We start from the raw sequence: 268,975 nt of genomic DNA, 5'->3' as shown, positions 1-268,975 counted from the left end.
AGCCTGTTATTGTTTCCCCTGAAAACAGCTTTAAAAATTCTTTACAGAATTAACTATGCCCCAAAACAAATAACACTCAGTAAAACAGGAGTAATGTTGCAACTTAAGAAATACAAATGGTTTTCCTCTTTTAGGTAAGGACTAGAAACATCAAAGCTGGCAGCTGCTGGTATAAATAGACGGGCCACCAGGGCTGGCTGAAGGGCCACCATGGAGAAAACTGACAAAACCCCCGCTGTACTTGTTTTTCCATTATCTAATATTAGGCCATGTAGGTATTTATGAACCATTCTGCAGTGCATTCAAGCTAATTCCCAGAAAATCATGTGCCTGCGCAGCGAATTCGAGATGAGGAAGCTTTCCAATGTTTTCTCGAGAAGAGATGTGATCACCATGCAGTACGAACAGCACTTTGAAAACCTGCCTTGTTGGTTGGCTGCCATACACTGACCCAACGAGCGTCTTATTAAGCTTCCAGTCATCTCTTCCCAGCTATTTGTGTCAAACCGTGTGCTCTGAGGCTTGAAGAGTCTAAAGCAACTTCAGACTGGGGGCAGAAGGACAGATAATAGTTACAGAACCACATTATAAAACATTTGAAGAAATACTACGTGCTCAGAAATTAGGGCTGATATAACAAGTACGTGACAAGAGCCTCTCTGGTCTACAGCTGCAAGGATAAGTCAGTAGTCATCAGGCCTGAAAGGCTCATTTAATTTCTCTGGTAAAAAAGAAAGAGTAAAAATGCCACAGACATTTCCAGCCACTTTGGACAATCAGTCGTGATCAATCCCCACCTCCTCCAGCCCAGGAGCGAAGGGCATGAGTCAGACGAGCCGCTGAACAGGGCAACACCTCCGTCCCAATCTGACAGCCCCATGGGCAAAGGCACTGGGTCACTGCACTCTCCAACCCTTCTCTTCCCCAGGAAGTACACTTGGAGTGCTCAGAAAGCAAAAAAATGTGTTCTGTTTACTAGAATCCCTGCAGAAGCCTGCATGGACAGGCTGCAGTGCCGGGGACAAGAGCTCCTGGCCATTAAGTTCCTTATTTGAACACTCTTTATGCAGCCTGCCTCTTCCTACTGCTCCATCTCTGGGCAACTGCTCCGGGCAAAAAGCACTGATTTGCTGTCTTCAAGGAAAAAAATCATGCCTAGAGGGGAAGGCAGCTGAAAGCTACCCAAAAGCCTCGCTGCAAATTTTTGTGTGAAACAGCACCTTATTTAGACAATTTGAAAAATGTTACAGAGGGACACTATGGCTGAGAATTTGCATAATGGGCGTCTACATCTTGCTTACCTAACAGGAGAAAAATCCTGTCTGTCAGTAAGTCTAGACTGTGGTGTTGAATCCAGGGGACCGAGGAATCTCCCAGCCAGAAATAACAGCCGGCGCAGGGCAGGGTGCTGCCATCTGCCGACACCCACCGCGGCGGCAGGAACCTCGCTTGTTGTAGGCATCTCTGGAGCAGAACTGCTCTGCAGAGCTGGGCTCAGCAGGAAGAGGAGCGAGAAAAGCCATCCTCCTCCTCGTCACAAAGCCTAAACTGACTCTTCCAAGCGCTCCAGGGAGAGCTGCGAGGACTCGTGTGCCCTGCGGCGGCTGCTGCTCTGTGCTGGCGGCACCGCGCTGTTCGCTGCGGCTGCACTTAAAGCAACGGCAGCGTGACAGTCTCTCTGATTAAAATGCATATACATTATTTAATACTAACAGGCCTCAGCATAACAGCAGCTTTCAAATTTAAACTACTCCAAAGGCTTAGGTGGCTTAACAGAGACCTCTGCAGTTCAGACCGGCTCACTGCAGGCAGTGACAGATGCAGTTTTTCCCACCAAACCGGGTTTTAGAGGCTCAGGTACCCAAAAGGCACTAAGGTGTGTATTTAGCCACCATTTCCACCTCCAGAAGCCTCTGCGACACACACGGACACGCAACCACTGGCTCTGGGGTCCCAGAGATGTCAGCTCATCCGAGCGACTGCAGCACAACAGCCACCGTTCATCATCTGCCCAACTTCTCCTCCAGCCCCAAAGCAGCATCAGCCTGAGCCGCCTCTCCCCACAGCCCCAGCGGGGACATCACACGCCTCCCGAAAACGGGGAGGTTTGAAACACGCGCTCAGCCTCCTGCCCCGTCAATTCCAACGGGGACACTAATAGAAGCAAGCGACGCTCCTCCTCTTCTTTGAAATACAGCACCCTTGATCTAAAGATAATCCATCTCTAGGACAACAGAGCTATGTGAGCAAGATACTCTATTCTCAGCTATGGGTTAGTCATCTCACCAAGCTTAAGTTCCTTTACCTTGCCGGTATTTCACACATGGGACAGGAAATATAGGATTTCACAAAAGGACTGCTGATGCACGACGGGACTTCTGAGGCTCCACAGAAAGCGCTCGTGCCAAGGATTACACTACGAAGACGGAGGTGACCAGAGAAAGGGACACCAACACCCGTGTACCGCAGTCCGTGTCCCCTGTGAAATTTCCAGCTATTGAGTGTTCCAAGTAGCAATAGATATCATTTCTTTAAAGCCTCCTAAGAATTATTTCATACAAGCAGCTGCACTTATAAGTCAGCATCTGGTGACCAGCAGGGAAACGACGGACAAATGGGATGTGGTTAGACCCAACTGCATCGCGTCACGCGCGGTGTCGCAGAACTGCCACCCGCACGGCAGACCAGAGTCGAGAGCTCGGAAGAAAGAGATACGTGAAGCCAAGGAGCTGTGAAAAACTGCAGAAGCTATTTTGGAAAAGGAAGCAGTGGAAATAGGCTGGTAAAATGCTGTTTCTAGGAAGTCGGTGCAGACCGAACACCAAGCTTAATCTCACCATCATCTCCCTCAAGCACACTGGAGTTCACTTGTTCAGCGTGGCCCGTCTCCTTTATGCAGTGCGGCTTATTAGGAGGTGAACTATAGCTGCAGGCATCATTCCAAAATCAAATTTAAATATTGTATTTGGGGGCACACAGGGAAAGTATCAACAAATTGGAAGAACTAGCCTAAAACTTTCAGGACAGTACTATTGATTTATTCTGTGCTCTGAGATCACACGGGCTCTAGGGCAATTTAAAACAGCACGACTGATATTTAACTTATTTCTTCTATGGAAAAGTCATGAGGCTTTAATCACCATGCTGCTTCATTAACTGGAGATTACTAATTACAGGGTTTGTTAGTCAGCACTACCAGACAATGTTCTAGTGTTGATTATTTGTATAGGGAAGATTGGAACCGATGATTTAATAATTTTAATGGAATACAAGGTGATTTGCAAGAACTGTCCTCAGCAGAACGGACAAAAATCATTACGGTTGTCACGCACTTCCAGAAAGTAGCATCTTCAGTGGGATCAATGTGAAGCCAAAGATGAGGGAGAACAGCACAGGACAAGTGAGGCACACACCTTAAATCACGTGTGGCATCTCCTGCCTCTACCCTCGACCACTCTGCTTAGAGGGCTGGGAGAAGACAGGACATTTGCAGCATCTAATATTCCAGCACTGAGCAAAACCGCTATTACACAGGATGAAAAAGCCATCATCTGCAGCACCTCCTGCTCGTCTGCTGCTGGTTAACACACACAGACGTTCCAGCAAAAGCCAGATAAAAAAGGCAACTGAACATCATCCAGCTACAGCAGCTAAAGCCTGCTGCTTCCCTTGGCTCCCAGCGAGAACAAAGGCTCCCACACACCCCTCACGCCTTCTGACTAAGAGGGACATGTCTTCTTTGGAATCTATAGATCTTCTTCCCTAATTAAGGAGGTGGATTACTGTTACATAACAAGCAGAACATTGTTCCACGTGGGCAGCGAGTAATCACCAGCCTTTGTCTCCGACCAGCAGGAGCACGAAGAGTCAAACAGCTAACGCTCTTGGGCAAACACCACAACGGTCTGAACTGCTGCGGCGTTTTCCCTGTAGCAGGTAAAGCTTAAACCATCAGTGGAAAGTAAATTAATAATGAAACGATACTGCAAGTTTCACAAGGGTCGAGTTCTTCTCGCTCACCTTCTTACTGCAGCGGAGCAGTTTCGGCTACTGTCTCGTAGGGCGCGTGGCTGCCGGGGATCCCGGTTGGGTTCCTTCTGGAAAGGAAACGGGAATTCAGGAGATCCGTCACTGATACACTGAACAGATGGTGCATTATTAACGAAGTTATAATTTGAAATAATAGATTTTACTCCATTGACTGCAGTTTCACTGTAGCAATATTTACCTCAATAATTAGTGCAATAAGTTTGGGCGCTGCGTTCGCTGCCGTCGTCTGGTTTTACTGACAGCAGTTTTCCTCACCAAGAACTCAATGTCCCAGGTATGTTTTGAAACAAACAGTGATTTGTTTGAATTTTGTAGTGTTTCCAAGCACATCTTTATTTTGTTGCACACAACAGACACAGGCATTGACAGGCAACCCATTTTCATTTGTTTTTATAAATAACACGCATGACCTGGAGGTCACGCTGGGTATTTCAGACACTGAACGTGAATGTGTGGCATCAGACTTCAACTGCTGGATGAGAGTTCACTTAAATATCCTGCTCTAGATTTCACTGCAGTCTAACTACTGGACTACAGGCAACAGATGTTGAGCTTAAGCCCCCCCGTGGTGGCAGAGGCGTTTGCACCTTTGTATTTTTGGGGGGAACGCTGCAGAGGAGTGTTTTAGCAAAGAAGCCAGCAGAGTCCTGTGGCTAAACACATACTGCCAAGCTTAGTTTTCAAGAAACAAGCACCAAAAAAAAAAAAAAAAAGGTCTAGCAATAAGCTGTCCTGAAGAAAGCATTAAAAACACCCTGAGAAAAACCAAGGCATGTTTAGCTTTCTCACACGCGGGGATGCGCCCGCCACAGCACGTTACCCGGCTCCGCAGGCTTCCTGCCTACCAGGAAGGCATTGCTCAACCCTCCTCCGGTCAGCCCAGCTCACCCGCTGAAGTCAACGCTCCTGTGAGCGAGCGCTATGGATTAATTCCAAGAATCCATCTGAGCTGAAATCCAACCCCGCTTGTTTTCTCCACTTACTGTCTGAACACAAACAATTTTTTTTTTTTTTTTTTTTTTAGAAGGAGTAAAACCCACGTCATTTACTCTCCACTGGGTTTCAGGCCATGGCTTGCCTTGCCCCTTTCACCTCCATCTTCCTCAGATTTCAGTAAATCAAAGGGTAAGGAATAGCTCTCTTGCCAAAACAATAATTTTAAAATCAATATTTAATTATTTTTTTTTTTAGACTAGCAATTCTCACAAATACCATATTCCAAACAAGAGCGGCGAAGGCCAGCTCTCCACACAAATACGAAGGTGAGAGCAAGAGAAAAAGCCTTACTATGAAACAGAAGAACTTGCGTTCGGTTAGGAGACCAAAAGACCAAAAAGGAGCACGGGGTAAAGGCGTAAACACTTCAGACACCGAGCAAACAGCACAAGGTTTGCGATCAGCCTCCACACAGCTCCCAGCCCACCCGCACCCACACACCCCTCCAGGGTCTGAAAGCCACTTGCTGCTTCCTCACACTGCCCCTGCTCGAGGGGAGATTTCCACAGCCCAGCGAGGCTCTGGCCAGAGCAGAGCAGAGCAGGTGGAGAGGAGCCTGCGCCTTCCTCCCAGCCCGAAATAGCACGTGCCAAAGCTGGGGCCTTGCTCAGCACCATCGCTCCTGCTCAAGCAGCACGGGCCTGCCTGATCCCCGGCAGAATTCAGGAATAAACCCAAAGGGACTGAAATTCGGGGGATTTTGTTGATGAAGCGGCCCAGCCCTCTCAGAATACGGTATGGGAGAGAGGACTGCGGAGCTGAAAAACCTGAGGGGTCCCGCAGGTAAGAAAGGCCACCAGGAACACGGAAAAACAAGCTCCCAGGAGCAGCGGGCCCCGGGGGCCCCTCGCTCTGCCTCCGAGGAGGCGCTTCCAGCGCACGGAGACGCAGCTCTGCCTCTCCCTGCAGCCCAGGTTAACAAGCTGCTACACAAAAGGGGTGCAATGAGCACTCTGGAGGAATTTTGGCCCTCAGGAAGTCAATACGCTCTTCAGCCCTTCCCACACAGGATGGCGTGCCTTTCCCAACGGAAATAAATTACCATTACTTTCCCAATATCTTGCTAATTGCTGAAAAAGATGAATTTGCCCCCATAAATCACAGGCTGCGCTGAGCCAGCCTTCAGCTGCAATCCCCACTCCGTTGCCTCCCAACTCTTCCAGCTATACGTGATTTCATAGCATGAAAAAATAATTACGGCTTCTAAATTGCAAACAGATTTAAATAGCAAGCAGCTTGGCCCCGTGAAGTATGTGCAGTTGTTTAAGTGCCTCTGGTGCTCTGTAAGAGCTGATAAATGCCAAGCTGCTACAGGAATCAGTCACCACCTCCAAGCTGCAGGAGAGCGCTCGACGCCTCGTTCAGAGACAAGACACCCAAAACCAAATCTACCTTTTGACTCAATGAAGTCTTGAAGCTGTAACTGAAGTGAAAACCTGAAATGACAGTACACACATTCTTAATTTTTATTTGTATTGTTCTTCCTTGAACACTGTCAGTGCACCTGTCTTGACTGCTTTTTCTTTCCTTTTGTTTTAACAACACGGAGCCTTCTGGGCTGCCAATTTTAATTGATTTTTTTTTTTTAAATCCGTCACCATTTTAAGAGCTGTTTAGGTTTTCTGCAGGCACTATTTCAGGAGTATTCCAGAACCACAGCAGAAGTCTCTGCAGCTGAAGGCAGTCCTTGAGCAGCTCCCATGCCGAAGGTGGGAATAACACCTCCACCACCCCCCTCCCTGTGACACACACTAGAATTCTGACAAGGACGTTTAACCCCCCAGCATCCCAGCCAGCCCAGCTCTGCAGTACTGGTTTCTGGCCTCTCCAAAGCGAGCTGGGCAGGAGACGTGCCCGTAGGCAGGCCCCGTGCTGGAAGGCTGTTAGGCTGGAGTCAAACTAACATGGGCCAGCACTGCTGCAGGAGCAGCCTCTTGCCTGGGCTCCTCCCAGCTTCCCTCTCCCCCAGTTTGCCACCAGTACCAGCTCTGCAGACACCCCAAACTGTGCCTGATGAACAACCCCAGCGTTTCTCCTGCACAGACTTTTGAACTGGAAGTTAATACACAAGGAACAGTTTGCAGCAGGGAAAAAAACAACCCAACAACTTTCCAGATGAACACAATACCATCTTTGGCTTTCCGCAGAAACGAGCCTTTTGTTTACAGGCTTGCAGAATCTGACTCCAGGGGCTGGTCTGTTCTTGCTCAAAGAGGGAAAACAAGCCTGACCTCAGTGTGCTGGAATAAACTCTGCCCCCTCCTTCCTTCCACGCTTCTCCCAGTGCAAAGGTAAAGAACATGATATCCAGCAGCGTGACCGAGCTCGCGGGACGAAGCGTGACCGCACATACTCCTGTTTACCGACATCGAAAACAAGAGCGCTAGAGCCAAGGAGGTAAACTGGCCACGGTCCTGCTGCCTCGTCGGGCTACGCCGGCCGGCGCTTCCCGGCTGGCCAAAGGTCTCGTCAGTAAATCAGCTGGCCCGCGGCGGGGCGAGCGCAGCGCTGGCTGTTCCGCACAGCCCTCTCCGTGCGTGGCCAGCCGCGCTCCCCCAGCTCCCCCTCGAACCATTTCCTACCCGGGCGATAAGCAGGCTGCAATTTCCTCCAGGCGGATATTGCACACCAGCACTTGCTGGCAACAAGGCCTCAACAAAGAACCTAAAAGTCGTCGTGCAAGACTCGGAGCAGCTCTACCACTCTCATTAGAAACAGCCACTCGTCAGGGGAATTTGTCACACCAACAGGTTTGGAAAAAACCCCCTTGTTGTCTTTGGACCTTCCTGACCTATGCCCTGTTTACGGTGCTGGCCAGAACCCCTTGCTCAACCTGGCTCTGCGACCGTGCAAGCGGCTCGCAAGTACCAACACTCTAACAGATACCTTGAAGTGGGTGTGGGCAGCAAGGAGGGGAATTCCTTTCCCAACTAACTGGAAGCAGCAACAGTTGGTAATGCAAAGCATCTCGCAGGGCCGGAGCCTGCAGCTGCCAATGTTCCCTCAAAGTCAGGGCAAGGCTGGAAGGAAGCCAGATCCTCCGTTCCAGCCCACCAGCAGCCCCGTGGTGCCAGGAACCCCGTGGGAGGCAGTTTCTGCAGAAGAGCCTTTCCACGAGGACCAGCCAAGCTCACCGGCAGGAGGAACTTGCTATACTTCCCTCGGACACTCCAAGATCCGGCAGATCGTGGAGTGGGCAGGAGGCCGATGCTATCAACTATTCCAACTGTGGTTATATTCCAACATCAGAAGGACACAGGCCTGTTAGAGCGGGGCCAGAGGAGGCCACGAAGATGCTCGGGGGGCTGGAGCACCCCCCTGTGAGGACAGGCTGAGAGAGTTGGGGGGGTTCAGCTGGAGAAGAGAAGGCTCCGGGGAGACCTTAGAGCGGCCTCCCAGGACTGAAAGGGGCTACAGGAAAGGGGGGAGGTCCCATGCTAGGGATAGGACAAGGGGTAATGGTTTTAAACTGAAAAAGGGCAGATTTACATGAGATACAAGGAAGAAATTCTTCCCTGTGAGGGTAGGGAGACCCTGGCACAGGTTGCCCAGAGAAGCTGTGGCTGCCCCCTCCCTGGAAGGGTTCAAGGCCAGGTTGGACGGGGCTTTGGGCAACCTGGGCTAGTGGAAAGTGTCCCTGCCCGGGGCAGGGGGTGGCACTGCATGGCCTTTAAGATCCCTTCCAACCCAAACCAGTCTGTGATTAATAAAACATTCTATGAAAAGATCAGAGAGAACTTAGGAATACAAGATTCAAAACCTCATCCTTCTGTAGCAGGTGACTGCTGATTGTGCTACCAGTCCTTAAAATTTTTAAAGAATGCTTCAATACATGAAAAAGCGTAAACGTGAAAGACGCTGCATTCATACAGTGAACGAGACACCAACCCTACCACCTTTGCAAATGAAGGTTGATGTGTAATGTTCTTGACAAACTGACTCGGGGTGTTAAAGTAAGAACTAGAAAAAAACTGCATTTACACGGGCTCCGAAGAGTAACTGCAGCCTGCGGTCTGCTCATTTTGCTGTCGGAATTCAAACATTTTGAGCACTAAAGAGCCCGTGCATTTTAGAAAAAAAAAAACAACCAGAGCCAGTCAGCATCCCATTCCCGAGGGGAGCCCTGCTCCGCTCCGCGCCGTGTGCTCCCGGGACAGAGCTCTGGCCTCCCCGGCCCAGCGGACGACGCGACCTCGTTCAGCGCCGTTGGGTAACGCAGAACGGCTCATGGGAAACGAAGCTGTCAAATGGCAAAAGGCTCCTTTTCAGATGCCTGGTGGATCCCTAATCAAGCAACGTGGGAACTGTTACATGCCGTACCACAGGGCTAAATTAAAGCATTACTGGCAGGTACTGCTGACCGACAGATAACGAACCGACACCGAGGTGCATCAGCACGAGACTGTGATTCAGAGCAGCGCTGCAATTAAGCAGTGCTGCAATGACACGAGGTAACGACCTGCTGGGCCGCGTGGCGCGTCTCCTCACTGCGGGCAGGCAGGGCGCAGACCCAGGCCAGAAGTTCAGGTTCCCCCAGTGCTGACGTTAGTGAAGTTAAAGGGAGAGAAACGTGTTACTGAAGGTGAAGTTGCTCAGATCACACTCGAAATTAAATAACCTTAATGGGATAAGCAATGGCAGCTTTAATTCTGCTACTTAGTACTCTAATAATAGGCAAAAGAGCTTGGTCCAGAGGTAGGCTTTGTCATATCTCTAAAAATATGGGTCTATAAATAGTAAATCATTATCAAACAACTGCATCTGGACAACCAACACAAAATAGCCACGGTAAAGGGAGAGCCTGTAAAGTTTAACTTTTTCCCATTAATTCCTCCAAGGGATGAGCAGATTCTTTTTCCCTTGTCCACAGAGCTCCTGCCATTTTCCAGCACACAGCCCAGGATTTTTGCTAAGTAACAGCTGCCACAGCCAGCGCACATTTGCTTTTGGAAGCAAATCGCTAATTGTGAAGTTGCTAGGAAGTCTGTTCTGGCAACTTGCTCTGGAACATTTTTTAAGTCCTAAAAAGGGAAGGCTTGGAGGAGAGGCGAGCAAAAAGGGCCTTCCCTTCATCCCGCAGTGCTTGACACCTCAAGGGATCTATGCTTCAAGCTCAAAGGCCGCAGAAACCATTTGACAGGACCCCTGCTACTCCACTTGTCACTTTAAAGCCCCTCCAGAAGCAGAGTCTGACCAGCAGCTGCTCCCCTAAAGCTCAGCTCCTGCGGGGTCCTGGAGCAGAGCAAGGGGCAGCGTTGCAGCAGCTGCACGAGCACAGAGCAGAGCCCAGCACCACGCACAAAGGCATCTACGCGTGAGCTGTTTCACGGGGCGGGGGGAAGGTGCAGCTCCAGACCACAGAGCCTGGTAAAAATAAAGAGTAATTCATAACTGAAGTGTGAAATGCCTCAAACACTCGTCGATCTCAGGAAAAGGAGCAGAGGTGAGCACGGAGGGGTGGCACGGAGCAGCACAGCGTGGGACTCCAGCGCCCGGCCAGCCTGCAGCCAGCGGAGCGCGCTCCGAGCAGTCCGGGGGTGCTCAGAGGGACGGTTACTGCACGATCGTGCATTCCTGCTCAGGCTTTGTTTTTCCTCTAAGCAAAAGAGGAAAAAGTTTAAAATAAACCTTGCAGACAGCAGCATTCCATTTGCAAGAGTTCATTCTTTGAAGAAATGGGACAAACCAATTCCTCAGTAAATATTTGGGGTCACAACTCTTCTCAGCAGTATCACGCTAAACACTTCCAAGGTTTTCGAGAGCCAGTAATACACTCAGGACAGCAGTCCATGGAAATAACAGGACTTATTTCAGCCGTAACAAAGCTATTTTTAAAAGTTTTACTTATGGGATGCCAATTTCCTTAAGCTGTTTGGAAAATTAAATTTAAAAATGTACAAACACTAATGGAACAAAAATGTGCTATAGCAACAGCCTTCTTTTGCTAGGAGATACGCTAGATACGTTTCTGGACTTTCCAACTTACTTTCATCCAAAAAATCACCTTTTCCTCCTTTTAGAGGACAGATTAAGAATAGCAGTAAGAAAATCTGTATGTCTGCAGCAAAAAACGTTTAAAGTTTATTCCTAAAAAAAATCTTCCAGTTTTAGCAAATGCCTCCAGCTGTTATAAACAGATCAAACCAGTGACAATACACTTCTTTACGGATGCTTAGGTTTAACATAATTAGATTAGCTCAGTGCCTCTGCCAGGCAAATAAGCAATACAAGAAGTTCTTTTATGTCCCTGACAGCCTCCTAAAAATTGGAGGAATTTTAAAACGTACACCAACCTAACAACTGCTTGAAACAGGAAGAGGAGGTGAAAGAGTATCCAGCTGAAGCAGCAAGGGAGAATTCATTACACTGTAAATACCAGAGTGGAACACAGATGGGATGCTGAGGTTTATAATTCTTAAAGTGCCATTATAAAAGTGAACAGGCATTTGCTTTTAAATATTATGACAAGCAGCTGAACGGCATAAAGTATAGCTGTTTTCATAGGCTGCACCGACAATTCAGCAACTGTTCCAGTAAAACAAATACTAAACATCAACAGGCTATTGACTTCAAATCACAAAAAAAAAAAAAAACCCACACCAAAAAAAAAATAACGACAAACTAACATTGCTTCCAAGCTAGCAATAAAGCACTCCCCAGGGAGGGGATCGTCCCCCCTTTCCTACCAGATGGGTAAAGTTCACTTCATCCTGCCATTACAGAAGGGGAAGGAGAAAAATGTCTCGAGGAAGGATTTTGGAGCAAGGTTAATAGTTTTGTTTTAAATGTGGATGTTTCTCCTGGGATACGTTTTTCTCTCAAAGCAACTTTTGAGGTTATTTCAATGTACTTTCATGTTATACAAGCGCCCTATCTTCTAGGGGCTATCAAGCAATTTTATACAGTCAATTAATAAAAAAACCAAAACGCCTTAATGAACCCCTGGGAAACAGGCTGCTCCTGGCAGATCAGCGATTACGAGGCCAGGGCAGCACCGTTCCTGCAAGACAGAACTTTAAGAACCAGCCAAAAATTGTCAGGATTAAAAACCACTTCCACAATAACAGATGGGTGCTGCGAGAGCCCCGAGTGGCAGCAGAGACCTGCTGGGCATTCACCAGGCAGAGCTGAACGCAGCGAGGGGTCCTGCAAACACAAGCCAAACCTCGCAGGGACAACTCGCTCACAGGCCCTGCTGCAGAAACAGCTTAAAAAGGAAAAAAACCACACTGGGCTGGAGAGAGATGCATGCTTCCATAAAAGTCTGCCTCTTTAGTGAACAAAGATTTGCTTTTGGGATGGAGACTGGCACAAGCATTTCCCGTTCGGTGCCCTAAGGCGAAATATTACAATATAACAACCTCCATTAGTTTTCCTTTTTCTGTTTTTCTCCCCAATTCCTTATGTTTTGAATTAAGTCTCCAGTCGACTCTGACTCACAGCAAAGCTCTACGCTGATCCCACGAACATCGTTCCCCTCTTGGAGGAGACACCAAGTGCAAAAAGTAGGGCAAAATGACGCAAGTGGGACAGACAGGACATTTTTTAGGAAAGTGAGGCAAGAGGAAGCGCAGCCGTATCCCTGCCACAGTCTGGGGAAAGGACCAACAGTCACATGATGACATACAGCTCCTAATACATTTGCTAATGAGTCTGCCAGTCAATTACTCATTTCAAATGGTTTCAAGGACTTAGGCTCTCTCAGCGTTCAGGGGACTAACGCTGCTGCTCAGATGACGAGCAGAAGCTGAGGCGGTGCGGTCCAGCTGCCAGGGCCACACTGCCCTCTCATGGGGACTCCAAAAGCAGCCCCATGGAAGGACGCTGAAGAGCAACACGCTGCTGGCACCTCTGAAAACATAATTTCTGCCCAGGAGAAAAAGTCAGAGGCAACAAGCAACTCTGCTAACGCCCCCCCCGCCCGATAGATCGCTTTGAGGAAGGGCGAGCGCCTTTTGGAAGAGCTGCATTTAAGGTAGGTCAGTTTTGACTAATAACCTTTATAAGTACCTTTATGACATCCTATCAAAACTTAGATCTTTTCACCTGGAATTGTATGGCAGATAAGGCACGGCACAACTCTGTCTACCCTGGAGAGTGTTATAACATCTAAAGAGGGTGATGCTGTGATATGTAATGGTCATCACCTGTAAGCAACGTAATTCAGAAGAACCATTCCAGCTTACAGCCAACGGCTACACGGTGGCGTTCGGCGTGACCTCGGGGCAATTCTAGACACTTACCTTGGTCAAACTCACACTACTTGCCTGGTAAGATATCCCTGCTTTGGGGAGCCAAGGATACAAAGATGGGGAAAAATTAACTGTGAGGCAGGAGAGATGGTTTGGGTGGCTTTGGGGTGCACTGCTGCGTAAACATACCTGCTCGGAGGGTGTTCACAGCAGCTTCTTCAGCACAAAGGCAGATGCGCTCTCTGGCCTGAAAAAGGACAGCTCTCCTAAAAAAGGAAACGGAGGGAGGTTTCAGCAATTAAAACGTTCCTGCAGGGAATGCCTGTTACTCTGAACGTCAGGCTTTGATCCAGCCAGCGGAAGCACCTCACACCTTTTATTTTTTTTTTTCATGTAATGAAGGCAGACATAGTAGCCATATGGCTACAAAGACCCTTTTTACACTGACAGACACAGGCACTATTTTCTCCCTGCTTGAAACCAGCCTAGACTTGGCTATTACAGAACTATTTCAAGTCACCCCACAGGTATGAGGGCCATGTCACACGGACTCAGTGACGCTGACGGCCGGCCAGCTTTCAGGCTGACTCCTGCCACCGAGGCAGAGCACCTGTCTGCGCTCAGTGCAGTTTCAGAGCTGAGTCTGAAGATGGCTCCATCGGCACAGGAGATGCCATCCACGCAAGCCTCCCTATGCACAAGAAAAAAATATCATTAGGCACACAAAGAATGCAGAAATATTCAGAATGCTTAGTCAGCCATCAATCACACGTTATTTGTCATATGCTGACAACAATGATGCTGTGAAGGCAAGGAAGCAGTCACATACATGCATTATATATTTCTAAAGATGTAAGACTGCGATATAGAAGCTACAACAAAAGAAACTAGAGAAAAATAGCCTGAGCAACTCATGGAAGTCAAAAAGAATGACAAAGACAGATTTAACTAAAGAAAGGGAAGAGGAAGGCATATCTGCCGCAGTTCATTTTTTGTTCCTCCCCACAACGATCAAATTAAAAAGCCCACACACTTAAATTAAGTACAAGTTACAGGGGAGCTGGAAATACAGTCATTCAGAATCACTATTTAGGTTGGGAAAATTGCTGCATTATATTCCTTTGTCAAGCAGCAGATAATGAAATCTGCAAAAGAAAAATGTGGAATCTGGACCCATCGTGCAAGAACCAGAAGGAAACAGAGGAAATCCTAGGTATGGGTTTACCAAGCTGGACCTAAGGAGCTCTGGGCCCCATATGCCCTGCTGGGCGGTGTTTAAGTGACAGTGACAGGACACAAAAGTAGCTGTGCAAAGATCCCAGCGCCTCCCCCACGTCCTCACTGCAGCTGCAGCCGTCGCGCTACCTGCACACACACGCAGCCCAACAAGGTTTAGACCTCAACAGGTTTTTGGGGAGGGGTGGGGGGTGTTTTTGTTGTTGGTTTTTTTTGACACAACATAAAAACCAGAACTTGGGGTGGGCATGTGCCCAGGACCCACTTACAGCCCTGCAGTTTACTAATCAACCCTTCTTCAGGAACCTTCACAATATTTAATTTCTACCTTTGGAAACATCTCTGATAAAGCCCTGGCTGCACTGACGTCAGGCAAGATTTGTCATTGACTTAAGGGTAAACATCCCAGTCACATTTCTGTTTGCATTGCACTGTGTCCGAAGCTCCAGATGCGACTTCAGTATTTAATTCATGGTGACAGGCAGTCACCTCAGCATTTCCAACAGCCAGCCAACCCCTGAACAGAAGGCTACCGAGAGCCCTCCAAGGCTTGACCCTAGATGAAACCCTCTCTAGCTATTAGAAAGAAAACATTCAATCCATGCTGGAACATTTAATGGAAGAAAGCACAAAGGGTACAGAGAGTATGAATGTTGTTATTTCAGGTAAAGCCTTTGCAAGCTTGGCTTTCCTTTAAGGTGGGATTAAAACAATTGGGTAACTACGGCTGGTGCTGCAAGGGGCCACAGGGCAGTAACTGGGCTGCTGCTGGTGCTCGGCCTGTTTTCATGGCAACAGCACTAAAACAGATGCAAGCTCTGCCAGGGCAAGTAGCTGCAGAGCTTGTTTCTAGAGGGAACCGTTTAATGTCTAATCATTAACAGTAAAAAACACCCTAGATAGAAGTCAGCTAGTGACAGACTAAAGCCAGGACGCATTTCAAGTCCGCAGAGTCATTACAGTCGCCAGGAAGCGCGGGATGTTTGCTTGTTCCTGTTATGGCTCTACCGTGTTTCCCCTGCAGAGGGGACAGCTTCACAGGAAACAATATAAATTAGAATTAGAAAGTGTCATCCAGTTGTTCTTCAGACCTCCATCCAAAGAGCGAGAGCATTCGCTCCACCGTGCTGAAGGCAGCAAGATCACACACGTTGGGGCATTTTAAGCTGCTGCCGCTGCCATTAAAGACGAGGAGCAGCAGCAGTGGCAGCGCCGTGAGCCTGCTTGCCACAAAGACTGCAGACTTATGTAGTCTGAAAGGTGCAAACTCAAAGCGTATCGGCCCCGTTACTCGCCCGGTAAGGTTGGGAGGGCAAACCAACCCCAGCGGGCACCCGCAGGACCCTATTCTGTGATGAAGCAGCATGCTTGGGAGTCCTGTAAGAGCCTGAGATAGAAACGGAGGCACGTGAACCATCCGCTGCCTGCGTGGCACATCAGCCCCGGGGAAGAGGTGCCAGACATCCCGTGCTACACGCCCGGCCGGGGACGGGCAGGCTCCAGGCACAGCCACCACCCAGCCGTGCACCAGCACCGGTCTCCTGCCTGCAGCTTCGGAGCATCGTCAGCTACCACAGCTCCAACCCGGCTGTCAGACAGACACGGGCACCGCTAAGACGACACGCAGAACGTCAAGTCCTCTTACGCTTCCAAGAAATCTGCTGTGTTAAGACACCCGCTAGACTCACTCCAGTCCAGCCCACGAGGCATCAATATCTAGCAGCCCATGTATTTGTTCCCTTTCCTATCAACCCAACTCTCTGGGCTAAAAATTCAGAGACAACCGCTGAAAGCAAAACCCCGCAGCTGCCCAACAGGCACGAGGGTCCCAGACCCGCCTTCCAGGCGCCTCCGTCCAGGAGGGGTGTCTGCCTCGAGCCCCCTCCCGAGCAAGCCTCTGAAGCTGCAGCTGTAGGCGAGCACAGGGGAGGTTGCTGCTGCTGGAGCCTGAGATTAACACGTGAAATAAAACAGAACTAAGCCAGACCGTTTTAAGTTGATATAAATTATTCTTTTTCTTTGCTGCCAGAGATACGTAGATTCCACGGATGAGCATGGAGAAAGGCTGCATCAGAAGTGCCATCTGCATCATCCCCGCTAAACCTTTCCTTTTGAGCTCCTTTATCACTTCACCTCCCGCCACAAAAAAAACCTGTTAAAATAGACCTAGTGTTCAAAGACAGGTTCTAAACAAATTTAAGTGTAAAAAAAGGCCCAAAAGACTCGATGAAAAAGGCAGCAGCATGCCAGCAACCACATCTGTCCTCACTTCCTGAAGCTAAAGCACCGCTCTGCCCATCACGCAGCAACCCCAGGCCCTGCACCCAGCTGAAGCGTGGTGCCCTCTGCCAGAAGATGCCCCCGCAGATCCCACATCGCCCTGCAGAGCCCCGCAGGACTCGCTGCCTTTCCACCAACGCAAGGACAAAAGCCCACGCGACGCGGCACAGCCCCATCCCTGCCCAGCTGAGCCGCAGCAGTGGGGACCAGAACAACAATGCTTTCAACACACAGCTTCACACTCTGAAATATTTAAGAAAAATTACTTAGTGTTATGAGACGGCACCACAAAACAAAATGTATGTTTGTTGGTTTTTAACAGAGCCGTTTAGCATGTGTTCTTCATCTCCAGGCCCTGTAGTTACAGAAAAACTACTCGCATAACAAAGCTTTGCTGTGCTTGAGAGCATCACAGAAATAAGCCTTTTTAAAAAAACATATTTAGAAAGCAGCATCCAAATAATACTTTGCCCTTTTTTGGTATCTTTTATCGAAAGCTTCTTAAGAAGCAGTAGTTTGCTTCCCTACTAATCTGGTGTTGAAAAAAAATCTCCACTGCCTCATAATCCTGTTGACGCTCCTAAAAATCTCCAATCAGAGCCTTGGGAAGTTCCTGAAGTCTGTTGTCCCAGGGACAGCATCACTGCTGCTCTGCCTCTGCACACGAAGCCAGAACCACGCAGGTACGCAGGGTCCTCGGGAGCCGGCTGCGCGCGTTGCAACGCCGTTGCAGGAATTCCACAATTTATGATTGCCCAGTGCTACCAGCACTTGGAAGAAGAAAAATTCCTGATCAGATGCAACCTGCAAGCGAGCTCAAGTATCAACCAACAATAAGCAGAAGAAACACAGAAGATGTGGACAAAAGCCTCTCAAATACTGTTATAGGATTAAGTGGAAAGTGTCCAAGACCATCCTTCTTCCCACCCAGCCATTATATTTTATTTTTAATTAGCATAAGGCTACAGGTTAAGCCAGCAGGTCCCTCATTTCTTGGGTTTGAAGGAATGGGAATTTCCAGTGCAATACCATTCACAGCAAGCAGCCAGCAAGAGAAAAATGGAGAGAAACAGAGCCAACACAGAGCCCTTTTGCACTAATTAAAAAAAAAAAAATACTGCATGTGATTAATTTTTACCTTGTATGCACTTAAAAAAATTCAACTTCTCAAGAGAAGCCAGCCACATTGCTCTGCCAGGCAGTCCAAAACCCGACCCACGGGCACTAGCACTCGGGTTAGCTCGAGACAATCAGTCCCCACAGGAATTTGAACCCATAATTACAGCGTATCACAGCAGTCTGCACATGGAAAATATGAAGGAGAAAGGCTTTATTTGTGCCGGGGACAACAGTCAAGGATGACATGATTAAATCAAGGAAGAAGAGTTAAATGCAGAAAGCTAGCAGATTCAGGAAGTTCTTAGAAGAAAACCAGTGGCACCAAGGACTCTTTGGCTTCTCAAACTACAGGAAAAACGCCTGCACACGGGAGAACTTTGAACCCGAAATGCCTCAGGAGCACTCACCAGGATCCTCACGGCTAAAAATTCAGAAAGGCGCTGAACTTTATCACCTCCAGCGGTGGCAACCCTCCTGCCAGCCTGCGGCCCCTCCCTCGGCTCAGGGTGTTAACGAATTTCCTACACCACTAGCAGTTCGCTTTGTTAAGCCTCAAACAAGATTTCCTGCCCCTCCACCAACCTTCCCCAAGCGCTCTTCCGCACCCCGGAGACTTTCGCATCTTCCCCAGGCTAGCAGAACTTTCCTCCGAAAATTAGGGAGCAGCACACTTTTTAATCAGGGTGGTTTGCCTGCAGACAGATTGTATTTTACCTACAAAACAACAGCGTACACAGTTATTAGCCAAACAACCTCTCCCAGCTGTTATTTACTGAAGAGAGTAGGAAGTGGTTACTCTCTCCAGCTACAGCTAAACCACAGCGACTTTTAATTTTTTTTTTTTTTTTCTTAATGCAGTACGAAGGGAGCGCAGTAACAGCGCACCAAAGAGATGCACACAATACATCTCCTCTGTTAGTTGACAACCCTCTTCTATTTCGGGAATGCTCATCTGCAGGTGGAATTGGATTTATGTTCCCATGACTGACAACACAACCCGCTCGACTCCGCTCCATCCCGGCCTATGGCAGCTGCTGCTATTTTGAGCGCTGTGCCTCTCCAGCGCTGCCGAACAGTATTATTCAAAGGTGAGAACTATTTCCAGATAACACGAGAACAGCATTTTTCACACTTTTTTAAAAAAAAAAATCATCATGGATTTTTAAGAAGTTTTGCAAGAAGGTGAAGAACCCTCCCCAGCGAAGCCAGGGTCTCCCTGCATTAATGGGATTTTCTTACACATAACCCATGGGGATGCTGAGACGATTAAAACGAAATTAGTCACTGCCCTGTAACCCACTTCCTGTCCTGCTGGAATGGGCAAAATAGTCTTACCCAGGCTATCGCAAAGATATTCTTCACCACAAGCAGGAAAGCATCTATTCCCTCTATCCTGACAAGAACTTTGCCTTCTGGCAACAGACCAGCAACGTCATCCTTCCAAAGTCACAGCCACAGCCAGTCTACCCTGGAACTACCCCCAGAAATATCCATAAACCAGAAAGAAAGAGAAAAAGTGACGTAACATGGAGTCAATACCATATGTACTCCTAACAAAAGTGTTAAATCTAGAGCATATCATTTTGTTTTTCACACAAACGCACCACAAATACCTTTCACAAACATGCTCCAAAAGAGCAGGTTGGTTTTAGACTAAAGAATTGTAAGAGTTAACTGCGCCTCGGGAGCCTGTAGAAAGTGTCAACCTAGATCCCCAGAAAGAAAAGCTGAGGGTGGGATAATAAGGCAAAGAATGTTAACCATCTAATTAGCAATCAGAGAAAGAAGAATTTTGTGATCAGTCAGAAGCGCTGACTTCTTAAAAGCTTAATATTGACCCGTGCAAGCGCTGCAGTTCAGCCGGAGCCGCTCTCGCTCAGGTCCCTAACGCAGAGAGCCGCTAATTGCTACAAGCAGCCAGTGCTGCAAGATGAAGGGCTGAGGGGGACGATCTACCAGAAGGTCTGAAATCAGAGCAGCTCAGCTTCTTCAGCTGAAAGGCTGCCCACCACGGCTCTCGTGATCCCACTTCCACTGCAATTAGCCACAAAAGCTGTAGCAGGTCAGCAATTGTTTCAGCCTTCAGAAGCTTGTGTCCTCCACGATGCCTGTAATGAACAATGCCCAGACAAATTAAATTCTAGTCAAGTCGTCACCAGCTGCAGCTCATATGCACACAATTTTTTAACTAACATTCTGGAGCAAGCCCTTCCTTGTCCTCCATAAGCTGAATTGCTTGTGCCCCACAGGGCTGTTAGAAAATAATTACTTCTCTAAACCCACAGGCTACTCTTCCAAAGTAGGTGTGCGCCATGACTAATATCTGGCAACCAACCAGTTCCATCTGCATTGGTATGCTGCGAGCGCAGAGCCACTGCTGTCACTTGCAACTGCTCCTGTTATATCTACGCTAACAAATGTGAAATCCTTTTTTTCACCCCAGTGCCCTATGTTAAAAAAGCTGCATATTTCTGTTGGCATCTTTACGAAGTGAATCTGCTATTTATCACACGCGCTAATAGATCAGACTTTAAAGGAAACGCTCTGCGCTCGACAAGTTTCTACAAGGGACCGTAGCGCCGCAGATCTGAGCGCTGACAAATGAATCTGGCGTTGCACCTCTGCAGCGTACATCAGCAGAAAACACGGGATTTTGTTGCCTTTCCCAGAAAAGATATTTGCAGTAAGCCCCTTCAGAGCGCAGGGTGGGATTTACGCTTTAACACGCGCAGAACCGACCACGGACTCACCACAACTGGAGAAACCCACCCGCTGCTCCCGCAGCTCTTCCTGGGGACGCGCTTCCCACCGCTCGCGTCCCGACACCACCGGCATCGCGGCACCAGGGAACGTGAGTTCGTTCAGAGGAGCAGGGAACGCACAGTACAGCCTGAAGCAGCTCTTTCAGATGGCTACTGGAGCGCTGGGAGCCAAACCCAACTTAGTAAAGCAGGCTGCAGGAGAAACTCGGGAGAGAAAAAGGTACCGGCGCGCACACTGCTGTGCCTGAAGGTCTCCCGAGTATGTCCCAATCATGGGTTTGTTCCCCGAAAGCCTGGCACGCTGCGCAGTCCCACCTCTCACCGAGCACACCCGATCCAAACTGACAGCGCCTACAGGTCTCCTGACGGACAGACACCCAGACTCTGGAAAACAGATGGTTCTGGAAACCCTTTGTAGGCAAAGCAGCACAGGGTTATAAACGGGAAGAGAAAGACATGAGAGGTTAGTTTGTCTCCAAGTACTTTTACATTCCTCTTTCAGAACTTTTCTTAGTCACATCCACCTGACACCAAGCTCCAGGTCCCGCCTGTAACAAAACCCCCAGCAAATCATTGTGCTGACCAGCATCTAATCCAGCCACCTGCAGTCACCTTCACCCGACTCCAGACAGCAACCAGAGCACGGGGGAAGGGTCCTCTTCACTTAAACATTTCCTGTGTTCCTCCTTAACCAACAAACACTCAAGAAACCCACAAACCAAACAAACAAAATTAAGCTTAGTGGTTCCCTGACCACATGAAAAAATACAGTTTAAAGACCATCAACACTTGAATTTCCAGTCTTGTACAGTTTCGTCTCCAAACTTCATTCCATTCTTGGTCAACAACCCACTCTCAACTGCTAGATAATATTTCTTTATTTTAGAACATTCTTTTCATCCTTCCTTGCTTTTTAAAACCGATACCTTCCAAAATTTCATGTAAAGAATATGACTTACTGAATATTTATTTCCCCATTTCTGAGCTACAGTTCCGGTACTTAAGCAGAAAATGTGCTGCTACCAGGAGGCATGTTCCACTTCCATTTACTAGCTTTAACACATACTTGGCAAAAACTAATTTTATCTCCTTCCAGATGATCAGCACCACTTTTGTTTCAAGATTTACCAGTCAGGATCTTACAAGGATGGAGGCCAATGGGTCAAGATCAACAGTGTACCTCCACACACGATTCAACGACGGGAATGACGACAACGTTTAACGGAATGAGCTGCGGTTAAACCTGCCTGACACTGGCGTAACACAAGCTGGCCGTCGGATGCCACCGCGGACGCTCACGACACTCGTGGGTTACAGGAAAAAGGGTTTCCCAACGTTTTGCCCAAGACACAATGAGTGTGATGCTCCTTGAAAACGATGCCGGATCCGTTTAATCGTTGGAAACGCGTTACCTGGAGCCGTCTGCTCAGACACCCAGCGCCACCGCGCACACGCTTCCACCCCACCCCGGCTGGAAGAGCACCCACTGCTAAGATTATGCTTATCAACATAATTCTGAAATTAGAAGCAAAAAGGTCCTATTTCTTGGCCTTAACTAAGTATCTTTCTTTTAAAAAAGGAAAAAAAGAAGAGCCCCTCAGGCCTTTTTTCTTTTCCCAACAGAAAAGTTGCATAGTAACATTAAATTCACTACATTTGTACCATAATTCATAGCAAGTAACTGAAAAGAGAAACTGTGATACGTCATGATTTATTGAAGCATAAACACTGATCCTTTGCCAGCAAAAAAAAAAAGTTACCCTTAGACTGGAGGAAATGAGAATAACCATGACTACAGCAGGAATAACCTCCTAAAAGCAGTTTCTGCAGCATGTCCACAGAGAAATTCTTCTGTAGTTTCAGAACTGCAGCAGAAACATCTGAGGACAAACTGCAAAGGGTTAAAACACACAAGAAACATTTAGAGCTTGTGCATTTTTCAAAGAGCAGATGAGGCAGAAATGGACAAAAAGACTTCAGGGCTCAAAAAACCCCAAACTACTCTATATATTTAAAAATAGAATTATTTTTTCTGAAGGGGCTAAGTTGAAAAAAATAATAAAAAAAAAAGCTTTTGGAGAACATTAGCAGACTGTCAATCTCACTTGCTGGCTGCTCCCCGGAGCCATGAGAGGAGGCTGTCACCTCCGCGCTGCCACCCGAGCGGCCAGGGACCAGCCCTGCCACCATCCCCGGGCCCCCAGTCCTAACGCTGGCTGCAGGCCAGACCCCATTTTGCTACTCGTATGTTCACATTAGGAGTGAGGTATTTTTAAAATTGCTCTTACACGGTCTGTTTTCTAGCTTCCCCCCCCCCCTTCTGTAGAATGAAATTAAAACAAAGCAGGAGTTACCGATGTTTCTCAGCTTTTACAGCTTCTCAGAAGTCCATTAAAAAAATACATCTTTAACTGCACATTTGGAAACATTTTCAGTTATACAGGACCAACACAGGCTGGAGTACTTCAAAACTTTTCCTTGTCTGTTAGAAGGAAGGGGAAAAAAAACATAGAATAAATTACAAAAAAGCATAATCCTTAACTAAATTTCTTGTTTTGTGTCTCAGCATTAACAGTGTGCCTGAATTTCCTCTTTTTTTTTTTTTTAAACTTCACGGCCAATCCCTACCCATCCATTTAACCTGATCTAGAACTACTGGAGATTTCAAGCATGTTCCAGTTTGAAACATCAGCTGAATTGGTAACTCATTTCCAGGAAAAATCCAGCTCCTACGCCCCTTAAAACAAAGATTAAACATACTTCAGCTCCTCTCGCACAACAGCTGCCTGCGCTGAACACCACCAGCAGCAAGAATTAACCGTACTCAGCCTTTTCAAACAAACCTGATGTCGTGACCACTTTTAGTTGGTTTTTAAGTTAGTTCGTGGCCTTTCAGGTATTTTGGAGGAGCAGCAGCAGGAAGGCCGAGGAAAGCCGTCAGCACAATTGCGCAACACAAAGAACATTTTAAAGTGTTTATCAAACTGATGGGTTCGCTGGAAGAGAAAATTTATGTACGAGAAACTTGAGACTGTTGTGAGCAACTTTCACTTTCAGAAATAGCGTTTAAAATGAAAACGTGGTTGTGTTGCACAACGGCCTATTTGTTCTGGTATTTTAATAAAGGGCCTTTTAGCAGAACGAAGGCGAAGCGATCAGATGATAACAGGGGACGCTTAGACGTGACAGCAGCAAGGTCTGTGTGGCTGCAGCTATCGCCCAGGGACGGAGCAGAGGCGTCTGGAGCAAACCACCCAGCGCTCACACCCGCACGAGGCCGCCGAGACCAGATGCTTCCAGCTGGTACCCAAAAGCAAGGTCTGGCTCTTCCAGTTCTCTCTAAGTTCCAGCAATTTATTTTTAAATACAAACTAAGTGGGTAAATCAAAGACAAATTAATTTTTTTTTTAAAAAAAAAAGCTCTCTCCAGCTTTGCCGCTTTGTCCTTATTGCGACGACGGCCAGAGCACACAGCAGGAGGGAACTGGATTTACATTTTCTTTTAGTTTTGTTCCCTTCCCAATTTAATTTTTTCTGACATTGTGCACATCAAGCGAGGAAACCCATAAGAGAGAAAGATCGTGTATCACGTTATCTGGCAACGGGAGAGCAGAACTGACAGACAGACACTGTCCAAAAAAGACAGAGCTGCTACAACTGGGACATTCTGAAACTCGCCGTATGCACAGGATCCCACCGAAAGGTGTCTGGTCTCTGGCTAAGCCCATTAAAATGATTTGAGCAATTCTAGAGCGCTCTCCTCCTCAAAGTTCAACTGTTAGACTTTTGCATCTCAATTCTCATGAAGGTGGGGAAACCAACACCGGACCTACCAGCCCCGCGAGCGGCCCAGCGCCGCTGCCACGGCGGGCACCCTCCTCCAAACCGTACCCACTCCTGCCGTGGGAGAGATGCACTATTTCAAAAACCCCTTTTTCCTCTCGCTCTACCCTCCCCGTGCAAGAATCCCCAAACAATTACAAACTTTCCCCCTGCTTTTTACGCAGCCATCATTTTGGGGTCATCCAGCCACCGCCTTCCTACAGCCCAGCAGGATTGCCAACCCTCTCGCCACCTCTGTGGCTACCCCCAACGTGTGGAAGAGGGGCTAGTAACCTCCTCCAAGCTCAGAGCTGCGCCCGAGACCACCAAACTATCCCACCTTTCCAACCGAGCTAATCTTCACAGCCAAAAGGGCAAGAAGGTGATTTTTTTTTTTTCTTTTTAGTGACAGCTCGAGTTCTGCCGTTCGCCACCTCCTCCCAAAGACGTCAAAGAAAACTTCCCCCAGCCCTGGCAAGTGGACAAGCGGCTACTTCAAGCCCTACACAAAACAGACCTTTCTAAGGGCAATTAGTTAGGCGCTGGCGCTCGGCCAGCCCCACGGCTCCGCAGACTAACCGCTGCGACGACTTCTGGCAGGGAGAGCCACGCTTCCCCGTCACCGACAACTTCTACTGCCTTACTCGCACACGAGCAAGAGGAGAATGGGGGTCACCAGCGATGAAAATCTGTGTTTTCTGAGGGGCAGAGTGTCTGGTTCCTCTGGAGCCACATCCAGGGACGAGCAGCAGGACCGCAGGACCAGGCACTCGCCTCGTTACACTAACGAACTTCAGGGCACGACAACCTCCCAGCGCACGAGGTAGGGCAGAGCAGTTATCTCCATTTCGCAGATAAGGAAATAAGGCAGGAAGGCAGAAGTTGGGCCGGCCGCAGGGGAAGTGCGATGAGCAGAGGACAAACCTACGGCTCCCGAGTCACACGCTCCTCTCCCGGCCACTGAATTATTCTTCTTGCCCCTCTGAACCAGGAGAAGTCAAATCTCCCGGTGTGGTGCCGTTCCCCTCCCTTCAAACAGGGATAATGCCTTCCTAAGATAACTCCAGATGTCAAAAAGCATTAATTACCTCGAGTAATACCAGTTAAATACTATATCCAGGGATAAGGTGGATACAGAAGAAAAACTGGTAGGTACGTTGAAATGTGCCTCCTGTGTAAATCACTAAAATCCACAACAATACTCCAGCCACACAAAAGAGCTATTTCCATTTGTTTCACAGCTACAGATGGCAGAAGAAAACCTCTCAGACAATAAGCTCTATTTAAACATATTGATCCAGCTTTTTTGGTGCGTTTTCCCCAATACTGGCTACAACCAGAATATGATAAATGGTGCTACGTAGTCACAGAGCTCCCGTGCGTTTGCTTTATGACCACGCAGCTGACTTGGAACCTAAACCTGCGGCGATCTGCTCATCTGCTGCACACAACGGGATGTCCCACACGGCAGGAAAGGTAAAGACACCCAAAACCTCCGAAGGATGAAGGTCTGACTTCAGTACTACGTGCCTGAGAAGCAAGTAGTCTCTGAAAAGCAGTACGTTAAGAAAACCAAGCAATTACCTAAAAGGCCTCAAGTTTACTTACAGACTCAGACTAAATATCAAGTTACTGACTTCTGTGGTCTACCACAAGCCAGTTTTTCTCCTGGTAGTAATCACCACAGTTGTAGTTGTCCGGGTCAGTTTTACAAGAAGCCCACAGCTATAAACAAACATGAAGGTTGTCAAGTTTTCCCCAAAAAAACCCAAAACCCATTAAAGAGAATTCAGCACCTTAAAAGCCACAATAACCTCTTGCCTCATTTACAAGCAGCAACAGAGAATGTATCTTAGAGCAGAATCTCTATCCCAGTCCATCTGGGTTTTATTTAAAGCCACACCTGATGGCAGTGGCCCAGTACAGAGGTAAATCCCATTCACCTGCTCCAGCACTGCTGAGGAAAACGAGCTGCAGAGAGATCAGGTACCCGGCTCCAGCTCCCAAAACCGGGCACCGCGACACCTTCCAGTCCCTGCTACCTACCCAGCACACGCTTCCCTTAACCTCCTAAAGGACACCCGCCTTTTCAATCCACACTTCTATTTGGAAATGAGGAGAAGGAGATAGATTTCTCTCTTTGTCTGCGGCGCCCACTTATCTCTTCTCCGCTCTACCTCAATACTACAGAAAATCCAGATACTGCAGCAACCCCTCCTTTATATAACCCGTGCACTACAATTCACTAATGCCTCCAAAGTACTGCCCAGAACAGGCAGGCTACCATTACTGTCCCTCACCAGCCATCAACTCCTCCAGCTATTTTCCCCTTCTCTCCGCAACCTCTCTACACCAACCCACTGTTAACTCATGCACAGAAAAAAATAAGTAGATTATGTGATATTAGCCCTTCTGACAAGCTTCCTAACCTTTTATACCCCAAGAGGGTCTAGACCCATTCCCTGTTAAGTCACCCAACTTCCAAAGCGAGATCACGCTGAACTGTGCGTCCCATCGATCCCAACTGCCCCCTCTGGCCTCATCCATCCAAAAGCCCGAGACCCCCCTCATCACCCCAGCTCCAGCCACACACCCCACTGCCCCCCACCTCCGTCACGACAGCCCCTTCCACCCAACACCCTCCCGCTGCAGCTCACCCAAAGACCTCGGGGCCCCCCACGACCCAGCACAGCCCCTCTCTGCATCCACCCCCAAACACACCCCCGGGTCCCCTCCTCACGCTGATCCTCATGGAGAAATGACACCCCCCGACCCACCAGCACTCCGTGATCCCCATCCAAAACCCTCTCAGCTGCTCATCCCTGTCCTTCACCCCTCTACCACAAGCTCCAGCACCCCCAGGGTCCTCCTTGCCCCCCCCAAGTGCATCTTAACCCCCACCCCAGCTCACCCCCCTGCCCCCAGCCTCCCCCCACTCTGACCTGCCCAGGGGTTCCCCTTCTCCCAGCCCTGTACCCCGGGACCCCAGCACCCTCCTAACCCCCCCACTCCAGCCCAACTCACCCCTCGTACCCCACAGGACCCCCAGCACCCCCAGGACCTCACAATCCCTCCACCTCCAGCCTCAGCCCCTCCCCGGCCCCCAGCACCCCCCTCCACCTGCCCAGGCACCCCTCACCACCAGCCCCAAACCCTCAAGGCCCCAGCACCCCCACAGCCCCCTCACCCTACCACCTCCGACCCCAGCCCCCTCACCCCCACCTCCTTCACCTGCAGACCCAGGACACCCCCCCCCCCCATCCCCATCCCCCACCGCCCCTCTCCCTTTGCTCGGGGTCCCCTCACGACCTTCCCCGAGCCGCCCCAGTCGCCCCTCGCCCAGCCCCACCAGGGCCCCCCCCTCAGGCCCTGCCGCCCGGGCCGCAACGGGCCGCGAGGGGCCCCGGGCAGGGCAGGGCCAGGCAGGGCAGGGCCAGGCCGGGCCGGGCCGGGGGCTCCACCAAGCCGCGGCCTGCACCGGCCCGTCCCAGCCCGCTCGCCGGAGGCCGCCCCCCCCCCCAGTCCCCGTGGCGCGGGCGGCTCCTCACCGGTCTCGGCGGGGCCGGGGCACCGAGGGGCGGAGGAGCGGAGCCGCCGCCTCAGACACCAGCGCCGCCGCGCAACGCACCCTGCTGCCCAGCCCCGGCCGGGCGCGGGCACCGCCGACCCCGCCCCGCCACCCTGACTGGCAGCTCCGCCCACCAATGGGCGCTGGCGCCGCGGGGCACGCGGATGTGGGGGGGGCGTCACGGCGGGGGGGCGGGGCCGGCTGCAGCCGCCACGTTCGGTTGCGACGGCGGCGCGGAGGGAGGGGCGGTGAGAGCGGAGGGAGGGGCGGGACTGGCTGCGGAGCGGCGGGGAGGGGGGGCAGCCAATCAGCGAGCGGGGCGGGGAAAAAAGGGCGGCCGCATGTAAATATGCTATTAATATTCATGAGCGGGTCGCCGCAGCGGGGGGGGCGCGCTGCGCCGGCACGTGGCGCCCGAGGCGCGAGGCACCGGCACCCGCTGCAGAGCCGGGACGGGTCCCCCCACTGCCCCGGACCCCCGATCTGCTCCCCCCCCCCCACACCGGGGTCCTTGATGCAGCCTGGCCCTGCCCCTGCGAGACCCCGGGGCACCCCCGAAATCTCGGGGTGCTGCGCTGCCCGCTGCCGCGGGGGGGGGACACGCGGCGAGGGCACCCCTGGGCCCGCCATGGCCCCGCCCCGCAGCACGGCCGCCCCGGCGGGCTGCAACGGGCCTCAGAGCTGGAGGGGAGCTGGGGGCTGGCCTCCTGGCCACAGCCCGGGGACCCCCCGTGTGGCCTCACCCCCAGGTCCCCTCCTGCCACCGCCTCTGCACCCACCCGGGACCCCCGATGGCTGCGTGGCCGCTGGCCCGTGGCCAGCCGGGGAGAGGAAGGGCCACAGGCCGCTGCTGCCGGGTCCCTCCTCGCTCTGAGTCACCCACTTCTTGAAACCTCCCCTTCCCAGCACGGGGGGGCGGGGGGAGCCCCCACCCGGCCTGGAAACCCCCTCCGCGACCCCGCTGCAGGACTCGGGGCACCCCAAACCCCCCGAGCCCCCCGGGCAGAGCCTTTCCAGCCTGGGGCTGCGGTGCCCGGCAGCCCGTGGGGTGGGGGCGAGAGGGTGGCCCCGTGCCCCTGGGCAGAGCCCCCTACCCTGCTATCCCCACCCCACACCCCCCTGATGCTCTGGCCCCGGGTGCAGCAGTGCTGGGGATGCTCCAGCTTACGCCGGGACGGGACGGGCTCTGCCCGCGGGGGGCCCCCACCCTGGTGTCCCCCCACCTCGGGGCCCTGGAGCTGCTCTCTGCGGGCAGCGAGGGGAAAATCCAGGGGGATGAATCAGCAGCGGGCGGGAGTCACGCTGGCGGCGCCGGGGGAGCAGGAAATCACGTTCACTGGCCCGACCCCGCCATGAATCGAGGCTTTGATTCCCCCAGCTGCCGCCGGCCACGTCCCGGTGGTGCCTGGCTCCCGGCTGCGGTGCCAGCGGGGTGAGGGGGCCCTGGTGTCCCCCCCGGGAGTCACCATGTCCCCAGGGCAGGAGGGGCTGCACCCCAGCTGTGCTTCCCAGCACATCCCAGTGCGGTGCTGGCCTGCGGCAGGGCCACACCAGTACGTACCAGTTGCAGCTCCATATCCTGGTATGAACCAAGGCACTGAAACGCCGGGTCCGGGCTGTCCCCGCCGGCTCTCCCCACCCCAGGGGGGACCGGGTGCTGCTGCCGGGCGCACGCCAGCCCTCGCCGGCGGCTGTGCCAAGTTTGGGCTGAAAACCCAATAATCCTGTCAGTGGGATGAAGGCTCATTTCTCTCCTAATCCAGTTTGCTCCCATATGCCCTCGCCCGCCGTGTTATAAACCACCTTGGCCACAGATGGGGCTGCACCGGGACCCCCCAGCTTCAGACCGGCACCTCGAGGGGTACAAAGGCCACGAGCACTGCCGGGAGCCTCCCCCCGCCACCCTCCCTGGGGGGGACACGAGGGACAATGTCCTACGCAGCCACCAGCTCCCGGCGTGACGCGCGGTGCCAGGAGCTGGTTCGGGTCCCAAATGCTGGATTTGTGCATTTTATGGCTGCGGGCTGCAGCGACGGCTCCTCATCGACTGGGGGAGCGATGGGAAACGGCTGCACCACGGCTCGTCCCGCCGCTCGCTAATGAATGCTCAGGAACGATTTGTTTAAACCCCGGGCCCGGGGGAAGCGCCGGGTGCCCTGTGAGGATCGTCCATCTCGATCTCGTGCCGTGGCCCAGCCGGGCTCAGGGCTGCGGGTTTCAGGGGGCTCAAGGTGCCCCCGGTGCGGGTGGTCTGATGGATACAGGGTGCCAGGCTCGGGCACAGGGACCTGTGGTGGCCAGGGCCACCCAGACCTTCCTGGGAGCAAGTGGCCTTCGCTGAGAGCAGGAGCATCCCGAGGGACATCCCGAATGACATCCTGAGGGACACCCCATGCTGCAGCACCGTGCGCCCCCAAAGAGCCTCTTCTGCTCCGTGGTGACGGGTCCCCACCCTGGGGCGGGGGGACAGCGGGGGGACGGAAGCTGGCGGGGAGAAAGGAGGGGACGGGAGACCCAGGAGTGGAGGTACAGGAGTCTTCTTTTTGGTGTGACAGTGCCCAGGGGGGTCACCCCCCCCCCCAATACCTGTGAGCCCCCCAGCCTTGCCTGGGCCTCCGCAGCCCCAGGGAGTCCTGGGAGGGTCCCAGGAGGTGGGTCCCAGTGTCCCCTTGCCCACGTGTGCCCACCCTGCTCTCCTGCCCCCACACCCACTGAAGGTCCTGGCTGCCCCCAGCCCACAGGGGGGACAGGAGGGACATGGGGACAGGAGCTGTGACATCCCCACGGAGCTGTGACTGTCCTCACAGAGCTCTGAGTGTCCTCACAGAGCTGTGACATCCCCACGGAGCTGCGACTGTCCCCATAGAGCTGTGACATCCCCACGGAGCTGTGACTGTTCCAGCAGAGCTGTGACTGTTCCAGCAGAGCTGTGACTGTCCCACGGAGCTGTGACTGTCCCCAGGGAGACGTGGCCATCCTCACAGCCACAGCCATCCCCGTGGAGCCATGATGTCCCCACAGAGCTGTGATGTCCCCATGGAGCCACGACCATCCCCACGGAGCCGTGACATCCCCATGGAGCTGTGATGTCCCCACAGAGCTGTGACTGTCCCCACAGAGCCACGACCATCCCCACGGAGCCGTGACATCCCCACGGAGCCGTGCCCTTGCCAAGGCCCTTGCAGCCTGCGGCAGCCCCACTCCCCCCCCCTCCGCCGCCACCGCCACCCCCCCCCCCCGCACCCGCGTGCCCACGCGGCTCCCGCGCCCGGGGAGCAGATGGTTTCCATGGCAACAGGCATGATGACGCACGCACCGGGCTCCCACCCCCTCCCCACGGGGGACGCCAACCCGCGCTGGCAGCGAGGGGCGGGGGGCACCCACCAGCACCGGGGGGCTGCCGGGGCGCACGGGCACGCGGGGACACACGTGGGCACACGCCACGGCACGTGTGTGCAGGCGGCGGGGGCACGTGCGCGGGCTCGGACACGCGTGTGCGCGCCCACAGTCCTGCATGCACAGACACGTCCACGCTGCACCCCCCCATCCCTCCCTTCACCCCCTTCGGGCCGAGCTGTGCCCCCCCCCCCCCCCGCCGTGACCCCGGGGCGCTGCTCCGAGCGTTTCTCATCTCTTTATTGAAGGAAGACTATTTCTAGAATAAAGGCTACATCGTAACGTCACCTTGTCCCCCTGGGCGCGTGGGTCGTGTTGTAAAAAGCCGGGGGGGGGGCTGCGGGGAGCTGGGCCCAGCCTGCCCGGGGACACCCCCTTAGGGACACCCCCTCGGGGCCCCGGCGGAGGGTGAGCGGGGCCGGAGCGAGGGGACAAACCCCGCTGGGACGAGGGGCTGGTGACAGCGCGGGGGGACCCCGCTCCGGCCATGGGGGGGGAACAAGCAGGGCTGCACCAGAGCTGGGGGTGAGGGGGGGGGGGTTGTCGTGAGTCCCCAGGGTGTGGGGACAGGTCACCCCGCAGCGGGGACTCTGCGGGAGCTGGAGGGGGGGGGACACGCTGACCGCCAGCGGGGCACTGCGGCGCCCATCACCGTGGCATCGTGGCCAAACTGGGCTGCGGGGCTCATCCTGCGCGGGAAGGGGAGTGTGGGGGGGCCCGGCTGGCTGCGGGGCCGGGGGTCTCCCCCCCCCCGCCGGAGCTCACCAGGATTGTGCTGGGTCAGGACCTCGCTCAGCCCCGATGCCTTGTGCTTGGGCTGGCGGCTCCGGGACGGGGCTGGGGGCTCGGGGACAGGAGGGGCCGTGGCGCTGGGGGGCAGCGGGGACAGGGTGGGGCTCGGGGGCAGCAGGGACAGGAGGGGCCGCAGCACCGGGATGGGGCTGGGGGCTCGGGGGCACCGTGTGGGGGCTGCTCCCGCCCCGGGGGGGGTCTCTGCCTGCAGGAGCAGAGCGCTATGGCGTGGGGCCGGGGGCGCGGGGAGGGCCTGGGACCGTCCCCAAGGGTGACACCGACACCCCCACGTTACACCGTCCTTCCCACCCACGAGGACCGACGTGGGCTCCCTCAGCGGGGAGGGGACGGGGGACGGTGCCGCCGCTTGTGCTGCAGAGTGTGTGTTGGGGGGGGGTTGGGGGGGGCTCCCCGGCGGCGCCCGGCCGCGTGTCCCCGGTCCCCGTCACACCGGGGGTGGTCGAGCATCCCTCAGCTCGGGGGGACGCCCCGTCTTCGCCCCCAGACCCGGGGCCAGCGCAGCCCACGCCGCCGCCGCTGCGCCGTCCCCGCACAGTCACAGTGATGGCACCGAGGACGAGGGGACGGCCCCGCTGTCGCAGCCGTTTTGTGATGGGGGGGAGGGGGAAGGGGGGTACCGGAGAGGGGGGTGCGGGCCAGTCCGGGGCTCTACATGATGCTGCACTTCCCCTTGATTTTGTCTGTCCTCTTCTGCTTGCTGGAGCGCTTCCCGTCGATGGTGAGGCTGACGTTCCGCCGCTTCTCCAGGTTCAGCAGCTCCTGGAAGAGCTCCTTGACGTTGTAGTTCATCTTGGCCGAGGTCTCCATGAAGGCGCATTTCCACTCCTTGGCCACGGCCTCCCCCTCCCTGCTCTCCACCTCCCGCTGCGTCTCGTCGCATTTGTTGCCCACCAGCATGATGGGGATGCTCTCCACGCTGCCCTTGATCTGCACGATCTGCTGGTAGATGGGTTTCAGCTCCTCCAGGGATTGTTTGCTGGTGACGGAGAAGACGAGGATGAAGGCATGGCCCTTGGAGATGGAGAGTCGCTGCATGGCCGGGAACTGGTGGCTGCCGGTGGTGTCGGTGATCTGCAGGGTGCAGACGCTCTTGTCGCAGCTGATGACCTGGCGGTACGTGTCCTCGATGGTGGGGATGTAGGTGTCGCGGAAGGTTCCTTTCACGAAGCGCAGCACCAGCGAGCTCTTGCCCACGCCGCCGGCGCCGAACACCACCACCCGGTAGTCGTTGCTCTGCTCCGGCATTTTGCCCCGGAGTCGCCGCCGCCGCTGCGGGGGAGAGGAGCAGAGGGAGGCGTCACGCCGGGAGCGAGGCGGGGGGGGGGGCTTTGGGATGGACCAGTGTGGGGGGAGAACGGGGCACCCCCACCCCTGACCCCAGCTCACAGCCCCCCTTTGAGATGCGGCCGCCCCAGCGGCTCCAACCAGGACAACCCAAACGGGGGGTCCCGGCCCCCCCCGCGCCCTTGAGACGCCCTTGCCAGGTGGCCGGGCCAGGCCAGCACTCGCCACCCGCCCGGGGTGCAGCAGCATTTGCTATTTTTACCGGCCGCCCGCTGTGGCCATATGGCCGAGCCGTGGCCACCGGCGCAGCAGCTGTGGCCGAGGCAGCGTGCTGGGGGGGCGGGGGGGGGTGCGGGGGGCACATTGGGCACCCCCGGGACCCCCAGAGCCCCCTGGGCAGCAGGAGCAGCCACCGGCCCAGCGAGGACCTGGTGGCACCTGGTGGCACCGGCCCCTTTGGCTCTTCCACGCGCGGTGGCTGCGGCTGCTGAGTACGGAGGTGCCATTTCACACCCAGAGGTCGGCGCCTGCCACGCTGCCCGGTGCCACCTGGTGCCACCCCGTGCTGTGCCCTGTCACCCTGTGCCACCCTGTGCCACCCCACACTGTGCCCTGCCACTCTGTGCTGCTCCACGCCACCCCATGCTGTGCCCTGCCACTCCGTGCCACTGTCACCCCACTCTGTGCCCCATCACCCTGTGCCACCCTGTCCTACCCCATGCCAGCCCACGCTGTGCCTTGTCACCCTGTGTCACCCCAAGCTGTGCCCTGCCACTCTGTGCCACCCCATGTCACCCCGTGCCACCCTGTGCCACCCCACTCTGTGCCCCATCACCCTGTGCCACCCTGTCCTACCCCATGCCAGCCTGCACTGTGTCCTGTCACCCCGTGTCACCCCACGCTGTGCCCTGTCACCCCGTGCCACCCTGTCCTCCCCCGTGCCGTCCCTCTGCCCCGCTCCCGCCCCGGGGATGCAGGGGGGAGCAGAGGGCCCTGCCTCAGTTTCCCCACTGCAGCGCAAGAACGGCAGCATCAGCTCTGCCCCGGGAGGTGGCCCCGGGGCCCACGGGGACATCACAGAGCCTCGGGGCCATCACGGGGCCACTGGACCTCTGGAAGGTGCCCTGAGGCGAGGGAGGGGGCCCCTGGGCGCTGCCTGGGGCGGATGCTGGGGGGGGTCGGGTCTGTCCCCACCCGGCTCCGCTCCTGCCACCCTCCACCTCAATTCGGGGACCAACAGGCTGGGGGGGGGGACACACGGCCCCGCGCTGGCGGCTGCCCCGGGCACAGCAGCCCCCTCGTCCCCCGGCTGCGTTCCCACAGCACCCCCGGCCCCCCGGCACAGCCCCAAACGCCCGGGCAGGGGCTAGTGGCTGGAGATGGGCAGGAGCCCATCGCCACGGCCTCGGGCACCCACGGAAATGCCCCTCGGATCCCCCCCCCGCCCCGTTGGAAGCGCCGCTGGGACACGGGGGGGGCGCCGGGGCTGAGCTGGTGTGTGGGAACGTCAAACCTCGGCCGGGGCTGGCAACCGTCCCGCCTGGCCCACTTGCCCACGGCACAGCCGAAAGCGGCCCCGCGGCCTCGTGGGGCGCTGGGGCCGAGGGCTGGGCTGGATGGGGCCTTCACGGTGGTCGAGGGGGGGCCCAAAGCCCCCCCCCGGCTTGTGCTCTGCAGCCCCTCAGCCCCAAAGAGCCCTCTGTGCCTGTGGGTCGGGCCCCCCAGCCACCCCTCGCCCCCCGGGATGGGGCCACTCGCTACTGATCCTGCCAGGGGCGGGGAGGGGGGGGGGCTCTGTGCTCCCCCTCCAGCATCCTCCCACTCGGACCCCCAGCGCTGGGGGGGACAAACAGCTGAGGGGGTGCTGGGGGTTGGGATGGAGGGTAGTGGGGCGGGGGGGTCAGGATGGAGATGGGGGGCGGGATGGAAATGGGGGGTCAGGATGGAGATGGGGGGTCAGGATGGAGATGGGGGGCGGGATGGGGATGGGGGTTCAGGAAGGAGATGGGGGGTCAGGATGGGGATGGGGGTTCAGGATGGAGATGGGGGGGGTCAGGATGGAGATGGGGGGGTCAGGATGGGGATGGGGATGGGGGGTCAGGATGGAGATGGGGGTTCAGGATGGAGATGGCGAGCAGGGACCAGGGTCGCACCGCCCCGGGCCGGGGTCCCGGCCCCGCTCCCGGCCGTGCCCTCCCTTGCCGGGGCCCCCCCCGGCCCCCCCCGCCGCCGGTCGCATTGCGGTGCCGCCGCCTCACCGTGTCCTGCCCGGGATCCGCCCTTGGCTGCGCGGCGGCCTCAGCGCATGGCCCGGGCCCGGGCCGGTCCCGGCGCGGCGGCTCCGGTCCGCCCGGCGCGGCGGGGCTCGGCTCGGTGCGGCGGGGCCCGGCCCGGCCCGGCGGGGCTGGGCTCGGCTCGGCGGGGCTGGGCTCGGCTGGGCTCGGCTCGGCTCGGCGCGGCTCGGTGCGGTGCGGCCGCCGCAGAGCCGATCCCGCCCCGCCGCCGGCCCCGCCCGCCGCGCCCGCCCCGCCCGGGGCCGCCGGACCCCCGGGCCCAGCCCCGAGCGGCTCCGGGACGGGGCGGCGGCAGCAGCGGCGGGGACAGACGGACACGGAGAGACGGGGAGGGGACGCACGGACAGGGCGAGACGGACAGGGATGGGGACGCAGGGGGACAGGGACGGATGGGGATGCACAGACACAGGGACAGACGGACAGGGACGGACGGACAGGGATGGGGACACACGGGGACAGGGACAGACAAGGATGGGAACAGCGTGGACAGGGACACAGACAGGGACGGATGGGGATGGGAATGCACAGACAGGGACAGACGGACAGGGATGAGGACAGGGACACACAGACAGGGACAGATGGACAGCGATGGGGACAGACGGACAGTGATGGGGGCAGGGACACAGGCATGGGAACACGCATGGACAGGGACAGACAGACAGCGATGGGGACACAGGGATGGGGACAGACAGACAGGGACACATGGACAGGGATGGGGACACACAGACAGGGACCACACACGGACACAGGTGAGGACATGGACACACATGGAGAAAAACCTGGATGTTCCCCAGCCTGGGGCCATGGGCACAGTGACAAGGGACATGAGGACACCCAGACAGGACAGACGGACACCCGCACCCCGAGCTGGCAGGGCGCAGGGTGCCGTGAGCCCCCGCCATGGTTGGGGGTGGCCTGGGCAAGGCGGTCTGGCCTTGGGGACATGCCACACCATGTCACTGCGGGAGCCTGGGGTGGCACCACGGGGGCTCTGTCACCAACCACGGGGTGACAGAGCAGGGGCAGGAACCCCAAAACCCCGGAGGGCCCCTCGAGGGGACACTCCCAGAGGAAAACCGCCCCACCGCTGGCACAGGGACAGCGGGGCTGGAGCCCAAGGCCACCACGGGCCCCAGAGGTCCTTGGCTGAGGTGGCGGGGGGGGGCGGGTCTGCTGGGGCCAGCGGCTGGGGGCTACTGGCCTGGCGGAAGGGTTGCCAGCCCGGCCTGCGTGACTCACGCTCCCTCCCCGAGCGGCAGCAATTAAAATCCGCAGCGGCTATTAATAGCTGCGGGCGGCGGAGCGGGGCCATGGCGGCACCCACGCGGCTGGCGGCACGCAGCCCATGGAGAAGCGTCGCTGGAGCGGGGGGGGCTGCGGCCACCTGGCCCCCGGCGGGGCCACCAGCCTTCCCCTTCGGGACAGAGCGCTGGCTAGTAGCCACAGGGGTGGTGGGTAGCCACAGCCCCCCTCCTTCCCGCAGAGAAAAGCCACGGCGGCGGGTGCCCCCCCCAGCGTGATGAGCTGGAGGGATGCTCCTCGTTAGCGGAAATGAATGAGTTTCCTTCATCATTTTCGCCGCGGCTCCTCCTCCGCTTCATTCAGGCCCCAGCTCCCCGCCAAGCCCGACGCAACGGGGATGCTGCGGGGGGGGGGGGCTGAACCCCACCGGGGTTGCGGGGGGGGGAACTGGAGGGTCCAGCCACCCCGTCCCCAGGCGGGGCTTCGCCTGTCAGGGGGGCTCAGCCCACCTCGGGGACGTGCACGTGCACCCACCGCGTGAGCTGGGGACCGAGGGGGGGGGGACGGACGACACGGGACTTCAAATAAACAAGTGACACCCCGGGGAGAAGCGCAGAGGCTTTATTGGGAGCAGCAGCTGGGGCTCGTCCTTCCCCGCTCTGAAACCACCCCAGGAGCTGCTCACAGGTGAATACCACCCCCCCCTCACCACCACCACCCCCCCAGCACCGGGGAGCACCCCCAGGGGGGCAGGAAGAGGGGTGACAGCTCACGGCACTTCACAGCCCCCCTCCCTGCACCCCCAGCCAGCCCTGAGCCCAGACACCCCCAGAAGAAGAAAAGGGGGTAAAATGGAGGCTGCAGCCCGGCCCCCCCCCACTGTCACACTGACCGCAGGGGGATCCCCAATTCCTGCTGCTGTTAGTGGATCCCTGCTGAGCTTTTGGGCACTGGGGAAGAAATTTCCTCCCCCCATCTCCCCTCAGCAGCTCGTGCTGGGGTCAGTACATCAGCCCCCGGCCTGGAGATGGGGCCGGGGGAGAGGAAGGATGAGGAAGATGAGGGGGGGGACGGGGCGCTAGGATAGACCCTGTCCTTGGGGCTCTGCCTTCACCAGTACTCGGGAGCTGCTCGTATTTGCCCAGATATGGGGAAAAAAAACCCAAAACAAACTCCAAGAAGAGGGTTAGCTGCAGAAAGGAAGAGGCAAATGGAACCCAGGGGCCAACCCAGCGTCACCCCTCACCTCACCCCCCTCGTCCCACCCACCGGGGACAACCACGGGCCCGGAGAAACAGGTGACGGGTGCGACGCTGCCGTGCCCGCGCGCGGTGAAACAACACCCGGGGGGTTCACCACCTCCAGGCAAGCTACAGTCGCATCAGGCCCTGCTAATTTGTGTCATCCGAGGCCTAAAATAACCCTCCCTCCCCGCTTCCACTCCAGGTTTTTCAAAGCAAGATTAATTGCCTTTAGTACGTTGCAGCAATTAAAATAAGCGAGCACCAGGAACTGTCAGATGACGCCCGTCAGCCTCCGTACGCCGCAGCTGTGCCAACCGCTGGCTCCGAGATGCCACTTCCGTGTCTCCCCCCTCCTCATCCTTCTTCCCGCTTCGGAGCACGGGAACAGGGACTGCGCCGCGGCTCAGCCCCGCTCGGCACGGTTAGAATTCCATCCGTGCTCCCCCAAAGCTCTGCTCTGCCTGCGGGAGCCGCCGCAGAAGCGAAGGCTACGTCTAATCAAAACGCATCCCCCCGCGAGAGGCCGGCAGGAGCTCGGCTGCGGAGCGGGAGCCGCGTGTGGGTGTCACAGCTGGGGAGGGTGGGTGTGTAGGGGGGGAAGGTTCCCAGCTCCGACCCCGGATCTGAGCTCCCCGCCTGGGAGGGAAAATCCGATGGGATCAGCTCCAGGCTGAGCTTCCTCGGGGGACGCACTCTGGAGACGCAGGGAGAGATCTGCTGGTGCGCAGGCAGGTTGCAAAGCGCCTCCGATCAGCCCTTCCCCAACCTCATAAACCCCCGGGGAAGAGGTTTTTTTTCCTTTGAAAACATCAACAAAACGCCCAGCAAAGCCTCTGTAAGCAGCAGGGCCCCCGCATCCGCCGCCAGCGAGAGCCGAGCGCCCGCGGCCGATGGCGACGGCTAAACCCGTCTCATCGCTGCAGACCCTTCAAACACAAGCACTTGCCCTAAAATATTAACGCTGGAAATCGCTGCGGCCTGTTTCTTAGGAATTAAGGGATCCCAGGCTGGGCGAGCGCTGCGGAAAGGCCTTCAGACAGGGCCACGCTGCTGGGGGTTTGCTTTGGGGAAGGCTCAGCGTGCAGAAAACGATGCGCAGGACGGGCCCGGCCTCGTTTCTTCTGTTAATCACTCCGAGAGACAAAAGCTCCCAGAGCCACTCGTGGGCTAAAATGGAAGCTCTGCGCGGGGGGAGCCGTGGCACCGAGCAGCCCCACCAGGGATGTTATTTTTGGCAGCTATTACAGCCAGGTTTTGCTCAAAACTAAGCTCGCAAAAGCAGCTTAGTGCAGCTGTGCAATCCGTCAGCCCACCTGCTTTTGACTTTATTTCTCTTACTGTTTCTCACCTTCTCGGAGCCCGAGAGCGAAGGGAGGAGACTCTCAGCCACAGTTTCTGCAGTGAGGGTGGGGGGATGGAGGGAGGGGGCTGCCTGTGCAGATTAGCAGGAAACCACACGCTTGAGCTCTCTGAAGGCGGCCTCAGAACCAGATTCTTAATGTTTGTGTCGACTAATCTCCGCACAAGCTGCTGCACCCGCAGATCCAAGGGGCAGGGACAAGACCTTATGACACCTACACTGGGACACTCCTCATTTCTATTTCCCTCTGAGCACACAGGGAGAAATTCTCCTTCTTTGGGTCAAGACGGAAATACGGCCTGGCCCGTGATGGTCCACCTGGCGGCTGAGCTTCAGCGTCCCCCTCGGCTGAAGAGGAGCTCGCCCCGGCGCCGTTTGCGAGGGAAGGAGGTGAGGTTTGCTGCCCATCGCTGCCGCGCTCACCACTTGAGGAAAACCAGCCCCGCCAGAGCCGCGTAGCCCAGCACCAGGAACAGAACCTTCAGGAGACGGTCGGTCTTGTCTTCCAACTCCTTCGCAAGGATCTCAAAGAAGGTGACGAACAAGAAAGTGCCCCCCGCGATGCCTTGCAGGAGCAGGGAAGTAATGCTGCTGGCTGCGTTTTGGGTGCTCTGAATCCCCATCCCGACGCTGATGCCCACAGGAATCATCAGGCTCACGGTCACGGCCATCTTCGCAGCGTCCTTCAGCGGCAACGAGGTCTTGGCCATGCTGATGCCCAAAGCCACCGCTACCAGCGTCTCGTGAATGGCAACTCCTAGGAACAAGCTCAGGACTTTGTCGCCCTCCTCCTGCAAGCCCAGGGCCAGTCCCTCGAAGATGGAGTGCGTACACAAAGCAAACACCAGCCCGATGAGCCGTAAGGGTCCAGAGCGGGAGAGCTCCTGGATGTTCAGGCCGTGGCTGTGGGAGCGCTGACCGTGTTCGCCGTGCAACGCGCGCCCTCGGGAAGACGCGATGAAGGGACTCTCATATTCAGAGTCGCTCCCCACATCCGAACCGGCGTTGAAGGTCTCCAAGTCAATGAAGGAGGGTTTTTCCTTCTGGAAGGTCAGGATGAGCTGCTCCACAAAGACCGTCACAAAGAAGCCAACCATCATGATGGTCTCGGCCACCGGGTAGTCCGTGGTCACGTTCCCCTGCCTGAGAACTTCAGCGAGCTGGAACGAAGCAAACAAACCCCAGGAATCAATCACCTTCGTCCCTCTAAAGGGAAATATTCCGATTGAGTTCACACAACTCTAAACAGACACTAAATTGATCCATGAGGCTTTAATACCCTGGTGTACAGGCCTCAGTGTAAGGGACAGGAACCTACTTCCCTTCCAGCAGAAGGCTCGTGGCTGCCTGCAAGCGTGTTAAACACACGCTAAACAGCAGGAGTTGAAGCCTCACACCCCGGTGATGCTCAGTTTTCTTCTAGACCAAAAAAATCTCCAGTTACTCCACGCGGACAGCCAGCAGTAGCCGGACGGGAGGCGGGCGCAGCTCGCCCTCCTGATCTGAAACACCAGGCCCAGCACAGCCGTTTCTGAGGAGGCTTCATGGGCCACTCTGGCAAGACACAGACCCTCCACGTGCCCAGAGCCAGAGGCCTGGGCTGCTGCAGGGCAGGAGAGGGCAGGGTGGTGCCCCCATACAGGGGAACCTCACGTACCCAGTGGCACCCAAAAGCTGTTACCTTTTCCCTCACGGCAGGCAGCAAGGTGTTGAAGCAGGTGGCCAGGAAGACCCCTCCTCCAAAAGAATTGCAGAGGGCAAGGACCTTCCTGGAGCGATGCGCTTTCTCGTAATCGGCCTCAATGATCTTGACGGGGAGGAGGGACCCAGCCAGCATGAGGACGCAGATGCCCATCAGACACAGCACTTTGGCGACCACAACCTTCATCGTGTCTCCTGGTGGACGCTCCCCGCGGACGGTGGCTGGTGGGGGCCCCTCCGGCTGCTGTTAGAGCCGGCAACAGCACAGATAGACCTCGAGGGAAAGGTGCTCCTGGGCTCAGCACCTGGGGACGGGACTAAAACAAGAGAGATTTTCCTATATAAGCATATATCATGCAGAACAGCACCCTGCACCCCAAACTGCGTGCCAGCCCTCACCGTAACTCCCCAGAGGCAAGGGGTGGGGAGCACAGCGGCAGCTCCTCACACACAATGGGTAGAGAAACCGGCAGAGAAAAATGGAACTGCAGCAAACAGTAACTTAAAAACCCTGTAAGAAATGCACCGGCCACCCAGAACCGGCACGGCCTCAGCTTTGAGAGGTTTCATTTGAAATGCCGACACCGTGACAGACACAAAACCTTGATCTTGTGGTGAAATCCACCTGAGTCCAACCAAAGGATCAAGTCTTTGGTTTTTAACCATGAGGAAATAACATGGACTTGAGCTGGTGGTATTTGTCGCCCAGAAATAAACATAAATATCTCCCTTCGATATTCACACAGTTGTTTTTTTTTTTTTTGTACTGTCCTTGACACAAGACTATCGGATTCATTGCTGCTCGGTTTCCCGAGCCACCGTCACCATCCCACCAGGGTGGGTCACGGCCTGTACAGTCGCTTGTTTGCTCTGTACCAGGAGTCGGCGGAAGCTTCGGTTGCCGATCGATATGCACGTCTCTAAAGAGAAACCCTACAGAGAAATTCACTGCAAGGTTCTCCATTGCCCACAGGGTGTAACAAAAGAGGAGGCAGATGCTAGTTTCATACAAGAGAAAAACACCACGGTTTGAGCTGCCTAGGTCACAAAAATTGACTCAATCTGAAACGTAAAAGCGTTTCCCTCCAGGTTACATGCGCTAGCAGTGAAACTTGTTTTTCTATACAAAATAACAGCGCTATTTATAAAATCTATTTGTAAAAATACGTAAGTGTGAACAGGTCCCTCTACTCCTGCTCGTTCTCGCAGCAGCCCAGCCAGCACCTCGGAGGATTTCACTTACCACTTGTACCAAACTGACCTGTAAAGTCAAATCCACGGCACCTCGAGGGTTCTCCTGCAGGTCACCCAGGCGAGGGCTGCCGACAGCCCCAAGCCCTGAGGAGACGCGACGGCGCCTCGGGGTACGGAACTAACACCCAACACCCCCAGCCACGCTGACACCCACACCCGTGATGGACAAGGTAAATAATTGGATACCTGTTTGTTGGAGCGGCAAATTAATTTTAATACGAAAGATTCCTGAGGCTAAAGTCTCCCTTGAGGGCTGCCAGTATTAATCATTATCACCATTTCTGCGCAGCGGGCTGCATAAATGGTGCTTTTACTAAAAGGAAAGTGAGGGACTGAATGTCTCTACCCAGTAAGGGAGTTTAAAGCCTTTTTCTGAGTTTGCAGTTCAAGCAGGAGCGAACAGAGAGGTCACAGCGGTCAGGCCATCTGCGGCAGCTCTGGTTCTCAGCCGGGTGTCCCCGGGAAGGGATGTTCATCAGAAGAAAACCCTGCTCAGATGACACTGATTGACTCGCTCCCCGGTGAACCCAGCAGACGAGCCAGGTCTGAACAAGCCCAGAGCCTGAAATCTCGGTGTACGCTGACAGGGTTTCCGCAGCAGGCAGCCTGTCAGCGCGGCTCCCTCTCCCGAGGTGTTGACTCCAGGACTGCCAAGGCTCGTCAGCGCCGCGCTGACACAGCTATCGAGTCACCCCGCCTTTGTAAAGCACGCGCTGCGGTTTCGGCGTCAACAGAACGACAAGGATTTCACCTCGCGGGGTGACGGTGGGTCGTTCTGCCGAGCTTCTCAAATGAACTCTCTCAGAAAACAACGCTGGCAGCGACGCTGCGGGATCACTGATCACGAGAGCTGGAGGCTGCGGGTGCGAAGGTACCACCCACACCGGCTGCGTGAGGCGGCCAGACAGCTCCCAGGACAGCGGAGAGGAGGAAAAACCTTCTTTTCCAGAATTCACACCTCCTCTGGAACACACCTGGCTTCCACTCAGAAATTCAGAACCGCCCCTAACCTAATTGTTTTTTCTTTCTTTTCTTTTTAACCCAGCAACACCCCAACAAAGCGTGAAGCCTCAAGCTCCTGACAGCCAGTGGCGCAGCCGCCCCCTGACCCGGGGCAGAAAGCAGTTTAGTGACAAATGAAGCTGTAAGTATGAGAAATACCTGGTGTTTCTCCCCGCCTGCTCTTCCCGACGGCGTTCAGGAGCCAGCGCTGCCAACGTCTGGACTATTCCCCCAGCCTGAAAACTTCTGTAATAAAGAATTAACTCAGGACAGGTACTGCTTGGCTTAGTGGCCCATAATGAGACATTCAAGCCATGAAAAATATTCTATAAAGCAGACCGCCCTCTGGGGAAGAAAAAAAAAAAAGGGTTTGCTTATGCGCGATCCTTTAAATCTCAGTTTTTCTGTTAAAAACACACACTCACGGTGCCCCCAACACACCGGCACAGCGTGATGCTGAAACCGGGCTGGATTTTCCCCAGAGCCGCACTTGTCCCGGCACCTCCCGACACCTGGAGGCACTTGAAACGGTCCTGGTCACCCTGGAGAAGGGGGTGCGGGGGGGGGGGGGGGGGGGGGGGCTCCCAGACCACCAGAGCAGGCCCAAACCTGCTTGAGCACCCCAAAAGGGTGCAGAACTGGGGGGGACGCTATGAGTGTCGCTGGGAGGGGGGGTGGGCAGCTCGGCCGGGGATCGCTTCAGCCGGGGCGCGGGGTGTCCCCCACGCCCGGAGCCCCGCTCTCCCGGGGCCCCCCGCACCCCCAAACCCCGCCACCGCCCACCCCCCCCCAGCCCCCACGGTACCTCAGTAACAGCCCCCCAGCCCCGGGTGGTACCCCCGTAACATCAGCCACGAAACGGCCCCGCCGTTACCTCACGAAACCACCCCCGGCCCCCCCCTTACCCCAACCGCCACCTCCGGTTACCCCGGTAACGGCTCCCCCCTCCCCTCCACTCACGCGCCGGCTCCCGCTCGCGCCCCATCCAGGCAGCCCCCCGCACCGTCCGCCCGCCCACGGCGCCCTCCCATTGGCCGCGGCGGGCAGCCCGACTGCCCATTGGCCACGAGGGCCGCCCGTCAGCCCGCCCACGCCCAGCGCGGTGCGGTGCGCTGCCGAAGGGCGCCCGCGGGAAACGCGGGGGGCGCAGCCGGGTTCCGACCCCCCAAAGCGGGGTTGCGGGCCCCCCCTTGCCCGGGCAGGAGCTCGGCCCCGGAGAGCTGCGCCTTGAACTCACGGGTATAAACAGAAAATTATCAAGAGACGGGGAAAAAAAAATATCTATAGCTACAGCGGAGCGGGGAGGGTAAGGAGAGAGGGGAACAGCCCTGAAAAAGGAGGAAAAATCCCTGCAGTTCCCTTTTCAGTAATTCTTGAGCTTTTTCTTTCCACGCTGTCCTACATCCCCCAAATATCCCACTTTGCTCGACTAAAAAAAACAGCTGGAGAGAACAAAGGGCGCAGGGGAGGCAGCCATGGGAAGAGAGCTCCCCTTCCCGTGCTGCAGGAACACACGGGAGGAGCATTTCAGCAGGACAGAACAAAAAACTGGAAGAGGGGGATAAAACCCGTCCCTGGGGGATAAAACCCGTCCCTGGGGGGAGCAGAGCCCTGACCCCGCTGGGAAAGGGGCACCGCAGCCCATCGCACACCCGGGTCTGGCTTCAGTCATCGGGGCAAGAGGGATAACAAAGAAAGTGTCCAAATATTTTATTCTTCACAAGTTACATTAACCACATATTACTTTATGGAGCATTTACAAATCTTTTTTTTTTTTTTTCTCTTGATATTAATCTTCAGATACACCTGCTCGCTCCCACCAGCGGGTCTCGCGAAAGGGCGCTTCCCACCTCGCACCTCCCCACGCTCAGACCAGACGCTTTTTGCCCCGTGGTCAGGCCACAAACAACTGAATTAACTACTTTAAAAACAATTCTGAGGTCCATCGAAAAGTCTCTGGCCTCAACTAGTGACTTCTAGGGGAAGGGGCCAGAGCTTTCCGCTCGCCCGAGGAAGGACCCGGGGAGGGAACTAGAGGGGTGGAAAGCTGCGGGTGGCTCGAGTTGGCTCCGGGAGCTTTTTCCCCTCGTCTTTACGCTGAGGTGTAACCACTCCTCGCCCGTCCCCCGCGTTGAACCAGCAGCCACTTGATTTCTGACTATCCAAGCAGCATTTTTTATTCCTTCTGCTCTCTACTCAGGCGCCCTCTACTCCTACCATTAGCACAGTCAACCAGGTTGATTACTTACATGCATAAAAGATTAAAAAAAGCAGAAAAAAAATCCTTTTAAACACCAAAAACATCTTTCTTACTGTCCACCTGACTAGTTCACAGATTGGATCATTCCAACAACATAGCCATAATTACTAAACACTAGACAAATTTTGTCAGGACTGGGAAAGAACCTCAAGCAGCGTGCCAGGAGACCCTCAGGAAAGGAGCCGTCGCACACGGCCAGTCCCAACCCCCGACACATTTACACTGACCTGTGAGAGGCGAGCACCAAACTCCCGTGTACTAACAACGCTGGCAATGTTGCTACAGACCTGAAGGAGAAACGCAGTCAATCTAATCAACAGAAACCCTGTTCCTGGAGGCAAGAAGATGCCGTGATCCCCAGAGTGGTCAAACACTACTGTCTCTAACTGGCAGGAAGATTAAACGAGGCAGGACGGGGGTTAGGTAGGACTTGAACACTTCTTTGAAGTGGCACGTGGGCAGGAAAGTGAAGACGTCCTGTAGTGAAGAGTGCATCGTTCTTCAAAAACGGGTTAAAAAATTCCCATGTAGCAAATAACATAGAAATGTAACAGTGTAGTTAATTTTCTGAGTTTCTTTAGAAAGACTGTTGATGCTGGTTTGTGTTCGGCTTGCTGGATCTTCCAGAAGAAAAAAAGACTAATGGAAAGGCTGAGGGGGAGGAGCAGGGACGAAGACTAGGGAAAGAAAGCGTGAATCTGTCTTTAACATGCAGGTCATATAAAGTATTTTGTTTTTCCATTATTTTTTTCCCCCTCTTGGACACTTCCAACTCAAGAAATGGCAACACGCACATGGCTTCCAGTTTTTAAAGCAAAGAACATAGTTCCCATGGACTGCGCTGCAGAGACAGGGAGACAAGACATTCGCAAATTCAATTTTTATGAAAATCAAGCGTCCCTTTAACCACCGTGAACACCAGATCACGAGACTCGTTTGTCAGTCACACAGTGTGTGAGGGAAGCTCTTATTCACCACTCCTCAGGGCTGAGCCTTGCACCTGAGGCGCAGTACTGACACAGAGAACCCCGTCTGCGTGGAGGGGAGACACACCAGATCGCTCAATTAAGGCACAAGACAGATATTGCAGCCAAATTCCTAAATTCTCACTCAGCTGGCCACAGCACAGCAGCACTCCCGGCTACAGCCTCACCTGGAGTGCTCATTCCTGCTGATCTTCGTTACTGGCACTTGGAGTTCGACTCCTAATCTGGCTTCGTAGCTGCTCTATTAATTCAGGATTCTGCTGCTGCATCTGCTGAGCGAACTGCTGGCCCCTGAAGAACAAGAAATTGCCCCATTAGTGCTCTCACACACACGCAAACACGGTTTGGTGCTCAGAAATTCTCCACAGCCGACTGTCAAAACTCTACCACGCAGCTCGCGTCACCAAAAGCGGCGATAATTCACCCAGCATTTAAGCCTCCCTCAACTGTTACATTAAAATTTCCACTTCTGGTCAGGAAACCCCCAAATCCATTTCCTGACCGAGGCAATGGGAAACACCCAGCTCTACTCACGCCTGTATGAGGCTGGCGAGATCATTCGTGGAGGGGCTGGTGCCTGCTGCTCCCATGGCGTTGTGGCCACCAGAAATCATCCCGGACATGCTGTGGAAGTAACAGTCGTTGCTCAGAGCGGGGAAAAAACCCACAGAAATTGTTTGGTTTATGCTGGGAGGGGAGTGTCAGTGTAACTGGAGCACCTTCCCACACAGATTATGAAGTTACCTGCAAGGGAATCGTCTGCAAAAACTTTTTTTACATTAACTGCAGAACTAACATTAAGCTGCTCAATATGTAGAAATATTTCTAATAGTGTCAGTTACTGTATTCCCAGAGATTCCCCCTTTTGTGTGCAAGCCCTGTGTTACATTTAAACACTGCCCTTCCTCACAGAAGCTATTTGCTTGCTCTGCATCAAGCGAGATCTACTGACAGGGCAGCCTAACCATGATTCCCTCACGGGGAACAGCCCAGAATACACCGGGTCTACCCAGCCCCTTCCTCCGGGAGTCCTCAGGCTGCATCTGGTGCAGAACCTCAGCTGGCAGCAGCAGTGGAAGGAGCAGGCAGAAGCAAACGGAAATGGTGGCTGACATTCAGCCCTTTGGCCAAATTATCTCACACGGTAATCAGAGGATGAGCTCCAGAAGGTCTCTAACTCGCTGCCCACCTGCACTCTTGAAAGGACGGTCAGGAGAGGTATGTGCTTTCTTAATTTTATACCTTTGTATTATGTAAGCATCTCACAAACACTGGGAACTGATCCTCACAACCCTGTAGCCCAAAGAATAGAAATATTCTCGCTCTGAGATGGAGCTGTGAAATCCTGTCTCCAGGCCACATAAATCCTGCGCAGCAGAGCCAAACTGACCCCGAGCTTCCCAACCCCACGATCTCTCCCACCTCCCTTCTGCAAACCTTTATACCAAGACCCTTCTTCAGCACAGTCCTGAGTACTCAGAGGACACACTAGCTCAGGCAACTGGACTGGTTTAAGGGCTGCCCTCCATACACCACCCTGCTCCCACCACTTCAGACCTACTGCAAATGCCAACCACACACGGAGCCTCAAACGAGCGATTCAAAGAGGAAATACAAGATGGGATCAAACTTACAGCTGTTGTACTTGTGGATTGTTCATTAGGTTAGACGCCTATTTAAAGAGGGGAGAAAAAAAGACACCCTATTTAGTCAGAAATGACTGGGTAGATATGCAGATGATGTGCCATTCAACTACAAACAAAGTGAGGGCAGATTTGAAACAGATCAATAGGATAAAAATAGCTGAGAAAAGCGCAGCGCGACGCACAAGGCAGGGCTGGTAATGCGGAACAGGCACCCTTTCCACACCCGGCACACCGCGAGGAGAAGCCTGTCAATAAGTCATTTGACCTTCAGGAGATACAAGCAGAGTTTCCACACAGCAGCACCGAAACATGAAATGAAAATAAATCTGCTGAAGAGACAAGAGGAGCTCCCCGCGCCACGTAGGGATACGTTTCATCCTGGGCAGGCCAAGGCACGGGCCGCGCGGCCTGGCTGTGACCCGTGCCCAGATTTACCATGCTCATGAAGCCGGGGTTGTTCAGCAAGCCAGCTAAATCGAATCCTCCTGGACCTCCCGTCTGTGAGAATAAAGAAACCACAGGCAGATGATGACATCCTCTCACTTCCTGACGCACATTGCAATGAACATTAATACTTTACTCCCGCTGTTAGCAGAATCCAGCCCTTAAACCACAGCAAAGGGAAGAGGCTCTGTCCACACCCTCTCTGCAAAGCTCCAAGTCACGGGCAGCCTCGGGATTAGGCTCACTAAGGGCAGATGTCTCCATTACGTGGCTTACTGGTCACCTCTCACCAGCTGAGCCACACTAGCCACGTTACAGCTCTAACCCGTTACAGTTTTCCAATTAAACACATCCACTCGGTCACCTTCGCACTGGAGAAGTCTTTAGAAAATTAAAATCCCCTTCAAAATGATAAACTAACATGGTCCTGCACGGAGCACGTCAGCAGCGCAGTCACCAGCTTTCTGGCTAGGAAACCTCCAGGTCTCTTTTCTTAAGAAAACAGTCTTGATAAGGAAAAAAAGCCACCTAAAATGCCCTTTTGGTATCGCTAACAGGTCACTAGAAACAAAAAGCTGGATTTTAGGAGTAGTGACTTTAAGAAAGGTGCTTAAGGCAAAATTGCTCTTTCAAAACACTCCCTTCTAATGAGTCTCATTTCAAATACGCCCAAGGTGACTGTGCTCAAGCAGTGAAGTTACTCTCTCTGGATATTAGCAGAAAGGGCCGCAGCAGGACTCATTACCTATCTCCCCTCTGCCTGCAAACAGGATTTGTATTCTAAACACAACCCAGGTCATCAGGGCTCTGCCAGACAGCACCTGGTAGCACTTGCAGTGAAGAAGCCTCCTCCTAATCCTCCCCACGTGTAACAGGCATTAGTTTCAGAACTTACTGGACTAGGAGTCTCCTTCATTTTCTGTTCAGCTATTTTAAGGTTCGATTTGTAGGTGTCATTGTCTGGATCCAGCTCCAGGGCTTTTTTGTAGTAAACGACAGCTTCTGTGTGTTTATTTAAACTGGAGAGGGCCAAGCTATTAAAGTGGAAATAAAATAAAAAGTCACAGAGTTAGAGAAGCACTTGCAGTCTTCCTCCACCCCCCGAAGTGAAACACTAGGTATTTCTGCACGCCACTCCGGGGCAGAACACCACTGATAGTATTCACCCCCACAAAGCATTCTGAGATTAAAAATTTAGCCCAAAGCCCTGCTCTTACTTACCCCATTCTGCCATAAGCTTTGCTGTAGTTTGGATCAATGCCTATAGCTCTTTCACAGTCTCTCACTGCTCCAGCATAATTTCCTAGTTTACTGTACGCAGCAGCTCTGGAGGGAATGGAGAAAGATGTGCAGAAAAGACTTAGCTTGAATATGCTGATCAAGGTCACCCCTGTTCCCTCTTTGTAGTCTCCTGTTGCACACAGCAAGGTCAAGTGTGAACTTGACATAAATCCAGGCCATATCTAGGTGAGCAGGCTGGTCTCCAAACACCCAGCTCCACGTTCTGCTTCTACTGCAAATAAATCGAGGCTCTTACCTCTCCGTACGGACTTTCCAAGAGGAGCCCAGGCCGCAGGGAGGCACCCAAGTATCCCACTCGCCAGCTCCAGCTTCCCTCACACCTTGATTTTAGTCATAACGACCGTTTCATCCATTTCCCCACACGCTCCGCGTAAGAGGGAAAACTGTTTTGGAAACCATAACATGGCTCCTTCAAGGCTCAATCTCCCAACTCTTACTGACATCAGGGCACCTGCCCAAAACCTCCTGGGACTGACCCTCAGGCAGCTGAAGCAAAGCTCAGCTAAAAGCTGCAGTTCCCTGCCCCAAGAAACACCTCACCACGGCACTGGCGAGTGCACAGACACGTTATTCACGCAGCCAGCTGCACGCATGTACTCATGATAAGCACATAACTAAACCAAATCCCAATTCGAAGTGCTTTATGCAACAACTGTCTTCCCAGCAACTTTCAAACACTTCTGCTTAGCGCTGAAAAATAGGAGATTCGCTTGCATACCTAATTCTGCACACACATCAGCTCACACAATTCTCATTAACGAGCCTTCAACTTGTCTCATTTCACCCCTTTGTTTTTATTATCAACACAGCCTCTCAAACCTGGGCTCTCTATCCCACTTAGAGTTAATTGCATGAAAGCAGACAGCATTTCTTGGCATCCTTAGATCTCCTCAAATGCCTAATAGAGTTTGTTTCCACACCCACATCCTATCTAGAGATGCCAGGGCACAGAGCTGGCAGGAGGCACAGGAAAGTGTGTCACTATGAGCTTAAAAAAAACCACACAAAGAGCAGCAACAGAATAAGCAGTCTACAGAATCATAAAAAAGGGATTCTGACCATTCAGGAGTCTTAGATGGAAGCAGCCAGAACAAAACCACAGGTGGACAAAGGTGGAGAAAGGGATAATCAGTACCTGTTGCAGAAATACACAGCATTGGATGGATTTAATTCAATTGCCTTTCCATAGAAAGACACAGCAGCTTCAAAGTTTTCTGCCTTCATTTGTTCATTTCCTAAAAAGATGGAGGAAACGCTCATTAACAAGCGAAAAAAGGGGACAAAAGCAACAGGCCTGGATCTACGTTCTACTTCAGAAAATAGAACAAGAGAGAAACCAACCGCTTGCAACTTTTGCTGGTCAATTCAACCACTTGCAAGCGTGAGGCGCGGTGGGCAGCGAGGGAGGGGACCCGCGTCCTGGCAATTCCAGGTTGCCTGATCCCGCAAGCTCCCCGAGCACCCTCAGCTGTCCCCCCTCCTCCGGCACACCCGAGGCCCACCCCAGAGCAGCACCACGTCCTGAAAAGCCCTGCAGGGTGCTGGCTCAGAGAAAGCTCTCCATTGTCCTTCAGCACTAATCACGCGCTCTCGCAGGGCAGAGAAAAGGCAGCACAAAGGGGAGAGCTCCGGAGGGAAGATGCCCTGTTCTACACAGCGCCGGCTTCTTAGGATGCAAAAGAAAACGCTGACCCAGCTGTCTATCCAGGCTCTGTGGCAGCTAAATTATGCCAACCTACACACACTCCTGGAGCACAAGCAGAGAAACAAGCACAAATGGAAGGGTTGATCCCATTTGCTTTTTTCCCCATTCCAAGCATTCCCCAGGTGCCAAGTGAATTAAGTCTCCCTCCCCGCTCTCATCTAAACCTCGTCATACACCAGCTCCAGAGGAGCTTACCTTCAGTCTTGAGCCTTTCAGCTTCAGCTATGTCATCTTCAGAGGGGGTGATGGGCTCCGAATTTGTTCTGATGTGTTCAAGCTCCTTACAAGGAAAGGGAGAATGCTGCAGTAAGGGCTCCCGTCAAGCTGTACTACACCTCCCCCTTTCCAGGCACTGGCTCATCAAGCCCAAAACATTTCACTCCCACACACCTCCGAGGGGGCAGCATCGCCACGGAAATCAAGCAGAGCTCATCGCTTTAGCTGCTTAAATAGAAACTCAGCACATATTTTAGGGCACTCACCTTTCCTGCAGCAGCTTCAAATATTTCCGGCAGAGTCTGGGACACAGCTAGACCTTGGTCCTCCATCGAGACCCCGAACGCTGTCTCCAGGCACTGGATGGCCACTGGGCAAGAAGAGTCAGGTAATTAGCTTTTCTCACTTCATCTAAATTTGAGAATGGTCAGTGTGAGGTTAATGGTTGGACTAGCTGATCTTCGAGGTCTTTTCCAACCTAGATGATTCTGTGAAATAGTTAGCCTCCTCCCATAGCACCTGAATTTCTTATTGTTGAACTAACAGGAAAACAAAGCCACTCTAAACTACACAATTCCAAAGACCAGGCTTAGTACTTGGGCCATATCCTCAAATTTTGCCAAAACCTGAGAGCTGGGCAAACCTCAGCTCTAGAGATCAAGCTCCTGCACTGAGTCAGTCACAACTCCCATGTGCTGGGGGTAGAAGTTAACCCAGCTGGGCCTTTGCTGACATTCCCACAGCCACGGGTGGACAGGGCAGGGAGAGATCTGCAAGTCTCACTTGCTAAAGGGTGGCTGCTCCGTGCCGACACCACCCACCCACCCTCCTCCCTCACCAGGCACCTGGGCGGGAAGCCGTTCCCAGCACAGAGGGGAAGCCCAGCAACACAGAGCTCAGTTTTACAGAGCTCTCGTGCCATATTTTACAGTCCAAAAGCACCAGGAACAAACCCTCCTTCCACTCTGTTGTTCCTGCCTCAGCCAGGAATGTACCCACCACTCTGCAGACGTGCCTGGGCTCTCTTTCAGTGAGACAAATGTACAAGACTAAAGACTAAGGCGCCTTAAGTGGATCTTTTAAGACCCGTGTGCTCTTGTTACCAGTGAAGCCCTCTGAAAAAGCTTGTACAAATACTCCAGGGCACGCTGTGGAAAAGCATTTTGATAGCAGAACGGGAAAAGCACTCTGCAAGCACGAAACACTTCCGTACAAAGTTTGCATTTTACACTTCAAGCCTCCTGACTCCACCTCATTTAAGATAAAACTTGTAAGTCTCAAAGCCTGGGTCAGAGGGGCTTTTGATTTCAGGTATATCCCTTCCTTGAGCTAATCTGCTTTCGAAAGAGATATCAAGAAATCAGATAAGCAATCAGCATCCCTAATGCCCTGGATACCTCCCCAAGACAACAAATTCATTTCAAGTTGAGCAAGGCTTGACGTTAGGCACAGCCCAGCCAAGTAAGATGCACAAGAGAGCAACAGTGTCCAAACATCCCCACACGCTGGGCTGACAGACCCAGGCGTGTGAACTGGGACGCACGTACAACCACCCACCTTCCAAACTCTCCTGAGCGTCTGGAGACAGACCCCCATTCTGCAGCTGGTCGTGTAGAAACTGGATGATGGAGTAGGCAAGGCGCTTCTGGTCTGCCATTCCGGGAGGCTGCGAGCAGTTTGTTTCAACTTCTTGTACCTTTGAAAAAAAAGCCTGTACAGAGAGAAGTTATATGACTTGATGGGGAAGAAGTCAAAGAACTTTTCTGCAGCTCTCTCCCAGTATGAATCAGGGGGATAAGGGACTGGCCAAGGCCTCCGGAGCCTTCGTTAAACTCTCTGCTGTAACCACGACCCCTTTACCTGAATTCTCCAGGCCTCAAGTCACCCTCTTCAGCGTGAGCAGCACAGCACAGTCCTGCCCCACAATGCTCCTGCCAAGGGAAATACATCAAAGGTGTTGCAGGCACTTTGGCTACCAAAACATCTCTGGCTGACCAGGACTAGACAAACCGAGCACTGAGCAGTTCACCACTACGAAACCACAGTCGTCCCCTTCCAGAGCATAATTTGATTCTGAAACAAAAACAAGCGCTGAAGCAATTTGCCCCTGTGAGCAGAGCAGGGGTTCAGGGCTGCCAACTCCCCGTGCTACTTGCCAGCCTCCCCTGCCAGGATGCTGATGGCAAAGGAGAGCGAAGACCCAAAGCAAAGCGACCCCCGCAAACACACCCCAAGGCTGGGGCTTCCCGGAGACCCTGAGGCAGATCCTGTAAGCACAAGAGGCAGCTCCTTGCACGGCACTGCTGCTGCGCTGAACTGCTCTGCCTCTCCAGAAGGCTTAACTGGGTTTGTAGCACAGAAAACCATTGAGGGCGATTTAATAGAGAAATTAAATTGTTTAAACACAATTTCTGCGAGGGAGAGCCCAACAGAGCTAAGCTGGCCCCAGTCGCAGACAGGCATGGCGGGTGCGTGCCTTGGGTGAAAGCCTACGCCGGGCTCCCAGCCCCAGGGACAGGCGAGGCCAGGAGAGCCCCCAGACCCCCCCAGGGGCCGGCAGAGAGGAAGGAGACACCTCCCCCCCCGGTACACCGGGGCCGTGCCCGCAGCTCCTACCGGTGCCCCTGGGCAGGCAGGCCCAAGGGGTGCGGCGGGCCCCGGGCCCCCGCCCCACTCCCGGCAGGGCAGCGCCGCTCCCCCAGGGCTTCGTGAGGAAACGGGCACAGGCGGGGCTGGCCCTCGCGGCCTGCGCGGGGGGGGGGGGGGACGACACCCCGCCACAGCCCCGGCCCACACCGGGCCCCGGGAGAGGGAAGCGCCAGGCCCCACCACGGCCCCGGCCCGGCCGCTGCTCCCCCCAGGGCTGGAGGCGGACGGCTCCCGGCGGGGCGGGAAGCGCAGCGCAGCCCGGCCCGGGCCCCCCCCGCCGCCGCCGGCCCCGCTCACCGGGCGCCCCGACACTCACCTCAGCCGGGGCGGGCTCAGCACTGCGCATGCGCTGCGCTCCGCCCCCCGCGCCTGCGCGCCGCTGCCGCCCGGCCCCGCCCGGCCCCGCCCTTCCCGGCCCCGCCCCGCCCCGCCCGGCCCCACCCCGCCGGTCCGGCCGGGAGGCGGCGGGGACGCTGCGCGGAGCCCTCGGCGCAGGCGCAGTCCGTGCCGCGCGGGGGCGGGGCCGGAGGCCGGAAGTGCGGTTGTCGCTCCGCCTTGATTTTTACCATAGAGAGGGGGCGTTGCCATGGGAACGGGCGAGCGGCCGCCGCGGGCCGGGGCGCTGCTCCCGGCGGGGCTCCGCTCCCGCTCCCGGGCCCGTGACCCCGCGCCGCAGCCGCCAGGGCTGAGGGCTGGGGCGGGGATGGAGCTGTACGCGAGCGAGCGGGCGGGCGGGCCGCTTCCCCCGGTCCGGATGGGGGGAAGGGAAGGGGAGAGCGGCCCAGTCCTCCGCGCTCCCAGAATCCCTCGGTGCGGCCTCTCTCTCTGCCCGCCTCTATGGTTGGGGCACATGCTCCGTGCGTGGGGCCGGCGCGGTCTCCTCCCGGCCTCGTCAGCAGAACGGGGCCTCCCGGCACCCCCGGCACCCCCGGCATGGCCCCCCCCACAGGTACCGGGCGGCGGCGGGGGAGGGCCTGGAGGGCAGCGAGTGGGCTGGAGGGGGGGAGCACACGGCGGGGGGGCGACGGAGGGGAGGAGGTGAGGGCAAGGGCGAGGGGCTGGCGTGGCGTGGCAAGGGGAAGATGGAGGAGAGAGGGACGGGGGCAGGAGGAGGGAGCCGGGGGCAGCCCCCCAAGGTCGCGTGGGATGTCCTGCTGTCACCTCTCTGCCCCCCAGCTCCCACCCCGGGCTGCGACAGCCGCTCCCCCCCCGCCCCGTCCCGTGGGCAGAGGCACCTGCCAGGGGCACGGCGGGGAGAGGGCGGGGAGGGAGTCAGGTTTCTGGGAAGGGCTTGTCATGACCGAGAGGGTAAACAGTGCCCGGAAAATAATCCGGCTGCCGATTGCTGCCAGCGCCCTGGTTCGTTAGAAGCCGGGTTGCCCGTCAGCGTGGTTTGTTTGCTGGGCCTCTCCTTTGAGTGCTTTTATCGAGCTTTAGCTATGCAGCAGAGTTCTCTTTCGAGGCCGTGTACGACTGTATCTCACAGACCGTTTCCTCCCCACGTCCCCAGGTAACGTTGTGGATAGCCAGTCCCCCAGGCTGTTGGCAAATCAGCTAAGATGGGACCTGACTGCCGAACAGATAGAAAACATGGCAGCAGAGCTCACGGAGAGGACAAAGCTTGTGTACGACCGGGTGGGCTCCCAGGAGCAGGGCGAGGTGTCCTATGAAAACACTCTCAAGGCACTGGCAGATGTGGAAGTGGAATATACGGGTACGTACACCGAGAGGGAGTACTGGCTGTCTGAGAAGCAACATGTGGTTATTAAGGTGTGGTTTTTTTTTTACTCCATGCTGTCATCTCCTTTTTTTTTTTTTTAATTCCCTTGGCTCCCTCAGCAGTATGGCTTTTTTTTTTTCCAGTTAGTGTTTATATAGCTAGACATAAGTACAAAGATTAGAGTAGATTTGGAACGGAAGAGCGAGTCTAAAACGAGGACGGCGCTTTGGCAGCAGGATGGTCCGCGGGAGGAGTAGCGAGGTTGTCAAGGTTGTCTCCTGCTTTTATGTGTCAAGGTGCATTAGTGGGAACAAATTGTGCACTGGCAGAAATGGTTCGGGTGATCTAAGAAATCTTCAGCTCTTTTCTAACTTTTTCCCTGAGACAGCGGATAAACATCTCTCCGTGTGCCTTGTTTAAACACTGCTATCGCTGTAGAGATTGCGTGTAAGGTGACATGACATGGTGGCATCGTGCTGGCAGATGATGCCGGTTTCGATACATCTCTGGCTGATTATTCACAGCAGTAGAGTGCCAAAGTCACGCAGCCCCCCTCCTGCCTCACGGCATCTGCAGCTGTCCTGACTGCCCGTGTTGCGAGGTGTCGCGTCTGTACGAAGCAGCAGCCAGCCCACGAGCCTCTTCTTTCTTCTCTCTGATTTCTTTTTACTAAAATAAGAGGAAAAGCCCTTACTAAGCAAGGGTAATGTTAACTTCAGCAGAACTGTCAGCACTTTCCCTGGGCAACAGAGAGGAGCTGCCTGCTCACCTTCTGCTGGGTGGAGAGTGCTTGTGCGCGGAGGGCAGCCCCTTCCCGCTGGAGTTGTGTTATTTGAGGTTTTGTACAGATTGTGGAAGGGAATGTTCTCCCTGTTTTCACTTCTAAACTGGGAATACGTCAGGACAGAGCACACCTGGGACATGGCTTTTGAAGAGCGTCTGCAGTAAAGACGTGTCACTTTTAGCCTGGTCCTCTACAGAGAGGAGTCACGTAGCGATGCTGCCCACGTGTCTGCCAGTGTAGGAGTCCTGTGATTCTTGAAACTCTTGATACCAGGATACCAGCTGTAGCTGGGGCAAACGTGTTGGGAACTCAGGGGCATGAAATTCCTGTGAGTTTTGTCAGAAAGATGGATTGTAGTGGGAAAGCAGTGGGACAAATGTGCTCGGCAGCGAGGAAGGGGTGAACAGGCACCGTGGGTGACTGGGTGCTGCTCAGAGAGCGCAGCGCTGGGTTTCTCTGGCAGCAGTACTTTGCTCTTCCTTTGTGTGGGCAGGCAGGTCAGGCTCCAGGGTCATCAAACTGGCTCCCAATTAACACAGGCTCTCTGTACGCTCCCACTCGTGAGCAGTTCTGGGACATGAAGCCATTGCCTTCACCCCAATCCCTTCTCTGTCTTTCCAGTTCGTCGGAACATGCTGGACTTCCCCCAGCACGTCTCTCCTTGCAAAGACATCCGTACAGCGAGCACCGAGGCTGACAAGAAGCTCTCGGAGTTCGACGTGGAGATGAGCATGAGGCAGGACGTGTACCAGAGGATTGTCTGGCTCCAGGTGCGTGCTTGGGAGGATGCTCTGTCAGGGATACACCTGAGCAGCGCACTGAAACCTCCTGGAATTACAGAAAAGCCTTTTCCTTTGCCCCAGAACTTAGAAGTGAGTGATACCGAGTCAGGTCTGGAACTGAATCGCTGTGTGATCATGGCAGAATGGTCCAGCTGTTAGTGAGAACTGGGGAGTTGGGGTTTGAGGGCTCTGCTCCTGCTCAGGGCCTCGACTGTCCCTTTGGTGAAGTGACGTTAGTAAACCCAGCCTGGCTGAGGCGGGGAGGGGCTGCGTAATGCCCTGAAAAGTGCTGTAATACAGCATAAGGCTGAGGTGTTTAAAGCAATCTGATAGGAACCAATACACCAAAGCCTTCTTGTGGGGTGTTTCCACCTACTTCTGGGTCACTGGTGTTACAATAACCCACAACTCCCCCCAAGAACCAACTTTCTGCAACACCTGATCCTGCAGTTCCCTGTGCTGATGGGTTTTGTTTTACAGGAGAAAGCAGAGAGCGCTGCGCTGAAGCCCGAAGCGAAGAGATATCTAGAGAGGCTGATCAAATTGGGTAAAAGAAACGGTCTCCATCTCCCTGAGGAAACGCAGGAGGTGAGATCACAGAGCTTGAAGTAAGGACGCCTAGAAGAGGCCTTGCAGTGTAGCGTTAGAGCGGAGGACTGAGGCTCAGACTCCTGAATTTTGCCCCGATTCCTGTGACTTTGGGTGCTCTGGGTGATGTCTCCGTGCCCCTCTTTTTCCTTTCCATTGAAGGGGAGGTCATTTACAAAGTGGGGTCAACGCTGGGAGCTGGGGGGCTCCTGAGAAGCTGAAATTGCAAATGGTGCAAAGGGACAGTGAGGGCAGGTCCCCCCTGGAGCTGGGGGGGGCTGAGCTGCTCAGGGTCCCCCTCTCTCTCCATGCGCCAGCAGCTCAGTGAAGGAGCTCGAAGCTGGGTTAAAAATAGAAGAGAAGGTGAAATGAAATAAGGGTAGAGGAGGTTGTTGCTTAAACACCTGCAGCTCCTGAGCTGGCAGGAGACAGCTGGGACCTTGCTGAGGTGGCTGCTTCCCTACCAGGTGTGATCAGAGGGAGCCTGTTCCAGGCTGAGAGCTCAGCGCCTGCATGCAATTAATTCTGCAGCGTTGCGTTTGAATAAAAGCCAAGAGCGGTCTGCTGGGCCACTCGGCAGGCGGGCTGGAGCCGGGGAGCGGTGCTGTTTGACTTCCCCCTTGGGACTGACTTTTCTCTGTTCATCTGTATTTTAAAGAAAATCAAAGCTATTAAGAAAAAGCTGAGCGTCCTTTGCATAGACTTCAACAAGAACCTCAACGAAGACACCACCTACTTGCCCTTCTCGAAGGAGGAACTAGGTACGGAGCGCTTGGGCTTATTTCTCTGCTGGTGTGGCCCTGAGTGCATGGATTCCTCTGGCCAAGGAGCCTGTTCCTGTGCTCAGCCCCAGAGCTGGAATTTCTGGAGAGGCCGGGGTTCTCCATCAGTCCTGTCTTTTCTCAGGGGGGCTCCCTGAGGACTTCCTGAACTCCCTGGAGAAGACAGAGGATGGCAAACTGAAAGTCACCTTGAAATACCCGCACTATTTCCCTCTCCTGAAGAAGTGCTACGTGCCTGAGACGAGGAGGAAGGTGGAGGAAATGTTCAACTCCAGGTGCAAAGAGGTAGGTTGGCCTTGCTGCTTGCCAGCAGGGCCAGATGGGATGTGGGTCGGGTCCGGGCGCTGAAGGGGTCTCGTCTGAGATTTGTGCTGCTTCCCACGCTGGGGCTCCTGCTTCCTTTCTTGACCACGTACCCCACCTCACTCTTTGTCTGACTCTACCTCGCAGGAGAATTGCTTGATCCTCAAGGAGCTGGTGGACTTGCGGGCTCAGAAAGCCAGCCTGCTGGGCTTCAACACGCACGCGGACTTTGTGCTGGAGATGAACATGGCTAAAAGCAGCAAGACGGTGGCTACCTTCCTGGGTACGGCACGTGGCTGCGGAGGGGAAGGGCAGGGGCGTGCGCTGGGCCGGGTGTGCTGCTCTGGGGCACTAACCCTGCCTGCTTTGGTTCTAGATGAGCTGGCCCAGAAGCTGAAACCCCTCGGGGAGAAGGAACGGGCTGTGATCCTGGACCTGAAAAAGAAAGAGTGCGAGAAGCGCGGCCTGGAGTTTGACAACCGCATCAATGCCTGGGACATGCGCTATTACATGAACCAGGTGGAGGAGACCAAGTACAGCGTGGACCAGAATCTGCTGAAGGAATACTTCCCCATGCAGGTGGTCACCACGGGGCTGCTGGCCATTTACCAGGAGCTGCTGGGGCTCTCCTTCCACCTGGAAGAGAAGGCTCAGGTCTGGCACGAGGACGTCCAGCTCTACACGGTGAAGGACACCTCCTCCGGGGAGACCATCGGCAAATTCTACCTGGATTTGTACCCACGGTGAGGCCTTGGGCAAGGCGAAGCGAGGGAGGAGGGTTAGGGCACGGGGAGCAGAGCCTGCCTCGCGCCTGAGGAAGAGGAGAGGCCGTCCCGCTCCCAGGCGCGTGGCTGTGCGGAGGGAGCGGTGTGAGCTCGGGCAGGAGCGCGGGCTCGCCGGGGGCTTCTGCTCGGCGCGGGACCGCGGTGGCTCCTGGCCGGTCGTGGGCGAGGATCCGGGTAACAGCCTCCTCTTCCCGGCCTAGGGAGGGGAAGTACGGGCACGCGGCCTGCTTCGGCCTGCAGCCAGGCTGCCTCTTGCCGGACTCCAGCCGGCAGATCTCGGTGGCTGCCATGGTGGCCAACTTCACCAAGCCCACGCCGGATGCACCTTCCCTGCTGCAGCACGATGAAGTGGAGACGTACTTCCACGAGTTCGGGCACGTCATGCACCAGCTCTGCTCTCAGGTGAGGCCTGGCTGGGCTGGCAGAGGGTTGGTTTCTTGCTTTTCCCCTGCCGTGCTCCCTGGGGGGGTTAAATGACACCCGGCTCTGAGCTTGCCGTGTCTCCTAGGCGGAGTTTGCCATGTTCAGCGGGACACACGTGGAGCGGGACTTTGTCGAGGCACCGTCACAGATGCTGGAGAACTGGGTGTGGGAGAAGGAGCCGCTGCTGCGCATGTCCAGGCACTACAAAACTGGAAGCCCCATCCCTGATGAACTGCTGGAGAAGCTCATTAAATCCCGGCAGGCAAACACAGGTAGGTCCCTGCAGAGGGAAGTGGGAGCCAGCGAGGAGGGGGTGGCGGGGGGCAAGGGCTCTGTGCTGTCCTCAGCCAGGGCAGAGCCTCGCCGTGGTGTCCCTGGTGCATGGGGAGGGGAAGGGGACCCTTAGTGACCTGGCCGGGTAGCAAAAAGGCTTTGTCTTACCCGCTGTGGGGACTGAGGGGACTGGGGGGGAAGGAGCCACATCTGCTGTTAATCTGGGAAGAGCGAGGGTGACGTGGCAGAGGTGCAGCGGGCTGGGTGGTGGCACGGTGAGAGGAGGTGCCGGGGAGGGCAGAGATTACCCGCAGGCAGGGGCTGCGGCTGAGGCCTGAGTGGGTGCTGCTGAACTGGGCTGGTTTGGGGAAGCGGGTCAGAAATTGGGTGTGGGGAGAAGTGTGGGAGTCCCCCAGGCCTGCCCTGCTGCGTCCCGGCCTCGGAGACGCTGCTGCCTGCAGGCAGGAGCTCAGTTTGCCTCCTCCTCCCGGGAACAGGGCTCTTCAACTTGCGGCAGATCGTCCTGGCCAAGGTGGACCAGGCGCTGCACACCCAGACGAAGGCCGACCCCGTGGAGGTGTTTGCCCGGCTGTGTGAGGAGGTGCTGGGCGTCCCTGCCACCCCAGGTACCCAGGGGCTCGGGGGGTCCCGCTCTCGCTGTCTCTCTAGCCCTGGCCTGCAAGCTTGGCTCAGCAGGTTCTTTTCAAGGCCGGGGCTTCAGGCTGACTCAATGGGGACCGTTTCTGCTGGCTCCAGGAAAAGCAGAGCTAAAACTATACAAAAAGAACTGGAAAGTTCTTCCCTCGTCCCCCTGGGATTGTGAACCCGCTGACCCAGTGCCTGCTTTGACACGTTTACAGCACGGAGGGGTTTTTCTGCGCTGTGAGCGGTTCCGGCAGCCGTCCCCGTTAACGCCCCTTCCCTTCCTTTGCCTCAAAGGTACAAACATGCCCGCTACGTTTGGCCACTTGGCCGGAGGCTACGATGCCCAGTACTACGGCTACCTCTGGAGCGAGGTGTACTCCATGGATATGTTCCACACGCGTTTCAAGCAGGAGGGGATCATGAACTGCAAGGTAGGGAGGGCGTCCTGTGCCGCCGGGCTCCCGGCGCGGGGCGGGGCGGCCGTCCCACGCGTCCCGCTCTGTTCTCCCCTCGCAGGTGGGCATGGATTACAGGAATTGCATCCTGCATCCTGGCGGTTCCCTGGATGCTTCTGACATGTTGAGGAAGTTCCTGGGCCGCGAGCCCAAGCAGGACGCCTTCCTGGCCAGCAAAGGACTGAAGGTGGAGAGCAACTCGCTGCCTTCGGCCTGCTGAGACGTTGCTCCAGCCCGTTTTGAGTCAAGCCAGCTCCTTCGCCGACGCACCAGCCCTCTCAGGCCAAGCAGTACCCGGTATTTCTGTCACCAAACGCGACCCGGGCCGGCCCCTGCCTGGCGCCGTTCCTCCAGGATCCTGCTCCGAGCTCACCCCGGGCTTCAGGAGCCGGGTTCAGCCCCGGGCCAGGGCTCTGCAAAGGGAGTTGTATTGCCCTTGTCACCCCCGCGAGGGGGATGGGGCTGTCGGTGGCCCACACAAATTGGCTGAACTTTGAACCTGATTTCTGCACGAGGGTGAGTTTCGGCCTCATTTATAGCCGGGGAGGAGGGTGAGAGGAGTTACCAAACTTGAATCATTGTTTTAAAATCCCTTCTTTTTAAGAAAACGAGGCTTCCCACCGGGCTTGGCTTGTTTTGTGCCGCGGGGCAGATTTACTGTTCGGAGCACGAAACAAGCGGCCTGAGAAGCTGCGCTGGGGGTTGTGCTCTCCCTGTCTTCGGGCAGCTGGTGGCTGTGGAATAAAGATGGGGACATCCCAGAGCTTAAAATCCATTGCATTTACTGGAACGTCCTGCCCCGAGCCCCTCGGACATTCCTGCCAGAGCAGCAGGGCTGGGAGGGGGGGTGGAGGCGGCCAGCACAGCTATTCCCAGAACGGGGGGTGTGGGGAGCGTGGCCTGGCCCCCGCGCGCTGCCCAGCGTCCTTGGGGGGGTTGTACCTTCACCCAGGCCGTATCGGGGCTGCCGGGGCCGTCTTAGGGCAGCTGATGCCTTCTGGGCTCAGGTCGGAGCAGCAGAAGGGTGCATTGCTATTGCTGTCACCTCTAAGCCAGGGTGGGACAGGGGATGGCTGTGGAAAAAGAAAAAAAAAAAAAAAGTGGACAGCTTCAAACAACACGGATGCCGGGGATAAAAATATCGAGCGGGCTTTGTGCCAGGCCTTGAGCAGCCGAGCTCTGGGTGCGGCACCGAGCTGGGGGATGGCAGCCAGCCCTTTGCCCGGCCTTGGGAGCCACCGGGCTGTGCCACTTGCCCTTCCCCAGCTGTTGCCATGTCCTGGAGAAGGCCTGAAAGCGGTGGCGTGGTGTGGCGTGGTGTGGCGTGGCTCCCTCCGCTCTCTGTGAGCGTGCGGGGCAGGCGGAGGGGAGCTGTGAGCTTCCCCGCCGCTGTGAGGGATTTGTGGCGAGGGGGTACCGAGGGCAGACTCATGTTCTGGTGTCCCACCCCACCTCCAACCTCGGGCACTTCGCGTGGCGCCGTTTGAGGGCTGCAGGGTCGGTCCCCGCAGCTCTTCCGCCGTTTGGGCACACGGAAGGTGCCGGCGAGAGGCCGCGCGCTCGCACCCACCGCCCCGGTCCCAGGGCTGCGCGCGGGAGCTGCCGTCCCTCCCTCCCCGCCTGGGCACTTGGTTCCTTTTGCTTCTCCCCCCATCTGGGCCCTGTCACCAGAGCGGCTCCGGCTTCCTTCCCGCCGCCGCTGACGAGAGCGTTGGAAGAAATCTCACCCCAGGCACAGAGTCGGTGCTGTCACCTCCCGCCCTCCCCCGGTGCCACCTCCCTTGCCGGTCCCTGACACGCGGCCGGGTCTATAAGCAGGAAAGTGCCTCCTTGGTGCATTTTGTCTTTGTCCCCCCCGCCCCGTTTCAGGCACCGGCGAGTGTCCCGGGGGCTTTGGAGGCCGCGCGTGTGTGATGTGTCACGTTTTACCGAGCTTCCAGCGTTTTCTTTCAGAGCTTTTCTCTCGAGGGAGAGAACTCGAAGCTGAAGAGGGAAACCGCGCGCTTTCCTCCCTCCGTCCCAGGCCGCCGCTGCCTCCGTTCCTCCCGGCAGTGACCCCCGGTGCTGGCGGGGGTGGGGGGCGCTGCCGGAGGCTGCGGCTGGGCAGACTGGGGGGACTGGGGGCCCCTCCGAGCGCTGCCCTTCCCTGCGCACGGGTGAGCCCCGGGACCCCCACCTGGCTCCTTGGAGCTGCACCTTCTCCCTCCCAGCTCCTCATCCCCATCCCGTCCCAGGCTGGTGGGGCAGAGAGGGCCTTTTTGGCTTTGTTTTTATTTTTTATTTTATTCTGTTAACCTTTTTTAAGGGCAAACCAGTGCGTGTGTGCCGTTCGTAATGGTCACGTCCCACCCTGCTTGTTTCAGTGACTGGATTTTAGACGGTTCCCAGCACTAATAAAGGTTTTCCTAAGCGGCTGCTTGCGTGGCTCGGGTCCTGCCGAGGAAGCTGCTCTCGCGGGGGGGCAGGGGGCACGGCCACCCCCTCGCCAGCGCCGCAGCGGCCCCCCGCAGCGCTCTGCCCAGCGGCTCCCGTCCCACGAAGACGGGCACCGAGCGGCAGGCGCGGGGCGGCAGCCTGGCCGGCGTGAAACCCTGGGGAGCGAGAGGCAGTGACTCCCCCGTGGTGTCCCCATGGGCTGCGTCCCCACCCCTCCCCGCCGTCCCCCCCCCCCACCTGGGTGAAGAAGCCGTGCTCCAGCACGTCGCGCAGGCTGGGCCGTGCCGCGGGCTCGGGGGCCAGCAGACGGGCGATGAGGACCCGGGCGTGGGGCGAGAGGTGTGGGGGCAGCGGGTACCGCGCCGCCCGGATGCGCCGGTACAGCTCCTGCCGCTCGGCCGCCTCGAACGGGGGGCTCCCCGTCAGCACCGCGTACCTGGGGGGGGGCAGGGGGGGCTCCAAGCTGCTCGGCAGGGCCCAGGGCCCCCCCACTCCCCCCCCACACCCCTCCACATCCCCACTTACACGCTGCAGCCCAGCGCCCAGACGTCCGAGGGCACCCCGTGTCCCTTGCGGTCCAGCACCTCCGGGGCCAGGTAGCTGGGTGTCCCGCAGAGCGCCCTGGGGACACAAGCAGGGAGTCACCGCCCCGGCCTGGCAGCAGCACCCCCCCCCAGCCCATCAGCACCCCCCCAGCAGCACCGCAGCCCCCCACTCACCCCCAGCGCCGGCCGGCCGGTGCCTCCCGCTGCGCCAGCCCCAGGTCCCCAATTTTCACCTGCATCTTCTCCGTCACCAAGAAGTTACCTGCGGCCGGGGATGAGCCCGAGGTGGGGGGGCCGGCGTGGCTCACACCCCCCCCCCCTTCCTCCCCGCTGCCCCACGCACTCGGTTTGAGGTCGCGGTGGACGATGCCCTGGCCGTGGAGGTAGCGCAGCCCCGAGATGATCTGCCGCAGGTAATACCGCACCTCCGGCTCCGTCAGCCTCCCCCGCGCCCGCAGGATGTGGGCGAGCGACTGAGGAACGGAACCAGCCGCCAGCTCAGGGCCCCGGGGCCGCCTCGGTGTGGGGGTGCTGGGTTTTGGGGTGCGGGCGCTCGCTCACCCGCCGGCCGCAGTACTCCAGCAGCAGGTAGAGGTGGGTGCCGGCGGCGAAGTGCCCGTGCAGGCGGACGATGTGCCGGTGACGCAGGCGACCGTGCAGCTCCCGCTCCCGCTCCACCTGCGGTGGCACGAGCCCGGCAGCCCCCCCCCCATCCCAACACCACCTCTGGATCTGGGGACCACCCCCCCAGCACCCACCTTTGGGGGGACGGCGATGGGAACCCACCCGGCGACCGGGAAGGAGGGAGAAGACAAGGGCAGGGCTCTGCGGGGTCCCCGTGGGTATCGCCCCCCTCCCTCCCTGGGGATTTTTAGGGTGTCCCCCCCACAACTCACCCTCTCTGCGACGCCCACGGCGGCGAGCTGGGCTCGCGGGATGACCTTTGCCGCATAGACCCGGCCGCTGGCCACCTCCACCAGCTGGTAGCAGCACCCGAAAGCCCCCTGCGACGAGGGGTCCCATGGGGGTGAGCAGCCCCACACCCCCCCCCCCCAGTGACCCGAGGGGTGAGAGACTGTGGCAGAAGTGGGGGGCCCAGGTGTTGGGGGGCCCAGCCACATGCCCTTCCCTGGGGGCTGAGGAGCCCAGGGTGGCTAGCGCTGGCCACAGGCCCCTGCCTCAGTTTCCCCTTCCCCAGAGGGGATGTGGTGGGTCCCCCTCAGGGTGGGACACCTCGGGGACCCCCTGCAGTCCCATGGGGTGTGGGTGTGTGGTGCTGCCGGGGTGCTGAGCAGGGAGGGGGGGCTGGCTGGGGTGGGGGGCGGGATGGGGATGGGGGGCAGATTTACCTCTCCCAGGAGCTGACCCCGCTTGTAGAGGGTCCCGCTGCCCGCGTCCGCGATGTAGCACCCCGGGAGCTCGTCCCCCGCGCACCCCCGGACCATCCTGCCCGCTCTGCTGCGCCCCGCGGGGGGGGCACCCCAAGGGACACCCGCACCCCGGCACCGTAACCCCTTCAGCTCCGGGCTGGGGGTGGCTGAGGCTGCTCCATGGGGCCCGGGGGTGCTGGGTGCGAGGGGGGGGGGCACCCAGCACCCTGAGCTCTGCCAGTCCCCGGCACTCCGAGCTCCCCCCTCCCCGGCAGATCCCGCTGCATCTACCGATCACTAAGCGGGGACCCCCACTGCGACCAACCCCCCCCCCCCCCCGGGATGCCCCCAGCATCAGGGGGTACCGGGAGGGTCCTGGATCAGGATGAGACCGGGGAGGGGGGGTCCCGTCTGCCCCTTCCCCTCTGCAACTGGGACTGGTGGGGTCCCGGGGGGCGTCAGATGCTGCGGAGACGCCTCTGTGCCCCCCCGGGACCCCAGCAGCCCCCCCCTCAGCCGCCGGAGCTCCGGGCCCCGAAGGGTTAACGGGCGGCCGGGGAGGGCTGGGCGCACCTTTGGGGCTGGATATTAATAACGCGGCGGGGAGGGACAGGAGGCGAGCGGGGGGGGGAGTAGGGGAGGGGGGGGGGAAGCCTCGCCCGGCCCCCCCGGAGTTGCGCAGGCGATGCCCGATCGTCCCGGGTCCCCCCTCCCCGCCGCCGCGCCGCCGGGCCGGGACTGAGCCGCCGGGACGCCCCGGCCGAGGGGCGGCATGGCCGGGTGGGGGTGTCGGGGAGCCCCGGTCCCCCGCGGGGGACCCCACGGTGCCGGGTAAGGTCCCGATTTCTGCTTAACCCCTCGCGGACCGCCGAGGTACCCCCACTTCCACCCACCTCCCCCCCCCCCCGCCCCACCCGGGGTCAGCTCCGCTCCTGCGGGGAAACTGAGGCACGCGGTGCCCCCCTCTCGGCTGCCAGCGGGGTCCTGGCACCACCCGACCGGGGTCCGGACCCCCCCACCCCCCACCCCGGAGCGACGGCACCGCCACCCCCCCCGCGCCCAGCCCCAGCCCTGCCGGGGGGTCCCCCGGTTCCTGTGGGAGCTGCGCGGCGGGAGGGAACCGGCTCGGCCGGGGGATTCCCCGACACGGGGCTGGGACCCCGGCACCCCCCGGCACCCCCCGGCACCCCTGTGCACCCCCCTGCACCCCCGGGCTGGGCAGGTTGGGGTTCTCCGGAGTCAGACGCTTGGGGACCCGCGGGCCCCCCTCCCACAGCCCCCCATCCTGCTCACCCCACGGTGGGGCCGGATCCGGCTCAGGGAGCGACGCGGAGCCCCAGCCCCGCCGCACAGGTCTGGTCCTGTCCCGGCAGGCCCCGAGCCCGGCCCGGCTCCCGCCGCGGGGCCGTGGGTGCGGCGGTGCCGTCTCCGGTGCCCGCTGCCGCCTGGGCACGTGTGCGGGACGCGGCGTCGCCCGCTCGGCTGCACCCACCCGCGTGGCCCCGCTCGCGGCGTCGGAGGCCCCGGACCCCCCATCCCCGCCGGGGACCCTCCCGCTGTGGCTCCCCTTCCCTCCATCTCGCCACCTTCCCCCTCGCTGGGGTCCCCCCCCCCCCCCCGGCCCTCGGCAGCGCTGGCGGGACCGATGGCTGTGGGGCACCCCACTGCCGCCCCCCCGCTCCCTGGGGACGCCGGGGCTCAGGGCTCTCCGCTCCCGCAGGTGCCGGCGGCCGTGGCGGCTGCTGCTCCTGGCCTGGCTCAGCCTGGGCTGCGGCGTCGGCACAGCGCAGGTGAGGGGGTTTCGGGGTGCGCGGTGGCACCCCCGGGCTCCTCCAACCCGGCCCCGGCGCTGACCGGCACCTTCCTCCACGCAGGGCCCAGCCCTGGGGACACCGACGCGGGTCCCCAAGCCCCCAGCCCCTGCTCGGCCCCGCCGGCAGCCGGCACGGGGTGTCTGGGGGCCCTGGGGACCCTGGAGCTCCTGCTCCAGCTCCTGCGGCGACGGCGTCGCGCTCCGCACCCGGAGGTGCCTGCGGTGAGTGGGGGACGGGGCAGCGTGGCCCCCCTCGGGGCGTCCCTGCACCCCCCGCAGCACCCAAACCCCGGCGGGGCGGCCAAATCCGGCAGCCACGGCTCTGCCACCACCTCCACACGTGTCCCCCGCGGGCACCGCGCTACGCCCTCACCAAACCGCGGCCTGATTTGGGAGGGGGGAGGACGGGGAGGGGGGGGGAGCCGAACCGTGGTGCCTCCATCCTGGGGTGCAGCTCTGGCAGGATGTGGCCCCACACAAGACATCGTGGGCCCCGCTCTGGCTCCCCCGTGGGGAAGCAGCACTCGTGGCTTGGTGGCTCGGTGCCGTCCTGGCCCCGGAGATGAGGGGGAGTCCCCGTGGGGGGTGCGGGGTGCAGGCAGGGCTGTTTGGGGGGGCCGTGCCCCGGCCCCTCCGTGCTGAGGCTGTGGCCGCAGATCCGCCGAGGAGGAGCCGTGCCCGGGCGACCCGCGGCAGTACCGGCTCTGCCAGCTCCAGGTGAGCGTGCGGGGGCCGTGGCACACGGCGTGGCCACCTCGGGGCCCGCGCTGGGCTCCGTCCCCCCCCCGGCACCGCCGGGCTCCATCCTGCCGCTCCCGCAGGGCTGCCCCGGCGGCTCCGTGCCCTTCCGTGCCATGCAGTGCTCCCTCTACGACAACAAGCCCGTCCTGGGCACGCCGGCCCGGTACCGCTGGGTGCCCTTCCACGGAGGTGAGTCCCCAGGGCGGCGGGTGGCATCACCGGGGCTGAGCGGGGGCCACGGCTGCCACCGCTATCACCCTCTTCCCTTCCCGCCCGGCGCCGGCAGCCCCCAACCTCTGCGACCTCAACTGCCTGGCCGTGGGGCACAACTTCTACTACACCTTCGGCCGGGTGCTGGACGGCACCCGCTGCGGCCCCGGCTCCCCGGACCTCTGCGTCGGCGGGCGCTGCCTGGTGGGTGTGCGCAGGGCCGGGAACCCCCCCCCGGAACCCCTCCGGGACCCCCAGCTCTGACCCCCCCCCACCCTGAGGCCGCGTCTCGGCTCCCCGCAGAGCGTGGGCTGTGACGGGATCCTGGGCTCGGGCGCTCGACCCGACGCCTGCGGCCAGTGCGGCGGCGACCACGACTCGTGTCTCTTCGTGCACCGGCTCTTCCAGGGCGCGGAGCCCTCCTCCGGTGAATGAACCATTGCCCCGGCCCCCTCCATGGGTGAATGCTTTGGCTCTTGGCTCCCCTGTCCTCCCGTCCCCCGTCTGTGTCCCCAAGGCATCGCCTGGGTCCCCTGTCACCCCGGCTCCTCTCCGTCTGCCCCGTCGCCACCGGGACATCGTCCCCAATCCCTTCCTGTCCTCAGCATGCGGGGACAGGGACGGCGGGCTCGGAGGAGACCCCTCACTGGGGTGATTTTGCCTCGTCGCAGAGGTTATCGCTCCTCTGGGGCACCCCTGGGGTCACCAGGGGGTGTCCAGGGGTCCCTGGGGACACGGTCCATGGGGTGCCTGGCCAGGCTGTGGGGACAATGATCCCCGTGAGGGCAAACAGCCCCCGATGGCAGTTCAGGGCCCCCCAGGGCCACCATCAGGTGCCCCAAATGTCCCAGCACATGGGGCCTGGCTGAGTTAATGCTGCTGGTGCCTGGGATGGGGCTGGGGCTGCCCCAGAGCCCCGTTCCCTCCTGCCCCATCCCCCCCCCCCATCCCCACACTGTCCCCTCGGGCCGTGCCCTGGCTCTGCCCTGACTCTGCCCCCCCCCCCCGCCCCTGCCAGGTTATTTTGGGTACATGAATGTGACCAAGATCCCAGCTGGGGCCACCCACATCAAGGTGACGGACAAGAGCCGCAACTACCTCGGTAGGACGTGTCCTGTCTCCGTCCCAGTCAGTCCCAGTCCGTCCCAGTCAGTCCTGGTTGGTGCCACCCGTGGGTGCAGGCAGGGCAGGGTGGGGGTGGCCGTGCTGTGCCGGTTCCCCCACTCAGATGCTGTTTTGAGCATCCTGGCTTCAGGGAACTCGCTGGCGCTCGGGGCAATTTTCCAGAGGCCGCGGCCGTGGGTTTTGGGAAGGGCTGAGCTGGAGTGGGGCCAGGTCAGTCACCATGGGACCAGGACTGGGACCCCCGTCCCCAGACCCCCCCAGTCCTCCTCCCACTGCAGTGGGGGCCCCGTCCCCCACCGGGGCCTGGGGGCTCGGGGGGTTTTGCACACCAGGGTTTGGCTCCAGCTTGGGACCAAAGCCAAGATCTTCCAAGAAAGCAGATTTCTCCCGAGCCCGAGCGCAGCTCTCCCAGCCCACGCTGCCCTCCCCGCTCGGGGAGAGGCCTCCGGTGGGGACCCAGGCGGCCGGGCTGCCCCCGGCGCGGGGGTCGCGGGGACCATGCGGTGCTCGGCCCCTGGACGCGCTCCCTCCCGCAGCCCTGATGACGAGCGATGGGCGCTACGTGCTCAACGGAGACTGGTCCATCGCCTGGCCGGGGCCGTACGAGGTGGCCGGCACCCGGCTGCATTATGCCCGGGCCCCTGACGGCACCGAGAGCCTGGAGGCGCCCGGACCCACCGACGAGGATCTGCACGTGATGGTGAGGGTGGGGGTGGTGCGGGGACGGGGGGCAGCCGGCCCCCGGCCCCCAATCGCTCCCCTTAGCTCTGCCCCTGCCCACGCAGGTCCTGCTGCAGGAGCCCAACCCTGGCATCGAGTACGAGTTCTGGTTGCCCCGCGGGCACCCCCAGCCTGGCCGTGGTGACGCCAGCCCCCTGCGGCAGCCCCAGCCCCGGGGGGCCGGCAGCCCCCCGCCACAGGAGCCCCTGGTCAGCCCGGCCCCCGCGCCACCGCCCCGACCCTGGGGCTCTGCCACGGCGCCGCCACTGAGAAGCCCCCCTGGCCGGAGCGGGGCTGGGGCTGCCACAGGTGCTTGTTCCCCCGTGGGGGTCCCCACAGCCCCCTGCACCCCTGGGCTCTCTCCTCGGGGGGGGTTCCTGGGGAGCCCCAGGGGTTCCCCATGAAATGAGGACCCTAAAAAAAGGCCCCCTGACTTAACCCTCCTCGGGACCCCCCTGTGTCCCGTCTTCTTATGGGGTGTGGACCCTCAATGCCCCCTCCCACTGCGGCAGGAGGGGGTTTTGGGGGTGCTGTGTCCCCTCTCCCCCCTAAACTGCTGCAGTTTTGCCCCCGCAGGGCGATGCGGGAGGTGCCGCCCGGCCAAGGGACGCTCCCAGCGCATCCGGCACTTCTGCCAGAGCGATTTCGGTGGGTGCCGGGGGTGGGAAGGGGCTCGGGGCGACACTGGGGGACGTGCCCGGCTCAGGCTGCCCTGTGCTCGCCCCCCACAGTCTTCCAGGGCCGGATCCTGGCGCGGCGCTTGGTGGGGCAGGAGACGCGCTACGAGGTGGAGGTGAAAACGCCGTATCGGCACCGTTTCCCGCTGGTGCCCCGGGAATACGTGTGGGTGCCCAACACCTGCGGCTGCCCCCCGCTCCGGGAGGGGGGCCAGTACCTGCTGATGGTGCGGCGACACGTCAACTACGAGCGCACGCTCAACCGCCTCCTGCTGCAGGACGACGGCTACGCCCGGCCGTGGACGCCCCGCGAGGACCGGCTGGTGCGGGAGGCGGCCCGGCACTGCCCCCAGCCCCGGCCGCCCTGAGCCCCCGCTCTGAGCTCCATCGCCCGGGGAGGGGGCGGCCGGCGGGACCCCGAGCGTGAACCCGTGGAGTGGAAACCCTCCTGCCGTGCACCGAGTCATTTCCATGGCTGGGGAGGGGCCAGGGCCCCCCCAGTCCTGCCCTCTGCCCCATGCTGGGCATCGCGCCGTCCTTGGGGTCAACTTGGGGGTGGAGGAGGGTGGTAATTTATTTTTTTGCAGAAAATAAACCCGTATATCACCTTGCTCACCGTGTGCCCCTTCCTGGCTGGAGCCAGGGTGTCCCACGCCCTCCCCACCCCGGGGTGCCTGGGCAGGGGGTCCCCTCCCGCATCCCCGTGCTGAGCCCCTGGAGCAACGCGCCGGCCCAGCTGCGTGTCCCTGTCCCCGAGATGGACGCCGGCCAGGTTCTGCCTTTCGAGGTCGGGGACCTGCCGCTTATCTCTCTTCCGGCGGAGGCGAGCGGGTCCCTCCCTGTGCCAGAGCCCCCTCGCCCGTAACCCAACCCGCGGGCTGGCGGGCGCAGCCGCGGGGCCCCGTGTCGGGACGGGACGTGCCCGGGAGGGTTGTGGGTGCTCTCGCACCCATCCAGGAGTGGGTTTGGAGCCGGTGCTGAGCTCTCCCAGCTCGTGTCGCTGGTGACTGTTCCCAAACTAGGCACGAGGCTGGGGGGTACCCAGGGTGGGTGCCCTGGGGTGCCCCGAGTGGCAGCTGCCAGCTCAAGAGGGTCATTAGTACATTGGGTAATTAATCACCAGGAGCCAGAGATGAGCCCTGGGGGCAGCTGGGGCTCTGTACTGGGCTCCCCAGCTGGTCCCAGTAAAGCCTGAGTGATACCAGGTGCTCTGGAGCCAGAGCGGAGGCTCCTTGCGGTGATTAGGGCTGGAAAGGTGCCTCCACCCTATAAAAGTGCCCCCTCCAACCCCACCCCCCCATGGCTGGTGTGGGGCTGCTGGGGGGTTTGTCCCTGGGTGGGTGGGTGTGTTGGTTGCTGCACCCTTTGGGGGGGTCCCCAGGGCAGCACCCTCAGCTCCAGCAGCTCCATTGGAGTGAGCGATGCCCGGCAGTCCCTGGGCTGGGGCTCTGCGGTGTCACCTTTGGGCCTCCTGGGTTTCGGGTGTCCCTGCCTGGGTGTCCCAGCCATGGCGGCTGTGGGGACAGTCACCCCACGGGCAAAAAGGCCCCGCAGGGAGAGCAGCAGGGACCAGGGGCTCTCGGCCACCAAGGCTGGGGCTCGCCGGTGGACCCGGAGCCGGCAGAGAGAAGGGGACCGGGGGGAGCGTTGCTGGGGACGTGTCCCGTGTCCCCCCTTGTCGCCCGAGACCCCCAGGAAGGGCCGGCTGGTGAGGCTGCATCACGAAGGGGAACGTCGCAGACTGGCATCTGCCCCCCCCTGCCCCGAGGAAAGGGGTGAGTGTGTGTGTCCCCCACTGCCTGGGGAAGGGGGGGGCTCCCCCAGGCTGCGCTGACAGGCCCCCTCTGTCCTGCAGAGCCTGCGAACCCCCCGTTGCAGCCCTGTTACAAGGGCGTCTACTTCTCGGGGCTCCCCACGGATGAGTGCCAGGATCCTGCTCCCACCAGCCCGTGAGTACGCAGCAGGGGGGGGTCCCCACGGCCTCCCAGCCCCGCCGACCCTCTGCCTTCCTCCGGCCAGGCTGGTGCCCGCGGCCCCGGGCTGGGATGGTCCCCGGAAGACCCGCAGCGTTCCGGGGCGCACCCTCGTCCTGGAGCTGGTGAGCTGGGGCGGGGGGGACTCTGGGGGGGGCTGCAACCCCGGGGTTGGGGTCTGACTCTGCTCCTGCTCTGCAGGAGGGGACCCTGGTCTGCTCCTCTGTGCTGGCTGGCTGGCGGCGAGGCGCCACGGCCACTGTCACCACGACCTTCCAGGGAGATGCCTACGAGGTGGGTGCTGGGGTTGGGACATTGGGGTCCTCGGTGGGGGGGGGGGGCTGTGAGTTTGGGCTGTGGAATGGCAACAAAAAGCTTCCATGGCCACGCCCTTCCCTTGTAGATGGGGTCCTGGGGGTTGAAATCCCAGGGGGGAGGGTGGCTGAGGGGGTCCCGCTCAGGCTGCTGGTTCCCCTCCCGGGGGGTCACCTTGGGGTCAGGACGTGGGTGCTGGTGGTTCTCTGGGGCTGCCCGGGGACCCTGTTCCCTTCCAGGTCCATGTGAAGCTGCGTCCCCATGTGCAGCAGTTCCTGGAGAGCCTTTCCAAGACCTACGAGGTACCCAGAACCCGCCACGTTCCCCTGGGGTTCATGGGGTGCCCCTGTTTTGGGGTGTGTGTGTGGGAAACACGTGCACAGGGACTTTTGCCTTCTGCCCCCCGCCCCAGATTTTTGTCTTCACAACTGCAAAGCAGGATTATGCCGAGAAGGTTCTGGCTGTGCTGGACCCCAAGAAGAAGCTGATCAGGTGATGGCCGAGGTGAAGCCCCACTGGGGACCCCCCAACTTTGCGTGGCAGGATGGGTCCCCACGGCTCTGCCTCCCCCCTCCAGGCACCTCCTCTCCCAGCGGGACTGTCTCTGTGCCCAGGGCTGCTACTGGAAGGATCTGACCCGCCTGGGCAGGGACCTGGCCAAGACGGTGGCCCTGGACCACACCATCCAGGGCTTCCCTGCGCAGGTACCGGCAGCGCTGGCCTCATGGAGGTGGGGGTTTGTCGCCTCCAGCCCCCCCACCCCCAGGAGCACCGCGGCTCCTCTGTGGCCAGTGGTCACCCTTCTCTCCCCAGGCTGCCAACTGGATCCCAGTGCCGAGGTGGTGGGGGGACCCGCAGGACGAGGAACTGCTGCGCCTCACCCCGCTGCTGGGGCAGCTCGGCCAGGCGGTGAGAACCCGGGGGGGCGCTGGGGAGGGGGACGGGGCTGCTCCAGGCACAGCCCTCCCCTATCCCCGGCTCTCCCTGCGCAGGACGACATGCGCGCCGAGATCCAGCGGCAGTTCCCGCGCCACACGCTGCCCGCCGAGGACTAGGCCGGAGCGGGACGGAGGGAAAAAAAACCCCAAACCAAACCCCTTGGTGGGTCTGACGTCGCCGCGGGGGGAAGCGCATCCAGGCTCGAGCCCCTCCTGCGGCGCTGGGCCGGCCGCGGTTTTGGCCCAGCCGTTGCCCCTCGGTGTTCTGCAGCTGCGTTCTGCTCCACGCTGCGAGGCCTGTGGCTCCCACCCCAGGGCTGGGGGGTCCCGCTGCAGAGACACCCCCCACCCCCCCGACACACTCTCAAGCTGCCTTTTGAGGAAAAGCTCCGTCCTGGCTCCCTCCTGTCCGAGATCCGGCCAAGGGCTTTTTCATGGGTGATTATACACTTGGACAAAGCTCTCGCTCTCTAACTCCTTGGCTCGCGAACAGACCGGGGGTGGCTCAGCTGGCGGGGGCACAACCTGCCCCCACCCCGCTGCGCCACGGCCCCGGGCTCCTGCGGTTGGGAGCCAGCGCCCGGCGCGGTGCCGGTGCCCCCGGGAGGGCCCCAGCTGGCAGCGCTCCCCGTGCCGTGGCGCAGCTGCCACCGCGCCGCTGCCAGCTCTGAGGGGACAGTGAGGGCCGGGGGTGTTTTTTGGGAGGGGAGAGCAGGGTGGCTGTGGGGTGCAGCAGCCCTGGGACCCCTTTTTTTTTTTTTAAGGACTGGTAAACAGGAACTGGGGGCTGCACCATGGCACAGGTCCGGCTGCTGCCCCTCTGCCCAAGCCCCAGGAGCTGGCTGCGGTCACTTGGGGGAAGCTGCTTGGAGAGAAATCACATCTTCTCCTCCTCTTCCTCCTCCTCCTCCCCGCAGCCTCCACGCCTGGGAAAGGGCACAGGGCACCCGGCCACACGGCCTGGCCCTGCTGGAAATCGCTCCCTCGCAGCTGCGTGCCAGGCCGGGGCCCCCCAGCACCACTCGGGGTGCGAGGGGACATGTGGGGTGGGGAGGGAGGTCATGAGCGTGGCCCCGCTGCCACACAGAGCCGGGACATGGGGTGGGATCGCCCGGGTGCTGCCGGGAAGGGGAGTGACCCCTCGGAGAGGGCGGTCTGGAAAGGCAACAAACAGTTTATTTTGGAAGTGCAGGAAGGATCCAGCCTGGGCTGGTGTCACGGTGTCCTTCCCGCCCGGGGACAGCAGGAGCTCCGTGTCACGACGCAAAAGGCCACGTGGTGTGTGACAGAGAGGCTGGCTGAGAGGATCCCACCGATGAGGGCAGGGAGGAGGCTGGGACGCAGCCCCTCCTTGGCACGGGAGGCCAGTGGAGGGGAGCAGGAGTGGCCGAGCTCGTTGAGGGTGTGGGAGGGGGGACAGGCCGTGCAGTTGTTGGCTGAAGCGCCCTGGCATGTGTAGCAGGAGGGGTGGCAGCTGGCACAGACGCGGGTGATGTTGGTGGCAGCTCGCTGGCTGTGGCCGTAGTGGTGAGGAGGGCAGTAGGCCAGGCAGGAGCCCTGATGGGCGTATGAAGAGCCGCCACATGCTGTGGAGGGAGGGTGGCCTGAGCCGGGCTGCCCCGGGCCACCAGCACTGTCCCCTCCCGCCCCGAGACTCACCCTCGCACGCTCCCCGCGCGTCCCGCCTGAGGCACTCGTCCGGGGCAGAGGCTGCGAAGCGTCTGGCTGTCGTGGCCTCCTCCGTGCCGTGGAGGTGCAGGGTGAGGCTGGTCAGCAGACCTGGGGGTGGGAGGGACAGGGCTGGGTGCTGGTTCCCACGCCGTGGCGTTTGGGGGCTGCAGGGTGGCGGGTGTGGGGCTGGAAGCCTCAGGGTTACATGGAGGGGGGGGAGCAAGCCATTCCCCCTTCCTGGCCAGAGAGACCCTCAAAACAAACAAACGTGGCCCTGCAGAAAAAGCGGGCTCACCCGCTGGCAAGCAGCAGGAAAACAAGTCAACAAGTTACTAATCAAAGTGGGGGAAGGAAGAAGAAAGACCGATGGGGCACTGGGTGAGTCCCACGAGTGGGGTTCAGTCCCCTGGGGCACCCACCTGTGTTATAGGCATCACCCTTGTTCTCTAGCCGGAGTGTCCAGGTCCCGTCGGGGTTCTCGTCCCAGAAGTGTGTGGACATGAAGGTCCAGTCCTTGTAGCCCTCCTGGCTGGTGTCGTAGGGGCTGGAGGAGAGGAGAGCCGGGAGGGGTGCGGCCCACGGGGGCCCTACAGTCACCCTGTTCTCAGTGTGAGGGGGCAGTGCTGGGACGTGGCAGGGCCACAGCAGAGTTTTGGGTGAGCCTGTTCACTGCGGGGGCCAGGAGCAGCCACTGATGTGGGGGACAGGGGGAGAGGAGTTCTTCCCCCCCCAGCAGTCTCATTGCCACACGCTCCCCGTGAGGCCGCAGAGCGTGTCCTTACCGTGCGCTCACCAGCGTGGACGTGGTCCCCATGGGGCTGGTCAGAGCGATCTCCAGGTCCCCCCTGCGGCTGTAGCTCAGGGACAGCTGGACCTGGACGTGCTCCAGCGCGCGGATGCGCTTGGTCCTCCCGGAGCAGGAGGAGACGTTTGTGGAGACGGTGAGCTGGGAGCCGATGGTCCTGCCAAGGGCAAGGTGGAGGGAAGGGCACCTCTTCCCCCCTCCACGGGCATCCCGCCCTCCGCCACCGCCCCTCCGGAGAAGCCGCGTCTGTTCCCGCAGCGGCCGCAGCGTCACTTTGGTACAGGGAGGTCCCTGGGTGAGGCCAGACCCGGGGGTATCGTCCCTTACCGGGGGGCGTGAAGGGCCTTGACCGAACACCTCCGCCGAGGCAGAGTTCCTGCCCATGCCTTGGCCATCTCCACCAGCAGCCCCGCGTCCAGCAGCCCGTAGCCGTAGTAGTGGCTCACTGAAAAGCAAATTCCACCCCAGAGAGGACCCATGAGCCCCTCACCCTTGAATGAGCGCCAGCAATTCCTGCCCCAGGTCTGCTGGCAGGAGTTTTTGAGGGGCAGCACATCCCCCCCGCAGCCGGGGGAGGAGGCAGGGCTCAGCGCTGCCTGCCCTGCCCGCTCCTGAACTCACCCCAGCGCCCGACCCCGTTCGGGGCCCAGTCCTCTGCCTGCAGGTGAGCGGGCTGGGAGGTCCTGACGACGAGGTGCTGCAGGTCCCGCCAGGTCAGCGCTGGGCTAGAGGTGAGGAGGACGTGGGGACAGAGGCCTCTGCTTTGAGGTAGCTTTTGAGGGGGACATTTGGCTCTTTCAACTTGTGATGGGGGTAGGTTCGCTGGCTGGCTCCAAACTGGGCCCCCCACAACCTCCTTCGCTGCCGAAATGGGAGAACCAGAAACCCCAGAGAACTCTCCTGCCTCCGGCCACTCTCCCGCAGCGTTCTGGGAGAAGATGCTGCCCCACCAAAACCCCAGGGAGACCTCAGCTCCGCACCCCAAACCACCCTGGCAGCAAAGCTCCCCTTCCCTGTCCCTGCAAGGTCCTGGCGAGGAACCAGGCTCTCCCTGGGGCCCATCCTGCTGCCACAACGTCACCTACTTGGCCTCCAGTGCGAGGGCGACCATTCCCGCGGCCAGCGGGGCCGAGGCCGAGGTGCCCATGTGCTTGTTGGTGCAGCGGTGGTGCAGGTCGGTGGTCACCTCGGGGGGAGAGAGGGGGTCTCAGCACCGCTGCCTGCAGTCAGGTAACCTCAGCAAACACTCCCTCCAGCTCCCTTTGTGCTTTTTGGGGTCTCACAGACACTTTAATAAAGCCCCCCACTCCCTCCCCGGGTAAGGAGGGCTCGGATGAGCCCGCTCTGTGCTGGGAAGCAGTGGAGCCGCTCGGCACTCACGATCTGCGCCTCCTCGCCGCTGGTCCTGCCGCTGTAGGTGGTGGTGAGGATGGCGGAGCAGCCCTCGCTGTACCAGGGCCTCTGTCCGCCCGCCAGCACGCTGCCCACAGACAGGGTGTAGATGCTGTTGGCGTACCCGTCACAGTTGCAGTTGTCATGGTTGATCCCGCCGTTGCCGGAGGCCCAGATGAAGATGGAGCCGAGGCCACCCCGTCCCTGGCACAGGGGGAGGCAGAGGGGGGTGAGCAGGGAGTCCTTGTGCCAGCAAGGTCCCCGAGGCTAGTGCTGAGCTTACTTTGGTGGCCCCTCTGTAGAAAGCCTCTGTGGCCAGCACCCCTGGCCTGTCCACGGTCTTCCCATCGTCCTCGGGGCCCCAGCTGGCGCTGTAGATGTGGATGTGCTGGGGCCGCAGGCTCAGGGCCTGAGCCTCCACCACGTCTGTGATGGGACCGTCCAGCATCCGCACACCTGCAGGGCCAGGACGAGGAGCAGCCGTGTCCGAGGGGCGGCAGCGCTCGTGAGGCCACGCCAGCTCCGGCTGGATGGGACTCTCACACGTGTCACCCCAGCGGAAGGGCTGAGGGGCCTCTTGCTGACCCCCACTTCACACCCCACACCCCCACGTTGCCTTAAGCACCTTTCCCACCACGCTGCCCTAAGGAGATCAGGCTCCTGCAGGTCTGGGAGCTGGTTCCCAAAGCTCCTCATTAAGCCTTTTGCAATTAAGCCCAGTGAGTTCTCCCAGCTTTTAGTGCCCTTTGCCCCACTCGCTTCCACAGGGGAGCCTGAGCCTGCACGGTGCTGCCTGCCAGAGCCCAGTGCTGTGATGGGTGTTAAACCCCAGCGAGGGCTGAGCTCCGCACCGTGGCCAGATGTGCGGTAACACCACAGCACCCTCTAGTCCCCTGCAAGCCCCCGGAGCCATCCTGCCTGGGGCCACGCGTCCCCTTGAGGTGCTGAAGCTGGTTTGGAACTTCCATCCCACCAGCACGCTGGAGCAACAGCTCACCCCCGACTCTGGCGTTGTACGCGACGCCTGCTCCGCAGAATCGGTTGTTGGCTGCAGCCGCCACTTCTCCTGCACAGCGTGTGCCGTGCCTGAGGGACAGCGGGAGCCTGTGAGGGGTGCAGGGGCCCAGGCCAGGCTCTGCCCCCACCCTGGAGAGATAAATCACCCAACCCAGGGTGCTGGGCAAAACTCACCGGTTCTCGTCCCCGGCGTCATACCTGGGCTGGGGGTCGGGGTCGTTGCTGTTGAAGTCGTAACTTGCCAGGGGGTCCTATTGTAAAAAGAGGCACCAGCATGAGCAAACTGCCTTTCGGCGTGGGTTGTGTCAGCTCGACAGGCTGCTGGCCCTTCGCCCGGAGCCTGGCAGCGGGGATTGCCCTGCCTGCCTGCCAGCTCGCTGCCTGCCCGGCCCGGATAGGGCAGGGGGGGCCCCTTCGCACCCCCCCCAACTGCCCTGGGTTAACCTGGAGCTGTTGGAAACGGGGTTTCGCTAAAGGAGCGTGATTTCACATGTCACTGTGCTGCTTCGCTGGGCCCAGGCTCACGTGCGGGGAGAAAGGCCAGCGTGGGGTGTCACCCGGGGGCGAGCCTTGCCGCCCGCGCAGTTAGGAGAGGGGAACTACAAACCACTGAAACGATGTTGTTTTGAACAACTAAGCTTGACCTACCCTTTCCTCTCAGCTCTCAGAGCATGTGAGGATTTACCAGCTTTACTGGCTCGGCAGCTTGCTGTAATTACGTCTATTCTGGGGGCTTGAGCGTGTACAAGTCCTAACGTTTCCTTGATGTGAGAATTCACTGCGGGAGACACCAAACCTTTTGATCCAGCCCCGGAGAGGCTGAGTTCCCACCGCACAGTCCCACGGGTGGGATGAAGGCCCAGCTCCCACCCTCCCCTGGAGACAACCCGCCCCGCAGGAGCCGGTTGCTGCAGCCCATCGTAGTTACGTAGTTGGCAGACAGGTCCGGATGATCCTTCTCGATCCCATCGTCCAGGATGGTCAGCACGACCCCCAGCCCGGTGTACCCTTTGCTCCAAGCAGTGAGGATGTTTAGATCAGGATTGATGTCATTATTCTGGAAAACGGATTAAAGTTGATCAGCCCCTGGGCATCAGGCTGTGGGTGACCTTCAAGGCTTCTTCTGCTGCCTCATCACCGTCAGCATTAGTCCTGTTTACGCGTCGGGGAGGTGAGGTGCTTGAGGATTAGAAGCGAGAGAGGCAAAATCTCACCATGTACCACTGTTTATGGAACCAGGGATCTGTTGGCACCACGCTGATGCTTCTCTTTGTGCGTCTCTTTATGGTTTGCTGCTCAAACCAGAGGACCTGGGTGGGAAGCAGCGTTGTGGGTGGCCGGCAGAGCCTGCGCACCATGGCATGCGGTGGCCTCGCTCCCTGCAGCCGCCTCCTCCCTACCTTTGGCTCTTTTCTCAGGCGCATGTTCCAGCCCCAGTGTCTGCTCAAGGCTTTCTGCCTGGTGCCTCGGTGTTTGAAATGGTAATAAGGCTCCCCCTCCATCACCTGCAGGCACAAAGAGCTGTTGTAAGAGACTTTTCTAGGGCTGGGGATACCTGTGCCAGCTCTGCGTGGGCCGCAGAGCTCAGAAAGACGCATTTAGTGGAGTCGTAGGCGGCGGGACAGGCAGAAAGTGTCCCTTGGTGACAGGGCGGGCTCCCGGGGACGGCTGGTGTGTGCCCTTGGGGTTTCCTCGCTCAGCCCCGCACACGCAGAGGCCGTTAGTGACGCGCCCCCCTCCTGCGCTCCTGCTGTCAGGGTTTAAAACCACAGCGGGGAATAACCAAACGTCCCCTTTTTAACGTTAAACCAGGGGCCTGCGCTGGGACAGCTGCTGGGGGTGAACAGAGGGGACAAGCAGAGGAGGACATGGAGGGGAGACACCAGGGTGCGTGGATGGGGGATGCAGGGCTTGCCCCGGCCCACCGACCAGGCCGTACCTGGCCCAGGCAGAGCAGGCCGTGCCGCCGGGCCAGGCCCTCGGCCCCCCGCGGCCCTGTCGCCACCCGCACGGCCCAGCTGCTCAGGTAGACGCGGGGCTCGGTGGGGCCCGGCGGGGCGGCGGCGGCGGCGACCACCAGCACCAGCAGCCCCGGGAGCGGCCCCGGGAGCGGCCCCGGGAGCGGCCTCGGCGGCGCCATCGAGGCCGCAGGCGTTGAGCGGGTGTTGCCATGGCGACAGCGTCGCCCCGCCCACCCCGGCGTCGCCCCGCCCACCCCGGCGTCGCCCCGCCCCGCCGCCGCATTGGCCCGGGGCGGCGGGGGGGGGTCGGACCGGGGCCGGGACCGGGGCCGGGGCCGCAGCCATGGGCACGGTGCCGCAGCGCCTGCAGCGCCTCCTCGATCGCCCCGGGCCACTCGGGGACCTGCTGGGTCGCCTGGAAACCCGCACCGGCGTCCGGCGGCTCTACCTGGCCACAGGTGCGACCGGCACCCCCGGGACGCCCCGGCCCCGCTCCGGGGCTGCGCTGCCCGCTCCCTTCCTGCCCTTCCCGGGTTTTTTTTGGGGGGTGGGGGGAGCGGGGTGTCCTCCCGAGGGTCCCTCCTCTTTCCTGGGGCGCCCTGGCAGCCCCTCACCGTGCCTCTGGGCTCTGCGGGGGGGCAGGGGACAGGCAGGGGACGCGCAGGGCAGGCAGGGGACAGGCAGGGCAGGCAGGGGACAGGCAGGGCAGGCAGGGGATGGGGGTGAGGCAGGCAGGGGATGGGCAGGGCAGGCAGGGGACGGGCAGGGCCCCCAGTTTGGGGGTCACTGGGCGCTCTCACAGAGCGGGGCCGCACGGGGATGGGGGCCTGGGGGTGGCCGTGCCGTCCGTCCTCGCCTTCAGCAGGTGCGAAGTACTGCACCCCGACCCAAGGGGAGACGCACCCCGAAACCCGGGGGGTCTGTGTGTCAGAGGTGTCGGCCGGACCCTCGAGACCCCTGAGGGAGCCTGGCCCTGATGGGGGGGGAGGGGGGGGGGTGTCCTTGCTCCCTGAGGGCTGAGCCCCCAAATTGTGGCGCGTCAGACCAGGCGCTGGGGACGGGAGCGCCTGTCCCCATGCCCCGCTCGCCCGGTGGGACTCGCCTCCCTCCCCGGCGGGAGGGCAGAGGTCCGGCTGTTACCAGATCCTGTTGCTCATTAATGAGAAACGAGCCGCCATCTCCCCGGGGAGCGTCCTCCTGGCACGACGTGACCCCTCTCCTCTGTCCTCGCTGCGGCTCCGACCCTCAGCCCCGTCCCGCGCTCTGCCAAGTTACGACTCGCCCATCTGCGTTCTCCGAATTGATATTTTTGATATAAAACCTCCCAGGAGGGGCTCAGGGTTTCGCAGTTCCCTGTGTCCCGCCTTTCACCTCTCGGTGCGATTTCCTGGCCCTTTACCTGTTGCAGGGCTCGTTTTCCCACTCCAAGGGGCAAAAGGGTCCGTGAACAGGCACGTGCCGCTGCGAGCAGGTTGTGTTGGGATGTGGTGTGCGGAGGTTGGGCGTCTTCCGAGCAAAACAGACCCGGGGCTTTGGTCGTGCTCGGGTGTGATGGACTTTGGGGGCAGGGGAAGAGCGGAGGCACCGCTTCCACCCCAGAGCGATGGTCCCGCGTTCTCGGTCCCCGTCCTGGAAAGGGGAAGCTGCTGCTAAACTAAAAATACCCAATTTCTCCCTCCTTCGGCTCTGGAGCAATTCCTGATTTGTGTTTGAACCCGTGCGGGTCAGTTCTGCATCTCTGGAGCCAGCAGTGACCCACGGGCTGCAGTTTGGAGCCCGTCGTGCCTGGGCTCTGGGCAGCACAGCCAGGTCAGCTGCGCGGTGCCTTCAGCTGGTAAAAATCACCCCGGGGGAGGCCGGTGTCCCCTTCCCGGGGCTGGCCAGGCTGGCCATCACGCTGGCTGCTTGCCCCCCTTGCCAGGACAGGCACCGTGGGATGGCTCCAGCCGCCCCCCTCAGCAGCTCTTCTTTGTAAGCGAAGCCTTTTGCTTGGTTTTTTTGCTATTACATAAATTTCTCTGGGGGCACAACTTAGCCCATGAAATCCTTGCTAAGGCTCTTGGGGGAACAAAACCCAGCGCTGCCTGAACCTGCCTGTTAGTTTGCCTTAAAGGGGGGTTTGTGGTTGCTCCAAAGCCGTGTTGCTGCTGCCCATCTCCTGGGAAGGACCCGAAGCCCCGTTCGTACCCGGAGCCGCGGCTGCCCCGCACCAGGGGCCAGAGCAGGGCACAGAAATGCTGCAGTGAGCAGAGCAGGGATAATCCGTCCTCCGAGCCCGAGCAAGGGCTTTCTTCTAATTCACCAGCACAGACAGGTTAAGTCCTGGCTTTCCTGCCCACGGCAGGGCAAGGCGCTTACGTTAATGGAGGAGTGTGTACGCCGGGCAGGGGAGGTGCTGCTGGGCTGTGACAGTAAATGCCCTCAACTTGGGCTCTGCTTTCCTCTGCCCCTTCGGGGTCTGTGTTTTGGCTGCCTCGGGCAGGTTGGGAGGGAGCTGCTGGGTGCTGGCTGTGACTGTGGTTTCGGCAGCGAGAGCTCCTTGTGCCAGCTGCCCCCCGGCTCTGCTGATCCTGCCTCCTGCAAGCAGCTGAGGGCTGGGCAGGCTCCAGATGACCAAAGCCTTGGCTGACATTTAATTTGAACGATTTAATTGAATAACAGGGAAGCAGGATTGGATTGCTGGTTCTCAGGGGGCTGAATCCTTAAGGAGCAGCGGCTGTTGCTCGGCACAAGCACGTGGAGATGCGTACAGGGAGCAGAAAGGAGACTCAGGCTCTGGCAGCAAGGCTGCTCCTGGCACTGGGCTCCGGTAACAAGGCTTGTCCTTGAACAGTCGTTATCAAAATGCCGAGTGGCTCCAAGCCCCGTGGAGAAGCTCAACGCCTTGACTTTGGACTGTAGGTGTGTGTTACAGTCTCCGCTTCCGACATCTCTGCAGCCTTGGCCCGGGTCCAGGCTGGTGACAGGTTGAAAGCGCTGCGAGTGTGTTGTGGTCAAGTCCCTTCCGGGCCAGGGAGGGGACAAACAGTGACAGACAAACAGATGAGCGAGCACCTGCGTCCCCCGACAGGCTCTGCCACGTGCCGTGGCTCAGTGCAGCTGCGCGAGCGGCATGTCGAGCACCTCAGCGGTCTGCTGTGCAGAGGGTTGTGCTGGAATTAGTTGGGGGTGGTTGTTATTCCCAACTGGAGGGTCCCAGCATGCGCCTCTTCTCACTACTGGGATGAGAAACCCGCTCAGCAGACTGAGCCGGGGTCTCTCCTCGCCGTCTGGCTGTCGGCAGGGACGTGACCGTCCTTTCTGTCCCCGCCGGCAGGTTCTGTGGCGTTCCTGGGGCTGTACCTCGTGTTTGGCTACGGCGCCTCACTGCTCTGCAACCTCATCGGCTTCGCCTACCCCGCTTACGTCTCGTAAGTACCCATGGCCCAGCCCAGCCCCCCTGCAGCATCTGGGGAGCCTTCCCTGCCCTTAGCTGAGGGTCTCCCTGGTCAACGAACAGGCAGTTATGGTTGGGAAGCTCTTGAGACCTTTCTGAGAACATTGGGACCTGGCACGGTCCCAGCTTGGGGCAGCAGCACCTCGTAGGCAGGTTTGCTCCAGGGTTTGGAGGACTTGGGAAGGAGGTGCCAACCCTGGCAGCAGCAGCAGTGCCCTGCCCCTCTCCTGCCACAGCATCAAAGCCATCGAGAGCTCCAACAAGGAGGATGACACCACGTGGCTGACGTACTGGGTGGTGTACGGCGTCTTCAGCATAGCCGAGTTCTTCTCCGACACCTTCCTCTACTGGTTCCCCTTCTACTACGCTGGGAAGGTAACGGCTTTGCTGGGGTCGGAGTCCTCCTTCCCGCTGGCTGAACGTGGTGGGCTCTGCCCTGGTAGCGGGGCGGTGGTGGGGCCGCAGTCCAGCGTGGAGCTCCCCGCAGCCAGCTGAGGGCCTGGTACCTCCAGTGAGCTCCAGCCTTGGGCCAGGCTTTGGGGGGGACTGGAGCAGCTCAGCTGCTGCCCCATCCCTGCCCCTGCCCTGCCCGGCCACCTTCCAGCTCTGGCGTGTCTCTCCTCCCCGCAGTGCCTGTTCCTGCTGTGGTGCATGGCCCCCGTGTCCTGGAACGGGTCGCAGGTGCTCTACCAGAACGTCATCCGGCCCTGCTTCCTCAGGCACCACGAGGCCGTGGACAGCGTGTTGGGCAACCTCAGCACCAAAGCCCTGGACGCGGCTTCCGGCATCGCCCGAGAAGGTAACGCGGGTCCCCTGGTCCCACCATCCTGCTCCGTGTCCGGGGCAGGTGGTTTTCCGCTGGGACACGGGCAGCTCTCGTTTTCATGACCGGCCAGTCTCTCCGTGACCGCGGGCCGTGCTCTGGCAGCCGCAGCCCCGTCCCGCCGCGGTGGCCGCTCGCTCTCCCCCTCTCCGTAATTCTCTTCTCTTCTCTTTGCGCCTCACGGTCCAGTCCTGCAGACTCTGATCAGCAGCCGAGCCCGGCTGACGGCCGAGGTGGCACCGCAGCTCAGCTTGTCTGTATGTAAAGAGCCGCCGTTCCCGCTGCCGCCGGCGGGAGAAGGGCCCGTTCTGCGTGAATCGCCCCGCCGCGACCGCCAGCCGCTGTGGCCGGCTGTGGCCACCTTGGCGCTGGCCAGGCCGAGCTCCTGCTCTTGCAGACGCCGGCGTGGCTCACGCACAACCGTCCCTTCGTCCCTCGGCGCGGGTAGAGCAGGCGCTTTCCCTCCTGCTTCTCCGTAGCCAGACCCCCGCGCCTGCGTCCTCCCCCAGCCCCGCCGTGTCTGTGTCTTCCTCGGCGCTGGGGGCAACTTGGGGGCCAGGGCTCGGGCAGGGAGCGGGCAGCTGCCCGCCAGCCTCGGGGGGGGCAGGAGCCGGCTGCCAGCGCGGCGGGGAGGGAGGGAACGGGATGGGGACGCGTGGCCGGGTTGGGCTCGCCCCCGGGCCACCGGCTGGGTGGCCGCTGCTCCGGGGACGGGCCCTGACGCCACGCCCGTGTCTCCCGCAGCCTCCAGAGCAGCCCTGAACGCGGCGGGGGAAGCGAAGAGCAAGTGACAGCGGCCCCCGGTGGTACCGGCACCGCGACCCCGTGCCTGGGGCTCTCTAGGCCAGGCCTAGGCCTGGGTCCCCCAAACCTGAGCCCAGACCCAGGCCCCACCGCTGCTGCCCCCAATAAACCCCCGGGGGGTCCCGGTGCTTCGCGAACCGCCTCTGCCGTGTGTTCCCTGGGGGCGGCGGCGCCGTGAAACCGCGCGGCTCCTTTAAGAGCGGCGGGAGGTGGGCGGGGCCTTTACGAGAGGGGCGGGGCCGCACGGAGGGGGCGGGGCGCGGCGGGAGGACGTGACGGACGGGGCGGAAGTGACGCAGAGGGGCGGGGCCTTGGCGCTACGGGGGCCGGGAGGAGGCGGCGGGTGAGGAGCGTCTGTCCGTCCGGACGGGGGTCGGTCTGTCCCTCCTGGGCGGGGGGCGTCTCTGTCCGTCCCGAGGAGGGCGGGGGGCGTCTGTCTGTCCGTCCCGGGGGAAGGGAGGGGCGGGCTCTGTCTGTCTGTCCTGGGGTGGACAAGGCGGCGGGGGGGAGGCTCTGTCTGTGTGTCCTAAGGGCGGGCTGGGGCAGTCTGTCTGTCCCAGGAGGGGAGTCTGTCCGTCCTGGGGGAGGGAGGGAGGTCGGCCTGTCTGTCTTAACAGGCAACGAGAGGGCTGCTGTCTGTCCTGGGGGGGCAATGAGGAGGTCTGTCTGTCCGGGGTGGTGGTGGGGGAAGTCGGTCTGTCCGGGGTGGGTAGCGAGGGGGTCTGTCTGTCTGTCTGGGGCAGTAGGGGGAAGTCGGTCTGTCCTGGGGGGCAGTGAGGGGGCTCTGTCTGCCTGGGGGTGACAGGGAGGGGGGAATGTCTGTGTGTCTGTCCGAAGGGCAGCGTGGCGGGGGTCTGTCAGTCTGTCTGTCTATCTGGTGGTCGGGGTGGGGGCAGCGCAGCCCCCTCACGCTCCCTCCACCCCCCCCAGCCCCGCGCATGAGGCCGCCCCGTGATGAGCTCCAAGGCCAAGCGGGTGCTGCCCACCCGCCCTGAGCCCCCCAGCCTGGAGCAGATCCTGGCCGACGTGCGGGGCACCCACCCGGCCGACCCCGTCTTCCTCCTCCCCGCGGAGCCCCACCGGGACCACGACCCCTCCCCAGGTGAGTCTCTGGGGGTGAGGGAGAGCAGCGGGAAGGGCTCCACCAGCCCCTGCTGAGCCCCCCCCGCCCCTGCACCCCTCCAGGCCCTGCCGCGGAGGAGAGGGAGCGGCTGTACCGGCAGAGCCGCTCCTACGTGGAGATGAACCAGCGGCTGCAGGAGTCCCGGGAGCGGCTGCGGGAGCGGCGCGAGGAGCTGCGGCGGGCGGGGGCGGCGCTGGAACGCGGCATCGCGGAGATGAGGCAGAAAGCGTGTTGAGGCCGCGGCCCCCGCCCGGGCTCACGGGGCTCCTGGACTGCGGCGGGTGCCTCAGGACACCCTGCGGTTGCGGTTTCGCCTCCCCAAATCGGGGGTAGAACCGATCGCCTTCGACTTACGGAAGGATCCGGCGTTGCCGGCGCGCGAGAGGGCCGGGGCTGTGCCGCCTCGGCAGCTGAACCTTTCCCCGGGGACCGGCGGGACCCGGTACTGAGGAGGGGTTCTCCGGGCGCGGCGGCGGGTTCCCGGTGCTGGAGGAAAGGCTCAGACCCCCCCGAGTTCGGTCCCCGCTGTCCATGAACTTGATGCCCTCGTCCCCGGCGGGTGACATGTCTGCGCCCTCGTGCCACGGCTTCACTTACGACTTTTCCATCTGGTACTGCCCCGAGGACGACCACATCGCCTCCCGCATCTCGGAACGCTTGAAGAAAGAGGGTTTTCGGGGCTACGCAGAGCACCAGGACCAAGTGGCTGGGACGTCTGTCGTCCTGACCGCCATCGAGGTCATCGAGGCCAGCCGGGTGGCCATCCTCCTCCTCTCCGCCAAGTCCCTGCGCGACCCGTGGTGCCAGCGCGTCTCCCAGTGGAACCTGTATCACATCATCCACCGCCGCGGGACCAAGATGATCCCCGTGTACGTGGGCGTGAAGAAGGCCGAGGTGCCTCCCTTCCTGCGGCACCTCATCGAGCTGGAGTACCAGACCGAGTTCTTCTTCAACCGGCTCGTGGACAGCCTGAGGCCGACCCGCAAAGCCAGGCCTGCGCCGTCCTCCAAAGCCAAGAGCTGAGGGACCGGGGGTGGCCGGGGACGGTTTCGCAGCCCCGCGGCGATAGCAGAGTTGTCCTGTACAGCTAATAAAGGTGGTGGGAACGTGTTGCCCCCCCACGCCTGGGGGTTGGTACAAATCTGATCAAAAACCTTTCTCGGAGAACTGAAGATGCGACTTTCTGTCCGCGCGCCCTCGTTTCGCTCGGCGAGGTGGGGCTGAAGTCAAAAGTAAAACCCCAGGGAGCACCGGGGTGGCTGTGGGTGGTTTTCCACTCCCGCAGGCGTCACCCTGTGGGTGCCTCTTCCCCTTCCTGCCCCCCTGAGCGGGGGGTCTGTGTCCCGCTGCCACCCCGCTCTGCTTTCACCGAAGGACGCGGAGCAGGCAGGCGCAGGATGGGGGCGAGGGGCAGCCTGGGGCTGCTGCTGCTGCTCACCCTCCCTTTGGCCGGGCCCGGTGAGCGCCGGGGCGGTGGGTCAGGGGTGGCCGGTGGGCTCTTGGCATTGCTGGCCGCGTGGCAGCTGCCTCACAGGGATGGGGGTGCTGGGGGGTGCTGGGGGCGGGACCCCCAGCCTTTGCCTCTTGGTGGGGCGGCTGATGTGGCGGCAGGACCAGGGACAGGCTCTCCTCTCCCCGGCAGCGCGGGGCTGGCTCCGGCCGTTGGTCATCGGGGGACACGAGGCCAAACCCCACTCCAGGCCCTACGTGGTGTCTGTCCGGTTTGGGGGGGTCCACGCCTGCGGGGGAGCGCTGCTGCACCGGCGCTGGGTGCTGACGGCCGCCCACTGCCTCCAGGGGTGAGTCCGCAGCGGTTGCATCCTGCCCGGTGCAGGGACGGGGGGCTCGTGGCGGTGTGGGGGGGGCTCGGTGTGGCCAGCACCGGGCTGTGGCTGGCACCGGGCTCCCACCGACGCTGGGTCCCGCTGCGGGGCAGGACGGGGGCCACCGGGACGGTGGTGGTGGGGCTGCACAACCTGCGGGAGCGCGGGGCGGCCACGCAGACCTTCCCCATCCGGGAGGCCTGTCCCCACCCCGGCTACGACCGACGGACGCTGGAAAACGACCTTCTGCTGCTCCAGGTTGGGCTCGCGCCGGCCACGGGGAAGGGTTTGCCGTGGGGCTGCAGGAGCGGGCGCGGCGGCGGCGGCGCCAGGAAGCGCTGCCGGGGAAGGGGCCCAGCGGGCTCGTCCCGCGCGCGAGAGGGGCTGGGTGACATTTCCTCTTCTCACCTCGGAGATGTCACAGCTCGGTGACATCTCCCCGCTCCCACCGCTCGGCGCTCACCCTCAGCCGCCCGCCGCCGGGGCTCTGACGCTGCCCTGCCTGCAGCTGCAGGGGACGGTGACGCTGAGCAGGACGCGGCGGCTCATCGGGCTGCTGGGGCGGGAGCCGGTGGCCGGGGTGACGTGCAGCTTGGCGGGCTGGGGGTCCCGCGGGCACGGAGGGCTCTCGCCCACGCTGCAGGAGCTGGAGGTCACGGTGTTGGACACGCGGATGTGCAACAACAGCCGCTTCTGGAACGGCGACATCACCCCCGCCATGATCTGCTTCCAGGGACACCGCAAGGGCTCAGCCCCCTCCAAGGTGAGGAGCTGGGGGGGGCCAAAGGGCTTTGCGAGGGGAACAAGTGGCTGCAAAGCTCCGTCCCCCCCTCCCCGAGCCACCATTCCTGGGTGTGGGGGGATCTGGGGAGGATGCTCACCTCGATTTCCACACCTTGACTGGGTTCAGTTTTGGGCCCCTCACTCCAAAAAGGCCATTGAGTGACTCGAGCGTGTCCAGAGAAGGGCAACGGAGCTGGTGCAGGGTCTGGAGCACAGGTCTGATGGGGAGCGGCTGAGGGAACTGGGGGGTTTAGTCTGGAGAAGAGGAGGCTGAGGGGAGACCTCATGGCCCTCTCCAACTCCCTGAAAGGAGGGTGCAGAGAGGGGGGATGAGTCTCTTGAGCCAAGGAACCAGCGCCAGGACAAGAGGGAATGGCCTCAAGCTGCGCCAGGGCAGGGTCAGACTGGCTCTTAGGAAGGATTTCTTTGCAGAAGGGGTTGTTGGGCGTTGGAATGGGCTGCCCAGGGCAGGGGGGGAGTCCCCATCCCTGGAGGGGGTGAAGAGTCGGGTTGACCCAGCGCTGAGGGATCTGGTGGAGTTGGGAACGGTCAGGGTGAGGTTCATGGTGGGGCTGGAGGAGCTTCAAGGGCTTTTCCAACCCAGATGATTCTGGGATTCACCCTGAGCAGAGAGGCGAGGTGTCCCCCTGGCCATGGGGGGGTCCCTAGCCCTGGTTGGGGTCCCGTCCCCACTGTCACCTCCACCCAGGGTGACTCCGGGGGCCCCTTGGTGTGCGGGAAGCGGCCGGCGGTGGCCGGTGTCCTGTCCTTCAGCAGCCCAGACCCCACCGACCCTTTCAAGCCACCGGTCGCCACCTCGGCCGTGAAGCACAAGAAATGGATCCAGAAAACGCTGCGGAGGGGCTGCTGCTCCCCCAGCCCGGGCGCAGGGGACACACAGACCACCCCTTCCTATTTACACAGGTTGGCTTTTAATTCTTAATACTGTCCAGAGTCCCGGTAAAATAACATCCTTAGTACATACATACAGCGACGGGGGGAGCAGGGCACCGCGAAACCCAGCAGGATTGTCCGCAGGGGAGGGCTGAGGCCGACGGGCACGCGTGGAGCAGAGACGGGTGACAGCGGGGCTGGGCAGTGGGGCTTGAACCCGGGGCCGCAGCCGAGCGTGTGGGGTGATGTTGGCCCTCCTGGCACATCCTCGGCTCGCTTATGGCACTCGGGAGTGGGGACACACGCTGCCCCCCAGGACTTTGCCCCCTTTTTTTCAGCCCAGGGCGCGGGTCCCGCTGTGCTGGCTGCAGCCTCCCAGTCGCTGCCAGAGCCGAGGTCCCCCAGGACGTGCCCACCTCCACAACCCCTGTGCACGTCCTGGGGGACCCCCCGCATGTCCCCACAGCCCTGCTGTCTCCCTGTGTACCCCACTGCGCAGTCCCACGGCCCTCCAGGTGTATCCCTGTGTCCCCATCGCCCCGTCTCTGTCCCTGCAGCCCCGCCATGGCGCTGGTGTTGGGGGGGTCCATAGGTCACCCCATCCAAAGCAGGCAGCGAGCCGTAGGGTGGGAGGACCGGGAGACACCCGGGGGGGTCGGGGAGCACCCGGATTCGGGGGGTCCCTTCACAGCCCATCCCCTCCCTGGGCCGAGGCGCTTCCTGCACACGCCAACCTCGGCAGACAGGGCCAGCAGCAGCAGGAATGGGGGTGTCCCTGGTGCTTTGGGGGGCTGGGAGCCCCCCATGCCCGTGGGCGTAATCCAGTCCTGGATGGACTCGTGTCCACGGGGACGCACCGAGATCCTGCCTGCGAGCTGGGACAGGGCTCTTCCACCCCGGCGGTGGGATGCTGGGGGGGCTGTGGATGGGGGCGAGGGGCCCCAGACCCTTCCCTGAGGGTTGGGCACCCCAGTGCCAGCTCAGCACCCCGTCCCCTCCCAGGGCAGCTCCCCAGCCCAGTGACACGACCCCGGCGGGACCCCTGCCCAGCTCCTCCCATGCCTTTTCCAGGGAAGCACCACGGCTGCGGGTTACCCATTAGCAATCAGCCGCACACCTTAATTAGGAGCCTCCAGCAGCACAAGTGGGGGATCCTGGCCCCCGTCTCCCACGGCCACGCACTCTCCTGCCACGAAGCCTCTCCCCTCATCGATCCAGCCGTGCGTTCCCGTCCCCCCGTTAATAAATGAGCTGTGATTGCTGGCAGAGCCGGGTGTTGGTGCCAAGACGAGCTGCAGCATGCGGCGGAGACCTGGCGTTGGGGCGCGGTGGCGCGTGGGATCAGGGTTCAGCCCCTGCCTGAGGCGGGCGAGTGGGACAAGGAGACATGGGGACACATGGCCACCCCTCAAATTGTCCCGGGGTGTCCATCAGCGGGAGGAGATGGCCACCGAGACTCACCCCAGGTTGAAGCATCAGCCCCAGCGCCCAGCGGGTCCCCCTGGCTCTGCCCAGTCCTCAGTGCTGGGACCTGTGATGCTCCAGTACAGCTGGGGCAGGCAGCGGGGTGGGGTGACTCGCCAGTCCCCAGCCATCCCGTGTCACCGTCCCCCCGTCCCTGCAGAGTTCTGGCCAGGTCCTGTGGGGCGGGGGGGTATCAGGGGACCCTCACCGGGGCTTCAGCTGCAGCAGCTGCTCAAGCTTGGATTTTCTCCACCGCCTTGTCGGCCACCGCTGTCACCACCATGGGGCTGGGGACGTAGTTGAAGGGGGTGACGCGGGCGGCTCTGCTCGGGGAGCCGTGCCGGCTGGTGGGGAAGGTCCCGGCGGGCGCCTCGTGGCCGAAGGAGATGGGCGGGGCGGCCTTGGCAGGGGCTGGAGCTTCGCCATCGCAGGCAGCGCGGGCGTGGGGGGGGCCCTCGCGGCTCTCCAGCGTGGGAGAGGTGCTGGAATTGGTCTTGGTGGTGGAGAAGTCCTCGGTCTGCACCACGGCGTCGCTGGTCTTCCTGGGGCCAGGGGTGCTGGGGCGCTCCTCCTCGCCGGCGCCCGCCAGCGGCAGGGCGGAGGAGGGCAGCGTGCTCTTGAGGATGTGGGGGATGTCTTCGTCCCGAATCCTCCGCCATGTGCCCTTCATCACCACCACCGGCGGCTTCGCCGGCTGCCCGCCGGCCACCGCCTCGCTCTGCCGCCGCCGCGCCGAAGCCTCGGAGCGGGCGGAGAGGACGGAGGAAGGGCTGCCCGTCCTCCGCGCCACGCTGATGTTGGGAGAGGACGAGTACCTCTTGAAGGGCTCGGGTGCGGGGATGTTGGTCTTCACCGGCAGCCGGGATGGGCTCTCGGAGCTGGTCCTCCGCGGTGGCTTGACCCCGGTGGGGACTTTGCCACCGGGCTGGGCTCTGGGGACGAGGGGCCGTGGGCCGGGGGCCGCTGGCTTGGCCGCCTTGAGCTCCTCGCAGCGGGAGGAGCAGAGGAAGACGGCCGGGAGGGCAGCGCGGCTGCGCTGCGGGGAGGTGCGGCGAGGCAGCGAGGTCGCCGGCTGCGCCGGGGAGAGCTCAGTGCGGTGCCGCAGCAGCAGGCTGGAGGATTCCTTGATGAAGGTGAGCTGGCGCAGGAAACCAGAGCGGTCTGAGTCGCTCCCGCTGGAACGGGTGGACGACATCCGCACCAGGTTGAGCCGGCTGCCCCCCGGCCCCCCCGGCCTGCCACTCCGCACCTTGCCGCCGTCCGCCTGCTCCTCCAGCACCGGCATGGCCCCCCGGCCCGGCAGCACCTTCCTGCTGGGCTTCTGCATGAACGGGATGCGCACGGGCGACTTCTGTGTCTTGGACTGCTTGGGGGCCGGGGACTTGGGGGCCGGGGCTCTGGCCGGGGGTCCCGGCGGGGAGGACGAGCTGCCTGCCTTGCCCGTGGCCGGGGGAGCCGGCTTGGCGAGCTGGGAGGGTGACGGCAGCTTCTTGGGGCCATGCTGGGAGGGGGTGGAGGTGCGGGAGGAGCCCGAGGAGGGGGGTCCTTTGCCGATGCGGGCGGGTGGCGTCGTGCTCCTCTTGGGCAGCGCCAGGTCCCCGGTTTCGGGGGGTTTGCCCAGCCGGTGCAGGCTCCGGGAGCGCTGCTGGCTCAGGGAGAGGTTCTTGGCTGGCGGCGCCTCGGGCTTCGCTGTGGGGCTTTTCTTCGGAGTGGCCCGTGGGCTGGGGGCATCCTTGGCCAGGCTGGGCATGTAGATGACGGTCCTGCCGCGGAAGACCACGGGCAGGTTGGGCACCGGCTTGGTGGGCGCCGGGCTCTGCTCCGCCCTGGCGCTTCCGCGGCCGGCGGGACGGGCACCCGGCGCATCCTTCCTCTCTGGGCGGCTCTTGCTGTGCTCCCTCCTCGCTGCATCCCGGCCGGCCGCGCTGCTGGCTCGCTGCTTCTCCTGCCTGCCCAGGGAGAGCTGCAGGGTGGACCCGACCGAGAGCCCCGACATGAAGGAGAGGATGGAGTCGGACTCGGAGGAAGGCTCCCGTGAGAGGGAGGCAGCGGCCTGGTGCAGCCAGGTGACGATGGAGTTGGCACCCTCCTGGATGGCTTGCCACTCCACGCTGTCCAGGTCCGAGCCATGGTCGGAGACGGTGTCCTCGGCGGGGCGATGCCTTGCGTCAGCTTTCCGCTCCCTCCCACCAGCAGCCGGCGGCTTCTGCTTGCGCTCCGCCATCCTCCGGCGAGCAGAGGGCCGCCGGCGCTTGGGCATGGCTGAGCCGATGCACTTCTGCAGCAGGTCATCCTCCGAGTTGAGGCTGGGGGAGCTGGGGGACCCTCCCTGTGCCTGCCCTGCCGCCGCTGCCGACCGCGGCCGGGGGGTTTTGCCACAGGGCTGGCCCCGCTCCTCGCCGTCGGAGAGGTTGGCGTCGCTCAGGGAGCTCATGGAGGAGCTGAGGGAGTAGCACGGCGGCGTCTCGTCGGCGATGAGGTTGTTCTGCGGCTTCGCCTTTGCTGGCTGGGGTCCGGGCTCGGGTCCCTGCGGGGGACGGAGCCGCCCCAGCGCTCCCGCCTGGGTGCACGGCCGGGCTGGGCTCTGCTGCCAGGCACCTCCCTGCCCGCCTCGGGCAACTCGTCCGAGTCCTGCTCGTAGAAGCAGTAGACGGCTTCCTCGGTCGGCGTGGTGTGGCACAGCGACTGGAAGGCCACCCCGTCCTCCTGGGGCACGTCCTTCCTGCCGGGGGAACTGCTGCTCCTCCCCACCTCCAGCTCCAGGCTGGGTCCACTCTTCGGGGGGGGCTGGCCCCGCTTCCCCTCCCCGCCTTGGCCACGGCTCGACCCCGCTTTCCCCTTGCAGGCTGAGCTCAGCCGCCCGGGTGCCGAGCTGCCGGAGGCGGCTCTCCTGGCCGGGACGGCGCCAGCGCTGCCCACCTCGCGGTGCCCCTCGGGCAGGACCCCCGGCCCTGGCCCGCGGGGGTGCTCAGCCTCCTCGGCAGCCGGGTAGCGCAGGGTCTCGTCGCTCAGCGAGGCGGCACTGGAGAAGTTGACGGGGGTCCCATCGGCCGAGTCGGTGAAGGAGTCGTCGTCCTTGAAGAGGTCGCGGGCGGTGGCACGCAGGTGCTTGGGGACGCCGGGGTGCGCGTGGGCTGGCACCAGCATGTAGACAGGGACATGCACCGGCTTCTTCGTCTGGGGGTGCAGGACCTGGCCGGAGAGCAGGGAGGTCTTCACCTTGCGGAAGCGGGAAGGCATGGCCGAGCTGATGCACTCCTTCAGGATCTCGATGTCATCGTCAGAGGGGGGCTCGGGGCGGTCGGCCCGCCGCCGGCCCTCCAGGTACCGCTCCTCCCGCCGCTCCTCCCGCTTCTCGTGAGCTGCGAAATTCAGGCTGTTCTTCTCTGGGAAGGTGGGCATCAGCTTGAGTTCCACGTCCTTCTGGACATAGTGCTCATGGAGGGGCAGGGCGCTCAGGCTGGAGGCGCAGGAGAAGTTCTCGTTGGGTTTCTCCACTGTGAAGTAGACCATGGAGTCCAGGTCCTGGGGCAGCTGGAAGCGCTCCTTGAAGTCGGTGATCTCCATGAACTTCTTGACATTGTTCTCCCACTGGATGTTGAACTGGCTGGTCTCCTTCTCGGGTTGGCAGCCCAGCTCGAAGAGGGGTGTCTTGCTGCGGCTGGGCGGCATGGTCTGCCCGGGGCTGTCGGGCAGCTCGCTGGGGCTGATGGTGCCGCTGATCATCTCACTGCAAGGGTCGCTCTGGATGGAGCTGGCGATGGAGGGGCTCTCAAAGCTGCCCAGGGAGCTGACGGAGCTGCAGCGGCTCATCACCAGAGGCGTCTCCTGGATGTAGTTCTCCGAGGAGCTCGAGGGCGTAAGGTCCTCCTGGCGCGATGGCGAGGACTCCCGCAGGAAGACCTTGTCGCGCTTCGGGAAGGGGATGGTGATGGGTTGGGAAATCCCCACCGGCATGGCCAGACCCGGATCCGCAGCCTTCTCCTTCTCCTGCCTCCCGTCCTCCCCTTCCCCGTCCCCTTCCTCCATCTCCAGGATCTCCAGGGAGGAGTCGCTGTCCAGGTCGTTCTCACTGTGGCTCTGTCCGTCCAGCACGTTATCCGCCGAGGAGAGGGAGGAGAGGGAGCTGCACCGGGAGAAGCAGATCGGGGTGTCCTCCACCGAGTACTTCTGCACTGACTCCTGCTCCGCCGTGGCCGGCGGGTGGGCAGGCAGCTTCTCCGGGATCTTGCTCAAGGTCTCGGCCGTCTGCAGCAGCGCGGGGGGGAGCCAGGCTTGCTTTCTGCCCAGGAGGGAGGGGTGGTGGCTGGCGCCGGTGGCCGCGCCGCTCTTGGCCAGGCTGTCGAGCAGGGGGACGTGCTGGTAGGACGGGGAGAGCTTGATGGTGCGGACCTGGGGGTCGGGGGAGAGCTTGCTGCCCGCCTCCTTCTTCCACTCGGGCTCCTTCTCCAGCGCTTTGGGGCTGGGGAACGTCACCGTCTTCTTGGCCCGTTCAGGCAGGTCTCGCTGCTCCGGCTTGTCCGGCTCGGGCGGGTCTCTGCCCTTGAGGGTGGGGGGTTCTCCCCGCTCCAGCTTGTTGCCCAGGATGCTCTTGAGGTCGAGCCGGCTCGGCCGCTTCTGGTACCGCTGCAGCTCATCCCGGTAGTCGAGGAAGGCGGCCCTGGTGCAGGGCTTCATGTGCTCCTTGGTGCAGTAGCCGTCGCTGGTGCTGCCGCTGTTGAGGCTGTCGTTGGACAGGCTGGTGTAGGCGCTCTTCAGGCGCAGCAGCGTGTGCGCTCGGCTCAGGCTCTCCCGCTTGGCAAAGCCGCCGGCGTCCGAGAGGCGGCACGGCGAGCAGGACTGGGCACGCGCCTCGTGCACCTCCTCGGGGCCGTACTGCCAGTCCAGGCAGTGGTCCTCCGAGCTGAGGCTGAAGCTGTCATCCGAGGACGTGTGCATGGTAGAGATGTCCTCCACCAGCTTGTCGATCTTGGCCACCGTGCTGGAGATCTTGTTGGCCAACTTCTCGGCGGCCAGTGAGACATCATCCTCTGGCAGCGGCGGCTTCTTGGGCTCGGCCGGTTTGCCGCTGCCGTCCTTCTCTGGCTCCGGGCATCGCCTCTGCGCCAGCGCCCGGGGCAGCGCCTGCCCCTGGAGGAAGGAGGAGTTGAGGAACATGGAGAGGACGGAGGCGCTGGCCGTCTCCACGCCGGTGGAGATGTTGGGCACCTCGTCATCGTCGAAGCAGCCGGAGTCAGAAGCGTAGTCCTTCACCAGGCTCTCCATGTGCCGCGTCGGCTTCTTCACGCTCTGGCTCTTCAGGCTCTGCTTCTCCATGGTGTCGAAGGTCTCGGCCAAGTGCTTGGCATCCAGCTCGGCCTCCAGCGCCTTCTGCTTGCGCACGTAGAGTGAGGGCATGCAGGAGCCCGGCGAGACGACAGCGGCGTCCTTGTACTTGGGGGGCCGGTTGGTGAGGAGGTTGCGGAGAGCGGCCGCGCTGCCCATGGCGATCATCTTGTGCTTGGAGTGGATGAGGTTGCGCAGCATGCTGACCGCCCCCAGGTCCCAGAGCAGCTCCTGGTCGCGGGGGCTACGGGCCGACAGGTTCCAGAGGGTGCCACAGGCGTTGCTGACGATGGTGAGGCTGTGCGAGCGCAGGTGCCCCAGCAGCGTCTGCAGGCAGTTGTGGTCCCGGAGCACCTGCCTGTGGGACAGGGGGCGGATCCCCAGCCATCAGGAAGGTCCCTGACACCCTCCCCAGTGCTGTCCCCACCCCATGGTGACCCTCACCTGTAGTCCTCCCGTGTGGCGATGAGGCTGGAGACGTTCCTGAGGATGCCGCCGCCGCTCTCGATGATGGCCAGCGAGTTGCTCTGGCACTTGTAGGTGAGGGTGCTCACCAGGAAGCCCAGGGCTCCCTCCACCCCGCAGATAGCGGCTTTGTTCTCTGTGCTGTGCGCCGACAGGTTCCACAGCGCGCTCAGGACGCTCTTCAGCGTGGATTCCTGTCCCGGGGACACACACACACACTCCTCTCAGCCCTCCCGTCAGCCCCCGGTCCAGCCGCCCCGGCGCCCGCTCTCCCCCCGCCACCCCGGTGCTCACCTTGCCGGCGTGGAGCGCGCACCGCGTCAGCCCGGTCACGCTGCCCACCTCCCGCAGCACCTTCTTGCTGTTGATATCAGCCCGCCAAGAGAGGTTCCTCAGGATGCTGGAGACCACCTGGGAGGGCAAAGCGGGGTGGGTGGGCGCAGGGACCGTCCCCCTGCCCGTCCCCCTCCCCGGGGGATCCCCCCTGCGCTGCCAGCACCCACCTGGTGCAGCTCCTCGCTGTCGGAGCCCAGCTGAGCCACGATGGCCTCCATGCAGCCCCGGCGGGAGCACAGCGTCGCCTGTGGGAGGATGATGATGGTGAGGGCGATGGCGCAGCCTCCCCCCAGCCCCGCTCCCCACCCCACGGCCCCCGGCCCCTCCCCAACCTTGTTGACCACGTCGCCAAAGGTGAGGTTGGTGAGAGCCATCCCGGCGTAGCGCCGCAGCGCCAGGTTGAGGGGGTCACTGGTCATCTTGTGCATCTCGTAGTCCACCTGCAGCAGCTCGGCCACTGCCTGCAGCCCACCTGCGGGATGGGAGAGGGGATGGCTCAGGCAACGGACTCCCCTGGACCGCCCCCCCCAGCACTGCTGCTGTTGCACCGGGGAGGAGGGTGGGCAGGGACGGCCGTGGTGCAAGCGGGATGGATCCCCCCGCCCCGCCCAGCTCACCCAGCTCGTTCATGGCCCGCCGGTACTCCTCGTCGAAGGAGAGCTTCATGATGGCGCAGGTGGCCTGGCAGATCTGGGGCTCGATGGGCACCGGCGCTGCGGGGAGAGGCGGGGGTCAGCCCCAGGGCCTGGCACCGACGGTCCCCGCCATCGCCCGCCGCCTCCGCACGCGCACCCGCCGGCACCCCGCTCGGCCCCGTACCCGCGCCGCCCTCGGGGCCTCTGCCCCCGTCCCTGCTCTGCATCTGCAGCCAGTCCCAGCACGTCTCCGAGTAGGAGCGGATCTGCTCCAGCACGTGCAGCACCCGCATCTCCTTCTTGGCCTGGCCCTCGTCGGGCTGGGAGAAGACGAATGTTGTGCAGGGCGGCGTTGGCGCGCATGCGGGCGTCCTTGGCCCCGGCGGGGCTCTCAGGGGGGCCCGGTTCTCCGTCTGAGTCGTGCAGGATCTGGATGAGCAGGGGCAGGCAGCCCGACTTGCGCATGGCCAAGCAGCTCTCCTGCGAGCTGGACATGGCCAGCAGCGTGCGGGACATGTCGTCCTTGTCCCGCGTGGCCAGCATGGACAGGAGCCAGAAGACCACCTCCACCTGCGGGAGGGGGACTGGGGGTTACGCACAGCCACCCCCCCCCCCCCGCCCCAAACACACACCAGCCCAGCCCAGTGGGGCTGCCCCTCACCTTGCTGCTGCCCAGGCTGCTGCCCCCCTCCTCGGGGTGCGTGGGGGGGTCCAGGCTGCCGTCCCCCTCCACGCCCGGCACCTTCCCACAGAGCTGCAGAGGAGGGGGCAGATGGGGCCGGGTTGCAACGCGCCGCCCTCGCCCACCCACCCCCGGCCCCTCCCCGCTTTTCAGGAGCCCACTGGTGCCATTAAATCCGGCAGCGTTTCCCCCATCGGTGCAATTGCTGCTTTCGTCAGTGCCGGGGTTGTATTTTAAGACAGAATCGGGGCTGATCAGGGAGGGGGGGGGGCGCTGCCAGAGCAGCAGGATCGGGAAAGGAAGAGTGTGGGTGAGGCGAGCGGGGTGGGCGGCGTGGACTGTGCCAGGGCCGAGCCCACGGAGCTGCTTGCGGGGGTCGGCAAGGGAGGGGCTGTGCGGGATGTGGGGCTGGCTGGGGCGACGGCGGGGCTGGGGGCGACGGAAGGGCTGGGGGTGATGGAGGGGCCAGAGGTGATGGAGGAGCTGGGGGTGATGGAGGGGATGGGGGTGACAGAGGGGCCAAAGATCATGGGGGTGGGGGTGATGGAGGGACTGTGGGTGCTGGGGCAGCTGTGGGTGCTGGCGGGGCCGTGGCGATGGGGGGTGCCCGCCCTGGCAGCTCTGGCGTCCGGCAGATGCTGCGGGAGCCCCCGCGCCCGCCCGCCGCGCCATGGCCTACTTCTCATCTCCATGGCAACTGCCCATTTCACGGTGCCCGAGCCACACAAAGCCCTGGCTGTGCCGCGCCGGCGGGTGACTGGGACAGTGCGGGGACAATGGCGGGGGGGGGGGCTGCGCTGGCCCCCTCCTCCACCCTCCGCAGGGACAGACCCCGAGGTGGCCCCCGGCCCCGTCACCTGCGGCTCCGGCTGCTGCACCTTGTCCTGCGCCTCCATCAGCTCCTTGTCGATCTGCTCCAGCCGGGATGCCCGGATCTGGGGGGGCACAGCGGGTGTCAGCAAGGGGCCAGGACACTCCCCATACCCCCCCCGGGGCCCCCTGTACCCCCAGAGCCAGGCGTGAGGGTGCGCAGGGCTGAAGGTGGCCTTGGGGGTGCGCAGAGGTGATGCAAGAGGGCACGGGGGTGGGTGAGTGCAAGGGTGCAAATGCTGGGTGCAAGGGCGTAAGGAGCTGGTGTAAGGGTGCAAGGAGCTGGGTGTGAGGGTGCAAGGAATTGGGTGTCAGGGTGCCAGGAGCTGGTGTAAGGAGCTGGGTGTAAAGGTGCCAGGAACTGGGTGCAAGGGTGCAAGGAGCTGGGTGGAAGGTGTAAGGAACTGGGTGCAAGGAGCTGGGTGTAAAAGGTGTAAGGAACTGGGTGCAAGGGTGCAAGGAGCTGGATGTGAGGGTGCAAATGCTGGGTGCAGGGGGCTGGGTGCAGCGTGCACAGGCCTCGGTGCAGGGTTGCGCGGCGCTGGGTGCGAGGGCACACGGGGTTGAGTCTGTTGGGACGGGGCAGCTGGAGCCTCCTGGGAGCAGGAGGGGGAGTGCAGGGGGGGTGCAGGGTTGGGGGGGGGAATGGCCGGCTCCTGCCCCCCCCCGACCTGCGCCCGCTGCACCATCTCGTCGGCCGTGCCGAAGCGCTCCTCCATCAGCGCGCGGATGTGCTGCGCCTCGAACTCCAGCTGCTGCCGGATGAGATCCATCTGCATGGAGAACTGGGGGGGGGGTAAAGTGGGGGACACACACACGCCGTAAGGGGGGGTGCAGGGTCCTGCCTGCACCCTGGGGGGTTGGTGGGGTGCCCCCCACTCACCGTCTCCACGTGGGGCAGCTCGTCCAGGCGCGTGGCCAGGCTCTGCAGCTGGGCGTAGTACCAGAGCTTCTCCTTCTCCTCCTTCTCGATCTCCCCCAGCAGGAAGCACCTGGGGGGGGACACACACACCCCACATCAGAACGGCCACCCCCAACCCCCTGCATCCCCCCCCCACCCCATCCCACCGATCACCTCTCCCGGTCGAGCTCCTCCAGCAGTCGGAGGGAGGCTCTGCCCAGGTCCCCGGCGCCGTCGCGGTGGGGTGCGGGGGGCAGGGGGGTGTCCTCGGCCCCGCGGCCGCCTCCGGCCGCCTCCGCGGGGAACTTGAGGTTGTAGAGGCTGGTGATGTCCATCTGCAGGGCTGGCGACGGGGACAGCGGCGTGAGGGTGGGTTTAGCGGGGTTTCCCCCCCCGCCCCCCCCCCCCCCCCCCGGCCTGTGACCCACCTTTCAGCTGGTCCAGGACCTCCGTTTGCCCCGAGGACACCATGACTCGCGCCTCCTGCTCCAGCTTGCCCTGGAGATGCTTCAGGACCTCCTAAACCAGGGATGGAGCCGTCGGGGCAAGGCGAGGGGATGCGGAGGGGAAGCCCCAGCGTGGGGTCTGTGTCGTGTGTCCCCCCGCCCTCGCCCCAGGGTTTGTCCTCACCTTCATGTCCGAGGTCTCATTCTCCAGCTTGGAGAGGTGGTTGGAGTTGTCCTCCAGCTCCCGCCGGAGGTGACTGTTCTCCTTCTTCAGCGCCTCCACCTGCCGCACCAGCTGGTCGTACGAGGCGATGGAGCCGGACATCTTCACCTCCTCCAGCGCCTGCGGGGTGGGGGGGGGAAGGTGGGCAGCCTGCCCCCCCCTGAGCACCCTCACTGCCCCCCCAGCACCCCACCACCCACCCAGAATCGCAGCTTGGCCTGGGGGACCCTCTCCCATGCATTCCCCCCCCCCCGCCCCAGCTGCCCTGCAAAAGCGGTGCCCCCCCAAAGCCTCCCAGAAGGGACAACCCCAGCACGGGGGGGGGTGTCCGGCCCCGTTCCCCCGCAGGCAAGGCAGCCCCGGCCCCCCCCAGCGCCCCCCCCAGCCCCTGCCTGATTTCCATCCTCCGCAGCAGCTCAGCCCTCCGCTCCCTTCCCCCTTTGTCTCGCTTTTGTCTTCTCCTTCCCTGAACCATCTCCCGCTTCGCCCCCCCCGCAGCAGAGCCGGCCCCAGCCCCCCCCGGCAGCGCCCCCAGCCCCACTCTGTCCCCTCCACCCCCCCCATCCCCCCTGACCCCCGACCAGCCGGCCCCGGCCCCCCCCCCCAAACCTTCTCCTTGCCGCAGCGCCCGCGGCCGCCCCTCGCACCTGCCGGGGGGGGCACACACGGTGCCGGCACACGCAGGCATGGGGAGGGCCGGGGCTGGGGACCCCTCATCACCCCCCCAGAGGGTCAGGCTGGCGGCTGAGAGCGCGAGGGCCCCCCACCACCCTCGTCAGCGCCACGTGTGTGCACGAGTGTGCGTGCGATGGGTGTGCACAGACTGGGGGGGTGCATGGTGGAAGGGGGGGGGTGTCCCCTTCTCCCCCCACCCCACTGCAAAGCCCCTGCTCATCCCTCCCTGCGTCCAGGGGCAGGATGGCGCCCGTCCCCTGGCCGCAGCGGGGTCAGGGAACCCCCCCTGTGTCCCGGCCCACCCAAAGCTGCCCCACGGAGGCTCCCAAACGCCCTGGGATCTCTTTGGGGGGGGGGGTGGGGGTGGGGGTGGTGTCCAACCCCCCCACTCCAGCACAGAGGCAGCAGTGGGACCCAGCACCCTCCCCAAGGCCCACTGATGTCCTTCCCACCCCAGAAGCCATCCCAGACCCCCACCCCAAACTGCTCCTTCATCCCTGCACCCCACTCCAGCTGGGGGACCCCCCCCCATCCTGCCCCAGCTGGGTGTGCCACCCCCTGCCCCCCCCCCCGGCTCTGCCACGCGTCTGGAGGGAGACAAAGACCCCACAGTCCAAATCCCCCCCTGCAACCACTGCCCAGGCGGCAAATAACCCCCCAGGAGGGAAATAACCCCTGGGAGGGGTAAAGCGGGGGGCCGGGGCGGAGGGTGAGGGTGGGGGCGCAAGGGGTGGGTGGCGGTGGAAGCATGGGGGTGTGGGATGGGGGGGGGTGAGGACACGGGCTGCAGGTGTGGGATGCGGGATGGACAATGAGGGATGCGGGAGGAGGGATGGGGGAGGGATGCGGGATGCGGGATGCAGGGGGAGGGATGCGGGATAGAGGATGCGGGAAGATGGGTGAGGGATGCGGGCTGCGGGCTGAGCACGGCCTCCCGTTGCTATGGCGACAGAGGATGGGGCAGCACAGGCCGGTCCTTGGCCCTTCCTGAGCACCCACCAGACACGGGGGGGGTGGGGGGGTTTCAGGACTGTGGGACACAGCGGGGTGAGGATGAAACCCGGCGGGGGGGTCCCGCACCTGCAGGGGAACGTGTCCCCACCCCCGGTACCCCAAACCTCTCATCGCCACCCCAACTGCCCAGAGTCGGGACCCCCCGGCTGAGCTGGGAGGTGGGTGCTGCTTGAGCCCCCTCCCCCGGGGCTGCCCACGGGGTGCCCCCACCCTGCGCCATGTCGGGGTGCTCCGCCCGCCCCCCCCGCGCTGTGTCATGCTGCGGCGGGTCAGGATGGGCTGGGCCGTTCGGCTGCTGGACACCCCATGGCACCAGCACTGGCGGGGGGGCGGAACTGAGGCACAAAGGTGCTTCCCCCCCCCCCCGCTCCCTGGGACCCCCCCTCCCCAGCTCTGCGGTGACAGCTTCGCTTTGCAGGCGGTGGGATGCTGCTGGGGCTGAAAGGGCCTGGGGGCTGCTGCAGCCCCTCAGTGGGGCGGTGGCCAGTCTGTGGGACCCCCCCCGCAGGTCGGGGGGGGGCTGTCAGTGCAGATGCAGAGCTGGGGCACCCCATGCCACCAGCCCCGCTCCCCCCAGCCTCACCCCAGCCACTGCCCCACTCCTGCCCTGGCTGGGGGGAGCCTGGGGGGGCTGGGGGGGGCAGTCTGGGCTCTGGACCCCCACGTCCCCTGGCGGGGGGGGGCCGAGCGCAGCGGCCTGCAGCAGCGCTGGGAATCTGCAGCCTGCGGGGAGGGGCTGGCGCGGCAGCACCTGCATTTGCGAAGCGTCTAGACACAACGGGAAAGGGGGGGCCAGGGCTGCGGGAAGTGGGGGGGAGGCACAGGGCTGCGGGAAGGAGGGGGGGGGCACAGGGCTGCAGCTCCGGCTCCTGCAGCCCACGCTCCAGCATCGTGACGGTCACTGTCCCACGGAACCGGTGCCCCCCCACGGGCTGGATCCCAGGCAGGGCCATGAGGGGGCTGGGGGCAACGCCCTGGGGGGCTGTGGTGGCTCATGGGGACCCCTCCCGCTCCTCCGACCCCCAACAGCTGCTCAGGGCACCCCCGGCCTGGCCGAGGGCTGGCAGGGCCTGATCCACCCGGCAGATGCTGCAGCCTCATGGCACCGAACCGCGACCCGTCCCCCCGCCCCAAGCCTTGGCCTGGGCAGGGCTGGGGGAGCCCCGCACCCCGCGCACCCCCTGCTCCCCGCACCCCCTGGGCAGCGCTGGGGATGGGGACGGGGATGGGGACAAGGCCGGGGACCACGGTCGGTCCCAGCGCTGCGGTGTCAGGCGGGCGCAGCCGCCTCCGCCAGAAGCCACATCTGAGCCCCCCGACCGGCTGCGGCCCCCGGAGCCCCCGGGGACGTTAAACAAACAGCGTGTTGTCACCAGCTCCCGCTGATCGACCCGGCCACGCGCGGTGGCCCCGGGGACCCCCCGACCACAGCAAAAAAATCCAACCCCCCCCTGGGGAGCACCAGGCCAGCCCCGCACACGCAGCCCCAGGGGCACGTGGGGGCACACGTAGGGACACGGGCACAGGGGACCCGCTCCCTCCCCACGCCCCCCCCCGCAGCACCCACATCCCCCCCGCCCAGCGGCTGCTCCCACGCACCCCCCCCACGTGTGTGCACACACACGTATGCTGCACGCACACACATGCACACGCGTGTCACGGCCTTGGGGGCCCTGGCAGGGCTGCAGTGGGGTGAGCGATGGGGGCCCCCCTGCCCCCAGCAGAGACACCCCCATGCAGGGACCCCCACGCCCACCCCACGCCCCAGCCCGTGTGCACCGGGGCCAGAACGTCACCAGCCCCCACCCGGGGCTGCACCCCCCTCGCACCCCCACATCCACGGGGGGCTGGGGACGCCCCTGCCCGGGGACCCACAGGATCCCCCCCCCGCCTTGGGTGGGGCTGAGGTGCTGGTTTAGAGGCTGAGATTTTTGAGGGGCAGGGTTGCGGGGGGGGGATGCGGATTTGGGGTGCAGATTTAGGGCTTCAGGTCCGGGGTTCAGCCCCAGCCTCCCGGCCTGCCCCCCCCCCTCCCCGGGAGCGGTTTGGCCGAGGACCCCCGGGAGGGGGTCTGGGGGGAGATGTGCCACCCCAGTGGGGACACCCCCCCCCTCCCAGCGCGGTCCCCGCTGCCCCCCATCGCCCTGCCCGCAGGATGGGGACGGGGACGGTCGGTGCTGCCCCCCCCGCAGAGCCCCGGCATTGTCCGGCCTTTGTCCCCGCAGCCGGGGATGCGGGACGCGGGGGCTAAATGCTGCCCGACACACCCCCCCCCGGACCCCCCGATCCCTCCCGATCCCCCAATTCCCCCCCCGACCCCCCGGGACCGAGCCGCGCCCGCCGCAGCGCAGCGCAGCGCCGATTCAGCGCAGCCAGGGCCGGGGGGTCCCTCCGCTGCGGGGTGGGGGGAAGGCGAAGATCGGGGCCCCCCCGGCCGCATCCAGCCCCCCCACAACCCGGCACCGCACCCTGACACCCCCCCCCCCTTTCCCGGCCCCGGGGGGCCCCTCCCGCCCCCACCGCGCAGCTCCCCCCCCCTCCGCCCCTGGGTCCCCCCCATTCCCGGCGGCTGCATCGGCCGGAGCCGTCGGGGATGGGGGGTCGGGGGGTGCCGGGGGGGTGCGGGGGGGGTGCAGGTGCGGCCGTACCTCATCCCCGGCGGCGGCGGCGGCGTTGCGGAGCTGGGCGAGGAGCCGGCGCGGCCCCGAGCAGCCGCATCCCGCCCCCGCCCCCCCCCGCCGCTCCCGGCCGGGATTTTCCAGCGACGCCGCGGCCGTTAGAGGGCGGCAGCCGGGGGGGTCCCCGCGCCCCCCACCCCAGGTTTGTGCCCGGCCGGGGGGAGAAGGGACCCCCCCCCTGCCCACGGAGGTCTCCATCCCCCCCCCACCCCCGCCGCCTCTTTTCTAATCCCTCCCAAAGCCTTGGGGGTTGCAGGAGCTGCCCCGTTCCCCCTGTCCTGGGGCTGAATTTGCCCCCCCCCCCCAGTCACCCGGGGTGTCACCGTGTCCCGGGGGATCAGCCCTGGGGGGGCCGCACCCTGCCCGGTGCAGCGCTGAGCCCCGGCATCACCCCGGGAGGAGCAGGACCCCCGGCCGATCAGCTCCCCCCCGTCCCAGCATCGAGCAGGGACCGGCTGGACACAACCTGGGGCCGAATCCTGCCCCGGGCCGGATCCTGCTGCTCTGCCCGTGGCCGTGACCTGTCTGAGCACCCCTGGCACCCCCCTCCCAGCTGGGGCACCCTGGCTCTCCCGGTGTCACCGTCTGTCCCAGCATCACCATCCCTGTGTCACCGTCTGTCCCAGTGTCACCATCCTGGTGTCACCATCCTGGCATCACCGTCCCAGTGTCACCATCTTGCTGTCACCATCCTGGCATCACCGTCCCAGTGTCACCATCTTGGTGTCACCATCCTGGCAACTCCCCAGGGCTGGCCCAGGGGGCCGGAGCCGGGCTGAGGGTTCACACACGGCCCCGACCAGGCAGAGTGACCCCAGCCCCGTCCCCACCCACCAGCAGGAGCCGCACAAGGACCATCGGGGTCACGTTGCTTAAATGGAACCCGGAGCCCCCTGAGACCTTCCCCAAGGGACAACCGGCCCCAGCCGTGCTGCGGCATCACCGGGGAGGCGGAAAGGGCTGGGGTGTGTTTAGGAGACCCCAAGGGCTGGCGCCAGGCCCCGAGTGACCCGTAACACTCCCAGGGGCAGCGGCGGGGCCGAGCCAAAGCCACCCCGGAGCGTGGCGTGTCCCGAAGTCCCCAGGCACGGCCCCTGCTGTCCCCTTCCCCTCCATGAGTAGCCCGGGCCGATGCTGAGCCCAGCGGCTCCGTGTGTCGAGGCCTCACGGGGCAAAGGTGCGGCCGTTCGGTCCCGGTAAAACTGGGATGAGACCATTTGCCACCATCCCCGGCGCGGGAGGCCGTGGCCGTGTGCCTGCGACTCTGCCCGTGAGGTTTTCCCCGTGCAGCCTGTGCCAGCGCCCGTCACCGCGACGTGTCGGGGCAGGGCGGTGCTGTTGGTGCCGACGCAGCGACAGCGGGGAGGAAAACCGGGGGACAAACGTGCCCGGAGCAGCGGGGACGGTGACAAACGGCCTCTCTGTCACCTCTGGCCATGGGTTCACAGAGCGCGGCAGCGCTGGGCCTCAGCACTGCACCGGCTGGGGACTCGGCCCCGGGGCTTTTAGCTCCTCGCAGTGGGGGTCACCACCACACCCTGGGCAGTCGCCCCTGTCCCCCCCCATCCCCGACAGCGGCTCCGCTCAGGCACCAGGTGCTGGCCGGGTTTCCTTAGGCTGGGCCCAGGCCACAGGGCAGCTCCTGGCCCTGACTAGATCATCCACCCGGGATAACTCACCCAGGATCATCCACCCAGGACAACTCACCCGGGACAACTCACCCGGGACAACTCACCCGGGACAACTCACCCGGGACAACTCACCCGGGATCACCCTCCCGGCATCATCTGCCCAAAATCACCCACCCAGGGTCACCCAACCCCACCCCGAGGAGCAGCTTCTCCCCATCCCGCCCCCAGCCCAGGCTGTGAACCACCAGCCGCCACCACCCTGAGCCAACAGACACCAAAACCCTTCAGAATCCCAAATTTAAGATGAAAAACTAATTGTTTGGGGTCTCGGCGTCCTGCGACACGTCCTCAGCTGCTTCCCCCAGGAGAGGGGCTGGCTCCGAACCCCCAGGGAACAGCCCCCCCCCCCATTTTCTCTACCTCCAGGGCTAAGCTCGCAGCGAGCTCACGCTTCACCGCGCTCCCAGCGTCACTGAAACGCCACAAATTAAGTCAAACAGACAAAGCGCCATCAAGAGTATGGACACACCATTCGCTTCCCAGCGAAGGACGAGGAATTTCATTAATAAACCCCTTGAAAAGAAGTGTTTGCTGAAAAATGTGCTAAAAAAAGAAAGAGGAAATCTTCAGGAAAACACGGAATGGTGAAGACAGCAGCTTTGCTCGCCCGTGCCCCGGCCCAGCCCGCGGCCCCGCAAACCGCTCGGCCACGAGGCAGCTGGCAGAAATTTCTTTATTTACAGGTGGAAAAGGCTCCTGCGTTACTTCAGCGGGATGAACCTGGAGGAGTGGGTGGCGCCGATGCCGGGCCGGCCGTGCTTCACCGGCTTGTAGGTGATGGAGAATTCCCCCAGGTAGTGGCCGATCATCTCGGGCTGGAAGAGGAGAGACCCACGCTGGAGGCGGCGGCCTGGCCCAGGGCCACTGGCCACCGGCCTCCCCGGAGCCCCCAGTTACAACCCTGGTCCCCGCGCAGGCAGAGGCTCCGCTGCAGTTGGCTCCGCACGGAGCTGGGGGCGTTCAGCAGGTCAGGGGGTCCCTCTGCCCCCCCAGGAGCCCCCAGCCACCCGGGAGAGGGGACGCACCAGCCTCGGGGGCTTTTTGGTGCACTGGTCGCATTTACCACAGAAAACACCATTTGATCCCGGCAGAGGTATCAGGTCACACCCCCCCGCGGGTTATTCCACTCCCAGGAAACCTCACGGATCCGTTTCATCGGGTGTCAGCGGGCAGGGAGCCAGCGCGGGGCCCCGGCCCTCCCCACACACGCTCGTAACCACGTTCGTTACTTCCACACCGCAGTGAAGCCTCGAGACCCCCCTGCGAGGAGCCCGTCCTCAGGGCAGACGCTTTTGGGCGTCCCTCAGACACTTGGGACACTTTGGGGCACCCCTGGGATACTTGGGACACTTCTGCGTGTCCCTCGGACACTCTGGATGCTTTCAGGCGTCTCTGGGACACTTTTGGGCCTCCCCCTTGGACACTTCAGGGCATCCCTCAGACACTTTGGACACTTCTGAGTGTCCCTTGGACACTTTGGACACTTTTGGGCCTCCCTTGGACACATCAGACACTTTCCAGCATCCCTCAGACACTTCTGGGTGTCCCTTGGACACTTTTAGGCATCCCCTGGACACTTCTGGGCGTCCCTCGGACACTCCTGGGCGTCCCTCAACACCAGCTTTGCCCCAAGAAGGAGCCTCGACCTCCCGCTCAGCCACAGGGCAGGAGCAGGATTACACAAAGCGTGAAAAAACTAACGCAGAGGCCTTCAGGCCGCTGAGCTCGGCCCAGCGTGAGGCGCCGCCGCGCCGCCTCACCTTGATCTCCACCTGGTTGAAGGTTTTGCCGTTGTAGACGCCAACCATGCTGCCCACCATCTCGGGGAGGATGATCATGTCCCGCAAGTGGGTTTTCACCACCTCCGGCTTCTCCATGGGTGGTGCCTCCTTCTTGGCCTTACGCAGCCGCTTCAGCAGCGAGTGCTGCTTGCGGCGGAGGCCGCGGTTGAGGCGCCGGCGCTGCCGGGCGCTGTACAGCTGCATCAGCTGCTCGCTGCGAGGGACGGAGAGACTGAGCGCCTGGAGCCCCCCCGGGACCCCGCCCCGGCCGCGGGCCCCACTCAGGGGCCTCAAACAGCCCAGACACAGAACTGCAAAACCTCCCAAACCCGTGGGGTTTTTTTAAACGCAGCCCGAGCGCGGGGACAGGCCCCTGACAGCTCTTACTAGGACATGTCGAGGAGCTGGTCCAGGTCCACGCCCCTGTAGGTGAATTTGCGGAAGGTTCGTTTCTTCTTCTGCTCCACCTCTGCCTGCAACCGGGAGGGAGCGAGGGGGGTGTCAGGGCCGCCCCGGGCCGCGTTCACCCCCCCGCACCACACACACGGGAAAGGCCGCAAGCACCGAGCCCCGCAGGACGCCCCAACCCCCCCCGGCTTCCTCCCGCCGTCCCCGCGACTCCCTCAGCACCGCCGCGACCAGCCCCGGAGAAACGGGCTCCCGCCGCGCTGAGGCCTAACCCGGCCGGGGGGGGCCGGGCCCAGGGAACCGCTCCCGCCGCGCTGAGGCCTAACCCGGCCGGGGCACCCCCCCGCCCCCCACGGAAGAGGCCGCGCCGGTCTCGGCGCCCCCGGCCCCCGGCGGCCCCCCCCGCGGGAGATGGAGCCCGATTGGCGCCGCCGGTCCCGCCGCCCGCACCCACCATCTTAGCCGCGTCTCCTCGGAAAGGGCCGCGCGCAGGGCGGAAGCGGCGGATCTCGCGAGAGCAGCGGCGGGGCGGAAGTGGCGCCAAGCCCCGCCCCCCGCGGCCTCAGGCAGCGCTTCCGCCCTCACTTCTCTTAAAGGGGCCGCAGCCTCCAGGAAGGCGGGGAACGGGGTATAACGCGGGGGCGCAGAGAACCGCTACACGGGTCCTGTGCGGGGGACAGACCCTCCTCCAGCTGCCGCTTCCCGCTGGCGGCGCGGCCCAAGGCGAGGGGCAGGGCGGCAGCACGAGAGGAGCCGCCCGGCCGGGGGACGGAGCCCTGCGCCGTGCCAGGGGCCAAGGGCCGCTGCTGTTCCGGGTGGGGCACGGGGAGGCTGCTCCGGGCCGCTGGCCCAAGGTGGGACCCAAGAGCAGCAGCGATGGAGCCCGAAGTCACCGTCCCGGCCTGGGGAGCGGTGCTGCCGCCACGTGCCGAGCGCCGCGTGTCCGTCCCTGGCGCTTGTCTTCATGTTCCAGCCACAGCCCTTCAGCTGCTGCCGCCTCCCGCCTCCCCCCGCAGCCGGGCAGCGGCTCCAGCTCAGGCAGAGGTTTGAAGGCAGGACAGGTGCTACAGGCACAGCGGGAGAGCAGAACGGGTGACAAAGCTGCTCCCCGGTGGCACTGGGCTGTTGCCTCAGGTGCCTCCTCCGTCCCGAGGACATCACTCGGCCCCCGCCCCCGAGCCCCTCCTGCTCGCAGGGCTGAGCGGGGGCAGCAGCCCAGCGCCGGCTCATCTCTCGGCGGAGGTTGATTCGGTTTGTCCCTGCGCTGAGTTTCACGTGGACGCAAGGGCCTAGAGCCGGTTCTGCACAGAAGGTATCCGTCTCCGAAACCTTTTAGCCAAAAAGAGCTTGAAAGAGCAGCAACTTCAGCAGCACGCAGCAGGGAAGGAGAGCTGAAGTGCCACGGGTTTGCATTACACCCCTTTCCCGCGGTGTATTTCCCATCGCAGTAAGTCACAAACCAGAACCTCCGCGAGGCAGCCGAAGCTGAGCCGAAGCGGCCGCAGCACGCGGAAGGCAGAGCACGGACGTCACCCCTGGGCAAAGGGACAAAAAGGAGCAGCTCCCGCGCTGGCAGGGAGGCTCCGCACACTTTGTGCTCATGGAGGTAACCGAGGGAGGAGCAGAGCCAAGAGGATTCACAGCGAGTGGAACTGATACGATCCAGACAAACCACCAAAAAAAGAAAAACCCAACCCAACCTCTGAACTGATCAAAGTCCTTCCAGGAGCAACCCAGTGACCCCCAGCGCCACGGATACATCCCAACACATCCTGAATTTTAGCAACGCCACGTCTGCTCCCGCAAAAAGTCTTTTAAACTTGCAGCAGGGCACTAATCCACGCCTGAAGAGTTCAGCCTTATGAACAGCAATGAAGTAACAAGAGCAGAGAGGACCAACAAGCGCAGCCGCCCACCCAGCAGTGCGCTGGGTAGGAGTTGGTTCTGACAGGGCACTTGCCTCACATAGAGGACGGACAACAGGAAGCACCTTGCACCGTTTATGGGGTTATTAGGACAGTTCCTCTCCCCCAGGCTTAACCCCGTGTTTTAACGAGACGAGCACTGAAGCGGGTTCTAGAAGACCCAGGTCAAATAGTTACAGACACTTAAGCTACACGAAGATGCTCATAAAAGCGTTTTACGCAGCAGTTGGAGAGAAACGGCCCAAAAAGGAGATACAGGGTAACTGGATCATCCATCGGAGGCAGCGAGAGCCGCCTCAGGGCGGAAACGAGGAGCGTGAGCCCCAAGGAAGCACCAGTAGATCACGAGGAAGCACCAGTAGATCATGAGGAAGCACCAGTAGATCACGTCACCAGCAAAATTACCTCTGGATTTCAGAAGCGGGGAAAGAGAGACGAGGGGCACGCTCCTGCAGCTGCCCAAACCCGTGAGGCCTCTGCACAGGCAAGAACACATTTTTCAGAGCCCCTCGAAGCCTCCGGGTCAGAGGGGGAGCAGCACCCACCGCCACGCGCGCAGACCCGCCCGCGGGCTCGCCGCCGGGTTTAGGAGCCTCGGAGCAAGAGCCCTGGAGCCCTTGGCCGTGTCAGGTCTGGGCCAACGAGAGCCGTGCGAAGGCGAAGCCGGCAGCGCCGCCCCGGACCCCGCACCAGCGCGGCCCGTCCGCTCCCGAGGAGGCGCTGGGGGAACCCCACTGCTAGTGGTTTAACAGTCCATTGAGGCACAGCTAAGCCTGTATGCTGATGTTAAGACGTGATTTTCATGGCTGCCAATTGATTTCTCATGAAAACACAAATTCACAAGAAACTTTTTTTTTGTCAAAAGAAAAAAAAAAAATGGAGACAGGCTTGTGTTTCTAGTCCAAATGTACTTCTCTTTATTCAAACCAGGGGTAATCACTGGTTAGTGCAAAATGCACCTAAACCTTTTGCCTGAGGGAAATCTACATCTTAACAAGGCCTCCGTTAACCCCTAACGAAATCCACAGAGGATTTGAAAGCGTTTGAAGCACAGATCTAACACTGCGCTTCGTAAGTGACTCTGTGCGTCAACAAGTCTGCACCTGCCTTGTTACCAGCTCTATACCATCAGGTAACAAAAGCAAAATACACTCAGTAGATTTCTTTTAACTCCCAGAGTTTCTGAACCATCCGCCCCACCACTAATGTCAGGAGTAAGGGGGTTGCAGCTTACCCTCACTTCCAACAGTGCTAACGGAAACCCTGTTTTAAATTAAAAAATAAGCCAGCATACATAGTAGAAAATTTCTCTTAAAAATTTCACAATCTGTAAATGTATATATTTTTTTCTTTTAAACATAAAAGTTTACAATATACGGTAAAACAAAGGCTCAGGAAAAATAATTTCAAAAAAAAGAAACCTGAAGTTTTGAATTAAAGCTGAAGACATTTTTAAAACCCTGTAGTTTGAACCAGTGACATTTTCTTTATTTGTGCTGATGGGTTAGAGAAAGGAAAATATTTAAAAACTGCAGTCCAAACACCCACAGCTTTGCCTTCAGAAGCCATCTGCCCCCACCCCCCCCCCAAAAAAAAAAAAAAATGTTGTTAGGTTTTTCTTCCATCAAGTATGTGATTGTCACAAGTTCAGAAGTCTGGGATTCCTGGGTTCGGCTGGTACCAGACATCCCTGTGGACAGAATTCCCTGATTGCCAGCCCACGCTAGCGCCTGTAGGGGTGAAATCCTTGCACATTATGGTTCTGTCCTCGTCCAAAACCACTTCCTCCTGCCGGTGGGCCACTGGATGGTTGCACCGAGGGGCCTCCGTAGGGAGGGGGTTGCTGGCTGGGATCAGAGAAACCTTGTCCGAAACCACTCAAGTCTTGTCCATACCCTGGGGAGAAGGGGAAAGAGGCAGCAGTCAGCTCCCAGCGTCGTCCCCACCCACGACAAGAGGCGCAAATTCAAAACCGGCCGCCGCTCCCTCCCCCCGTGCACGGCCTCAGGAACAAACACCTCGGTCTTACACGTTAAGGTAAGCAGCTGCTTTCAGTTCCTGCAGTTATTTACCTTCTATACAGAAGAAACGGGCAAAAAGCAGAACTGAATAGGTGTGCAGAAATGGCAGTTTTTGCTTTTGAGGTAATCCTACCCAGGCTGGAAGTTAAAACTATCCTATTACGGCTGTTCAGAAGCTTGAAGTGGCTTGCAGGTTTGCTGTCAGCTCATTCCAAGTATTTTTACTTTGTTTTGGGTTGGGTTTTTTATGGGCTAAAAACTAGTACTGTCAGGTTCAGCAGAGATGAAGATGTAGCAAGGAAGTTTTTCCTGAAATCTCACAGCTATTATACTGCAGCACCTCAGCCTGACTGAGCAGAGTTCTTAGACTCTGGCTTTGTCAAACCAGCTCCACCACCTTCCCTGGACAGTCAAAAAACTTCCTTCGCTGAAAAGACACACCAGAGAAGACAATCTTAAGCTCACTTTCAAAAAACAGAGTACTGCTGCCCAAATATTTAAACGAACTAATCAGCCTCTCTTTCAAGGAATACTCAGCTCAAAAAATGTCAATTGAAGCTTGAGGGGGCAAAGTTGGCAAAGCAGAAGCCAGAAGGTTGCGACTACAGCGCCCATTATCTACTTTATCATGGAACCCTGGGTCCAAAGGTGCCCTTAGAAAGGACTAACGTCCTTCCCCAAAAACTCACTGCACAGGCAGGCTGAAGTGTGTTTGTTGCGAGTTCAAAAAACAAAGCTGCATTCCAAAACCTGACACCCTGTTGCTACTGCAGAGGGTGGCGAACGCCTCCAGCCCGGCTGCAGAGGAGCAGCAGTCAGTCAGCAACTCGAACGCCCTTCTCCCACGTCCCCTGCACCACCAACTGCACCCAAGCTCGGTTAGTTTTAAGCCTGAACAGGAACTGTCTCTCAACTAAAGTTTACGCTAACGCGTGCTGTGAGTTACACGTTAACTTGTTCTTCCTCAGTCTGAGGAACTAAACCCTTCTCCTGCCCGCTCAGCGGGGCGGCGACCACCGCTCTGCACCACGGCCCCTGCCTAAGCCCAGATTCAGCAGAGGTCTAGACTAAGCAGAATTTGGGGGTAGGAAGGCAGGGTGAAGATGAAAGACTCGCTGGAATTCTCGCTGCCAATATGAAAGACAACTAGATGTAAATTGAGAACACTGAGAAATTTAATAAAAGTTCCTGTAATTAAATACGACTCTTAATCATAATAGTGGCATCAGTGCAAGCCTCTGCTATGAAAGATGGTATTAAGAGTCCTAATTACTAAGTACATTTCTGCAGTTCTGCTTCTCTCTATGCAGGCTTAAAGCAGGTTTAACTCTCTTAATCCAAAACAAAGTCTCTTAGCATGTCTTCAGTATTTCAATTTCAAGCTCTGCCTGTCTCTCAGGACTTGCTACCACTAATGAGCATTAAAACACATCTATCACAGGCCTCTATTAGCTCAAAATGCTAATCCAGTCTTTTTTTTTTTTCAGGCAGAGATAAGCAGGCAACCAAAAATACGATTTGATTGTTTGCCAGGGGGTGAGGCTCGGAGTGGAAAAAAAAAAAAATCAAGTTATTCTCACTGTACACTGCAGCGTTACAGCATTAAGTGGTGGAAACCACAGTTCTCCATTTGTTTATCATGAAGGAAACCTACAGCATAAACCTGAACAGCCAGACATTTAAGTAGATACTGTCTTCCCCCGGCTTTGTCAACTCCTGCTGCAGCTCTCGGCCTGCACCAGCGCCTCAGAGGACACCGTCCACCCGCCGTGTCAGGGGCTCCACTCCCTCGGGGAGCTGCGCCCACCGTTATGCTCGTGCTGTCTGAAGAACCTGAGCTCCGTTTGATGCCACAGGACAAAGCCTCGCCAATGCAGCAGCTTGGGAAGCGAACAGCAGCCTCAGTCACACTTCAGTCGTGAGTTTTCACTTCAGCCAGCTAATGAACAGAAAGGGCTGCGTTGCCCTTACTCACAAAAGTCAACATTTGAGCCGCATTGTTCCCCCCCGCCCTCTTAAAAGAGACCCTGCAAGAAACACAAGTTAATTTCCCAAACGCAGATATATCAAGAGCATTGGTTGTAAATAGGCACCACCTACCTAAGGCTTCTCACTGCTCAGCCTGACCATAAGAGTGTAAACAAAGTATTGGCGCGTAGCCTGAAGGGTCTTGAGAATAGGTACCCAGCCCTAGTAAGAAATGAGGAGACCAGGGTGACGAACCCCAAGAGAGCCCTGTACAGAGATAATTTTTCAGGGTGAGGGAGACACACCCATGTTAGCGTTTAATTTACTAGTGTTTACATTCATCCTAGCTGCAAACATAGCAGCATTTAAGATGCTGTCAAGCCAGGACAAATCTTAAAATGCCACAACGATTAGATAACTCAGTGCCTCTTTAAAGCCCATAAGCTTTATGCATTTATGTAAATACATGCAGAGCAGCTAGACTGCCTATTGTACAGCAATGCTGCTAACTAATTTGTGATCACATGAAGTGCTGAAGCTCTTTAAAAAAGTTTCATAAAAGATTTTACACACAGCTTTATGAACAGGTGGATGACTCTGTGGTACTGTAGCATATTAAACACCTCTATCCCTGGTAGCTCTTGTAACAGCTTTCAGGCTAGAAAAGCACTCGAGGTGAGAGACTAACTGCAGTTGTGGTTTAAACAACTTCTCTTCCTGGCCTTCTTCCTCAAAATGCAGTACTACACACCTCTTCCTCCCTCCTCCCTCCCTGCCCAGCACTCTTAAGAGACTAAGAACACTGGCAAAGAGGCTTCCTAGAATATACAGGAGGCAAGTGGTACCACACACCCCCCAAATACTGGAATCTCCACTCCCCAGTTTTTCACAATGTTGGAAAACAGATTCTTCCTAAACTTCCAACACATCCCAAATATTGGCTCCCCACTGAATAGAAATGATCGTGCCCAGTATTTATACTTTATTTAGTAAGGTCCACCCCCTTCAAAAAGACTCTGCAAAGAGACAAGTTCTGGCAAGACAAGAAAAACTTCCTCTTGAGTCACAAGGGCAAAGCTATCTACGAAGGCAACTGTGTTTATAACAAATTGAAAAACATTTCAAATAAATCAACATGAAAACATATGCTTGCTTTATAAACACATCTGAAAGGCTAATCTTCCTTCAGAGTCTGTTTTACATTTTTGGAACTTCGAACAGCATCTATGTAAATAACTTTATGAAGTGTTCATCTCCTAACAGTTTCTGCAGGCACTTCAAACGCAGCAGTAGGCACATGGAGAACTTGTTCAAGTGGGGAACAGTCTTAACCCATGGGCCTACTGCATGCAAAAAGTTCACTTCGGAGGTAAAAAATGACCAATTACTGTCCCTTCAAAAAAAAAAACCAAAAAAAACCAAAAAACCCAGTATGCCACAAACAGCTCTTTGGAGAACACTGCTCAAAACCAGGGCTGAGTGGAAGAGCAAGATGAGAACTCCCTCTCAGCTTCCACAGGGAGGAGCAGAAATTCTACTGAGGAGCACAAGCACTTGTCTAGCAATGTATTTTTTTTTATTTTGTAGCACTGTCTGCCTGGCTTAGAACTTGTTGCATCAATGTCTTCTATCAGCTATCTAAAGAGTTATCTATAGAGCACAATTAAGCTTTACAGACTTCAGACAGAACTATAACTTGAGACAGACAGGAAAGGAATGGGAGAAGGGAGGAGAAGGCACGCAGCTTGGATTCTTACACCCTGTACTGCTTGCCTCTCCATGTTGTTACTACTCTGGAAGTCTATTCTCCAACCTGATCAAAGCCATTACACAAAAAAGTTGCCTTCAAGCTCCATGAAGCTCTTGGAAAAAAACTTTTGACTACAGATTCAGGGAGAGTGCAAATGAGTAACTTATCCTGGCAGTGCCCAAGCCCCTGAAGACTATTTCACAGCATACAAGCGGTGTTTTAGAGTTGATTAAGAAAATACCCCCTGGCTAGAATACTGCATGATTTAAGGATCACTTGAGAGCTGGTGGCTGGCATTCCCATCCTGGAGAGAAGTGCCTCAGTGTTAGCAAACTGTTTCTGAACACTGACTTTCTACTCAAGTATAAAAGAAAAGCAGGAAGGGGAAAAATATCAAGCTGAGTTTATTTTATATGCAGTTACTTACCAAACTGACTATAAGGGAATTCCGGCTGAGCAGTTGGGGGTTTGCTCATGTCCTGAGTTGCCTGAGATGGTGGTGGTGGTGGTGGAAAAGCTAGTGGTGTTGCCCCTGGAGTGGCAGGTGGAGGGGGTACTCCAGGTGGGGCAAACTGGTCAGGTGGAGGAGGTGGAGCACCATAACCAAAACCTGCAACACAAGGAGAGTACAGCACATGTGAAGAGACACCCTGACCTCCTGCTTGGCTTTAGAGTGCGATACAATTATTTTAAAAATACTTCCAAGTCTACTAAAACCAAAGTGTTTGTTACCTGGCCATTCACTCCTACACTCTGGCAACCACTGTGGCTAAAAGACCCCAAAAACATACCTTCTAACATGAAATCGCACCCCAAAGGAAGGCTGCAGCCACATCAGCCACCAGCAAAGAGAAAGTGATAAAGTAGAACCAGGGACCAGACTCCAGGCACTCACAGGAAGAAGTAATTTTAGATAACTGGGTGCTATTTTTAAAGCAGGTTTGAGACTAGACTTTTCAAAAGGTGGCCTGAGGGTGTAGGTGCTAAAATCCTATTTACATTTCCAATGCCAGTTACAACCTTAATTCTTTAAGCTTCTCTGAAGATCCCAGCCTGTGTCTAGCCCAGGTCATCATGCAGTAATCTCTAACTCTTCTCTCAGATGTCGTAATAGGGGTACACCAAAAATCTGAATTTGTTTAGCAACACAGATTTAAACTAGAGAACATACATGATTACTGCACCCAAGAAAAAAGTAACCCAACTCACTGACAAAAATACGTATATAGTTAATTATAGCTCAGAATACACAATCTAGGCAAAACATCTAAGGATAGATGAAACGTAGGGGAAAAAGAAAACCATCCAGGTCCAGAGAAAGATAAGCAAAAGCTGAAAACTGAATTTGGTATTGGACTGTACTCAAACTCCTGCAGGTGACTTACTAAATGGTGGAGGGGTGCCATAGCCCTGTGGAAATCCTTGTGGAGGTGGGAACCCTCCCGGAGGTGTAGAGACTATGTATGAGGTAAATGGTGGTGGTGGTGGAGGGGCTCCTCTTCCTGGAGGAGGTGGTCCATATCCACCTGGAAAATAAAGAGAAACCACGAACTAAAGCGGCTTAATAACGAAAAGTTGCCGCTTAAGTCAGCATCCTCTAGATGGGGTAAAGCTGTTTGATACGATTTCAGATGCAGCTTCAGCTTTCTACGAATTCTTACTTTGGGAAATATTTGTCCTCTGAGTATCCCCACTGTAAATAACTGCAGTTCAGTATGTAATTCCTTGGTAACAAATTGGCGTGGTTGGCAAGAGCAGGATGTGTGTCAGGTCCCGTTACTGATTTGTTAGGAATGCACTATCCTCCTTCTTTCAGGACAAATTCAATCAAGCTTTTAAATGAAGGTTAAATACTACAGAAATCCACAAATCACTGAATTCTTAAAGGAACTGCACCCTTGTTCAGTAGGATTTTTCCTTTAGAATTGGTCCCATATAACGTACTTACCAATTGCCTGTCCAGCTGGCACCCACATCCCTAAAACAGAACAAAAAAAGCAACTTACACATGCACTGAAGCTGCGTACGATGAAACAGGAATGATTTAAAAGAAAGCTGATCTCGCTCTGGGCTCTGGCTATCCTCCCAGTGTCCCTTACAGATCTACGGTCCAAGGAACAGTCTTGGACTATTTCTGAACACGCAATTCTGAAAAGACTCTGAATCATTCAGCAAATAATGCACAGAAGAGAGAGCAGTCCCCAACTCGAATCAGATGGAACGTTCAAGAGCTGCGAGCATACCAAGAGCAGGAAGCTATCCCGGTATAAAGAACAAAACCACTGAGAATCACAGACTACATATCCAAAGCATTTTTAATACACTACCAGGTTTATCCGAGTTATTTTTGAAGTTTTTGAACCATAAAAACCACCATCTTCTGCATTTGTTGCAGCATTAAGATTGAAAGATAAATGCATTTATGTTTTACGTTAATCTCTGCAGCACATCAGATATCGTTCTCTCTACAAATAACCACATCGAAAATAATCCAGTTTCTCAATTTGCGCAGTTGCAGATTAGCACATCTGTGCAGAATGTCAAAGCCTCAGCTGCAGCTTTCAAGTTAATAAGCACCATGGGGAAACAAGCAATCCCTCCACTGAGGTATCATCTATTGTAGCAATAGATGAAGCAGTGACACTCCCTTTAGCCCCCCAGGTGAAAATTTCTCATATATCAGAGCAAGCAAGTTCTGTTCTGTCAAACGCAACTCAATTATACCACCGTATTTCTCCAGAAGTTATCAAAACTGTCTTTGGATGAACTCAGCATATTTATCCTGTCTTCAAAATCTTGTGGGGGTTTCAGCCATCAAACCCAAAACACACGGCTGCTCCTTTCAGCCCTGAAGGGTTCAAGCTAAATCAAGAAAATTATATGCAGTAAGTGCTCCCCTGCACCACTGCTAGCCCCATAGCTGCTTGTTATTTTTCCGGGCTACATTAAGCAATAAAATCCAAAGACAAGACCATCTGTTTTTCTCCCATCCCTTTCAAATTTTACTTATAACTTCCTTTGAAACTGCCTCACCCTTGAAAACCCATATTTCAACAGAATTTTTCATTAGGGTCTCACACAGGCCACAATCCCACAGCTGGAGTCACAACTTGAGCCGCTGAGCTTTCTCAACACCTTCTTCGCGTTACCCAAACCCACGGCGACGCTACTTGGGGCGGGGCAGAACCGAACCGAAGAGGCCAAGCGCTGCCTGGGACACACGCTAGACTCGGCTCAACCCACCGACTTCTGCCCCACGAGACAAAGTCTTTTGGGAAAAGAAGCGAAGGAACAACCTCAGCAGACTCGGGAAGGACCGACGTGTGGAATTTCAGTTCTGCTACCGGCAATCCGGCAGAGCAACGGCACTGATAAACCCGGGAATAACGTCACTTGCCAGTACCACCAAATTACCAGGGAGCTGCAAAGGCCAGACTCTTGCGCCAGCGAGTCCGAGGTGACTAAAGCAGTACCTTGAGGGCCATATCCTTGCTGCCAGGTCGGAGGGGGCTGACCTGCCCAGCCATTGGCAGCGCTTGGCATGATCCTGCTTCCCCACTGACTGGCACCGGGCGGCCCTGGAGTTTGGCTTTTGCTATCGCGAGGTTCTGCGCGTTTCACCTCCACCTAAACAAACAGAGTCACCATTTAGGAGAGATGGTGCAGGTTAAAAAACCCCCCTTCCCTTCACACACACCCTTAATTACACTTAAGACTACACTTAGCATCTTATGACTTATGTCTAAATACTTAATTATTAAACTTAAGGCCAGTAATTTAAAATGTTTCTCAGGTACAATATACATGATGGTAGGACGTTACAAGTCCTACTGTTGAGGTATTTCAAGTAAAACACATCCTACAAATCACTTATGTTTCATCATAGTACAGTATTCATTGGCTTTAATCTTAAAACAGCAGTACCCTCTTACAACGGCTCTTCACTTAAAAAAAGCATAATCTTAAATTATTTATATACTAATTTAACATTTAAGGCAGGAGTTAAAGGTGACATTTTCGGTAAAAAGAAAACTTTGAGTAAAGAGTACGCTTTGAAAAAGGGTACTAATGCTTTAACCGTTCAAACATGTTTGGGGTTCATTTGAAAGTTACAGTTTAAACCCACCCCCGTCTAACTACAATTTCAGCTCTGCTCATACCTGAGAAACACACATTTGTTTGTTTGGTTTTTTGTTGGTTTGTTTTTAAACTTAGATTTTATTTAAATGTCTAATGGAAGATAAAGACTTACCTTCCCCAGGCTAACGCTTAAAGAATCTCAATTAACTCAAACAATGTCAGAGGGAATGGATGTGATAAGAGAATCTTACATTACATCTAACAAAAAAGTAAACAAACATGCAAGTAATAAAAATGGACAGTTGAGTCAATAAGAAGCAAATCTTCATACTGTGTTAAGTCAGTGACAAAAGCCCTCCTGTTTTTAAAATTAGTAAGCCACAGTGCTTAACTTATTTTATTCAAAGATAAAGTGTCCTAGTGTTCCAAGCCATCGAATAAGTGCATTTGACCTACTTAAAATAAGCTGCACATTCAATATAAACCTCTCAAAAAAAAAATCCAGTTTCTGATTTAATGAAACACTCTCAGCACTCATGCATGCTGAATTAAAGTCCTTTTTATTTTATGATTAATTTTAATGGGTGCCAGAGTACAAAGAAAATAAATCTCAATCATCAATGGGCCTGAGTAGTATGGAAAATAAAGTATTCAGAATTCTTCCTGCCATGTCTTAAAAACCATTCATGTCAGAGAACAAACAGGAAACAGGCACAAGGCAAGGACAAAGCCCCCCGCCCCCACCCCACTGCAGATGCCCCAAGGACATGAGACATGACAGTAACCAAATCTCTGTCAGCTGAAGGCCCTTCCAGAGAGGAACCAAGGGAATTTTTCAAAGGGCTCAAATTAATGAGTCTTAACACATTTGCCTCGAGGGAATTCAGTTATTGCTTACAAAAGCAGAGTCCTCCTTGCAATTTTAATTTTTTTTTTCCTTTCAACAACATATGGATTCATTTCAGCAATACCTTTTTAATTACCAAAAAGAAAGAGATACCATTTTTAAAGTAGGCATTATTAGTCAATGAAGAGAGCGGAGTTTCTGGAATTCATTAATCTATGCGGAAGAATCCCATTAATTTTTCAGTGCACATTTGGAAGCGGTGAACTGCCAAACCGAGGACTGAAAAACCCCTGTGCAATATTCTTAGTGCCGAGGTTAAAATTCTACACCTGCCCAAAGCCCAGTTTACACCAAGAAATGAGGCATCTCCACTGCTCCTAGCTGAAAAAAACATTGCATATTTCTGCTTTTTATGTCATTGAAAGGAAAAAAAAAAGCGAGGGGGGGGGGGGGGGGGGGCAAAAATAGATTATTTCATTTTGGTACTGAGATTGTTTTGGAAACAACAGAGAACTCTGAATTAGCCCTGACGTATTCTGAAAACCGGCAGCGTAAGAGGTGACGTTTGGAAGGCTCACACAGGGTTCTCCACACCTTCCCAGAGCCCTTACAGCAGATGGACTATCCTTTGTTCCTATTTATACCTAGCGTACCGCTTTGTGATACGACCTCTCGTTTCAGTGGTTCATGGAGGTTTAAGGCAATTCCGAGGAAAGATCAGAGGATGCATGTAGGATATAGATAATTGATACACATACCAAAGCACATTTACTGCTGTCAGCGCCTCTGCGCACAAACGGAGCGCTCAGCTGCTCACAAGAGGAAAACACCAGTAATCAAGAACAGACACTAATGGGCTTGATTACACAAGCGCATTTCTTCATTTGCTTCATTTCCATTATTAGGAACCCCAAAACAAGTTCATAGGAAGAAAAGCATTATATACTACATAATTAACCAGAATTCTCCTGATGTGCAAGAATATATCCCCTGCCAGCTAAATAAATGCTTATGAAATATCAGCACATAGAAAGACTTCAGAAGACAATGTAAAATTATACAATGCAATAATTTAAGGAAAGTGACAGTGTTCTTGTGTTTCCCTATTCACTAAGGTTAGCAGTTTACTTTAAAAACTGCGGATATACTGTAAAGCTGCAGGGACTTTACCTGTACTAGAATTTCCTGTGGTTAGTTTTTCTTTAAGAAGTGATTATTTCCTCTGTATAAAACTTGGGTGTCCTGCAACAATTTACGTTGCTCTTAGTTTTTTCCACAGGTACAAGCACGTTCCTTGCCGTGTAACATCAAAGCAAGCCTAAAAAATTCCTCCCTATCAAACATCCATTTGCTGACAACACAGTATGAAGATGAAACAACCAGAGGTCACTTAACTGCATTGTGGTTAAATACTATATAGAGTACGTGGGTTTGTATCAAAGTTTCACAGTAAGTGACCCAATTTTTTAAAAAACCAATCCTTCATGATGTTTTTTCCTTTTTCTTTTTACGTTTAAGATTATATAAAGTAGGTTGTCTCACACCACCTCAAAATTTGAGTATCAAATACACATCTGAAGGAGTGGTATCTTAAACCAAGCCTTGAACAACTCAGATTTCATTGGGATTCTGATTTTCCAACAGCTGGAAACAACTAACTTCTATCCTTGCACCTAAGCAGTGCTCGAAACAAAGGCAGGCACCGTCAATTCATTCCAATGCGAGCTGTGCTCAGCCGGAGCGACCCCCCAGGTCTGTAAGCACAAGGCCTTACCCAAAACAAGACAGCCCACAGCCTAAGTTCTCAGGCTTTCAAGATCCGTGCCTCCCTATGGGCTAAGCCCAAACTAACTGCCTTCCTCCCCCCTTGAAGCAAACTCAGAAGACTTTCCCCACCTTCATGGATAAAGCCTTGAATTTGGACTTACATGCTCTCCCGCCTAACTGCATCAATTACTAGGTTTTCTTCACCAGTGAAATTGCTAGTTGCCCAAGACTTGGTTCTTTCTTAAGGTAAAATAAAACTACAACTACACACTTTTTTGCCCATGATGTCGTGAAAATGCATGTTGACAGCCTGGTCCACTGATTGTTCGTCCTCGAAAGTAATAAATCCAAAACCTAGCCAACGACGAAGAGTGAATCAAGGTAGCAGGGTGTTGTGACACAAAACAGGATGATGAACAGTATTAGGGGCGGACCAAGGGTTCAAGCAGGGGTTTCAGATAACTGAGACTTGTGTTAAATTCTCAAAAAAAGTCAATCTGAGAAAATTGCAATGGATACTTCCTGTAATTAGGCAATTAATGCCTCATCTTGGTTTCACACATGCAACTTACAAACTGAGCTTGTTAGCTATCTTTTAATTTGGTTTTATTCCTAACCCACCTACCAGAAAATGGAAAAAAGTGCTAATATAGTCATAAATATAACTGTGCCACAGGATTAAAAACATATACTTGTGGGACAGCAGATTAAAGTCAAGCTACTTTGCTGCTCCTATCTTTGATTCAGCCTAGGTTCCCAAGGAAAAACTATTATGTCCCTGCTCCCCAAAGCTGCAAAGCAACTTCCTCCCATCCCTTATCCCGTCTTCCAATTACGGAATATTTTCCGTGGAAAAGAAGAAAGTTGTCTTTGAAATGTAGCTGTTAAAGCATGAAAAATTTTACCACTCCATGGATGAATGAGAAGCTTCAGAAGCTAACAACCTAGATCAGAGGTTCTCAAGTTTCCACACCTTAGAAAAAGCACATAACAGAAGTTACTCCTTCCAAACACGGCAAGCCCTGCCAGCTAAAGAAGTGTTGCTTATATAGAATGCAATGCTTGTTGTCACGTCCCTTAATCTATTTTATTTCTTGTATTTCCTGCTGGTTTTCTACTGAAAAAAAAAAAAAAACAACCTATGCAACACTTTCAGTCCCTCTTTTTGCCCAAGCCATTGCTACTGACTCCTCCAGATCCCCAAGGGTGGCTCATGCCTCTTATCTGACCGTAGCCCTCGATGGTGGCAGCTCAGCTGAATCCAGCAGCTTTTAAAAAGGTTGCGGGGGGGAGTGTCTGGCACCTGTAGAAGATGCTGGAAAAGAGGCAAAGCCCCAGGACCAGATCGCTTTTTGAGGTCACACTCTGAGAACCACTGCACTTAGGTTGTAGCTGCTGATACTGCCGAGAGAGTGGCAAAATAGTGGTTAATTTCACAGAACACGGCGGCCGGTTCATGCCATCAACCACTCGCTGCTGGTGTAACAACCAAATCCCAGGAAAGGTAAGAACACATGCAGTACATAAATTGTGCCATTCTTTAGATTAGCTAAGGGTAGAGCAATAAAAATTAGAAAGAAAAACGAGGTGCGGCATCAAAAGCATATGGAACATGGATGCATTTCTGCTTTTCTGAAACCCAAGATTTCCCCCTTGGTTTGCATTTTGCTTTGCAGCTAGTGCTGACAGCAGCCATATATTGCTCTAAAGCGTTAAACAGAAATACAGTATCTATAACAGTTAGTGTCTCTCTAAGCTTATCCAACTGGGTTGGGTAAGCCCAAAGAGGCCTATTGTAGAGAAAGTTTATATATAAAAAAATACACAAAGATACAGGCCAAAATAGATTCCAGCAGGTCAAATTCTGCTGTCAGCAACAAGAGCAAAAGACATCACTAAAATAAACTTAAAATAAAAAGGAAAAAACTTAGCATTTCCCACACACAAGAGACTGGCAGTATAAACGAAGTTTTGTTGACCTGTGATGAAAGCAGCCCCCAAACCGAGAGCAGCATTTCATCACAATATATTTGTCTGAGGTTAACTAGCAATCTAAGTGTTAGAGCCAAAAGGAAAGTATTGGTATTTAAATCACACATGTTGTGTTACAGCCTTTATCTAAAAAGACATGGGAAAGAAAAACGATGGATACCATCTACATATGCAGGTTGCTCGTCTAACTAGATTCCAAGAAGACTGAAGGAGGGGAATAGATTGTGGTATGGGGATGGGGTTTGGAGGGGGAGGAGGAAGGAGAATAACAGGTCGTTGAGGAAGCCGGTAAAGAAAAAAAAAAAAGGGGGGGGTGTGTATTTAAAAGAGTCAAACACCACGAGATAAGGAACAGTGAAGAAATCAGAATACAATACACAGCAAAATTCCAACGTGAAATTTTCAATATGGTGAAAGTGATGAGCCCTATCACTCAGTAGCTTTATTTTTCGAAGAAAATTTTTGAAAGCCAGAGAAACTAATAGCATTTAGCAGGAATCCAAGTGGACTGCCGACCAGAGCAGCGACGCTGGTTTGCAGCCAAGGGATAGAAGAGAACAAACACAGCAAGAACCTGTAAATTACTTCACAGTTGCTGGTTTAGCCAAGACTAGAAAGCACGAGAAGCAGAGACGGCAACAAAGCCACTGTTTCTTTTAAGATATAACAAGGCTGGCTGAGCTTATGCTTGGGACTCTGGAAAGAATTTTGATGAGAGCACTGCTTGCAGGAGAGCCAACAGAGCAGGTAGGGACTGCGAGGGAGCAGAGACAACTTGGGTACTTGAAGACACACAGCAGCTCCTCAAGGGCACCACTGAAGCTCTGACACTAACCGAGAATCTGGTTCCCAGTGTTCTTGTGAGAAGCTGAAGGTAGATGAATGCTACAGGGATTAGTAACAGGGATAATTTTCTTCCTCCTCCTACCAGCAAACCAGTAAAATGACACGCAGTAAGGGGTCTGCTCAGAACGCGAGGATGGTGAAGCTTATGGAAGAAGGCAAAATTCAGAATGGTACAAGTAGAAGATGACAGTGAATTGGCCTTTTAAATTTTATATAGTCATTTAGGTATCGTGTTAAAAGAACAAGTGTACAGACTGAGCAGCACGCTATGCAACAGAATACAGATAAGAAAAAGAAGGCAAGAGAAAATGTATTCTGGGATGCATGACCAGGAGTACTGAATACAAACTATGAGGAATTTTTTCTAGCACACCCCCAGGGACTAACAAGGCCATTTTTGGAGATGAGAGTTAGTTACCACACTACATAAAAGAATGTAACAGAACAAAAATGAAAGCCAGAGCAACAGGATTCAAGAACGTTGTTTAAGAAGCCAGAAGAGTTAAGGGAGAAAGCACTCTGCAGTACATCTGCACGCTGGATGGAGACACAGGTTTTCAAACCTGCGCACGTCTGTCACCTCTGCTTTAAGCTACCACCTGTAAGTGGACCCAAAGCCCTCTATTTCTTTTTTTTTTTTAGTATAGCTTTAAGCAGAGAAGCCATTAACTGAGACCAGGATTAATCCAGACCAGGCATGATGGTTTAGTATCTTTTGCTCAGGGGCTGCAAGGCTGGGATTAAATATTATAAAGATAGAGATGATACAATAATTACTGAAATATTGCAGAACTTCAGCCACAAATTACATTGATGCCCGTATCTTTGTCTCCACTGCTTCCTCTATTTAAAATCAGATGCTCTAGAGCATTTAAATAGATGAATTTACGTTCTGCTTAAATAAAAGGTATCTGTTGAAAGAAGATTAAGATAGCTAAAGCAAGAAAACAAAAAAACAAATATATTGAAACTTCGTTTACACTCCAATAAAAGACAAAGCCCGTCCCTCCTCTGACTGTGGAACTGGCCTGTACCTCTGTGATAAATTATCACCTAGAGAGAAGAAATCTAAAGAGATATCGTTAATCACAGTCAAACAATTCACAGAGAGAAAAGAAAAAAAAACAACTTACTTAACATTACCATACTTTACTATGAAACACTTAAATATGTCACTAAGGATGTATGTCTAAATTAAAAATAAAACTAAGACTTAACAGCTTAATAAATATGAAGTGAAGAATATATTTCTTAATAATGAGTCAGAAGAGAAATGAAAGTTCAGATGGCAAACTATTCTCTAGCATGTAGAACATGCTACAAGGTGGTCAGTGCAACTAAGCTTCACGTATTTAAAATATTGCCTCTTAATTGTCAAACAGATGACAGATGCAATGGAAAGTGGATGACACGAAACTTGCTTCATATTTTGACCAAAGGTTACCAACTTGATTAAATAGTCTAGTGAAACTTCCAATTGTTTGGGCGTTTTTGTTTTGTTTTTGTTTGTTAAAAAGGCAGTCTATCATACAGGGATGATACGTCCCAATCAAAATACATATATTTCAGAATTATTCGGTGTAGTTTAAGAAGTGGTTTTCTTTCATTTTAAGTGAAGCCATTTAACCAAAACAAAAAGCAGATAATGGATGGATTCTGTTCTAATCTCGTGTTCAGAAGTACTCTGAACTGGAGTACCCCCCCATGCAATTACAGACAGCAACATACCTTTCATGTGGAACAGGAGAAAAGTCTGCTTTTTTTTTTTTCCCCCAATAGTACCTTAAAGCCACAGGAGCGGCTTGAGAATCAAATTTCATTCAACTAAAAAACTAGCAAAAAAAACATAAATGAACATGAAACATCTGACTTTAAATGCACAAATACCAACTAAAGCTGTAGATGAAGAGTCTAGACTTGAAGTGATATTTGCCCAGTGAATTATTCTTTTTCCTGAGGCAACACAGAAAAAAAAAAAGTCTACCTTTTCTGATGGTGTGAAATAGTTTGCCATCTGACTATAGGAGAGTATGAAGAAATTTCAAGGACAAACTAGATCAGCCTTTACCTCGGGGCCTCTGTTTCTCTGCGTCATAGATCATTACAACTTCAGTGACCTGGAAGAGAGAAGGGAAATTCTACTCACTGTGCTACCAGGGGAGCGTTATAAACAGTTACTACAGGCTGGTTTCCCGCACTCTATTCACAAAGCACAATTAAATGCTCGATGTAGCCATCAATACCAGGCTGTCCTAGCACAGTGCAAACAAACTGGGAATATTGCTCTTTATGGGAGTTTAAGAAAAGCCTGAGTTCATCTGTTCTGAAAAGATGCTACATTGTGGCTTTTTAAGGTCTCATCACACTTAAGATTTTAATCTACCATTAAGGTCGCTACTCTATTTATATCCATACTATAGCCTATAAAAAAACCCCAAAGGTTTCTGGTTTTCAACATACTATTCATCAGTGTAGCTTCGTAAAAGATTACTTTTTCCATTTTTAAACATTTTCACTCTCAACATGGAAAGCGGCTTTAACTCCAAACACATTTAAGAACTTGCACAGCTTCTCTGAATTACTTGAGTATCAGTGTGGCACAGAGTACGTTACAAATTGATGCTTTAAATAACATTACAAAAACCCCCTCAGTTATGATCAGTATCACTGTGATTTTAACTTTAAAGAAATGGAAAAAAAAAAAAAATGGAAAATGCAAGCTGTTCGAGGGCTTCAAAATTTTTTTTCAGAATAAGCACCACTGTGACCAGAGGTGTAACATTTCTGTCAAAGACAATATTAAAACAGTTGAAAGGAACTGCCTTGAAATTTCTCAGATGCAGAATAGTCACAAAACGTGTGTGATCTCATGGAATCACATCTGTGCCTTCAAGTCAATCTTAGGATATTTTTTACTGGATCCCCTGAGTTAGCTTAAAATCTGACACAAATTCACCTTTCACTTACAGCTAGAAAACACACTTTTCAAGTTATTACACCGCATGCACTCACTTGAATATATCCCACTGGATGCTAAGAGCTGGGATTTATCCCCATTTGGGGATTACGCCAGGTGACAGTGCCAGATTTTTTTCCCCACTGGTCCATTTGGATCCCCTTCTTCACACTGGTCTTATTTACCAAGCAATTACCATGTCTAAGAAGCAATGCCTGCTTTTGTCTCTTCACTCTGTGGCCACAAAACATATATAAGAGCCTCTACTTCTCCAAAGATAACTCATTAGCAGCACCAGACTCCCCAATTTCTAGACTATTGTTAAAGTTCTACTACTTACTTTTAAAGGCACTTACACTTAGTGGCTGTTGCCTTCTATATTTGGTGGAACATAACCCTGTATCTCCCAAGCCATCCAGAGGTCAGAATTGGAAAGCCAAAAGTCTGTGAGGAAGAGCCTTTAGAACTTATGCTCCACAGCTATGGAACATGCTCCCCCATTTTTATTTACAAGTCTACTGCAGCCTTTCAAACTAAAGAAACAGTTGTTAGCCATTGCCTTTTATTATTTTTTTTTTAAATGATCTTAATCAAATTCTAAATACAGTACTGTTGATAAACTTAGCCACTTGAGAAAAAAATCAACAAATCCTTTGCTGCCACTAAGAAGAGATCTTAGAGAAAGATGATTAAAAAAAAGCATCTGAAGAACACACTAAAGGCCACTCAGAGGCAGCAAGTTCTCGCCCACTGGCACAATCTTGAATGTAACTCAGGCAACCTTTAAGTTTCTCAAACTTATTCACAGCTGAATTTAGTAATTTAGTTCAGTAAGTTTACCATCTTAAAGGGGCAACAATAGTTGGGCTAAATGGGAATTAAAACTAAATCGAAACCAAAAACTAAAATCGGAAGATATAGGCATTTCAGTCCGAGGTTACAAACTGAAATAAAAACAGGTGTGTAACATCAGTAGTAGTTTGTCTCTAGAATGGAGGTTCTAGGGACGACAGAACCCAGCTGATTCCAGATGATGATTTAAAAGCAACTACAGTTACCAAAATAATGGCAGGGGACTGCAGAATTTAACCCATCTGTACACGCAGTCAAAGACAAGGATCTTAGACATAAGTTCACTGAAGTACTCCCTGTCCCCCCCCTCCCCCCCAAAAAACCCAACAAAAACGTTTTTAATCGCCAAGCTGTAAGTTAGCGATTGAAAAGAGAAAAAAATTATTCTTAAGACAACTCAACTCAGGAGTTTTTGCAAGAAGGGAACGGAATAATTCATCAGGTAGACTTAAACAAGAGGAGACAGAAGCAGCAAAGGAAGTTACATACCAGAGCAATAGATTCTGACAAACAGCAAGATACATTTCAAGATGATGACCGTTTACTACGGTTTATCACAAAATGCTTCAGTACGTCCCTACAGCAGTTTGTTTAAGTTAACCCAAAATGTGACAGCTTGACGAAATCTGAGAAAAGGCAGTGGGGAGGGAAAGCATCTTGCAACTGACTGATAACTGCCATCATGCGGAATGACTCACCACTCCGAATTTCTTGAAGTATTCCCTGAGCTCTGTCTCGCCACAGTTATGAGGAATTCCACCAACAAAAATTTTATTTGATTTATTGTTATCGCTCCTGGATCCTTTCTGCTAAATCAAGGAGGAAAAAAATTCAGTCAGAGGAAAATAAAGTTGGCTATTTCTATCATTTTACACTTAAACATGAACAATGGTCTCTCGCGGGCTGAGGGGGAGCCATCTCCAGGCTTGAAGTCTCCCAGTCATTAAAGTGAAGCAACTGCATGTTCAGAGCTCAGAAGTTTCATGTTCGCAGTTAAAACCCAGTCTCTGCTCTTGAGAAGATCAGAGAAGTAGGGACTGTGTTCCGAGGCCATTTACTAATTTTACAGTGAAATCATATTAACCCGCAGGGTGTGAAGTAGGCTGGAAAAGAGCATCAGTCCTGCGAGTGCACTTCCAGACACTTGTTTCAAGTTTTGAAGAACTCGACTAAAAGCACTGCTAAGAGCTTAAGAAAACACCACACCCACAGAGTCTGACACAAAGTGTTTGTTAACACTGTATTGTACCTGGAGTCTTACCATAGAAATCTAAGTAGAAGACATTTTAAAGAAAAAAACATTTACACTCAAGGCCTGCATACTGACTCCTGATTTTAAAACATGGATATAATCCAAGTGAATTCAATCAGACTACTAGAAGGGAAGCCAAAATTGGAAAACAGGCAGGATACACCAAGTATCTTTCCTTACCCATCCTTCCTTCGGTCGTGTCCTTTCTGGTTGCATCCCCCTAGGTGTACATGGCTTTGGATCAATCTGGAAGAAGTTCCAGTTTGGTCAGATCTCAGCGTGCAGAATATTGTTCTAAAAGTTACGTTTATGGCAGCTGAACACAGCACTGCTGAAATCCAGCTCCTCAGATCAAAGCTATCGTCAATACATCGCTTCTACAACGCGACACAAATCATCAGGTTAAAACTGTCTTACGATAAATAATCAAAACCAACATCCAGGTAACTTTTACACTATCCAGTCTGCAAATAAGAAGCCAGAATTTAAAACAGAACTTTGAAGCAGCCTGGAGCAGAAAGTTCTGAAGCGGAAAACAAAAAAAACCACAAAAGCAACTTACATTTCGGCCATCTAACGTATGAGGTCTACTGGCCAGTACTGTTCCCACACAGTTGGGGTCTTTAAATTTGACAAATCCAAATCCTCGAGACTGGTTTGTTGTTTTGTCTTTCATTATTACACAGTCTACAACTTCTCCATACTGGGAGAAGTAGCTACGAAGAGTTTCTGTTAAAAAAAAAAAAGCATATATTAAACAGAAACAGATATTAATTTTACCATGCTGTGTTCACAATTATGAGACAAAAGATAAGCAAACAGCTGAACAAGTGCAAACTCATCTTCTGAAAGTGATCAAATTTTACTTCTTCTAAACAAGTGGTATACGATGCCTTATTTCCACTCATACAAGGGAAAGCAGTACTGTAGTAAAGCAATGATAAAACATTGTCACCTTCTGAGTTGACAAAAACTTCAGTACCAAACACTGACAGAAAATACAAAACCAAACGTGATGAACATATACTTGAACTCTCTCCACAGAAAATTTGATTCATCGACAGGAGAGAGCAGCCCAATCTCATCCCAGTCTTCCTACCACAGTTCTGCCTGTTACAAAGCTACGTATCTGTCCACTGTTTTGCTGTTCACAAAGCCCGGCTCAACGACTGTAGAATACATAGCTTACCTTGTGTTGTACTCCAGTCCAAGCCACCCACAAACAGTTTTCTGCAAATGAAGCATACAGCAGTTTTAGGGTGCTACACGACAGATGCTTCGTCTTATTTAACGCAGAAGTCAGCTATTCTGAAGAGGTCTGGCGGTACTGCGGCCTCCACAACACACTACAAAGCCCGTTCTTCACTAGAATTCACTATTCTTTGTGGCAGCTACTTTCTGTTTCATGAAGATTCACATAAAACTGAAGCATCCGGTTTTGTGTATCACAAGCACAAACAGAGATCGTAAGCTTATCACAGGAATACATTTTATTCTTTCAGGAAAAGAGAACACAAGAATATCAGAATAGCCTAAGCTCCTCCAAACTTCTGATTTCCAAACGGCTGAGAAGGTCGTGTGGCTTTGCGAAATCATCAGTGTAGCCAGAAGGAAAAAAACCAACACAGAACACCCCATGGAGGTACATTTATCTGCTCTTCTGGGGCAGAAAGGAGTTCCAGCATGCAACACTTCATAGTTCAGAAAAATATGTATAAAGCATTGCTGAAATTTGAAAACTGATCCAAGAACACCGTTATAAAGCCATTGTACCTGGTTAACCCCCACCCCCCAATTAAAACGGGACGTTTGGATTCCTGCCAAGGACTGGATCCTTGGCTCCAAGTTACTTACAGGACTTCTCTTAGCAACAGAAGAAAACAGCTGCAGGGTCCCTGCAGTTCCAACTTAAGGATGAAAACAAAATCCAAAACTTCTGAGATAAAGCAAACCCACAGAAAACCAGACATCCTAGTTTAAATACTCAAATCTGTTTCCTTAACTGCTTAAATCCCAGGTTAAGGATCAAGAGGGGTGCAGTCTGGCATTAGGCCTCCAAAGCCAAGTTCGAAGAACAGCTGAGCTCTCCTACGTGCATTTGCTAGCTGAATGTTACCAGAAACATAACTGACAACCAAAATAGGTTAAAAAGATTATTCTACAAAAATACACTAGCAACACAGCTGCTGCAGCCCTTTTGTAACAGGTATTGCAGCAAAAATAACACCAGACACTGAAGTTTCAACACAATGTTACCACGTCCTACATCTACAGCTATCGCCACATGAAAAGTAACGCCAGCGTTTGAAGTTATTTAATACCAACTTACAAATAATAAGCAATGTAAACGCATCTGCCCTGGGACGATCTGGCCAACTTTCACGTGCCAGAAGGTCAAAGCCCAACGGGCATCGCAGCTAAAAGAAACAGATTCCACAGGAAGGAACGCTGAACTGGGTGCAGTGGGTGGATTCGGGCACCACCTGGAATTTCTGTACTTGTTCTCTAGCTGCATAATTGGGTAAAACTGAGAGCGTGTGAATTTTTTCCATCCTCAGATCAAAAAAGCTTAAGTCAGCCCTCAGACTTCCTTGCCCCTGTGTTCTCAAAGTACTGTCCTGGTAAAGAAAAGTCCTTCAACTGCTGATTAAAACAAACAAAAAACCTTCATCCATTCCTTTTATATGCTACTCTCTCACTCACGCAGAAAGACCAGTCAGAATGACTTTTGTCTACCATTATCTTCTAGTTAAATGAAAGCAAAAGTATAACTACCCAGTTCAAGTCTAAGATAGAAGGCAAACTTGTGAGGCAAGTACTAAATAACAGAGCAGCACTAATTCGGCAATTAGTTGTGAAACCATTTTATAATCTGGTTTAAAGATATCTCCAAATAGATGAGAAAGTCATGGCTAAAACCCAAACCAAACTCCATGCTTAAAACTTAAAAGACAAATCTGCACCAACTCATCTTCTGAAAAGCTCATCCGAATCTGCACCATTTCGTGTCCGAGCACGCCAAAGTACTTGGGTAAGCGCACAAAGAGGAGCGGCAAGATGCCAGACTGCCTGCTCTGCAACTCTTTATCAACTCCAGGGTGTGACAATACTTCCACGCAAAGTAATTTACTCCATAATTAAAGGTTAGTTCAAAGCCACCTCAACACTTGGCCCTTTTCAGTAAGAAGCACCAACTCGAAGCTCTTCTGTTAATAGTTTCATGGGTCTGCACAGAGGAGTGCTGGGATAGTTTCTCTTTGGAGGATGCCCTCCATTTCTCTTATCAGAGCTCAAAGAGAGGAACCATATTCTGCTTCGTCTTCTACTGGCCCTCAGATACATCCCAGCACAGCTGCAGCTCAGCTGAGGTTGGGAATTTGCTCACCTTCCCTTACATGGGGAAGGTTGAAGTTCTAACTGAAAAAAAATTAAACTTCCCCTCGCCTGTTTTTTTCAGGAGCAGCTAACTGCAGTGAGAAATCACCCCCCCCGCTCCCTGGTCAGAGCTGCTGGTGCACGGGGAGCACCAGGGAAGTGAAAGCCTTGCAACCGGGAGGTCCTGCGTAGCCGGGCAGCCTCCCTGCTACGATTCATCTCTCTGTGATGTGACTTCGTGTGATGAACCTCACACAACAGCCAACAGTGACTGAACCAACACCTTAAGAGTGCAGGTGGACTACACACCAAAGGAAGGGGTGACTAAATTTGGTGTTACACGGTACCTACGAGTCTTGTTCCATCGAGGGAAACTTTATTTCTAAGTCACTAGCTGAGAGGTGATGTAGTCTTGCCTTTCAAAAAAAACCAAGAGACCAACTGTTAAGCACAGATCAAAGCATCTTCTTAAGCAGGCCAGAAAATAACTGTGGTGGTAGCATGCAAAGGAAGTACAGTCTTCAGAGTGCTGCAGAAAACAGCGGCTGCATCTGCTCCTGCGTTATCGTAACGCATCCGATAGCACAAGCAGGACGCCTGGGCCATGACCAACCCGCGCTGAAAGCCGGCCTGTTTCGATGACGAAGTTTCAAAGATCGGAAGCCTCCCCCCCACCTCCCTCTACCGGCAAAGCACTCGCTCGTGGCACCACTTCGAGGAGCCGATTCCACCCCAGCAACAGGTCATCTGCTGGTAACAGCCAAACTTCACCCAGTCCTCACCACGCTCAGACTTCCTGGCGGCCTCGACTGTCCCTTCACGACGTTTCCTCTCCGCATCCAGGACACACAAACCCGTGTGCCCCTTCTTGTGCCATTACTTTCAGGGAAAGTAAGTTCTATAGGGAAATAACTTTAGTTCCTAATAGCAAAGAAAAAAATAACTGATCTAATGCTATATTCAGATTAAAATTCTGATGTAGCCCGTGACTGTGTGTCAGCTACATTTTAGGATTTTTTTTTTAAACTAAATTTGATAGCTTGGTATATAATATCAATCTATATAAGATCAGTCTGCAAATACCAGCTGCATTCTGACAGAACATCAAGCTGTCTGCAGGGACAGAGGACTCCCTGCAGTTCATGGTCACTGAAACCTTTCAATTCCATTATTAATTATTTGTAGTCACCCTACATGCATTTAAACAAACAAAAAAAGCCGGGTTGCCCAAGGTCAACTACAGCAGCTGTATGTAAATACATGGTTTGCATTTATACGCACACTTACAGAATGCGAAAAGCCAGGACTACCCCGCCTGGGACTCCTCGGTGGATTGAACACGCTGAACAAATGCAAGACTTAACTAATCCCTACCTAACACAAAAATCTAGATGTGGTATCGTACAAGACGGCTGCCAGATGCAAGACAGATGTATGAAATAACGGCAGGCGAGCGTTTGTTTCCCTGTGCTCAGCTGGCATCACCAGCCCGTTCATAAGGTCTTACGTACGCTGCTTCCTGGCCTCCTACAAAACTTTTTTGTTCAAAGAGTTTATGGGCTGGTAGTTATTAAAATGATGCTATCAGTTTGAGCCTGCTGACATCACCATCCTCATACCTACTCACACCATGCTCAAAACCACGCACCCCCACGAAGCTGCGGATGTAGTGCTGGAAGGACGCGACAGCCCATCCCCGACGGAACGTAAAGCCCGTTTCTCTGGGCAGCTCTGTCCTTCCGCCACCAACGGTGGGACGCTGCGCCCTGCCCACCAGCAAGGGAGGGACCCCGACCGGCACAGCGCGCCAAAGCGGCGGCGCTCCTCGCAGCGCTCAGTGCGGGAGCAGGAAGTGGAATAATGACTCTTCAGAAGCTACAGGACGTATCATAAGTTTTAACCAAGTTTCATGAACCCACATGTTTCGCTTCAACTATTTCCTGACAAACTTTTACTTGCTAATTTATTCTTTTCTGCCATAAATCTATCTGTTGCTGGAGCAGCTAACCCCAGAAAGCACGTACAGGTGTTTTAAAAGTGCTGAAACAAAAGCACAAATTCTTTGCCTACGTAAAATAATCTAGCAGTTTGAGTAACATCTATCCTTGCTCTTAGCACAGTCCCAACCAGCTACGTCCTGCAGGACAGAAGGATCTCAAGATCAGCACTTTTCTTTCATCTAAAATACTCCCAAGTACTAATTACAACAAATAACGCTCACAAGGCCCTACCTACTCCTATCAACACCACTGCAAGGCCTCAGCCTTTGTAAGTAGTTTTTCTTAACTTAAAATCTGTCTAGAAAAGCAGTTAAACTCATAACTTCCTATTAAGACTTGCATCTCACAACAGCTTTCAGAACAGAACTTCCTTCACACAACTACAGGCAGCTGACTGCAGTTCATGCTTTCACCTTTCTGTTTGAGCACTTCTGGGGGAAAGAAAATTACCATCTCTGATTAAAATCCAATCCTTTCAAATCTGATTACACCTCAGAAGGATCAAAATCTAAGCAGTCTGCAACTGGGAACACGCTCTGTGTCAACCGGGCCTGTTCAGGATGAAAGCTGACAATATTTCACCGAGTAACTCGCCACCTGCGCTCACCTACCGCTCCAGAACAGCGGCACACAGAAGTTTGCTCATCAGGTCTCTCACAAGGCACTAGACGGTAATTAAGGCCGAGGACCAAATAAAAATAATTTCAGAGCAAACCCTACACGTTTAAGCACGGCTCACGCCGTATGTGGTGTTCATAGCAACATCTTACTTTCAAAACAGTTGTCCTGCCTCTTGTATTTTTTAAGACTGGGCAAATTAAGAACACGCACAGTAAATAAGCAGCTTACTACGTGCTGGAGACAGCGTGAGAACAGAAGCCTGGTGCGTGTCCACCGAAACAGGTGACCAGTTACGACGTGCATATTCTGTGCCAAAACTTGCACTGAGAGCTAAGCAGCCAATCTTTTTTTATTTTGGCTATTTTCAGTTCTAACATGCCAAGTCGATAGTCTTGTAATTTAAACGTCGCTGGGCTTCAGAATGCAGCACGGAAGTAGAATAGTACTAAAGGCATCTCAGAAGAACTCGACCTATGTCAGGCTATCAGTTTGAAGAAGCCACAAAAACCTCTGGAAAGCCTTTAAAGTAAAACCAGCCTTTTTCCGACTGAAATTCAGCTCGCGCCTAAGGCCAGCTCGCAGGAGGCGTCTGTCAGCGGAGGGGAAGTTTGGAAGGGCAGCAGCAACCAGCGCAGGGACTCGTCTGCAGCCCAGAGGAGGGAAGCGAGGGGCGAGGGGAGGCCCCCGCCCGCCGCCTTTGTCCTGCCGCCCCCCCGCGCAGAGCCCCGGTCCTGCCCCGCGGCCCGCCCGGCCCGCGGCCCCTCCGGGCACACGCGGGGGAAGCCCTGATGAGTCACCGGCACAAAGTCACCGGCGCGGTTTTACACCCCGTCCCCTCGTTAGCGACGGAGAAGGGGAGAACGAGCCGCCCCCCTCCCTGCCGCGGCGGGGCCGGGGCTCCCAGGAGGGCGCGGGAACCGCCGCGGGTGACCTTGGGCCGCGCGCACCTGCCGCCGCAGCCCGCCGCGGGCCGGTCACGTGATGGGGGGGCCCGCGCACCCTCCCGGTCCGCAGGGGCCCAGCATGGCGGACGGGCCCGGTGGCGGACGGCGGGGGGGGGGGGGGGGGGGCGGCCCGAGGCGAACGGAGGAAGGGGAGTGGAGGGGAGGGCGGTCCCCCCCCACCCCGGCGCGGTCCTCAGGGCGCAGCAAAGGGAGGCCGGACCCCCGCCCCTCCCCCGCCCCGGCGCGTCCTCAGGCCGCCCCCCCCTCCCCTCCCTCCCCTCCCTCACCCGATCTCGTCGGCGCCTCCCACGCTGTTCATGGCGGCGGCTCCTCGGCGGTATCCGGGGCCGCGCCCGGCTCTTCCCTCCTCCGGCGGTGGCGGCGGCAGCACCAGCGGCGGGTCGCGGGCTGCGGACGGGCGCTCCTCGCCGTCCCCCGTGGTTTTTTTTTTCCTCCCCCCCCCCCCCGGCTCTCCCGAGCTGCGCAACGGCCGCCCCCGGCCCGGCCCGGCCCCCCCCCGCCGCGCGCTCGCGCTCCCTCAGCGCCACCAACCGCCGCTGCGCGCGCACCTGCCCTCGCTACGGGGTCTCCGGGGCCGCGCCCAGGGAGGGGCGGGGCGGGGCGGGGCGGCGCGCGGGGGCCGACGGGAAGGACAGTCCGCCCGCCGCACGTGCGGCCGCCGCGGGGGGGGGGACGGGGCCTCCCGGGGCCGCCCGGCCCTGCCCGGCCGGGCCGGTGCGTGGCTCAGCGGTGGCTGCAGCCCCCTCCCCGCCCCCGGGAGCCGCCCTCCCCCCTGCGCGGTGCGGCGCAGCCCGGTTCTGCCGTGGGGGTGCGGCTCGCCCCGACCACCGAGGAGCGTGGGGCTCAGCACCGGGCCCATCCCCGGGGCACGGCCCATCCCCGGGGCACGGCCCACGGGGAAGAACCCTCCGTGTGTCTGTGTCTGTGTGTCCGTCCCACCACGTGCCGGTGGTGCCCACCCCGGCCATGCCCAGCGCGGTGCCACCGGGAGCGGGGCCCATCCCTGCACCCCCCCAGCCCCGCTTTGACGGCGGTACCGGTCGCTCCTGCCGGCCGTGCCGGTGCAGGCAGCCGTGTGTGGCCGCTCCGTCCTGCCGGCCCCCGCGGTGCCCCCCGGCCGCCCCCGCTCCCGATAAGGGCTCCCTTTCCCCCAGAAAGGCCCCAGCCCGCTGCGCACACTCAGCACTTTTCCAGCCCTGACTATTTAAAGGCGGCCGAGGCCCGGGTGGCCCTTTCCCTCCCCCAGCCCCGCCGAGCCGCTGGACTTTCCTCCCCGTCGCCGCGGCCCAGCCATGAGCACCCAGGCGGCAGCCGCGGGGCCGATCTTCGCGGAGGGCGAGGATTGCCGGGCGGCCTGGCGGGAGGCGGCGGCCGGCTACGATGCGCCGGACGCGCACCTGGAGATCCTGGGGAAGCCGGTGATGGAGCGCTGGGAGACTCCCTACATGCACTCGCTGGCGGCCGTGGCCGCGTCGAGGGGTAACGGGGGCCCCGTGGGCTCGGGGCCGTGCCGGGAGGTTCCGCTGGGGCGTGGGGAGTGGGCAGCTTTCCCGTGAGCGAGCAGTGTTGGGGGGGTGTTACTGTTGGGGGACCCCACTGCTTGCGCCCCGCTCGCCGCCGGTGCTCCCCACGCAGCGACGGTGGGAGCGGGGCCGCGGTGACACTTGTGCTCTCGTGTCAGGGTGACACATTCCCAAAAGGGGTTTGGGCCGCGGGGGGGGGGATGCAGCCGTGCGCAGGGGCAGAGCACAGCCTGGCCAGGACCTGCTGCTTTTCGGGCTGCGTTTCCCACATGCCGGCGCTGGGAGGGTTTCGGCAGCGCCGCAGCGGGTGGTTGCTTGTTCCCGCTGCGACTGCTCGGGTGGGGGGGGGTTGGTGGGGGCAAAGGGCCGCTGCGCAGCTGGGGAGGCAGCGGGTGACAGGGACACGGGGCTGCTCCTGGCTTCTCACCCCAGTGCGGGCAGCACCGCGCCTTCCCAACCTGCGCCAAAAAAACCCCAATTCGGGGGAAGAACGGGGCAGCATTTGGGGCTGGGGGGACTCTGAGGTGGAGAAAAAACAGGACTTTGCGTGTGCTGGGCTTGGGAGGCACAACCCGCCCCCCCCAGCTGCCCTCTTGTCCCCAGGCGGCCGCGTGCTGGAGGTCGGCTTCGGCATGGCCATCGCCGCCACCAAAGTGGAGGAGTTTGACATCGAGGAGCACTGGATCATCGAGTGCAACGAGGGAGTTTTCCGGCGGCTGGAGGAGTGGGCCAAGACGCAGCCACACAAGGTCCGGGGGGGGCCGTGCCGGTGCGCGGTGCCGGCGGGTGTCGGTCGCCGGAGCTCACGGCTCTGCCCTCCCGCCCACAGGTCGTGGCCCTGAAGGGACTGTGGGAGGACGTGGTGCCGACGCTGCCGGACGGGCACTTCAGGGGTGAGGCACCGCGCAGCCGAGCCCGGCGGGAGCGGGGAGGGGGGCGGTGGGGTGGGGGGTCGCCACGGCAGAGCCCAGGGTGCAGGCGAGCTCCCAGCTGGTGTCCCCGGGGAGCGGCACCTTGTTCTGGGGAGCAGCACATCGCCACCTCTCAGGGGTTGAAGACACGGGGTGCAATTTTAAATAGGGAAAAAATAGTAACAGGCCACGACAGGGACCTCCCCCACCAGCGCCTCGGTGGTCTCTCCCGGCTAACGGGCCGTCTCCGGTGTTCCTGGCAGGGATCCTGTACGACACGTACCCGCTGTCGGAGGAGACCTGGCACACGCATCAGTTCACCTTCATCAAGGTAACGCGGCCGGGTGCAGCACCCGCACCTCCCACTGCCCCCCCGTGAGGGGCCGGAGCCCCTGGCTCGGGGCGGGGAGGGTGGTCTGGGGGAGGTGGGGGCACACAGGGCGGGGAGGAGAATTTGGGAGCTCAGGAGTCAAAGCCAGAGCTGGGCTGTGCAGCCCCCGCCAGCCCCGCACCCTCCCTGACTGTCCGGCTCTGTGGGGATTCCTGAGAGCCTGGAGGGGGCTGGGTGCCGGGTGCTGGGTGCCGAGTGCTGGGTGCTGGGTGCTGAGGCCGCTCCCCCCCGTTCCCGTTGCAGGATCACGCCTTCCGCTTGCTGCAGCCCGGCGGGGTCCTCACCTACTGCAACCTGACCTCCTGGGGGGAGCTGCTGAAGACCAAGTACACCGACATCGAGCAGATGTTTGAGGTGAGCACCGACCGGTTCCCCGGCTGGCGAGGGCCTGGCACCCCCAGCCCAACCCGGGCTCCCCAAAGTTGCCCGGTCAGCCCATGCACCCCCCTGCAGCCCCTGGTGCTTTGTGCCTGACACCGCGGCCGTGGAGCAGCACGAGCCAGAGGGCTCTGCGACCGTTTATGTCATCGGTGACGGCTCACGGGGAACGTTGGAGGGAAGGTCTGAGGGGTTTTGCCCACAGCAGCCCAGGACGGGGCTCTCCTGCCATCGCTGCTCCTTCCCTCCCGCAGGAGACCCAGGTGGCGCAGCTGGTGGAGGCCGGGTTCAAGGAGGAGAACATCAGCACGACAGTGATGGACCTGGTCCCCCCCCGGGACTGCCGGTACTACTCCTTCCACAAGATGATCACACCCACCATCGTCAGGCACTGAGGGTGCCCGGCTGGCGCCGTCCCTCGGGGAGGGGAGGCTGATCACGCGCCCTGCGAGGAGGAGAAGAGCTCTGCTCTCCTCCGATGCGATCGAGAGAAGGTTGAAGCTGATTTAACTGGAGGAGATGGGGGCTCTGGGTCTCCATGGGACCTCCTGGACATGAGGACTCGAGTCCTGGCCCCACTGTGGATGTCACAGGCCCGGTGCAGCCCCCTGCCCCCAGGGCTCTGCTCCCGACTCACCCTGGTCTCCTCAATTAAGCTGCAATTCAAGAGCATCTTCAGAGCCTTTAGTCAAAGGGGTTCAAGGATGAGCCATTTCCTCTAAAAACTGGATCATTTTTAGAAATCATAGCGGGGGGGAATTGCCCTGCACGAGCCAAATAATCTAAACCAGGCAGGAGAAGCGGGGGAGGACGGGGCAGTTGGAGGCATTTCGGCTGCTCCTGGAGCAACCCCGCAGCGAAGTTTCCCCGATACTTTTGGCTAAAGCCCATCGTAGCAAGTTCTGATCCTGACGCCCTCCACGCACTTCGATAGCGCGTAAGTGACGCTTCCCCTCTCTACCCAGAAGGGATAAAATCCATTAAAAAGGAACGAAACACACAGCGGCTGTTTCAGAGCAGTTTATTTGTCTTTCATAAGCGTGTGTGTGTGTAATTCTGCCGCGAGTTCCCCGGCCCGGGCTGCCGGGAGAAGCCCACACGGGGGTCCTGGGGATGCAGCCAGTACCAAAACCTACCCTGGGCTGCCTTATTCCTACGCTGCTGAGGAGCGTCGCAGCATTCAGTTTTATTAGTCATATTCTGATTTGATGCATTCACATTTTACTTATATAATTAATTTCTGGCTGCTGTGCACACAGGTAAAGGATTTATTAGATCCTTTGTAGGAATTATAAACAAAAAGCAGGTGGTAAGAGACGAGCTCGGAGGCCTCGGGGTTCTCCTGGCCACGTGTTGGTCTCAGAACTTCCTAACGAAGCCACGGAGCGAGTCCCAGTTTTCTGGCAAAGTTTATGTCACGAAAGGTAACTTCAAGCATTCTCCTTCCCTCGCAGGCTACTCGGACCAGAAAACAACACACGGGATGTTACCAGAATTCAACTCCCGCTTTTTAATTCAGTTTTTAAACGAGTTAAAACGCTTTAGGTAAGAGGGATGTATTAAAGACAAAAGAGCGTCTTAACCAGGTCAGGTTTTATTGGAAGGCTTGTGAGGATCCAGGTTTCTTGTGCGTACGATGCAAGCAGTGCCCCGGGGGGGCCGTCAGTGGGCAGGTCAGAAACAAGAGGCTATTTCCTGTACCAGATCTGAATCTTCTTCTCCCGTTTGATTTTCTTCTGAAGCTGCAGGATTCCATACAGCAAAGCTTCAGCAGTAGGTGGGCAACCTGAGAGAGAGAAAAAGGAAGCCCGCGGGGCTGCGAGCCGCACGGAAGCGTAGCCAGCAGCAGGAGAACCGACAAGCCACGGGTGTTACCCCAAAGCAGCCGCGACTGCCCTTGGGCTTTGTGTGTGTCGCAGGCTGCGGAGTTCATCAAAGCAAGAGGGCTTTAGTTAAAGAAACGAAAGCGATGGTGTTTTTCAAAAAGGTCTTTATAGCAGGTAGAAACGCTCGGCTTTGAAGCAAGGTGGTATCTCGCAGGAGAGCGTGTGCTTGACTAAACTACAGCCCCCACTTTACACAACAGTCTCCGGCGAGTAACATCGCCAGAACTTGTGTCCTGGAAACCCCAGGCAGACCCTGGCGAAGCACCTGCAGCTTCAGCAGCACAGTTTGAAAGGGAAAGATCTTCAGGAACTCCACCGAGCACCGTCCAAAACCGACTGCAGCCCCGCCCTGGCACGCGGAGCTCGTTCCTACCTGGCACGTAGATGTCCACCGGCACGATGCGGTCGCAGCCCCTCACCACGGAGTAGGAGTAGTGGTAGTAGCCCCCGCCGTTGGCACAGCTGCCAGAGACGGGCGGGTGTCAGCGCCTCCAGAAGGCGGCTCGGCAGCCCACGGGATGGACGGGCAGGAGCAAAGGAAAAGGGGAACCCGGCTCCATGGAGCCGCTGGACAGATTTTACAACAAGGGGTGGAGCAGAGGCCGAGGTTTACACCGTGGCCACTCAGCCTCTTCACAAGCCCTGGCTGGAAGGCAGAGGCTCCGCTCGCAGGCGGAATCAAACTAAACCGAAGCATTTTCAGCGCTCCTACACAGCAGGCATTCAGAGGGTCCTTCCTCTCTACTTTTTTATTTTGCCACATCTGCACAGACTCGTTCTGTCCCCTCCAGGCCCTGGTGAAACGGCCCCAGCAGCTCCGGGGGATGGATGAGTTGTCAGTTCCACCAGGCCAGAGCTCCACGGAGCTCAGATTTCACGCTGCGCAGCAGAAGCGTTTTGAACGCTTTTGTCTAAATGCAAATTCTGAGATTCTGGACATATAAAGTCCCCAGAGTCTGACAGCTGGAAAAACCCCAGAATCTCTCTCTGGGAAGACTTTGCAGTTCACAGTGACTTGACAGACATCGTTCTCCTCGCCCTAATCAAAGGGAGTCTTTATGTTTCATTCGTAACAAGGCCTCTTTATAGAATTTAAGGGGTTGGAAATACAAATGAGAAGCGGGTTCCCTCCCTTCACCTCCCCGCTCAAGCAGAGACACCGGATTTCTCCCACAGAGCGTGAGGCGATCGGGATGTGCCGGCACTTACCTCCCCATGGAGACGACGTAGCGAGGCTCCGGCATCTGGTCGTAGACCTGCAGAGCAGAGACATTGCAGCCCCGCCGCCCAGTGTGCGGCCCCGCGCAGCCACCGGCCGCAGCTCGTACCTTCCGAAGAGCCGGAGCCATTTTGTTCGTCAGGGTGCCGGCCACAATCATGACGTCAGCTTGCCGGGGACTCGCGCGAAACACCACCCCAAAGCGGTCCATGTCGTAGCGAGGAGCCGCCATGTGCATCATCTCCACGGCACAGCAGGCCAGGCCAAACGTCATCGGCCATAAGGAGCTCTGCGGCAGAGAGAGGCGGGTTACGGGTCAGGAGGCCGACAGCAGGAGCTGGGACCCTGCGGGGGTGACTCAGAGCAAGAGTCGATCAGACAGAAAAGGAAACAGAACAAGAAAAGTTTCAAGGTCTGTTTAGTCAGAGCATTGTCAATGGAAACAGTGTTTGCTGCTGCTCAGGAGAGCAAAACCCACGGCTCTGGGGAAACAGATGTGTAGAGATCTGTGCATCTGCAGCCCCAGAGGTGCTGAACACACCCCGAGCCGCAGACGCTCCCCTTCACACCTCGCTCTGCTAAAGCAGCGGCCCCGGGAGCCCCGCACCAGGGCGGCGGTGACTGCAGGAGGCAAAACTCAGCTAGGCCAGAGCACACGGGCCTCGGGGCAGCCTCACTCGGGCTCCTTACAAGGGCTGCGTGAAAGCAGAAAGTGCCTCCTGCTTGTTCCTGCAGGACAGCTCTGCTCAGCCAGGCAGCCCGCGCTGCCCCGCACCACCCGCACGTCAACGCGCCTCTCTCCCGCTCGGACACGGTACCCCAAATGTCAACCTCTGGCAAACAAACTTGGCTATTTCCCCGTGGGGAACCTTGAGCCTATTTTTATCCCGAGGAGGAGATGGCTCAAATCCATCTCCCAGCACCTCAAAGCCTCTGATACCATTTCTCCCCAGCGAGCACGACAGTTTCAGCAACTCACCCTTCGCGCCCAGTTGATCAGGTCATCGAGTTTGGTGACAATATATTCACCCCTGCTACTGGGGACGTAGGACTTTTTCTGGACAACAGTTGAGCTCTTCTGCTGGACTTGGACAGAGCTGAAGACAAAGGGCGCAGTAGTATCAGTCTCCAATTATTTAGTGTAACTGCAGAACACAATCATTAGCCTTAAGCAGCTGTGATCCCATAAAGAATCTGTGGTACGTTGCTATGGACAATCTCACACCCTCTGCTACCGCTCGAGCCTTTTTTTTAACAGTTTCTACCCCCACTGGGGGGAGATCTGTGGAGTTTGTTGCTCAGGCAGAGCCCCTCTGTTCCCTGGACCCAAATTACAGAGGGTGCCTGGCTCATCCCCAGGGCTCACACACTGACAGCTAATCTTTTTTAAGAAGCGAAGTGAGGGAAAGGTTGTCCCGGAATGCAGCCAGAGCTACAGCACACTGCTGGTTTCTTCCCCTGCACCGCTCGGGAGGAAGGACACGGCTGAGGGACCCGCCGTGCGTTACCTGTCAGCGTGGTCTGGGGGGGTCTGGTGGAGCGGCCGAGGGTGGGCAGATGTCACGGCACCGGGCCTGTGGAAAGGAAAAGCCATCGCACCTCCGCGGGACACGGCGGCCCAGCCCCACCGCGGCCCCCCCGGCCTCGGCCCCGCAGCCGAGGGACCACCGCGGCCCCAGAGAGGGAGGAAGCGGCGCCCGGCCCGCGGGCAGCCCCAGCAGGGAGCCCTCTGCCCGCCCCGGGCCCGCTCCCGCGGGGCTCCCTGGCCCGGGGGCAGCCGCTGGCAGCTGCGGGGCTCGGGGGGGGCATCGCAGGGACCCCCAGCACTCACCGCCAGGCCAGCACGACACACCGGGGGAGGCGAAGACCTGCAACGAGAGAGCACGGGAGAGCTCAGCTCCGGCCGGAGCCCGTTACCGGGGAAAAGGGACCGGCCCGGACCCGGGAGAGAGCCCAGCGTGGGACCCTCGCCCTGGGGACGAGCCCTCGGCTGCCCCGGAGGGGACGGGGACACCCCACAGCCGCCGTCCGTGCTCTGAGGGGGAGAATCACCCCGGAGGAGAGCTGCGGCCCCTGCCTCGCCTTGGAGCCCCCGGCCCGGCCCGGTCCCGACCCCCGTCAGGGCCCTGGAGCCCCCAGCCCGGCCCGGTCCCCCCCTCAGGGCCCCCGGCCCGGCCTCCCCTCAAGGCCCCGGAGCCCCCAGCCCGTCCCAGACCCCCTGGGGCCTCCCCCCCCGGCTCAGTCCCTCCGCAGAGGGCCGCGGCCTCCCGCCGGTGCCGGTGCCGGTGCCCCGGTGCCGCTCACAGCCCAGCGCCGCCATCTCGCCCGCAGCCCTTCAGGCAACCTCTGGGCGCGGTGCACCCGCTCAGCGGCCCGGCGCGGCCCCGGTGTCGCCGCCTCAGCGCGCCGGCGGGGAACGCGGGACGAGCCGGGGGGTTCCGCGGGGACCCGCCGGGCCCTGCCCCGAGCCCGCGCTAAAACGAGGAGGGAAGGCGGCGGCGGCGGCGGGTCCCGGTGCCGCGGGGCCGCGGGAGGAACGGCGGCGGCGCAGGAAAAGGAAACGTCCGTCCCTGGGTGGGCTCGAACCACCAACCTTTCGGTTAACAGCCGAACGCGCTAACCGATTGCGCCACAGAGACCCGCTGCCGCCGCCGCCGCCGCGCCCGCCGCTGTGGCCACCGGGACCGCGCGGGGCCGCCGCGTCCCGCCCGTCACCGGGTGTGTCCCTGTGTCGTCCCCCCCCCCCCCGCCCCGCCCGGGGCTGCGCTGCCCCCCCTGGGCCCGGCCCCGCCGGGGGGGTCACGGGAAGGGGGGGGGAGAGGGCTCCCGTGCAGCCGAAATAGCTCAGTTGGGAGAGCGTTAGACTGAAGATCTAAAGGTCCCTGGTTCGATCCCGGGTTTCGGCAGTTGTTCTTTTTCATGGTTTTTTGGTTTTTTTTTTCCCCTTCCTGCCGGGCTTCGGGCTGCAAACCCACCCGCTGCTCTCTGTTAAACCCCAAAACCCGCCCCCCGGTCTCCGTTAAACCCCCAAACCCGCCCCCCCGGGGCTTTCAGGCGTCGGTGGATGCATCGCACCCTCCCCAAAGCCTGCTCTGAATTTTTCCGAAAATCCTAAAACCGAACAGAAGCAACGGCGGGTTCAGAGGTCACACGGAGTGTTGGGGGAGGCAGCTCAGGGGAAGGAAGGTGCAGCCATGAAAACTGGGCAACCATAAGGACTAGCTTGCTCTGGGCAGGGATGATGTGTGCCAGTACCTGTTTTAGATAAAGCGCAGGAACAGAAAACACTGAGTTTGCTTTCTTGTACCCCCCCCCCCGATGTTAAAAACCGTGAAACCGTGCCACTAAAGCATGACACTATGGTTTTACCCAATATACAGAAATAACCTTCACCTGATGCAAAATTCAGGTGGATGTGTTTGCCTGGGGGCACCCACGGCCGCAGCTTAAACGGGGCGTTTGAAATCAATGAGCGTGTTCAAACCCAAACACTGAGAAGCCTTTGGCGATGGAGGGGCTGGAAGGTCCCTCCCAACCCAAACCCTTCTGTGACTCTGAAACTAAGCCGGTATCAGCCAAAAGGGAGGAGAAGGATTGAGATAACGGCAGCATGATTTGGGAGTTGGGCTTCTGGGGGGTGGTTTGAAGAAGGATCTTAAGGGCACTTGGGGAATTCTGAGGCGTGAACACACAATCACGTTTTAAGGGGAACCCGCAGCTCCACCGACCTCTGCGCCACCACGAACAACACCCGGGGGACCGGCTCCCAGGGCTGGGACACCCACACATCCCCCCCACCCTCGCCAGCTGTAAGTGCCCCAGAGTCAACCCTGTCAACCCCTGGTGAAAGCTGTATACGGTCACAGAAAATACTTTAGCACTTCTCAAAGTTTTAATGAAAAATAAAGAATAATCCAGTTAAATACACATTCTATTCCTGCGATTTTGGTACTTGTGAATGTCCTTTTGACAACATGAAGAGAGATTCCAAATGCACGTGGAAACCTAGTTGATAGAGCACAGAATAATTAAAAGTGGAATTGAATGAATATATTTTAATTACTATAGCCAGAATACACATCTGCATCCCAATTTAAACTTCTTCCTTAATTTCAAATCATCTCAGTTCTTATCAGACAAGCAAGTAGATCACATTTTCATTATAATATAGAAAATTACTAATCATCGGGCTTTTGTCGTTAGAGTTCTCAGCACCACAAGTCTGCCAACAGCCCGTGGCGATGCTACACCTTCAGCAGAAGCTGCAAGAGGAACGACGCATGATTAAATTTGATATTTAAATCAGATAAAGACAATTAAAACTAATCCTAAAATCATGGCCCCAAAAAACCCAATAAAACAGCCCTCAAAACAGTTTCACTTTTAAACAGAAAAGTGAATGTTTTGTTTAAGCAAACACTGGATTCCTTTTCCACTGAACTTTACAGCTGTCCTGTCAACAAAAACAAAGCCTCCGTTATCCCGATTGCATCCTTAGGTACCAATTTTATTTCCCACCCTTGGGGCCGCGTAGAGCAAGAACAGCCAACCCGCGGGAAGCGTCTCCAGACGGGAACCCCGCAGCGGCGCCGTCGTGGGGCAGCGCCTCACCGCGTCATGTTTGTCAGGACAACACCCCCTCCTTCGCCAGGGATTTGGCCCAAATAACGAATACAAAACAGTTACATCAAGCAGCTCTGCAAAACACTTGGACTCTGTGCAAGTTGCACAGTAAGAGCACCGAGGGGGCGGGGGGGCAGGCGGCCGCCGCGGTTCACCGGCGGTTCAGGACGGCAGAGCCCGGGGAAGCGGCGCCGGGACGCGGCCCCGAGAGCGAGGGCTGAGGGACAATTGTGTCTGAGGGCAGCACGGCATCACAGCTCTGGAGATACACACAGGGACTTTAAGAAGCAGGAATGACACGTTTTATACCAAGAACCACTTCACTATATACACACGCTCGGTGCCGGGATGACTCGGGGCGGTTGGCACCGCGGCTCAGACGCTGTCTGCAGAGTCTGCGTTGCTCTTCCACTTTTTTCTTTCTAGAATTTCTTCATCAAATATTTCTCTCTCCCTGCAAGAGATACATTGGAGCTCTGTAGCAGATGTAACACAGTGAACAGTTTGTAGCGCATCGAAGTAACTCCGCAAATAATAATTTTGTTACTTAGGGAGAACCCCGGCCTTTCCGCAGGGAGGGGACTGAACTCTCCCGCCCTTACACACTTCTCTGTATACACAGTGAACTAGGAAGAAAAATTGGGAGAAGACTAAAAATAAAATGATACCTTTTGCCCACAGATGGTCCTTTTATGTACTTCTCTTCCGCCTTCTTGTAATCTATGTCATCCACAGCAGAAATCGCATAAATGATGGCCTGGAGGAGTATTCAGTTTATTTACACTCATGAAACAAAAGCTACAGTACAACCAGTGATGTGAACCTGCCCCAGCAGCTGAGCACGTTTTTAGAATAAAGGTTCCTCAGCCACTTAGGAAACTTGGATGAAGCTGCTTGTTGTATACCTGAAGTTCTTAAATAAATAATACAAACTTGTCCTTTATCATTCCCAGGAGAGTGTTTTTATAACCAGATTGAGACATTCTTCATAGCAATTTCTTTTTCTACAGAAGTTACTAGTGTTCTCCCAGGAAGGTTCCTCGGAAGAACAATAAGTATCTAAAAGTCTAAGTATAAAAACAAACAATCCACCCCCCAGCACAAAGAACCCAAGAAAACCCACAGATAACTTGCCAAATTAAAAAGACCCAAAGCTTTGAAGAGTTTCAGAAGTAATCAGAACTCACCAGCAAGCGACCATTCTGCCTTTAAAAACATCAGATTACTTAAAGCTTCTCCATTCTGCCCTAACGGCTTAAAAATCAGCATTTACAACCCCATGCAGGAAGCAGGCAGCGATTCCTACTGGGGCTTGCTTTATTATTTTTTTTTTTCCTCTGACACATCACGTAAATGTATCTGTACCCCAATTACCAGCCCATGAAGGTGGCTCAAGAGCCTCCTGCAGGGATTTTAACACTCTCCACGTCCCCTGCGCTCAGGCCGGGCCGGCTCGAACACCGCCAGCTCCGGGGACACCCCGCGCGTCGTCAGACTCCAAGCACCCAACGCTACTGTTACCTACTTCATCATTTACCTCCCTCAGCGTTTCACGTTTACTTACTTCGGGCAAAAGGACATCTGAAATAAATTTTATTCCATCTCCATTAATCCAGTGCAGATTTTTAGTGTCTATCTCATGATACACTTCCTTCAAGTAGTTCACTACAAGGTCTAACTGTTCTTCATCCTCTAAATACGTTTCAATGCAGGTCACGTACTGACTTGAATTCAGGAATTCCTTCAGCCACCGGGATGGTTTTCTGCTTTTCAAAATAGCCAGAAGATGCTCTTCAGCCCCCTTAGTCTTCACTATAAACTCCACTATCTTTTTATTCGCTTTATCTCTGGCAGCTCTTGTTCTGTCAGGGAGAAGTTTCTTGGAGGGTTTCTGAGGTGAAAGTTCTGGTGAAGACTCTTCAACATCTTCCTCTGACGTGTTTGGAAAGGCCATTTGGACCAAACCTGAATAACCCGCCTTCCTGACTGGGTAGCCTGAAAGAAAAGCCACAATCATTAATACTTAAATATACAAAACAAGGGGCTCTCTCACACATACTTACACATGCAAATGTAAAATAAGGGACTTTCTGGGTAAGAGAGAAGTTTTAATTCCTCCCCTACCAAAGAGGGTAAAAAGCCACCACCAAAATCTTAATTTTCCATTAAAAAAAAAAAGATTAGGGAGTTGAAACTCTGAGAGGAGCTCCAAAACACACTCTACAGCATGAAGTAACCAGTTACCTGATTGGCTTTAACAATCAATATTTATTTAACTTTTGTTGTGGGACTGAAAAACCTTATAACGCAGTAACGGTGTGTATGAAGTAACTTGGATGGGGTCTGATGCCCAACTCAACACACACGCATAAACGTTAGAGCTAAACCTCCCTAAAGGGAAGAATACAAAAAAATAATGAATTCACTTACTGATATCAGCAGCGAAATATTCCAAGAAGGATCCCGTAAAAGAACGGCAACCTAAAAAGCCCAAAACAGGGTTATTTATGAGGTCAATTCAGCCTATGAAAGAAAGCTGATAGTTTTGGTGTTATCTTTTTTCTGAGGTATATCAGAACGGATGACACCATCCAACTCATCCGCTTACCTACTCTGATGCGATAGTCAGAAATCAACTGGATACACCACTCGATTTCTTGGCGATAATCTTCTCTGGCTCGTTCCTACAAAACAAGAGCCATTGACAGTCCTAAAGAGAGAAGCCTGCTGAAGTTTTTCGGTCTAGGACCCTAACTGGGTAGCAGAACCAGCTAACACATCAAAGTTTACTTGCAGTTTTCTGCATTCTCCTGAAATCCAACTTTCTGCCAGCCCTGTGCTGCGCAGCAGGAGCGGCTCCGTGGCACGTGGCAAACCCACGGGAAGAGCCCCGAGAACTGCCCTCCCCACACACGGGTATTCTCAGCAGCAGCCTCACCCAGATGGAAAAAGGTGTCAGGGGATCCCCTTCCTGTATTATTCTCCATCTTGCGGAGCATGAATATGTTTTATTACTTTGCTGAAGAGAGTGAGAGAGAACAGAGAGCCCTGAAGCCCCCAGCCCAGGCAGCTGCACCACACTCCTCCCGCAGGGCCGGTTACACCCTGTGGATACAACGGAATTCTTCCCACCACACGTACACGCTTGCAGTTACACGTTACCTCTAGTACTTACTATGAGCTCCTGCTTTTCTTCACAATCAAAGTGCTTCAGACTCTTAAGAGGTACTGAGAAACTTGATGAAACAAAGAAGCAGGGTTAAGGAAAAAGAAGCAGTTGAGTTGCGCCTCTATTTACTGCAGTTCTACACCTCCCTGAAAATTAGATTTCGTAAGGAATTTGTGAACGCAGGTTTTACTAGTTTGGGTTTTCATAATCAGCTAAAACTGTGGAATCTTTTAACAAATGAGAAGTACCTGGTTTTAAAACAAAACTAAAGGCCGGCCTGTGTTTCCAGAAAGTTTGGGCACCACATGTAAAAATAACCACTAGCTGGGTCCCCAGCCCTTTTTTTTTTTCCCCTGAATTCCTGCCATAAGCAGCAGCTGTTTGACGAACACCAGCCTGCCTCAGGCAGCAGCGCCGCAGAGCAAACCTCCTGACCCAGAGCCTCCCTCCGAGACCAACCTCAGGCTTAACTCCAGTGCAACGGCCCTGCGCCAGGCAGAGAGAGTGCAGGACACTGCCTGAAGGAAACCCAAAGTTCAGAACGCGATCAGAAGCCACAACATTTACCTTTTTTTCTTGTAATTTGTATTCTCTTCTATTAACAGCACATATGCCTTTCTGAGTTTCCGCCTCACGTATTTTACCTGTTGAGAGGATAAAGCCTCATTAGCACCCTAAAATCCCAATACCCCTACAGAGCAGGAACCTTTTCCATCAATATCATACAGCACACCCAGTACTTAAAGGAAGTTACACGAACATAAAAATGAAGTTTAAAGTATCAAAAATAGCAAGTTACCCCAACAGAGCATTTTTATTAGTACACAAGGACCCACCCTCTTTCTTTTATGGGCTGGGTACAACCACCCTAATTCAGGATACAAGATATAAAGGCTCAGTACTAATCCTCTGCTCCAACATAAACATAGGCAAATTAAATACATTTATTTTTTATGTGCTTTTTTCATATGTAAGTGTACTTTTATTATCTCTGGAGCACTTCTGCTAGAAGATCTTTAACATTCCCAGCTCTACAAGAGTCAAGAAGGGCAAAAGACACTCGAGCACTCGCTCAGCTGCTCCTTCCCAGACCCCTGGCAACACCACTCCCAGGAGGCAGGAGCTGTTCTTACCACTGCTGGCCAGTAAGGGTAACTCCGCAGTTTGCACCAGACCAAAAGCCCTTCTTCAATTGATTGCGGTTCTATGATGAAAAAGAAAGCAATTTTTCTTTAAAAAAAACACAAGACAAGACAGTTCACGTGCCCTCTCTTATCAGCCTCCTTCCAGGAGTTTCACTTCAATGCTTTTACAGGTTTCACCTAAGGAGACAGGGCACCCCCCCACACCCCAAAGCGCAGCACCAGTAGTGCAACACAGGAACTTGGGAGCGTCAACCCCAGGCTCCTGCCCACCAACGATCTGCATTTCATTCTGTTTCAAAAAGCCCTTCTGCGGCATCTGAGAAACGCATTTTATTCCAAGCCTGAATAGGGCTGGCTTCGCCTTCTAGAAGGATAGGTTTATTACCAGAGTGTCCTGGTTGCGGCTGGGATAGAGTTAATTTTTCTTCTTAGTAGCTAGAGCAGTGCTGTGCTTTGGACTCAGGATGGGATTTGGTATGAGAATGTTGACAACACACTGATGTTTTCAGCTGCTGCTCAGAAATCAAGGACTTTCCAGCTCCCCGTGTCCTGCCCGTGCACAGGTGCACGAGAAGCTGGGAGGGGGCACGGCCAGAGCCCTGGACCCAGCCTGGCCAAGGGAACATTCCCCAGCGCCCGGTGTCATTATTCTAGCTACTAAGAAGAAAAATTAACTCTATCCCAGCCAAACGCGGGACACGCAGCTCGTCAGCAAGCTAGAAGCACACATACCCTAACAGAGCACACCTCTCTTGGGTGAAGAACTCTAACAGGTACACTGGGGGCTCACCGTGATGTGATAAAATACAAGGAAGTTCCTCCTCCTCTTCCTCCTCTTCATCTACCAGAGCTGAGAGGCGAGAGAGACTCTCTGAGGAAACGATCTTTGAAGACAGGTCAGACAATTCCAGTCCTGCCAACAGCAGCACACAACAGGATTAGTAAATGTGGAATAACGATTTAAAAAGCATCAGGCTCAGAGCAGGGGAAACACACGGCTGTGGAAGTGACCCCACAGCAGCGCGAGGCTCCGGCTCTGTCATGCCACTCACACTCTCCGTTCTCTGCCTCGGTGAAGGCCTAATATATCTGAAAAAAAGATTAAAGAGGGGAAGGAACAAGAACAGGCCGGTTTCAGGACTCTGTGCCAGCCCGTTCCTTCACATCACATCATTTCATCTCAACACGAACCGGACAGCAGTAAAGAAGCCAAGTGTGAAATGGCCAAGTCCTCTGGCGAAGGGTAAGAATCCCTGAAGCACAGCTCGTCAGCGCAAAACCCACCCAAAATGCCACTCTAGCTTTTAGCCAGGATTAAAGCGACTGCATTTTGTGCTTCTCCAAAAACTTACAACAAAAATTAAAATCAGCCATTTCAGAACCTCATTCACAACAGCAACGCTCAACAATCCAGTGGGATGAGGTTTTCCCTTCCCTGAGCAATATGCCCACCTTCATCTTCCTCAAAGTCAGGCAGCTGAAAGTGCTTTATTTTCTTCATAACCACGTGTGAAGTTTTCTTATTTTCCTCCTCCTTATGCTGAGAGGGGAAGCTATCAGGAAGTGTCCCATGGTTAGAAGGCCCAGATGAAGATTCAGAGCAACTCCTACATCTCCTTTTTCTGTACGAGGACACGGTTGCACCAACCTCTTCTTCTCCATTAACCTGTTTTAAACTCACTGGCGTTTTCCTTCCATCTAATTGCTCTGCCAGACTTCTGCTCTCACTACTGATGCTGCTTTCCAAGTCATCTGAGGCACTTGTACAAGAGGAATCCAGTAACGTCTTTCCAGGCTCCTTTCTGGCGTTTGCCCTCGGCAGAGGCAGCACCGTGTCAGACTTGCAGGGGACAGACAGAGGGGACCCCCCCTCGGCGAGGGGCTGGGCTTGATCCGTGGGGAAACCACTCCTAGGCGACACAGGTGATCCTGCACCTCCTGGTCTTTTTTTTCCTTCCTTCCTTTTTCCCAACTTGGGCTTAAGGGAGACTTTACTTCCTGGTTTGGACTTTGTCAACGAGCCAGGCTTGATTTTTTTCTGTCTTGGTAGTAATTTTGATTCTGGTGGTTTGCAATCTTCACTATGTGAGCTTGACGTATTACACAAGTCCCCAATACCACACTTGGAAGGGTTTGTTCCACTTTCCTGTCCTTTAGCACTCTCCTCCAAAATGAGAGAAGCTTTCTGGTTTTGGTTTTTTGTATCAGTCTTCAGGCTGGGGTTAGTGTTTTGTTCTGTTTTCCTCCTGGAAATCTCAGGCTCCAACTTTTCTTTTGAGCGACATCTGCATAAGGGGGTAGATGGGAGAGATCCCGCATCGTTCTCCTGGGATAACTGAGCGTTTGGTCCTTCTTCTGAAGGCGGCACTTGTTGGGCCGAGCCATTCCGATTCAAAACATCCAGGGCAATTTTAAGAGAACAGCGATATTTCAGTTCTTCCACAGCCTCACTTGAGCTATTCTCTTGATCTGAAGAAGAAGAATATGCAATAAATGCAATAAGCTTGCTCTGTATATAAGAAATAAATTTTATTTCTAGTACATCTTTTGTTTAAGATGCAACTTAACACTAAAATCATCTGTGATTCTCAAGGCAAAGCATATAGAGACACACAAAGCACAAGCTTCCAACGCCTTGTTTTGATGGAAGTACTAAAGTTTCTTCAACCTTCCTTCCAACACACTACACAAGGGAGGAGAAAAAGTAACTGTGCTCATGTTTAGTCTCTTTCCAGACTTTACAGATGGGATGGAAAGAGGGGAAAAGAAATGCAAAAAACCCCCTCAATAAAAACATGAGTGAAACATCTAACTACTGCCCACCGGGCTGAGTTTTTGTGTATATTTTATATTCAGAATATATACAAGGCAGCAAATGTTTTGACATCTCCTCACCTAAGTTAGAGGCGATCTCTTCTATACACTCTTCCATCAGTGGTACAGCGTCTGCACCGTTCACACTAATCCTGAAAATACAACAAAGCTGACTGAAAACGTCACAGCATTAAACACGACTAACAGCATGACACTGCTCTCATCCGGCAACAAACTTACAATATTTTTTCCCCAAAACCTGCACGTGTTAGCAGAAGTTAAGGAAGAAAAACCCCCATGAAGAATGCCAGAGCTAAGAGTCAGCGTGTCGTTTATGGACGTCCCAGGAGACGACTACAGGGCCAGCTCCAGAAAGGCAACGGGTTTGGGGTCAGTCGTCTCATCCTCCCGTAAATCAAAGATCTCATTTCACAGATATCTTCAGACAAAGGCACTACTCCTTTTTTTAATGTCTAAGAGCACAAACATACAACAGTAACAAGGATACTTAACTGTTCATTCAAGCCAAGTATTTCAACTTTAAAAGAAGTCACATTCTCATTAGTAACAGATGTTTTCCCAGCAACTCCAGTTTCGCACAAAACCTGCATTCAAGAGAAAAACGTCCATTTAAAATCCCTGACCAAGTCTATTACAGGACAGATCTGCTATCAAAACATTTTTAATATGAACAGCACAGAACAGACCGATACTCTATGGCATCTGGTTGCAGTATTAGGATCTCTACAGATTAGCTATTTTTTAAAGCACATACATATTCACTCAGAGCTCTTGCTTACTTACTCCTCCATTTCATCCGTTTCTAAGTTATAGCCATAAAACTTTCCTCATTTATACATCTGCTTTACCTTTGCTGGCCATAAACGCTTATTCCACATGCAGAGAACATACTCTTGATCTGCCATGACTGTGTTTCACACACACAAGGAAAATTCCAGCGTGCTCTGAAGAAAAAGGAAGTAAGAGTTACCCAGTATTTTTGTCATCCTTTTTTTTTTTTTAAAGAAATATAGGACTTAAGTAGAACACCTATTGTTACAGTTACACACCATTTTACCTTTGAGATCACTGGACTACTCTTACTTTGCAAGCACTCTCCAAATTAAGTTCTAAGAGCGCCTCTTCCTATAGCTGTGTGACATGATGTCTCACTGAACGATAAGTGTAAAAAATGCTGTCACAAATAAACAAAACGCCGCTGCAGGCCTGCACGTCCTGCAGCTCCCTACTACCAAACCCTGACAATGGAGGCCACTTGTCACACCCTACAAATCACGCCACGCTGTGCCAGCTTTTACACGCAGTTTACGATTGTAATTCGAGAGAACCAGCCACAGAGTTCTCACGGGTTTCTTAAAGACCCGAAAGGCTTTAAGAAAGACCCCTTAAGAGCATCTCCCCCTCCTTGCAAAGCCGAGGCCTCCGCGGCCCTGCCGCCGCCAGACGCGCTACCTCCGCACTGCGGGGCGCGGGGCAGGGACACAAGGCCGGTCCCTCCCGCGGGTTTAGGGAAGCTACGAGGCTCCAACAGCTCCTCCTCGCCCCCTGCCGCGGCTTCCCGCCGCCCAGCGCCGGGGACAGATAATGTTGGCGTGGGCCGCCCCAGCGGGACCCTCCGTGAGGAAGGGCCGGGCCGGGCCGTGGCGGAAGCGAGCGCGGTGCCCCCACCCAAGAGACTCCCGCCACGCTGAGGGGACGGGCTTCCCGCCGCTTCCCGCCGCTTCCCGCTCCCCCCCACGCCCCACCGACAGGGGATGGGCCGCCCGCTCCCCCCTTGTCGGTGCCGGGCCGCTCCCCCCTCAGGGCCCGGGGGGGGGGGGGGGGGGGGCGTGTGGGGGGGTGTGTGTGTGGGGGGGTGTTACCGTGCGCGGGCCCCTCGGCAGTGCCGCGCCGCCCCTTGCCATCTCCGGCCGCCCGGCTCTGCGCATGCGCCGCCTGGCAACAGCCAATCAGCGGCCTCCACTCGCGCCTAGGACACCACCTTCCCACCGCCAAAACACACACGCTCCAGCCAATCAGAGCGCCCGCTCCTCCGATTGCTCCCGCCCCCTCCGGCTTCTCCTCCTATTGGAGGGCTCGGGGCACGCCCTGCCCCGCTGCGGCGCGGCCTTGACGGTGGCGTCACTTCCTGCTCCCGCCGCGGCGGTGACGTCAGGGCTGGGGCCGCGGTGCGTCCCTGGCGCGACCCGAGCGGCGGGGCCGTGGCGGTGACGTCAGCATGTCGGAGGGCTGCGCTGTGACGTCAGAGTGCGGCAGCTGACACACACACACCCCCTCCGGGCCGTCCGCGCAGGGAGGCTCCGCGAGGCCCCGCGGCCTGGCAGGCCCCGCCCCGCCCTGCCCTCGGCCCAGCGGTCCCACAAAGGCCATAAGGGATTTGCCTTTTTTTTGGTCCCTTTTTTCATTTTTAGGTTAAATTACTTTGCAGGCCCGAGTGTTGTGTAATGCTGGCCCTGCTCAGAAAGCCTGGAGTGCATTTACACCAGGAGACAACAGGCAAAACACGCGGGAGAGCTGCGTCAGGCCTACGCTGCTCTGCAACGGGACTCACCCCGGACAGGTAGATGGAGCGAGCGCTTCGTTGTCCAGAGCCTGAAAATAAACTGTCGTATGAAAATGGGTTAAAAAATAAGAAAAAAAGTGGCCTTCAGCAAGCTGCTATTTGGCTCTGTCGGTTTTCAGCCTTTGTATTCTGAGAAAGTGAAAACGGAGCCTCTGTTATGATGTTTGATACTTTATTAGCTGTCTATATTTTGTTATAAATATCTGCAATATTGGAAATGTCACCACTATACTGAAGTAGTAAGTTATTAAAACACATTCTGAAAACAGCATACAGACCAAAATGGCATCTCCTGTTAGCTTTACCCCCAGGAGTACATTTTTTTTTTTTTTCTACCTTTAAGTACTGATATTTGTGGAATAATACTTTGTCGACATGACAAGAGGCAAACTCCATTTTTTGCTTACAGTATTCCCTCGGGTGGCTTCCATTGCTGAAGATACTTTGTTACTTGCTGTTACCTAATTAATACCTAATTGATACCTTATTTCCCATTATTCTGCAGGATCAGGAGCAGTCTGGGGGCAGGGCAACGTTACTCAGCGTTTCCCAGCATTGGTCCCTGCTTCACAGGCTCTGGGTGTGCTGAGCACTCTGGCCTGGTCCTGCAAGGCATTTAAATAAGTATTTCATGTCAAAGGATATAAAATAGTCTTTTAAGACCTGGGTTAGTAAACAACATGGTTTAAGTTAAGAGTTCTAGCCCCACTGGAGTAAATGGGGATGCATCACGGAGCCTGAAGGACAGAGAGTGTCACCCTAAGCATGGGATAAAGACGGGAGTTCGGCACACTGCAAGGTTCAGCCCTCTGTGTCAAAAAAACGAGAGAAAACAACTGCCCCTCCGGCAAAACGCAAAGAGAAAGAAATAATTTTCCCCTTGCCAAAGCATTCTCCCAGGTTCTCAGTGTTTACTTTCTCCAAAGTGAAATCTTGCTGTGCGTCTGCTTCCCCGTTGAAGGTATGACCGTTAGTTCAAAAAAAAAAGCGCATTTCTGGCTGAGACCTAGTATTTTTCCAATTAAAAACCCCTCTGTATTCAGCTCTGCAAGCACCCTAAACATAAATGAGCTTCATTACGGTATGGATCAGCCCTTATACATAGTCTTTATGATTTCTGCTTGTGCTGTAAATAAATACGAGAGTCGCTGTGTTACATTTCCCTTCCTGGCACCCTGATTACAGCTCTGACCTGCTGCCCCACGCTCTGCGCCGAGCTGGCTCTCTGGAATGGCGCCTTTCAGCCTCAGCAAAATTTCAGTTTTTGTTCACAGCCCCTCCTTTATCAACTACTCGGTTCTGTGTCCCCATTCTGGAAAAATTAACCTTGTGTATGAATTTCATTCTTCTCCAGTTGAGCTTTTTTTGCCGGACACACTGTTCTATGTGTATGGCCCAAACTGTGAGGGCTGCAGGTCACGGTCGTTGCCTCGGGCCAGCAAACCTCGCGCTGGATGACACCAGCTGGGACTGCGGAGCAGCTGCCCGCCTTTCTGTAACCCCCCACGTGTAATATGGCTTTTCCTGTCTGATTACTTGTCCTATATTAAAATCTGCAAATGCTTATTCTGTGGCTTGGTAAAGAACTGCCTAAAAAATTTCAAGAAGTTTGTCAACTGATTTCATTAGTCTTAAAAAAAACCCCACAATATGTATAAACTCATTATCCTCCCTCAGGAAACAACAGCACCATTACACGTCACAAAGTCTTACAACGCGCCGTGGAAAGAGTTGCGTCGCTCTTCGTTAAAACCCATCGTGTAAATCGTAACCTGGAATGCCAGCGCAGCGGCCGGACGAGCCAGCATTCCCGGTTCGTGACAATCCCACCACCACCACGCGCCCACAGCAAGACAGAACGTGGGAACAAATGAAACTGGAGCGGAACCAAAGCACAAATCAAGCAGAGGTCGTCTACCATCTAGAAATAATAAAGGAACCACTGGCAAACACTTTTTCTCTGCGTAGGATCAAACAGCTGGGTTCAAAGGCTCCTACAAACCTTGTCCGACACGGCAGCAAACCTACAGCTGGGTCTTGTAACAGCGACTGGAGACGTAGCGCCGGTGGTCAGCGATGGTCCAGACGCACCCTCTCCCCTAAGCAAATAAACCCTTCAGGATTATTTACAAAACTGTCGTAAAGCCAACTCACTGCCTTTGTAGGGAAGGTGAAAGAAATCCTTCTTCTGCTGTTTGCTCCTCGTTTTTAAGCCACTTGGGATCTTTTCAAGCCACAGTGGCCAAAAGTGTTCATTTGTTGGAAGACTGAGTCACCAGCCTTGTTTCCTCAGTCGGGTCCGTACAGACACACACTCACAGCGACCAGGTACGACTGCACTGGCAACAGGACACTAAAGAAGGATGCTCCACGCCACAGACCACGGGCTCCCGACGCACACTTACACTCGGGGCGCTCCTGTCCCCCCCGGCTTCCCCCGCCTCTCCCCGTGCCAGTGTCCAAGGCTCAGTGGGGTATCGCTTGCCGAAGCGCGTTAGCTCTCGCAGCCGGCCCCGGTCACGGGAACCTTGGCCATGGCGGGGCAGTCGCTCTGGAAAGCGTCGAGGTCCTCGGTGGCGGTGGCTTCGGGGCCAGCGGTCCCCGTCCCCTGGGGCAGGCAGGCACCCTGGGGACCCCCCTGGCTGCGCCCGCTGCGGGAGCAGTCGTGGTGGCCGTGGTTGCCCAAGCGGCTGGAAGCCACCACGGCTTTCATGGCAGCCTGTTGCAAAGGCACAGCGGCGTGAGCGGTTATTTGCCTGCGTCCGGAGGCGCTCGAGCCCCAGGAGGGTGCAGAAGGGGAGATGGCGCCCGCTCCTGCGGCCACGCCGAGCCGGGGAGCGCAGCCCCTCGCCTCGGGAAAGGCGTTTCCCGGCAGCAGCTGCCCTGGGGGGACGAAGCTGCGCAAGGAGCCGCTCCATTGGCCTTCACCCCCCTCCCCGAGCTGCCGCGTGTGGCTGAACATTTACCTGCTCGGGGCAGGGGAGCCTTAAAGCCCAGCGACAGCAGCTCTCGGTGGCCCCAGCCCGTCTGCACAAGAGGATGCAAACACGAGCCACCCCCAGGGGTTAACGGGGCTTTTTCTCCTTACCTTCAGCTTCCGCCTGGCGTTAAATTCCTGCAGTTTCTTCTGCGTGCTGTCCATGTGAGCAAATTTAGCGGCTTTCCCAGTGACCCAGGGATGCTCCAGCGCCTGGTAGACGGTCAGTCTCTTCTGGGGGTCCAGGACGATCAATTTTCTGACCTATAACCAATTCCAGACATACAAAAAAAGCTTCATTTGTTAAACACCCCTAGTTCTGTTTTCTTCACAAGCAGTGAAGGCTTCACACTCGGCAGCCCCGAGCCCCGGCGCGGCCTCGCTCACCAAATCCTTGGCGTTGAGGGAAACCTCATCCCACCACGGGGACACAAACTCGTAGTCGCAGGTGAGGATGCGGCTGTACATGTACTGGTCCCCTCGCGGGTCGAAGAAGGGCTCGAAGCCGCAGAGCCTGCAGGAGAGAGGAGCTACACGCTGCTGCCCGGGCCCCGCCGGTGGGCCGAGCTGGTGCGAAGCGTCTTGCCGCCGCGGTTTCACCGCCCGCGGGGCGCCGGCACCGTTACTCACAGGATGTAGGTGATGACGCCCACGGACCACATATCCACTTCAGGGCCGTACGGGCACCCGTGGAGGATTTCGGGGGCTGGAAGTAGAGTTTGGGGTTCAGATGCACAGATGTGGGGAGCTCCCACGGGGGGAACCTCACGGCAGAGGAAACCCCCTGGGCACCAGCAGCGTCTCCCAAGCCCGGCACAGCCGTCAGCCATCCCTGCACCGAGCTGTGCACGGCCTCAGGAAGGGAGCAGCCTCCCCGGGTCTCCCTCCCGCCCCTCAGCTCTTCCCTCCCGCTCACCGCAGTACCCCGGCGTCCCGCAGACGGTTTTCATGGTGTCCTGTTCATCCACGATCTTGGAGAGCCCGAAGTCACCTTGGAGGGACAGAGAGGGGAGCAGCGCTGCCGTCAGGGAGAGGCACCATTGACCCCCCTCCTACTACAAACCCCCCTCCCGGGGGCCCCCAGCAAACCCACCGATTTTAAGGGGAGCATCGGGGGACAGGTCTGCATAGAGCAGGTTCTCCGGCTTCAGGTCGCGGTGGACGACTCCGTTTTCGTGCAGATACTACGGAGAGAGACAGCGGGGAGGTGGGAGGGGGCGGGGAAGCCCCGTCTGCCTCGGACAGAATTCGGGAGGAGGCGGCTGCGATCGGGGACCCGGCACAAACACGGGACCAACTCGTGTGACTGTTCCTTCGGAAACACCCAACACCTGCGGTGCCGGAGCTGCCAGCACAGCCACGGGGGCACGGGAAGCACATTTCCCATTACGAGTTTCCATTTCTAAACCCTCCCGTTGCCATAGAAACCCCATCTCCAGCAGACCTGTGATGCAGAGCAGCGCTGACCTTCCTCCCTCCTCTCCTTCCTCCCCCCCAAGTGCGGATTGGAAGAGGCGCCTTCAGAAGGCCAAGGGCAAGTGAGCAAACGTCTTTCTGCCGGGATATCTGGGGTGGGTGCAGCTCTGGGTGCCTCTTCCCTGGGATATTTGGGGTGGGTGCAGCACCCAGTGCCTCTCCCCAGGGGTATTTGGGATGGGTGCAGCTCCCAGTGCCTCTCCCCAGGGGTATTTGGGGAGGGTGCAGCCCCCACAGCGACACCCCCGAACCACGCACGGGCCCAGAGGCTGCGGCGGGGGGGACATTACCGAAACAGCTTCCAGGATCTGCTTGACGACGTGGGCCGCGTCCCGCTCGCTGTAGAACCCCCTCTCCACGATCCTGCGGGCACACGGGGTCAGCGTGGCAGCGCCCTGCCCCGCACAGACCCCCCTCACCCTCCATCCCCCAACCCCCTCCATCCTCATCCTCCCCCCGCCAGCACGGTGGGATCTGTCCCCCCTCCCCAGGAGCGGGCGGGGGATCGCGGGGCCGGGCGTACCTGTCGAAGAGCTCTCCTCCCGTCACCAGCTCCAGGACCAGCGCGATCTCGGAGGGCGTCTCAAAAATCTCCTTCAGCTTGATCTGGAAGGGGCGACAGGAGGGATGCGGAGGCGGAGGTGGAGGCCGGCTGTGCCGGGAGGAGCGCGACCGCTGGGTGTCAGGGGTTTAGCGGGGCAGCCCTTCCCTCCTTGCCTTTTTATTTAGTTGAACGTGATTTTTTTTTCTGATTTTTTTTAAACCGTTTGCAACAACCCTGCTCACTTAACTGTGCATTAAAGACGATGCTGGGAACGGGAAGAGATGAGCACGCGGCGCCTTTATCCTCTTCACGCCTCCAAGTTCGTTAACTGGAAGAGGAGCTCAGCGACAGCTTTTTAATTTCACAGGTTCATCGACTGCGCTGGCACCTCGGGTGCCTCCGTCCAGCCCCGCGGCGTGGGAGCGACCCTGGCAAAGCCCTCCCGGGACGGATCCTGCACATCTGTGCTTGCAGGAGACAGACGGAGCCCCGAGGGGCCAAGGCCACCTCTGGGACCCCGCGGGCGCTTTTGGAAATGTCCCTCGGACCATTTCGCAGCAGAAGAGGCACTAAAGAAACTGTTTTTCTCCTGATTTTTGTTTTTTAACTCCCACACAAGATGAGCTTGTCTGCGCGAGACCTTTGTGCCACTGCAGCAAATCTGGAATTAACAGGTCTCTCTTAAAACTATGTCAAAATGCAAATTTTTTATTTTTTTAATGGAAAACAGAGAATTTCATGCTTCTTAAGACTTTTGTGACACTGCGAATTTCATGGGGCTTTAATCATTACCTTCATAGGCTGGGTGACAAGCCGCGATACCCCGCAGGGTGAGAGACACTATGTGGCAGCTTATTGCATTATAATAATACACGGAAGCACTATAATTTTCCTATTAACTTCAAAAGTTTACAATCCTATTATCATCCACTGTTGAGGTTGGTGCTGAACGATAGCGCGCACCAGTGTAAATAATGAAACGGAGCATCTCTTCAAAAATCACTTGAATTTGGGAGTGAGCAGAACCCTACAGAAAGCTCAAGTGATTTAAATATTCAAACCGGCCGGCCGTGCCTCCTGCACGGCTCCGCGGTGCTGCTGCCTGGAGAGCACAGGAGGAGGGAGGCAGAAATTGAGTTTTCTGTTGCTTTTCTGATAAGACATCAGAGAGGAGCCTCTCCCCGTCTGTGGCCGATACCACCCAGGGCAGGTTGTCCCTGCGTTTGCCCAAATGTCCCAGGGCGGGGGAAGCATCTCCATGGAAATGGCTGAAGTGCCTGGATGCCCCAAAACACTGAAAAACCCCAGTGCTCAAGGCAGGCCCACACCGAGCGGGCCCAGGGGCTGAGGGACGCCCCGGCTCCGGCGTGTTTGCCCCCATCATCCCTGTTTTTAGGATGTTTTGGCCTTCTCTCAGCTTCGTCTCTTTGTGTCAAGGTTCTGGGTGGTGGCGGGCAGGCAGGACATCCCCGCCTGGGCTCCTCCAGAGAGCGAAACCTCATCGCTCCGGGGACGGTTGGCATGGGCTGGCCTGGAAGCAGCCGTGCCCAGGGCTTTGGGTGATGCTGCAAGAAAAGTGGCAGCTTGGGCAGCAGCAGCCAGCAGCGAGGAGACGTCTGGGCGATGGCCCGGCGAGGTGCTGGCCATGAAATCCACTGGAGTGGGGTCTGTCACCAAGCCAGCACCCGGCACTGCGATGGCAGCAGCTGCCAGGTGGCTTTTTGTGTTATTTCTTTAACTCAGGTTGTCTCTGAGATGCTTTTCCAATTTGCTGGTGGAACTAAGCAGCCTGGAATAAGCTTTTCTGGCAGGTGGAGGGACGGGGGGCACAGAGCCCCTGAGCCCCCTGCCACTGCAGAGGGGCCGACACGGCGGCCCCGGCTCTGCTGACACCGGCGGAGATTAGATCCGCTCCTGGGCGTTGCAAATCGTTCCAGCCGAGCCGCCATTATCCCCCGAGCGCTGAGCAAGAGAAACGGCGACTGGCTGCGCCGGGACGCAGCGCCCAGCACCCGCGGTCCCGTCCCCGCCTTTTATCTCCCCTTGCAGGATTCATTACAGATGGGCAATTTTCTGTGGTATTCATTTGATCTCCTCGATGGAAATTGCTTACCGAATGGAAATCTCAGGCCAGGGGACAAGGGGGAGGATGGGGCGGGGGCGCGCTGGCCCTTGATATTGGAGCTGGGAGGCTCAAGAGCGCTGCAAGGACCAGGAGTTTCACGCGGCAGTGAGCAGGGAGTCACCGTGCCGCGGGCAGCACCGGGCATCCAGAGCCCATCTGCAAGGCAGGGAGGGGACGGGGGTGCAGGCAGGGTGTCCCGTGGGGTGCTGGGTTCATCCTGCACCGAGACAGGAGGAGGAGAAAGACACCCCAGCCCCCCCTGGGCTGCCCGGGGGCAGAGTTAAGGGGAGAGTGGCCCCGACGCGAGGGGAGCTGCGAGCTGCGCCGCGGGGGCCGTACTCACGATATTGGGGTGTGAGAGCCGCAGCAGGACCCCGATCTCCGTCCTCACGATCTTTTTGTCGATCTAGAAAGCAGAACCCACCCGGAGGCGGCGTTACCTGCGCTGCCGGGTCGGGGTCTGGCCCCCCACCACGCAGAGACACCCCCCCATCACTCCCTGCAGGTTCCCACATCCATCCCAGGGCCCATTTCCCCAGCAGTAGCAAAATGCACCCAGTCCCCCCCCACCCCGCTGCACCCCCAGCCCAAACCCCAGCGCTTTTACCCACCCGGGACCCCCAGCCCACGGGAGCGATGCCCGGCCACCAGCCCTGGGCCCATCCCGGTGCCAAGGAGCTTTGGCAGTGGAGGAGGGACCCCCCCACACCCCGCAGCCCCCCGCCCTGCCGACACTCACCGTCTTCTTCAGTATCTTGGCGGCGTACGGGGCGCCCGTGCCCTTCTCCTCGCAGCTGTACACCACCGAGGTGGCTCCCCTGCGGCGGGGCAGAGGGTGCGTGAGGTGGCCTGGATGCGGCCGGGACGGAGAGGGGGGTCCCGCTCACCCCATGCCCCCCCCCCCCATGACCTTTGCCAGCGCCAGGCCCGGGGAGCCCAGCGTGCCTCCCCCTCCCCGCATCATTTCCAGCTTTCCTGTGTGAAGCTGTTTTAATTAAAACCGAGTCCTACGGGGGGTTTAAATCCTTAAGCGGCTTTCACGACAGGACAGGGCCCCCCTCTCCCCGCTCGCGGCCGTGAGGACAACCTCAGCGGGGGCTGCAGGGTCACAGCGAGGGTCCCCATCCCAGCCGTGTCCCTGGCAAGGCCACGGCACTCGGGGCGAGCCCGCGCCGCCGCAGAACCTCCCAGCCGGGTTAAACCGCCCCAAGTTACAAGAGGGATGGTCCCCGCTAAACCCCCAGCAGTGCCCCTCAGCTGCCGGTGACTTTTAGATCTAGTTAATAACATTTTCTAACCACTGGACGGTGAAATCAACCCATTGCTTCAGGCCATTACGGGGCTCGTTTGCAATTTCATCTTTGCTGCCTGGCTCCTCGGAGCAGATTAATTCTCGCCCCTGAGTAATTGACCACATTTTATTGCTCTTTGGCTTCGCCGTCTTCTGGGACCGAGTTCAGCTCTGCCTCAGGGCACACGGCATCCCCGCCTGCCCGTGCCCTCGGCCCCGGCAAACCCGACACCCAACAGCCAGCGCCGTGCGCCCAGACACCATCTTTGACACCAAAATCTCCCCCCGGGACCGAGACCAACCCACAGCGTGGCTGCGAGTGACCTTTTGCTGCAGCCCCACGTGCTGAACGCCCTGCCGCCGGCGGCGCTCCCCAGGGTGCTCTCGTGAAAGAGAGATTTGCTTTAAAAACGAGAGCGGATTTTGCAACTCATCCGGCTGAACTTGGGAATCGCGTTCCCATGGCAACGGCAGAGCCGGGTACCAGGTACCACGGTGATGCTGCGGGGTGAGAAAACCCAGCAATTCTAGACCTTGGCCATTTTCAAAACATTTTCTTCCTTTCTCTCAATGTTTTCTATGAAATTTTATTTTGCAAATAAAAAGCACTTTGGAAATGAATCGCTCGGGCTTGGAGGGGAGAGGTGGCCGTCACCTTCTTCTCCAGCTCAGGAAAACAGGCAGAAGGCTTCGCTTTGAGCCCAAAATGGCATCACTGCTGCTGCGACCGCAACAATAATGCGCTTCCAGTGGGACGAAAAAGCCACGAGTACGTTTTGGCCGCGGAGCCGGGGCTCAGCTCACGCAGGCACCGTTCCCACAGGCGCCGGGGGCTTCGCAGTAACCCAGCAGCGCCCTGCCCTGCCCCGCCGCGGGCGCCTCGTTCTCCGGATTCCCGAGCCGGCCCGGACGCGGGGGCAGGACCTGGCAGCCCCCCCTCCTCCTCCTTCCACACTTCCATGGCTGAATCCCAGCCCAGACCTGTCGCCTCTCACCCTTCCGCAAGATTTTTCCTCGTGGACAATTTGCAGCCTGATTCCTGCCGCTAAGAGGATGGTCTAGAAGCCCTGGGCTCGGCGTTTCGGGGGTGCTGGGGTTGCTCCTCGGACGCAGCGCAGCCCGCTGTGCCCGTGGCACGGCACCGGCCCCTCGGCGCTCCCCATGATGGCAGCGGCCGGATTCGCGCCGGCATCCGCCACAGCCTGGCCCCTCGCCCCGCCGGCCCCCGCAGCCGCCGCTCGCGGCTTCCTCAGGCCTCAAATAAATACCCACAATCAACCTTGACTGCGACAGGAGATAATTGCATTTGCTTTACAGATGAACTGGAAAACGTCGAACAATGGGATTTGCCGAGAGAGCCCGGACCAGCAGCAGGGGCACGTGCGGCCTTGCCGAGCGCCGGCGCCGGCCCGCGGTGGGGACGGTGCAAACCTGGCCCTGACCAGACGCTGCTGCCCGCGGCCACGCCGCGACGGCCGCAACCGGCCCCCAGCCAGCATCAGGCTGGGTCCTCCCTGCTGGCACAGCAGCATGGCCGCGGGGACGGCCACCCCGTGCCCCCTCCTCCCTCCCCTGCTCCCTTCTAAGGCCAGAGCAGGATCCGACCTCGTGGCCCGGCGCCGCGGCAGAGAGGCACCAAGCCAATGCCGCACACGGTGATCGGGCTCCCACCCTGTGCCGCGTGCCCAGAGCGCCGGGCGTGCAGCCACGAGCGGGCAGCTTGAAGACTGAGCCCAGTTCAATTTCAAATTGGTTTAAATAAATGGGTTAAATAAAAACGGGTTGATTTAAACCTGGATACTGAAACCCGGGACGGTTGAAAGGGGGTCCGGGGGCTCAGAGTCTGTCCCTCTGTCCTACGTCCCTCTGCACAGGGCTGCACGCTGCCGAGCCCTGGGCTGACACTGGCCACACCTTGGTAAGAAGCCTTAAATACCTGCTTTTACCAAAACTGTTTTTCAGGCTCAAAGGCTGCTCTGCCGGATCCCTGCGGATGGCTGGGGCTGGCCCAGCCTGAACCGCCACCACCAAAACCGTCGCTTAAGAGCCGGGGCACAGCGGGCGGCGCTGCCTCCCCTTCCCCGGCGCGGCCCGGAGCCCCCCTCAGACGGGACCCTCAGACTTTCCGCACCCAGGTTCCCCGCACCCCCTTGCACCCCTCTGCTCCGGGGGCCCTGGGCCACCGTCTGCCCCTTGGCACCAGGAGAGCCCCTCGGTGCCGGCGCCGCCGCTCTCCTCCCCGGACACCAGAGCTGGGCCTGGGCATCGCTGGGACACGTCGTGGCCGCGGGGGCACCGGCAGCCTCCCCAGGCCCACGGGCACCTGGCACCGGCCCTGGGCTCCCGCGGGGCCCCGCGAGGGCTGGGGAAGGGCCGAGCTGCCGCGGGGGATGCGGTGCCGGAGCGGCGTGTGCCAGCGGCACGGGCAAACCCGCTGGGGAAGGGGAGATGGGCACTGCCTTGAGTTTAAACCACGCGTCTCCTGGCAGCCCCGGGAAGCGACACACAGCACCCGCGGCACCTGGCACGCCAGCCCTGACGTCCCCTGCCCGTGAGGATTTACGATAGGGCCTCTAATAAACAAGTCACGAGAGCCTGCACCGAGCAGCCAGCAGCTGCCGAGGCCGCTCCCCGCCGAACCACCGCACACGGGGACAGAGCCGGTGCCCCCGGCGCAGCTTTCCCACCCAGGCGGCACAAATCCAGCTCTGGGGCTGCTGCGGGAGGGACCCACCGTGGCCCCACGCCGTGCCGGGCTCATCGCCCGCCACCCCAAAGCCTTGGGCTGCTCCGAGGGGAGATGGGTCTCACCACAGGGCCGCTCTCCACCACGGGGGTGAGAAACCCAGGCCCCATCCTGCCAAACCTCAGCGAGCGCCCCAAAACTGCTGCTGCAGCGTCACGACGGACGCCGAGGCCCAGCTTACCCACGAGGGCAGGGTCCCCCTCCACCCCCACCCCCCCCAGTACCCGTCCCGCCATCCCTTCATCCATCCCTCCACCCCTTCCTCGCACCCCCCGGCCAGTCCCTGCCCCAGCAGGACACCCTCCCGTGCAAGGTGGGTCCCTGCCTCCCCCCCCCCGTGCCCCTGCCACCCCCCCCCCATCAGCTGGTACCGTCCCAGCTCGGGGCCCACGACGTAGAAATCTTCCAGGGCCATCTCGCGGTGGGACCCCTCGATCCAGTACTCGCTGTCGGTCTTGGAGGAGGGCATGGTGGGCCGGGGGCGGCGAGCTCCCGCCAGCTGCTCGGAAGAAGAGACCCGGCCATCGCGGCGGCCCCCCCCGCCCCCCCGCCTCGCTGCCCCCTCCCCGTGTGCGAGCGCCCAGATGGCCCAGCAAAAAGCAGCGCTCGGGATTAGCGAACACCGTCAAGTCACGGCCACAAATCTCCTCCCCACCAGGCACGTACGCTGCCTTTTTGCCCCCCGCTCTGTGTCGTGTGTCCCCCCCCCAGTTTTCCACACCAGGCCCCCCCCCCCGACTCCCCACATTTTGGCTTTTCAGAGCCCGGCAGGCCGGATCCTGCACCCGCAGCCCGGGCTGTGCCCCACAGACTGGCACGTTGGGGTATTTGCCCCCCGATTCCTGCGGTTACCCCCAAAACCAGCCCGACATCAAACACACCCGCCGGGCCGGGGAGCGCCCCCCGCCCCCCCCGCACCCCCGCAGCCTCCTGCTCTCATACTCGTTATCTATTCGGGTCAGACTGGGGGGGCCCCGCACATACCGTTAGCTGCGGCGTGGCTGCTCGGCGGAGCCGTGGCCCCCTCGGCGCTGCCTCATCCCCGGAGGGGGGGGCGCTGGGTGGGGGGGGGGCCCTCAGCCCCCGCACGCCTCAGTGCTGGCGCTGGCCCCGGCTGCAGCCCCCCCCGGGCCCGTGCTGCCAACCGGCGGGCAGGGACCCCCCCGCGCTGCTCCTCACCGGGGCGGGGATGGGGCGGGGGGGGGGGTCAGGGCTCAGCTCCTGGGCGGTGCTGAGCAGGGTGCGGAGCAGCGCTGGGGTGCGGGGATGGAGGATGCGGGGTGGAGGATGCCGGGATGCAGGAGCACAGGGATGCCGGGATGCGGGGAAAGAGAAAGGGGGGGGTGCGGGGCCGGGGACCCTCCCCGGCAGCATCACGGCTCCCCCGGCTGGCTCGGCCGTGCCACCCCCCGGCCCGACGCCGCCACTGCACCGCGTCCCGGGGAGGGGGCGGGGGGGGGGGCGCTCCCCACGCTGCAGCCGCTCCCCCTCCACTCGCAGCCCCACGTCAGGATCCGGCCCCGCACCTCGGGAGCCCCCGGCACCCCCTCGGGTGTCGAGGGACCGATCCTGCCCCGCATCCCGGGGAGCACCCACAGCCTGGCATCCCCCCCCCTCCCCCCGCACCCCCGGGGGCCCGATCCTGCCCCGCCCCGGGAGGACGCGGGCGCTGCCGGGCGCTGCCGCACGGTGACGCCGTCGCCCGCCGGATGGGAGCGGGGGGGGGAAAGCGCGGGGGGCGGGTGAAATGGGGGCGGGAGGGGGGCGGGAGAGGGGTGGGAGGGGGTAAAAGTGGGAGGGGGCAGGACGGGGCTGAGCCTGGGATTGGGGCGGGGTTGGGTTGAAGGGATGGGGTGGGAATGGGGATGGGAAGGGGGGGATTGGGGGCAGGGTTTGGGTGGGGTGGGGGTCGGGGTGAGATGGGGCCAGGGAGGGGGTGGGACTGGGATTGGGGATGGGATGGGAATGGGGGCAGGGATGGGATGGGATGGGATGGGATGGGATGGGATGGGATGGGATGGGATGGGAATGAGGTGGGATGGAGTGGGATGGGATGGGGTAGGATGGGATGGGATGGGATGGGATGGGATGGGATGGGATGGGATGGGATGGGATGGGATGAGATGGGATGGGATGGGAATGAGGTGGGATGGGATGGGATGGGATGGGATGGGGTGGGATGGGGTAGGATGGGATGGGATGAGATGGATGGGATGGGATGGGATGGGATGGGATGGGATGGGAATGAGGTGGGATGGGATGGGATGGGGTGGGATGGGATGGGATGAGATGGGATGGGATGGGATGGGATGGGATGGGATGGGATGGGATGGGGTAGGATGGGATGGGATGGGATGAGATGGGATGGGATGGGAATGAGGTGGGATGGGATGGGATGGGATGGGGTGGGATGGGGTAGGATGGGATGGGATGGGATGAGATGGATGGGATGGGATGGGATGGGATGGGATGGGATGAGATGGGATGGGATGGGGTGGGATGGGATGGGATGGGATGGGGTAGGATGGGATGGGATGGGATGAGATGGATGGGATGGGATGGGATGGGATGGGGTAGGATGGGATGGGATGGGATGAGATGGGATGGGATGGGAATGAGGTGGGATGGGATGGGATGGGATGGGATGGGGTGGGATGGGGTAGGATGGGATGGGATGGGATGAGATGGATGGGATGGGATGGGATGGGATGGGATGGGATGGGATGGGGTAGGATGGGATGGGATGGGATGGGATGAGATGGGATGGGATGGGAATGAGGTGGGATGGGATGGGATGGGGTGGGATGGGGTAGGATGGGATGGGATGGGATGAGATGGGATGGGATGGGGTGGGATGGGATGGGATGGGATGGGGTAGGATGGGATGGGATGAGATGGGATGGGATGGGATGGGATGGGGTGGGATGGGATGGGATGGGATGGGATGGGGTGGGGTGGGGTGGGATGGGATGGGTTCGGGTGGGATGGGTTCGGGTGGGGTGGGACTGGGGATGGGGTGGGACTGGGGGTAGGGCTGGGGCGCAGTTGGCCCTTTGGCTGGGGCCATCTGTGCTGTTGAGGAGCCCCGTGGGGGGTTCGTGTTTCCTGCAGCAAAGGGACTTGAGCAGGAGGTTCCTCCTGTATGGAAAATGGGGGAGGAAACAAATCCTGGGCGAGCCCCTGGCCGTGGGTCACACCACACCAGCAGCAGCGGGAGGCGTGCGGGGGTCTTCAGCCACACGCTCCATCCTCCTCCTCATCAGCTGCAGCTGGGAACCGGGGCTGCCCAGGCAAGGGGGGCTGCTCCCCAAAGCTGCGAGCCAAGAGCAGAGTTTTATGTTTTGCTTTAAAAATTGGAAATAGAGAGAGCATCCCGTGGGGCAGCGACCCTCCGCATGGGACCGACGGGCAGGGGGGGCCCGGGGCTGCTGCACGGCCCCCCCGCTGCTGCGGCTCGGCCGGGAGACCCGCATGAAAGGCTCCGCCGCGAAGGTCTTGCCGACATGAAACATTCTCCTTGTAATGGGCTTCCCAAGTATTTATTAGAATATTTTATCATATCTGAGGGAGGCAAACTCAGCCCTGCTTGATCTAGTCTAGTTGCAACTCCCTTTTGAAAGGGATGTTCTTCAAGGGAGTGACCTGCTAAGTGAATAAATTGACTCTGCCTCCGTTTCTCCCTGTCCCGGTATGTTGTGGAGATGAGGGGGGGCTGGAGGAGGCTGGTTTGCATAATTAACATGAGATAATATCGAGACCAAGCCCAATCCCCCTGTTTGTCCCCAGCCCCAAAGACCGGGGGGCTGCGTGTGAAGAGCAGAGGTAGCCCCTTCCCTTTGGGAACCTCTTGGCGAGGGGGCAGTGACCCTGCCCAGAGTGTCTGCAGCCGCCCCCCTGCCACCCATGGGTGGGCGCTGGGTGGGGCTGGGGCTGGGCGAGGGATGGGGGCTGCGATGGCAGCTCCGGTCCCCTGCACCCCGCAGTGCCCTACAAGCACCTCAGCCCTGAGAGGAGGGGGCTGCCCTTTGCAGGACCCCGTCCCCAGCTGGGGACACCTTCCTGGGGTGCAGACCCGGCCCCCTGCCTGCGGGGGGGGGGTTGGCAGCACCTCTGGGATCCGGCGCTGGCACCGGGCGAGCTGCCCCGGGAACCGGCCCGTCCTCCCCGCGGCTCGGTGCGAAGATGGGGCGGGAGGAAAGCCTCTAGCCTTTTGTCTGCGGGAGAGGAATTAATTATTTTGTTCTCTCATTACACTGGAATAAAATCCATTTGAGAGCAGCATAAATTTAGGTGCCTGAAGTGGCTTTTTTTAACATCCTGGGCAACATTTCTCTCCCTCTCTCCTCCTTTTCCAAATCGTTTCTGTCTCATTGCGCAGCCATCGATGTTCCGGATGAAGCACAAGATGGAGGGGCCTTAACCGAAGGACGGCGAAGGGGCTGCGTGGGGCGCGGACCCTCCCCTGGGTGGGGGACGGGAAGGCAAGGCCCGAGCAGGGACCCCCGAGGTCCCCCTGAACCCCACAATCCGCCAGCGCTGGGCTGGGAGTTGCCAACAAAACACAACCGGGGCTGGGAACGGTACCCGTGAGAGGGCCCGGCTGCTGCCTCCCGCCGCCGAGCGATGCTCAATTGTTTGGAACATAAAATGGAAATTAATACATACGGTTAAACTCCCCCCGGCATCCCCCCTCCCCCCCCCAGCACCACTCGCCTTGTTAATTGAATGGCACGAAGCAAATGAGGTCAGAGCTCACTTAAGCCAGACAAGGACACAGAAACACATCGCGCGGCTGACAGCGAGGCAGGTCTGGCTACCTAGTGATGTTTGAGCATTCCTGCCAGGAACCGCTCATTAAAAACCTAAAAGACGGCTTAAGCATCACATTAGAGACTCGCGGGCTGTAGTTCCTTCCCTCGCAGATACGGCGGCGGTGAGAGGCCGCAGGTAGCGGGGATCAGAGCAGGGAGGAGGGGTGCGGGGCCGCATCCTTCCCCGCCGCCAGCGGTACCAGCCCGTGGAGGCGCGGGGCCCTTCGGGGTGCGGCGGCAGCGTGGTGGGGGGGCCCTCGTGCACCCCGAGCGGGGGGGTGGGAGATGCAGGGAGAGGTGCTGCTGGTTGGGATGCTGCCGGAGCAGAGCAAGCCCTGTGCCAGGGACACGCTGCTGGGGCTGAGCTCCTGCTGCTGGTGACGCCCGGGGCCACCCCTGCCCCATCACCTTCCTCGCACTGTCCCCTCGCTCCAAAGGGACCCCTGGGCCGGGGTTGGGGGAGCATTTCCCACGCCGTGACTCAGTTTCCCCGGCTCTGGCAGGGCAGCACGACCCACCCTGGCACGGGGACACGGGCACTGAACCTCCCCGTGTTCAGGGTGTCCCCAGGATAGTCCCAGCTCTGCCTCGGGCCTCAACTCCCACCCTTGGGCCAGACGTTGCTGCTTTTGGTGGCCTGTACGAGCCCCGCCGGCGGCAGGTGGTGACTGGCCCTGGCTCAGCAGGACTCTGGGCAGAGGCGGCGTGTGGGGACCTGCCACCCCGCAGATCCCCAGACCTCCCCCCGGGCTCCCTCCCGTGAGGCTTCACCCAGATGAACCCAGCGGGGTCCGTGCTGGGGCTGTGGGTACCCGTCCCAGGTACCCCGAGGTGCTGGGGTGGGGTCCCCACTCCCCATGTCCCCCCCGCCAGGACCCCAGGACAGGTGGGTGGTGGCACTCAGAGCCACCCCGGGGCTGCTCGATGCCCCCAGCCGCGAGCTCTCACGTCTCGAGGCCTCGCTCAGGCAGGAGCACGTTGTGTCGCTGCCTCGGAGCTTCGGCTGCCCCAGCCGCCCCCTCCTCTCCCCGGCCAGCGCCGGGTGCCGGAGCAGAGCCCACCCGTCCTCTCCCCGCTCCCGGAGGAGGCTCAGGCATCCAGCATTTCCCTCTTTAAACAAAGGCAGCGTCTCCCTGCGCCGCCGCTCATCCTCCTCCCGCTCCTCCGCTTCCTCTTGCTTTCCTTTCTCCTTCTCTTCCCTTTTTTTTTTTTTAAAAAACAAGAAATGAGTTGTCTTCCCGCAGATGTGACTAAAAGCACTCTGGAAATGTCAGCCACTGCTGGAAAGGGACCCAGATAACATTTAGCTTTAGGTAAGAGAGTAGATTTTCTCTGCACTAATTCATATTTATAAGCTCTCCTGTTCCCGGGGAGAGCGCGGCACTGATAGCACTTGCTGATTGCTAGCGAGTGGAGCAGGGAATTGTTTTCATATCTGAGATTAAAGAGTGGTTTCTGCTCCCAGTGGCACCTGTGTATTTACGCTGGTCATTCTCAATTCATTCTTATAAGATTAAGACTGGAAATGGGAAATGGTTATATAGTGCCGAGCCCAGGAGAGGCCGGGGGCTGCGGGGGGGACGGGGCAGCGCTGGCTCGGTGGTCCCGGCACACGAAAGCCCAAGGCGGGGGTAGCAGAGCCCGGACCCCTCACCGGGGAGAGCCCGGTCCTTTGCTGGGGGGTCTGCACCCCTCTGGGGGCTCCCGGTGGAAACGCTTCTCCAAGATGGAAACTCCTGGGCCAGACCCTGCGGGACGGTCCCTGTGCTCGGCCCTGGCGCGGATGGAGGGGGGATGGATGGCCGGAGCGCAGCGGGCAGCGGGGCGGACGCAGGCGTGCGATAGATTAGGTGAAAGATTTATTTCTATTATTTTTCAACACATCCTGAGGTTTGCGTCAGCTGATTAAAAGCAAACAAGTAAAGCCCGTCTTCTCCACGGTGGATCAAGGATTTGGGAACTTTTAGAGCTTTATTTAGTTTTTCTCTCTTTTTTAAAAAAAAAAAAAATCATGTTTGCGAACTGGCTGAGCAGCTCCAGAGAGAGTCAGAGCGTAAACATGGGGGAGAGAAAAAACCTGGTTGTGTTGGGGATTGCAGGGCCTGGAATTAGGGGGAGGAAGGGGAAAAAAAAAAAAAGGGGGAGGAGGCGGTGGGGGAGGCGGGAGGGGTTTGGGGTGGAAAGGGAAAAAGGCGAAAGGAGAAACAAGACAATGGCAGAAGGCACCCCGGGGACTTCCTGAGAGGTTTTAGAAATTCAAAATACGCCTTAGAGCCTCAAAGCTGTGTCAGTCACAGCCCCGGCGCAGGGATCACTAAGGCTGCGGCCAAACAATACCAGATTGTCTGAGGAAGGTGGGAAAATAGGGGGTCTCAGCGGCTCCCGCTCACACCAGCGGTTCCGCTCGTCAAGCACGCGTTCCACATGAATCAATTCTGGACAGAGCCTCGGCATAATCCCCGCCAGCCTTGCTATGACAACTTGAAGGAGAATTCGGCGGCTGAGTGACAGCAGACGGAGAACTGACAAGGCAAAAGACTGCAGGACTTTCCTTCGCTTTGCTTTTTTTTTTTTTTTTTTTTCCTTCCCCCCCCCCCCGGTAACTTTTTTGGGGCAGCTCGTTTGAGCGCACACGTGTCCGCGCGCTTGTGTGCTCACACATGTGTGTGGTGCCGGTGCCCCACGCCGCCGGGGCGGGCAGAGGGGCTTTGCTCTCCCCTTGCAGCCAAAAACACCCCCCCTGACCTTGCCCCCTGCTCCTGGGGACCCCCCAGCCCTTCCCAGCAGTGGCCGTTCTTGGGGGTCCAGCCCAGCTCTCCCGCCCCGTCGCTGCCCACGTGGCCGAGCAGCCCCCGCGTTTTGGGGAAGCTGCAGGGGGGACAGTGAGTGCACGGGGGGGCTGGGGGTGCCGTGGGGTGCCGGGAGCCCGCGGGAGCACCGGCAGTGACCTCCACCCAGGGCTTTGGTGAAGGACACGTGGTGCTGGCACCTCACCTACACCCATCCCTGGAGCATCGGCCAAGGCTTGCTGGGGCTTTAACGCAGCCCCTGGGGGGGGCAGAGGGCAGCTGCAGGACACACACACCCCCCCCCCCGAGTTGGGGGCTCGCAGCAGCCCTTGCAAGGCCGTGGGTGCGCAGGCAGGGGGCTGGTGGGGGCAGGGTGGGAGCTTTAATAACCCCGGGCTCGTTATCAGCGGGGCGTGATGGGCCGCGTGGCTCTGCCACTTGGCTGGTATCACCCACGTCTGTTTGTAATTTGCCATCGAGGGGCTCCCAACATCTTCCTCGCCCCCCAGCCAAGCAGTTGCCATCTTGGCCGGGCTCCTGGCCACGGGTACGGCCGAGCAGGCGCTGGCAGCTCACCGCCACGCCGTGCCGGGGCAGCGATCGGCGGAGCAAGGGCTGGTTTGGGTGCGGGTGGGTGTTTGTGGGGAGGGGGCCTGGCGACAGGGAGCTGCTCTGAGACCGTATTTAAAGATTATGGTGGTTAAAGACGCTTCTCCAGCCCTGCAGCTAAAAAAGATGCACTAATCACCTCCCTGCGCCTGTTGCCGCTTACCCCGGCCCTCCCGCGCTCCTGCCTCGTTAGGTAAATGGCGTGTGTGATTAATAATCATATCAAGAATAAAAAGTGCTTTTGTCACCTCTGGATCCTGCTCCTTTTCGGGCTCCCCTGTTCCGGTTCCACATGCCTGCTTGGGGAGGCAAGAGGTATAAAGGAAACTAATTAAAAATTGCCAGTGTCTTATGTTGGAGCATTTGGGTGCGTTCAGTAGTGAAAGACAAGCGTCTTGTTGCAAGAAAATCAATTTTACAGTTACAGGAGCAGAATAAATAGAGGTGGTGCGTTAAAGCAAGAGGATGAGCAGGGGCGCTGAGGGTGCCAGCTCGGCGCCTGCCGCAGGGATGCAGGACAAACCGTCCCGGGGGTGCTCGGTACCACCCCGAGCCCGTCCTGGGGCGGTGGATGCCGCGGAGCCACGGCTGCTCTCCCCCAGACTGTAGGTTTTTGACCCAAAGCAGCTCTGCAAGTCAGAGCCCGGGCTGGCCAGTCCCACGGGGCCATTTCCAGGAAAGCCAGAATTGGTCCCCAAAAAGCCACCCTGAGCAGCGCCGCGTGGGGCCGGAGGGGTCACCCCGTCCTGACCCCCGGGCAGCCGCCGCACGTCCCCGCTCGCGCCATGAATCCATTACCCAGCCCCGCCGCGCCAGTCCCTATCTGTATTTTATTTATATCGCCTCTCTCTCTGCAGGCATGTGGCTAAAATCTATTGGTTTTGTGCACAATTTCATTGTGTTTTTGGGGTCAGGAAAATGGTAAACAAGGCAATTATCCTTGGCGGAGGGGGTTAAACGCTGCTCACCCCGCACAGCTCTCGGTGCCCAGCCGGTGGGTTTCCCTGATGCTCAGGACAGTTATCAGCTGCCTGGAAATGAGGGAGCAGCAGAGGGGGGGCCCAAACCAAAATGACTTTTATGCTAAACTGGATGCGGGCGGGCGGGGAGCGGGGTGGGGGCGCGGCAGGACCCCCCGTCACCAGCACCGGGGTCTCTCTGCCATCGCCGCCGCCGTGACCCCTCCTGCTCCGCCGGCCCGGCTGGACGCGGCGTCCCCTTCCCGCCCCGGCAGGATTTTCTTTTCTTTGCTCGTCACACCAGGACAGCGCCGATCCCTAATCCTCAAATCGTCCCTCGCCGGTTTTACATACATCTCTAAGCTCCTCATAATAGATTTATTTAAAAAAAAAATTTAAAAGGGAAGGAAATAAAAACCCTTCTGTGGGTTATTACAGGATATTTTTGTTTTAATTGAAAACTACTCCGAGCACGGAGGGCCGGATCCTCACCGGTGTAACCCAGCGCGATCAGCACCGCTGATGAGACCCCCCTGTCGCGGTGCAGGATCTGGCCCGTCCTGCCGGAGCCCACCAGCCCCCTCACCGCTGCCGCCATCAGCACCCTCCAGCCCGAGCGGGGAGCTCGGCGTCCCTGGGGAACGGATCGGGGGTGGCCGGAGAAATGAGGGGCCACGGCAGGACCGGCCCCTGGCGAGGGACCCCCCCGTGTCCCCCAACCCCAGCAAAACACCCCGGGGGGGGCCGGTTTGCAGCCTCACACCCACCGTGCCCCTCGCACCGCCCGGCCCCGCGCCCACAGGGTGGGAGAGGAGCCAGGGATGCCCACGCACAGAGGGGAGCAGCCCCCTGCGAAGGGACCCCCCCCTTCCTCCTGCACCCCATCATCACCCTCCCGCCAAGGACAGCCACGAGTCGCAGGGGTGACTTTTCGGCCGAGCGCAGCGAGAGCCGGGCTGGCTCTGGCGGGATTGTCTTGTTTCTCTGCACCAGATTGAAAATCGATAAGGGAGAAAATTGAAAAATACATATTTGGGGTGACAGGGAGAGGGATGGGGGGCACCGGGTGAGGCCGGGGCTGCTGTACCGGCTTCGCACACGCGGCGGGTGGATAAATCATCGCCTGGTCTGCGCCGGGCGGCAGAGGGAATTCCCTGGCAAAGAGGAGCCGGGGTTGCTCGGCTGGTTGTGGCAGGCAGGAGGGGTCCCCCGCCAGCCGCTCCCCCTCCTCAGCCCCCGGTGCCCCTCGGCTCCCTGATGACCCCCCCGGGAGCTCTGAAGCACTTTTAGCCCTGCTAAAGGCTCCACTCTTGCCCCCGTCACCCCGGGGCTGGCCGGGCTCTGGCCGAGGGCTCGTAGCGGGGTCAGAGGAACCCCGGGGGACGAAGCCCTCGCCAGGCCTTGACCTTCACACGCCGTATGTGCCCCCCAGCCCCCCCGGGCAGCTCCTGCCCAGCCCCCCAGAGACGGGGTTTGCTGGGGCATGGTGGGTGCCAGGGCAGCCCCGCGGAGGGGAGCTGCTGCATCCTCAACAAACTTCATTAAGCTGCTGAGATGGTTTCTTGAAGTTTGCTTGGCCGAGGGTGTTTTTTTTGGGGGGGAGAGAAGTTGCCTTGAAACCTCGGTTCTCTGCGGTCTGGGGAGAGAGGAAGGTCTCCGGGTGAATTAGCATTTATATAGCTGTGCCTTGCATTTCAAAACCCCCTTTATCTCTATTAGCACCTAATAAAGACAGAGCTTTGCTCTAATTCATAATTATAGCACTGGATGGAAATATTTGTGTTTCTATTCCCTGGGAGTTCGTCTCCAAACCCCTCAGCCAATTTGGAGTGAAAGATGACCGGGTTCCCCCAGCCCCGCGCTGGGGCCGGCAAGGGGCAGCTCGGGCGCCTGCACCTGGGGCAGAGCTGGGGTCACCCAAAACCCCGGGGCAGAGCTGGGGTCACCCAAATCTGGGGCAGAGCTGGGGTCACCCAAAACCCCGGGGCAGAGCTGGGGTCACCCAAATCTGGGGCAGAGCTGGGGTCACCCAAACCTGGGGCAGAGCTGGGGTCACCCAAAACCCCGGGGCAGAGCTGGGATCACCTAAATCTGGGGCAGAGCTGGGGTCACCCAAACCTGGGGCAGAGCTGGGGTCACCCAAAACTCGGAGGCCACAACTGTTTGCACAAGGGCTCACTTGCTCAAGGGGTGTTTGCACGAGGGATCCTTGCACGAGGGGCGTTTGCACGAGGGCTCAGCTGCCCGGAGCAGGGCCAGCAGCGGTGCCAAGACAGGTGGCGTGGGCAGCCGCTGCCTGCACGTCCCTCGTGGCCGGCTGCAGGGGACACGGCGCCAGCCGCCGTGCACACAAGCCCCTGCCTGGCGTGGCCCTTTTGGCGTCCAGAAGCCCCCTGGGCTCGAAGGGCCAGCGTTCCCTCGCTGGCTGTGGCCACCCAGGGCTGGATTTGGCCAGCGGCCGTGCGGGCAGCTGCCAGGCCGGCACCCACCGCGTGGCCCCGGCACTGCTCTGCCTCAGCCGTGCGATAGCTCGTTGTGGATTCACGGCACTCCCCGGCACAAATGGGTTTAAACTACCTTAAGTGTTTCAGCAGGGAACTGGCGCTGGCGGTGTAACACTGTATTACCACAGCATTAGGAGTGAAGTATTGATCCTAATCCCCTGGTTCAAAAATAGGATTATCAGAAGGGGAGGGGAGGGAGGGAGCACGGGAGGATGCCCCGTCCCGGTCCCCGTCCCCGTCCCTGGCAGACCCCGGTCCCTGCGGTGGCACAAGCGGTCGGGTGACCACGGTGGTACCTGGGTGCCACATCCCGCGGGGTGGCTGCACCCCCCCGGCGCCAGCCCCAGCCCCTCACCACCCCACGGCGATTCGGGCTCTGCGGGACGGGGCCGAAGCGGCGTTTGGGTGAGGGTGAGCTGCTGTCGCAGGGTTTCTTCCTCCTGCAAACCAGGTCGGCGGCTCCTGGCAGCAGCGACCGCGGCGGTAGCGGTTCCATTTGACTGTCTCCAGATGCACATTTCCATTCCCCGGCCCCAGAAGCACCATCTGCCCCGATCGATACCGACGCCTTTATTCCTGATTGATTGATTGACCGATAGAGCAAAGCGCCGCGGCTCAGTCCCTGCTTCCTCAGGCCTGGGGGCTTGGCTGCATTTCTGCTGCATTTTCCCTCACTATTACTCTTTCTTTTACCCTTCGCTGCCCGGCGAGGGGGGGGCAGACCCTGGTGCCGGCTCCTAACGGGGTTGGCAGCCACGTGCCGCGCGAGGATGGGGCCGAGTGGGGCTGGGGGGGCTGCAGAGCTGCGAGAAATGGGGTTGCACCAAGGAGTGGGTTGCACAAGGGAGCTGCTGTCGTGCCCCGACCCCCCCCCACATGCTCCCCGCCCCCCCGGGAGCCCCCCGGGACCCCCCCAGGGTTAATGGAAGTGGTTAGTCAGTCATGAAGGGGGGGAATGGATTCACTCCCATCCTCCGGTGTGCGTCTTATTGCCTGTGACACCGGGCTGGATGGCTGCTTATTATTATAGATTAATGCATATGATTGAGGCTGGGGATGGATTTGGGGCTCCTCTGTGAAGGAAGGGGGGGGGGGCTCCCTAAAGTCCCCCCATACCCTACCCACCATCCTGCTTCCTCTACCCCAGCCCTGGGCCCTTCTTCCGCTGGCTTGGCCCCGGCACAGGGCCCGGCTGCCCGGCTGAGCCCCCGCGGCACGGCCGTCCCCTCCTCGGCTGTTTGCTTCTCCCTGCCTGGCTGACTCTGAATACAGTTCGCATTTCATTCCTAATCTCCTCTCCTTAGTTTTTAATCCCCTCTCTCCTCCAGGGATGCTTTTCCCTCTCCTCCCTCGCCTCCTTCCCTTCCCTCTCTCCCTTTGCCCTCCCCCTCCCCGCGAGACAAATTACCCTTAATGATATGCTGAAGGCCATGACACCCATGTTGTCTCTTTGTCATCCTTCGCGGTGCAGCGTGAAAAGATAATACAAAATGCAGCACTTATCTACAATTGAGCGCCAAGACAACTTGCTAATCCCTTAATAACGTGGCGGCCAGGGCCCGTCGTCGGCTGGTGGCTCCCGCCGCCGCATGCCAAATCGCTGCCGCTGCTGCCAGCGCCCGGCCGTGCCCCTCGCCGCTGCGGGCGCGCGGTCGTGCCGGCTGCCGGGGCAGTGGGACCCCCCGGCTCCCCGTGGGTCAGCGGGGGGGAAAAAAAACCCTCAATGAATGGCCCCAAAAGGATGCGGCGGGGGGCTGGGAGCGCCAAGCGGCAGCGTGGAGGGGTGGGTGGGGGATGCTGGCCCCAAGGTTAAAAGGGTCGTGTCCCTGCGGGCCTGATCCTGACCCCGCTGCTGCTCCTGGGAAGCCCGCCCCTGATGGCACCTCTCTGCTGTGGAGCGGAGCAGGGCACGGCCTCGCTCTGCACCGACCCACCGCCCGGCTTGTGCCCCCCGTGCCCACCCTCCCAGGCCCCGCGGGGGACGAGCATCGCCGCACCCACAGCCTGACCGCCCGGGACGGGGACCCCGGGGCGCCCCGGGTCCGGCATCCCCCCACCCCACGCCGCCGTGACGGACAGAAATTGCCACTTAATTTCCGGCTTCCTTTCCCCTTCCCACGCCCGCCATGATTTACCTCTCCCCAGAGGAGCCCAAAAGCTGTAAACACACTTTTATTTGTCAGTTGTATCCCTGCAGCCGGCGAGGCTGTTGAAAAGGTAATATATGATTTCAGTCCTCTTTGCTTGATGATGTCGGGATTAGGAGCCCTACATATTTTATAGAAACCTCTACATGATCTTCCTTTATAAATCATTTAAATAGGAGTGTCTTTTCTTGGTGTGTGATATAAAATATTTACTGGAGTGGATGAAGGCTATTCATCCGTGTTTACCCTCCCGCTTTCCCGACCGGCTGCATTTACAAACAGCTCAGCCCGGCGCAGCCCTTCGCCCGCTGCCTGCCAGGGGCCGGTTCAACGGCGGCTCGGCCGCGGCACCGGGAGGGCCACAGCCGGGACGGGCTCCCCAGGGGCGGGAGCTCCCGCCAAGGGGAACTTTGGGGGCTGGCGCATCCCCCCAGCTCTGGTTTGCTACAAAAAGAAACGCTTTTGGTACAGCACCCCAGAGCATCCTCCCCGCCGTTGCCACCAGCCCTGTGACCCCGGGGCGTGCCGCGCGCTGCGTGGCCGGTTCCAGCCTGCAAAACCGGGGTCCCCCGGCAGCTCCCGCGTTCCCAGGGCCGGACCCCCCCATCCCTGCTCACCCCAGCGTCGGCTCCAGCCCCAGCAGCCTCCGCAGCATCCCGCTCCCCACCCCATTAGCATTCATTGCAATTCTTTTCATTTGTTACCTGGCAGGGGAATGAAAACACGTTGTTCCCCCCAGCAGGGTGTTTCCTACAGCGAGCCCCAACTTTTCAATCATTTCTTGGCACCGCCATGGCAGAGAGCGGCCCCCCCGCCCCCCGGGCAGGAGCCATTGCTATTAAAAGGCTCACCCAGGGGCATGTATTTTACATAAGACGCCGTGTACATGCTGTGCAACATTCAGGAGGATCATGCTGGAGCAATTGGTCCGAATATAATGCCGGTTACCTTGCAAGAGAGCAGCTCGCCGAGGGGAAGGGATGCTCGCTCCGTGCCTGGGGGAGAAAATCACTCCCCGGCAAAGCTCTGGGGGCTGGCAGAGGGCAGGGGCGCGGGGGCTCGGGGCTTCCTTCGCCTCTGCTGCCAGCCAAGCCGGGCTCAGGATGGGGGCAAAGGGGCAGGGAAGGCTCGTCCCCCGGGGCACGGGCGAGATGCTCTGACCCCCCCCGCACCCCACTTCCTATGATACTCCCACGCCCGGGGGGCTGCAGCAGCCCCCAGCCCACCCCCCCCCCCGTGAGGCCGCCCTCGCCGCCTCCTCTCCCCGGGGCGGGGGAATTAACAGCTGAAGAAAACTAAATGTCTAGTGGCCTGAAAAGTTTCATTTCCTGCGAGCAGGGCCCTGCCAAACGGCATGTAAAGGAGGCTGCCATCGCTGTGCGCAATTACACACCCGGCTGCCTTATTTCATGGAAATCAATGGCCGCCAAGGGACAGCGCGGGGGCTCCACGCACCCGCCTCCCCCCCCCGCCCGTTCCAGCCGCCCGCCGGCACCAGGCCCGGCCCCACATCCCGATCAGCCGGGAGCAAAGGTGCCGGCGATGCCCGGGCCGCGGCGATGGGAGCCGACATCCCCCGCCGCCCGCGAGTCGCCTCTGCCGCGGCTCAGCGAACTCCCCGCTCTCCCCTCTCGCGCTATTTTCATAAATCATCCCCCCGGTCTGGTATTCTCCTGGGTGCTCGGCAGCCGGCAGCTTGTTACATGAACGTTTCTGGTTGTATCGCTTGTAGCTATCAGGAGATAAGGCTGGGGAGAGGGATGGCGGGAGGGCGGGCAGGGACTGAGCGCAGATGTGACAGCCAGGTAGCAGAAAACAAGCAGCGGGGACGGCGGCTCCCCCAGCGCCGCTTTAGCAGCGCGTCCCCCCGCCAGCCCGGCTGCCTCTCACGGTGACGGACGCGCGCTCTTATCGTCAGAGCCGTGCAGGAACGGGGCAGGAGCTGGCGCCGGGAGCTGCCGGGGAGGTGCCGGAGCCTGGGAAGCGCCAGCGAGCCCACGGTGAGCACGGGGTGCTGCGGGGTGCTGCGGGGTGCTGCTGTGGTCCCTCGCGTGGGACGGGACCGGGGGATGCAGGGAGGAGCCCCCCAGCCCTGATGAAGCCGGCTCCGGGCTCTGCTCTGCACGGCTGCGGCAGAGGGAGGCGGATGGCACCATCAAACCTCGGTGGCCACCATGCGAACCTCGGTGGCCACCATGCAGGCTGGTGCATCCAGGAGCCTGAGGTCTGTGGCATTCACGAGCCATGTGCGAAGGCACGACGCCACGAGGGACGCAGGGAGGCAAGGGGGCAGCCCAGCCGCTGGGAATTCATTTAAATGGAGCAAATTGAAGCCAGATGCTGAGGAGGGGTCATGGGGCAGCTCGCGGGGAGGGCGCCCAGAGCACGTGGCCAGGGTGGGGGGGCAGCATTTTGGTGGGTGGGCTGGCCGGAGGGGTGGTCAGAGCACTGGGAAGCTTGAGGGATCCAGCAGCCTCTGCAGAAAGGAGCGTTTTTAGCACGGGGGGGCTCCCAGCCCCCTGCTCTGCCTCGAGCAGCCCGGGGCAGAGCTCGGCTCAGCCCATTTCCCCCAGCACACGGTGGCCGGGGCTGATCCCAGCGCTGCTGGAGGAGCCGAGGCGGCATCTCTGCCCGAGCAGGCACCGGGCTGGTCCCTCCGCGGCGCAAATCGGGAAAACCCCGCTGCAAAGTACAGCAGGGAAGGGACCTGCCCGGCTCAGCATCCCTCCTCTGGCTGCATTTCGCCCGCAGGCTCCTCAACCCGGAGCAAGAACGAGAGGAGGGAACCCAGAGACGCGCCAGGGGAACTGGTGAGCTGCTGGCTGGACCCTGAGCCTCGCCGAGGTGTGAACCGGGACGGTATCACCCTCCTGAGCAAGCTGCGATCGGGCTCCTGCGCTGTCTGCAGCTGTAAGTTCGCGCCAGGCGGGATATTCCACGGGCCAGTGGAGCACGAGGCGCCCGCTGCCTCCATGGGATTAAAAGAAAAAACTATTAACACCGAAATGGTGAAGCGGAGCGGCGCGCCGGCGGGGAGGTGTGTGCTGTGCCCGGGCAGCTGCCGCCACCGGGACCCCGGAGCGGCCCCGGGGCCTTTGCTCTGGAGCAGATCAGGATCAGGGTGCTGCAGGGGCGCAGCCACGGGGCCGCCACCTCCCAGAGGTGCCCTCAGAGGTGCAGCTGGGGTGACCCAAAGGTGCCCGTGGCCACCAGCACCCCAACAGCTGCCCCACAGACACACGAGCTTTGTCCCCCCCGCAGCGGCAGCTCCTGCCAGGGCCAGGCACGGGTGCGGCAGTTGGTCGGAGAGAGATGGAGCTGAGCGCGTCTGGGGCTGGGAGGAAGAGGAGGAGGAGGGTGCAGAGTGGGCTGGAGCAGGGCCGTGCCGGGAGAGCTCCACCACTCAGGACCGCTCAGAATTACAGCACATGGGGAAAGCCGAGGTCCATGAGCCCCCCTCGTCCTCCCCCCACACCTGAACATCTGGAAGGGGGCAACGGCCCTGGCCCCCCTGTGCCCACCCCAAGCCCCAGGGTCCTGATTAATTGGTGCAGCCACATCCCGGAGTAAACGAGCCCTTAACGTGGTGTGTGGAGGTGAAGCCACATCTCCATCAACCCCGAAACCCCGACCGCCGGCGTAACGGGGCCGTCGGCCTCGGGGCTGCCAGCGCCCACGCAGCTGGAAAACCCCGGCAACAGAAAATTGGTGCTGGAGGAGGCTCAGGCCCGTAAAAACCCATTTCAGACACCACCAGCCATACGTGACGCCCCCCCCACCGCTGCCTCCCACCCGCCTGCAGTGCCGGCTGCGTTCGGGGGCATCGCCCTGGCAGCTGCCCTGGCTGCGGTTGCGGCCCCCCCAGCCCGACGGCACCCCGGGGCGAGGGGGTCCTGGGGGTGCCCCATCCCATCCCTCAGCCCTGGCTCCCCCACTCCAGCCGCTGCCCTGGGGGTGCCCAGACCCTCCCTCATCCCTGCGCCCCGTCCTGCCCCTTGTCCCCTCCAGGTGCAAAATCACAGCTGGGACCAAGGATATTCGGGGGGTCATGGGGACGGGGGGAAGGTCCCATCGCAGGTCGGAGACCCCCCCGGGGCTGGAGGCTGTTTCCTTCCCCTTCCTTTGCACCCGCCGCCACGTTTAAAGAGAAGAAGAGGTTTAAGCCATGTTTCATTTCTCTGGGTCAGTGTGCAGGGGAAATCTTTGTTTTCCAGCAGCGCCAGACACTTCAAATAAAGAAAGAGACGGGGAACCTGTTCCCGCTCCCTGACAGGTTGTCCCCCGCCAAGAGTAGCCGCAGCCGGGCAGGGAGCCGCGATTCGGGGAAGCTGCCGACGGGTTTAGGATGCGGCGAGAAACGGCGACGCTGGGGAATGACCCCGGCCCCAGGACCTCAGGCTTCCCTCGACCCGGGGCTCGACCCTGCGGTGGCCGGTTCAGCTCCAATTACCAGCTGCATTAATGACCCGGCTCCAATCGCCCCCCCACGCTGGCGTCTGCAGCACACAGGTGCTGCAGCGGGTTCCCACGCCCCCGCTCCCCTTCGCACAGGGGTGGTGGGACCCCCCGAGCCCCAGCCCCGAGTTAAATATAATAAAGGCCAGAACCGCGCCGGTGGGTGATACCCGGTGCTGCCGGGGATGCGGCACGAGGAGCGTCTGGGCCTGGACCAGCCCCACGAGTCCTTAAATCAAACCTCGACGCCTCCGCGAGAGAGATGGGCTGCCTGATCTAAATGATCCCTTTCAGGCCTTAAAAATCCATGACTCTATTAATTAATTACTAACGATGATCCGTCTCAGCCTTGCGCCTGCCAGTCTTCTATTTTTAACTCCATTATTTCCAACCCCCAGTGTTAAAAAAATCATGAGTCAGGCCTCAAAAAACCCTAATGAGTGGGTCTAAAAAATCACCTTTTTTTGGTAAGTCTGTGCCGGGCCCTTTTCCCGGCACTTTTCACTGCCCGAGCCCGTCGCTGGCAGCGACCGCGGAGCTCGACGCGGCACCCGCTCCCCGGCCGTCAGGGCTGGTATTTCTCCCCGCTCCTGGCACACAGATGTCCCTTATTAAAACACAAAATTAGTCTTTCACTGTTTCGTGGCAAACTTCAGAGCCTTGGATCGGCTGTATGAGCCTGACTTAATTAACAGCGGATTGTTCCTATTCTGCTAATTACGCTGAAATACGCATTAAACGCCGGGAATGAACACGGGCCGCACAAAAAAGTTATTTACTACTTAAGGAAAAACAGAGCGGGTGTGGGGGGGTGCCCTCCCCTCCCCTCCCTGGCTGGGCCTGCTCCTTCCAGGGGTGGGAGGGTTGGCACGGGACGGCCGCAATGTCACCTCCGAGCGGCTCCGGTGGCCTCCCGGGGTGTCACCCGCTGCCCCGGCACGGGGGAAACGGAGGCAGAGGCGGGTGAGCAGCCGGGGCTGCGACAGCGCCCGGGGAGACGCTGGAGCATCCCAGCCCCCAGCACCCACCCACCAGGCTGCATCGCCTCCAATAATTAAGTACTATCAACAATTGCATATTAATTAATTTAATATCCATTATTATTCATTAACGCGGTAATTAAATCCTTCCCGTAATTAACACACCACCCAGCAGAGCGGTCTGGCTTCACAGCCCCGTCGCATCGGGGGGAGGTGGCTGCACCGGGAGCGGGCACGGAGCCGAGCGTGGCCACCCCGGTGCTGGCGCTGGCCCCCCCCAGCTCGCCCCGGCCGGCGGCTCCCGGTGCCGGTGGGGGGGTCGGACCCCCCTGGGGACATGGCGCGGCTCGGCCCGAAGCACTGCGGCGTCGGGAGGGAAAGTGATTTCTCAAAAGCAAGGGCCTCACACGACATTTATTTTTATTTTATTATAAAAAAATACAGAATCCAAATGGGGCGTGATCCGGTTACCATCAGCACGACGTCGAGGACGAAAGCGGGGGGGGGGATCGGGGGACGAAGCGGGGCGGGACGGAGACCAGCACGCGCAGAGCCGGCGAGGGGCTGCACCCCCCGGCCACAGCGAAGCCCCCCAGCCCCCGCCAGCCTCGCTGCCGCCGGCGCTTTTCCACTCTCCCACAGTCGCTGTACACAATATAGATATTTATATATATAATCTATATATATATAAAACACAGACCGAAGGCCAGGTTTTGCCATCGCCACTCCCCCGCCAGCCGGCAGGAGGGTGCTGCCGGCTCCTCGCCGGGGCCGGGCGGGTGCTCAGCGCCCGGCTGGGTGGGTGCTCAGCGCCCGGCTGGGTGGGTGCCCTCCCTCACCCCCTGGATAACCACGAAGCTTTCGCTCGCCTTCGAGAACCACAACCTGGTCTGGACACACGGGGACAGGGATGGGACGGCAGGGAATGTGATTTTTTTTTTATTGTTTTGTTCTTTTTTTTTTTTTTTTTTGTACTTTTTGGATGGTGGAGATGAGCTTATTGCGAGATTTCAGCTTCCTAGTCTAAAAAATAAAAATAAAATAAAAATAAGATAAACCCTTCCATAAAATTCATTCTCAACAATACATAAAAAAAACCGCTCACAGTATAGCGCTGTATGTACAGGGACGGAGCCCCCGCCGGCCCCCCCGCTGCCGGGAGGGGTTGGGGTGCGCTCGGGAAAGGCGCCCGCGGGGTGGGGGGGGACTTTGGCCAGGTCTGAGCCCATCACTGTCGCCCCCCGGGACCACTGACCCCCCAGGGCGTGGGGGGGGGGCTCTGCGGGACGGGCACGGGCCCCCCCCCCCGGGTGGGACAGCCCCAGATTTAAGGCGAGGAGGGGTCAGGCCCCGGGGCTGTGGGGGGGGGCCCCTCGCTGGGGACCTGCCACCCCCGGGCTCAGGGCCAACCCCGGATGGGGGGTTTTGGTGGGTTTTTCTTATTAATGCAAAGAAGAAAAAGGAAAAAATCCCCAAGCCCAGCCCCGGAACCGCGGCGACGCCGGCAGCAGCCGGGGGATGAAGGGGCAACCACGGGGAGCACCATGATGGTCCCGCAGGCGGCCACCAGCCCCCCCACGGGGGCTCTTGCACCCCCAAGGTGTCGGGGGGACGCGGTGCCGAGCAGAAGGCGGAGGAGGAGGAAAAGCTGCTCGGCGGGCAGCACCGGGCCGGCACGCTCCTCCTGCCGCGCACGTGGGCTCCGGCCCAAGGCCCTCGGAGCCGTCCCGCTGCTGGGCGAGCCCGGCCCGCCGGCTCCCAGCGCCCGGCGCTGCTCCCGGTGCCGGCCGGCCATTCCCGGCGCTGGCCATTCCCGGTGCTCCCAGCACCAGCCGGCCACCTCCGTGCTCCCAGCGCTGGCCATCCTCAGCGCAATCAGTGCCGGGCATCCCCGGTGCCGGCCATCCCTGGTGATCCTGGCGCTGGCCATCCTTGGTGCTCTCTGTGCCCACCGGCCACTCCCAGTGCTCCACACGCCGGCCATCCCTGGTGCCAGCTGTCCTCGGTGCTCCCTGTGCTGGTTGGCCATCTCCGGTGGCCCCCGCACTGGCCATCTCCGGTGCTCCACATGCCGGCCACCCCCTGCGCCGGCCACCCCCGGGTGCGTCCAGTTTGCTTTGCTGCTGGCGGAGCCGCCCCGGGGTCCCACGGGGACAGCGGTGACGTCCGTGGCACCAGTGGTGGGGAGGGGGTCACCCCCCCAGGCGCTCAGCGGGGGCTCGTGTCCATCCCGGCGCCTCGGCCCCGCGGCAGGGCGGTGGCAGGGGAAGCGCGGCGGGGCCACCGCGACGTCCTGCTGCCGGAGCTGGGAAGGAGCCGTCGGCACCATCGCTGGCGTCCGTCTGCCGGCGGCCCGGCGCTGCCCGCGGCCCGGCGAGGGGCTCAGCGGGAAGGGGCTGAGCCCGGCCCCGTGCGGGTCAGTCTGGCACGGGGGAGCCCGGACTGGAACAACCCAACAAATAAAAATAAAAATCTTTTTTCTTTAAAAAAAAAAACAAAAAATGAAACAAAAAAACCAAAACCAACGAGGACTCTGTATTTGGTCTAGAAATGTAAAAAGCGGCATCCGACGGGGAGGGCTGGCGCCGAGCGAGCCGCAGCGCCGCGCCGGGAGCGTTCGCCGTCGTGTGGGGCAGCCCGGCACGACCCCGGCGCAGCGGCTGAGCGAAGCCAGGGCCTTCCCGCGGCAGCAGGATCCGGGCGAGCTTCTCGCCGGCAGCACCGACCCTCCACGCCGACGACTTCCCCGGGCACCGACCCGCTGCCGGGGCCGCGGCTCGATGCCAATTTGGGGTGTCCGGGATCCGTCTCCCGGCTGCTCCTGCCCTGCGGAGCCGCTCCCCGGTGTCGGTGTCGGTGTCGGTGCTACGAGGCCAGGAGCGTCCAGACGACCGGCACCACCACGAGCACGGCGTGCGGGACCCTGAGGCTGCAGCAGGAGTTGTTGCTGGTGAAAATGGGCTCCGGGGACTCGTAGAGGGAATCGTCTGCAGAAGGGGAGGGAGAGAGGGAAGCGTGAGCCGGTGGCGGAGCCGGCGGCGGAGCCGGCGGGGGGGTGGCCGCGCTCCGGCACAGATCCCGCCCTGGCAGAAGCGGGTGATGCTCAGCACCCCGCGGGTTGGGTGCTGTTGCGTGGGGGGGACCCGCCGCGGTGGCCCCGCCGTGGTGGGGGCTGGGGACAGACCAGCCCGCGGGGGGCAGGGACACCCCCTCGCCAACCGCCCGGGGGTCCCGTAGCCAAACCCCGAGCGGTGGCAGCCCAGAGCGCGCGGGGGAGCGCCGGAACCCGCGGCTAAAGCTGTTGGCGGGGCTCGGCCCCTCACGGTCCTTCCTGGATTAAGGATTTTTACGGACCCGGCGCCGGGAGCAGCAGAGCCTGGTCGTGTCTGGGGGTGCTCCATCCCCCCATGCACCCGGTCCCCCCCATCCTGGAGGGCCCCTGTGTGGGGTCACCCGAGACCGGGGTCCCCCCCCCCCGTGCCAGGCACCTGCCATCGAGGAGGTTTCAAGGCTTCGTCCTGGGGCCAGACCCCACCGAGGGGTGCCCGGCCTCGGGGAGCCCCCGCAGCCCCCGGGGCACAGCCCCCTCCCCCAGCAGCACAAAGGTGGCCCTTCCTCTCCGCGAGGCGACGGCGTAATAAAATCCCGATATTATTAAAATACTAAAAAATAATATCAGGAGAGATTTTTTTTCCTCCCTATTATGCTCTAGTCCTGAACAAAACAGAATGATTTTTTACAGATGGTTTCATTATATTGGGTTTTATTTTAAAGCCGTGCAAATAAAAAAAAAGAAAGACATCCTTTTAAATGGTGACATTTCGCAGGCACTCTTCCCTGGGGAGAGCTGCTGCCATTTGCTAATTACACGTTAACAGGAGAAGAAAATTATTAATTTGTTTTTTTAAATGGCTGAGTTATTTGATTCTGAAAAGTAGCCACTGCACAGGGATTATTATTACTTTTTTTTTTTCTCCCCCCCCCCTATCTGAAACTCATCACCAAATGTCCACCTCGCAGGGAGGGTCCCGGCTGCGGGGACCGTCCCCATCTGGGTGGGACCTGGGCCACCCCGACCCCCTCCATGGCCCCCACTTGCCCGAGACCACCAGCCACCGAGAGCATCACCCTCACGCCGGGGGGCAGGGCCCAGCAGAGCCCCCCCCCTCACTTACTTGTCGGCCGAACATAAACCTTCAGCTTCAGGCAGGGCCTGTCCACCGTGTTCGGGGGGGACGCGGCTGCGGAGAAGCAAAGGGGAGAGAAGGGGGTGTTGGGGGGGGGCAGCGGCTCAGCCCCCACCACGGGGATGCAGCAGAGCCCAGCTCGGGGCAGGGACCCGCCTCCCGGGGTCACCTCGATGACACGTGGATCACGGCGCTGCTCCGCCACGGAGGGTCCCTGGGGTGTACGAGGGCAACTGGGGGGCCCAGCACCCACCTGCTCTGGGGACTCCCCCATCCCCAAGACAAGGGGGGACACATCCTGCGGGGAGCCAGGATGAGGGTGGGGGGACAGGGACGGGACTGAGCTGCCCCACAGTGTCCCCAGCCCTCACCCACCCTGATCTGTGGAGGGAGGGGGTCTGGGACTGCCCCCCTGCTCCCAGGGGAGCCCAGTAAAGGGCCCTTGATGGTCCCAGTACAGCTGGAGATTCCTCTGGGGACAGGGGACGAGGGCGCTGGTGGCTCCGGTCCCTGCGGCGCAGGGCAGAGAGGGCACAGGCACGATGCAGGCAGGGCACAGGCAGGGCACAGGCAGGACACAGGCAGGGCACAGGCAGGGCACAGGCAGGGCACAGGCAGGACACAGGCAGGACACAGGCAGGACACAGGCAGGGCACAGGCAGGGCGCAGGTAGGGCCGTGCAGGCACAGGCAGGGCTGCGCCGCTCTCCCTCAACAGGCAGAAGGAGAAAAACGGCACAGAATAAAAATAATGCTCATTGGGAGAGAGAAAGGGAGTAATTGCAATAATTATCCCGGTGAAAGTCCCCTCTCAATATGAGAAAATGCGATTTTTATATATATGTTTTTAAAGGAATTTAATTTTCTTTTCTCTTCTTTTTTGAATTAAAGAAGGGGAGAGCATTGCTCGCAGTCACGTTTAATTGCGCTGGAATGGGGAAGGGGAAGGGGAAGGGGAAGGGGAAGGGGAAGGGGAAGGGGAAGGGGAAGGGGAAGGAAGGGGAAGGGGAAGGGGAAGGGGAAGGGGAAGGGGAAGGGGAAGGGGAAGGGGAAGGAAGGGGAAGGGGAAGGGGAAGGGGAAGGGGAAGGGGAAGGGGAAGGGGAAGGAAGGGGAAGGGGAAGGGGAAGGGGAAGGGGAAGGGGAAGGGGAAGGGGAAGGAAGGGGAAGGGGAAGGGGAAGGAAGGGGAAGGGGAAGGGGAAGGGGAAGGGGAAGGGGGATGCTGCTCGCGGGAGGTGGCAGCGAGGGGCCAGCCCTGCCCGGGCACACGTGGTCCCCTCCGGTGGCACCGGGCCACCCCTGTCCCCGCTCTGGCGTGTAGGGAGGGACATGGCGGGGTCCCCAGTGCGGGGGGGTGACACCAGGGCCACCCCCTCGCCATCCCATGGGGCCCAGTTGATTTATTTTAACCAAATAAAGGCGCAGGGCAGCCGCGGAGGGGCCGCCAGCTCAGTCGGGTCCCCGGCCCTGGCCCCCCTCTGCACCCCGGAGCCACACACCCACCCCGTGCCCCCCAGCACCCCCCGCGATGGGGCCACGCACCCCCGCGCCCCTCCACAGTCGCCTCCGGCCCTCGCACCGGGGTCAGCGTCTCACCCACCCACGGGCGCAGCCGTTTCGGGGAGACGCCGGGGATGCTGCAGAGCCTCCAGCATTTTTTTTACATTTTTTTTGTTGTTGTTTTTTTATTTTCCCCTTCCCTTTTCTTTTCCTCCCTGGCACTACACCCCACGCGGGGAAGGAGAAGGTCACGCGAGCTGCGCCTGGTGCCGAGCCGCGCCGCGCCGTGGGCATCTCCGTCCACCGGCTCCATCCCCAGGGCCAGCTCGTGCCCTTGACCCGCGCCGGGAGCACGAGCGCGTCCCCGTGCCGGCGAGGTTAATGGCATTCCAATTTGCGAGCTCGAGGAGGAGGTAATTTCTTTTCTTTCATGTCTGCTAAATACGGTTCCTCAAAGAGGCATAATTTCTAATGTTCCGCATGACATGAATTCTAACCGGTTTAGCAATGATCAGCTTCACCATTTACTTCTGTGTAATCTCTCCCTAACGACATTAAAAATAAAAAAAAATAAAATAAAACGGGGCGGGGGGGGGAAGAGAGAGTTGTAGATGCAGTTATTTCGCGAGTGACATTTTACAGGGGGAGAGGGAGAGAGGGGAAAAAATGGTAATTTAATATAGATAAAAGGAACAAATTAAGTGGGCTGAAAACAGATGCTTTAGGAAAAAGGGGGGGAAATAATAAGGCAGATAAGGACGCCGGCTGGCTCCCGCACGAGACGAGAGGCGTCCCTGTCTCCCCGCGACACTGTCGAGTGCTCAGGGGTCGTGGCTGCTCTTTTTTTTATTTTATTTTTTTATTTTTACCCTTTATTGATTGAAAGCCTCCCAGCGCCTCATCTGAGCCCCATTAGCTTGTTTTTCCACGGCTCCGGCGCGGTCCCAAGGAAGCCGCTGCGGCTCCTGCCCCCCTCTGCCCCCCCCGGCCCCCGCGCCCGGCGCTCCCAGCTGGGAATTCAACGTGGGGCCGGATCCGTCCATCCCGGGGCCTGCGCCGGCGGGAGCTTCCCCGGGGCGGCTCGGATGGTTGGGCCTTGTCTGCTGGGCAGGAAACGGGAGCGTGGCCCCGGGAGAACACAGGAATACACGGGAGAGCACGGGAATATATGGGAATACACGGGGATACACAGGAGAGCACGGGAATACACAGGAATATGTGCCAGAACATGGGAATACACAGAAGAGCACAGGAAAGCACGGGAATACATGGGAACACCTGGGAACATGCAGGAATATCCAGGAGTGTGCAGGAGAGCACAGGAATACCCGGGAATACCCGGGAGCGCGTGGGGCCACTGCCCGGGGCTGGCAGGGCTGTGCCACCGCTCCAGTGCGGCACCTTTACTGGTGCCCAGCGAGGCTCCCGTGGGGATGAGACCGCGTCCCCGTCATCCCGCAGTCCTTGGGTCACCCTCGTGGCCACCCCCTGCCCGTGGCCGTGACCCAGCCCCGGTGAAAGCTTCCGGCACCGAGCGTGCGCCGGCCGGGATTGTCACCGTGCACGGCTGGGTTTGGGGTCACCAACATCTGGGTCCGCTCTGCACCCACGACACGCTCACCAGCCCCCCCTGCACGTCCCCTCCCCGCCAGCCCCCTCCTCACCCTCCCCTACTCACAGATGTAGTAGTACTCGTGGCCGGGTCTGAACTCGAAGCCCAGCGAAAAGGGGGTGAAGAGCTGGAATTTCTCCGAGAACTTGAGGGGCCCGTTGGGGGAGTCGGGCCGGTTGCACTCCCAGCGCTTGAAGCCGCGCTGCCGGTGGTCGCAGGACGCGTGTCCCTCGTAGTTGACCATGTAGAGGACGTAACGCTCCATCCGCTCGGGCAGCGGCTCCTCGTAGTGCGGGCAGTAGATGTCCAGGTAGTCGTTGATGCTCACCTCCACCGTGTAGTCCCCGCGGTGGAACCTGCGCGAGAAGCCGGCGTCAGCGCGACCGTCCTTCCCCAGGTCCCGCCGCGGGGGCGCCGGCGGCCCCCTGCCCACCCCAAAACGTTCGTTTGACCACGACCCCGGGCCAGATCCTTGCCCCGCTCCCCCATCTCCCCCTCCCAGGCACCCCAGAGTCCCCCGCCCACCCAACCCCCCCATTAACCTCCACATTGAACCCAGAGCCTCTTTGTTTTACGCCCGATAAACCGGCACCGCTTGGTAGCAAAAGCCGCGGCTGGCGGCGGGCCCGTGGCAGCGCTGGCATCGCCGCAGCTGGGCGCTGTGAGCCCGGCGTCATTCGCCTTTCTGGCACTGATTATCCGAGAGATTAAGGGATTAGCGGCACCGGAGAACTCAGTGGCTCCCGCCTGGCCGCCACACCCCCCCCGGGCTCCTGGGGGTGACTCCTGCGACCCCCCATCCCCAAACTGCACCCCGGGGGGGGGATGTGACGGCGCCTCGGTGCTGCCGGCACCGGCCAAACTCACGGGCTGCCCCAGGAGCCATCCTGGCAGCTTGGCTTTCTGCCCCCCCGCCACGTCCAGTGTGTTTTCTTTGCTAATTAATTAGAGGCTCCTGCGGGGTGGTTCTCCCGCCAGCAGAGAGCCCCCCCACCCCGCCTCAGCATGATGGGGACTGGGGACACCCCACATCTCCAGGGCCGGCACTCCCAGACCCCGAGGAGCAGCTCCACGTGCAGCCCTGCGGCTCAGCCCCGGGGTGCTCAGTGGCCGGGGGGTCAGTGCAGGCCTGGGTGGGATGGGGATGGTGGCCACGGCCACCCTGGCCACCCCAAAGCAGCATCTTGGGGGTCCCCAACACCCCCTGCACCCGCCTGAGTCTCCAGCAGCTGCGAGCAAGGCTGAGACTGGCTCAAGCTCATCACACGGGACGGCCCAAGCGTGTGTCCCCGCGTCCCGAGCGCCGCCCGAGCAGGCGGGGATGGCGGCGAACCCCCGGCGGTGGCAGAGGGTGACCCAAAAGGCACCCAGCACCCCAAAAGGACAGGGGGGACCGACGACAGGAGGCTGGGAGGGGGTGGCTGGTCCTCCAGCAGGCGAGCGGCGGCAGCCAGCGCCCATCCAGCTCATTACCTGCTTCATAAGCACTCTGATCACACAGGGAAATGCACTAATTAAGGAGAAGGGTTTTTCTCTCTCCTTCTCTCTCCTTTCCCGAGTCAGTTGTGCCAACCCTGCCCCTGGCAAGGTAACATTGTAAAATGTAAAATTAATACAAAGGGCCGGGATTTACTGGGAAACAATTTTCAAACGCACACAAAACAATAAAAAAAAATTAAAAAAACCCCTCTTCTCTCCGTCTTTTATTTTAAAAAATTATTTATTTTAATGATCGTTATTAAAGCCCAAGCAAAGGCGATTCTAACGGCAGGGCCCGTGCTTATCAGGGGAATAATAATAATAATTATATTTTTTGAAAAAAAAAATCAACTAACTCCGAGGGCCTTTTCCGGACTGACAAATTGCTGAATTAAAGCTGATTAGCTCTGATAAATGGCACAGACGGAGACGGGCGCTGGCGGGGGCTGTGAGGAGGGGTCACCCTCCACTGGGGGGGCGCAGTGGGTGCTGGGGAGCTGTGGGGACCCCCAGTGTGGTGCCCCCCAGCCTGTGGCTGGTCCAGGGCTCCCCCCAGCCCCCCCAAGCACAAGAGAGACCCCGGTGCCCCCCCGCCCGCTGCCCCTCGGCGTCCCCAGCCCCACCGCCCCACCAGCGCTGTCAGGGTCACAAGGCACAAAGTGGGGTTTAAAGCTAAGAGCAGGGTTTGGGGGGGTGGATGTGGGGCAGGGGGGTCCAGCCTTGGAGGTGCTCGCAGACCCCCCCCATCCAGCTGTCCCCCAGCCACTGGCATGAGGCGTTAGCCAGCCCCGGGGACACCCCCCAGAGCCCAGGACCGGGCTGGGCCAGGCCACAGCACCACGGCCCCCGCAGCACGGACAGACCCCGGTGGGACAGGACAGGCTGGGGACGTCGCGGGACACCCTTGGGGGCACCGGGGCTGCCCGGACCCCGCGTTTGGCAAGCGGGCAGGGGCCGGAGTGCTGCCACCCCTGGGACCACGCATCCCCGGCGCCGGGTGACTTTGTCCCGGCTTTTCCTTGCCAGCGAATCTTTCTCTGTGTCTCCGTTTCCCCCTGCTGATTCACCCCCTCCCATAAATATTACATCTCCGCCTGATCAAATATTCCCTCCCGGCAGCTCTGCCCAACGCTGCGACACGCGCAACCCACAGTGGCCGCTCGGCGGGAGCGCGGCCGTGCCGCGGCACTGGGCATGGCTGCCCTGGCACAGCGGCCAAAGCCCGGCCCGGGCGGCTCGGGGAGGAGGCACCCCCGGGGATGCCCTCGGGGGGGGCACAGGAATGGGGAGATGTGGGGAGATGGGGATGGGGCACCCCGCGGCTGGTGGAGCGGCCGGCACAGGGACAGGGGCTGCTGCGGGCTTGTTCCGTCCCATCCCGGCCACCGGCCACCGCGGAGCTGCCACCGCTTCGTCCCGGCTGGCTTCGGCTTTACACCCACCGTGCCGATAACCGCCCCGCCAGCCCACATCGGGGTTACCGGGACGTGCCTGTGGTAACGGGGTGCTCCAGCGCTCACCCCGAGCCGCCGTTCCTGGTGGTAACCGCTCGCAGTGACCGGCTCCGCGGCGCTGCCGGGACCCCAACGCCGGCACAGCAGCAGGCAGGGAGGACGCACCCAGTACGCAGCACCCCAAAGGCCCCCCCCAAGCAGCCGGTGCCCGTGCAGAGCCCCCAGCACCCGCCGGAGGAGCGGGGCCCAGCTCGGCACAGAGCAGCCGGCGCTCGGACACGCTCAGATAACCGAATTTGCTCACAGAGGCGCGTGGCGGAGGCTCACGCCGCGCCAGCCCCGCACGCACGCACGCACGGAGCCGTCTGTTAATTTGTTATCGTTTAAGTCATTCAGTTTGCAAAATGTCAACAGCATTTTAAAAACCCGCCACCTGGAAAGCGCGCTGTCGCCCCGCGCTGCACCCGCAGCGGGGCTGCCAGGCCGCGCTAATTAAAACGAGCGGGATTCGAACTGTCTCAACGAGGCACATCGCTAATTTGTCTGCTTCAAAATAGGAAAAATAAAATAGGCAAAATAAAATAGGAAAAATAAAATAGGAAAAATAAAATAGAAAAAATAAAATAGGAAAAATAAAATAGGCCTTTCAGCGGGGAAGGGCGAGCAGCCGGGGCTGAGACAGGTGCCGGCAGCCCCTCTCCTGCTCCCTGGGCTCAGCGCGCTCCCGGCGCACTCCCGGTGCGCTTGCATGAGCCGCAGCTTTGTGAACCGCAGCCGGGGACCCTCCGGGAGCTGCCCCAGGCTCTGGCACCCGCCAGCCATGGGCCGCTTGGGCTGGCACCCGCTGCGGTCCCTGCATCCCCAGCTTGGGCACGCGCGCGGTCTCTGCTCCTGGTGGGTGCCAGCCTGGGGCGAGGGGGACAAGGAGCCCTGTCCCCAGTTCCACAGAGCCTTCAAGTCCCCGAGACATGGGGACACGGGCGCAGGGGCAAACCCCTGGCTCCTTGGGCCACTGGGAATTGCAGGAAGCGAGCGGAGAGACCCCGCTGCAGTGCACCAGCAAACGCCGATTCACACCGTTTTCAAGCCAAATGAGCAAATCTCGGCTTCTGTTCCTCCACCTGGAAACGCGCAGCCCCGGCCCCTCCCGGCAGCAGGGACCCCACATCCCCCCCACCATGGCCCGGGGGGCTGCGGGAGGCAGCTGGGTCATTACGGGGTAACTACCGACCCCCCAGCAGCTCGCTCCGAACCGCTTGGGAAATAGAAACCCTGGGCGAGCTCCGGAGGACGCGCCAGCGGCAGGGCCGCACCGCGGGGCTCACCAACACCCCAAGCTGCGCCGGAGCGGCCCCTCGCCACGGGACAGCTCTGCTGGGAGAGGCTGGGGGCTCCCCCTGCATCCCGTCAGCCCCCCCCTGGTGCCGGGGAGCTCAGCAGGGAGTGGGGGGTGGGAGCCCACCCCATGCACAGGGCTGGCAGCAGCTTCAGCTGCCTGGTCCTCATGCCCTGGGGACACACAAAAATAGGATGAGGGGGCTAGTGGGGTGCTGGGGGGGCACCCCAGTATTGGGCGCAGTCGATGCCATGGTCAAGGTGATGCGAGGCCACAGGACGGGGCTGTTGCCGTCACCGAGGCTGTTGCCATCCCTGGGGCCAACGCCCCCGATGACGCCATCCCTGGGGCCAATGCCACAGGCCACCACGGCCACCGGAGCCCGGCCGGCAGGCGCAGAGCTCGCCCACCACCGCAGGGGTTGAGGCGGGAGCTGCGTTTTTCCCTGACAGAGACGGATGGCGCAGCCTCCCCGCCTCACCCCACCGGGATGTTCCACTTGACAATTGACTACTCGCAGCTTTCAGCTCTGTCAGCTCCCATTAAGGCTGGGATCCCGGCTAATTGGGTGCTTCATTAGGGGCATTCGTTACTGTTAGTGCTGCCTGACAGCCGGGCCTGCTCTGCCGGCAGGGCAGGGGACAGGCAGGCTGCCCGGGGGGCTCACGGCCCCTCCGCTGCCCCCCACATGCGGGGGTTCTGCCATTGGCGTGCTGGAACCCCCCCCGGGATGGCCCAACGGCCTCGCCAGCCCACCCAGCCTGGGACGGCCGCAGCACCCTGGGGTGCCAGTGCCAGCACCCACCCCCTGGCGCTGCCGGCAGCCGCCCCGCTCTGCCCGGGCTCCATCTTGGTCTGTGTTTAATTGAGAACTTTCGCGGTGCTGCCACGCGCCCGCCCCTCCGCACGGCCGGAGCGGGAACCCATTGGAGGGAAATTGCCTGGAATAAAATGTTGGAGCCGGTGAAGCGGCTCCACCGCCCGCCCCTCCTGCGCCGCCGCAGCACCCAAACCCTGCCCACACCCTTGCGCCGCGCCCGGCGGCATCTCCATGGGAGCTTCCAAACTTTTCACCTCTTGGATATTCACCGTGGAGGGAAAATCCCTTCTGAGAGCCCGTCCTGCAAACCCCGTCCTCGCCCCGAGCCCCCCGGCCCCCGCGGGCCAGAGCAAACCCTGCCCGTGCCCAAACCCCCGCGGCTCTGCCGGCCCCGGCTCTGGGTGTCGCGGGACCCCGGCCCTGGTCCTGGTCCCCGATACCGCAGCCAGTGCCTCAGTTTCCCCTCTCGGTAGCAGCTGCGTCCCCCCCAAAACACCCAACCAAGGGCAGCGCGGGAACAAAGGGTATTTGTCTCTTGGTCTCGCTACACCCTGCAGGACCAGCCAGTGTCCCAAGGGTTAAATAATTCAGATTTTTCTTTCGTGAACAGCTTGAAAAGAGATATGATTGCGCTCGCTGAAATACGGGGGGGGGGAGATATTATGGATGGAAAAGAGCTATTTAAGCTGAAGAACAGTGTTGGCACATAAACAAATGGGTATAAACCGGCCATGAATAAATTGAGGCTGGAAATTAGGAGGTTTGTAACCATCGGAGGAGCGAGGGGCTGGCGGGGGCTGGCGCAGCGGGGGCAGCGAGGCGGGGAGGGGGCTTGGGGCTGGGGGCTGCCGGTGCCGGGGTCCCGGGCGTGGGGGTCCCCCGGCTCCAAGGGCACCCGTCCTTGCGGGGCCAGGTGCTGAGATACTTAAAATCTCCCTGACGCTTTCATCTCCTGAAATCTCCTTCATTCAAATAGTCACAGCGTGATCAGGAGTAATAAGCCTATTACAGAGCAAAATAAAACACAGCAGCTTCCCCCCCCCCCCCGCCCCGAAAGCAGCCCCCAACCTCGCCCGCCGCCCTCTCGCTGTCTTTTAAACACAACCTGATGAAAATTCAGCTGCGGAGCGGCCAACGCCAGCCCCCCGCCAGCCTCCGTCGTGGTCCCCCCCGCCCTGGGAAATCGGCACAAAGCGGCTCCTCGGCGCTGGGGGGGCGGCGGGGAAGGGCCCCCACAGGAGGAGGCGCCTGCCCGACCCCTTTCAGCAGCGCTACGGCTCCTTTCTTCATTAATCCTGTTGCTCGGCTGGTTCCTGGCATGGCCGTAGCCGGCAACGGACGTCACACCAGGAATGCTGAAGCTGGTTTTCCCATCTGTTTCCCTTTCTCCTCAGACCGAGCGCCGCGGAGCCCAGCGCCAGGAGCTGGACGGGGCCGTCGGCGGATTCTGGCCACGTGTTGGTCACCGTGTCCTGGTGACAGATTCGTTTTCTCCGCTCACGAGCGGCCACGGCGCTCGGGGCAAAAGCCACTTCCAGGGCCCGGAGGGGATGGAGCCGGAGCCGGACACCTGGGTCCATCCGGTGTTGGCTCAGCGGGGCCGGGCGTCCCCCCCGCCCCGTCCCACCGCCCCGCCAGCGCCAAGGCTTATTTTAACCGTGTTGGTAAAATGTTGTGCGTGGCCTGAGAGTGACCGCAGCCACCTCGGCAGTGGCACAGCAACCGTCGGGCTGTGCCGGAGGATCCCGGCATCCCAACCCAACATCCCAAACCTCTGCCGGGCTGTGCCGGTGGATCCCAACACCCCAACCCAGCCCAGCCCCGGTGCCTGCAGGGATGAGATGACGCTTGGGGTTACGGCAGGAGCCGCCCATCCTCGGCCTCATCCTCCCCGGCCCCGCAGAACGGAGGCGGTGATGAGTCCCAGTCCCGGCGGGGCCGCGCGTGCTCCGGCAGCGTCCCCAGCGCCGTGGTGGCGGGGCAGAGCGGGGAAGCGCGTCTTGGGCTGCGGCTCGTGGTACGCCTGTAATGTGGTCCTGAGGGACCCACCGTACACACATCACCTAAATTATTTAATTTCTCCAAACTGCTGCACCTTTATAAATCATTAAAAGCTCCTTTTGATCTGTGTTAATGAGGTTTCCTGAGTGTGGTGGTTGGAAACACACTTTGGCGCCAGATAGTGAATCAGCTAATTAAAAAAATAAAGAAGGAGCAAGCAGGAGCGTGGCAGGGCAGGAGAAGGGGTGGGAGGTGGCACCGGGTGATGGGCACGAGGGCTCCCCACGACCCCGCCGGGCGGTGGAGGGACAGCGGGTGGTTTAGGGATCCCCAGTATGTTTCCCTTCTCTTCTCTTCTCTTCTCTTCTCTTCTCTTCTCTTCTCTTCTCTTCTCTTCTCTTCTCTTCTCTTCTCTTCTCTTCTCTTCTCTTCTCTTCTCTTCTCTTCTCTTCTCTTCTCTTCTCTTCTCTTCTCTTCTCTTCTCTTCTCCCTTCCCTTCCCTTCCCTTCCCTTCCCTTCCCTTCCCTTCCCTTCCCTTCCCTTCCCTTCCCTTCCCTTCCCTTCCCTTCCCTTCCCTTCCCTTCCCTTCCCTTCCCTTCCCTTCCCTTCCCTTCCCTTCCCTTCCCTTCCCTTCCCTTCCCTTCCCTTCCCTTCCCTTCCCTTCTCTTCTCTTCTCTCTTCTCTCCCTTCCCCTATCCCCGGGGATGGGACAGTCCGTGCTGGCTCTGGCCACCTGCCCTCTCAGCTCCGTAGCCGGCCTGGCAGAGCGGGAAAGGCGGCGTCAACCCCAGTCCGGCAGGAACAAACCGAACGGCAGGGACAGCGCCGGCACAATTACAAATTTACCTTTGAATTCCCCAAATGTTGGAGCCCCGTGCCCGTTAGCTGCTGCTTCGCTGGGCCAGCCAGGCTGCGGGTGCCACCCTGTGGGCTGAGCCCCCATCACCCGCAGCCCCTCACTCCCCCAGGGACCCTTTTTTGCCCTAAGCCACAAACCACAACCTCTCCAGGGGCTTCCACTGGGGAGTGCTGGGAGCGCACCGGTCCCGGCCACGACCACGTCACCTGGATGTGCCGGTGCTGGCCAAACACGGGCAGGCCGGGGATTGTCAGTCCTCCTGATCGCTGCCACAGGGTGTGTGGGAGCCCCCCGGGCCCCCAGCTCGAGGCAGGTGTGGAGAAAGGGACACGGGGACTGTTTTGGTTGGGGACGGCAGGTGCCATCGCGGAGGTTGAGAGCCCGGGGTTGTCCCTTTGCTTTGGCTGGCGGTGGCGGGTCCCCAACCCAGCCGGTGCTCCGGGACCAGCCCCCCTCTTCGGGGAGCAGCGGGACGGGGTGATGGTGGGAGCTGACGGGTCCGGCGGAGCGGGTGTCAGCGTCACTTCGCCAGCCCTGACAGCTTTAATATCAATATTTATCTCAACTACAAAACTCCGAGCCCAGCTACATATTCAGCAGCTCGATTACAGTTATCTGGGCTGACGGTGACGGCTCCCGCGGACGGGAGGTTAGTTTGGGCTTAATGCTGTTTGACAGCCCCGGCGCAGCCGTGGCCGGCAGCTGCGCACTGGGGACAGGGACAGGGACAGGGACAGCAGCACCACTCACCCCCATCACCTAAATCAGAGAGACGGAACCGCGCCGGCAGTGGGATGTGCGACCAGCTCAGCACGGAGTGAACCCCCCGAACCCCCCTGGCAGCCCCCTCAGACCCCGGCACCCGCTGTCCCCGGCAGAGCCAGCACAGGGCAGCGAGCAGGGGCTGCCCGACCCTGCCTGTCCCCACAAGCCTCCCCTGACACACATCAACCTCCTCGGTCACGGGGGCCAGCCCGGCACACCCTGGCTTGTCTTCAGCATCAGCCTCCTGCAGTCACCCCCGGTGCAGCGTGCTCCGGCGTCGGTAAATCATTAACGGATCCCTCATTAGTGCGTTTCTCCATGCGGCATCCGAAGGGTGCAGACCCCGCTGGGGCAGGACCCCAAGAACCAGGACTCTGTTATTTTTTCACCCTTAAAATCTTGGCAACTCTGGCTGTGAGCCCCCGCCCCGGGCGCTGGTCTGCAGCACCGAGCGGCGGTTTCACCGGGCAGCGGTTTCATGGCACCAGCAGTTCCTCCGCGGGCACCACGCCAGCTCTGCTGCAAACCCCAAACTTCTTCCTTCTAAAATCTGCTTTTTTCTCAACTTTCTGGGGGTGCCACAGAGGCCCCCGGCTCGCCCGCGCTGGCACCACGTGGTTCCGGTGAGCCGGAGCACGCGGCGGGAGGACGAGCCGGCACACGCAGCCGCCCCGGCGGACGGGGAGCGCAGGGCATTGTGGGTAATGTATGCAAATTGCCATGCAGAGCCGCCACTGGCCAACCGGCCAGCGCCTTCCCCAGCCCCGGCACCCCCTGAGCCGGTGCAGGCTGGCACCGGCGATGCCGCTGGCCAAGGACCGGTGCTGGCCCCACCGGCCGGCTCAGCCTGCCCCCCCCAGGCTCGCTGCCTCATTTATGGGTGTTTCCCTTTCCCACCTTTTAATGTAAATGACAAAAAATCCCACAGCAGCGAGCAGACGCCCGAGAGCAGAGGTAACCTCATCCCCGCTCGGCCGCGCTCCCGCAGGAGACAACGGCTCCTGTTACCTGGGGCAACGGCGGGAAATTATGGCTGGCATCTAAATTGCCGTCATTATGCTCCAGAGCCAACACTCCCCATTTACACTTTATTGTCATCTTTTGCTTTAGGGAGATGCTGAGGTATTACAGGCCGGGGTGGCAGAGCGGGATGCGATGGGATGCGCAACGAGACAGACACGGAGATAAATGGGTGCACCCGAAGCCGTTATTTCAGCCTGTTCGCACATCTAGAAGAAGAGCAGCGATCCCCCGCTCCCCGGGCCAAGGGGAGGCTTTATAACAGGGAAGAAAACAAAATTTGTTTAAATGCAAGCGCCAGCCTGTTGAACCGCCGGCGGCAGAGTGCCGGTGCCTGGACACAGGCCACGTCGGAGACGTTTCCCACCAAACCGGTGCCGCAAACGCAGGCGGAGCAGCCGCCGGCTCCCTCCCGCCGCGGCGAGCGGCCCGACGGCGGCACCCGCCCGGCGCCACGCTCCGCTCTCCCTCCCCACACCAGAATTCTCCAGGATTCACGCGGCGGCTCCAGCTGCACCGGGCAAGTGATAAAGTGACTTGGCTGGAACCGCAATTCCCCTGAACAAATCGCTGCGCACCCGGCACCAGGCCGGAACCCCACTGCGGGGCCACCCCCAAGGGCACTCATGGGCACCCCAAAGCAAAACTGCTCCTGATACTTGTAAGACCAAGTTTATTCTCCCCACACACTTTATTTGCAAAGTGACCCAAAGAAAATGAAAAGCCAAACTTGGGCACCATCCCTCCGCCTGCACCACACGGGGGGGTGGAACAGGGCTGGGGGGGCAGAGGATGGGGGAGCTCCGAGGGGGAAGAAACATGGTCTTTCAAGTATTTTCAAGGGAAAAAGGAAAAAAGCAAGGGAGTTCAAAACATGAGAAGCTTTTCAGGGAAGTGCCAGGGCTGCTTGGCCTACCCGGCCCCGTGCACAGGATTGGGAACCTGCCGCAGGTTTCCCCGCCTGCCCGGGGATCCCCTCCCGCCCGAACGCCGCGGCACAGGGGACGCTGGAGCTTGTGGCACCACACGAGTCTGGGACCAAATCTGAGCTTTTAAGGCAAGCGCTGGTTGGGTGGGAGCAGGCTGCTCCGCGACGGCGCCGGGTGGACAGATCCTGCTCCCGCGGTGCAGGCGCGGAGCAGACAGGTTTCTCCCTTGGGCTCCCGAGGTTACTCACTTGTTTGGAAAAAACACAGGTGTCAACTGGAAATATGTATTTTTGGCACAAATACTCCATTTTCCACGTGCCAGGGCCTATCCCAGGGGGACGAGCCTGCGCTGTGGCCAGGCGAGGCCGGTTCTCACCGCAGCAGCCCCTTTGCGGGGTGCTCTACCCTCGCCCCCCAACCAAAGCTCCCCGGAACCCCGCCAGCTTGCTGCAGTTCACACCGCTCACCCTCATTAACATGGATGCTCGTTAGCCCAGCACTGAGACTAATCAATACTGCCATTAACGGACTATCCTGAATTAATGCATTTTAACCCGGCAGGCCTCAGGATATTGGTCATTCTTCCACTTAACGCGGCAGGAGGAGTTTCCCCCTTCGCTGGTGCCCGGTAGCGGCTCGGGGAGGGACGTGGGGTCAGTTTATCCCGACCAGACCCGTCCCCCCGCGACGCTGCCGAGGGGGAGCAGGACCCCGGCCCAGGAGCGCGGGAGAGGCGACTGTGCTGGGAGCCCCCTTCTCCCCCAGGGCTTCGCCGCCGGCTTTCGGCTTCGCCACCAGATTTTGGCTTTTCCACCAGGTCTTGGTCAGCCCACGGTTGCCGGATGCTTCCGCTCATCAGCCCAAGGGAAGGGGCAGCCTCTGCCCCATGGCCATGGGGCTCGGGGACCCCCGAGAGGGCTCTGGGGCCTCCGTCCCAGCATGGGGACCCCCAGGACCCGACCCCCCAGTGCCACCCTGGCCCCACAGCTTGCCCAGGCTGGTCCATCGCCGCTGCCAGAGGTGACAGAGCCCAGGACCCGAGCCCCCGGCCCCTCGGACCCCGGTCAGCAGCCGCCGAGCTGTTCCCCCCACCCCCAGCACCCCAGAGCCCCCCTCCCCTGCTGCTCCCAGCCTGGCTCGCAGTGCCTCTGGCTAAACAGAGATCAGAAATGTTAGATCTTTCTTAACATCTCCTGCCAGCACTGTCAGTGGCCCTCTCCAGAGTACCAGGGCCCTCTGTTATGTAAACACAGCACATTCTCTGTCAAAGATTAAAAAAAAAAAAGGCTCATTTGCACATAAAAGCAGCCTCTGCACTAGTTACGGGCACTGTGGCATGTAAGGAAGGCTGTAGGTTAAACTCAATAATAAAGCGAGGGGGTGCAGAGGTCCCCGCTCCAGCTCGCCCTCCTGCAGCCCAGCCCTGGCCGCTCCCGGCCAGACTCTGTGGCCACCCAGCAGTGCCAGCCACGAGCCCACGGGCCAGGGCCCAGCGAGGCACCGAGATCTGGAGGGGCAAGACGTGGGTGAATGGCCCCGATGCCCCCTGCTGCACCCTGGGACCCCCACCCTGACCTCCCTGTCCTGCTGCTCCTCTGGGCACCCCTTTCACCAGCTACTTGCCCGTGGCACCCCCAGACCCCGCTGGACCCACAGCCGGGCACCGGCCCCATCTCCTCCGCTCAGCACCCAGCCGGACCAGGCCACGCTGCCCCACGCCCCTGTCCGCAGGCTTTGGGGAGCCGCGCGGGTGCCTGGGGGTGTGGCCACAAGTGGGACTGAGCGCTGCCCTCGCACGCCGGCACGGCCAGCGGCACCGCCGGGCTTGGCCACCAACGAGCCATCGCTGGCTAACGGGGCACAAGGAGCCACTCGCCTCTGGAATTGTGAATGCAGCAACATCCCTTGCTGGCAGCCCTCGGCGCGGGGTGAAGCGGTGCCTGGATGGCACTGGGGGGGGGGTCTCTGGCCACGGCTGCCCCTCGCCCTCCCCGGGGAGCCCCCGTGCCCGCCTGGCTCCAGGGATGGCGGCAGCCGGCCGGACGTGCAGCCGGGGTCGGCGCAAATTTAATCTGATCAGAAATTCATTGTTGGAGAGACGACGGCTGGAAAGTGTAACGGTAATTGTGTTAGCGCCGGCGGGCCCGCGGCCTCGCCACGCTGCTCCTGGAGAGCTGGGGGGGGGCATGGCGGGATGGGCACGGCAACGCCGGGGCGGGGGGCTCGCCGGGGGCCCAAAGCTCCCCCCTCCCCGGTCCCAGCAGGCAGAGAGGTGTGAGGGTTGTGGAGGGCGAGCAGGGCGCTGCGAGGGCAGGCGGCCAGATGGTGCGAGGGCAGAGCCGCTGCGGGAGAGGGGGTTTGCGGTGGCAGTTGACGGCGGAGGTGAGCGGGGCAGCGGGTGCCGGCGGGGGGAGAGGAGAGGCCCCTGCGCGCTGCGGGACACAGCTCGCCACAGCCTGGCATGCGTGTGCCCACCCACCCCCCGCGCCAGCCTGTGTGCACCCATCCACACCCATCCCCTCGCACACCCACCCCTCGCACGCCCATCCCTGCACACACTCGTCCCCTCACACGCCCAGGCCTGTGTCCCGCTCGCGTCCCCGGGGCCGTGCAGCCGCTCCCAGCCGCGTGCCAGCCCGTGCACGAGGCCACGCGTGCTCATACGTGCTCCAGCTGCTCACGCTGAGCGCCCTAATTAACACGTCTGGCCAAGCGGGCGGGCGCTGATAACGGGCGCGGGACGGGAGCCGCTGGGGGTTATCTGCCCGCGGCAGCCAGGACCCCCCGCCGCCCGCGCCGGCTCCGCGCCGCAGCCCGCTGGGACGGCTGGATCAAGGCGCCCGTTTGGGGGGCTCCCGCGGGGGGACGGGGTAAACAGCCCCCGGAGCTGACCTCATTAGCACCGCCAAGCCCCGGCGCTCATTAAGGCTGGTGGTCCTGGCAGGGGCAGCACCGTGCCGGCCTCTCGTCCCGTCCGGTGTCACCTCCCGCCATCCCACAGCGCCGCTGCAGGGGCGAGGGGCAGCCCCTCCTTGGGGCGCCCAGGCTGGAGGGGGATGCTCGGAGAGGCCCCTCGGTCCCCGCCGGGTGACAGCCGCCACCGCCCTAATCTGGTGGTACTCGGCACGCAGCGCACGCTCCAGCCCGGCCACGGTGCCGGCGCTTGTGCCGAGTGGCTTGTGGGCTGGTGGCCAAGGAGGCTACGAAGGGCAGCGGGAAGATCAGCGTCAGCCCCGCATCCCTGAGCCGAACCAGGCGCTGCCCCGGTGCTCCCCGGAGCCGACTGCAGCCGCAGGAGCTGCCATTGGGCTCATCACGAGCCACGATCAGGACTTGGTACAGACGTGACGTGACACCGGCGCGGCAGCCGCTGCCTCCGTGCCTCAGTTTCCCTGTCGCAGGGCCGGCTCATCCGGCACGGCGCGGGTCCAGCAGCACGAGCAACAAGCACGGAGAACTTCCCCCGCCCGCTTTGCTTAAGACACACAAATTAATAGGGATAAACACGTATTATTGCATTATTTTGGTTGTCGGCCACTTTATTTTCCAGCGGCGTCTCGGTCCCAGGCGGTCGCGGGGGCCGGGGGGCAGCGGGGCGCCCCGGTGACTCTTTAACCTTCCAACACTTTAATTCGCAGGAAATTTCACGCGAGCGGCGGGAGCGATTTCTGAAGCGCGTTTGCCAGCGAGCGCGGCCGCGGTAATTTGATCGGCGGGAGCCGGGGAGAGCGTCGGCCTCGCAATCACTGCGAAAACGCCGACGAGGTGGAAATCGGCCGCCTGACGCGCCGCCGGCAGCCCGGCGGGACGCCGTGGCCGGTGCTCGGAGGTGGACACAGGGACGCGGCTCTGAAGGACGGACACAGCGGGCACAACCGCGGCGTGGGGCAGGGACCTGCCTGCCCGCCCCCCAGCCCCCTTCCCGGCCGCTGCCTGCCCCTGCCTGCCCTGTGCCACCCCAGCGTCCCCGGGGGACGCCAGGCGGGATCCAGACCCGCGGTGACCCCCAATCAAAAGGACAACGCGGGACTTTTCCCCCCAGCCCTGACGGTGACGGGCTGCAGCGCCAGCGGAGCTGTAATTTATCACGCCAGCCCCTGACAGCTCCCTTTGACGGGGTCCCCGGGGGGCCGAGCGATGCCTTTTGTCTGCCCAACAATTAATTATTTCCCGGCTAATGATGAACTCCGACTTGCAAAGCAGGTAGTGGCTGTGTGCAGGAATGAGAGCCCGTCCCTTCGCCCCTTGCCCTCACCCCGCTGTGCCTCCTCCTCACCGCAGGACCCCCACCACGGCGGGCTGGGGCTAAAGCTTTGCAACCCCCCCCCACATCCCACCACCCTTCCCACGGCCACAATGTCCCCCAAAAAGGGGCACCCCAACACCAGCGAGGGGGAAGGTGCCAGCTCGGAGGCGCCCAGGGCGCGTGCCGGGGTGTCGTGGCTCAGGCGGGGGCCGGGGAGGCAGGATGGAGCCCGCTGGGGCGGTGCCGGCGGGCGGGTGCTGCGCTGCGGCAGCAGATGTTGGCTGCGCCGGCCGAGAGCACTTTTAAGTGCCGGCCGCTGCGACCGCAGCCCCGGAGCGCTCTGGCGATGGCGGGTCCGTGTTAATGGAGAAAATCCATTTAGGTTCACTCGATGCTCCCCCACGGGCTCTCATTACACCCCAGGGGCCCGCGGGGCACGACGGGGCCCCGGCACGGCCACGCTGCAGGCCCAGATCTCATCTCTGCTGCTCATCTGCCGCTCGGCAGAGGCTCCGGCGGGATGCGGGGAGGGACACTGGGAGGGGTGCAGGCAGGGATGTGGGCAGGGATGCAGGCAGGGACACAGACAAGCATACAGGCAGGGATGCGGGCAGGGATGTAGGCAGGGATGCGGGGAGGGACACTGGGAGGGATGCAGGCACGGATGTGGGGAGGGATGCAGGCAGGGATGCAGGCAGGGACGCTGGGAGGGACACAGACAGGCAGGGATGCAGGCAGAGATGCTGGGAGGGACACAGACAGGCAGGGATGCAGGCAGGGTCACGTGCACGAGGGCTTCAGCCCTGAGCTCGCGGCTGCAGGTGGCGAGAGCAACACCAGCATCCCGCTGCCCGCAGCCCTGCGAGGGACAGGCAGCAGCAGGCAGCGGCAAAGTCTGGGGGTGCAAGGGGGACCCTGCCCCGGCGCAGCTCCCGCAGAGCCCGGCTCGGCGCTGTGGCACGGGCAGCGCAGGCAGGGCAGCGGGTGCAGGCAGGCGCAGGGACCCCCGGAGCTGCCGGCGGCGGGGAGGCGTTCTCGGGCCAGCCCCCCGCAACGGCAAAAGCGACAGAGCCGTGAAAAGAAGTAAAATAATTATCGGGAGCTCCCAGCTCAGCCTCCCCGCCCGGTGCTTTCTGTTTAAGGCTAGTTAATAGCTAGTGTTCTCTGGTTAGGCCTGAATGACATTTCCAGAGTTATAATAACTGAGCTATTACTCGCCGTATTGATGCATTCCCCCTGCCGGCAGCCGGCTCATCCCGCGCCGCGCCGCCCGGCCGCCGAAAGCTCCTTTAGTCAATAGCACTTCTATTTTTCATTACTCCCTGGAAATGTGGCTCTTGGAAGCTCATCCGTCATTCAATTACGCCCTGGTTCAGTCCTATCATACACGTGTCATAAAGTTCCTCAGATCTGAACTGCTGTTAATTTTCTGCGCCATCCCAAGGGGATGCCCAGGACGTGCCTGGAAAGCAACCAGGCAGCCGAGGGCATGCCGGGTACGGGCGCACCGGGGAGCGGGGGCTGCGGCAGCGCCGCCGGGTGCCGGGCGCGGGGGGCTCGGGCTCTGCTCGCCACGGGGCTCGGACGCTGCCCCCTCCTCGCGCGGCGGCGGCGGCAGCGGGACCGGCAGCACACGACCTTGGCAGCGCAGGCAATTTATTCCTTCGGCTGGTTTATTCGTTTATCAGGTGTTGGTTTAACAGGGTGAGCTCCCCCCCTTCCCCTTTAATCCTATCGGCATCTGTGTTCAGCACGTCCGTACACAGAATAATCACCTGCCTGGCAGATTTGTCACTTCACCAGATGTAATCGGGGAACTTTTTTCTTTTTTTTTTTTCTGAAACCCTCCTTATTTTCTGTTTCTTAGAAGCTGCAGCTCCCGGGCAGAGGTGGCTGTCGCAGGAGGTACCTGCTCGGGGTCATTCCTCCCTAACCCAAGGGTTTGCTTTGTTCCGCTTTGCTCTCCAGCCGCGTTTTGGCCGACGGAAGCGGGGAGGGTGGCGGGGCAGCGGCACGAAGGCTGGATGTCAAATGCTGTCACAAACCCACGAGCCGGGGACAGAAATGGCGCAGGATGAGGCTGGGGGGTGCCGGGTCTGGGGGATGCTGGACCGGGGGGATGCCGGGGGCAGAGGGTCTCGGTCCAGACAACCCCCAGGTCCCTCCCGGGCGAGCTGCCGGTGAAGGGACGGGCACTGGGATGCGACGGCTCAGGGAGGCGGGAGGTGCCGCGCCAACGCGGCAGAGGCTGCTCAGGCAGGGAGGAACCGCAGGCAGCCCTGCCTGATGTGTCCCCGCATGGATGACAAGGACCTGTGGGTCCTTCACAGGCTTAAAAACACTCCAGCCCTGAGAGGTGACTTCGGTCCTGCTCCCCTCCACAAACCCCCGGGGCATCGCTCCTCCTGCTGCCCCACGCTCCCGCACCCTGCGGCGCCCGTGGCCATCTCCCTGCCAGGGCTGCCCGCACTCCCCCGTCCCTGGGACTGAGGTGGGGGGTCCCATCCAGCCCCCAGTCACTGCCTGGGTGGCCTCGGCCACTCCGCTCTGCCTCACGTGCCTCCCAGCAGACAGACAACGCCTTCACCAGCGTCCTGCTCCCCCGTCCCCACCAGCCTCCCACGGGCTCTTTTCCCCAGACCGGGACAGATGCGCCCCCGGGCATCACCCGTCAGCTCCCAGCACACCCACCCAGAGCCTCCGGCCACGCTCCTTCCTGGCCCCTTCCCGCTCCTCAGGACTGCCCCCGCCACGCCAACGGCCTCCAACGTGCTTTATAAACAACCACTCTCGGCCAGGAGGGTGCTGCTGCCGCGCAGGCAGGGCCGACCCCGGCCATGAGGCTGCCAGAGGGCTCCCACGGCCCCTGGGACGTCACCAGCCCCTCGGTCCCACCGGACAGAGCCGCTATCCCGGCTGCTGATCCAGGAGACAGAGGTGCAGGGGGGGCTGCGTGTGCTCGGGGCGAGATGCGGGCGCTTGGCAGCGCCCGAAGCATCGGGGTGCTGCGACGGCTGGGTTGGCACCTCCTCCCAGGCCGGCATCTCCCCCGCTCCCCTTCCAGCTCACCACCCAGACTCCCGCTTCGCTCTGGGGCAGGGCTAATGACTGGCCTAATTGATCTCTGGCGAGGCTCTGCTCCTCGCAGCGAGATCGATGCTGGACCCTGCTCAAGGCTCGGCGAAAAGCCGTTCCTCCCTGCCTGCCCAGCCGGGCAGCACCGCCCCTCGCCCGCAGGGAAGCGCCCATCGATCGGGGCAAGGATCGATCGGGTGAAGAAGAGGATGGAGGGGAGGGCGGCCACCCCCGCCGAGGGGACTGGGGGGAGCAGACCCCCGGGCAGCCTTTGCTCCCACCGGCTCCAACCCCGGCCGTGCCCCCGGGACAGGGGTGACCCTCCCATCTCCCCGAGTCTCCCCCCGCTCCTCCTGTGCAGGGACACGCTTGTGCCACTGCCAAGGGCAAGTGGCACAGCCAGTGCCGACGGCACAAGCCCGCGACCCACACGCAGTAACAGCCGCGACCGCCCGTCCTGCAACGCATCGCGCTTGGCCGGGTTTGCCCATCGTGGCTCCATCGCCCGACATCAAAAATCCCAAGTGCAACCCCCGTGCGTTGCTGGAGCGAAATGACGTTCCCAGCGCAGCCTGTCCGGGGTGCCACGGCCCGGCCCACGCTGGAGCAGGACGGACGGGAGGGCAGAGCCCGGCACAGCTCTGCCCACACCAGCACCCGTGGCACCGACACCTCCACCCCGCGGGGCTTGGCTCACGCCGCCGGCTCCTCTCCGGCACGGCACGGCTCTGCCGGCGAGCACCGCCAGCTCTGCCGGGGCCACGCGGCTCCCTGGGGAGCAGAAGCGCCCGACACGCGGTGAGCGGAGCTACGGAAGGTTTTACCGACTGTTTTACCGACTCACCGGACGAGGGGCACCAGGAGCTGCCCCTGAGCCTCCTGGCACCCCGGCGGGTCGCGGCCGGAGGGCGTGGGGAAGCTCCCGCTCCCTGTCCCAGGAGCTGGGTGATGGCGGGGCGCAGGCAGCAGCGAGGGGGGCTCCTCCCCGGCACCTCCACCACCCTGCAAGGCTGGGGGGGAGTGGGGGCCCGGCCCCCTGGGCAGGGGAGGGGGCGAGCACCCATAGCAGGGGGGCCAGCGGTCACCTCACCGAGGCTGGAGGAGGTCACGGGGCCAACAGAACCACACTTCGCCTGGCTCTTCCCCGCCTTACTCCTTCCCCTTGTGTTCCCTCAGCCAAATTTGACCTAATTCGGCGAGATCGGCCGGGGTCTCCACTTCTCAGGGCACAGTGGCCCCCCTGCCCCTCCCCACTCCTTTCTCTGGGGTTTAAGCCTTTTCGCTTTGTCCATTCACTCCAAGACTAATCAGATTAAAGCCTTGCCCAGGGTGCCCCCGCTTCACCCCCCCGTCCCCTGGTGGGTTTTGGCAGCCGAGGCCGGGGCATCGCCATGCCAGGGGCCGGGGGTGGCACTGGGCTGCCGAGGTGCCCCTGGGGAAGGGCACAGGGTGGGGGGGATGAAGGCAGCGGGGCAGCAGCAGCTCTCCCCGCCAAAGCCATCCCGCTCTTTGGGGAATCCTTCCCCTTCTCAGCCATGCTTCACATTTCAAGCCAGGCTAAAGAAACATCTAAGAACTGAACAAATTAAAAAAAAAAAAAGGGTATTTTTTATTTTTTCCCCTCTTTTTGCCCAGGAGCTGCATGTGCCAGCACTGCTCCGTGCCAGCTGCCCTTCACCAGCGTCCTAGGGAGGAGTGTGATGGGTGCCTGCCCACGGGCCGGGATGGACGAAGCCAGGACCCCAGCTCTGACCCCAGAGCCCCCCCGGACACACACGAGCACTGGCCCCAACGCCCAGGGACTCGCCCCGTTCCCGTCCCCCGGGATCCCCCGCCCCACAGGCAGCACCACGCCGGGGTCTTGCTCCTCAGCTGGGGTCTTGCTCCTCAGCAGCTTTGGAAAGGGAGTAATTCCCCACCAGAAACTTTGAGGCCCCATCCCACTCGCCTCCCCACGTGCTCTAGCCCCAAAATCACCAAAATCCCCCCTGCCTAAACCTTAAAAATTGATTTCAATTCCCTTCGGCCCAGCTCTGCACACAAATGCATTCGACACGGGCACTCTCCCCCGGCCAGGATTGTATGCAAAGGCAGTTAGGGGTCAATGAATAATTCATACTCCGCTGTCTTTCAGAATTATACTGTGGAAAAATAAATCTGAGACTATATAAAAAAAAAAAAAAAGAGAAAGAAAAAAGAGGCTGGGGGGTGCAGGGAGGCAACTCTCGCCCCTTCACCCCCTTGGCCAAACTCAGGCGCGGGGATGAAAGCGTCGGCGCGTCGGCAGCTCCTCTTCCATTGAGCAACTCCACATTCAGGTCTGTGCGGAAACCACCTCAAATCCTTCCTGTGCTTTGTTCCGCTGCCTTTTCACCCGGGGCTTACGGGGCTGGGGAGGGGGCGGCAGGCAGGGGGGCAGAGAGGGCTGGGGGGGGCCCTTTGAAGAAACCCACTCATCCGTTCGGCTGGTTGAGTTCAAGGGGCAGTGTGCTGGGGTGAGCGGGGGGGCTGGTGTGCCCCTGCCCCGGCCCCCCCCACACCCCACATCACCCCGCCAGGGCCACCTCTGCCTCCTGCGAGTGCAGGGAGAAGGGGGGAGGCTCTGCCCCCCACCCTGGAGGGGTCCCGCAGGGCCAGGATGGGTTTTGGGGTGCCCACACCCCCTCCATGCCCAGAGCACCCAGCCCAGCGCCCGGCGTTGCACCAGCTGTGCCCATCAGCTGCATCCCCCCACCCCGGGCTGGTGGGGGCCACGTGTTCACTGCACGATGTGCTAACGGGGAGGAAAAGAAGCGGGAGTCACTTTAATTTGGCTATTTAAAAATAAAGAAATAACGCAGGCTTTGAAAGCCCGGAGGGGTCCCAGCGGAGAGACCTCCATCTCCCCCTTCAAAGGCCGCCTCTGCTTTCTTCCCCCCGTTAGCAGCACACAAAGGTGCACGAGCACTTTCGTCTCTGTGGAAAGACCTTTTTAATTGGTTCCAGGCAGAAGGTTAAAATCTCTCCCCTTCCCTGTGCGCTTTTCTAAGAGGGAAAAGGGGGGAAAAAAAAAAAAGAAGAGGCAGAGAGGAGGAGGAGGAGGCAGGGAGGAGGGTTTGTATCAAGGCAATGCAGCTCTGGCTGGCGTGGGGTGGCCAAGCTGGGGGGCACCCCGGGGCCAACATCCCTCCCAGGGGGTCCAGGGTGGCTGAGGGTGATGGGGATCCCCGGTGAGAGCAGGGACGGCCGCGGGGCTGTGCCGGGGGCACCGAAGGGGTGTGCCGGGCTCTGGAGCAGGAGATGCTCACGGGGAGGAGGGAGATGCTCGGTGAGAGGATGCTCGGCACGAGGACACCGGGTGCTCCTGCGGGAAGGCAGGTTTCGAGGGTTTCTGCAGGGATTCCCAAAAAGAGCAGGCAGAGACGTGCTGAGGAGGAGGCTGGGCAGAGCGGGAGGGTGCAGGGGGGGCTGCTCCGACCTGCCCAGGTCTCCCAGGGCTGTGGAGCACCCTCGGCACGTCCCCATCCACCCCCATCCCCGGCGAGGAGCGCGGTGGCCCCACGACGCCGTCCCCGAGCACCACGCGTGGCACCCCAGCCCCTTGCCCGTGCCCACCCCACTGCAGCCGCCATCCTCCCGGCATTTGGGTTTCCTTTCACGGAAGGGGGAGCTGAGAAAAACGCATCAATTATTGAGCCGGGGCGCCGCGAGCCCGACGCGTCCCCCTTGCTAATGCCGCTCAGGTAGAGCCGCGCGGAGCCGCAGTCAGACACCTCCTAACACGATTAGCTGCAGGGCTCTTCCAGCGCGCTTCAAGGTCAATTTTTTCTGAGGCTGACAAAAGGCGCGGGCGGGCAGCGGCTCCCCCCCCGCCACGGCCTGGGACGGGGCAGCAGGACACTGGGGATGGGACCTGAGTGATGCCACCTGGCCAAGGGGACCTGCGGGGCAGGATGGTGGTGGTCCCAGAGGGATGGGGACACAATGGGGGTCCCAGAGGGATGGGGACATGGCGGGGGGCTCCTGGCCACGGGATGGGGACCCGGCGCGTCCCCCCGCAGCGAAGCGACTCCCCTCGCGCCGTGCAGGAGCGGGCCCGGCCCGGGCAGCTGCACGAGGCAGCAATTGGATCCAGATGTTTCCCCCAGCAGCCGGAAACCGCTTCCCCCCATCCGGAAAGTGCTCAGCAGCCCCTTCCACCCCCCCCGAAACTTTGGAGGGGAGGGGCAGCACGGGTGAGCCCTCCTGGCACCGAATCACCCCGGTACGGCAGAGGGACGGGGCAGCTTGGCCCAGCATGGGCCACGGCCCAGGGGGCTCCTGCGCCCCAGGTTTGGGGACCCACGGGGGGGGACGCCCTGCTGAGGCCACACACCCACCCCCCCGAGCCGGGCTGGCACACGGGTGCTGGGCCAGTGGCCACGCGTCACCCGCACGGGCCTCCCACCCCAAACCAGCCCGGCCTGGTGCGCGGTGAAGGGGGGGGCTGCTGCGGCAGGTGGAGAGAACACAGTGTGTCCCCCCACCACCCACCCTCTTCAAGTGAAGGGAAAAGGGGGGACGGGCACCCCAGGCCACCGAGGGCTCGCTGCCCATGGGGGGGGGTGGGGGCAGGACGAAGCCCCCGCGGAGGCTGAGCCACCTCCCTGCCCCGCAGCCACCCCTGCAGAGGCGGTGTCACCCCACGGGCGATGCTCCAACACCAGCATCCCCCACCCTGCAGCAGGAGCAGGGCTGGGTACCCCCCAGGCTGGGTGGCCCCCCCCAAAAAACCCCAAACCTCAGTCTGGGAGGACCCAGCTCCAACGTCCAGGCATGAGTGGACTGGGAAAGGGCTGGAAAGGGCAGGCGGCTCCAGCAACGGGGCACACGACGCGGGTCACCACCAAAGCCGTCCTGAGAGATTTCCTGAAGGCCACCACGAGCCGGGGTCCCTGTGTGCCCCCAGGTCACATCCCGCTTTGGGGAGGGTGCCCAGGGCAGAGTGTCCCCACACAGGACAGGGATGCGGCTTTCTGGCCCCTCCAACCTCAGAGCAGAGTGAGGAAAACCACAGCAAAACCTCAGAAACCCGTGTGAAGAGCCAGAACCCGAACTCACCCACTTTCACGTTATTTAAAGCCCATCGCAGCTTCCAAGTCCTGCAATGATGCAAGAATCTCAATTACCATTAGAAGAATGCGTTTCTGCTCTTCGCATTACGGAGAAAAGCCTGAAAACCAACCCCTGGGGATTAAACAACTCTAGAAAGAAGAAAAATAAAAAAGTCATGTAATTTATATTACTTAAAACCTGGCAGTTGGCAAACCAGTCTCTCACTGGAGGGAACTGGGGCCGTTCACACCTTGCAGAAGGCAGGAGATCGCCGGGGCTGGAAAGCAGCGTCCCGGCCCCGCAGACCCCAGCGGCACCCCCCGCACCGCTCTGACGGCAGGATCCGGCTTTAAATGGGTTTTTAAACACCTCTGAGCTTGTGGGATGCCGCAGGCTGCAGAAGGACAGCGCGTTATTTTTATCATTGAATTAGTTCCAGTTTAATTGCCGGGATGTTATTAACCGCACGGGGCAGGGGCCGGGCAGCGGGGACACTGCCGTCAGTCTGTCCTGCCTCAAACCCCGCAGACGCTGGCGGGGGAGCGGGGTCTGAGACCCAGCACGTGCCTCTCCCCACGCCGCCGCGGCTCCGCACCGCTTTTGGTGACAACCAGGGACAGGAGCCATTGACCAGTGCTGGAGCCTCCCGGCTCGGCCTCTCCCACCTCCTCCAGCCCGGACACTCCTCCTGTGGCTCCGTTCAGCAGCACCCGGGAGCAGGGGGGTGGCTTCCCCCAGTCCTCCCTCCCTCCTCCTCCTCGCTCCACCGCAGGTCCCAGTCCCCTCCAGTGCTCTGCAACGGGGGACACTCGGGCCATCAATGATTCTCCATCGCGCCCCAGCAGCCCATCCTGCCCAGGACCGCACCGTCCTCCCACAACCCTCCCTCCTACCAGCCCCTCTCAGAAATGGTGCGTCTCCAACACGGCCAAAGCCCCATTTCGTGCCAGCGCTGCGGCGGGGCCCCCCTGGCCATGGGGAGCCAGGAGCACACTCAGCCCTCGCCTCGGCTGCTCCATGTGGGAAACCTCCCACCAGCGACAGGCCAGAGACACTCGATACCTCCCAGCGCCGGGGCTGAGCGAACCCTGGGTTTAACACCAAAGCGCCCCCAGGGACGGTCCTGCCATCGCGGGGACCCCTCTGCCGTCACCGTCCCCGCTGTGGAGCAGGAGGGAGGCAGGAGAGCACGGCAGAGCTGAGCCGCTGCTGAGAAATCATCTCGGAGGAAACAAAACCTGCCAGTCAGCGATCTGACTAATGGCATACGGGAATTAAGATACCAGAAAATGCCCTCCCGCGCCTGCCAGCAGCTTCCCAGGCAGGTGCGCTCCCAACAACTTGTTTTCACGGGGAACGCCAGGTTCGTGCCTGCGCGGCGCTGACGGCGTGTGCTCGGCGCTTTGGCTCACACCTCTCCCTGCACAACATCCCCGACCCTCCCGGGACTGACCCCCCCCACAGTACGGCATCCCCAACCCTCCCGGGATTGACCCCCCTACCCCCAGCACAGCATCCTCGACCCGCAGGACCAAGCCACCCCCCAGCCAGTCCCCGCAGCAGCCCAGCAGCCCCCAGGACACTGGATGGGATGGGAGCAGGGAGGTGGGATTTGCAGGGGGGCAGCTCCCCACAGCGCCGGGGGGGGGACAGGAGCATCCGAGGAGGTCGAGCCCGCTGGGGATGGGGGATGCCAGAGGTGCCCGAGCAGGCTGGGCAGGGCTGAGCGGCATCACCGGGAGGTGACAGTGGCACAATCCCAACCCATGAACTGCTTCCTGCAGGGAAAGGCTGGCAAAGGAGCAGCATCAGGCCCAGGCAGACACACCGGGGAGCCGGGGCGCAGGGCTGCACCCCAAGCTCTGGGACAGCCCCGGTGGCATGGCCGCCGCAGAGGGCACCGACCCCGGGGCCTCCTGCCCAGCCCCGCTCCGCTCCCGATACCAGTGGCCTCCCAGTTTGGCACTGGGGAGACGATGCCTGCGGAGATCGGCGACGTCCCCGGGTAGATTTGCTTTATAGGGTCATGGAGGAAGGTACCAGCGCGGAGATATTTAAGTGGCGTTTTACCATCGGAAAAAATTAGAGTCACAATATTAATTAATCCTCAAAGCACTTTACGAACATTAACTAATTAAGCCTCCCAACCCCTCTGCGAGGTGGGAAAGGTATCATTGTCCTCGTTTTACAGCTGCAGAAAATGAAGCTCACAGAGGTGACGTGACTCACCCAAGGTCACTGTGAGCCGGGCGAAGGTGGGAAAAGAACCCCAAAATCTCCCCTGCGCACCCCTTGTCCTCTCCTCCTGTCCCTGAGCGGGACCCAGCAGTGCTGGGCACCAGGCAGCACCCCAAATTCCCCCCGCAGCCGGCCCTGAGCCGGTCCCAGCACCCCAGGTCCCATAGTGAGCTGGAGCCAGGACCCGCCACATCCCCCCCAGCCCCCACCCACCACGACGGGCAGAGCCCCTGAGACGCAGCCCCGGGAGAAAACCTGGGGCAGAGGGTTAAAATAGAAAACGCTGAGGGGTTTTATCGAAAGCACAAACGGACCCTGTGCGGTTTAAAAGCGATTAGAGGCCCCGGCTGGGTTATCAACCGGTGTCTCAATCACGCAGCATCGATCCAGATAATAGCCGGCAATTGTTCAGATACAATATCATAAAGTCACTTTAACTACAGCCATAAAGCTTCCCCCGCCTGCGGCACTGCCGGGCGCTCCCCACGCCGCACCGGGGCTCGCACGGGCCGGGGGCGACGGACGGCGAAGCCTCGGCCCCACTGAGCGCCGGCAGCGTGTGCCCGGGGCTGAGCGCGGCAGAGGCCGCTGCGGGGCCACCGACCTTCGCAGGGACGAGGCCACGCAGCGAGGTCCCCCCCGGGGATCTCCCCCCGCTCCCCTCGACACCCCTCTCTGGAAGCAGCAGCACACGGCGCTGGGGTCTGGGGAGCTCAAAGGCAGCCGCTGAGATTCGCCGTTTCAAGTTTTAATCCGCGGGATTTACGGGAGTTAGAAGAAAACGCGCGGTGACGGCTCCAGCCCCCCCCGTACAGCAGCTCCGAACCCCCCCTGCTCCCCCGGTTTGCTCTTGGCCCCCAACAAACACGGGGCTCCCAACCGGGCGGTGCCGAGACCCAGCTCCTCTGCTCCCCGCAGCACCCCGGGGCTTCCCACCGCCAGCCCCCCAACCCCAGGGTGGCCACGGTCCCTGCCCCGGCTCTCAGCCGGCTCCACTTTCCAGCCGGAGGCCGGTGGGGTTTTGGTCGCCAGCAGCCCCCGGGGACGCTGCCAGCAGCCCCTGCCCGCGCCGGAGAACACCACTTCCTCGCCCGCCGCTTCCCACTGCTTAATGAGCACAAAATATTTCCATGTTGCCAATTACTTGGTTCGTTTGTGTTGCTGCGGGCAGCGCTGGCGCAGGGAAAATCCCCTCGGAGCTGCCCTGGCCCCCGGAGAGAGCCCCGGCAGGGTCCCCGTCATCACTGTGCACCCCCAACACCCCCCGGCCCCCCGAGTCGTGTTCGTTAGCAGCTGGCTAATGGCTTTCCCACGTCCCCAGCGCGACACCGATGCGGCTGCGGCGGGAAAGCGAGACCTTCCCGGGATTTAAACCGGCCTTTGAGGGACTCGGCGAAATCCCCCCGTTTGCACGGGCCGCAGCCCTGGCTCTGCCCCAGTTGGGCTCCTCGGGCGTCCCCCATGTCCTCGGGGGCCGGGGCTGCCACCCCCCCGGGGGGCACAGACCCCTGTTTCCAGCTGCTGGACCGGGCTGAGGCCTGAACACAAAGTGCGGTTAAACCGGCCAAGACGCCCGTTTTGCCCCTCGGAGGCTGACGGGGCTGCTTGCCCCGGGGGTGCCGATGCTCCCTAAGCACCACAGCAGGATCCGGCCCCGCCAGCCCCTGTACGGAGGGCGAGAGCGGGTCCAAGTCTGAGCCATGAGCCCACCCAGGGCACCCACCGGCCCCTTGCACGGCTCCGGCCCTCGGGAGCGACACCAGGATCAGCTCAGCGGGGCTGCTGGACCCGCACCCCCCACCCCAGGCCTCAGAACCCCCATTTTCCGCTTATCCCCCAAGTTTCACCAGATTTACACCAGCAGAAGATGGTTTGGGGTCCGTCCTGCTGCCGCGCCAGCGCAGAGGAAACCCCGCAGACGTGTGCCGGACCCCGTGCCGTCCCGGTCCCCGTGGGGACCGATCCCGCTCCCGTGGCAGCTCCGGCAGCGCCGCCCGGGCAGGATTTACAGCCGGGCGAGACCTCTCCCCTCCACGAGATCGCTGCCGAACACCGTCATTATAAAAACATTAAACCAGGTCGGTCCCCGGGAACAGCGCTGCTCTCGCTGCAGCTACACCTGCGCCCATAAATCCTCCCTCTACAAGGCAGCCCGCGTGGGGTGATTTATAAGGTGAAGCAAATATTACAATGTTTAAGAAAAAAAAACCAAACCCCCATCCAGCTGAGCTCCGCTCCCGCTGGGGACGGGGCTGCTGGGACGGGAAATTCCCAGGTCCGGCCACGGAGCAGGAGGACAAGGCTGAGCAGCGGGGTACGGCGCTGGGAGAGCGATGTCCTTCTCAATCTCTCCATGCTCTCTACAGATATTAATTGCTTAATTTAGCCTCTGGCAGCGATCCTCACCTTAAGAGCAGAGAAACTGAGGCGGGGAGGGGGAAGCCATTTGTCTCCGTGTAACGAGCTGGAAACCGGATCCAGAACTCACACCCCAGCTCGCTGTCTTAATGATGAGAGTATCCCTCCAACTTACCCAAAAGCTTTCTATTTTAAAAGACAGCATTATGATTTATTATTATTAATCAGCTTTGAAATGTTTTCTGGAGTCTAGATTCCTGCTGCCATACGCCCACGCCGGGCCCCCGACACCCCCCCGCTGCCGCCCAGCCCCACTGGCGCTTCCCATCCCAACGCCGGAGAGAGCTCCGGGAAGGAGCCGAGGCAGAAAACGACGACGCAGGGATGGTGGCGGGGCTGAGCCCGGCCGGTCCCGCCGAGAGGCGGCGGTTGGGTGGCTGGAGCCCAGAGCCACCGGCCCCGAGAGCCGGCACGGACAGGGACCGCAGGCAGGGAATGCCGGGAGCCGGTCCAAGGTGAAGGTAATTCATGGCGATGAACGCGGCCGGGTGCCACCTCCCGAGCAGAGGGTGGTCCCTGCTCCCATCCCTCGTTTTAGACTTTAATTCCACCTCGCGGGGCTGGGCAGTGCGGGAGCGGTGCCGGGGCTGCGGTGCCGGGGTCCCCCCCTGTGCCCGCCCGGCTCAGCCACACCAAGACATGCCAACGCGAGGCAGCCCAGCGGGGAAGATGCTGGACGGGGACTGGAGCCAAAAGCCATTTCTATTGCGGGCGGCGGTTTGGATTCTCTGCTGGAAACCAAACTGGGAGCACCATTTTGACCGGCATTCGCGGCTGGAGCTGGTGCCAGAATTGCCGCGTGCTGGTGCCGTATCCAACAGCGGTTGTACAACGGCAACGCGGTGCCGGTGGCAGCGGGACAGTCCCCCCCGCCCCGCCAGCCCTGGGGACGTGGCACGGTGCAGCCTGGCAGGGCCCCGGCTCCATCCCAAGTCCCGCGGTGCTGCCGGAGCCGGGGGGGGCTGGGGGGCAGCGGGTCCTCCCGCCCACCCTGCACAAAGGGTCTCGGGAAACCCAAGGAGAGAGTTGGGAGGATTTCCATGCCCCAAAGCACGAGGCTGCCCCCGAAACAAAAATCTTTCAGGGTTCAGGATAACAATAATTTCCCTGAATCAAGGATTTCAGAGCCTACCCCGTCCTCACCACTCTCCCAAACACCCCGGCACCCCGCACCGGGAGGGGATGGGGGACCCTGTGAGCGGGGAGTTCACCCACCAGCGGGAGAGCGGCCGGGCAAACTGGCACCACCGGGAGAAGGAAACGCAGTTATAGGTTTTGTGCAGATTTTTAAAATGAAGGAAAATGGTGGAAGGACACAAGGAAGAGGAGCTGGGATAAAAACCAAAGGAAGAAGCTGCGGGGAGAAGCGGCAACTCCCCTCTGCCTGCGTGGGCCCAGCGCCACACAGGGCACGCAGCCACTCGGGGGACCCTGCGACATTTCTGCCCCCAGCAGAAAGCCCAGCAGGGCGATTACCCCCCCCCAAAACCCACAGCTGGGCTGCTCCCCCAAACACAGAGCCCCTCTCCCCTCCCACCAGCCCCGGCTTTCCGGGGGGACAAATAAATCCCAGCTGATCCACGGGAGACGCCCACCCAAAAGGCAGCAGGTCCCGTTTTAGGTGACCCTGGGAGGGCAGCGAGGGGCTGACCGCAGCCCCCCAGGAGGCTCCGTTGGGATTTGATGTCCCAACGCTCAGCACCCACCTGGATCCAGGACGGCTCAACCCCCCCAGCTCCCTGTTTTCCAGCAGAACAAAGGGAAATTTCGGTGAACACCCAAGTACCAAACACCAGGAGGGAAACCCTTTGGGAGAGCATCTCCTCCAGCAGCATCTCTGCCCCTCCAGCGCCGCTCGGCAGCACCGCGGCCGTGCCGAGAGTTGGTCCAAGATCTGTGAAAAGCCCCTTCCCAAGGGCCAGCGCATGGGCTGGGGCAGCTCTGGGTCTGGCAAATTGTCTTGGTAAAAATAAAATTTGCAGCAGAATTGCAAGAGGAAGCGTCGGATAGCAAAGCACTGAAGAATGTTTGTGTGAAGGGAAACAGGGGAATTCAGGCTGGAAGGCCCGAATATAGAAAAAGCTGATCTTCCTGGAACAAGGGGGGAGACGAGGCCGAGGAAGGTTCCCTTTTATTTGAGGGCAAGGGAAAAATAACAACCACTGAGCAAACATCTGTGTATTCCTTTAACACACCCACCATTCCACCTAACACTGAAACAAAAGCCCCCATCCCCGAACCGGGGCCCTTCCACCCCGCGAAGCCCCGGATGCAGCCACGACACCCACCCAGCCCAGACGGGGAGGGGGGGGGGTCGGACAGACGGACACGGCCCCTGCGCCACAGCCACCAGCACCACCAGCGCAGCCGGGGCAGAACCAGCAGCGCTCCCGTGGCCCGAAGGTGTTTGGGGCTGGACCAGTGGCCACCGGCGCAGGCCGAGTACCCCCGGCCCCCGCCCGCCCTCCCGGGGGGCTCTGCCCCGCGTTTTTCCACTCAATTTCCTTCCCGAGTCAGCAGGAGATAAATCCCTCTGCCGAGGCAGGCGGCCGGAACGGCAAAGCCAGCGGTGCCAAGTTTAATAAGCAACCCTGATCAAGAAACCAGATAATAATTGGGATTATCGAGCTGGCTGGGAAAGAGCTTCCCTGGCTCCCAATGGCCCCCAGCAGCCGCTGGGGCTGCTCCTGACCACCCCAGCACCAGGTGGCAACGACACCCGTGGGGCCACCAGCAAGACTGGGATGGCCAGGACACTGCCAGGGAGTGACATTAGCTAATTTATAATTAAAAAATAAAACAACAAACAACCCACCCAATAAAACCCTTTTTGGATGCAACACACGCAGTCGGTACCTGCAGCAGAAGGGACCCGGCCCCCCGCCTCCCCTGTGTCCCACGGGAGGGAGCACCCAGGGACCCCAACTCCCTCCCCGCCTCTGCAAGCACATCCCGGCTCGGGGGGGGGGGCTGGGGGTGCCCCCGCCGTCCCAGCACCACGGCTGCAGAAAGCTCAGCCGCCGAAATAATCCCGTCGCGGTTGGATTTTGTGCAGGGCGCGAGGTCCAGGGGCTTTTTTTCTCAGTGGAAACAGGATTGGAAAAAGGAAGAATTGGGATTTTTCGAGTTCTCTACAGGGTCAGGCTTGGCTGATTTTATTTTACTGCAAATATAAATAGAGCTTTTTAAAAATAAATAAAAAAAAAAATCAAGCCAGTCTAAATAAAAACCCACTAGAAGACACAGTAAGAAATCCTGCTGGAGGACAGGCAGAAATATCTGTAGCCGGGCTGAGTGCTCAGAAATATTTGTATTTGCTGTCTAAACACTTTATCTGTTTCCTAGCACATGGGAGAGTTTTGCTCTCCGTGTAATGTTAAAAAATAAACCGATACAAATAATTTCTCCTCTTCTGCAGAAAAAAAAAAAAATCCTACAAAACTTGGTTGCAGACACATCAGGGGAAACAGCAAATATCTCCACTGAAATTAGGCTGAACGCCACGCTAATCAAATCGATGGAGGAGACGATTTGGATGCAGCCGGAGGAGGAACAGGCTGGGGGATCCAACAGGTCTTTCCCACCTCCAGTCGTTACAAACCCCCTTTGCAATTTATTTGCCTTTTTGCCAAAGCTGGTGGCCCTGGGGAACGGAGCCAGGGGAGATTTACGTTCTGTACAAAAGATCTGAAATTACGGAGTTTAATTCTTGGGGGCATTTCAGGGTTGTGTGGGTAGGGAGCTTAAATAAAAGCACAATCCTGTATGGAAATAAAAAAAGTATCGAGTCATGGTTTTAAACTCCACGGATCCCGGTGAGGCTCCCGCAGCGCGGTGGGAACGCCGGCGGCCCGGGGGACCCGCGGCCCCGGGTCCAGCACCGCGCCGGCGGCTGGGGGCACCGGCTGCAGGGACAGACCCGCGTGGGCGCGGACGTCGCGGCTGCAGGGAGGAAAAAAAGGAAAACCCCACCAACGCAAAGCAAAGCGCGGGGGGATGCCAAGAAAAGCAGAAAATTGGCAGGTCAGGAAGAGCTCGCGTGCCGAGGGAGCCCACGGCCGCATCCCGCGGGATCCCACCATGGCCGCCCCTCCGGCACGGCCCCACCGGGACACGGCTCGGCTCCGCGGCCGCCCCTCGCCCAGCACCGGCGTCACTCGCTGCTCCTCTGCTCCAACAGCCGGGTCTTGGGAAGCAAATGTGGGAAGGGGGGAAATTTAAAAGGGGGAGGAAGAAAAAAAAAAAGAAAAAACTGGCTTAACCCCAGTTTCTCTCTGCATTCCTCTCCCTCCATTAACGACCTGGAGGAAAACATCAGATGGAGCCGAGCAGGGCTTGCAAACGGGAGCGCGGGGCTCGCTGGCCCCAGCGCCAATTGGCTTCACCAGAGGCCACGCGACGTCGGTAGCCGCGCTCCGCGGCATTTAAATCACGCCGGGGATCGATACGGCAGAGCGCCGCGGGCCCCACCGCCAGCACCAGCCTCGCTGGGCAGGCGAGTCACAGGCAAACTGGGCAGCCAAGGGCATTGCTGGGCTGTGTGGGAGCTGGGGAGCCCCAGCCGGACCCCGAACCCCCTCTGCCCCAGGACCCCCACCCCAGCGCCAGCTGCCCAGCCCGGTCCCCACTGCAGCGCTATGTGGGGGGGCCGTGCCAGTGTCCCCCGTCCCCCCCCAAAGCCAGCCCCTCGCCCAGGGCCTGACCTAGTCCCGGCTGGCAGCCCGGGAGGGCTGGGCAGGACTGGGGGGGGGGAATCCCAAAGCTCCCTCCAGCGCAGGCCGGGGCTCAAGCCCAGCATTTCGTGTGCCTTTGCACTTCCAGCAGCTCAGGCCCCCCCCCTCTTCGGGGCTGCAAGCGCTGGTGGGGTCGGACCTCTCGCTGCCCCGGGTGCTCCCCAACGGCACAAGGGAAGGGGAAGTCGTTCCCCATCTTTGTTATTACTCCAGTGAGTAAATTTTCCTCCTTTGTTTTATTTTTCCCCACTGCCATTGCTTTCACCCATTGCATCCCCATTGAAGTTTGGGATCCTCCCACCCCCGGCACAGGGTCAAAGCCCAGCTCAATCAGAGCGGGGCGGCGGGGCAGGGCGGAGGCGGGTGCTTTCCCAGCCCCTTTGGAGAAGGATCTTCCCCCCCCGCCATCACCTCTGCGGCATCGCCATCCGGCACACGCAGGAGCTGCAGCAGCCTCGTGCCTGTGGTGCCGCTCCAGCCCCACCATCCCGAGGGATGCACACGGCTGCCAGCATCCAGCAAGCCAAGACCAAAGTCCTGCTCCTCCCCCCGGGGGGTGAGGACCCCCCAGCCACGCTGCCCAGCTCCCTCCAGCCAAGACTCTCGAGCCATGCGAGGGACGAGGGCTCAGGGCAGCCTCTCGCCGAGGGGCGGGATAAGGTCGGGGGGAGACGGCCAAAGCGGAGCAGGATTTGTCCCACCAAGGGCACACACACGCAGGGGATAAGCTCAGAGGAACCCCAGTTTAAGCACCTCTTACCAAACAAAAGGCGTGCTCTAAAGGTCACACACGTCCTGGCAGGGGGGTGTCACACGGGAGAGACGCTGGGAACCTGCTCCCGGGCTCTGCGCCGAGCACCAGCCCAGCCCCGCACCGGAGCCGCCTTGGCAAACCCCGCGGGGTTGTTGTGTCTCCACGGGAGTCACCAGCTTTGGGGCTCAACACGGGACTTTGGGCAAAGCCATTCCCCAGCCACTCTTTGGGACGAAGCCCCGGGCCGGTGGCTCCACGGCCACAGCTCTCGCCTTGGCCAACCGAGGACGCCCCGACTTCGCACCATGGGTGCGGCAGAGCCAAACCCAACCGGTGTCACCGGGAGGGTCCAGAGACCCGGTTCCTCCCACCACCCAGCGCCTTCGCCCGCCCCAACAGCCGCCCACCCCGCAGCCTCCGCTACTGCTCGGCTTTTGAGTAAGGAGCCTCATTAAGAGGTAATTAGCTCTCGAACAATGGGAAGCTATTTAGCAGCCCAGCCACAGCAGCATCAACAAGCAAAGGGGGAGAGGAGGAAGGAGAAATAAATAAATAACAACACTCTGACCGCCCAGGAACAAGCTGGGACTGCGTGGGGTGGCAGCACCCTGCCCGCACGGCGGCACGGCACGGCACTAGCCAAACGGGCTCCCTCCCGGCTGCCCCACTCTCATGGCCTCGTCCCCCCCCCAGATTTTGTGCTGGGGGTGAAACAGCCGCGGTGCATCGCAGGGGCTGGACAAGCCCCAACAGCCCCAAGGGTGCTGCCACCCTGACACGGCTCCCACAGCCCAGCGGTGTGGTGGGGACGGCAATGGGGGAGAAGCGTTTGCCGGGCTGCTGGCAAAGAGTTTGCACCCACACCAGCACCCCCTGCACGCCACTGAAACACAAGCACTGTTTTCGGGGTGTCTCCAGCTTTGGAGATACCTCCTGAATTCATTTGGCAAAGACCAACACGCCGGTGGCGGCTGCCGGCTCACACCGGCGCTTCTCAGGCTCCGGAGCCCGGTGTCGGCGCTTACCCCTGCGCTCACGGAGGCAAAACCGGGGTTGGTCTTGGTTTGGTGATGATGCTCAAAGCAGAGGAAAATGGCTGGACTTTGGGCAGGAGCATGTCGGGCTCAGATGGGTCGTGGCAGAGGGGGGAGAAAAATTTCAACTGCTCTTAGTGGCTGAAGGTAACAACGCCAAGATCCGCTGCCTTCCGTAAATCCCATTAAATCCAACGAGGCAGGGCAAGAGCTCTGCCCCGAGTGGGGAAAAACATCTAGGGTAAAAATGAAGCCTCTAAAAATCATGATTAATACCTAACACAAAAGAACCGAAATTTTCGCCATCAGGAACAAGGAGCTATTTAAAGAACAATTGCTGCAATTTCACAGACAACCCGACAGCTGAACCCTGTCGACCGCGCGCAGGTGGGGGCACAGATCGCCACAGCCACCGGCACGCGGGACAGACGCGCGGGCGCGGCGAGACAGACAGGCAGCTGGGCGAGATCAGACCTGGCCGCCGAGATCCGTGTTTAGAGACACGTAAAAACAAACCTACTGATACCCCTCAGCCCCCAGGTAGACGCTACACGCGGGGGTAACACAGGGGTGGGGACAGGCGCGGACCCCTTCCCACGCGCAGGGGGTGTCGGCACGTTCGGCGTCTCTGGGGTTTGCGTGTGCCAGGTGTACGGACACGTGTGTGCACAGACACACACACATATATATGTATAAAAGAGTAGTTTTGAAGCTTTTTAGTGGTCTCCCTCCCCCTCACCCTCTGCGCCGGCCTCACTCCCCACCCTCCTCGTGCCTCCCCGCACCGGGACAAGCCGGGGGATGCTGGGGGTGCCGGGGAGCGGCCGACCCGCCGGCAGCACCGCGCGCCCCCAGCCCGTCCTCGCATTAGGATGCGGAGCATGGCCAGCATTTGGATACCAAATGTGCGACCAGCAGGGAATGTAATTGCGGTCCCTCGAAAGGGACAGGCAGAGAGACAGAGACGGGCAGAGAGAGAAAATCTTGTCAGAGACGCTGGACCTGTTTGTATCTGCTCTCCATTAACCGCGCTCGCCGCAGACCTGGGCTGGTGAAGAATAGCTAACACGGCTTAACGGGCTGGAAAAGAGGGGTGGGAAGGGCTGCAAATGATCTTGGCACAAAGGGAAAACGAAACAGATGAAAACTAAAAGAGCAGTAATTGCGCAGGATGCAGGACGCGGCCAAGCGCCAGCACCCCCAACCGCCCCAACGCCGCTCCCAGCACCCCAAGCCCGGCGAGGGCACTCGGCCTGCGGCGACACGGGAACCACCCAAGGGCCAGAGTTAAAATTCACGTTAAAATCACCCGAGGAGGGGAACGGGGTGTGTTTCTCGTAGAGGCTGGCGCAGCCCCCACTGCGATGCCTGTGGGAGCGGGGAGGGGGGGAACCCAGGGTTGAGAGCCGACCCCAAAGGTCCCAGCCCAGGCAGCCCTGGCCAGAGCCGGGACATGGAGGGTTTGGGGACCAGCCCCGTGGCAGGGCTGGCACCAAACCCGGCCCAGCACGGAGGCGTGGGTGGGCACGGCCGGCGCCACGCACGCTCCCCCCTGAGCGCCAAATTCCCCTGGAAAAGGACAAACATGTGTCACCCTCGCTCCCTCGAAGGACAGCCGGCACACGCACGCTGCCATCGTCCTGGCCACAGCCCCCCGTGACCCACGGGCGGGCAAGTTCCCTCGGGCTGGGGCAGTTACCGGGGCATGGCCCCAGCCCCCGTCGCCGCACACCGAGCTCTCGGACAAAGCACCAGGCAGCAATCGGCGGGCGCCGGGGCTGCGGCTCTGGCACACGGCGAGGCAGGAGAAAAGGGGCACAAAAGCCAACGGGCTGGGGAGCACGATCCAGACCTTCCCCCCAGGATGTGCCCCCTTCACCCCAACTCCACCACCCCTGCGGCACGGACCCCTCGCCTGCTCCCAAAGGACAGGGCACACAAAAGGACCCCCCCAAAAGTCCCGCTCTGCCGGCACCGCTGTCCCCGAGCGTCACCCAGGCTCCCACCAGCCGCGGCACATCCCCCAGCTAGGAATCATTTCTCCGGCTTCCCGATGGCGGGATTGGGGAGTGCAGAGGAGCAGAACAGAAACCCCAGCTGTGCTCACAAAACCAAAAAAAAAAAAAAAATTTCAGAAAATAAGCCTTCCAAGGCAGAGAAATGACCTCACAGTTAAATATAGGCCACGGGTAGAATCTAGACCATTTACAGCATTTGTATCTGTACTGTAAACAGAGAGAGGAAAATACCTAATACTTTGCACATTTCCCCCTCCGTAGATGCGAACACACGGCAGCGGAGACGGGAATTGCATTTGGCTGCAGGAAAACTGTCATTCTGGAATTACTGTAACCTGCCCATTACACGGCTGTAGGTAGAGCAGGGGACGAAAACAAATCTTAAATCCTCCGTCCTTCCTTGGCCTTCGAGAGGTTTCCAGGCGCAGCCCCGAGGCCGCAGATCGGGGGGGTCCTGGCATTGGGGACCCTCCGAGGACGTCCCGCTCCTTCCCGCAGACCTTTTCCCCCCGTATTGTGGAGGTTTCCCAGACCCCCGATTTTTGGCTGCCCGACGCACTGCGATGCACCCGAGACGTTTACCCTAAACCCTGCTGCAGCGCGGGGGTCGTGCGGGCGAGGGGGGGGCCGAAGTTGGAGACCCCGACCCGCCCGGGCGATGCCGTCCTGCCGGTGGATGCTGCGGGACGCCCGGCTCGACCCGCTGCGCTTCCCGTCGGGTCCCACAGCCTCAAACCCACCCAAGGAACCCACGGGCGAGCGGCTCCCGCAGCACCGGCCACCCCGGCTGGAAAACACAGAGTGACCCCGCAGCCCCTCGAGCCCCCGCGGAGGGAAGGGCCCTGCCCCAGCCGGACCCCCGCGCCCCCACCCGCAACGTGGGACACAGCAGGAGCCCTGCCCAGCTCTCGTGCCGCGCGGTCCCGTCCGCAGCAGCATCGCCCCGGACACGGGGCACCTGCACCACGGCCAGCCCCGGCCCGGGCAGCGCATCCCGCACCCGGGGAGATAAACCAGCGTCAGCACGTCCGTACGCGCCACAGAGCAAAACCCCACAGTTCTACAGGGGTATCGAAACCGGGCGTTATTATAGCAAGATACATTCTTCCTCCTTCGGTTATTTCCAGGAAAACCCAAGAGTTACATCCAGCAAAACCCGTGCAATCTTTTCCAAACGTCGGCTTACAGAATCATTTAAAAAAAAAATAAACCTGTAAATCCACAGCGAGTGGCTAAATATCTCCACAGAACAGGCAAATTGCAGCATCCTGAGGTACCACTTATTTTTAATTTAGACCCAATTATGAAATATAGAATTATTCTAATCTGGGCAAATCATATTGACCATAAGATTTATTATCGTCTTTTATAAAATATAGATTGCAATATAAACCTGAAGAAAAATATTTATCGCCAGATCGGGTCTGTGGGTTCAAACAAGCACTGGGCATTTTAACCTTTTTTTTTTTTAACCTTTTTTTTTTTTTAATGCCTTTTGATTTCCTCCTTATTAAATGAGATGGTAGGGGGAAAAAAAGAAGAACAAGGGACCAGAAAAAGCATATATATGTTGTTCTTCATTTTTAAGGATGAGATAGTCTTCTAGTAACTCCAGAGAAACAAAATAAAAACACCGCTGGGTTCAAAAAGGAAACAAGCAGAAAACTCAACCACAATTTCTGCATTTGCATCGTCTAATAAATTGCCTTGAATTCCGAGACCTGAACGTACACGCAGGGAACGCGGAGCGCAGCGCCCGATTGCGACACGGGGCGCTCCCACATTGGGGGAATTTGGGTCACATCCCGGAGCCAGGCGCTGCGGACGTGCCTGCTCAAACCCACCAGCCATTGTCTGCTCTTCCCTCCTACCCCTTTGCACTTCCCTCGCCCTATTTTATCTTCCCCCCTCGAAAATATTTTCCCTGCCAACCTTAGATATATAAAAAAAATATATATATATGTAATAATGAACCACCACCTATTTTCGAGGGTGAATTCCCCGTGTCACCCACCCGGCGCCTACGAGAGGGCGACGGGGACGCGGGCGGCTCACGGGGCCGAGCCGAAGCCACCCCTGACGCCGGGTCCTGGGACGGTGTCACCCAAGGACTGGACCAGGGGCCACTTTTGGCTCTCGGCAGCGCCACAGGGACCCTTGGGTGCTCAATCTGAGCCGCGGCCCCGGCCGCTCAGCGATGCCGCCCTCGTCTCCAGCGGCCGGGATGGTGGAGTTCGACCGGGGGGGCCCTCGCACATGTTTGGCATTTGGGAGAACAAAAGAAAAAAGCCCAAAATGTGGGAGCTGGGGAGGACCAGGAACTGTAACCAAAAACTTTGCAATGGGCAAAAAAAAAATTTCCCTGCCTCTTACAATCCCCCACAAAAATGTGAGGGAGATAATAAAATCCATATGCACCGCAGGCGGCCCGCGGCGAAGGCACCGCCGCGCACAAAGGGACGGGCTCGCCCCAATTTTGGGGCGGTGTGAGGCTGGGGGCCACGACACCCGGTCAGACCCCCCCGAGGGGACGCGCGGACAGACGGACGCCGACACTCACTGGGGCCCTCGGCCCCACGCGCATCCCACCGGCTCCGGGTGCCTGCGGCCACCCGCCGAAACGCAGCCGGGAACTTTATTAAACTGCGACGGCGTCACCGGGCCCCTGCCCCGACGCGCCCAGGAGAGGGGAAGGTGCCACCGAGGGTCCCCTCCCCGTGCTGCCGCGGTCAGGGTCCCGACGCCAGCCGGGGGGGCGCAGGGCCCGGCCATGCCGTGCACCCGCGTGGCCCCTCGCCCTGCGGGGGACAAAGAATCACCCGTTTCACCCAGAACGGCCCAAACCTGGCGGCAACGGGCGCAGCGGCCCCCACGGCTGAAGGGGACCGAGTGTCACCACCCTCCGCCGGGCTCGGTGGGGGACGCTGCTGCGGCCGGCTTAACTCTGCTTAACTGGGGGGACAATGCTGTTCCGGTGGCAGGGTTTTTAATTTTTTTCCCCCCCCCCGTCCTTTATGAGAGTCCCCACAAATGGGCCCGTTCCAAACCCTGTGGTTTGCATCCGAGGGGACGAAGGGGGTGGGGGGTCCTGGTGGTCCCAACCACCTGAGCCAGGAGCAGAATTCATCCTCACTTCAAACTCTCCAACAGTTCTTGGTTCCTCAAAATTATGAACAAAGAAATACAACAGAAATTAAACTCCCACCGCAAAAAAAAAAAAAAAAAAAAAAAAAAAAAGAAGGATGCTTAGGAAAAAAAAAATTAGAAACAAAAAATTTAAATTCAAAGACAGACCAGAGAAACTAAACCAACCGGGCTGCGATTCCTTTCCCAAGACGAAAAGAAAACGGGCAGCGGCGGGGCCGCCCCCAGCCCCCGGCCCCCCCGGCCCCGCACCCCAGCCCCGACCAGCCCATTTCACCGTTTCACCCCCAAATCGTTACTGGGAACGCTCCCGCCGCCGCCCCCGGCACCACCACGCGCCTTTTGCCGTATTTCGGGTTTTTTTTCCGCAGGACCTTCGCCGAGCCGCCCCCGGGAGAGGGACCGGGCCGGGGGGGGGTTGGGGGCGGCGAGGGGGAACTTGAACTTCGCTGAAGTTGGGCGCAGAAGGGCCGAGGGGGGGGTGGGGGGTGCCGAGCCGCAGCCCCCCGCCGCCCCCCCCCAGCGCCGGGACCCGCCGCCACCCCTCGGGGATGCTCCCGGGGCCGCCCCCCCACCGGAACCTCGGGAAAACTTTGCGGGGGGGGGGGGGGGGGGAACGGGGGGGACCCGCGGCCGTTTAGCGGAACAAGCCGGGGGGGGAGGGGTGGAGCGGGACCCGACCCGCGACGGCGGCCGCCTGTCACCGGGCGGCTGCGGGCTCACCGGAGGGGGGGTGGGGGGAGAAGGACTAAAACTTGGGCGCCGGTGCCGCCCGCGCCCGGCCCCCGCCGCCCCCCCCCGCCTCACCTGGGGTTGCTCCGGTTCCAGTAGACAGCGTACCGATCCGAGACCACCTTCCCGGTCTCGTCGGTCCAGACGCAGACACCGACGAGCGCGGCGAGCAGCGCGGCCGCCTCCCAGCGCGGCGGCATCGTCCCGACCGGCGGCGGCGGCGGCGGCCGCTTCAGCGGGCGGCGGGGCCCAGGGGCCGGCCGGGGGCGGCGGGCGGGCGGCGGGCGGCGGCGGGCGGGCGGCCAGCCCTCACCATCGCCCGCGGCCCCGGGCGCCCGTCAGCGGGGAAAGTTGGGGGCGGCCGCGGCGCGGCGGAGCCCCGGCAGCCGCATCCCGCGCCCGGGCGGCGGGGACCCAACCCCGGTTCCCGCGGACGCCACCGGGAACCTTCACCGCCCCCCCCGCCGCCGCCGCACTCTCCACCGCCGCCGCCGCCCTCCCTCCACCGAACTTCGGGCAAGTTCCTCCGAGCCGCCGCCGCCGCCGCCCGGTACCGAACCCCCCCGGTGGTGTCTCCGCACCTGCGGGACGGGGAACGGGCCGGGGCGGGCTCAGCCCCGGGCCCCCGCGCCGGTTCCTCCGCTCCGGGGATACCGGAGAGACAAAGGCCGGGCCGGGGAGGCCGCTGCTCCCTCAGTGCCGCCGCGCCATGCTGCGCCCGCGCCCCCCCCGCCCCGGCCCCGCCCCGGCCCGCCCCCTCCCGGGCCCGCCCCGCCCCGCCCCGCCCCGCCCCGCCCCGCCCCGCGCGGGGCTCGCGCCGCCGCCGCCGCCTCTGACACATTGTTGCCACCGGCCGCCGCGCGCGCGCGCCCGGACCCGCTGCCCAGGGCGGGGCCCCGCGCGCCGCCTCGGCCCCACCCCTGCGGGGGGGCGGGGGGGGAACCGGGTACGGGGGGGCCTCTGCAAAGGGGGGGGCGTGACACCGGCAGGGCTGCGGGGGCCATAGCGGCAGGAACCGGGGGGCTTTGGGAAGGGGGGGGGCACTGGTCGGGCTGGGGGGGCCTGGAACGGCCGAGGGTGTCACAGCGGCGGGGCGGGGGGGGCTGGGAATGGGGGGGTGACACTGGCAGGGCTGGGGGGGGTTGGAAAGGGGGGGGAGTCACAGCAGCAGGATTTGGGGGCCTTTGGGAAGGGAGGGGGGGTCACACCGGCAGGGCTGGGGGGGCTCTGGGAATTTATGGGGGTCACAGCGGCGGGGCTGGGGGGGTTGGGAATGGGGGGTGAGTCACACCAGATGGACTTGGGGGCCTTTGGGAACGGGGGGGGGGGCACACTGGCAGGGCTGGGGGGGCTCTGGAGTGGGGGGGTCACAGCGGCGGGGCTGGGGGGGCTTTGCAAAAGGGGGAGGTTGTGCATTGCGGGGTGCAGTGCGGGGGGGGGGTTTGGGGGTGCTTTACCTTTCAGAACGGCTTAGGGAGGGGTTGGGGTGCCCGGGGGGGGTCGTTTTGGGGAGGGGGGGTTCCAGGGGGGGTGCGTTAGGAAGGGGCAGCCGGGGGCTCACACCAAAGGGGCCGGGGATGGACCCTGCAGGGCCGGAGCGGGCGGACGGACGGACAGACAGGACACCCCGTCCTGGGGCCAGGCTGCGGGAGGAGGCGGGGGGGGGCCCTCCCACCCAGCAAAGCACGGACATTATTTTTTTCACCTCTAATCCAGCGCTAAAATTAAACAATAATTTGCATTAACGCCTCTGCCGAGCCCTCGGAAAACGCCGGCGTGAGCAACGCGGCACCTCCCGCCTGCGCCAGCCACGGCCTTCGCCACACGCAGCCGGCACCGGCACCAGCACCAACACCGGCACCAACACCGGCACCAGCACCAACACCGGTACCAGCACCAACACCAGCACCAGCACCAGCACCAACACCGGCACCGGCGAGGACGGAGCTCGACCCCACGGAAAAAGCCGGTGGGATTTCCGGCCACAGGCCACAGCGCCAAGCTCGGGCTGCCCAGCACAGCTGGTGCTCCCCAGGGCAGGACCCGCTCGGCTCCCCGACCCCCCCAGGTCCCCCCCCCCAAGTTCAGAAAACTTCAAAATATGAACCACAGACACAGGCAGACCCCAAACCCTCCCCCCCGGGGACCCTGTGGCGAGTCCCCCCCCCGGGGTTTCAGCCACCGGGGCAGCCCCTGAGCGCCCGAGGTGCCTCCGGGGGCAAAACCGCCTGCGGTTGGATTCACAAGAGCAACAAGGTGCCCGTGAACACCAGCGGGAGCCGAGGCGCTCCCGCAAATCCCGCTCGCTGCCCGTCTTTCTGCTTCGGCATCTAAATACCCTTGTAAATCTGTCTCTGTCTAATGTGCTTTTAGTTTTGAGTTTGTTAGCTTTAAAAGGGAGAAAGAGGTCTGTTGTAAAACACCTCCAGCGCTGCATGTAGATAGGTGGGATATAAATAAAATATGGATCGGCGTCATTATTTATTTAGCAAATCTATTTTGAAAAACTCAATGAACTGTGGGGCTCTGCATCCCTCCCCCCGCCAAAAAGTAAAACAAATAAAGGCGGAATTATTTTTGAATAACGCTGCCGGGGCGTCCTCCTGCGCAGCCAACTCCTCATCCTCCGCCATCAAGGTTACACGTCTCTTTAGCTGACTCCCAGCGAGATATTTCTCTATCAAGCCACCGACAACCCATCTTTCTCCCTGCCAGTGGGAAGCTATCATAAAGCTGTCCACTTGTCTATCAAGTTTATTTGTTTTCATTTATCAAGCCAAGCCACTAAAAGCCTTTCCGGGCACGCCGACGGGGCCGGCGCTGGTCCCTCCCCGGCACGCGGCTGCGGCCAACACGGGGGACGGCGAAGGGAGCCCCAGCAGAGCCCGGCAGAGCAGCGCAGCCCCGGGGGGGCCTTTGGGGGGGACCTTTGGGGGCGACCTGCAGTTCGGCAGAAACCGGGGCTGACCCCACCCGCATCGGGGGTGTCTCAGGATCTGAAGCCCCTGAGGCCAGACCACCAGGAGACTGCTGAGGCCGCGGAAAAATCTTCTCCGGGCAGCTGGAAGAAGGTTTTCCTGGGGGGCGGCTCCAGCTGGGAGGGGTGGGCCTGGACCCAGCCCAGCTGCGGTGGTTCCTGCAGCTGGTTTGCTCGCGGCGAGGGGCAGAACCGCTCCGGGGGCTTCAGCTGCCCTCCAAAACCAAAGGCAAACATCCCGAAAGAGCAAAATCCAAAGGCAAACATCCCAAGGGAGCAACCCCGGATCAGCGCCTCGAGCCCCGAGCTCTGCGGCCACCCGTGGGGCTCTGACACCGGGCGCAGGCAGAGGGACGGTTCCCCCCGCGGTACCGGAGGGGTCCCCACCGCCCAGCGCGAGCGGGACCACCGGCGGAGGCAAAGCACGCGGCCTCCCCTGCCAAACCAGTGCAGGAGCTGCTGGGGAACTGGTTCCCACTCCCTAAGGCTGAATCGCCACGCAGCGGGATGGTGGCTGCCGGCAGGAGACTCGCAAATGCCAATTAAGATCAAAAAAAACTTAAATTTCCAACATAATCGAGAAAGCCAAAGAGCGGGAAGGGAGCACGGCTCCTGCGGGCAGGCGTGGAGGAGGCTACGAGGGTCCTGAACGCTCCCAACTGGGCATCCCACTCCACGCCAGGCGTTTGGAAAACGGGAAAAACACCGGCAGGAAAGCCCGTGGCTGAGGGCAGGAGGATCGGCGACGCACGCTCCGTGCCAGGCCCCGGGTCCCTCCTCCCAGGCCCCGGGCGCTCGGGCTTTGAAAGAAAAGGTCACTAGAATATTTTAACACAGGCAAAAAAAAAAAAGTCTTGTTTCCAAGCCTTGTTCTTGGAAATAGCTAAACAAATTCAGCTGAAATTACCAGAAAAGACGCCTCGACTGAGAAATTCAGCCCAAAGAGTGAAGCCGTGAGCAGCCCAGCGCCAGGTATCGGGGAGCCGGCTGTGCCGCAGCCCTGCCCAAAGCTCGCGGGCGAGGCTCGCCGGGAGAGACAGCGCCTGTGATTAGACCAACTGATAGAGCTGGAGACAGCAGATAAAGCTTCCGAGCACGTGAGGCGTTTCCCAGGTCCCCGCTCCAGGCAACGGCGCTGAGCTCGGCGTTTCTGCCCTCGGGGGCAGCGGGGCAGGGGACACGCGGGGAACGGGGACCCCCCTGCAGAGTGAGGGGCCGTCCTGCCCCACGGGACACCGTGCACCGTTGGCCCCCCGCGCCCCGAAGGCTGCCGAGGGTCTCCAAAGGGCTTTGGCTCAGGATCGGGCCCTTGTGGAGGGAAATACCTTGAAGTAATAATTACTAAATTAATCAAGCTTCACCATATCCCTCGAGACTAATCAATTCCATAGTTATTTTGTGGCTCGAGAAACGGAAACAATAAACAGACCATTGCGCCGCCTTCGGCTGCAGCGATTGATTCTGGTCGGCCACGGTTTGGGGCGCCGGTTCCGCCCCCCAGCACCTGCCAGCCGGCGAATCTGCGCCCGTCTGGCAAAGCGTGGTGGGTGCTGGGCAGTGCCAGTGGGTCCCGCTGCCTCCCCCGCGCCTCAGGATTTCTCTGCCCACGCAGGCAACTCGTGGGAAGCTGCCAGTTCACACGTAGGCAGTAAACCCAGCTCAGCCCAGCTCAGCCCAGCACATCCCAGCTCAGCCCAGCGTATCCCAGCACATCCCAGCCCATCCCAGTGCAACAGCTCATGCTCCCCTGGAGCTGCGGGAGGTCACGGATCAAATTTGCTGGAAAACGGGGAGAGCACAAGGAAACGCCGCGGATAACCGGTGCCACCCAGCTCCCCGACGGGCGTTTGCTTCCCAGCCCCGGCCCGGTTTAGTCTCTGCACGTCTCTGCCAGGCGCAGAGCCCAGCATCAGCTTTGCATGCAACGACTTTTTCTTCCCCCTTTCTTGGTAATTGGAAGGAAAACATTTTCTATGGTTTTTCTTGCCTTCTTTCTAACAGCACCGGGTTGTTTTTCTTACCAAACAAAAACAACTATTTGCCTTAATTATTGCAAATCCTCATATTTCCAGCCCCTAGCTACTCTAGGGGGGCGAGGCTGGTTGCAGGGAGGTATAATTTACACCCGTCTTCTTTAGCTTTAATTGTATCAGCCTAGAAATTATGGAAAATATTTGCTACCGAAAGAAAAAACTTCCCACTTAAAAGGTGAAGAGTGGCAGCACAAACGCCTGGGACGAGCCGGCGCAGAGGCAAGCCCGCCGCCTCCTCGCAAAGCCTGGTTATAATTTAGCTGCAACAGGAAAAAAAGGGGCCCAGGCGGGTCCCTCCGAGCTTTCCCAGCCTGAGCACAAACCCTCGCGCAGCCGCAGGGTCCGGGCGCGGGGGGATCCCGGCTGGCAGCGGGGTCCGTCTGCGCGGTACGGCGGCGGCGGCAGGGCCGTGCCGATGCCCCGGCATCCCGGCATTGACCCCCCAAACGCCCGAGGGGCCGGGGAGGGGGCTGGCAGGGGGGAGTTCGCTGTTTAGCGCGTTTGCTATTTAAGTAAAGACACATGTGAGAAATTAAGGGCTAATTTACAGCTGGTCCCAGGCAGCCACTGGCAGGGGAGGGGGAGGACGCAAAGTGGGGAAAAGACAAATCCATTAACTGACCCAAATGTCAGAAACCCCAAAGCAATGAGGAGCCACGAGCGCGTTACCGTCGGCTCATTAGTGGCCGCTGTCAGCTCGGGCCTCTCCGCTCCCCTGAGCCGCGCCGGTGCTGATGGCAAAGCTCCTGACCGCGGGCAGGGAGCGGCTGCGCCCCCCGGTCAGGCCCACGAGCGGGCAGGAGGCCAGTAGCCACACAGTGAGGGCGATGAGCTGCTGCAGCGAGCTGCCACGGTGGCTCCTCCATCTCCCGGGGCGACTGGAGCCAAGCGCCGCGATGCCCGGCTTCGAGATGGGCCCGGCTCTGCCCCAGGCCCTGGCTTGGAGGGGGCTCGGACAAGGATGCTGACACGCTGCTCGCTTCGTCTCCATCCTGCAGCAGGGCAGCCCCACACAAGCCCCCCGAGCCCAGAAACGGACCCGACCAGCAGTGAGAGCCGCACCGGGGCTGTTTGCCTGTGGCCGACACCGGCCGCGCCCAGAGACACCCGTCCCGTTGGGTCGAGCTGCCGCAGGGGGAGCGTGGGACGACTGCCCGGGGCGCACGCACGGCCCCTCGCTGGGGACAGCGGCTGGACCGGGCCGTGTCGGCGTGGAGGGGCCCATCCCTCGGGGTCCTGGATGCAGAGGGATGTCCCCAGGTTCACAGGGCTGGGGGTGCAGCATGGTGGGCCGTGGGTCAACGCAGCGGTGCCGAGGCACAGCTCGAGCACCCGGGTTTATCTAGGAAATCCCTTCCAAATAAGCAGACGTGGTGGTGCAAAACCCCACAATTCTAACCCAAAGCCAGCTGCGCTGCTGAGCCCAGAGCTCCTGTGCAGATCCCCCAGGACCCCAGGCGCTGCCTCCCCTCCCGCGGGAAGGCCGGGAGACCCCCAAACCAGGGTGGGACCCAGAGGAGGGAATGTCCAAACCTCTCCTGCACCCTCCCCGCACCCACACGCTCTGCCCGGGGCCCGCCCGGGCGCTGCCTCCCCCGGAGCAGGCACACCCCTTCCCCCAGCAGCACCGGGCATGTTTTGCTGCCTCATCCGACGCTTGTTAAAACACTCAGCCCCCAAATCCAGCCGCAGATAAAACCTTCCCCCAGCTGCCGCGCGTCCCACGCCAGAGCCGTGCCGGCACGGGTGAGCGCAGTGGCGATTCACACCCGCCGCGGCCCCCCGCGAGATGCGAGCGCTCGGCTGCCGGCGACGCGGGCAGTGTGAGCCTCCGCGCGCCTCCCGCAGCAGCCGTCCTCAAAGCAATTTGCAAAAATTAATTAAACCACAGCCCCTTCGCAAAGAGGGGTGGGAAACGACGCAGAATGTCACCTGGGTACTAATGTGGCTGACACCTCTACTGCCAGCCCAGTGAAAACCGCCCCGCTGTGGCACGGGAAACTGAGGCACGGGGGGGGTGTCTCTCAAGGTCAGGCGGAGGTGACACTCGCGGCGGGGGGGAGCGGAGCCCACAAGCCCCGACTCGCAGCCCAGCATCGCTCACCCCAGGGACACGCTCCCTTGGCAGCCATGTCCTCCTGGCTCTGCCCTCCCGGGACCCTGGAGCTCTGCTCCGAGCACTGTCCCCCCCCCTCCTGCCGCCACCGCCGCCACCTCCGCCGTCCTGCGGCAGCACCGAGGGAACAGGGGGAACATGTGTTTGGTTTATTTTTGCAGCAAGGCTCGCCTGCCCTCCCCGGGGCCCAGGCGGGTGGGAGTGCTGGCCGGGGTGGGCGCCTGCCCGCAGCCATTTCCCCGGGGGGCCAGGCCCAGGCCCCCTCCGAGGCCCAGGCTCTCTTCATCAGAGGGTGGGTTTGCTCACACATTCAGCCCCCGGGCAGGGCTGGGGCAGCTGCCTCCAGGACAAACCTCACCCCTGGTCAGGCAGACAGGGGAATCGGGGCTGCGGGTGGGGAGCAGGACCTGGCCGGGCTGACCCCTCGCTCCTTCCACAGCCCAGGGGTTTGTTTAAGTTTCCGGAGGAGCTGAGCTGAGTTTATCAAAACACCCAACGTGGCTAAATGCGGGAAAGGCAGCAGCTCTTTGTGAAAAGCCTCCAGCTCCCCGTCCGTACCCTGGCAACGAAGCCTCCCTCCTGCCTCCACCCGGAAACCCTCGCTGCAGCCCCAGCGCCTCCGCCGCGGCCAGCGAACCCCGCGGGGGCTGAGCCCACACCGGCACAGCCCCCAGTGCCAGTGCAGCCGGCCGAGGGCTTGGCAAGGGACGGACAGACAGCCGGGCAGCCCCTCCAGCAGGCGAGCGGCACGCGGACAGACAGACGTCCCCGCGGCGCACCGCGACGCCAGGAACAGCTCGCGCCGATCATATCGGCGGGCGGCACGACGGCGCCCTGTCAGCCAGCAACACGGTCCGTCCTCAGGGAGAGCTGCCCCCCCAGCCGCTGATCCGCCGCCGCCGCGTCGGGGAGGGCCCTGCACGAGCGCGTGCCACGGTAACGCCACCGGCTCCGGCATCGACCGCCGCTCCCACCCGGTGCCACGACGCGGTGGGACACGAGCTCCGGCCTGGTCCACCCAGCCCAGGCCAGCGCCGAAGCCGCCGGTCTCACGCGGGCGGGGGTTTATGGCAGTTCCAGGGTTACACCCGCTCAGGCCCACCGTGGCGAGAGGGCGGCTGGAGCCGGCACCACCCAGGAGCAGCGGGGTGACCGTGGGCCCCCCCAGACCCCTCGCCAGGCGCCCCCCCCTCCGCCCGGGTGATGGAGAAGCATCCCACACCCACGGCCGACCCGCGGGGCAGCGCAACGGCTGCCCAGTCCCTGGGGGAAAACCCAAAGGTCCGTAATTCCAAAATCTTGTGGTTTTCACCCAAAGTTGAGGCCGGGTGTGCAGCAGCAGCAGCAGCAGCGGCAGCAGCGCGGAGTGAGCGGCACCTCATCGCTTATCCAACACCCCCCCCTAGTGCCGGTGCCCCTCGGCGGGCTGCCCGGGCCGGGGCCGCATCCTGCCCGGTGCTGGGCCCGGCCCCGCGGGCAGGGAGGCAGCGCCCATCACCGTGGGCTCAGGCCTGCCCGGCACAAACGCTCCGCACGGCCCCGGCCCCTCCCTCTGCCGCTGCTTTGCTTGGGGGAAATCTTATCAACCGCGAAAACAAGAAAAGACCCCCAGAGTCCAGATCCACAGCCCCCCCAGCCCCATAGCTCCCAGTCCCACAGCCCCCAGCCCCACAAACCCCCAGCCCCACAGCTCCCAATCCCCAGCTCCCCAGTCCCATAGTTCCCAGTCCCATAGCTCCCAGCCAGCTGGGGCTCAGCAGCAGCAGCTCAGCTGAACAGCCGGGGGCTTGGCGGAGAGGGGGGGTCTGCAGCCCTTTGCCCCTTCCCGAGAGCGGGGGACCCCCCGTCCCCGCCCCGGCCAGCACAAGCCGTCCCCAGAAGCGCCCCGTGGGACAAGGCCACAGCACGGGGACAAGGCCACTGCGCGGTGCCACGGCCACGCAGCCCCGGGCGCATCGTCCCTCTCCCAGCACCGCCACCAACCCCGCGCCGGGTCCCCAAACCCCCCCCAGCACCCGGAGCATCGCGCAGCCCCCGCTGCCATCCCGCTCGCCCACAGGGGCCCGGCCGCGCTCTGGGAGCTTTTGAATATGGAAAGCGCAGGGGAAAAGCGGTTTTTTGTTTGGCCTGAACCCACCCAAGTGGAATGGGAAGGGGAGGAGGGGAGGGCAGCCCGAAGAGTTAATCCACTTTGAATTGCAGCGTGGCTCCAGCCAACGCGCCAACACATCAGGGCTGACAGCTTGACAGAGACGGATTGGCAGCTCCTGAGGTGAAGCATCCCGGCCCGAGCCACGAAACCGTATTAAAGCCCATCTTGAAGGGGGCAGGTTTCATTATTTCGTTTTCCACGGAGGAAAAATAAATGAAATAAATAAAGGTAAGAGGGGAGGGAGAGCAGGGAGCTGGAACAGGCCCTGGCAGGGGACGTGGCTCCCGGGGACCCCCTGCCACAGGGACCCCCGGGGTGACTTCCCCAAGCTCTCCCTCCCCAAACCTGCCCCCGGGGCTGCCCCCACGCAGCCCAGACCCCGTCACGACCAGAGCGTCATCCCCAGGCTCCTGTCCATGGGCTGAGCTCCCCCGAGCATGGCGCGAGGCCAAGGGCTCCCCGGCTCCCGGCAGGACGCAGTGCAGGGTCTTTACGCCTGTGACAGGACCCCTGAGGAGCTGCAGAAATGCAGATAAATAACAAACCGGGGTGCAACAGGAACCGGCGCCGCAGAGCGATGCCCCACGCGGGGCTGCACCTGCTCGCGTGGGTGACAAGGGCGAACGCAGCCCTGGGCAGGGTGTTAAAACCCTTCGTTTGGCAGAAAAGGCATTTTTCCGGGCAGGCGAGGCCTGCTCTGCCCTCCCAGGGCCGCCTGCCTGTCAGCAGGCAGGAATCACTGATCTACAACGGATGTCTCCGAGGGATGATAGGGCAGCGACCCTAATATTTTCTGCAGCGAGCGCTCCTGTAAGCTACCTTTGTGCTGGAATGATAGGAATTCATTACAGACCACCCCCCGCCGTGCGCTGGCTCCCAGGGGAGGAATCCGCCAGCTCTCGCCAAGCCTAAATGGGATTAGGTTATCTCCCGGCACTGAAACCGAGACATGCGCACACCGGGGAAGGTCCCAGCGCAGGCAGGGCCACGCCGGCGGGTCCTCACCGGAGGGTTTCCTCCTCACCGAGCTGCGGTGGCACCCGCAGAGGCATTGCCACAGGTCCCTCAGGGTGGGGGACAAACCCTCCAGCCAAGCATCTGCACCAAAATGGGCAGAGAGGAGAGATTTATGGATGATGTTGGTCCCGGACACATTCAGTGTTGCTGTGCAAATGTCGCCCCGCTGGCTGGCAGTCGCCAAACAACCCTCGCCCTGTTATCACCCCAATCACAAAAGCAGGGTGCAGGCTCTGCCCACGCACGTTCCTCGGCAGCTTTGGTCCCATCAGCGAAGCTCCCACACTGGGTTGGAGCTCACCACAGCCAGGAGTGGTGTGAGGAGGCAGCTTCGCCCTGGGAGAGGTGGGGTGCGGCCGGCTCGGCCATGCTGGGCCTTCCAGAGGTCAGCGCGGCCCTGCCCGGCCGCGGCACCGTGGGGACTGGTGATGCTCTTCCCAGGACGATCCACCATGAGCTGCTGCAGGTGCAGCAATCCCCAGGCAGGGCTATAACCACTTAAACCACTTAAAACCACCTCGGGTGTTTGCAAAAACACGCCTTGAACTCGAGGTAGGAGCATCCTCGCTCTCCAGACCCGGCTGCGCCGTTCCCCTCCCTGTGCACGGCCGTCCCGCTCCACGGGCATCGCCGCCTCCTGAAGATCACCACGACCCTGCCCCGGGCCGCGTGGATCCCAGCACACCGCAGAGCCCGGACCGGGCCCCCCGAGCTCCTGGCACCCACCCTCGGCACAGGCAAACCAGCTGCCTGGGTTTGGTTTAAGCGCTGCTGCGTTTGGAACCATTTTGCCCTCTCCCTGCGGCTGCTGGATTCCCTCTCAATCATGTCAAACAAATCCAGAGAAAAACATGTTTGACTGCATCAAAGTTCAAACCTCCACCTGTCTGTGTCCCCGAGCAGAGGCCCTTTAATGCTGCAAAGATGTAAACTCCCCCAGGTCTTCATTATGTCTTACAGGCCCGATATTATATCAGATTATGGAATCATTAAACAAAAAATTGTACTCCTCGCTGTCCAGAGGGGCCTCTAGTTACCTTGTCTAAATATAACAGCATCATTTTTAACCACGGAGCTGGTACAGTCCCTTGGGCCTTCATTATATTTCATGGGCCTGGGCTGGAATATCATCTCGCTGGCGCGTTGGAGAACTCATTCTGCGCTTGTGCTGAGCCCCCCCAGTCCACGGGGCACCACCTCGCCCTGCGCCGGCCGAGAAAAGGCTCCGGCACTGGCCCCCACTCTGAGAGGAGCCAGACAGGGAGCTGGGCAACGGGGTGCTGAGATGGAACAAAAGATGAAGAAAAAGAAGATGAAGAGAGAAAAGCAACGCGGGGGGGGGGGTGAAATCAGAGCTAGGTACGCGCCCAATTATTTTAATTGCGTGTAGGTGCCATTTAGGGCTCACTGATGCATTGCACATCATTGTTTACTGCTCCGAGCAGAACCAATTATGTTTGAACATCGAGGGGCTGAAAGACAGCAAATAAACAAGCAGGCGTGCGGTGGGATCCACTGTACATAGGTTTGCACCCGTCCGTCAGCGCCCAGCCAGGCATGGACTGGGGAAAGGGGGGCGAGGGCAGCTCTGCCCCGCGCCCGCCGCGGCTCCCGGGATGGCGTTGGGGGCCCAGGAACCCCACGGCACCGCACACCCGCCGGCGGGAACGCGGCACCCCGAGGGGAGAGAAAATAGATCTGTTTAGGAAAAGAGGGGAAATAAATAAAGACATAAAGATGCAGTTTCTTGTGGGGTTTTGACACGAGTTGTCAGAGTTGGTGGTGCGTGTGCTCCTGTCTTTACAGTAAATAACTGTCAGCAATTAGAAAGTGTAGGTGTTACGGGGGGAGTCAGGCAGCTCCGGCACATCAGTCACGGGGTGGGGGGGAGCGGGGACCACAACCAGCGGCCCTGGGCCGTGTCCCGCGGGGGTAGAGCCGCCCTGGGACTGCAGCTTGCCCAGGGCCCTGCCTGCCATCACGGTTCAGACTCCGCAGGGCTGCTCGAATCCCGGGCGGGACGTGCCCACCCCGGGGACCGTGGCTACTGCAGCAGTGCCGGGGCCACCACGGGGGGGGGGCTGTGGGGCTACGGGGTAGAAAGCTGTGTTGAAAAATGCCCTTTTTTTGGAAAAGGTCACTGTCCCCCCTTGCTGGGCCTGGACGTGGGTAAGAAGCTCCTTGAGCAGCACCGTGCTGCTCTGGCGTGGGCGATCGCGGAGGCACCATCTGCATCCCGAGTGCATGAAGCGTCTCCAGAGGAGACCCGGGGCTGCCCCGGTGGGTCCTGGAGCCCCTGCACGCTGCCCACCCTGTCGGTCTCAAAAAAGAGCCTGTTTGGTGCTGGGTCGAACACCCACGAGCGCAGGTGCTCAAGCGGTCAGAGCCACAGTGAGCTGGAGCACGTGCACAGCCCTTGTGCCCTGGTCCGGGAGCGGAGCCCCGAGATCGGCCCTGGGACCCCGCGGGCAGAGCCTGGGGGGGCTCTTACTGGAGCCAGGGTTGTTTGGCTACAGGCCTGGGGTATCCTGAGGAAAACCAGCCCGGAGGTAAGTACCTAGAGATAACGGATGAATTCCCGACAGAGGCTTTAGGGGAAACACACCGATTAACAGCCCCATTTTACAGGTGGGAAGCCGAGGGCTGCAGCCTGTCCCCGCCAGCAGCCGGGCTCCTACAACACATCAGTGGCAGAGCAACGAAGCACGCCCTGAGCCTCGCCCCCCCCACCCGCCCTCCCTGTCACAGACATCTCCATCATCTTCCTCCTCTTCCTCCCACCCTGCCCGGCAATAATTGGCTCCAGCTCCAAGCCTGCGCCTTCCCCGCTGAAGCTCTCCCCTTCCCTCCTCCCGGTTTTGAACTCCCCACTGCTAAGAAAAATGTAATAGCAGTTTAGCCTCTCAATCTGCAAGTTCTTTGACACCAATAACCTCTGTCTTTGTGCTTCCTGGCTCAGACAAAAACTCTACCTTTCAGGTTAGCAGCAGCCTGCCGCAGAGCGCGCCGGCCTTGGGGGCCGTGTAGCCCGGCCTTGATAAGCCTGACTTCAGAGGCTCATTAGACGCAGCCCCAGGAGCTGGGCCCCGGGGGAGCGGGGCGCGGGGGAGCCCCGGCTCCCGTTCCTATGGCGACCGAGGATGCCGATGTTGCAGCCCGAGGCGGTACTTTTGGTACTTACAGATCAAACAGGCAGGGCAAGCGGTGCCGGGGAGGAATACACAGAGTGCAGGAAATTTAATGACTTGAATTAACAACAGGAGAGACGGCGACTCCCCTCGGCGCTGGTCGGGAGGAGACACAAACTTTGCCTTGTTGGGTTAAAACTTTGCATCTCTCCTTTTCCCCCTGCCCTTGTCCTCTCCCTGGGTTTAGCGTGTTTGGGAACACACACGCCGAGGACAGTGTGGGCTGTAAGGCTCCTACCCGGGGGATGCCGGCCCCATCGTGCACGCCAGAGACCAGCACCAAGGTCAGGAAAAGGCTGACAAAACCCAAACATCTGACCCCCCACCATCCCCCCCCTGGGGCCCGAACCTGAGCCACTGCCCATGCCTCGCTCCAGCAGCCCAGGGACCATCTTCTCCCCTTGCAGCTTGCCCATCAGCTTTGGGATGGAGCCCAGGAAGGGCTGGGAGACGGTGGGCGAAGCACGGCTCCTTCCCTGGGGGAGCAGCAGAAGGTGGGGGGGACCCTCGGCACCCAGCTGCCTTCACAACAGCGAGGCCTGGGTACGTGCAGAGAAAGGAAAGGGAAAAGATGACTTCTCCCTGGTTTTGTCTCTCCTCACAGTCTCTTTTCTTCTCTTTTTCCATCACCCTCCTTTCCCTCGCGTGCTCTTTCCGCTCTAGAGCATTCTGTGCTTTACTGGGGCATTAAGAGGCAGCATCTCAAACTGTTTAGTGAAGCATTAAAGGGGCATGAAAATACTCACATCGCATCTGAGCGCTGAAAGCCCTGAAGCATCCTCAGGAAAAAAAGCAACCTACCAATTCTGTAAAATAAGACATATTCCTGTGCGCAGCAAACCCACTTGCAGCGCCAGACAACACCCGTATCTCAGCCATCACCAGCCATTCCAGCCCCATTTCCAGCCCGGCCATCAGACGTTTCACGGCTCCTGAGGTCGATTCCTGCCCGTTCCCGGACGGGTCACTCGGGAGTGTTGGGACCATCAGCGGCAGCAGCCGCCATCTGCCACGATCCAGCCCCCGCGCCTGGCTTCCGGGAAGCGGCCTGACACCAAGAGTTCACCCCCAAGACCAGGGATTCACACGGTTTTATACATGTTAAAATCATCACAGCAATAAGGAGCCAATTCCCCACTCCCCCTCCCTACCAAAATTGACAGTGACCTGCAACCACCCCGGGCCCTAGAAGGGGATTTTCACTCCGTGCCCGGTGTCACCGGTGCTGCAGGGTCTGCGGAAGGGTTTGGAGGAGCCCGACGGGCGCAGGGCAGAGCGCGGGTGCCGGCTTCGTCCCGTCCCACACACACGTGCCGGGCTCCGGGCACAGTGTCAGACCTGCCGGCAGCCGCCGAGGAGCTGGAAACCAGCCCAAAAACCAGCCAGTGCCCGCCTGGGAGGGGGCTGCCCAGGGGGCTGCTCCACACAGTCCCTCAGCGATCGGCTGGGGGTTTTTACTTTTTCCTTCTCCTTTAATCTTCTAACCACAGCGAAACCAGACTCTCCAGGACTCAGCAGTTCTCCCTGTCCCAACAGCTCCCCGTGGGAGCTCTGCTCCTGGCTCGCAGGGTGAGGAAGCAGAGGGTGGGCTGGCGCCACGCACCAAACCGGCACAGCAGGAACGAGAGGATCCGGGGCTTTCCCCGGCAGACCCCTGCCCCTTCCCCAGCTCAGAAATCGGCCCCCGGAGCCCCCCGCTCCCCACTACAGAGCGTTGCCTGCTCCTGCTGCGGGGGCTGCAGACCCGGCGATGCCAGCGGGACGCCGCAGGTCCCTTCCAACCGCCCCGCTCCATCCTACATCCCTCCAGAGCCTCCCCAACGGGGCACCCCCACAGCCGCGGGGCTTTGAAATGAGAAAAGGGACACTCTGGAGAACTAACCCCGGGGAAGCATCGTTCCCCCGTGAGCAGAGCGGGGCCCGCGTGCGCCCTGGCCGAGGCACACCGACGTGGGCTGGAGCGTGCGCCGGCACAGCCCGCGTGTGCTGGTTGGGGCTCCCAGCTCGGTGAGGTGTTGGTGGGGGGCAGCAGGCGACCGGGGGGGTGCTGGAGGTGCATCGGCGGAGCCCGGCAGCCCCTCTGCCAGCGCAGTCTGCTCCAAACACAGCTCCGGGAAACCTGCCTGCACAATCGCTTGATTAGCTCTCCCATTTAAGAGAAATGAGGCAGGACTGGTGCTGCTCCGAGATCTTTTCCCCCCCCACTCTCTTCTTTTCGTGGATTTGCATCTCTCTTTTGGGCAGCTCCCGTTTCCAGCACAGAAAGGGCTCTGTTCAGGTCTCCCCCCTCCTTTCCCATCAATTGTTATGTTAAAATCCCCAGGACATGTTTCTGCAAAGAATTAAAAGAGGGTGAGGAAGAGATTGTTTTCGTCAGTGTCTCACTAAGTCTCTGACCTTGAGCGTGAATAGAAAACAAGAAAAAAGGGACTTTATGCTAATACCACTCACTAAGCACAAGGGGGAAAAATAATAACGGCAAATGAAGATTATGAATGCAAATCAACTTAATAAAGAGACAGGGTCTGTGCAGGAGTCTTGTTTTGCTCTTGTATAGACGACTTGCATTGTCTGGTTGCGCTGCACCCCAGGTCTAATCATTACAAATGATATCAGGATAGGAAAAGAAAAGAACAGGAAAGGTTTAATTCTCTAATTATGACATTGTTCATTTCCTCTGCTCACGGCTGTTCTTTTCAAGAGGCCTCTCACACCGGCCCTTCGCAAGTCGCGCAAACTCCCCCCACCTCAAGTTAACTCGCAGCCATTCGCTACCAGAAAGGGGCCCACGGCCACGCGGGTCCTGCTGCGCCGCCGCCGGGCGCCAGGCTCGGGACCCCGCTCCCGCGTTCGGGGGGTGCAGCCGCTCCCGCCGGTACAAGGGGACGTCGCGTCTGTGCTGCCCAGAGCCCCGTCTCCTCCGCAGCCGAGGCACCGGCAGGAGAAAGCCACCACCCAGAACGGGTCCGGGAGCCGCGGGACCACCCTGCTCTCCAGCCAGCCCCTTCGGCAAGGCTCTGCCTCACGCATGTTTATTTTTTTCCTCCCCTTCTCCATTCTCTCATCAGCCTTTTCAGCCGAGGCTGCCACGCTACGGCATGGGGACTGGCTCTCAGCATCTGTGAGCAGAGCATCCAACATAACAAAGCCCTGATCCTGGCAGGGATCTCAGGCACTATCATAACACCATCATAATAGCTTTAAAGCAGCGACAGCCCTGACAGAGAACACAGCCACGCCAGCCTTGTCCGCATTCAGATCAAGAGCGGCAGCGGGAACCCGCTGGCCTCTTTTGAGTGGGTATTTGTTTACACGCAGGGAAGTTGCGATGGAAATGGCTGGGGCTGGTCCTCAGCGTGGCATTTCCAAGGCTGCGCGAGCTTAACTGCCTCTTTCGACTCTCTAAATGCACCTTCGCCGTGGGTAAAATGCTCCTAGACAAAGCTCTGCTTTATAAGAAGTAAAAACCTGAGCTCAGACCCACAGGCATTAAGAAAGGTCACTACCTTGCTGGAAGATGCTGAAAACCCAGGTCCACATGAAACAGTGATCCCGTAGCTGCTATTGTGCCTTCCCAGGCGCTGGTAAATCACCCCCCCGGGGCAACGTTTGGGCCACAGAGGGTGCTGCCTCACTGGAAGTTAGGAATGGTTTTTCTTTCTTCTACAAAAGAAAAATCAAGGTCAATTCTATTTCAATGAGCCTTACACTGGCCTGGGAGATGAAGTCAGGCCCCAATTCAATTTAAAACTAATGTCCTGCTCACTACAAATCCCGCTGGGCTAGCGAATACCCCGGCAGAATTAATTTCTGAACTGGCAGGGCCTCCAGCACCCCGCTCCCTCCCAGCCCCGCTCGTCTCCAACTTAGAATAAACCAGGACGGTCCCCCTGCCCCGCGCCGCCGTTTCAGGCTGCCTGCAGACTCAGGGCTGGCGCTGCCCTCAGGATTTGCTTTTAAACTTGGCCTAAACGACCTAAAGAATTGGTGGAGTGTTTAAGTGAGAGCAAACCCTCCAAAACCCCACGACCCAGGGAACAGGGACCTCGCTGAGGTCTGAAAACCATTCCAGCTCTGGGTCACACTTCTCCAGCGATGCCACGGCAGCACAAGCCATGGCTGGTGTTATCTTCATCCCACAAACACCCCCCCCTTCCCTCCCCTTCCAAACAACATCCACAAGAGAGTTTAGGCTGGGAACGCAGCTCTTTAATCTCCAGCAAGCCTTTGACAACCTGTCTCGTCCTGGCTTTTAGCTGCGTGAGAGCTGTTCGCTAATGGAGCATTAACCTTGGAGAGCTTCTGCAATTACTCCAACACTAATTCTGACAGTTTTTGGTGTATCTGTTTGTTCTTTTGACAGGCAAAAGGAATTTCTTTTTAAAAGCTGTTTGATACATTTGAGACCTTCTGTCCACATTTTCTTTTCTTCTGCTCGAGATGGGAAGGTGGGGGAGCACAAGCGGAGGTAGAGACGCTACCTACCCACAGACACATCGGTATAGGCATAAGTCAAGATATTTCCCCCCTTCCAAACCCCTCCCACCCCTGTTTTAAGTCACAGAAACATTTGGTCTCTCCTGACCTCATTAGGGTAATTAGTAAACCTTTTGAAGCTGGGAGAATGGCTCTGAGCTGTGGGAAAGCGAGGAGAGCAAAGAGCTTCTAAGAGGAGCGTGTGTGGATGGAGAAAGGGGGAGAAAAACATCTTCAGCCGCAAAGAGGTGACCTGCAGAAACGGAGGGGAAGGGGAGGTGGACAAGGAGCAAGCTGGCAGCTTTGCTCCCCTAGAAATCTCCCTAAATTGCCTCTTTTAAGAGGATGGAAATCCAAGTGCTGGTTATCCCATAAGACACTGCGGGCTGCCAAAGAGCAGGGAAGAAAAACGGTGGTGGGGCAGACGCGGGCTGAGACCTGGGGATCTCACTTCGGATCCGATCTGCCATCGCTTCCCTGGATGCCCTTTGGCAAATCACTTCTTGCTTAATTCTTCCTTCATTTAAAAATAGGTTCCTTACATGTTATTTTCTATGTGGAAAACACGCGCTTTGGAGGGAAAGGGCCATCTCTGACCACGTGTCTGCACGGCTCCCAGCGAAACTCGGCCTCTCTCGGGGACTTCACGCGCTCCTGGAAACACGTCTGCCCTGGGAGCGGCGCATAACGAACACCTCGAGCTGGAGCCTGACAAACCAACGGGGACATTCCCGCCAGCTTCAGATGGAGGAAGAAAGTTATTTTGGTTTGAACAGCGCTTTCTGAAATGGCCTGAGCCACCAGCTAGTACCTGCACGCGCATGTGTGAAAGGAATGGGAACCTTCATTAAGGACACATAGTCCTCCCCTCCTCTAATAAACACAGAAAACGTTTTCAGTGCACTCATCCGAGCCAGTTGAGAAGCCAAAACGATGACTGGGGAGAAGCTAAAGTTATAACACGGATAAAAACCTCCACTTCTAAAAGAAAAAAGCAGTATCTCAAACCTTTGCTATATTTCACAAAGGGCACAAACCTAATACCTCTCTGCATTCTTCAGAAAGAGGGAGTTTGATGTGGATGTGAGAAAAAAGCAGATTAAAATAACACCAGAAAAAAAAAAAAAAAAGAAGAAGAGATCAGAATATACCCTGGTACCAGAGAATTGGAAGCACCACGTCCCCAGGTCCCGCTGTGCCTTCAGCTGCACACAATGACCACGCTGCCACAGCCCTGCTCATCGCTTTTGAGATCCCCCGTTTATACGACGAGACTCCCCAGCCGGCTGCCACGACGAACCCGCCGTCCCGTCGGGAGTCACTCCCCAGGGCTGTGGGAGCCGGGGGGGAGGTGGCCCAGCCCGATGCCTCTGGTCTGCTTTAGATTGGACGCACCCAAAAACTGAACGAACAAATTCTGGCCACGCAGCCTTCAGGCGGGTGTTGGTGCTCCAGAGCTGGGTGACAACGCGGGCAGCGCCCGATGGTGGCCCTGGGCACGGGGCCTGCAGAGACAGCTTTGCCACACACCCCAAGAAGGGGCAGGGGCACGGGCAGTGCCCACGGGCAGCAGCCGGTGTAAAAAACAGGTTGGTCATGAGCAGGATTGTCCCAGGCTGAGCAAACGCCGGGCAGGGAGAGCAGAAAATTGTGTTTATTGGAGAAGCCGACCCCAGCTGGGATGTCCTTGGAAAAGGCACCGCTGTAAAAAACCCCTCCACACCCTGCCAGGGCTTTGGAGGCAAAGCAACACCGTGGCCCCCACAAAGGCTCAAAACCCCCAACTGCCTGTTCATGGCGTTAACGCCCGTCGGGTTCTTCACCATCAGAAACAATATTTACACCACCTCTGCCAGAGAGAGGGGGTAGGTGCACTCAGCTCAGGTCGAACAATGAAACCATTAGGATTATTTTAAGTACGTGAGGGGTTTTTTTCTTTAAAAGAGCGAGAGTAATTAACCACCAGAACATATTAGCAGCATATCAGGGATGCAGCAAACGCTCCACCACTCAGTTGTTTCAGACGAAGGCTGGCATCCTTTCCGAGAGAAAGCTTCTAGTTTCACCGCACACAAAAAAGGACAAACCAGCCGGTGCTCTGCGGGAGGCTGAGCACGACGAACATAATGGTCTCTCCTAGCTGCAAAACCTGCAAATCTCGACACTTCCATTTCCCAGCTCTTATTAACCAGCAGACAGGAGCATTGCTCTGATTGCAGAGAGAGCAAGAGGATCCCCGAGCGCCGACAACAATAGTTGCTGCTGTTTGCAGCACGGCCAGCATGGAAACGTGTCAAAATCAGGAAAAGCTTCAACAGGCGAGGGAGCGAGGAGGCACCGGCCGCGCGGGGGTACGTTCACACACAAGTTCGATGCCGTTTCAGTTGGATTTGCCAGCACTGGAAGCGACAACACAAACCTCTGCACACCCAGGAGCCACAATTACTGGGAATTGGGCAACGTGCTCTAACACGTCAGCCCCCCATTTGCCTGCATCCCAGAAACTGATGTTAATTAAAGCAGCTGGTAATTGTCTGCAATTGTCTACATGGGCAGGGGGCTCTCCGAACCCATAAGAAACCCTGCTGAAGCAAACAAGATCCGTATGGATCCACAGCAATCCCACAGTCCACGGAAGCACTTCCACCAAATCAGACCAGACATCCCTGTTTTCTAGCAATTTCATCTCGTAGGTGCATTGAAGTTTCATCCTCTCAACAGGTATCCTTGGACATGGGCTTTAGCTTGTGTCTTTGATATGGCGACGTAAAGAAGAAAATACTGAAGTGTAACATCTGAGATGTTCATCTCAAATTTAATTTTAGGGACATCTTCTCCCTTCCACGCATGCAGTCACACATTAGCATGCATCACAAGTACAGCATCCCCTTTAATGTTTACTCATCCTTAGATTGCAAAAATTGTTGTGTGAATTCCTTCTTCAATTAGCTCTGGTACTCGAAAAAAAATATTGTTCCGTTGCCAGTACAGTTATGATCATTTCTTTCCTTTATACTTTTATTCCCCAGTGTAACTTAAAAAGAAAATGCTTCTGCAGTCTCCCCTGCAAAGCCCCCTTTAAAAATTTTTAAAACAAAAACAACCAACGTTTCTGAAGGAAAGGCTTTTGTGGCTGAAGTGCCACTTCCATTCACCTTTCTCTCACGTAAGGGAAAAAAATAAAGATCAGAAGAAGGATTTAGACAAAAAGCCAACTAAGTAAAGCTAATTTTTATACAGAAGAATCCTGCTAGTTGTGTAGAGGAGCTTTGTTGAGTGGAACAGAAAAGACATCAGAGGAGGCTCTACAGCAGGTTTTCAAACATTTCCAGCCACCTTCCCAACGTGCAGCCTCTATCCCACAATAAACACGGAGACGCAATTGCAGAGCAGCTCCAGTACCCACAGAGCACTGCAGGATTAACTCTACCATCTTGTCTGCGGCATTTGGTGAGGAAAACCGGCCCAGACGCTCCCTGCGAAGAGCCCCGGGGCCAGAGGGACGCTGACAGTGACTTCGGAAACACAGGAGCAAAGTTGTGAGTGCAGCGAAAAATGGGGGTGTGGAAGTTCCACTTCCAAGAGACGTGGTCACCCCCGAAGTCCCTAAAGCTGCTCAAGCAAGAAGATTCCTCATTTCTCCCTGTTTCACAAAGGTGAAATCCAAAGCACAGGTGACCTCTGTGAAGCCAGCTGAACGCAAGAAGCGGAACACAACAACCCCCAGCGCTGCCCACCCGCAGAAGGGGACCGAGAGCCCAGTGCCTTCACGGTGGCACCAGTAACAGCAGCTGGCTGGTCCCTAACCCAGGGCTGGAGATCTGCCCGTACAGATAACACCCAGCTGCTCTGGAATCTACCTCCTTGACAAAGGGCTCTGAAATCCATGAATGAAACACCCTTTATCCCCAGCAAAACGCTCTTTCTCCCTTTTTTCCTCCCTGAGTGACTAGAGGGACTTGGGCCATCTCTTCTCCATACAGCGACCAGAAATCTCACACACAACTGTTCACACACACCCCCAAAAAAGCCCAACTTTATACGTGAACCATCTTCAAAAAACAGGTCTGGGTGCAGAGAGCAAGAAAAGCGCTTTTCTACGCCGTCAGAAAGCCGAGAGGTGGTTCCTCCCCCAGAAACCTGCCGCAGAGGTTATTTTGCACTCCACGGAGCGCGGCGGCGAGGTACAATGCTGCAGTAGCAAACAGGCTGGTGAAATCAAAAGAGCTTACCAGCACTCAGCAAAGGGCCTGCAGTTCCCATTTCAAGGAAGGAAATTTGCATCCAAAGCATCAAGAGCACTTTAACTCGAGTTTAAAATAAATTCAGAGCAGATCCATGCCGCCAGCTTGCGTTTGTGACTGGAATCCCAGCCAGCACCAGCCTGAACTTCTCCCCAGCTGGAGACCTCAGCCAGAGCCTCTGCTCGGTGGCGGTGACAGCCCCAGCTTGTAGCAGCGAGCAGGGAACAGGGCCAGGGAAATGGTGTGGAGGCCGACACACCTGCGGCTTGTCCAGCACACACAGGCTGCAGCCGTTAGTGCTAATTGGGGCTACCAGCCCCCCGAGCCTGAAAACAAGCAAGCGCTGGGTTTGCGTCCCACCACAGCTCCCAGCACCTCCCTCAGGCCAGGGCTCAAAAGCATAAGGCTGTCCTGCCCGCGCCGCTGCCACGCTGAACGCTCTCCGTTAGTTCGTTAACCACCGCAGTTAATTTTGCACAGCACGCTCCCCAGGGAAAGCCGGGTGCACGCCAACGGGTGCTGCTGCGCTAGGGTTGGGTTTTCACATGCCTGTGCAAGGCTGTGCCGCGCTTACTGGAGGCTCTCGGACTTGAAGGAGAAGGGAGCAACCTCTAGGCCAGGCTTTAGTGCTGCTGGGGTTTATGCCAAGCCTTGGACCAGCCCAAGACAACTCCGTGCTCTGCACAGACAAGCCTCTCCCTCACGGCTGCGAGCGCCCATGCGAGCAGGGAGCCTACGGCTTAATTTAATCAAATTAGGGTATCTGAACACTTTGCCTGTCCCAGAATCATAAAAAGCCTTTAGACAAGTACTAACAGGGTTAGGTTAAATCCGGCTGCAATAAAGCCAGGGACGAGAGCAGCACCCGCAGCTGGGAGAAACCTTCTCCAAGAGCCACCCCAAAACCTGCTGCCCCCCCACCCCAAAGCCAGGAGAGCCAGCCCCTGAGAGGGCACTTCCCCCTCGTTCCCAGAGAGCTGCTTGAGGGCAGATTTGCCTTTTTAAGGCATCAGGATTTATTTTCAGCTTCGCCAGGTGCTGCCGGTGCCCGTCAGCCGGCATGTTTGGTCTGCGAGTGCCATCTACAGGGTTGCCCTTCTCCCCAGCCCCCCGCCTGGCCCTGCCACCGGCTGCCCCCCCACCAGTGCCACCAGTAACAGGGGTAAAACAGGGAGCAAATGAAAGCCTTGCAGCCGTGCTGTGCTCCAGGATGAGCGTGCGGCCTCCCGGGCGCAGGACACGGGGACATGACCCCAAGAGACACAAGGGACTGGGCTTCAGTTTCTCCAGTGCCACTCATCTACAGGACCGAAACCTGCACAACCACCCTCCTCCGCAAGCGGGCGAAGACCAAGTGTGTTAGTACCAGGGAACGCCCTTAATTCCGCTCAGGCTTTAATTCTTGGCACTGAGGAGCCGGGACATCCCCAGCCGGGGGACAGCCTCTCCTTCCCGACTCCCAGATGAGCAAAACCTAACTCAGTTCTTCTCCTGCGGAGAGGCTGCGATCACCCCTGCAGGGATTTTACTCAGTCTTCTGTACAAGAAAAGGGATTAACGTAAGAAGAGGGAGAAAGGAAAGGGAGCAGACTTTAGAAAATTGAAACAAACCCCAAGATGATCGGTGAAGGTGGGCAGCAGGCAGTGAGAGAAGCGTGGATCTAACACACAGCAGGGCTGACGGTGTAAGCGTCGCCAGGCGGAGCGCGAGGCGATGCTCCGCGAGGGCAGCGAGCAGAGAAAGGCTCCAAAAAAGCACCGTCCCGTCGGCTCGGCAGCGAGCCGGCCCCGCAGAACAACCCCGAATGCCACGGAGGAGACGGAACGCTTTATTTCATTTGTTTCAAGATACAACGGAGGGGGGAAGCTGTAAACGAAAGTAAACCGATCGATCAATACAGGACTGGTTGCTATTTAAAAATAAATCAACAATTCAAGCAGGAGGGTGAAAGACTAGCTCCTCCATTCCTGAGAGCACAGACGACACAATGCACTCAAGTGCTGGTTTATTGACTTCTTGGCAATCTGCTCAGACCACAGGTCCATCTCGCAGCACTTCGGCGCTGCAGATCCCATTCCAGTCACACGTACAAACGAAACAAAACAGAAGCACGTTATGAACAACAGAGACCTGATGCTCGTATCGCTCCCAGTCAATCTCATTAACCTCGGCAGACGGCCCAGTCGATTTGCCTAATAGTTCAGGATCAACAGTAGAGGATCCGATACAGCCCTCCAAGAAGATCAGAGGCAATTACGTAAACTTTTGAAATTAGGCTTTGGCTTAAACAATAGTGATTGTTCCAGGCAAACTCTGTAGCAGTCACTTGTGACACGCGCAGGCTGGTGACCGCGCAGCATCGTAGGGAACCGCACGCTCCGCTCTCGGTCCTCCTCGCCCGCTCCGGCAGCCTTTTGGCAAGGATCAGCAGGAGCCTGGCCCGGGCCGACAGCAAAGGGCAGCCAGAGTCCACAGAGCCTCCCACTAACACCCTGATCCACTCTGGAGAAAGAAAAGTGCAGCAGTAGCTGGTGAGGCATCAGCCCGCCCAGGGACAGACCCACGTTCCTCCGAGCAGCGGCGCGTGGTCACGGGAGCAGAGCCCTGCGCGGACGCAGCCCTGCAGCTCCCAGGCCAGAGCTGGCTCAGAGCACACGGGCGTCTGTTGGCATCCGTGTGTTTAAATCTGTTCGGAAAAACTACCAGAAGATCTAACTGTTGCAAAGAGACCTACTAGGCTATCAATACAGGTACCAAATACACACAAAGGAACTAAAACTATAATGGAAGTAACTACTGAACCGCTCTCTTGCAGAAACATAATGCAAGGCTTTAAAAGCCACTATTATTAGCAAGATCCACCACCACCACCCCCCAAAAAAGCCTGCACTGGCCTCATGCTCATTGCCCATGGGTGCACTGTCCCACCGCTGTGAGGAGAAGCTGCTGCGACAACTCCAATTTATTCTTCCAGGAGAAACAGAGATCAGCAACAGCTGTGCCAAGCAATAGATTTGTCCTCGAAGGAGTCTCAGGTCTGTAATCAGCATCTTTGTTTTCTCCTCTCAGAAAATGCCTTTAACAATGACTTAGAACAGAGCAGGAATGTAACGTCTTGGCCTGCGAAGAGCAAATCCAGACCACCGACTGCTTCCAAGATGCAGGCTGCTTCAGGGGAAAATGGAAACAGCCACACAGGGTCACTGGTTCCGGCTCAAACCTGCCTCCAGCCAAAACAGGATCAGAGTAGAAGTGACAGCAATGCCGCGCTACAGCCCCACCATCAACTTTTTGCTCTGCGCCCCTGTAAAGACGGCCAGCAGAAGGCCTCTGTAAACACGTACGTGGTGCACAGACAGCGGGCTGGCACACCCGCCCGGCCCTCATCACCGTTTGCCTACACAGTACCAGAACAGGGGCCTCGTTATGTGCGCGGGCTCTGTCCCTCCACACCTTTCCCTGCTCAAATTCTAAATACCTGTTACAGCACAATCAAATTCTATCAAAATTATTTCCACGGTAGGACCTACGGCTTGAGGTCCCCTCTTTGATCAAAATCATTCAACTGTTAACATTAAAAAAAAAAAAACAAACATCCCCTCCTGCAAGGCAAGGAAGCTTCAAAATCGCAAACGGCGTCTGCCCGATGGAGAGCAGAGCCCAAAGAACGACCAAGTCAATCGCCTCAGATAAAGAAAGGCCAGCGAGCGTGTCAGTCACAACGCTGAGCCAGGGCACGCCAGCGGACTGAAATACAGTCGGGTTTACCTGGCACAATGCAAGAAACAACTTTGCAGAGGGAGTTGAAGAGCCAGAGAAAGTTATCAGCGTGCGCATAGACCTGCCAGCCTGTGCAGGATCAAGGGAGATACACTACCAGGAACCAAACAAATCAGCTCTCTGATCACCCGAGGGGCAGCAACGGCCAGATTTAGCCATTACTGCTATCCTCACAGAGGAACGCCGCAAACGCTTTCATCTCTGCATCAGCCAAACAAGCAGAAAGTACCTAAAAGAGGCATGAAAGGATACAAATGATATGAAATTAGGGCACATCCAAGCGCTGTGTTCACATGACAGCATTACTAAAAATATATATATATATATTTAAAAATCTTTTGCACGTGTGCAAGAGAGAGCTGCCAGCACCTGGGGTGACATTTCTCCAGGAAACCTCACCCACTCTGCACTGAGAAACGCTGCCCCTCGCCCAGGTGCGCCAGGACCTCACCGCTCCAACGGCCTCCGGAGGGATTTCAGAGCAGCAGCTAGAGCCCGAGCTCCCGGGGGACTCGCAGCAAAACCGTTCGTCCTCGCTGTTTGTAAGGATATCCCTCCTGCTCAGCCCTTCTTGTTGTCAGTTTTGTCCCCTTATCTACAGAGGATTTGCTAAGCGAAAGAAGGGAGCCATGACTCCAGAGACATTCTCCATCTTCATCTTCAAGGCAAGGTCAAGCAGGGAGCTCCCCGCCCGCAGGGCAACTCCCTCAGCTTCTCCTAACAAAGGCACTACCAGTTTGGGGTGGAAGTGGGACTTAAGGATACAGGTCTGCACTGCCCATCGTTTTCAAGGAAGGGCCTTCCCTTCAAGGCTGAAACGTGCCATAAACAGGAGCACTTTCCAAGCAGTTTTTACCGTTTTAGCAGCAGATCCACCTAACAGTGACCTTCTACCACATTCACATCTTGGTCCTACACAATAAGAACGCAACGGGCTGCACAGAAACATCCCAGTTTGCTGGGCTGACAGCAGGACGTAGCTTGAGCTTCAGCAAATGGAGTGAAACTCCAGTACCCTTCAAGATTATTTCTGAGCCAGGGCTGTCTGGCTTCAAGAATCACAGTTCATAGGGGTTCGGGTCCTTCTTTTCCAGTCATCAGATGCTCCGAGACAGGTCACTCATCACACGAGCAGTTCAGGTGCTCCGACTCAAACCGCGGTGCTCTGGCTCTTCCTGGCAGAGCCAGCAGCTCAAACTCCAGCAGCTTGGCAGATGTCACACGTTTCTCTGGTGAAAGCACCACGGGAGCTGGGCAGAACGGTCCGAACACTCTGAACACTCGCAGTCCTGCAGACTACACAACCCACTGCTCTTTTAGAGAAATGCTCCTCTGGGCTAAGTGGCACCTTTCACTTGTAAACGTGTCTTTGCTCTGTAAACCCACGTAATGACCTGCATTACCATGACTGCTAACCCTGCAACTACAAGAAACTCGATGCATTAACTCATTCCCAAAGCTGTTCTCTGTCTGAACTAACACAGCACCATCCACACCCGCCACACTAGTGTAACAGACAACAAGAGCTCTCCCAGCTCAGAGCTGATTACAGAGACACTTCCTAACGAAGTAACCTGATACTGCATGAAGAGGATCAGCCCGCAAAAGAAATCCACTCGTCTGATACTTCAAGCTGACTGCCACAGTCAGGAGAGAGGGATACGAGCACCCGTAAAACACCGATGGGCCAGCAGACGCAGCTGCAGCACTGGAGTCCAGAGCGGCACGATTTCAAATGCTGAGCGTTCCTCCAGAGTCACGTTTTCCTCAGCATCTCCCTCTGCAGTTAACAGCACCCAGTGCAGCATCACTTAGCTTACAGCTCCACCTTTCCCCAAAAACGTGTGTGAAGAAAACAGGTTTGGTCCCCTTTCCCCTGCCCCAGCTATGGAAGTGTTTAATTAATAGTCATTATAAGCATATATAAAAAAATAAAATTTGAGCACTGGTAAGGTGATTCCACTGGACTTGCACCCCCTTGGTCAGTCTGTGAAGTCGGTGCCGCTGGTCCCAAATCATCTGGAAAAAGAAGACGCCCAGCATCAGAGTGAGCATGTACAACGTGACAGATCACTACCAACCTGGAGACAGCTGGGGGAGCTGAGAGGCCAGACAGCGAGCCACGCTCCTCCTCCGCTTTAAAAAAACATCCTCCAGAGAAACCAAACTCGCGTGATCCACGGGATGAAAGCACATCACTGCGAAAGCAGGAATGGACGCCCCAACGGGACCGTGAGTTTTAGCTGCGATGTGACTTGGCAGCAATTCCTAAACTGAGAAAAACAGGAGTTTTTGTTTTCCTGTCTAACGCAGGGAGGCTCAGACTGGCCGCGAGGGCTGCCTCTCCCTCCTACGGGCCTGGAAACACAAGGCACCAAGTGGGGCTCCAAACAAACCGGGGTACGTCCCTTTCAGCGCGCTTGGTCAGAAAATGAAGAAAGGCGAGATAAAGTCTGTGTGCCAACACAGAGAGACCACACACAGAAGTGTAATTTATGCAGATCTGGTTACAGGATCTGTGCCAAAGCTCCCACGCCTTTAGAAAAGGAGCCTCTCAGCCCCTCGTGAGGAAAAGAGAAACACACAAAACACCCGCTTACCGCCTCAGATTTCTCGTTTCAAACACCGTGTCCTCATCGCTGTCGAACGAGGCCATCTCTATGTTCTCATCGTAATTCGACAGCAGGCCGTATTTCTTCCGCTGCGGTTTCTTCAACCTGAAATGAGTTCTGCGCTCATTTCTGGGCCCCTCCGACCTAGGGCTGAGGGACACGGAGAGCGCAGGGTGAGCGTGCTGCCACTGGATGGGCCTTCAGGAGTCAAAGGGCAGAAGGAACCGGACCGGGAGATGTTTTATCGCTGCTAATTACCTCAGGTCATTAACAGCGGCATGAATTTACCACAGCATTTCACCCTAGCTGCCTGAGGGATGCCCAGGGAAGCACAGGGAAGCACAGCTCCGGCCTGGCAGGGAGAGGGAGGGGGGATCGGGACAAACGGGGCACAACCCCAGGGCCCGGGGGGGAGAACCGGGACAAGCAGGGGCACGGCCCCAAGCCGGGGGGTAGAACCGGGACAAGCAGGGGCACGGCCCCGGGCCGAGGGGGGGGTAGAACCGGGACAAGCAGGGGCACGGTCCCGGGCCGAGGGGGGATAGAACCGGGACGAGCAGGGGCACGGCCCCGGGCCGGCCGCACTCACCGGAACGCCCGCAGGAGGAAATAGAGCGCGGCCAGCGCCGAGAGGGCGCTCAGCACGTACACCGCCCGCTTCAGCACCGGCAGCCCCGAGCCCGGCAGCAGCCCCGAGCCCGGCGGCCGCCGCGATGCCGGCGCCGGGCCCGGCCAGGTTGCGTTCCCCGCGGTCGCCCGCGGCGCCTCCGTGCCGTTGAACGGGCTCGGGGTGGCCGGAGGAGCGGGGGAGGCGGCGTGCAGGAGGAGGAGGAGGAGGAGGCAGAGGGGCTCCGGCCGCAGCATGGCCGGGCCGGGCGGCGCGGAGCGGCGAGCGGCGCCTCCGCGGGGCGGGCGCAGGAAGGCGGCGGGACGGTGCTGCGCGGCGCAGGCACCGGCCGGGCCCGGCGGAGCCGCACTCGGCGTTCCGGGGCAGCGCCGTTCCGGGCCGGCCCCGGGCGCGCAGCCCCGACCCGGCCTCCCCCCGCCGTCCCGCCTCTGAGGGCGGCGGTTTCCCCCCTCACAACGCGAGGCCTCCTCAGGGCCGCCGTTCCCCCCTCGCAGCTGCCAAAACCTCCCTCAGGGCCACCATTTCCCGCCCAGGGCCGCCGTTCCCGCCTCACAGCACGACTCCCTCCCTCAGGGCCGCCATTTTCCCCTCAGGGTCGTCCTTCTTTTCTCCCTCAGGGCCGCCATTCCCCTGCCATGACGGCAATTTCCCCGGGCAGAGGTGAACACTGCTTGAAACACGAGCATTTCGAGCATTTCTAA

The 268,975-nt window shown here is 59.1% G+C and overlaps 21 protein-coding genes, 1 long non-coding RNA gene and 2 other non-coding genes across 50 annotated transcripts in view; 9 read left to right on the top strand and 15 right to left on the bottom strand.

The window, feature by feature from the left end:
• The window catches only part of GNG7 (G protein subunit gamma 7), a 77,620-nt gene extending 49,490 nt beyond the window's left edge, over positions 1-28,130 (bottom strand). The window contains exons 1-4 of one of the 7 annotated variants that reach the window (XM_074809028.1): positions 28,006-28,067; positions 22,990-23,117; positions 13,424-13,504; positions 4,021-4,094 (exon numbers count right to left, since the gene is read on the bottom strand). The gene's annotated coding sequence lies outside the window, so the exon portion shown is untranslated. Of the gene's footprint in view, positions 1-4,020; positions 4,098-13,423; positions 13,505-22,989; positions 23,118-28,005 lie in introns of all 7 variants that reach the window. The other 6 variants (XM_074809026.1, XM_074809025.1, XM_074809024.1 and 3 more) reach the window with 6 other exon arrangements.
• On the top strand, positions 7,308-10,437 carry LOC141916269 (uncharacterized). The gene is made up of 2 exons (XR_012621093.1): positions 7,308-7,796; positions 9,917-10,437. It is a non-coding gene; the product is annotated as an uncharacterized LOC141916269 (long non-coding RNA).
• Positions 28,131-31,642: 3,512 nt separating the features above from the next.
• DIRAS1 (DIRAS family GTPase 1) lies at positions 31,643-35,881 on the bottom strand. Its single transcript, XM_074808854.1, has 2 exons — positions 35,777-35,881; positions 31,643-33,503 (listed from the first exon to the last, which is right to left on the bottom strand). Exon 2 carries the CDS (start codon positions 33,477-33,479, stop codon positions 32,883-32,885), a length of 597 nt encoding a protein of 198 aa, XP_074664955.1. The 5' UTR covers positions 33,480-33,503; positions 35,777-35,881; the 3' UTR covers positions 31,643-32,882.
• A 3,712-nt stretch (positions 35,882-39,593) lies between these two features.
• On the bottom strand, positions 39,594-44,625 carry SLC39A3 (solute carrier family 39 member 3). Its single transcript, XM_074808798.1, has 4 exons — positions 44,576-44,625; positions 43,775-43,861; positions 41,340-41,676; positions 39,594-40,818 (listed from the first exon to the last, which is right to left on the bottom strand). Exons 3-4 carry the CDS (start codon positions 41,544-41,546, stop codon positions 40,078-40,080), a joined length of 948 nt encoding a protein of 315 aa, XP_074664899.1. The 5' UTR covers positions 41,547-41,676; positions 43,775-43,861; positions 44,576-44,625; the 3' UTR covers positions 39,594-40,077.
• Positions 44,626-45,301: 676 nt separating this feature from the next.
• On the bottom strand, positions 45,302-55,178 carry SGTA (small glutamine rich tetratricopeptide repeat co-chaperone alpha). 2 transcript variants are annotated; one of them, XM_074808582.1, is made up of 13 exons: positions 55,140-55,178; positions 54,035-54,105; positions 53,732-53,885; positions 52,441-52,544; positions 52,154-52,238; positions 51,389-51,488; positions 50,173-50,277; positions 49,847-49,985; positions 48,943-49,005; positions 48,496-48,533; positions 47,396-47,485; positions 47,029-47,152; positions 45,302-46,716 (listed from the first exon to the last, which is right to left on the bottom strand). In XM_074808582.1, exons 3-12 carry the CDS (start codon positions 53,829-53,831, stop codon positions 47,038-47,040), a joined length of 939 nt encoding a protein of 312 aa, XP_074664683.1. In that variant the 5' UTR covers positions 53,832-53,885; positions 54,035-54,105; positions 55,140-55,178; the 3' UTR covers positions 45,302-46,716; positions 47,029-47,037. The 2 variants fall into 2 exon arrangements, with proteins under 2 accessions (XP_074664683.1, XP_074664685.1); XM_074808584.1 differs by lacking the exon at positions 55,140-55,178 and having other exon boundaries at positions 45,302-46,552; positions 54,035-54,584.
• Positions 55,179-55,513: 335 nt separating this feature from the next.
• THOP1 (thimet oligopeptidase 1) lies at positions 55,514-63,134 on the top strand. Its single transcript, XM_074808631.1, has 13 exons — positions 55,514-55,772; positions 56,334-56,537; positions 57,949-58,097; positions 58,590-58,697; positions 59,356-59,458; positions 59,604-59,764; positions 59,930-60,065; positions 60,159-60,525; positions 60,768-60,969; positions 61,076-61,262; positions 61,761-61,889; positions 62,203-62,339; positions 62,425-63,134. The coding sequence occupies exons 1-13, from the start codon at positions 55,661-55,663 to the stop codon at positions 62,581-62,583; spliced, it is 2,154 nt and encodes a 717-aa protein (XP_074664732.1). The 5' UTR covers positions 55,514-55,660; the 3' UTR covers positions 62,584-63,134.
• Positions 63,135-64,626: 1,492 nt separating this feature from the next.
• Positions 64,627-66,884, bottom strand: PLK5 (polo like kinase 5 (inactive)). 4 transcript variants are annotated; one of them, XM_074808635.1, is made up of 8 exons: positions 66,694-66,884; positions 66,241-66,348; positions 65,906-66,022; positions 65,688-65,817; positions 65,519-65,606; positions 65,325-65,420; positions 65,037-65,235; positions 64,627-64,954 (listed from the first exon to the last, which is right to left on the bottom strand). In XM_074808635.1, the coding sequence occupies exons 1-8, from the start codon at positions 66,787-66,789 to the stop codon at positions 64,769-64,771; spliced, it is 1,020 nt and encodes a 339-aa protein (XP_074664736.1). In that variant the 5' UTR covers positions 66,790-66,884; the 3' UTR covers positions 64,627-64,768. The 4 variants fall into 4 exon arrangements, with proteins under 4 accessions (XP_074664736.1, XP_074664735.1, XP_074664738.1 ...); XM_074808634.1 differs by lacking the exon at positions 66,694-66,884 and having other exon boundaries at positions 66,241-66,643; XM_074808637.1 differs by lacking the exons at positions 65,037-65,235; positions 66,694-66,884 and having other exon boundaries at positions 66,241-66,643.
• A 502-nt stretch (positions 66,885-67,386) lies between these two features.
• ADAMTSL5 (ADAMTS like 5) lies at positions 67,387-72,611 on the top strand. 2 transcript variants are annotated; one of them, XM_074808632.1, is made up of 12 exons: positions 67,387-67,545; positions 68,435-68,504; positions 68,589-68,749; positions 69,184-69,244; positions 69,349-69,457; positions 69,555-69,682; positions 69,782-69,905; positions 70,497-70,580; positions 71,140-71,303; positions 71,389-71,632; positions 71,900-71,971; positions 72,055-72,611. In XM_074808632.1, the coding sequence occupies exons 1-12, from the start codon at positions 67,487-67,489 to the stop codon at positions 72,366-72,368; spliced, it is 1,590 nt and encodes a 529-aa protein (XP_074664733.1). In that variant the 5' UTR covers positions 67,387-67,486; the 3' UTR covers positions 72,369-72,611. The 2 variants fall into 2 exon arrangements, with proteins under 2 accessions (XP_074664733.1, XP_074664734.1); XM_074808633.1 differs by lacking the exon at positions 70,497-70,580.
• Positions 72,612-76,384: 3,773 nt separating this feature from the next.
• On the bottom strand, positions 76,385-82,251 carry PCSK4 (proprotein convertase subtilisin/kexin type 4). The gene is made up of 15 exons (XM_074808369.1): positions 82,051-82,251; positions 81,512-81,616; positions 81,326-81,421; positions 81,040-81,168; positions 80,286-80,362; positions 80,092-80,180; positions 79,378-79,550; positions 79,083-79,298; positions 78,788-78,888; positions 78,324-78,427; positions 78,030-78,147; positions 77,680-77,859; positions 77,317-77,441; positions 76,886-77,005; positions 76,385-76,812 (listed from the first exon to the last, which is right to left on the bottom strand). The coding sequence occupies exons 1-15, from the start codon at positions 82,249-82,251 to the stop codon at positions 76,442-76,444; spliced, it is 2,205 nt and encodes a 734-aa protein (XP_074664470.1). The 3' UTR covers positions 76,385-76,441.
• A 94-nt stretch (positions 82,252-82,345) lies between these two features.
• On the top strand, positions 82,346-87,272 carry REEP6 (receptor accessory protein 6). Of its 2 annotated transcripts, XM_074808761.1 has the most exons (6): positions 82,346-82,530; positions 85,389-85,482; positions 85,745-85,883; positions 86,139-86,307; positions 86,521-86,588; positions 87,076-87,272. In XM_074808761.1, exons 1-6 carry the CDS (start codon positions 82,416-82,418, stop codon positions 87,091-87,093), a joined length of 603 nt encoding a protein of 200 aa, XP_074664862.1. In that variant the 5' UTR covers positions 82,346-82,415; the 3' UTR covers positions 87,094-87,272. The 2 variants fall into 2 exon arrangements, with proteins under 2 accessions (XP_074664862.1, XP_074664863.1); XM_074808762.1 differs by lacking the exon at positions 86,521-86,588.
• A 151-nt stretch (positions 87,273-87,423) lies between these two features.
• C29H19orf25 (chromosome 29 C19orf25 homolog) lies at positions 87,424-88,518 on the top strand. Of its 2 annotated transcripts, none has more exons than XM_074808458.1 (3): positions 87,424-87,478; positions 88,066-88,237; positions 88,321-88,518. In XM_074808458.1, the coding sequence occupies exons 2-3, from the start codon at positions 88,090-88,092 to the stop codon at positions 88,491-88,493; spliced, it is 321 nt and encodes a 106-aa protein (XP_074664559.1). In that variant the 5' UTR covers positions 87,424-87,478; positions 88,066-88,089; the 3' UTR covers positions 88,494-88,518. The 2 variants fall into 2 exon arrangements, with proteins under 2 accessions (XP_074664559.1, XP_074664557.1); XM_074808456.1 differs by having other exon boundaries at positions 87,431-87,507.
• Positions 88,519-89,514: 996 nt separating this feature from the next.
• LOC141916202 (granzyme M-like) lies at positions 89,515-93,024 on the top strand. Its single transcript, XM_074808455.1, has 6 exons — positions 89,515-89,716; positions 89,901-90,057; positions 90,195-90,339; positions 90,590-90,844; positions 91,574-91,788; positions 92,830-93,024. Exons 1-6 carry the CDS (start codon positions 89,656-89,658, stop codon positions 92,858-92,860), a joined length of 864 nt encoding a protein of 287 aa, XP_074664556.1. The 5' UTR covers positions 89,515-89,655; the 3' UTR covers positions 92,861-93,024.
• Positions 91,774-107,514, bottom strand: APC2 (APC regulator of WNT signaling pathway 2). The gene is given in 17 exon segments (XM_074808454.1): positions 91,774-95,770; positions 95,773-98,905; positions 98,992-99,206; positions 99,307-99,423; positions 99,516-99,593; positions 99,681-99,820; positions 99,966-100,061; positions 100,168-100,315; positions 100,317-100,553; positions 100,645-100,737; positions 101,523-101,600; positions 102,207-102,320; positions 102,419-102,527; positions 102,611-102,779; positions 102,865-102,955; positions 103,067-103,225; positions 107,443-107,514. Coding segments are annotated over 16 exon segments (7,275 nt in total). The 5' UTR covers positions 103,208-103,225; positions 107,443-107,514; the 3' UTR covers positions 91,774-93,454.
• Positions 107,515-109,822: 2,308 nt separating this feature from the next.
• On the bottom strand, positions 109,823-111,864 carry RPS15 (ribosomal protein S15). The gene is made up of 4 exons (XM_074808799.1): positions 111,807-111,864; positions 111,332-111,417; positions 110,924-111,158; positions 109,823-109,978 (listed from the first exon to the last, which is right to left on the bottom strand). The coding sequence occupies exons 1-4, from the start codon at positions 111,807-111,809 to the stop codon at positions 109,865-109,867; spliced, it is 438 nt and encodes a 145-aa protein (XP_074664900.1). The 5' UTR covers positions 111,810-111,864; the 3' UTR covers positions 109,823-109,864.
• A 2,301-nt stretch (positions 111,865-114,165) lies between these two features.
• Positions 114,166-141,024, bottom strand: DAZAP1 (DAZ associated protein 1). Of its 8 annotated transcripts, XM_074808545.1 has the most exons (13): positions 140,836-141,024; positions 134,798-134,838; positions 134,171-134,337; positions 133,789-133,854; positions 133,055-133,165; positions 130,617-130,665; positions 125,982-126,064; positions 122,490-122,643; positions 120,965-120,994; positions 120,402-120,542; positions 119,444-119,626; positions 117,399-117,488; positions 115,006-115,173 (listed from the first exon to the last, which is right to left on the bottom strand). In XM_074808545.1, the coding sequence occupies exons 1-12, from the start codon at positions 140,865-140,867 to the stop codon at positions 117,409-117,411; spliced, it is 1,137 nt and encodes a 378-aa protein (XP_074664646.1). In that variant the 5' UTR covers positions 140,868-141,024; the 3' UTR covers positions 115,006-115,173; positions 117,399-117,408. The 8 variants fall into 8 exon arrangements, with proteins under 8 accessions (XP_074664644.1, XP_074664648.1, XP_074664645.1 ...); XM_074808543.1 differs by lacking the exon at positions 117,399-117,488 and having other exon boundaries at positions 114,166-115,173; positions 133,055-133,162; positions 140,836-141,023; XM_074808547.1 differs by lacking the exon at positions 117,399-117,488 and having other exon boundaries at positions 114,166-115,173; positions 140,836-141,022.
• A 192-nt stretch (positions 141,025-141,216) lies between these two features.
• GAMT (guanidinoacetate N-methyltransferase) lies at positions 141,217-144,772 on the top strand. Its single transcript, XM_074808556.1, has 6 exons — positions 141,217-142,048; positions 142,696-142,841; positions 142,922-142,985; positions 143,267-143,334; positions 143,638-143,748; positions 144,027-144,772. Exons 1-6 carry the CDS (start codon positions 141,862-141,864, stop codon positions 144,165-144,167), a joined length of 717 nt encoding a protein of 238 aa, XP_074664657.1. The 5' UTR covers positions 141,217-141,861; the 3' UTR covers positions 144,168-144,772.
• Positions 144,773-145,350: 578 nt separating this feature from the next.
• On the bottom strand, positions 145,351-149,290 carry NDUFS7 (NADH:ubiquinone oxidoreductase core subunit S7). Its single transcript, XM_074808557.1, has 8 exons — positions 149,182-149,290; positions 148,709-148,745; positions 148,386-148,451; positions 147,857-147,974; positions 146,987-147,166; positions 146,868-146,914; positions 146,032-146,120; positions 145,351-145,558 (listed from the first exon to the last, which is right to left on the bottom strand). The coding sequence occupies exons 1-8, from the start codon at positions 149,195-149,197 to the stop codon at positions 145,461-145,463; spliced, it is 651 nt and encodes a 216-aa protein (XP_074664658.1). The 5' UTR covers positions 149,198-149,290; the 3' UTR covers positions 145,351-145,460.
• A 152-nt stretch (positions 149,291-149,442) lies between these two features.
• On the bottom strand, positions 149,443-149,516 carry TRNAN-GUU (transfer RNA asparagine (anticodon GUU)). The gene has a single exon. It is a non-coding gene; the product is annotated as a tRNA-Asn (tRNA).
• Positions 149,517-149,710: 194 nt separating this feature from the next.
• Positions 149,711-149,783, top strand: TRNAF-GAA (transfer RNA phenylalanine (anticodon GAA)). The gene has a single exon. It is a non-coding gene; the product is annotated as a tRNA-Phe (tRNA).
• Positions 149,784-150,749: 966 nt separating this feature from the next.
• PWWP3A (PWWP domain containing 3A, DNA repair factor) lies at positions 150,750-160,582 on the bottom strand. 5 transcript variants are annotated; one of them, XM_074808536.1, is made up of 15 exons: positions 160,512-160,582; positions 159,498-159,593; positions 159,142-159,233; positions 158,710-158,780; positions 157,267-158,283; positions 156,605-156,727; positions 155,803-155,873; positions 155,237-155,313; positions 154,676-154,736; positions 154,109-154,184; positions 153,931-153,981; positions 153,065-153,495; positions 152,169-152,257; positions 151,836-151,954; positions 150,750-151,139 (listed from the first exon to the last, which is right to left on the bottom strand). In XM_074808536.1, exons 2-14 carry the CDS (start codon positions 159,552-159,554, stop codon positions 151,876-151,878), a joined length of 2,295 nt encoding a protein of 764 aa, XP_074664637.1. In that variant the 5' UTR covers positions 159,555-159,593; positions 160,512-160,582; the 3' UTR covers positions 150,750-151,139; positions 151,836-151,875. The 5 variants fall into 5 exon arrangements, with proteins under 5 accessions (XP_074664637.1, XP_074664638.1, XP_074664634.1 ...); XM_074808537.1 differs by having other exon boundaries at positions 150,750-150,882; XM_074808533.1 differs by having other exon boundaries at positions 150,750-151,954.
• Positions 160,583-161,367: 785 nt separating this feature from the next.
• Positions 161,368-173,621, bottom strand: LOC141916245 (calcium/calmodulin-dependent protein kinase type IV-like). 3 transcript variants are annotated; one of them, XM_074808553.1, is made up of 12 exons: positions 173,356-173,621; positions 172,743-172,870; positions 169,074-169,152; positions 168,678-168,740; positions 166,189-166,271; positions 165,956-166,028; positions 165,283-165,373; positions 165,106-165,180; positions 164,820-164,895; positions 164,577-164,703; positions 164,301-164,453; positions 161,368-163,931 (listed from the first exon to the last, which is right to left on the bottom strand). In XM_074808553.1, exons 2-12 carry the CDS (start codon positions 172,838-172,840, stop codon positions 163,707-163,709), a joined length of 1,143 nt encoding a protein of 380 aa, XP_074664654.1. In that variant the 5' UTR covers positions 172,841-172,870; positions 173,356-173,621; the 3' UTR covers positions 161,368-163,706. The 3 variants fall into 3 exon arrangements, with proteins under 3 accessions (XP_074664654.1, XP_074664656.1, XP_074664655.1); XM_074808555.1 differs by having other exon boundaries at positions 161,368-163,763; XM_074808554.1 differs by having other exon boundaries at positions 161,368-163,311.
• A 20,619-nt stretch (positions 173,622-194,240) lies between these two features.
• On the bottom strand, positions 194,241-239,250 carry EFNA2 (ephrin A2). Its single transcript, XM_074808368.1, has 4 exons — positions 239,126-239,250; positions 198,989-199,278; positions 195,801-195,866; positions 194,241-194,612 (listed from the first exon to the last, which is right to left on the bottom strand). The coding sequence occupies exons 1-4, from the start codon at positions 239,248-239,250 to the stop codon at positions 194,491-194,493; spliced, it is 603 nt and encodes a 200-aa protein (XP_074664469.1). The 3' UTR covers positions 194,241-194,490.
• A 665-nt stretch (positions 239,251-239,915) lies between these two features.
• LOC141916172 (uncharacterized) lies at positions 239,916-241,527 on the top strand (the record flags this gene model as incomplete). Its single annotated transcript, XM_074808367.1, has 2 exons — positions 239,916-239,996; positions 240,809-241,527. Coding segments are annotated over 2 exons (657 nt in total), but the record flags the coding sequence as incomplete, so codon positions are not given.
• A 21,539-nt stretch (positions 241,528-263,066) lies between these two features.
• Positions 263,067-268,556, bottom strand: FAM174C (family with sequence similarity 174 member C). Its single transcript, XM_074808567.1, has 3 exons — positions 268,236-268,556; positions 267,635-267,751; positions 263,067-267,053 (listed from the first exon to the last, which is right to left on the bottom strand). Exons 1-3 carry the CDS (start codon positions 268,508-268,510, stop codon positions 267,050-267,052), a joined length of 396 nt encoding a protein of 131 aa, XP_074664668.1. The 5' UTR covers positions 268,511-268,556; the 3' UTR covers positions 263,067-267,049.
• Positions 268,557-268,975: the final 419 nt, after the last annotated feature.

This window comes from Strix aluco, chromosome 29 (assembly GCF_031877795.1).
Source record: "Strix aluco isolate bStrAlu1 chromosome 29, bStrAlu1.hap1, whole genome shotgun sequence".
NCBI classification, from domain to species: Eukaryota; Metazoa; Chordata; class Aves; order Strigiformes; family Strigidae; genus Strix; species Strix aluco.
Note: the sequence above shows the minus strand (reverse complement) of the source record. Positions and strands in the feature narration are given on the sequence as shown.

Bases quoted from the DNA above. Each gene is read 5' to 3' on its own strand.
- DIRAS1 (XM_074808854.1), bottom strand. From the start codon at position 33,479: ATGCCGGAGCAGAGCAACGACTACCGGGTGGTGGTGTTCGGCGCCGGC.
- DAZAP1 (XM_074808547.1), bottom strand. From the start codon at position 140,867: ATGAACAGCGTGGGAGGCGCCGACGAGATCGG. The intron at 133,166-133,788 runs GTAAGGAAAGAT...TCCTTGATTTAG, and splicing joins CACGACCGAAGGAAGGATGG to CAGAAAGGATCCAGGAGCGA. The intron at 115,174-119,443 runs GTAAGTAACTGC...CCTTCTCCCCAG, and splicing joins ATTCCCTTATAGTCAGTTTG to GGTATGGACAAGACTTGAGT.
- PCSK4 (XM_074808369.1), bottom strand. From the start codon at position 82,251: ATGGCGCCGCCGAGGCCGCTCCCGGGGCCGCTCCCGGGGCCGCTCCCG. The intron at 78,428-78,787 runs GTAGGTGACGTT...CCTCACCTCTAG, and splicing joins GCCCTCGCACTGGAGGCCAA to CCCAGCGCTGACCTGGCGGG. The intron at 77,860-78,029 runs GTAAGGGACGAT...TGCCCTTGGCAG, and splicing joins AAGGCCCTTCACGCCCCCCG to GACCATCGGCTCCCAGCTCA.
- RPS15 (XM_074808799.1), bottom strand. The intron at 111,159-111,331 runs GTAAGAGCTGTC...CGTCCCTCGCAG, and splicing joins CAGCTCCTCGACATGTCCTA to CGAGCAGCTGATGCAGCTGT. The intron at 109,979-110,923 runs GTGAGGCGGCGC...CTCCTCTTCCAG, and splicing joins TCAACCAGGTGGAGATCAAG to CCCGAGATGATCGGCCACTA.
- EFNA2 (XM_074808368.1), bottom strand. From the start codon at position 239,250: ATGCCGCCGCGCTGGGAGGCGGCCGCGCTGCTCGCCGCGCTCGTCGGT. The intron at 199,279-239,125 runs GTGAGGCGGGGG...CTTCTCGCGCAG, and splicing joins TGGAACCGGAGCAACCCCAG to GTTCCACCGCGGGGACTACA. The intron at 195,867-198,988 runs GTGAGTAGGGGA...GCTTCTCCGCAG, and splicing joins CCACGAGTACTACTACATCT to CCGCGTCCCCCCCGAACACG.
- SLC39A3 (XM_074808798.1), bottom strand. From the start codon at position 41,546: ATGAAGGTTGTGGTCGCCAAAGTGCTGTGTCTGATGGGCATCTGCGTC. The intron at 40,819-41,339 runs GTAACAGCTTTT...GCTTCGTTCCAG, and splicing joins TGCCTGCCGTGAGGGAAAAG to CTCGCTGAAGTTCTCAGGCA.
- NDUFS7 (XM_074808557.1), bottom strand. The intron at 147,167-147,856 runs GTGAGTTGCTGA...TCTCTGCCGCAG, and splicing joins TGATCAACTGGGCGCGAAGG to AGCTCCTTATGGCCGATGAC. The intron at 146,121-146,867 runs GTAAGTGCCGGC...CGTCTCTGGCAG, and splicing joins TACGTCGTCTCCATGGGGAG to CTGTGCCAACGGCGGGGGCT.
- THOP1 (XM_074808631.1), top strand. From the start codon at position 55,661: ATGGTTGGGGCACATGCTCCGTGCGTGGGGCCGGCGCGGTCTCCTCCC. The intron at 55,773-56,333 runs GTACCGGGCGGC...CCACGTCCCCAG, and splicing joins CGGCATGGCCCCCCCCACAG to GTAACGTTGTGGATAGCCAG. The intron at 58,698-59,355 runs GTGAGATCACAG...TGTATTTTAAAG, and splicing joins TCCCTGAGGAAACGCAGGAG to AAAATCAAAGCTATTAAGAA.
- PWWP3A (XM_074808533.1), bottom strand. From the start codon at position 159,554: ATGGCAGATCAAGAGTATGTTCTCTGCATGTGGAATAAGCGTTTATGG. The intron at 158,284-158,709 runs GTGAGGAGATGT...CTTCTTCTTCAG, and splicing joins AGAGATCGCCTCTAACTTAG to ATCAAGAGAATAGCTCAAGT. The intron at 154,185-154,675 runs GTAAGTACTAGA...CTTGTTTTGTAG, and splicing joins AAGAAAAGCAGGAGCTCATA to GAACGAGCCAGAGAAGATTA.
- LOC141916202 (XM_074808455.1), top strand. From the start codon at position 89,656: ATGGGGGCGAGGGGCAGCCTGGGGCTGCTGCTGCTGCTCACCCTCCCT. The intron at 90,340-90,589 runs GTTGGGCTCGCG...CCCTGCCTGCAG, and splicing joins ACGACCTTCTGCTGCTCCAG to CTGCAGGGGACGGTGACGCT. The intron at 91,789-92,829 runs GTTGGCTTTTAA...TGCCTTTTCCAG, and splicing joins ACCCCTTCCTATTTACACAG to GGAAGCACCACGGCTGCGGG.
- SGTA (XM_074808582.1), bottom strand. From the start codon at position 53,831: ATGGCAGACCAGAAGCGCCTTGCCTACTCCATCATCCAGTTTCTACAC. The intron at 49,006-49,846 runs GTAAGTTCTGAA...TTATTCTCACAG, and splicing joins TGAAGGAGACTCCTAGTCCA to ACGGGAGGTCCAGGAGGATT. The intron at 47,486-48,495 runs GTAAGTTTGATC...TTACTTCCACAG, and splicing joins AATCCACAAGTACAACAGCT to CATGTCCGGGATGATTTCTG.
- REEP6 (XM_074808761.1), top strand. From the start codon at position 82,416: ATGGGCACGGTGCCGCAGCGCCTGCAGCGCCTCCTCGATCGCCCCGGG. The intron at 82,531-85,388 runs GTGCGACCGGCA...CCCCGCCGGCAG, and splicing joins GCGGCTCTACCTGGCCACAG to GTTCTGTGGCGTTCCTGGGG. The intron at 85,483-85,744 runs GTAAGTACCCAT...CTCCTGCCACAG, and splicing joins GCCTACCCCGCTTACGTCTC to CATCAAAGCCATCGAGAGCT.
- PLK5 (XM_074808634.1), bottom strand. From the start codon at position 66,465: ATGTGGCTGGGCCCCCCAACACCTGGGCCCCCCACTTCTGCCACAGTC. The intron at 66,023-66,240 runs GTGAGTTGTGGG...GTGCCACCGCAG, and splicing joins CCGTGGGCGTCGCAGAGAGG to GTGGAGCGGGAGCGGGAGCT. The intron at 65,236-65,324 runs GTAAGTGGGGAT...GCCCCCCCCCAG, and splicing joins TGGGCGCTGGGCTGCAGCGT to GTACGCGGTGCTGACGGGGA.
- ADAMTSL5 (XM_074808632.1), top strand. From the start codon at position 67,487: ATGGCCGGGTGGGGGTGTCGGGGAGCCCCGGTCCCCCGCGGGGGACCC. The intron at 69,245-69,348 runs GTGAGCGTGCGG...CCGCTCCCGCAG, and splicing joins ACCGGCTCTGCCAGCTCCAG to GGCTGCCCCGGCGGCTCCGT. The intron at 69,458-69,554 runs GTGAGTCCCCAG...CGGCGCCGGCAG, and splicing joins CTGGGTGCCCTTCCACGGAG to CCCCCAACCTCTGCGACCTC.
- LOC141916245 (XM_074808553.1), bottom strand. From the start codon at position 172,840: ATGCCCTCCTCCAAGACCGACAGCGAGTACTGGATCGAGGGGTCCCAC. The intron at 169,153-172,742 runs GTACCAGCTGAT...GCCCCGCCGCAG, and splicing joins GTGGGCCCCGAGCTGGGACG to GGGAGCCACCTCGGTGGTGT. The intron at 164,454-164,576 runs GTGAGCGAGGCC...AATTGGTTATAG, and splicing joins CCCTCAACGCCAAGGATTTG to GTCAGAAAATTGATCGTCCT.
- GAMT (XM_074808556.1), top strand. From the start codon at position 141,862: ATGAGCACCCAGGCGGCAGCCGCGGGGCCGATCTTCGCGGAGGGCGAG. The intron at 142,049-142,695 runs GTAACGGGGGCC...TCTTGTCCCCAG, and splicing joins GGCCGTGGCCGCGTCGAGGG to GCGGCCGCGTGCTGGAGGTC. The intron at 143,335-143,637 runs GTAACGCGGCCG...TTCCCGTTGCAG, and splicing joins ATCAGTTCACCTTCATCAAG to GATCACGCCTTCCGCTTGCT.
- C29H19orf25 (XM_074808458.1), top strand. From the start codon at position 88,090: ATGAGCTCCAAGGCCAAGCGGGTGCTGCCCACCCGCCCTGAGCCCCCC. The intron at 88,238-88,320 runs GTGAGTCTCTGG...GCACCCCTCCAG, and splicing joins GGACCACGACCCCTCCCCAG to GCCCTGCCGCGGAGGAGAGG.
- FAM174C (XM_074808567.1), bottom strand. From the start codon at position 268,510: ATGCTGCGGCCGGAGCCCCTCTGCCTCCTCCTCCTCCTCCTCCTGCAC. The intron at 267,752-268,235 runs GTGAGTGCGGCC...AACTCATTTCAG, and splicing joins TTCCTCCTGCGGGCGTTCCG to GTTGAAGAAACCGCAGCGGA.